General features: G+C 39.3%; 2 protein-coding genes across 5 annotated transcripts; one reads left to right on the top strand and one right to left on the bottom strand.

The window, feature by feature from the left end:
• Window positions 1–50,740: 50,740 nt before the first annotated feature.
• DYNC2H1 (dynein cytoplasmic 2 heavy chain 1) lies at window positions 50,741–234,886 on the bottom strand (the record flags this gene model as incomplete). Of its 2 annotated transcripts, XM_081326769.1 has the most annotated exons (90): window positions 50,741–51,226; window positions 51,385–51,567; window positions 55,964–56,080; window positions 59,036–59,117; window positions 62,109–62,218; window positions 72,431–72,520; window positions 72,734–72,943; window positions 76,047–76,163; window positions 88,412–88,516; window positions 89,846–90,057; window positions 90,659–90,734; window positions 92,388–92,543; window positions 93,251–93,361; window positions 95,900–96,025; window positions 97,109–97,269; window positions 104,933–105,005; window positions 108,056–108,187; window positions 109,564–109,641; window positions 112,546–112,596; window positions 114,536–114,601; window positions 118,756–118,845; window positions 122,546–122,689; window positions 127,620–127,754; window positions 130,584–130,703; window positions 132,057–132,220; window positions 140,999–141,122; window positions 143,804–143,902; window positions 145,499–145,608; window positions 147,338–147,479; window positions 148,323–148,449; window positions 148,590–148,676; window positions 151,325–151,446; window positions 151,915–152,038; window positions 152,206–152,366; window positions 153,866–153,979; window positions 154,556–154,693; window positions 156,028–156,182; window positions 156,539–156,620; window positions 158,511–158,653; window positions 160,088–160,201; window positions 161,341–161,449; window positions 163,057–163,305; window positions 171,652–171,782; window positions 171,870–172,037; window positions 173,514–173,616; window positions 175,122–175,266; window positions 176,016–176,167; window positions 177,909–178,155; window positions 178,878–179,137; window positions 179,911–180,066; window positions 180,824–180,953; window positions 182,183–182,390; window positions 183,008–183,272; window positions 184,633–184,832; window positions 185,226–185,341; window positions 186,834–187,057; window positions 187,650–187,832; window positions 188,851–189,033; window positions 191,200–191,402; window positions 192,223–192,373; window positions 193,384–193,503; window positions 193,613–193,725; window positions 196,340–196,457; window positions 196,935–197,067; window positions 197,269–197,651; window positions 200,599–200,769; window positions 201,648–201,762; window positions 202,464–202,619; window positions 204,200–204,405; window positions 205,097–205,246; window positions 205,444–205,571; window positions 206,959–207,074; window positions 210,881–211,008; window positions 213,227–213,455; window positions 213,560–213,699; window positions 216,865–216,963; window positions 217,053–217,193; window positions 217,827–217,922; window positions 218,717–218,912; window positions 220,237–220,412; window positions 222,038–222,162; window positions 223,129–223,240; window positions 224,123–224,236; window positions 224,323–224,457; window positions 227,894–228,126; window positions 229,920–230,064; window positions 230,561–230,679; window positions 231,738–231,873; window positions 232,238–232,408; window positions 234,686–234,886. In XM_081326769.1, 89 exons carry the CDS (start codon window positions 234,884–234,886, stop codon window positions 51,409–51,411), a joined length of 12,915 nt encoding a protein of 4,304 aa, XP_081182895.1. In that variant the 3' UTR covers window positions 50,741–51,226; window positions 51,385–51,408. The 2 variants fall into 2 exon arrangements, with proteins under 2 accessions (XP_081182895.1, XP_081182894.1); XM_081326768.1 differs by having other exon boundaries at window positions 50,741–51,567.
• A 3,851-nt stretch (window positions 234,887–238,737) lies between these two features.
• On the top strand, window positions 238,738–255,139 carry DCUN1D5 (defective in cullin neddylation 1 domain containing 5). 3 transcript variants are annotated; one of them, XM_081326912.1, is made up of 9 exons: window positions 238,744–239,157; window positions 240,082–240,149; window positions 245,369–245,460; window positions 246,963–247,033; window positions 249,223–249,314; window positions 249,690–249,798; window positions 249,880–249,984; window positions 250,443–250,545; window positions 254,351–255,139. In XM_081326912.1, the coding sequence occupies exons 2-9, from the start codon at window positions 240,109–240,111 to the stop codon at window positions 254,404–254,406; spliced, it is 669 nt and encodes a 222-aa protein (XP_081183038.1). In that variant the 5' UTR covers window positions 238,744–239,157; window positions 240,082–240,108; the 3' UTR covers window positions 254,407–255,139. The 3 variants fall into 3 exon arrangements, with proteins under 3 accessions (XP_081183037.1, XP_081183038.1, XP_081183039.1); XM_081326911.1 differs by lacking the exon at window positions 240,082–240,149 and having other exon boundaries at window positions 238,738–239,157; XM_081326913.1 differs by lacking the exons at window positions 238,744–239,157; window positions 240,082–240,149 and adding an exon at window positions 245,189–245,216.
• The last annotated feature ends 33,219 nt before the right edge of the window (window positions 255,140–288,358 follow it).

Raw genomic sequence — 288,358 nt, 5'->3', positions numbered from 1 at the left:
ACTCAGAACTTTCCAAATCAGAAATCAGATACTAACATCAGGCTCTTCAATTAACTTGTCTACCAGGAATTGGTTTCATACTTATTAAAAATCCTCAGAGATGCGTAACTAGATCTTATTCACTGGGGCTCCAACCCTTTACTGGGAAATTATTTATTTATTTTTCAAATTTATATGGCCAGCCATGTAAACAATAATTGATTCTGGACATCGTACAGACAAAAATATAAAACAATAAAAAGGTAAATATTAATCATATTAAGTGGTTTCAAAAAGCATAAAACAGACATGAGATTAGATCAGCAAGGTAGCCACTTCAAGGTCTCATTGAACTTCTAAGAATCCCAAGCTTGATAACATAGCCAGGTCTTGAGGGATTTCTGGAAAATAAGTAGGGATGGAGATGAGCCATGGCGGTGTAGTGGTTAGAATGCAGTATTGCCGGCTAATTCTGATGACTGCCAAAAGTTCAATCTTTACCAACTCATTGTTGACTCAGCCTTCCAACCTTCTGAAGTTGGTAAAATGAGAACCCAGATTGTTGGGAGCAATATGCTGACATTGTAAACTACTCAGTGAGTGCTGTAAAGCACTATGAAGCAGTGTATAAGTCTAAGTGCTATTGCTATCTTCCATAACACAAGTGCTGTGGAATTGAACTCACGACCCTTCTACTTTAGATGACTCTAGACAGGACATTATTTTTAGGAGATATCCAGATTTTGGTGGTTAGTAGTCCAGACAAGAAGCACAACCAGTTGTGCTAGCTCTATTTTTATTGTAAGGCTACATTAACAGAATCTTGCAGGTCTTATATAACATCTCTCCCCCACCCACACACACAGACACACCTTTATAGCTAAGACTAGAAAAGGTCCCTTCTGTGATGTTTGCACATCCTCATTCCTTCTGCAGATGTGGCTGCCTCTTTTCTGACAGTTGCCTCATCTGCAGCTCTTCCTCCTGACTCCCAAGGTCATTCCCATGTACCATTCCGCCATGGTTGATTAACAATCAATAAATTTGTACAGCCCTTTGCAATTAGATTGGAAAATAATTCCCACGGTGTGACCTGAAATAAGGATGCACAAAACTCTTTTTTTTTAATCTGTACCTCTCTTGCACATTTCACTCATAATTTTGCTCCATCCGCCACGCTTGGGAATTTCTTTTAAACATTCCTTTCATTTTAAATAGAAAGTTTATTTCTAATTTCTTATACATAGAAATATATATATATTTAAATTATAACATATGGGGGGTGGGGGTGGGGGTTGCCAGACTATATAAAACTCATTATGAGTGCATGTTTAAATCAATAAATATCAATAAATCATTGAATTATTAGACATCTATCTATTTATTTTCTGCCTTTATTATTTTTACAAAAAAGCTAAGGCAGTGAACCTATCCAACACATCTTCCTCCTCCTATGCTCCCCACAGCAACCACCCTGTGAGGTGGGTTGAGCTGAGACAGAGTGACTGGCCCAAAGTCACCCAGCTGGCTGTCATGGCTAAGGTGGAACTCGAACTCACAATCTCCTGCTTTCTAGCCTAGTGCCTTAACTATTACACCAAACTGTGTATCTTCATATTCTTATATCATATATTGTTATATTCATTATAGACAGGCAGATATAGATAGATATAGATATAGAGACATAGAGATAGAGATAATTAGTATTGAGATTTTATGGATGTAAAGATATAGATATATTCATCTATCAAACAACATCCTCATAGGAAGAACAAGTTGGATCAACAGTCTGCCTAAAATTGGGATTCTCAAGAGAACGTAGAGTTTCATTCCCTCTATAGGAAATAAAATTCAAGACAACTGAGGAAATAAATTCCAACCCAGATGAAGGGCATCAGGATGTTGAAGGTTAAATAATATTCTTTCTTTTTTCTGAATGAAAATCTGTACAGTTCCAAACTTCCAATCATGTTAAATAATATTCTTTCTTTTATCTGAATAAAAATCTGTACAGTTCCAACCATTTGCTCTGGGCTGAAAGCAAATACGTAGCAGAATGGGAGTTGAGGTAAATTGGCTGAAAAATGTAACTCGTCTTCAATAAAACTGTCTAGAATTTCCAAACCAAGAACAGACAGACACAAAAAAGCTCCCTACTCAGATATAAGCAGATGTGTTGCTGACATAAACGCAAGGAAAATGTGCTTAATTTGCAAAGGATGAAGATATTGGATGAATATCTGCCAATATCATCTTTGTTTATTTTGTGGTAGAATTGGAAAAATATTCACAACTCTATTACAAGGATATATTTCTTCTAATTCATGGAAAGCACCACCAGGAATGAAATAAATATTCCACGTGGTGCCACAGGATGAAAATAATGGCTCCTTCCTGATGCATTTTTTACTCTCCTATATTATAATACTTTCAAGTTAGCTTGTACTCATCCTGGCAGACGTAAATTTAGAAAAGCAATTAATTTCAATTGGGTAGATTTTTTTTTTAAAAAAAATGCACTGTAAATGTATATCATGTTCACACAGAAATGTACAGTGTGAGTAATGGTTGAAGGGGGAGCAAGGAGAAAAATGAGTTAAGATACTGGTAGTCCTTGACTTACAACAGTTAATTTAATGACTGTTCAAAGGTACAACAGCACTGGAAAAAATGACTTATAACCATTGCAGCAGCCCCAAAATCATGTGATGAAAGTTCAGAGCTTGACAAATGACTCATAGTTATGATGGTTACAGTGTCCTGGGGTCATGTGATCACCTTTTGCAAGCAAAGTCAATGGGGAAGTCAACCAGAGATTGATTGTCCAGTTATCTTCTTAAAAACTTCCAGTGTTGGAGCATTCACAACTTCTGGAGGCAAGTTGTTGCACTGATTAATTGTTCTAACTGTCAGGAAATTTCTCCTTAGTTCTAGGTTGCTTTAGTTTCCATTTATTGCTTCTTCTTCTGCCTTCTGGTGCCTTGGAGAAACCCCTTCTCCAAAGAAGTTCACCTTCTTTGTGGAAACCCCTCAGACATTGGAACACTGCTATCATGTCTCCCCTCATCCTTGTTTTCATTAAACTAGACATACCCAATTCCAGCAACCGTTCCTTATGTGTTTGGCTGAACAGATCTTCTAATCGGCTGAACAGATCACTTACAAATTCAGCACTTATTCCAAAAGTGGAGGGAAAAATAGAAAATCTCCATTTCACACAATTTGATGGCTTTTTTATTTTACTAACCACCCCACTGCTTACACCTACTTGTATCTTTATGTGCAGCTACATCCTTTACATCTACATTTATATGAGCTTCAGTTGAGAAAAGCATTTCTACTCTGTGGAGCCTAATTTCAAAGGGTTCTCCTGAGAGCAAAGAATCCAGTGCTGAGATATGCAAATAAAGGATGAGATGCAAATCTTATTAAAAATAATGCAGATAATTAGAGTGTTTGCTGAAGAATTGCCAAACATTTTGGATGTAGTGGTTAGTTCATTTTGTTGTGTTTATTGGATACTAATATTCCATTACTGTCTCTTTAATTCAAAAAGGTAACAAATTCACTTGTTCCTCACTCATTGCAAAACAATTATTGAAACAACTCTTGATAAAGTAATCAGCCTGGTAGTCCCATGTTACAACAATGTTCTTGTGAGCCTGGCTAATTGGTAATAGGAAAAAGCAACCATGCTTGGTGAAGTTGCTCAACCTCTGTAAAAAGTCTTGGAGCCTGGTATTTGATAGCCCATTAAATAATCTATAAAATGTTAAGGATGATTACACCTTGAAGAATTGTTCCCAGAGGCCTCATAACATCAAAAGTGCAAGGGGTATAAGACTCCATACTTTCACAGCCAGGATTTTTTCAAACAGTGTATGGAAGTTCACCTTTAGAACAAGCAATTATCCACTACTGGCCCATGAACCATTTGATGAATTTTATCTTTGTGAGATGCAACATGAATCAGTATGATCTTCATGTCCCAGATGACCTCATGGATCAAAACGTAACTATTTGCCAGCTTTTGCAACACAAAAAGGTATACACTGCATCTGTAACTTATTTGTCCTTTAGGCCTTTGGAGAAGTGTGTGTATGAAGGAGGTGAAAGGCAGAGGAACATACAGACACACACATATGAATGTGTGTGTGTTTATATAAAACTATATTTGTGTGCGCATATATATATACACACACACACACATATTTCTGGCTGTTTAGATAATGGTGTTTCATATCTTGCTCTATGAATGCAAAAGCTGAATTGGAAAGAAGCAGGATAGGAGGATTTTTGATGTTTCTGAATTTTCAGACACCATGGACAGCCAATAAAACAGACAATGGACCGTAGAACATATCAAGTCAGAATCTCAATTGAAGCAGTAATGACCAGACTCAAACTATCATATTTTGGTCACATCATGTAAATATCCCTTTTCCTTGAATAAGTTCATCAGGCTTGGAAAATCTGAAGAATGTAGAAGAGGTGACAGCAATGAATGGATACTGGAAGACCTAAAAGGCCAAGCTGAAAACAGATCACTCCAGAGATAATCTCTCCATCTATCCAAGATCAGCATCAATTTAATGACATTGCTCAATAAATTAGTGACAAACTGAACATACTGATTCACATTGTTTCTATTTAACTGCAAGTTTGGAAGTGGGAGAATGAGATTTTAGGTTAGAGAATCCTGCAATCTGGTCCTACGCTGTAAGCATTTGTAAGGAAACAAAAATATATAGACATTCTACTACAATGGAAACTTGGTCATAAAAATTGCTAAAGGGCAAACCTGGTTTATGTAGGTGAAATTTCATTAGGGCAGTATAGCAAAAAAGTAAAATGGGCTTCTAGGATTGCTAATGAAAATGGAAGTATAATCCTGGTGTACTAAGGCTTCCAGTAAACCTTTGGCAGATCACGCCACATTTGACTTTCTCTCACTGATTCTTATTTTTTGGGAGAAAAACACACCTGTGTTGAGACACTGCAGCTGAGAAAAACAGCTACAAGTACAATTAATTGAACATTTACACTTCTTCAAATATGACTCATTAAGAGATAAGTTCTTCTCTTTAGTGCTCTTGCTAAGTTCTTTTATTTTTTCACATGCACCATAGTGGATTTTGATGCAAAACGTCAAGCTCCCACACTTGATTGCACTTCACTTTCTGAAGGAGATGCTTAATCTCCTCTATCTTGAGTGAGTCTGGATGGAAATGCAACCTCCCACATTCCAGAACAGCATGAAAGATTTGGGGAAGAGTTGCGCTTCATTGATAAGAGCATATGCTTTGCACGCCAAAGGTCCAGGTTCAGTTTCCATCACTGACTTAACCAGATTCAGCTGAAAATATGTGCCTTGCCTGAAATCCCATTTTTTGTAAATCTAAAACATGTTTATTCATGAGTGTTGATGTGCCCATAGACACTTTCCTTGTGTAACCCTTCAATATTCCTTATTTTATTAGTTTTACTGTACATATTTATAGCCCATCCCAAGCTTGGTAGGAGATCCAGGTCAATCTACGGCTGCAAAAAATCAGGAATCTGCTGGCATCTTTACATGCTAAAAAATTACTAAAAGGCATAAGCTCTCATGAGCTTCAGCTCACTCTAGTCATTTCATAACATCCTTCCAATTTTTCTTCTCTCCAAATTTTAATGAGTTGTGATTATGATACAACTTGTTAAGGTTTTTTCCCCCATTAAGAACCATTATATTTATTTGCAGAAATGCCTTTGGCATTCCCCAGGTATTCCTGCTAAAATAAAGGGCAACTAATTACAGCTCCAGGGTTCATTTGAAGGGTCTCCACCTTTCCAAAAAAAGAAAGACAGAATGATAATGTTGTCTGGCAAAGAACACTAGAGAATTAAGGGAAGACTGGAGGAACAATTTCATTGGATGACTTCTGCTAAATGTCTGTTTTGCGATTGGCCAAATATACCTTGGCAACCTTGTTGTGAATAAATATTAACTTTCTGTCACCACTTTGGAGACATTCATTTAAAATTCCAGGCAGATCCATCAATATCGCAAAAGTTAACTTTGATAAAATACAGAGAGAGAGAGAGAGAAAGAAAGAGATTATATGTCTCGGTATATAATTAGTTTTATACCTAATATATTTGGTAAATTGGTAATTTGTGAGCATGGCATAACATAATGATTAAAAGAGCACCTTCACTTTAGTCCTTAATCTACTGTAGGGGGATGATAAACCTAGCTTAATTTTAAGAAGAGGAGCTTTCTCAAGTGATGTACATGAATTTCGTGGAATCTTTGAAATGTGCTTGATAAAGGCTAAGAGTACAATAAAGCCAAATGCAATTATTCATAAATCCCACTTCAGTTGAGGAGATTAGAGCACAGGCTAAACAGTTCTTTCACTCCAATGTGTCTTTGCACAGTATTTCCATCAGTTTGGGATTTAATCAAATGACTAAAACTGAACTTCTCTCCCCATTCTTTCCAGGACCATTGAGGATTGGGAATATATTCCATTTAAATTTTAAAAGCTGCTAGTTTGTACCTTGAAGCTGTGGGAACCTTGGAATGAAAACTGTTCCAGTCTCAGGCAATTCTGACTTCTGTACAGCTGGGATGTCCACATGATGTACATAAAAAAGCAGGCAGAGCTTTGATTGCACTGCCATGGCTGCTACCCTAACTATTTAAACCACCCACCATGTGGATACCCTTGGAAATATATATTCTTGGAACAGTGTGGCTCTGTTTACTATTTTCAGTTTACATTTCACTGAACTTGTATTTTCTGCCATGATCCCATGTTTACTTCTAGTTGTAGTTCATGATGTGATAATTACTAACAAAACCAATATGGGCTTGAATTTAGATATCTGAACAACCATCTCCATGGACGCTCTTTCCATAAGTTATGCCAGAACCTTGAACCTTCTGGGAAAGGTATCTATTGTATTTATGTGTGTGTGTGTGTGTGTGTGTGTGTGTGTGTGTGTGTGTGATAGTTTTCTGAGATGTTCTAAATCAGGGTCCTTCAGATTTTATTGAATTCCAATTTCTATCATCCATGACTGACCATGCTGGATGGAGCTCATGATGCAAATGCACAAAGACTATATAGCTCCCTCCACTGTCCAAAATAAATAACAATGAAAATGTTTTACTTCTGCCCCTTGCAGGAGCTATTGAGGAAGCCAACCTCCTGAGTTACAGTATTTGATAATCACTGATTTATTTAGCATGAGGTAATCCTAGGAACCTGTCACATCCCACACTTATCACAGAAAGCTGAATACCTTATGTCATGGAAACACATTTCTTTAGGTGGCTTTTAAAATCCAAGGCTTTTAAAATCACAAATCTGTTTTGTTTGCTCAGATGCTACTGTATGGGTCTTTGCAATGCTGTGAGACTTGTTGAAGCATTACAGTGTAATTTTTCAGATGATGTGCCCCTGCAGCAGGACTACTGTATTTGTTCACTTGCCAGAGTACTGGTAATTGGTTCAGATGCTTAGGCTCTTTCCACCTTAATTATATCATGGAAAGTAATTTTTGCACTCTTCTTTAAGTACTGCATCCAATTCTGGGCACATTTTTAAAAAGGATTATAATAAGTTGGAGTAAGTTCAGAGGAAAGCTATCAAAATGGCAAAAGCTCTGGATAGAAGTCCTTTGACGAACAAATGAAGAATCTAGCAATGTTTAGCTTGCAAAAAAGACTGCTAAGAACAGAAATGATAGCAGCTTTCAGATATTTGAAGAGATGGACTTCAAATAGGGAGAGGTGGACTTATTTTTATATCAGGTGGCCACCCCCACCTGATCCTAGAGCACGGAGAGTGGAGAGGAGGAGGGAACAACGCAGGTAGGCTCAACTACTTGGGAGGAGAGCGTCCCACCCCTCTCCACAAGGCACACCTGGAGACTGAGAGTTAAGGAGATGCTGTGGGGAGAGGCATTTGTCAGGAACAAACACTGATTTCTTGGAGTTTTGTGTGCTGTTGCTGATCTTGGAAACAACTGTCTGATCTCTTGTTCTGTGTTGTGATTTCTGCTTGGAAACCCTGAAACTCTGACCATTGGACTGGCTGACAAATTTGATTTGCTGTTCAAACATCTCGGATTGTATTTTGGCTTCTCTTCTGAAACTGCTCAGGCAAGCTTGTATTTCCACAGACTCATTAGATTTTGGATGTATGTTTCATTCCTTGTTCTCTACGTGGCCTTGAGTAAATTACTTTTGTAATCTAACTGTATGTGAAACTACTTGCTGCCAGAGGCTGCTGAAGGTGTGTGAGGCTTGTGAGAAAAGTGGGAGCATTTCAGGTGATTTGAACTGCCAGTTGACTGTTTTGCCACTGTGCTTTGCCCTGGGTCATACCAAGTTTCTTTGGTGATGTATCCTTGTCATTCAATGCATTTTGAGAAGTCCAGGAAAACCAAAATACACTTTTATTTGGGGCAAATGGAAGAAACACTAGGCAAAATTCCCCTGCAGGAGAAATGAAAATGAAAAAGCAGAGCCTGAAAAACAAAAAGGAAATTAGGAAATCAAATTGAATTAGTTTGCATTTCAGTCTTTTCAAATATTGTTTATTTGTTGAATATTTGTTGATATGTGAAATGCACATCTACAGGAAAGCTTATCTGACTTTCATTTAATCATAACCTGGATTCCCTCCCTTCCTGCTCAATGCAAGAATCCAAATTAAAACACTACGGACAGATGGCTATCTAGTCTGTGCATAAACATTTCCTATCACCTCTCTGGGTAATTGGTTCCAGTGCTGACATTTTTTCTAATATTCAATCAGATTTGCCTTCTGGTAACTTGAATTCATTACTCCAATTCCTGTGGACTGGAACATGAGAGAATAGGTCTTGACCTAATCTCTGTATCATCCTTTCACGTAATTGATGACTGCTACCACATACACCCTCAGCTATCTTTCCTCAAGGCTGAAGATACCCACTGCCTACAATAATTCTTCATAGGATTTAGTATTTAATCTGATTGTTCTTCTTGTCCTTCTTTCATGTTTTCTTAATGTTTTTAAACATAGGATGCTCAGGATTGAACATTATTAATTAAATAATTAAAGTGGAGCCTGACCAAAGCAGTAGAGCACAGAATGATGATGTCTTGTGACTGGAAAGATATACTTCTACTGAAGCTCCCAAAGTGCTTTGTAAAAAGGCGACTGGACTCTGCTGTCTTTTGTCCAGTTGCCTTTTTAAAAAGTACTCTGGGGACAACCATGACCTGGATGACTGAGAATCTCCATAGACACGTCTATTGAAGCCACGTAAAACTGCATTAGTCTTCCTACTGATGGATCATATTTAGTTTGCTATCACCTAGCATTCAATTATTTTCTTCACAAGTACTATTATAAAGCCAGGTATTCCTATCTGCATTTTTTATTGTTTCACATCTACGGTATAAACAAAATCTTGCCAGATTGAGAATTCTGCTATCTGCATCTACCATATACTCTGAATTATGAGGGAGGATTCACCCTCTTCTCTCATACACAACATCTGTATTGAGTTGCCTCTTACTCCTCTGGAATGCAACCCCCCTCCCTCCTGGGAATCTACCTCCTCACTAGATTCCATCATAGTTGACCACATTTTGACCAGGTTCAAGATTCAGTCTTGCTCTTTCTGTCTATTCCCCATAATGGAACACATACTTTTTTATTGAAGAAAACCAAATCAAGATAAAAATTAGATAATTCCTCATAGAACGCTCAGAACGGAGTTCCGGCACCTTTTTTGGATGGAACCTTGTAGGGTAGGCAAGGCGGGTTGTATGACATGTATGAGTTCCGGCACCTTTTTCTTTTACAAAAAAAGCACTGGATAATTCTGTTTTATTTGTTACACCTTGCACCTTCATCAAATAACTAGTAGACAGATTCTGACTCAGGAAATGTGGAATGACCATACTTGATAGAGTTTGTCCATCAGCAGATGTTGAGTGAAGTCTCTCATCACTACAATTTAATACCTCCCATTTTTAGAAAGCACTATCCATATCTCCTAGTTAGTTGGAAGGTGATAACAGAAACTAAAAATAATGCTGTTTGTATTTGTTCCTCCTTTGCTCATATTAATCCATTTATTGTAGGAAATTACCAGACTCAGGCCAAGGGTGAGGTTAAATGCACCATCAGTTTGGAGTCTCTACACCCCTGTAAGAGACCTAAGTCCAGCCCTCTCTTGAAGTCAGAATAACAGAATTAGAAGGGACCTTGGAGGTCTTCTAATCCAATCCCTTGCTCATGCAGGAAACCCTATACTATTTCAGACAAATGTTTGTCCAATCTTTTCTTAAAGACCCCCAATGTTGGAGCATACACAACTTCTGGAAGCAACTTCTGATTAATTGTTCTAATTGTCGGGAAATTTCTCCTTAGTTCTAGGTTGCTTCTCTCCTTGACTACTTTTCATCCATTGCTTCTTGTCCTGCCTTCAGTTGCTCTGGAGAAGAGGTTGACCCCTCCTCTTCTTTGTGGCAGGCCCTTAAATATTGGAAGACTGCTATCATGTCACCTCTAGTCCTTCTGTTGACTTTTATCTGGTGCCAATTAACGTTGACCATTAGTAGATGAGATTCTTTTGTATAGATTGCATAGACTAAACTTGTACTCTAAATGGTTGTTGATTTCTTGCACCCAATGTATATAACATTAGCAAGTTCATTTGTTTAGATTTCTGAGCAGGAAGAGATATAGTAACATACATTGCTACCTCTCTGTTATCATATGCAGATTCTAAAGGGAAAAATCTGTATTAGTCTATATAGCAACAGAGTAAGCATGGAATATGGTAGCATCCTCAGGACTACCTGATTTTATTTAATTATTTTATGCATTTATTAAATGTCAATGCCACCTATCTCCTTTACCAGCAGATTCTTTATTATAATGACTTTATTAAGCCATAAGGTTAGGAGAGCAACTGCTCATCTTGTTAGATTTTGCTGTTATAGGACCTCAAATACAGTGAGTTTAAGAGGGGGAAGGGGTTAAAAAAATAGGTGAGGAGCTAACAGGTTTTCACAATTGTAGAGACTGAAGAGAAGACACCAGGGAAATTTGGGATATCACTTTGTATATACAATGGAGGGGAAAATTATGATTTTCCCACAGTTAAGAGGGGCAAGGAGAAAAAGAGCATTTCAGAACACATCAGAAAATTATTTCTTTAAATATCAGTCCAATATAGGTAAGGAATCTGTAGTTGTATCAGATGGGATATTCACTACTTCTCACTACATCATTGTGGGGAAAATAAGAGGATGAAGGAATATTACCGTAGGTATGTGTTCATGCCTTGAGGTATTTATAAAAACAATGAAGGTGGGGTATAAATAAATTATAAATACATAAATAAAATAAATTCTGGATTCCAACACTTTAAGCCAAACACACATACATACACACACACACACACACACACTAATCCTCAGCATATTTTATGAACACAGCTACTTACTCAACCTTTTCTATCTTTTATTCTGTTATTTGCTGAAATGTTAATCCTTTTTTTCAGTATATTTGAATAATATAATATAAAACTATAGCCAGTAAAAACCATAGCCAGTTAATAAATATAAATCAGGTTTTCAATATTTGAGTATTCGTTCAATTTTACTTTGACATTCTGAGACTAATTCTTTTTGTCTTGTTAAACAAGCATCAGACATCAAATTAGCTTCCAATCCTTAAACATTTTACAGGCACTCCCTCCAGAAAATATAGTGTGGACATAATAAGCCTTCATTCATTCTTGTGTGTGGAAGACTTTCTTAATCATTTAAGTAATGGGAATTTTACATTTATCTACAGAGATTTATGAGAACAATTAGCTCTAGCAGGAATTTCTAGAATGAGAATTATTAGTAGTAATAATTAACCTGCATAGGAATGAAGACTGATTACTTACTCTATTGGCTTAATCACAATAAGAAAATGATTAAATTTGCCATTTTGGATATTTAAAATAAATCTGAACTCATGTTGATGATAATTACAACAGGGAGAAGAAAAACCTGCACAAACCTTCATTTCTAATGGACCACCTTTCCAGTAAATTTCAGCCTTTGATTCCAGAGATCAATTCAGCTGCATAATTTGACTCTATTCATTCTGATTTTGTTAGCTATATTTTAATAGTCCAGCCTCATTCCATACCTCCAGGTGAGTATGAAAAATGGCTTGCTAGTCACACTAGGAAAATAGAATTCAATTTCTGTTAAACTCAATGAAATTTCCTACCTATTTTCTGAAATAATCCTGATCCGTAGAAACTAATTGTTGAACTTTTAGCATATCACAGATATCTGTGAAGCAATCTGTCTCTATTTGTTTTTGCCCACCCCGTACATTCCAGTAGAGTGAGTGTCCTCCATTAGATATGACTTCTATCAAGGAAGTGTGCTTTGTATGTTGTGGCCCCTACCTTCTGGAACAGCATCCCTCCAAAGATAAGGATGGTACCCTCTTTTTTAAAGTTCAGGAAAGTTTTGAAAATCCTAGGTCTGGGGTTCAAGTTTATGATTTGTTTAAGGCCCCTATTTTGTTGATTTTGGTGCTTATTAGACTATTTTATGCTGGGATGTCTGATTTATGAGGGTTGTGTTTTTTTCTACACGGTGCCCAGAGTCTAATAGAATTGGCTAGCCAATAAATTTAAAATCATCATCATCATCTCAATCTCTTTGCATGTCCAGCCATTAATGTGGTTAATCCACAATTCAGAGTGTTAAGCATTTGGTTAAGTAAGTAAAGCAAGCTATGGTTGTCTTCTCATAGCCAAAAAGTAGTCCCTAGATTTCTTCCAAAAGTTCTGAATCTCCAGTCCTTTTTCAAAAATCTATACCCACAAAATAAGGTTTAGGACTGTTTTCCTTAGCAGCATCCATAAAGCAGGATTTTTTTTAAAAAAAAAACCAAGATGGCAGTCAGAAAGATAAAATCAAAGCTAACATATATGTTGGGAGGGTTCAGATACACCTGTACTTAATAATAAATAAAATACAAATGGGTGACAGGCAGACAGTTGGTTGTCAGTCTAGCACACTGGCTATTGATAGGTATTTTAAAATTAAAATAATAAATAGTGTAAATATTTCCCCCAGTCATTTGACATTGCTTTATATTTGTTGACTGGAGCTGTTTTTTCCATCACTCAAAGTAATTCACCTGGAGTTCAACTGTAGTATAAGAAAAACTGCTTCTTGAAAAATATTTGCACAAGCAATTGTTTCTCATTTCCCCATAACCACTGAATTCTGATTTCAAAGAGAGTGAGAGAAAAAAAATATTCAGAAACTATCTTTTCCATAAGCAATGAGACACATCTGGCAGGTTATTACAAGAAACCTCCATAAAACTAACTCACCGTCTGTCCCTTCTGCCCTCCCACCCCATTTAGTATTTTCTAAAGAACATTTCAAATCATCTGGTCATTACAGCCCCTATTTTTTAAAGTCTTTTTATAACCGGCAAGTGAATTCTATTAGAATTCTTAAGCACATCCAGTAAATTAATTTAACTTCTAGTACCATGTGAATAAAAAAAATTGCAGGTGAGCTTCAGCAAATTCTTACATTCTTTGACTTTCTCATTTAATAGGAAACCTTGCTTTCTGCTTTTTCATGTGACTGATCTACATTTTATGCTGGGTGGTGATGGTGATAGTATTCATGCAACATAGTTAATCAGCTTAGATAAAGACCTGGCAGATACAGTATAGTTGCACAATATGTTGATAATTTGAGCAGGTTTGTGTAAGACAGGGGTGTCAAACTTGCAATGTCACATGACGTGTCACGATGTATCATGACTGTTTTGCCATTGCCAGCAATGGTGTGGGCGCAGTTTTGCTATGATGCATCCGGCCCGTGGACCAGCAGTTTGACACCCCTGGTGTAAGAGATGACCTGGTTGAGCCCAAGGGTAGAGCCAAACATATAGCAATGGCAATAGCACTTAGACTTATATACTGTTTCACAGTGCTTTACAGCCCTCTCTAAGCAGTTTAAAGAGTCAGCATATTGTTCCCAACAATCTGGGTCCTCATTTTTTTTAAAAAAAAATTTAAATTTTAATTCCATTTATATCCCGCCCTTCTCCGAAGACTCAGGGCGGCTTTACAAACTTAGCAGTAGCCTTCATTCTATGTATATGCCTGCTTATTAGGGCTTTCACACACACCCCAAGCGGCATTATTACAAAGTCAGCTTAATTGCCCCCAACAATCTGGGTCCTCATTTTACCTACCTCGGAAGGATGGAAGGCTGAGTCAACCTTGAGCCTGGTGGGATGCGAACCTGCACTAATTGCAGGCAGCTGGTGTTACTTAAGGAGGTATTAGCCCACTGCTCCACCAAGGCTCTTTCACCGACTTTGGAACGATGGAAGGCTGCATCAACCTTGAACCGGTGAGAATCGAATTGCCAAACTGCTGGCAATCAGCAGTCAGCAGAATTAGCCTGTAATACTGTACTGTATTCTAACCATTGTGCCATTACACATCATACACTTGGAGTCACTACTGGTGGGATTCAGCCAGTTTGCACCAGTTCGGCAGAACCGGTAGCTTATTTTTTTATTGCAGAGACCCAGAATGGACTTCCGGAAGCAGCATCCACACAGAGAACTGGTTGTTCACATATTTGAATCCCACCATTGACTACAGGCCCATAAGAGACCTTAGTCCAATTACCCTTGAAGCACATTGTTTCTCTTCTCATCCAAGAATCTTCATTGGTTGTGATGGTGGGGGATGGAAGGATAAGTCAGGTTGGAACAGGTGTAGCCTTAAATGCTTAAAGCTTTATTCCGTGGCTCTATTTCTCTTCATAGAAAAACTTCCTATGCACGATACATTTCTCCAGCAGCAACACTCATTTAAATTTGTTCTATCTTCAATCATGGCATGTCCTCTAGAAGCATTTGTGATAGTGATGGGGGAGATAATTGTTCAGTTTGCATTTTCAAAGAAGGGGAAAAAATCTGTTCTCAGCTTAGATGGTTCACAAGATTCCATGCTATGCATTTTACTTTCAAACTATTTTTGTACATGGATTTTATGAAATGAAAGAGGGGAAAAGCAGGGTAGGTTTTGAGTTCCGTCACACATCAGATTCTAAAGTAAACCTCTACTCCTATTCTTACAGTGCCTGAAAATACCCATGCTGGGAAAATGGAACAACATGTCATTAGTTTTGAGCTGAGAAAATGACCACAGTAATATACGGCAACTGTGCTGGCAAAGCAAGGCAAGACATCCCACGTGGTGAATATAATTTAACATCCATATCCAGACATTCCCTGTCATTCTTCAATTGCCAGATCAGCAAGCAATGACATTTTCCAGCAGAGAAGCTTGTTATGCCCACACTTTACATGGGGCCTCAACTTGTTTAAGACAGAAGAGAAGCTGTTGGGTTTCAAAAGAGAACCAAAGGAAATATTATAGCTTTTTTTTTTTTTAAAAAAAGAGGCAAAATCAGCTCGGAATGTCCGTTTCCTTTCTCTCTTCTGATTCATATTCAGTCTACAAATATAACCTGCCTTGAACTTACAGCAAATTGCAAAAATGGAAGTAGTGTATTTGATCTTCCAGAGCTGCTGGATTTTGCTATGGTCCCTACAGAAGTTAATGCATTAGTCAGTTGGAAAAACCCAGATAAGATTTCTATAAACGAGTTCACATAAAGGGACATTTTAATTCATTTTATCCATTAGCCTGACTTTAACACACACACACACACACACACACACACACACACACACACATATATATATATATATATATATATATATATATATATATATATATATATATATATATATATATATATATATATATATATAGTTATATATATATATATATATAGTTATATAGTTATATATATATATATATATATATATATATATATATATATATATATATATATATATATATATATATATATATATATATATATATATATATATAGTTATATAGTTATATAGTTATATATAGTTATATTACCAGCAACTAACACCCACTTCAAAAATGCCCATTTGTCTCTTTGAGCCTCCATGCATAATAATTGCATTTGCGCTTAAGAAAGGAATACTTAGTATACATCCCTCTTTGACCTTCAGAAAACATATATTCAGATGCAGAGGAGGACCTAGATCTGAGAATTTAAAATCATCCTTGAATTGCATTCAAGTCTTATGACCATATGGAACATCAATATTGGGGTTTTGGACAACTGTCAAACTTCACAGCTAGGTATATTAGTAAATTAGCAATCTTTTGAGAGTTCAGCCTTCCCTCAGTTTCTCAGCTTGCCTTAACAGAAGATTCACATATTTGATTGGCTTTTTATTGCAGACAACATATATACATATTGGTTGTCCACTGCAATGCAAAGATGGTAGGAATGTATATATAATCTCAAAGTCAACATTTCCTTCTCCTGCCCTTTTGAATTAAGGGATGGTTATTCAGTTCTCTTTCCCAGGATGCTGAAAAAGGTGGAAAGAAATAGAAAAGATAACCATCAGCAAGGTGAGTGGACTCAATTACAGTAAAAATGGGTTGGAGGTCAGATCATCTTGGAGAAGGTCTATCTTTGTCCCAACTTGATCCATAATAAGTAAGGAGTCTTGGAGACTTTGAAACAAGGCAGCTCTGGGTAAATTTATAAAACAGCCAGTTCTAGCCTGAGAATTTCTGAGAAGTCCTGCCTTACCAACTTCAAAGTAACAATACAGAAATGGTTTCCCATTGCCTTCTTCCAATATAATTTTTAACTTTCCATTAGTTTACAACCCAAGGATTTCCTGAGAGTCTCCATCCATCCATATACCAATCAGGTCTGGTCCTACCTAACCTTTCTAAGATAAGGTTAAACCGGATGTTGCTATCACTTATATTCAAGTATATATACTGTATGTATCTCCAGATCATGGTCCAAAAGTTTGATTTCTTCTTGATGTTGCCCATATGTACTCTAGGCGAGTGTTTTTCATGAGCAGAAACCAAGGGTTTTGCAATTGGTTTGAGAATGGCTGAGAGTCATGGGATTCCGTCAAGCTCATAGTTTTTGTAGTGGATTTATAAAAGGGACTTCTATGTCCTAACTTCAGTGAAGGGAGGAAACACTCATGGAACAGGCAGTGAAGTTGGAGTGGGATGCCAACACTTTGGGGCAAGGCTTGCAGAAGTGCTGCACAAGAATACAGACATACTACACTTAGGAGCAATACATTTGTAGCAAAACTTGTGGTAACATCAGGAAGGCATGCCTGGAGAGATGGGAGCAGATAGACGGGGAAAGCAAGATAGGAAGAGTTGGGAAAGTAAGATAAAGAGCATCTGTGCGCATGACAGCTTACTAGAAGCTGAGGAGAAAGCATAATCTGAGTAGTCCAAAATCCAATACCACCTGATAGCCTGAAAAGTATTGAAGAATGAGTCAGAGACTTGGTCAGAAACACACCAATGTCAAAACAAAGCAGGAATTCAGAACAAGAATTCACAAAGCCAGATGCTAAACTTTCTTCCAGCAATGGAAGGAAGTCCCTACACAGATTACATCTTATCCCCACCAAGCATACACAGCTTTCCCTTCTCAGCAGTTGCCGACAACGAGGTACGAAGCTTGCTTACCAAGTCAGCATCTCTCTGCTTGCTCAAGAAGTACATACTTTGTTGAGGTGCTGGATTCTCAGAGTGGGCAAATTTGCCTTCCTGCTTGACACCCTGTTAGTCAAAGGATCAGTGTTGGCTGAGAAGAGACGGATTGCATTGGCTGCAGTGGCTATTGAATGAGTAGGTGCAGCACCCAGTAGGACCTGATCTGCCCACAGCTTGGAGGCTGGCTCTGAGGCCATGATAGGGACTTGATAAAATTGTCAGTGATTTTGTCAGGAGAGACAAAAGAGAGAAAAGAGAGTAGATGATAGGATATTATGTGAGGGGAGTAAAGACTGTTGTTAAAAAGAAAAAAAATCTATAAAGCTGAGTAAGATTAAAATAGATGGGTTTTTAATTTAGGATAATCAGTAATGGATTTTTGCTGATGAGCACATGATGATGTTTTAAATGTTTTCTTTATCTGTCAAAAAGGACAAATAGGGTTAAACTACTGCTGTTATTTCTGATATTGGATTTTTATTGGCTATATCTGAAGGGTTCAGTGTAGAGGCTTTCTCTAAAGATAGAAAATGAGATATAAATGTAAAAGGAAGGATTTTAAGTGGGTTTATTATAATTTAGCTAGTTTCTATTTCTGATAACCCCTAATGGACTTTTGCTGATTAGTGATGAGGCTTTAAAGATCTCTTCATAGAGAATGGGGTGGGATATAGGATGGAGAGACAGTCTGTTATATTTTAAGAGATGGTGATAAATTGTTAAGGTTATTGACTTATATCCTTCTGATGCTATCTTCCCTTAACTGTGTCTTATTGAACCTAGACTGAATTAGAATATAAGATAAACTGGATGATTTTTTTACAACCACAAGGCAAATAAACTGTCATTCATAACTTTATTTAAACACAGTTGAACAAGAACAGGCATGCTGTAAATCTTTCTTTTGAGACTGTCCCCAACACCATGTGAATCCCACAGAACTTCTTAAGAAATAAAAATGATGGCTAATTCTGTTCCTTGTGTTGAAGTGCACCCATTTACTGGAAAGAAAGATAAGGAAGCTTGCAGAGAGCAGTTGAAAGCTTGAGGATAAGAACAATTTTACCACTCTACTGTTCAGCCTATGATAACAAGAGGAGGAAGTAACTAGAGCGACAGCTATGCTGGACCTTACTCTTACCAACAGAGAAGAAGTGATAGAGGGGATTGTAGTTGCAGGAACCTGGGAGAGAGTGACCATGTCACATCCTATGGTCATCACAATATAAAAAGGATATTGAGTCTGGAGTGCAGAAGGGTGCAAAAAAGAGCAACAAAGGTGATTATGGGGCTGGACGCTAAAACATAGGAAGAACGGTTGCAGAATTGTGTATGTCTAGTCTAGTATGTATGTCTAGTCTAGTATGTATGTCTAGTCGGCAGTTTGGCGGGTCGAATCCTGAGTGTCACATAACAGAGTGAGCGCCTGTTACTCGTCCCAGCTTCTGCCAACCTAGCAGTTCGAAAGCACGTAAAAATGCAAGTAGAAAAATATGGACCACTACGGTGGGAAGGTAACAGCATTCCGTGCGCCTTTGGCATTTAGTCATGCTGGCCACATGACCATGGACATGTCCTTGGACAAGCTCTGGCTCTTCGGCTTTGAAATGGAAATGAGCACCGGCCCCTAGAGTTGGAAACGACTAGCATGCATGTGCGGGGGAACCTTTACCTTTACTTTTTAGTCTAGTAAAAAGGGGAGATGATGGCAATGTTCCAATATTTGAGGGGCTGACACAAGAATGAGGGGGTCAAACTATTTTTCAAAGCACCAGTAGGCAAAAAAAAACAATGGAGAAACTAATCAAGGAGAGAAGCAATCTGCAACTAAGAGAAATTTCCTAATGATGAGAACAATCAACCAGTGGAATGGCTTGCCTTCAGATGTTGTGGGTGCCCCATCACTGGAAGCTTTCAAGAAGAGACTGGAGAGCCATTTGTCTGAAATGGTATAGGCTCTCCTACTTGAGAGAGGGTTGGACTAGATGACCTCCAAGGTCCCTTCCAACTCTGAAACTATGAAACTCTATGAAACAAGTTTGTGACTAGGTAAGGCATTCTCTGCTAGTATTTGGGGAGAATACTAATGACAGTTTCTCAATATTTGAAAGCTAGAATTTTTATTCCCCCTCCCAACTATGTAAATACTACTAGGCATTCCATTATAAATTATTTTGGCATGTCATTGAAGGTAATTAAGAGAGGAAAATATTCCTATAAATCTTAGGAAGCCAACCTGAGCTAGAGGAATCTTGATAAATGTGCAGAAACAAATAATGTTTAGCCAAAACAAGTTACTGTATTAATGCTAATGCCAACTCCTTGGCCCATTATATGCCAAGCAAAATTCTGCAGTTTCAGAATACTTGAATGAATGAATGCATGAAATAAAAACTACATACATTCATTAAAAAAACTGGAAAAGAACCCTGCTTTTAATGGCAGCTGTCTGTTAATTTTGGAATATGCTATTGGTTGCTTTTGCTAACCAGCATTGTCAATACATTTCCACCCATACACTCCTCATATACCCAATTCTATCCTGTTAGAAGTTGTTACAATGCATGCCCATCACCTTGATGACTATTATGCACTAAATTTGCATATGTCTCAGCCGAACAGCCTAGCTAAATATTTATCATGCTTAAAACTTTCCCTGGAAAATTGTGAAACAGAAGGTGGAGGCCATCTAGTCATTTATCATGATCGGTTAAACTACCTTGCTGCCATGACATAACTGAACATCTGGTCCTGCTGTGGTTTGTTGGCATCTTCCCTTGTTTTTCTATAATAAAGGTGAAAATCATATACCGCTGTTCTGTGCAAATGCAGTAATCTTTGTACTAATGACTGCTGTGTTAAGAGAATTTTGCTATTAGATTTTTGATGGCAGCAACTTCCATCAACAGAGCTTCTTATTATCTGTCAATTCTGTAGCAATGCACTGTTTTTCTCCCTCTGAATGCCCTTCTTCTGGCTAGAGAGGCTGAACAAGCTTCATCTCACTCAGGCCTTAGTAGAAAGGAGCCGGGTAGCCTGTGATTGAATGAGACATTAAAGTCAGAGGTTTTATTAAGTACTAAATGAGCATTTGTACTGCATTTTATCCCTCTTTCCTAACAGCTCTTTAAGCAAGCGAGCATTTGACTGAGAGGTGAGCCGCCAGAAATGAGAGCTTGTTGCCTACAATATCCTTGGATGCAATCTCCATTTCTGGAAATTCAAAACGATGGCTGCTTTGTATTCAGCTGTTGTGGCAAGCCACAAAGTGATGAGGACAAAGTAGATGCATGCCCGAGCATGTCATCTAAAGATGGTGGCAGACTGAACAAGCTCCCAGCTGCTCTTCTGCTGAAGAAGGGAAGGCCACTTAAGATTGACTTTCCCAACAGTATAGTCCAGGGGTAGGCAACCTCGGCTCTTTTATGACTCGTGGACTTCAACTCCCAGAATTCCTGAGCCAGCATAGCCAGCATAGCTGACTCAGGAATTCTGGGAGTTGAAGTCCACGAGTCATAAAAGAGCCGAGGTTGCTTACCCCTGGTATAGTCACTTCAACCAAATGCCTCCAGAGGTGGTGAATGCTCCAACACTGGAGGTTTTTAAGAAGAGACTGGACAGCCATTTGCCTGAAATGGTATAGGGTTTCCTGCCTGAGCAGGGGGTTGGACTAGATGACCTCCAAGGTCCCTTCCAACTTTATATTATTATTATTATTATTATTATTATTATTATTATTATTATTATTATTATTATTGTTGTTGTTGTTGTTGTTGTTGTTGTTGTTGTTGTTGTTGTTGTTGTTGTTGTTAGCTGCGAAGTCGTGTCCGACCCATCGCGACCCTATGGACAACATTCCTCCAGGCCTTCCTGTCTTCTACCATCTTCTGGAGTCCATTTAAGCTCACGCCTACTGCTTCAGTGACTCCATCCAGCCACCTCATTCTCTGTCGTCCCCTTCTTCTATTGCCCTCGATCTTTCCCAGCATTAGGCTCTTCTCCAGTGAGTCCTTCCTTCTCATTAGGTGGCCAAAGTATTTGAGTTTTAGCTTCAGGATCTGGCCTTCTAAAGAGCACTCAGGATTGATCTCCTCTAGGACTGACCGGTTTGATCGCCTTGCGGTCCAAGGGACTCGCAGGAGTCTTCTCCAGCACCATAGTTCAAAGGCCTCAATTCTTTGGCGCTCAGCCTTTCTTATGGTCCAACTTTCACTGCCATACATTGCAACTGGGAAGACCATAGCCTTGACTATACGCACTTTTGTTGGCAGGGTGATGTCTCTGCTTTTTAGTGTGCTGTCTAGATTTGCCATGGCTTTCCTCCCCAGGAGCAAGCGTCTTTTAATTTCTTGGCTACAGTCCCCATCTGCAGTGATCTTGGAGCCCAGGAAAACAAAATCTGTCACTACCTCCATTTCTTCCCCATCTATTTGCCAGGAATTGAGAGGGCCAGATGCCATGATCTTGGTTTTCTTAATGTTAAGTTTCAACCCAAGTTTTGCACTCTCCTTCTTCACCCGCAACAAGAGGCTCTTTAGTTCTTCTTCACTTTCTGCCATTAGAGTGGTATCATCTGCGTATCTTAGGTTGTTGATATTTCTTCCGGCAATCTTAATTCCAACTTTTGATTCATCTAGCCCTGCCTTTCTCATGATGTGCTCTGCATATAAGTTAAATAGGCAGGGCGACAGTATACAGCCTTGCCGGACTCCTTTCCCAATTTTGAACCAATCAGTGGTTCCGTGTCCAGTTCTCACTGTTGCTTCTTGACCCGCATATAGGTTTCTCAAGAGACAAATAAGATGGTCTGGTACTCCCATCTCTTTAAGAACTTGCCACAGTTTGTTATGATCCACACAATCAAAGGCTTTAGCATAGTCAATGAAGCAGAAGTAGATGTTTTTCTGGAACTCCCTAGCTTTCTCCATGATCCAGCGTATGTTGGCAATTTGATCTCTAGTTCCTCTGCCTCTTCGAAATCCTGCCTGTACTTCTGGTAGTTCTCGATCCACATACTGCTGAAGTCTAGCTTGTAGGATTTTAAGCATGACTTTACTAGCATGAGAAATGAGTGCAATGGTGCGATAGTTTGAACATTCTTTGGCACTGCCTTTCTTTGGAATTGGAATGTAAACTGATCTTTTCCAATCCTGTGGCCACTGTTGAGTTTTCCAAATTTGCTGGCAAATTGAGTGTAGCACTTTTACTGCACTGTCTTTTAAGATTTTGAATAGCTCAGCTGGAATACTGTCACCTCCACTAGCTTTGTTGTTGCTCAGCTTTTCTAAGGCCCACTTCACCTCACATTCTAGGATGTCTGGCTCGAGGTCAGTGACCACCTCATTGTGATTATCTGGGACGTTAAGCTCATTCTTGTATAGTTCTTCTGTGTAATTTTGCCACCTCTTCTTAATCTCTTCTGCCTCTGTTAGGTCCCTGCCATTTTGGTCCTTTATCATGCCCATTTTTGCATGAAACGTTCCCTTCATCTCTCCAATTTTCTTGAAAAGATCTCTGGTCCTCCCTATTCTATTGTTTTCTTCTATTTCTTTGCACTGTTCATTTAAGAAGGCATTCTTATCTCTTCTAGCTATTCTCTGGAATTCTGCATTCAATTGGGCATATCTATGTTTTTCTCCCTTGCCTTTCGCTTCCCTCCTTTCCTCAGCTATTTGCAAAGCTTCCTCAGACAGCCATTTTGCTTTCTTGCATTTCTTTTTCTTTGGGATGGTTTTGGTTGCTACCTGTTGTACAATGTCGCAAACCTCTGTCCATAGTTCTTCAGGCACTCTGTCTATCAGATCTAATTCCTTAAATCTATTTGTCACCTCTACTGTATATTCAACAGGGATATGATTTAATTCATACCTGAGTGGCCTAGTGCTTTTCCCTACTTTCTTCAGTTTAAGCCTAAACTTTGCAAGGAGAAGCTCATGGTCTGAGCCACAGTCAGCTCCTGGTCTTGTTTTTACCGACTGTATAGAGCTTCTCCATCTTTGGCTGCAGAGCATATAGTCAATCTGATTTCTGTGTTGACCGTCTGGTGATGTCCATGTGTAGAGCCGTCTCTTGGGTTGTTGGAAAAGAGTGTTTGCTATGACCATCGTATTCTCTTGACAAAATTCTATCAGCCTGTGCCCTGCTTCATTTTGTACTCCAAGGCCAAACTTGCCTGTTATTCCAGTTATCTTTTGGCTTCCTACTTTAGCATTCCAATCCCCCATGATGATAAGGACATCATTTTTTGGTGTTACTTCTATAAGGTGCTGTAGGGCTTCATAGAACCGGTCAATTTCATCCTCTTTAGCACTGGTGGTTGGGGCATAGACTTGGACTACTGTGATATTGAATGGTTTGCCTTGGATTCGAACTGAGATCATTCTGTCATTTTGAGGATTGTATCCCAGTATTGATTTTCCTACTCTTTTATTGACTATGAAGGCTACTCCATTTCTTCTGAGGGATTCTTGCCCGCAGTAGTATACCTGATGGTCATCTGAATTAAATTCACCCATTCCTGTCCATTTTAGTTCGCTGATACCTAAGATGTCGATGTTCAGTCTTGTCATCTCTTGTTTGACCACGTCCAGCTTTCCTTGATTCATGGATCTTACATTCCAGGTTCCTATGGAGAAAAAATCTTTACAGCATCGGACTTTCCTTTCACCACCAGACATATCCACAGCTGAGTGTCCTTTCGGCTTTGGCCCAGTCGCTTCATTCTTTCTGGCGCTACTAGTACTAGCCCTCTGCTCTTCCCCAGTAGCATATTGGACGCCTTCCGACCTGAGGGGCTCATCTTCCAGCGTCATATCGTTTTGCCTTTTGGTACTGTCCATAGGGTTTTCATGGCAAAGATACTGGAGTGGTTTGCCATTTCCTTCTCCAGTGGATCACGTTTTGTCAGAACTCTCAGCTATGACCTGTCCGTCTTGGGTGGCCCTGCACGGCATAGCTCATAGCTTCATTGAATTACGCAAGCCCCTTCGCCACGACAAGGCAGTAATCCATGAAGGGGATTATTATTATTATTATTATTATTATTATTATTATTATTATTATTATTATTATTATTATTATTATTATTATTAAGCAAGAATGGTTCCCATATATACAATATATCATGCAGCTCGACAGATTGAAACATTTCCAGTTTGTTTTCTAAGGGAGCCTACATGCTTATAAATGTCATAAATTAACAGAAGCACATAAAGGGGGAAGTTAGAAACCAAATAGCCCGTTTTCCTCTTTTTTTAATCTAGGTTTCTTTTTCTTTTTAGTTGTTGCTGTCTTAATTTGCTTTGTCTTTTTTTTTCAGCCTGCACCAATAATGATAATTAGCAACACAGTAAAGACCTTCACAGTAAGTAATCAGCTTAAGACAGAAACCCTTATTGTAGAACAAATATTTTGATGAAATTTGCAGGTTTTTTTTTAACTGTAATGTTTTATTCAGTTCTGGATGAAAAAGCTTCTTATGCCTATTAACATTGACATTTTAAATAACAATTAATATTGATAATACCTTTTTCCCTATCCTTAATGTCTAAGTTATCTAAGCATTAGAATGTTAATAAACTTTGGTCGATGCTCTGCAAATACCACTGTGCCAAAATAATATAACGTATGTTTTAAACAATATAATAATAAAAGACTGACTTTCCTCTTCATTCTCCCAGGACAGGTTATTCTGAAAAAGTCAAACTGATCACGCTGGTGGTAAATCACATTTATTCATTATTTATTTATTTATTTTATTTCAAGGCTGCCTGACTCTAGAGAGACTCTGGGCAGTTTACAATTAAAAACTGACACAGAGAAAGGAATGCAATTCACTGGAAGACAGAATCAAAAGCCACAAATCACACTCTTGTTCCCAAATCCTGGGAGAATAGCCAGGTAATTTAAGAGTTTGCAGAGAGTCAAAAGGGTAGGAACGATACAGATCTTGGGCGTGGGGGGGTATTCATTCTGAGAAACTGTCACCAAGTAGGCATAGTCCTTACGGTGACACTATTGAATCAATGGGATCTGGAGTGTGCCTGCCTCATTGGACAGGTGGGAAAATCAAGCCCACCTCACCAAAACACACCTTGTTCCTTTTCCCTTACAAACCATGATGGAGGAGAAAAGGGAGTTTTAAAGAAGAGCTTCCTTCTGCCATCTCCCTGGTCAAAGACCCTTGAAAAATGAAGCCTAACATCCAATTGGCAAATGAAATTCTCCCTGGCTCTGCAGGGCTCAATTTAACACAGCCAGAAGATCATTCTTATTCTAACCCTGACCCAAAAGATAAATGGTTTGATATATGAGATATACAGGTAGCCCTTGACTTATAACCACAGTTGGGACCAGAATTTTTGTTGCAAAGTAACATGGTCATTAAGTGAATGCACCCGATTTTACAACCCTTTTTTCCCCACAGTTAAGTGAATCACCACAGCTGTTAAGTGACTCATGCAATTGTTTAAGTCAGGGGTAGACAACCTTGGCTCTTCTATGACTCCTAGACTTCAATTCCCAGAATTCTTGAGCCAGCTATGCTGAGGGGAAAGAGAGAGGTTTCCAAGCTGAGCCATGCTGGCTCAGGAATTCTGGGAGTTGAAGTCCATGAGTCATAAAAGAGCCAAGGTTGCCTACCCCTGGTTTAAGTGAATCCAGCTTCCCCCATTGACTTTGCTTGATGAGGGCCGTCTGGGAAGGTTGCAAATAATGACCACAGGACTTGGGATGCTGTTATAAATAGTTGCCGGTTGGCAAGCACTTGAATTTTGAGGACATGATTGTGGAAATGCTGTGTCAGTCATTAAATGCAAGGACTGAACACAGGTCACTTTTTTCGGCAGCATTGTGATTTCATATGGCCATTAAACAAATGGCTGTAAGTCAGGGACTAGCTGTATTTGCTCTTTTGTGTGTGTGAATGGAAGGGTCACTATCGTATTTCATTATTGGCATTTACAGCCTCAACTGAATCAAAGTATACAGACCACTTGTTAATTATACATATAAATCAGATAAATTAGCTGCTATTTTTCTCTTTTTTAAATTTCAATAAAAGTCAATGCATTACATGTTCATCCTTTGTACACAATTGCATTTCAAACTCAGTCTTAAAATGTTCAAACCATAAACTCTTCTGTCTACTTTAAATCTTTAGATTAGATTAGATTAGATAACCTTTATTGTCATTTTTTTCCTCTGGGCACAACGGCACATATTAAAAATAAAATTTATTTGCTTGCTCTCAACATAACACACATTTAAAACATGCTATATAAAGCATATGTATAGACCTAAATTCTTACATATAATTAATATACCGTACATATTAATCACTGTCCATCTTGAATACATAAGGAAAGGAGAAAGCCTTAGAGTTCACAAGGTTAATAGTGTTCAAAATCTTTCTAGTAAATGTAGGTAAGAAAACCATTGGCAACTATTTATCTCTGCCACCAGTTCTTCTCTTGAATTTTTGTATTCCCCTTGAAAAAATCCTAGTATCTCATAAAAGGTTAGCCATCCATGTTTGCCTATTATTTCTCGTCTATAAAATACTGCTTGTGCTGAGAGCCACAGAGGTGTTTTGGAGCAGAACCTGGATTTGTATCTTTTCCACATTCTCAATATGGGACGACTAACATAATGATTTTTAAAAATCCACATTAACTTTGTGGCTTTGTCATGCCACAAATATCCATGCTACCCAAATCTCAGGTCATATACTTCTAACTCCAGAGGCCTTCTGTTTCCCAGCAACACTCACTCTTTCATCCAAAGCAAACAGCAAGGTGCAAAATACAATTTCAAATCAGGTTGACTCAATCCTCCTCTTTCCTTTCCATCTTGTAACACCTTATAGTTAACTCATGTTCTCCCCCCCCCCACTACACAAATTTAGATTTATCTTTCTGCCACTGTTTAAATGGTGCAACAGTTGTCAAAACAGCTATTGAGTTTTAAAGACTTTCTCCGTCACTCACTCTCTGGTACAAAGAGAGGGGGTAGAGGTGGGAACAGCTTTGCGTCATTATGTTCAGTTCTTTCAGGAAATGGAGATTGGAATAATGAGAAGTTAATTGCATTTAATTCCAGGAAAAGGAAAGTTTAACAAATTTAACAAAGGTGAGAAATAAATGGCAGTGTTTTTTGTACCACCTAGTATCCAGCACACAGAACTGTTGTGTGTTTCCTGTTTTGCTACCTTATTTCACTTTCTTAGAAAATTGGCAGCGGGTTTTCATTCCTTATCCATTGTTATAGAAAAGTAAGGCAGTATTAAAATTTCAAGTATCTCTCTCTCCCTCTTCTCCCCCCCCTCTGCAAACATGAGGGTGGGGAAGGAAAGTACCACTGATTTTATATGTAGACTGTTCAGGAGATAGTGAGGTTACATTAGATATGGACTGCACAAAATTAATGTGTGAAATCTGCACATAAGAATCAGCTGAGCTATTATTCAGGGGAGCAGCTACTTAAGAATATAGAAAACCTGACACAGATAAAAATTATTTTGACTCAGCTTCAACTCCAGATAACTTCAGCAACTGACCCAGAGGGGCTTTCTTGGCAATAGTATGGAAATGGTTTGCCCTCTTCTGGATATTTTGGACTTCCCAGACAAGCGCTAATCACCTCTCCAATCATCCAAATACTAACCCCCTTAGCTCAGACAAGATCAATGAGGCACTGCTTACTTGCTGAGGCAAGCAACTTCTTTCTAGCAAAACAGAAGGTCGATTCTTTTTAGCCCAACAACATCTGTGCTGTGCTTCCTTAGAATAGCTATACTAGCCGCCCTTTAATTCTTTGTTGGTAAATTTAAATTTAACACAGAAATAGTCTGTTGCAGAAGCGACTGCCTGTGAAGGCTCCTTGACTGGGACTGAAAGACAAAAGCAGAAGCAGTATGCTCCATCCCATAGTTGGGTAGACGAGGTTGCTCTGATAGACCAGTTCACCGAAAAACACTTAATTCCTGTAGAAGTTTCTCCACTGCATCCTGACAATACCAAGGACTGGATTTTGGATTTCCCACAGACTTTCTCCCACACTGATGCTGCCAATTTCCCCCCAGGGTTAACAGAATAGAGCTGGCCCATTCATCTTGTATCTTGATTGCCACTCTATCCTGTCCTATGTTCAAACAGCTGGTGCTGCTTACCACCTTATCATTTAGAGATGGCACCATTTTGCCAGCTTTCCTGCTTCTTTACTGTATATACCTGCTGTTTGGCATGAATTCTCCCTTTGAAATAGATGTAGATTGGGTGTTGGGAAAGAATTTTGGTATCTAGTAAAGGTAAAGGTTCCCCCGCACATGCGTGCTAGTTGTTTCTAGTGCCTGCACTGTCTGCATTTTGTTCATTATCATGCCAACAATATTTTTTTTCAGTTGATCCTTATGCTAAAATCCTGCAAAGTACCCCACGCTGTATGGTAGTTATTCAGTGCAAGAAATTGCATGGATGTGTTTTAAGATTCTATTTAAAAGTGACCATAACAGCAGGACTAATGATTCTGTTCTTTCCAAATATTGCTCTGCAGAAAGAATGTAGAGGTTTAAAGGTAAAAGTAAAGGTTCCCCTGCACATGTGTGCTAGTCGTTTCCGACTCTAGGGGCCGGAGCTCATCTCCGTTTCAAAGCCGAAGAGCCAGCGCTTGTCCGAGGACGTCTCCGTGGTCATGTGGCTGGCATGACTAGATGCCAAAGGTGCACGGAACACTGTTACCTTCCCACCGTAGTGGTCCCTATTTTTCTACTTGCATTTTTTACGTGCTTTCAAACTGCTAGGTTGGCAGAAGCTGGGACAAGTAACAGGCGCTCAGTCTGTTATGCGGCACTCGGGATTCGACCCGCCAAACTGCCGACCTTCTGATCAACAAGCTCAGCGTCTTAACCCATGTCCCCTGGTATCTATTGGGAACTACTAAAACCAGAAGAAAGGGGGCATTGGTAGTTTGAAATTAAGCCTTTGCTTTTATCCAAAACTCTAATTGCTCTGCCAGATTGATGGAGCTCCCTTATATCATTGCTCTGAAGGGTTACACTCTTGGGAAATTTATACCACTGTACATATCTGAACTTGTTATTGTATTGTGATAATTTTCAGAACCAATAATGAGGCTATTTTAGTCAAATTAACTCTTGGAGTATGCTTCTATGTTCTCCCAAATAACCCATGCAAGTTCTTTTCATTATTTGTGTTCTCCCCAAAGTATCTAAAAGACATTTTGAAGATTAAAATTTACTTCATTCTTTTTTCTAGTGCCTGCACTGTCTGCATTTTGTTCATTATCATGCCAACAATATTTTTTTTCAGTTGATCCTTATGCTAAAATCCTGCAAAGTACCCCACGCTGTATGGTAGTTATTCAGTGCAAGAAATTGCATGGATGTGTTTTAAGATTCTACTTAAAAGTGACCATAACAGCAGTGCTAATGATTCTGTTATTTCCAAATATTGCTCCGCAGAAAGAATGTAGAGGTTTAAAGGTAAAGGTAAAAGTTCCCCCGCACATGCATGCTAGTCATTTCCGACTCTAGGGGCCGGTGCTCATCTCCGTTTCAAAGCCGAAGAGCCAGCGCTTGTCCGAGGACGTCTCCGTGGTCATGTGGCCGGCATGACTAGATGCCAAAGGTGCACGGAACGCTGTTACCTTCCCACCGTAGTGGTCCCTATTTTTCTACTTGCATTTTTTACGTGTTTTCAAACTGCTAGGTTGGCAGAAGTTGGGACGAGTAACAGGCGCTCACTCTGTTACGCGGCACTCGGGATTCGACCCGCCAAACTGCTGACCATCTGATCGACAAGCTCAGCATCCTAACCCACTGAGCAATAAATGGAAATAATGGGGAGATTGATCTGTCTATCTTCTTAGAAATATTCATATATTACCCTGTGATATATAATATAGCCAAGCATAACTACAGGCAATTTACAATATAAATATTATTATCTTGCTTTGTTACATAAATATGAAAGCAAGCTGTACACGAATACCAGTTAGTCTTAACTCAGAAATGCAGCATAGGGAGACTCATGTTGGGATTCAAGACGAGTTGTCTTCTTCCGAAGTGTAGACAGGATGGACAAGTAGGTCCTGACGATGCCCTTGAAATTTGATCTGATTCCCATAATTCTCAAGAACCCTAATCAATGCTAACTTAGATATTAGAAAGTGGTGGCCCCAAAATTTCAAGACGGGATCTTTAACTATTTAGATGAAAGATTACTAGGAGCGATATCCACAAAAGCAAGTCATTGCATATTTTTTTAAAAAAACCACATGATTACATGAAGTGAAGGTGGAGGTATCATTTATCTCGCTTTCTTTTTCTTTCTTCCACTAAGAATGGCCAACCTGTAGGACCGATTCATTATCTTCATTATTGTGTTTAAAGATGCTGTTATCAAGACCTGGCGGCTGCTTATTACTCAACTGTCAGTGGAAAATAAAGCTGAGGTTTTATCTGACCTTCTACTAAAGCTTAATGGATTCCTATTTAATTATGTAATGTACTGCACTCCTAAAACAAACTCTCTTTTCTCCTGTGCTTTCCCTTCAAGCAAGACCAGTTGCAGCATTTAGCAAAATCAGGAATGAGCCTGAAGGAGAGCAGTCAAGGAACGGGGTCGAACTGCAGAGCGAGCTTTATACAATCCTAGCTAGCCTGCTGCCCTCTGGTAAATCACAGGCTTTGCTTTCGCTGCTGACTGATATGGAAATAAAGAATTAGGGACTCCTCTGCTTGACTTCTGGCTGAATGACAAGAAGCACCATAGCTGGGGGCTGAAAAATATCTTGAAAAGGAATGTATTTGATTATTAAACTAAGGATGAATCTATGCAGTGATAGGCTTCTGGTTTATTTTATACTAATAAATATAAAATATTTATTTTTATATTAATAATATATAAATCTGCTCTTGCTTTTCAACACCTCTGCCACTTTACAACAGACTGCAAAAATCAACCATTCTTTAACAGCTTGGAAAGGATTCTTAAGAAGGTCAGGAAAGGAGTTGGGTGTCAACATTCTGCCTAGTTCTCCACCGCTGTGTAAAGTGGTACAGACCAGTTCAGACAGAGAGGATGAAGGGTATTTGACCTTCCCTTTGCTCTTCCTAGTGGTGAGTTGATGAGCAAGGTTGTTTAGCTGGTTCTTTCTAGAAGGCTAGAAGAGTGCTGCATAGGCATGGTACAGTAACTGCTGAGACTGCTTTTCAGCCCGGTAAAAATGCAGTGCTTATCACAGTGGCATTCCTGGAGCAGTCTTTTAACTGCTTTTTGCTTAGCTGGAAGCGGATGCCACTGGCATTGACAAAACAACCCTGACCTATAGTTTACAATACTCAAAAGCACACCTGGGACTGCATTAGCAAAAACAGATGGGCGAGACATAAAAATGACAAGAGCTAATTGGGCGCCCTTCCTTCCCCCTTCCCCAGCAAATACTTGAAATAATCGGGGTGGGGGTAGGTGGGGGTTGTGGCATATGTTAAATCTTTTCACTCAAATCATATATACTGCTTTGCTACAAACCATAAGGAAAGCTCTCAGGTGTGTGGCTTTGGCACCTGCAATTGCCTCTCCGGATGTATATGTGATGTGTATGACATAGCCTGTGCTACGAGCAAACTGTTTGTTGGTTGTTTGCATTGACTCTTCTCTGACCTTCAGAAAACCACCTTTACCATAAAATGATCTCGGCAAGAATCATTTATTTGAAAGTCATCCAAAGCCCACCTTTTTCTGCATGTTTGCAATATCAAGGGGTGAGTGAATTTTCAGCTATGACCACCATCATTTTGATGCTGCTGCCAAGGGGGTTCATGTTGTTGAAAAACAAAAGGTGGCCTTGTTTACAGAAATGCAACTTGCAGTCTCCACTCCAGATCTTCCAAAATTAAACAAGGCAATATTTCTTAATTGTCAACATGCTTTCAGATAGAAAATATTTTGCTCATAGACCCACACTTTGCCCATGCAACTTCATGGGTGCCCATTAGCCTCCCGGCCCCCATTGGATATATTATTTTGTTTGCAATAATGGCGACTATCTGTAGCTTGGGTGTAGGATGAGGGTGGAGGTTCATCCTCTGACCTTGTGGGTTGGTTTCCAAACATTTCGTTACCAGGCTAGATGACCTCTTGAGTGGAAACTAGGGAATTCCGCTGAAGATGTTACCTAGCCTGGTAATGAAACATTCTGAAACCAACCCACAAGGTCAGAGAACAAAACTCCACCCTCATTTTATGTTGTTTTTTTAAAAAAAATATTTTAATAAAAGCCAATAGGAAGCTGGTATGCTGTAAATTATAGAAGCAGGTTTGAGTGTTTTATTTACTTGTTGCAGTGGTGGAAGAGAAGGGGAGGGTGATGAGAGATGGAGAGATAGACACAGAGACAGAGTTAGAAAGCTGGAGGGGGGGAAGAGAGAGAGAGAGAGAGAGAGAGAGAGAGAGAGAGAGAGAGAGAGAGAGAGAGAGAGAGAGAGAGAGAGAGAGAGAGAGAGAGAGAGAGAGAGAGAGACTAATGTAGCTGCTGGTGCATAAAATAACACAAACCAATATTCAGCATCTGGCTATCCTTCTAGTGATTCATCAAGCTGCTATAGCAGCCATATTGTGATCATTCCACATATTCTAAATATGCCCTGGCTGAAAATGATGGGATGTCTGTATGTCTGTATGCGTGTGTGTGTATAAACACACACACACACACACACACACACACACACTATTTTAGATCACTAAACTGAAAAGAAAATATCAGTATAAAAGCTTCCAATCATCCCGAAGCTCCCCAGACTTGTGCCCATTGCCTCATCTATCTGAAGCGCAAGGCTAGGAAGGAGTCTGTGTTTGTTCCTAGTTTATTATGTCATCAGGAAGACTTGTTAAGGGGGAGGATTTCCCATGATGCTTTTAAGAGAACAAAAGGAAAAACTAGGTAACCACCTTCACACCTACTGGTGCAACAGGCAGCAAGCAGTCCTTGCTAATGATAATACATGAATACTAGTGCAAAGGAATGTAGAGCCTGAGGAAGATCTGAGAGAGAGCCACTAAGGTGGGAAGTAAGGAACAAGACATTAAGAATGGGGTGGAGGGGGGGGGGCTGTTGGAGAAGAGATTACCCAGCCTAGACACAGAAAAAAGTGTGAGAAAGACATTCAAAATAACCCTGCCTTGATTTTTGCTTAGCATAATATGGACAATGGCAAACTTGGACAGGTTTTCAAGATTCTGTGGTTACACCCTAAAACAAATGTCACATTCCTGGAATCCCTTTGGGGGTCTGTATCTTGACTTGCCCTACCTAGAAAGGCAGACAGCTGTCACTTTTTTTATTTATTCTTGGGTATTGGTCCAGGATCCCATGTTTCTTAATACACTGCAAAATAGTTTCTGGAAATAACAAAATAACAGAGTTGAAAGGAACCTTGAAGATCTTCTAGTCCAAGCTCCTGCTCAAGAAGGAAACCCTATGCCATCTAAGACAAATGTTTGTCCAATCTCTTCTTAATCTTGCACAACATTGCACAACTCTTTATCCAAAAACGGAAACACATGTCAGGTTAATATACTTGTATTGAAATATGTTTTCTGGTTATTGTGGTATTTTGCCCCCGACTGATTAAATTATTGCACCAAATAAGCCATAAATAGAAAGAAAAAAAAATCAACAAATGGAGCTAGGGAAAACTCTATTACCTATTTAACAATGGCTTGCTGAGTTATGAACGTGTGAAGCCGTTTCCTTTTACATGGAAATTAAGTTCAGTCGTATGATTATACTTTTTCACCTTTGGATTAAAATTAAATGAAGTTGGTTGGTTGAGCCTCCAATTTGGATTTTTTTTTTACATATTCATACATACCATGGACGCCTCTGTGTTTCTTTTGATGTGGGGACACATTTTTGGTGGGAGTAGATTATTTGTGATTTAAATTATATTAAATATTGAGGCTTACATTATACCTCTAAATGACTGGAAGGTATGCCTCCAATTTTCAACAATAGTAAGCCAAAGATAGGTAGATAGATAGATAGATAGATAGATAGATAGATAGATAGATAGATAGATAGATAGGTAGGTAGGTAGGTAGGTAGCCTTCATTGGCATTTTTTACTTTGGGCACATTGTTGTTGTTAGTTGCGAAGTCATGTCCAACCCATTGCGACCCCATGGACAATGTTCCTCCAGGCCTTCCTGTCCTCTACCATCTTCTGGAGTCCATTTAGGCCCACGCCTACTGCTTCAGTGACTCCATCCAGCCACCTCATTCTCTGTCGTCCTATTCTTCTCTTGCCCTCAAGCTTTCCCAGCATTAGGCTCTTCTCCAGTGAGTCCTTCTTTCTCATTAGGTGGCCAAAGTATCTGAGTTTCAACTTCAGGATCTGGCCTTCTAAAGAGCAGTCACGGTTGATCTCCTCTAGGACTGACCGGTTTGATCGCCTTGCAGTCCAAGGGACTTGCAGGAATCTTCTCCAGCACCAGAGTTCAAAGGCTTCAATTCTTTGGCGCTCAGCCTTTCTTATGGTCCAACACTTAATGTGTGCACATTGGCACACATTAAAAATGAAATTTTGTTCCTTGCTCTCAAAAGTGTACACATACATAACACACATTGAACATGCTATATACTATATATGTATAAACCTGCACCCTTACATATAAGTAACATATAAATATTAATCACTGTCCATCTTGAATACATAACGGAAGGAGGAAGCTTTAGAGTTCACAAGGTGAATACTGTATGGAGCAAAACTGTGAGTGAATCTGGATGTTCTGCTTCGGATCCCACGGAGCCCCCTCCCAGAAGGTCAAATGGAGACTGAAATGCAGACTGACTGCTTCTGGTGCAGCAGATCAGTAACTTTTAATTTAATTAGCAAACATCACTTACTAGTCAACTGGGTATTAACATTTATGTTACCTCACTGGAGTTTTGTTCCTGGCAGCCTTTCTGGAAAAAACAAAATTAATGAAGGCATTTGGATTGTGCCAATGAAATTATAAGGTAGAAGGCATATAATTTGTCTATAACAACAAAATGCATTAAAGGCTTATTTATTGTGTAACAAGTCTTTTGGGGTAATGAGAATGTTATCCTTCCTTCACTTCCAAAAAAATAAATAAATGAACAGTAACAAATATCCCAAGCCTTAAATCAGAATTAAGCATGTAATGTGAGATTTCTTGGAAACATATAGGACACATTTCCGGATTCTTATTCTGAAATGTCCAGATTTTGACACCACCAATTAGATGTGGAAAATATTGTGCTGTGTGAGATTCTTTTTCTGAGTATATTCTTTGGCCAACAGTTTTTTTCATCCCCCTCGAGAACAATTACCTGATCCTACAAACTGTGATATATTTTCATGAAATACACAAACAAGTGGGTAGAAGAGTTCTTATTTTTTTGTTTCTTGGTTTTTTTTAAGTGAACTGGGATTTCACAACAATAATGATTTAAACCCCTCTGACTCCAGCTTATCTTTAAAATTAAATGCATACAAAACTTTCCCTTGTGTAGCTTTTTGCTACAGACAGCCATACTTCAGCATAACCACAGGAGAAATAGCTTTTGTAGAAAATTGCTGTCTTTGACGCAACTCTACATTCTGAAGCTAAAATCCAAATGCAATTTCTATTATAATTGAGAAAGTTCGTAACCTTTCTCCGACATTTGCAAAGCAAGTAGCTTTTATTTCTTTTAATTTACTCCTGAGTAGGTCTTTGGCTAACCTGATGGAGTCACCTCCTGGGCAGGACAGGGGAAGAGACCAAATTATACAGAAACACACACCTCTTTTTCACCAACTTACTCCTCCCCATCTCATCTCACCCTGCCAATGTTCTGCTGCTGATATGGATGCCTTAGGCTTCTTTAGGCTACAGGTGGCCAAGACTTCATTTTTGCTCATACTCTGGCCTAGCATGTTAACTTTCTTCTCAGATGATATCACTCAACAACACTAGAACCTTATTCTCTAACATTGATTCATTTATTTAACAAATTTATATGACTGCCCAATTCACACATCGGTGACTCCAGGCAGCTTACCACATTAACAACCCACAGCATAAAACTCCGCCCTACCCCATGGCAGCAGCAACACAGTGTAATCAACCACTTGATTGGCTCATTCTCCATTTGTGGTTCCCAGGCCTGCTGACAAAACCACATCTTCAGGGCCATGTTTTGAAGAAACATGGAGGGAAGTTGGCTGAAAGTGTATAAAGGCTAATATTCCAAAAATCACAGCAGTTGCATTCTATGTCAAGAGTTTAGGGAGTTTAAAACAGGAAAGATATTGCCCCAGGGTTTCGGGCATTTTCTTTCTTTCTTTCTTTCTTTCTTTCTTTCTTTCTTTCTTTCTTTCTTTCTTTCTTTCTTTCTTTCTTTCTTTCTTTCTTTCTTTCTTTCTTTCTTTCTCTTTTCTCTTTTCTCTTTTCTCTCCCAATTATGATTGTTGAAAACTAATTTGTCATTTGAGCTGTAGTGGATGCATCCCAACAAGCATGTCACAATTATAAAACAAACTTTCAAACCTTCACACCACAAAGATACCCTATCCAAATATTATTTATGGGGCTTACCCATTTTCTCACCAGCACCCCTCGTTCCCAAAATTGGCACTTGGCAACAAAAATGTTCTTTATCCATGAGTCAAAGGTACCTACTCTGATATTTGCCTACTCTGGCAACTTTAGGTAATGAAGCTGTACATATAGAAAATGTTTTTTTTTGCAAGTATAATTTTTTTAAAAGCCATGTCAAATTGCACTCCTTCTCTGAGGTAACTGGAAAAGGTAGCAGAGGGCTATCTTTCATTGCCTGGGGTTATTTTAGCTGACAGGAATTTAAAACACAGGAGACAATACTGAAAGAAAAGCAATGGATTTGGATTATTTCTGTCAGCTGCAACAGTGACAGACTGAGAGACCAAGCTCTGAATGTAAAAACTAAAATAAAGCCAGGCTGTGGTTGTAGCTCATGAATTATTTGGATGGAAGCCACTGTGGTGGTAATTCTATTCCTAGCATAACATAAGAAATAAGAGCAATCTTTAGTGCTTTTTGGACATTCTTAAATGCAAATTTAGATGCAAACAACACAAGTAAATGAGTGTATTAGTTTGGTCTCCTTCATCCATTCTCTTTTGGAAGTTTTTCCAGCGTACTTAAGTCCAGTATTTAAATTAAAATGCCTGAGATCTTGCGGGACAAACATTTTGTAAAAGTTCAGGATATTTGCACATTTTCCAAAATTTAGAAAGAGGGCTTGGAATTGGAACGTTCCATGGGATTTCAGCCCATTTCAAAACACACATACAGTATTTTGGAGTTTGTGGTATTGTAGAAGATGGCCTGAAATTGTTCCTGATCTCCAGGGAGAGGATATTGTTACATAAAATAGTAAAAACAACAAATCTAATGATTACAGATCTCTCTTTGGTTGCATCCAGACTATTCATGATCTTGGTTTTCTTAATGTTACGTTTCAACCCAACTTTTGCACTCTCCTTCTTCACCTGCAGCAAGAGGCTCTTTAGTTCTTCTTCACTTTCTGCCATTAGAGTGGTATCATCTGCATATCTTAGGTTGTTGATATTTCTCCCGGCAATCTTAAATCCAACTTTTGATTCATCTAGCCCTGCCTTTCTCATGATGTGCTCTGCATATAAGTTAAACAGGTAGGGTGACAGTATACAGCCTTGCCGGACTCCTTTCTCAATTTTGAACCAATCAGTGGTTCCGTGTCCAGTTCTCACTGTTGCTTCTTGACCCAGATATAGGTTTCTCAAGAGACAAATAAGATGGTCTGATATTCCCATCTCTTTAAGAACTTGCCACAGTTTGTTGTGATCCACACAATCAAAGGTTTTAGCATAGTCAATGATGCAGAAGTAGATGTTTTTCTGGAACTCCCTAGCTTTCTCCATGATCCAGGGCCTTCTCTGTGGGAGCGCCAGTCCTATGGAATCAGCTCCCCCGAGCTTCGGATGGCCCAAAATCTCCAGTCCTTTCGCCGTGGCCTCAAAACACTCCTTTTCCACCTGGCTGACCTGGACTGACAGGCATTTTAATTATATTTACAATTTTTAATTTATTTTTAATTTTTAATTTTAATTTATTGCACAGATGATTTTAATTTTATTTTTATCTTAATCTCTGTACTTATTATATGTTATTGTTGTTAGCCGCCCTGAGTCCTTCGGGAGATAGGGCGGGATATAAATCCCATTAATAAATAAATAAATAAATAAATAAATGATCCAGCATATGTTGGCAATTTGATCTCTAGTTCCTCTGCCTCTTCCAAATCCTGTCTCTACTTCTGGTAGTTCTCGATCCACATACTGCTGGAGTCTAGCTTGTAGGATTTTAAACATAACTTTAAAAGAATCAAAGTTAATACTAGCCAAATGTAGTGCATTATGTGCATCTACCTGAATAGTTAAATGTAGGATGTGAACCCAGATTTCTCTTGTTTCATCCCAGTTTAAAATAGAGACAAATGAGATTCTTTCTCCGCATCGCCTTCCCCACTGTCTCTGTTAATGGAATATCTTTCTCACAAAATGTGATATGTTATGGTAGTTAAACAGAAGCAACCTACCTTTTCACAGATAAAAGGATTGCTAACATTTGCAACCCCCCAGTGACCTTTGGAGGATTTGAAAATGTGACTAACCCAAAGGCTAAAAGAAGTGGAACAGGAAAGGTGGCTTTCAAACATCTACATATTACCAAGATAAACTGGCCTCTTATGAAATCAATTGATCACTTATAGGGGTAAATGTTCTCAGCATGAACATACACAGAGGGGTGGTACATAGGAAAGAGGCTATTTAACAGAATTTTAAAAGGATACCAGTAGGCAGAAATCTGGGAGGAGAAATAAAAGGCATTTTCTAGGAAGATGCAGTTTAAGGAGAATAAAGTACAGGTAGTCCTTGACTTACAACAATTTGTTTAGTGACAGTTCAAAGTTACAGCAGCACTGAAAAAAGTGAGTTATGACCATTTTTCATACTTACGACCTCCTCAAAGTCATGGGATCAAAATTCTGACACTGGGCAACTGGTTTATATTTAGGACAGTTGCATTGTCCCAGTGTCACCAGTGTCCCCTTTTTGCAACCTTCTGACAGGCAAAGTCAATGGGGAAGCCAGATTCACTTAACAACGATATTACTAATTTAGCAAGTGCAGTGACTCACTTAACAACAGAAGAAAGCTTATAAAATGTGGCAAAATTCATTTAACAAATGTCTCACTTAGCAACAGAAATTTTGGGCTCAATTGTAGCAGCTCCTTTCTCTGGTCCCTGCAATTTTTCCACTCTTAATAGTAAGAGCTGGGAAAATATGGAAGGAGTTTCTCGCTAAACCCTCTTTCACAGTTGCTTCTCTAGGCAGCATCACTCCCTTCTGCACTGTCAAAGAGCACATGACAGCTGCTGACTTATTTCACTTTGCATTGCTCCAATGAAGCCTCTTATAGCTGCTGAAGAACTGTAGGAAGCCCTCAGAACAATGCATTGTCAATGAGACCTCAGGGCCGCAGACTTTGGAAGCACCAGGCTGAATTCCAGTTGTATTTATGGCATTGCCCAAATGACCTTATTATGCAAATAGAACAAACGATCATTCGCATCCACTTGCATGATGGTATCATTACATAAATGATGTGCAATGGCACAAGTGCCATAATTTACATCAGCAGGATAAACCAGATGCATGATGACGCTGCTGGAGATGACATATTCTCCATTTTTAAAAGGCATTTGGTAATAATGGCTACCCTCTACCCCAGCTGGTGCAGTAAATCAAGATTGCACTGTGTAGACACAGTAACATACATCTGTGTTGTAGCTCAAGGGGAGGGGCTGTGTGACTAGATCTAAAAAGGCTATTATGCACTTCTGGACAAAAGTTTCTGTTCTAGAACTTTTTCTGTTGTAATTCCAAAAGTTTCTGTTCTAGAACTTTTCTAGAACAGTTCTAGAATTAAGTTTTGGCTTAATGAAATGTTTAGCTCTCAACTTTGGTCTTATAAGACAATATGATTCGAACAAAATAACAAACTAGGCTGTAGATCGAACAAAATAACAAACTAGACTGGTAGCATTTTGCATTAAGGTAAGAGATAATTCTAATACAGGTAGTCCTCAAATTATATATATTTATATTACAGCCATTTGTTTAGTGACTGTTCAAAGTTACGGCACAGAAAAAAGTGACTTATGACCATTTTTCACACTCATGGCCATTCCAGCATTCCATTATAATGTTGCCAGCAAATATGAAAGAGTGACCTATTGTGATAGTATTTCCAATGGAATCCCCAATCTACTTCCCCAATCTCCTTCCTTCTCCTTGTGTTTTATGGCAGGATGCCAGCAAAGCGAAGTATGCTAAAGATGGCAGGCCTGACATTGTGCTCTACAGGGATCCTACAGCAAAGTCTTCTCAGTGATTGCCCTCCTTTTATGAAAAGGCTTGTTTCTCATCTTCAGACTGCCCCATCCTAGTTGGATTTCCAAAGAGCTTTGGAGAATTGGCTCTTCAGAAAAGCATCTGGGGCCAATGAGGACTAGACTTCATTGGCATTCTAAAAAAATGAAAAGTGAGTGGTAGCAACCCAGATTTTAGAATGGAATGTTACTTATCTGGCCCTCAAACAGCAACCACAATAAAGCTGCAAAAAATGTTTTATGGTGTCATAGCACCCATTTTGTGAAAGCCTTCCAAATATGATTAAAGCCTCTCCACACATGTTTTTATCTTTGCTTTTTTCCTCTTTCTCTAGTTAGGTCATGTTTTCCGTAGTTCCTGAACATCCTTTTTGCACATGAACTTTCATTATGATTTAGAATCCAGAGTAATCAGGTTATGTAGTAAATTCTTAACTCATGTAGAAGTTCATCTGTTTTTTTGTTATTATGCTGCATCTGCAGAGAAAGTTCATTTTGTTTCTGATAAGTAGACCTACCACCAAATGCCTCGAATTTACTTGTCATTCTGATATTTGATTCAGTGTTTGGGATGTTTTACCATGCTGTAAAAAAAACCTACCAGAGGCTAATCTGCTTGGAATGGCAAGGAACCTAGGGCTAATGCATTGATGTATGAATTGTCTATGCTGATAACTCTCTACTGGGTTTTGATGAATGTATAATAATATGGTGGATGCATGAAGGTTTTGATTAAGTCAGCCTGAGCATACTTAAACCTCAGTGCAGTTGTGTATTGACAGCCCGCTTGCTCTATGTGTGCAGAATTCTCAGCAAAAGCATTTCATGACAAGAACCTAAAAATATATACCTATTTGAAATTCAGGGTCTGTCTTTCCCACTGAAATTTTAAAGGAGCTTGAACCAAGCAATATTTCTCTTTCTCTCTCTCTCTCCAATTAGCTTTGTAATCCAATTAGTTTTAATGTTTATCATTTTTGAATTCATCATTCCCATTAATAAATGAAAATGTTTCTGTGCCAAAGGGCTCTCTCTGATTTTGTATAATCCAGGTATTAACTGTAACTCATGGTTCATTTTCACTCCAGCCAAAGGAGACCATTTCTCTTCTGGAAACTACTGTATTTTTTGGACAATAAGACGCACTTTTCCCCTCCCAAAAGTGGGTGGAAAAACGAGGTGCATCTTATGGTCCGAAGGTAAGTGAAAACACTTGTCTCCCGTTCAGTCAACGCAGTCCATTAGCTCCATTGGAGAGACGTGATTGAATGAAGACATGGAATTCTCCGCCCCACCCGTGATTGGTCAGCAGGGGAGGAAATACGGACATGCCTGCCATGCCTTCTGACTGCCTCCCCCTCCCTGTGCGCGCACATTTTCTTTCTTTTACCTCGCTGCTAAAGAAATAGTTTTTGCTAAACTAAACCTCATAGGCGACTTGCCCCAGCAAAGCCGTGAGGAGTTGTCCCTGCAGGTTTCTCTGCGAAGTTTATTGGAAGTGATTTCCCATTTGCAAGATAATACTGCTAATTGTTTGAAATTGCTTCGGCATCTTAGAAAACCTATTCAGGGAAAAGAAACTACCGGTACCTACCTTTCTTTCTTTCTTTCTTTCTTTCTTTCTTTCTTTCTTTCTTTCTTTCTTTCTTTCTTTCTTTCTTTTTCTTTCTTCCTTCCTCCCTCCCTCCTTTCTTTCTTCCTTCCTTCCTTTCTTCTGTTCCTTCCTTCCTTCCTTCCTTTCTCTCTCTCTTCCTTGCTCCCTCCATCCTCCCTTTCTTTCTTCCTTCCTTCTTTCTCTCTCTCTCCTTTCTTTCTTTGTTTCTTTCTCACTATCACTCTCTTTCTTCCTTCCTCCCTCCCTCCCTCCTTCCTTCTCTCTCTCTCTCCCCTCCTTCCTTCCTAGTATACCAGTACTATTTGGTTCAGAATATTTTTTTCTTGTTTTCCTGCTCTAAAAACTGGGTGCGTCTTATTGTCAGGTGCGTCTTATTGTCCAAAAAATACGGTAGTAACAGTGTCCTCTTATTTCAGATGATCACAATTACATTTGTATATGTGAAGATTCATGTCATCATTTTTTATTTTTATAAGTTTTATAAAACTTATAAAATTTATAAAACTTTTATAAGTTTCTCAAGACCCTAAGAATTATGGATTGGCAACATGATATTGTAAATATCAAGGAACAAAGAAATACTTTCAGCTGGCATCCTCAACCCCTTCACTGCAATTAAATAAGAAAGAAAAAAAATAACTAAAATGGTTAAACATCCATGAGGGTATAACATCTTTTGGGGTTGTTCTTTTACTCATTCGAAACTTCGTGCAGCTTCAGGTGAAAACAACAAGAATTATGAAATCAGAAGACGATATTACTGAAACTTGGCAATTGAATATTTCCACCTTTATAGGGACGCGGTGGCTCAGTGGGTTAGGACGCTAAGCTTGTCGATCAGAAGATCGGCAGTTTGGCGGGTCGAATTCCGAGTGCCGCGTAACAGAGTGAGTGCCTATTACTCGTCCCAGCTTCTGCCAACCTAGTAGTTCGAAAGCACATAAAAATTCAAGTAGAAAAATAGGGACCACTACGGTGGGAAGGTAACAGCATTCTGTGCGCCTTTGGCGTCTAGTCATGCCGGCCACATGACCACGGAGACATCCTTGGACAAGCGCTGGCTCTTCGGCTTTGAAACGGAGATGAGCACCTGCCCCTAGAGTTGGAAATGACTAGCACGCATGTGCGGGGGAATCTTTACCTTTTACCTTTTATCCACTTTTATTATTTTTACAAATAGCTCAAGACAGCAAACATATCTAATGTATATTTCTTCTTCTATTTTCCCCACAGCAAGTGAGTTGGGCTGAGAGAGAGACAGAGACTGGCCCAAAGTAACCCAGCTGTCTTACATGGTTAAGGTGAGACCTGAACCTATGGTCTCCCACTTTCTAGTCTGATGCCTTAACCACTAGACCAAACTGGCTGAACATTTCATTCATTTAAAGTGATATATGTGTCCATAAGGGACGTGGTGGCTCAGTGGGTTAGGATGCTGAGCTTGTCAATCAGAAGGTCGGCAGTTTGGTGGGTTGAATCCCGAGTGCCGCGTAACAGAGTGAGCGCCTGTTACTCGTCCCAGCTTCTGCCAACCTAGCAGTTCGAAAGCACGTAAAAATGCAAGTAGAAAAATAGGGACCACTACAGTGGGAAGGTAACAGCGTTCCGTGCGCCTTTGGTGTCTAGTCATGCCGGCCACATGACCACGGAGACGTCCTCGGACAAGCGCTGGCTCTTCAGCTTTGAAACGGAGATGAGCACTGGCCCCTAGAGTTGGAATCGACTAGCACACATGTGTGGGGGAACCTGTACCTTTACCTATGTGTCCATAATCCTAGGTAACGGCAGCCTGTAGTTTGTATAGTTTGTATCCCTAGTGAAGGCCACTCCTGTGGAGGATGGAGAAAGAATGATCTGAGCTTCCTTCCTCCAGCCCACTGCTGGGGTTCCCTTCTGCCCATGAAGGGGAGCTGCCTACTTTCCTTCAGCAGACAACTCATTCGTTTCATACTCTTAATGATCCACTTAACCACCGCAACTGGGAGAACTGGGATTGCAATCGTTGTGAAATGGTCATATGGTTATCTTACTAAATGGCCATTTCACTCAATGACTGAAATTCTGGTTCCAATTGTGATTGTAAATCAAGGACTACGTGTATTAAAGTGACCAATGTAAAAGTAAAAAAAACAGCAATTTCATATCGATATTTTCTAATGATTCTCCAACAGGAATATATTAGTTTGTGTCTCTTTATTCTTTAGATTATCTTCTTGAAAGTTGGATGTAGATCTTGGATTTCAGTTTAGGATAAGAAAAAAAAGAGAACATTCACCTTCTTTGCAATTATCTTTCTTTCATGCAGTTTAATTCTCCTAACTTCCAGCTACTCAATTTGTCTTGTCCTGAATAGCTTGATCACTAAGCCATTGTAGAGGTATGGCTGGAGAAACCAAATTCAGATCTTCATTAGAGTCAAAATGTTCAGCCATAACTTCTTCTCAATCCAACTTTTGTTGCTGTTGTTGTGAGGATAAAATAAAGATTAATCTGTATATACATTTAAGAGCTTTTGGGGGATTACACATGCAAGAAAGAAATTATAGTGAAGTTACAGGTTGCATTTGGAGAATGAGTATCATTTCTTAATTTTTATTTTATTTACTATATTTATTTAATTTATACATTTATTTATAAAATGTTATGCCACCCATCTCCCGTATAAAATGACTCTGGGTGGCTTTTACCCAACATTTCTTTTCTTTCCTACCAAAAAGGAGTGTAAAATCTTGCTTGGTGTTTTTTCAGCTACTTTTGGTGACACTTTCAGTCTCATCCCTAAAGGATAGTTAATTTTGAACTAGTACGCTTCCATTCATTTCCCACTGGTTTTCTCTGACACCTTTTAGATCACGGGTGTCAAACTGCTGGCCTCTGGGCCAGACACCTCATCTGGAAGCCACGCCTACCCCATTGCCGGCAATGGCAAAACCGTCCCGATAAGTTGCGCAACATCATGTGACGTTGCGAGTTTGACATCTGTTTTAGATACTAAGCATAAGTTGTTTGTTTTTCATTTTAAGTGAAGCTTCTCATTTCTGAGACACATCAGTTCCACTTTCCAGCTGGCTATGAGTCGAAACAGGAGATATTCATGATCTTGGATTTTAACTTTTTATTTGGTAATTTAAATTCACTTTTAAGACGATTCATCACATTTGCTCTGATCACTAATGCTAATATGCACTACAGCCATTTCCCCTGGAAGTTATGTCATTCTGTGAAGTTAAATATGGAAATCATCATGTGCCCTTTAAACGTTTAGATTCAAAACCCAATTTTAAACTCACCCTACAAAATTGGGTCCCGTGTTTAAATTATTCTACCTTATATGGTTTATCTTTCTCATTATTCCTCTTTTTTTTCCCTTAAGTTGAGATATTTTGGTGGTACTTGAGATACTGCTTTGAACATGAGTCATTCTGTTTGGCTCATTTTGAAGTTTCTGGTTGAAAACAAATCATTTTTTATTGTGACTTTCAGTTTCCATCTATACTTTCAGTAGTAACTGTAAGTCTAGGAGGAGATCCAGGTCCTGGACTCCCCATCCAAAGTAATAATCAGTGAAGTAGGTAGTCTCTGGACAAATATCAACTGTAGCTTACTAGGTTTTAGTTCCCATCCAGACTCTCACAGTCTACAAGCAGTGGATCAAGACTTCTACCGCATCTGTGACTCTACCAGAAGGACTGTAACAACTCATTTTGAGTACCAAATGTCTCCCCTTCCCCCCAAAAACAGAATTACGAACATCAAACACACTTATATAAACAAAGAAACAAATATGAGGCATTGTGTATTCAAAATGGAAGTTCAAATTTGAAATATTGTAATTCAAAATACACAGGTCAGGGGGAAAAATCATATATTAGTAATATATTTTCTCTTTCAAAAGACTGACGTGAGCACAAAGGGATCTTCTACTTTGGATTTGCTTCTTATTAATAGACAGGAGTTGATCATTACAGTGATGGGAACTTTGGGTTCAGGAGATTACAGTTTGTTATAGCAAAAGCACTGTTTAAAAAAACCAGTCAAGCACAAATCATGGATTTTAGAAATGCTGGTTTTAATAAAATAAAAAATATATAATAAGAAAGATACTATGGAAGAATTCTTAAATGCAAAGATGTTTACTTAGCTGGGCCATCCTGAAAAAGTAATTAGTAAACTGCTCACTCCAATCAGATGACCAAGAAAAACTTGAGAACTCAGTTCCTACCGTATTTTCTGGCGTATATAAGACGACCCGGCGTATAAGACGACCCCCCAACTTTTGAGATGATTTTCAAGATTTTTCGTCTTATACGCCGGAAAATCAGTGAGCCCGGGAAGGCACGCCCTCCCCTCTCACTGTGGAGGAAGCAGGGCAGGCTGGCGTCTGGCGGGAGCCGGCAGGGCAGTCCTGCGCACGCGCGCGCTCCCCAACTGTTAAGGAGCACTCCTTAGCAGCTGGGGAGTGTGCGCGTGTGCAGGACTGCCCTGCCGGCTCCCACCCGACGCTCTTCCCTCTTGAGGCAGCATCGCTCCCCAGCTCCTAAGGAGTCCTCGGGGATGCTGCCTCAAGAGGGAAGAGCGTCGGGCAGGAGCTGGCAGGGCAGTCCTGCACACGCGCAGCCGAGGTGGATGGGAAGCGCAATATAAAAGAGCAAGCAGCCACACTGGCAACCTCTTCTCTCTTTCGCTGTTTCTCGGGCCGAGGTGGCCGCTAATCAAGAAGGGAGCCTGATTCGGTGCTGGGCACGCCTGCCTGTTTTCCTCTACCTGAGCTTGCTTCTGCAACAAAGGCCCAGCAGCCGGCAGTAGAGAGCGCCACGCCGCGCGGCTCGCCTAAGCCGGCGTCCACTTCCAGAGACAGCCAACGCCGCTTCCTTAGTTGGGGAGGAAGGTAGCAGAAGCGGAGCCAGCAAGCTCCCTGACGTGCCTCCAGAGAGTAGGCAGGTGGCGGCGCCCGGGGACCTGTCCTTCTGCCAACCGAGACCGCCCTTCATTTCCCTCTGACGGCTATTGAAGTAGCAGAAAGCAGCAGCCCAGCCAAAGCAGCCGCTCTCCGGGGGCGACTCCCCCTTTCTCTCTCTCACACACACACATGTCTTTCCCTCCCCCGAGGTTCTTGTGTGCAATCCCGCTCAAAAGCACCACAACAGTCTCTCAACTTCGCGGTTTCCGCCGCGACGCAGGCGGGGGTGGATGCGACACCGAGGTGCCATTTAAGAAAAGAAAAAAAAAGCCTAAGAGGGCAGCAGAGGCGAGTGGCCGGGTGCGAAGGAAGATGTTCCCGAAGTCTCGGGCAGAGCTAAGGTCATGAAAGGGGATTTGAGAGGTCTTCCCTCTATCCCCACCTTTCCTTTCTCGCCCTCCATCCTCCCTCCCCACCGCCCCGCGTGCTTCAAACTGGGCTGAGCAGGGAGCGGCGGCGGCGGCGACGGCAGCGGCCGTTGCCTTGCAAACATTGAGAGACAGCGCCTGTCATGCTTCTGTGCAACAGCCAGCTCCCTTCTCCTCCTCCTCCTCCTTCTGTTGCTGTGCTGCATTGGGAATAGCCGCGTTGCCATTGAACGGAGAGACTGAGGCAAAGAGGAGCCCAGACCGAGCGCTGACAAGAGGCTTTGCTGCTGTTGTCTGAGGCAAAACAAAACAAGGAGGGGTGTTGGTTAGCGAGGCGTGAGAGAGAGAGCAAGCGAGCATGGGAGAGAGAGAGAGTGTCAGACTACAGAAGGAGCGGAGCTCACTTGCTTCTCTCTTTCCACCTGCCCGGATGGCTGGATGGATCAAGAGCTGAGCCCGGCTGGCGAACAAACTTGCAAAGGCCGTCGGATGCCTTTGGGAGACGCCGCCATTTTCGCTGGATGCCGGGACACCATTTCCGCCCGCGCCGCTTTGCACAAGGGGTGGGAGGAGGATGCCGAAGGCGATTGTTGGCGCGGCCGGGGAGTGCGCGCGTGTGCAGGACTGCCCTGCCGGCTCCCGCCCGACGCTCTTCCCTCTTGAGGCAGCATCCCCGAGGACTCCTTAGGAGCTGGGGAGCGATGCTGCCTCAAGAGGGAAGAGCGTCGGGCGGGAGCCGGCAGGGCAGTCCTGCGCACGCGCGCACTCCCCAGCTGCTAAGGAGTGCTCCTTAACAGCTGGGGAGCGCGCGCGTGCGCAGGACTGCCCTGCCGGCTCCCGCCAGACACCAGCCTGCTTTTCCGGCCTATAAGACGACTGGGCGTATAAGACGACCCCCCAGCTTTTGAGATGATTTTCATGGGTTAAAAAGTCGTCTTATACGCCGGAAAATACGGTAGTTTGCCTATGTTCTTCCATCTAAACTACAGTGACTTGAATAGCACAGTCTGGGAACAAACTCAATAGGAAGAGGACAGGTCAGTAAAGATGATAAAGAATCTTCTAGCAAATCTGAATGCCTTCAATCCCTAGTATATGCTGAAATGTACTCTAGAATTCTGAAAGACCAGCTTGAAGAGCTGTTGGGACCTCCTGGAAAACTGAGGAGATGGTGGAGAAATGTGGACCCCCTCTTCAAGAAAAAGAAATTTCCCTTCCAAAACAGCTGTAGGGACGGCATTAAATCAAGCTAGAGATGAGGCTCTTCTGAATTTGGGGACTATAGTACAGTAGGAATATGAAGCTGCTATAGGTGATAAGATGTGGTTATTTTTATGAGAAAAACCAGCAGTTTCTCTCTGGCCTTTTACATTTAAGATTCTTTTTCTTAGTACTGATCTAGGTTGATCTGAATCTAAGGTTAAGATACAATCACTGGAGGATCAAAAATAAATAAATAACTATTTCCCAAGAAGATTTGAAATTATCTGCCAATATTAGGTAGGTCAAACCACTATTGGTTGTGCAATAATTTTAATTAATAGGTAAGGTTATTTATGCAGACATTAGATTCAAGTTTACTAACTTCTGCATCCTGTTGAAATACAGTATTGAGAACACAACAGATGACATGAAAAATGTTTCTTAGAGGTTTTGTTTGAATTCTTTCTAAGATAATCATGCTGTTTTATGGTCTCAATTGAGTCTCATATAGCATGCGTGCTTGGGCTTTAGCTGAAAACAATCTAATTGTAGTAGAGATAAACTGTGCTCTTCTGGAAAGACAACCACAATATGATCTTGGTCATCTATACACCATTTCCAAGAAAGATGTTGGAGATTATTTTTAAGTTCTTCATTGATAGGCAACAAGAGGAACTACGAAATGAATTTAAAGAAGTGAAAGCTGGCTGAGTGACTTTGAGTCAGTCACTCTCTCTCAGCCCAACTCATCGAACAGAGTTGTTGTTGGGAAAACAGGAGGAGGAAGGAGTATTATGTATATCTGTTGCCTTGAGTTATTTATAAAAACAAAAAAGCAGGATAAAAAAAATCTAACAACTCTCAATGTTTATTTCCTCAATTTGGAAGACAAATTAGACACGGTAATCAGTTGCAGATCTTTCATTACTATCCTGATTCCCAATTGAGGCATACAAATATTGCTTGTAAAACAAATAGAGATGTTTATTTTAATATATAAAATTAATGTTATTAATTTTGTTACTTGCATATTTAAACTTTTCTTGGAATTCAGTATAAGTCAGCAATACCCTTTAATCACTCTCTGTTTATTAGATTTTTATCCCACCTTTATTATTTTTATAAATAACTCAAGGAAGCCAATATACTTTATACTTCCTCTTCTTCTTTTCCCAACAACCATCCAGTGAAGTGGATTGAGCTGAAAGAGAGTGACTGGCCCAAAGTCACACATCCATTTTTCATGCCTAAAGCAGGACTTTGGTTCTTTTATATGGGAAACCCGAACACTTTTAATACACAGAAAACTGATTCAGCTTATTCACAAGTAACACACAGGCAAAATGATTTTGGGGAAAAAACCTAGAAATTATTTAATGAGAACAATGAAAATGATACATATTTCATAAATATATTTCAGTATAATTTACTTTTATTTAATAGCAGGAGCTTCTCTTTTCAATTCTAAAAAAAATATGTCCTTTAAAAGTACAACCTGAAGTAGAATGAAAATCTGGAAGTTGGGAAAAAATTAACAATAAAAATAACAATAAAATGAAAAAAATACACATAGTAAAAGCTGAGAGAATATAGAGAGAAATGTACCTAGAAATACAAATTACTACAACCTTAAGATTTTATACAGATGTTTGGATGTTTACATTACATAAAGGACAGATAATAAATTTCCCAAGTTGATGGGAACAATCTTCCACAGTAGTGCTTTACAGTGTCCAATCATTTTAATAGTGAACGTACACACAAAATGTATGGAGATTGTATGGTACCAAATGGTGGGAATAATTCACTGAACTATTCAAACTCTAGTGAAAAAAACAACCCAGATGACTATGTAAGTTTTCAGCTTAGTTTTCTCAGCTTGTTCACTGAAAAATAAATGTTAATTGACTTTTTAGTTATGTTGTAAATCCACAGCGTACTATTTATAAAGTACTGTTCTGTATGAAGTCTAAGATTTCTCACATTTTAGTTTTAAATTATCACAGAAAACATAAACTATTTTTTTAGACAACAGTAATCAAACCTGATGGCTAGCAGCAGCTTCTTCTTACTGATTTTTGAGAAATAAAGCAGCTCCACACTGGATCCATTGATCTTGATTCCCTCCACATGGGACATCGATATTTGTCACCACACAATCCCTTTCAGCACTAGTGTAAACGGGCAAAGAGATGCACTCTTCAGGGGAATAGGGCCCATAAGCATTCTGTCAACAAAGAACCAACCCTTTGAATTAGAAGCTATGGCTGCAATCATTCTCATTCACACATACGCATACACACACAAACACACACACAAAACATATAAAGCTTTCAGATACTTCTCCTAACTGCATGGAATTTACTTCTGAGAAAATGTGGTAGTATTGTCCAAGGATTAGAAATTAGCTGTGGTCATTGTGATTGTTTCAATTCTGTACAAACAAGGCTTAGTAGTCAAAGACATGAAATAACGCACAACTCTGTCTATAATCTCATGCCAGGTTTCTAAAATGAACTTGGGATGGGGTTGAGGAGTGATCCTGAAACTGCACCTAGTGCAGAACCGGAGGTTCAAACTACCTAATACTCACTGCATGGAAGAAACAGCAGGGCTGCCTATTAGCTTCCGAGCAAGCATCAATATTTTGCTTTCATCTTATAAGGGCCGAAATAACTTCATTCCAGAGTGCTTGGTAAATTCCCTATCCTCATGCAGATCAGGATAAGATAATCAGAGGATACCCTGCTGCTTGTACTATGATTTACAGAATGCTATCTTGAAATTACTTGCAGGCAAGGCTTCCCCACCACTATAGGTAAAGGTAAAGGTTCCCCCGCACATGCGTGCTAGTCGTTTCCAACTCTAGGGGCCGGTGCTCATCTCTGTTTCAAAGCCGAAGAGCCAGCGCTTGTCCGAGGACGTCTCCGTGGTCATGTGGCCAGCATGACTAGATGCCAAAGGCGCACGGAACGTGGTTACCTTCCCACCGTAGTGGTCCCTATTTTTCTACTTGCATTTTTACGTGCTTTCGAACTGCTAGGTTGGCAGAAGCTGGGACGAGTAACAGGCGCTCACTCTGCTACGCGGCACTCGGGATTCGACCCGCCAAACTGCCGACCTTCTGATTGACAAGCTCAGAGTCCTAACCAACTGAGCCACCGCGTCCCTCCCCCACCACTATACTCAGTTTCAAAATATCTCTATCTTCATGCTCTCTCTCAAAATATCTGGTTGGTGTCAGCTGTGAAATGGCCTGAAGATTGATCTCTTTAAAGAACCTTTCCTGTGTCAGCATGATGTATAAATGAGCTTTTCTTTTTCTATGACTTCATATTCCAAGAGGGGACCAAAGGTTTGGCCCCATAGGCCAATCACAATATACATTATTAATTTCATTACTTTTTTTCCAGTGAAAAATGTTATTGTACTTAGGAATGAATGGTCAAAGGTCATGCCCACATGAGTAAAGGTTTAGAAGAAAATGGCAACCAATTCAAAAATTTACTTTTATATAATAAACTATGCAATCTTGATTTTTTTTTTGGTATTTCCTCTATATGTTTTCATATGGGATCTTTTTAATATATCATAATTTTTATTTTTTATGTTGTAATAAACTTTACTTCACCTGAGTTGTGTGTTTGGAACCCTTTTTAAAACCACATATTTTTGCAAATGACTGCAGCACATAAATATTAAACAAATACCTTTCCATATATTTTATAGATTCAATTCACACAGGGACGAGAAATTTAGTTATTAATGAGAACTATGTCATTAATCCCAGAAAACTAAAAATTAGAATTGTAGGAAATATGCGTACAAAGCTTAGTTTTCATAGGTAGACAAATTGCTGAAGTGTAGTCTAATAGTATTTGTCCGTTTGTCACTCTGACAATTTGGCAGCAGCAGTTATGCTTATTCTGGAGGCTAATGTGAATGTGTGAATATTTTATAGAACTGGATAAGGAAAAAGTTATTTTTTATGCTGATGTTTTATATAATAAATGATTTCTATTATATGGGCAATTTTCTTTGCTAAATTAACTGTATGGAATTCTTCATACATTTTTCAGTGTAGAAATGTTAGTATATGTTTGATGGAATGTGTATCTGGAGAAGTGGGGGAAGAGTTTTAACGAATGGCTCCATTTTGCACTTGCTATTTTTCTCTGTTATTGTTTGAGCTCTTTGTCAGGGCCGGTGAAAGCCAGATTAGAAAACAAAACCCCCCAGGAACTCAGGTTGGAGAGTTTGATGTGGTATAGATTCAAACCCAGGTTGGGGGCCAATAGAACTAGATATGGTATAGATTCAATTTACTTTTATGGCTATGAAAGAAGGTGTTGATGTGAGAGACTGTGGGAAAGGAATGAGAGTAGACGTAAACACTGTATCAAAAGACAGAGGATAAGTCAGCTGATAGCTTATCCCATAAACAACAACTTAGGTGAGGTGGCCAGAAGTCTTAAAAAAAGCATCTTAAAAAAATCAATATTCATTATTGTATTGCTCCCTTTCTTTCAGTTTCAGTTTTCCCCCCCTTTATTTATTTCTTATTAGTTCGATTTTAAGAGTAAAAATAAAGGGAAAACTCTTTCAAAGAGACTTGACCTTAACTCAGTATAAATAAGAGGGACGCGGTGGCTCAGTGGGTTAGGACGCTGAGCTTGTTGATCAGAAGGTCGGCAGTTTGGCGGGTCGAATCCCGAGTGCCACATAACAGAGTGAGCACCTGTTACTCGTCCCAGCTTCTGCCAACCTAGCAGTTTGAAAGCACGTAAAAATGCAAGCAGAAAAATAGGGACCACTACAGTGGGAAGGTAACAGCGTTCCGTGCGCCTTTGGCATCTAGTCATGCCGGCCACATGACCACAGAGACGTCCTCGGACAAGCGCTGGCTCTTCGGCTTTGAAACGGAGATGAGCACCGGCCCCTAGAGTTGGAAACGACTAGCATACATATGCGGGGAAACCTTTACCTTTACAGTATAAATAAGAGTATAAATCCTCCTACACGTTTCCAGGATTCTGTGGTTACCTAAGACATGCATTAAAGATACCTTCCTGAAATCTCTGTAGTTCTTGCTTCACAGATCTTGCCCAGGTATGTTGGGTATGACACATTTAAGAATTTGTTCTCCTTGTTTGTATGAAAGAATCAATCATCAATCTTTTCAGAAGCAATTAGTTATCCTTTCCTTTTTTTCTTTCCCTGTTTGATCTTTTCAACTACATTCTAGTTTGGTCTCTTTTTCTTCTCTCTTTATGAACTTGCATTCTTAAGGAATCAGTGACTGTCATTCTGAACAAAAGGACCAGACTTTCCATTTCAACAGAATCTGAAGGAAGGAAGATTGCCACTTGCCTCTTTCTGAGTAAACAATGGCAGAAAAGATTTTTTCTGGGGGGAAAAAGTAGCTGCTGGCATTGTTGAATCAGCTCTTCCCACAGTTTTGGGAGGGCACAGAAGGTTTATGAGGAAAAAATTCAAAGATCCTTCTGATGGAAACTAATGAGGCTCAATCCACCTTATCCCATGTGCCCTATGTTAGTAGCAGCCAGAAAAAAATAATCTGGCTTGGATTACTTCTGAAAATAACAGAGTTGGAAGAGGCCTTGGAGATCTTCTAGTCCAACTCTCTGTTCAGACAGGAAACCCCCGTAAACGCCGCTGAAGATGTTACCTAAGCCTGGTGACGAAACGTTTGGAAATCAACCCTCTGTTTATACAACCCAGGATTGTATTAGCTTTTTTGGCGGCTGCTGCACACTGCTGGCTCACTCCTATCATGTCATCCCTATTTCTTCTTTTCTTTAGACTAGCCAAAGCCAAGTCCTGCAACCATTCTTCATATGTTTTAGCCTCTAGTCCCCTAATTAACTTTGTTGCTCTTCTATTTTGTGGATTATTTCTTTGCGCATGAAGTTATTCTGAGGAAGGTTATTTACAATCTTCACAGTAGCAGGGATATCACTAACATTTTCAGGATTTTGTCAGAATGATTTCAATATGCATAAATTTATTTCAGGCTAGTTCTGTTTTTTTCTAGGTTTTTTTTTAATCAACCAAGTTTTGCTCCATTGGTTGCAAAAGAAACTGAATGACTGGCTTGCTCTCCCAGTCAGGACATGATGGGCTGACAGAGAGTAACTGGCCCAAAGTCAACCCATTGGTTTTCAAGCATAAAGGGGGTCTAGAACATACAGTCTCCTGATTTCTAGCCTGGTGCCTTAACCACTAGGCTAAACTGGTTTGCTATTTCAGGCTAGTTCCACAGGTGCAAATCCACCAGAAAAGGCCGTATGATGATTTGAATATGAGCAAAACATTTACACAAAATACCTTAAAATTGGCTATATTTTTTAAAAAAACTTTTGTTAGCTAAATCAGTTGACTATGAATTGGGATTAAAACTTTTATCCAGACTTATTTTAAGAAAACATGAACTTTCCATATGCCTCTTTTACAAGTCCACTAATTCAATTGCAGTCCTATGAAGAATAGAGTTATTAAGCCACAAAGTACCTGAACTTTTCAAAAAAGATCAGATATCTACTGAGAACCTACTGATTTTTTTTTAATTACAAGGTTATTTTGAGCCCTTAAAAATGAAGTACCTGAGGAATCCAGGCCATATAACAAGGCAGAACAGTTGAAACACTGGATGAGTCATGTTGGTTTTCAGAAAGTCGATTTCCATCAAAACTACAGCCTTCCAGTTGAAGGCCACTGATCTGTCACGGAAACACAAAATATTCAATTTGGCTGAAATGTGAGCAGTGACCAGTGATGGGATTCAAATATGTGAACAACCGGTTCTCTGTGTGGATGCCACTTCCGGAAGTCCATTCTGGGCCTGGGCAACAAAAAATTAGCTACCGGTTCCGCCAAACTGGTGTGAACTGGCTGAATCCCACCACAGGCAGTGACTATATTGTATTTTGACATCAGTTAAAATCCAGTTCTCTGGATGGCTCTAGTACAATATTTATGGAAGATTATTATGAAAAGAGCAAGGAGATTGTTGCTTGAAAACTATGCTTTTTTAATATATTTCTTATAGTTTGCAATTGTATTCTTTATTTTGGTAGAGAAAAATATTATTTACATCAGTACTTAGGTCAGCAGCAGGTATCAAAATATTAGAATTATAGAACAGAGCAGTAAGACTCACATAAACACTTTAACAATGCCCGAGATAGGGAAGAAATAAATCCCAGAACAGATATGGCATCTTTTTAAAAGTTTGACAGCTTTCAAAGAATAGTTTGTGTAGGTCAATAAAGTTTTTTCTTCCCTCTCTCTTTTTGTCAAAAGCAACAGGCTAAATAAAGTGATTTTTAACTCCACGAAAAAGCAAAGCCTTGAAAGAAATACTGCCCACTTTATTCCTTCTGTTGGGACCATAGTGCAATGAGGAACGTGTTTTGTAATTTTGATTTTAGGAACTAATTTTAATAGTAATATACTTCAAGGCAAATTGCTTAACTTTTAGTTTTAGTGAAAAAAATGGTTCTGCAGGATTTAATGATAACATTGACTATAACATCATTCTCTACTAATCCCAAACACATTCTGAATATAAGAATTTTCTTTTCTCACAATCTTAGGGGCAGATCCCTTGATATTTTCGTTTTAATTCAAGTCTTGGTATGATAGCTGTCTTCTGCCTTTTGCTGGGACAAGTGATGGACAGATTTTCCTGGGCTAATGTCTCCTTAGACATCAGCATGGGATAATAGTGAACACAGATGCAGGAGCCTAATCTAAAAACTGCTATCTACTTCATTGTAAACATGAAACTTGCATATTCTAGACTAACTATATGCAGAGGCAGGTGGACATCAAAACAAGGGAAAAAAATTTCCTATAGTACTACTATCTACCAATTTATTCCCATAATTTAGACCAGGGGTCTCCAAACTTGGCAACTTTTAAGACTTTAAGCAAAGCTGGCGGAGAAATTCCGGGAGTTGAAGTCCATAAGTCTTAAAGTTGCCAAGTTTGGAAACCCCTGATTTAGACAGTACTTGATTATCGAATATCATTTTATTTATTTATTTATTTATTTAATGGGACTTATATGCCGCCCTATCTCCTGAAGGACTCAGGGCGGCTAACAACAGTAAGATACAAGTAAAAATACAAATATTAAAAATTTAACTATATCTATAGCCCCAACTACAACCAATAAAACCTTAAAACCATATTAAAAACCCCTTATCATCAGTCCAGGTTGGCCTGTTGGAAAAGAAATGTCTTAAGGTCATGGAACTATAGAAAGAATAAACTATTATTATATTAGAAGTAGGAATGCAGCTATATAAGATTTCATATTATTTTAAACAAATGTATGATATATTATAGAAAAACGCTGGGCCCTCACGTGTTCCAACTGTAAGCTGCGCTTTCCTTTAGGATGCACAGATCCATGTTTTAAACAATACGCGTATTTAAACCCACAATTAAACACTGTTTCTGAGCTTGACAAAATTGAGTATCCAGACTTTATTTCTTCTTACTTGGCTCCTCAACCCTGAATTTATAATACTTTAAAAATATTCCTCACAGCATTTCCTCCTCAATTTCCAAACGGGTTAGGATATCACAAAAGGCATAAGTTTCTCTTGATCAATCAAAGAATGCATTTTCACATGCATTGTCTGGTAAATGTTTCTTTACAAGCAATTCTAAATGTTATTAAATGAGATTTCATTATGTACAAATTGATTCTGAATCAAAAATTCATCACTGTCATTTCAGGAAGAAATTATTCTCATAATCAGGTCTTGAGGCTATTGGTTGAATTAATCAACCATTTCAAGGATGGTAATATCTCTGGGCCAAGCTGTAAACTTGGTTCAGTGTGTGCCTACTTTAATATGCACATGCATTTCAAATCTTCTTCCAGAAATGACAGCAGACCTTTAAAGGTCAAACAGTAATGCTGAATTTGAAATCTAATGACCGAAACATTAATTTCTATATTTTTGCAAATCTTTTACAAGCTTCTTTTTGGTACTGAGGATTCAATATTCAATAAAATAAAAGAAGAATTTTAATTGAAGAACTGATTTGCAAAATGTAGGCCAAAGCTATTTTGATCTATTTGTTCATTGTGTTCAGCAGGACAAATTAGATAGCTGTATAATAAAGTACAAACTTCATCAATTTCAAATTACCAGCCAGATAATCTCTTTAAACACCTTTTAAATAACTTTATCCCTGATAGCTAAGATGGAAATGTTCTACTGGAAATTGCTCACTTTTTAGAAAACTCCCCATACACCAATTATTTTGTTGGTCAGACTTTTTTTAAAAAAGCGTAGTATGACTTGGAAAAAACAAAATGTTTGCGATATTTTACAGAGAACTCCTTCACTAAACTTTTGACCATTTGTCTTCAGAAAGTGTACAGCATAGGACAACTTTAAGACATCACTGATTCTCACGTAAGAGAAGGAGCAGGGTGAATTGAATAGCAAAGGGCAAGATAATTAATATATAATTATATTAACAGGTAACAGAGTAACATATAATTAATATTTTGAGGTTCTCTTTGAGGTTGGAATGGGGTGAGCTATGCATTTAATGAAACAAAAGAATAAACATTTGACTGTATTTAATTTATTTATAGATCCATAAGCCCACAGAAAGTTCAGCAAGTATAATTTCAATGGGTTGATTACCTGAACTTGGAGCTTTGCTTCTCTTATTTGACCTTTCCAGGATGCTGTAAATTTTAGACTATCCACAGAACAAGTCATTACTCTGGAACAGAATAATAAAATGAAAATATAAATACTTTATTTCACATGAAATCTCCACACATTAAAAGAAAAGACTTTAAGTTAACCAGATTTCCTAAAACAATCCAGCCCAATCCCACTGCTAAAAGAAAGTGCAACATTCCATAAAATAATATAACGTGGAATAATGAAAATAAGATGCTGCATTATCTTCAATAATATTATTTTATGCTAAGTATGTGAACTGTTTATGAATAAGGTCCAGCCGATCCGAATCTGACCGATTGCAGTTAAGAACCTTTATAAGGTCTTATCTTGCGGCGATAAGGACGGCGAAGTCTAACTACTTTGCCGCCCTTATCGCGTCCGCAGATAATCGCCCGGCCTCCCTGTTTAGGGTGACTCGCTCCCTCCTTAACCAGGAGGTGAGAGAAGATCCCTTGCGGGCACGAGCCGAGGAGTTTAGTCATCATCTGGCGGACAAAATCGCTCAGATCCGGACCGGTCTGGACTCTGACTGGGCAGAGTCTGATGTGGAGGAATCGGGCGGTCTTGAGCATGTTATCTGGACTGAGTTCGACCCTGTTTCCCCTGATGAGTGGACAGGATCATGGGGAGACTGAGCACCACCACCTGTTTGTTGGATCCGTGCCCCTCCTGGCTAGCTTATGCGGCTCGGGAGGGAACACGAGGCTGGTTCCATGCAGTAATAACTGCTTCTTTGAAGGAGGGTGTCTTCCCTGCCGCCTTGAAGGAGGCGGTGGTGAGACCCCTCCTCAAGAAGCCTGCTTTGGACCCGGCTGTTTTAAATAACTATTGTCCAGTCTCCAACCTTCGCTTTTTGGCGAAGGTTGTTGAGAGTGTGGTGGCGCATCAGCTTCCTCTATTCCTGGAGGAAACTGATTATCTGGACCCGTACCAATCGGGTTTCAGACCCGGACACAGCACGGAGACGGCATTGGTCGCGCTGGTGAATGATCTCTGGAGGGCAAGGGACAGGGGTTGCTCCTCTGTCCTGGTCCTATTAGATCTCTCAGCAGCTTTCGATACCATCGACCATGGTATCCTGCCGCGGCGTCTCAGGGGGTTGGGGGTGGGAGGCACTGTTTTACGGTGGTTCTCCTCCTACCTCCAGGGCCGCTCGCAGTCGGTATTGACGGGAGGGCAGAGATCCGCCCCGAGGCCTCTCATTTGTGGAGTCCCTCAGGGGTCGGTTCTCTCGCCTCTCCTGTTCAACATCTATATGAAGCCGCTGGGCGAGATCATTCGTGGTTTCGGGGTGGGGTATCATCAGTATGCTGATGATACCCAACTTTTTCTTTCCACCCCGAACCAACCCAGTGATGCCCTCGCCGTGATGTCCCGGTGCCTGGAGGCGGTTCAGGTCTGGATGGGGAGAAACAGGCTTCGTCTCAATCCCGCCAAGACTGAGTGGCTGTGCATATCGGCATCTCGGGCTAACCAGACTATTCCACCTCTAACGATGGGGGGTGAGGTGTTACCCCCCGTTGATAGGGCTCGCAACTTGGGCGTCCTCCTGGATTCACGACTCAATTTTGAAGACCACATAGGAGCCGTGACCAGGGGGGCTTTTGCACAGGTTCGCCTGGTGCGCCAGTTGCGTCCCTATCTGGACCGAGACACCCTACGCACAGTTACTCATGCGCTCGTGACCTCCCGTTTGGACTACTGTAACGCTCTCTACATGGGGCTGCCCTTGAAGACCACTCAGAGGCTTCAACTGGTGCAGAATGCGGCCGCGCGAGTTGTAATGGGGGTCTCCCGTTACTCCCATGTAACACCTCTACTCCGCGAGCTGCATTGGCTTCCGGTTGCCCTCCGGGTGAAATTCAAGGTGCTGGTTATCACCTATAAAGCCCTACATGGCCTGGGTCCGGGGCATTTGAGGGAACACCTGCTGCCGGCATCAAATGCCCTTCGCCTCGTAAGAGATTGCCGGCGGGTGACACCCAGGGATAGGGCCTTCTCAGTGGGGGCGCCTGCCCTCTGGAACCAGCTGCCAGTGGAGCTGAGGACTGCCCCCGACCTCCGGTCATTCCGCCGGGGCCTGAAGACCTGGCTCTTTGAGCTCTCGGGCCCAGGCTGAGGAGTAACTTATTTTAATCGGGGTTTTAATTGCACAGGGTTAGTTTAATCTTTTTTAAATTGGTTTTAACTTTTGTATTGCTGGTTTTTTAACTCCCTGTAAACCGCCCTGAGTCCTCAGGGAAAGGGCGGTATATAAATGTAATAAAAATAAAAATAAAAAATAAATAAGTAGAAATCATTTTCTAGTGTAAGTAGTTTTTCCCCCTAGTTTTTTCCCCTTTTTAGTTTGAACAGCTAAATTATATTTCATGTTTATCCCCCAAACCAAATGGTTGTTCTTACATTCCCCTAAGAGTGTTTCTTACATTTGGCATCACCCAAATCATTCCATTAATGGTCCTTTGGATGCCATTCTTAGTTTTTTGTTTGTTTTTTTAAAAATTGCACTAATGCTAGAAATCAGAATCTTTTAGCATTTTTAGGACAGAATTTTGCTTGTACACAATACTTTGTGACCCTATATCTACTTCTAGAAAGACTACCATGTTATTAGGAATGAATGTTGAACTGCAGATTTAAAAAACCTCGTTCCTTAAGTATTGCATTTGTTATCAGGTTAACAAATTAAGTAAATCTGATTCATTTTAGGAAAAATCCACACTTCTTTTTCACTTGAAAGGAGTCAACATTTAAAACAAAAATAATGAAATTAGATAAAACATCAGTAGAACAGATTACGGAGGACAATAAAACCAAACAGTATTAGCATCAAAACACATTTTATGGAAGTAGATGAAAAGCTTATGTGAGGAACAGCAAAAATTGGACCAATTGGACTTCCTACAGAAGACACTCCTATAATGTAGTCTTCCATAGACAATGAAGGTGAGAAAATTAGGGAATGAATGAAGCAGTACTACTGAGAGACTCATAAATGACATGCAACAACCATCAATTCACCTACCTTGCAGTCTCTTGCCTTAAGGCATTCAGAAAGGTATCTGGATGGAAGAGTTCTGACAGGTCAAGAGTATCTGAAAGTAAGGTCTGCTTTTCTGCTTTACTCACCCAATTCTAGAAAGATAACAGCATTATATGCTAAAGGAAAAAAATATTTAGCTAACATAACACATTCAAGTGCCTATCCAGCATATCTTTAGATACACATATTTTCTGAGAAATTCAATGGGAATTAATATGGAATAACACATAGGACTCTGACCTTGGAGGCAAGTGATTGGATAAATTACTTCGCAAGTCAAGAATGTGACAAAAATGATATTGAGGAACATGATGCACAGTGTTGCTAGGCTCTATGGTTCAAAAAATAATTTCTTATACACTGGCAATCATGTGAAGGGAACAGACAACCTTGTTCTGTTCCTGAATCCCAATCTGGGAAATATCAGAAAGGAAATGTATTATACATAAATGCCCTCTACCTCATGTCATGATGAGATCTACAACCAAATAAATTTATTTATTTATTTATTTATTTATTAATGGGATTTATATCCCGCCCTATCTCCCGAAGGACTCAGGGCGGCTAACAACAAAACATATAATAAGTACAGAAATTAAGATAAAAATAAAATTAAAATCATCTGTGCAATAAATTAAAATTAAAAACTAAAAATAAATTAAAAATTGTAAATATAATTAATTAAAATGCCTGTCAGTCCAGTTCAGCCTGGTGGAATAGGAGTGTTTTGAGGCCGCGGCGAAAGGATTGGAGATTTTGGGCCATCCGAAGCTCAGGGGGGAGCTGATTCCATAGGACTGGTGCTCCCACAGAGAAGGCCCTCCCCCTGGGGGTCGCCGGCCGACATTGCCTAGCTGACGGTACCCTGAATGCCAGTCAAAACCTGCCAGCATGCATGTCAACACATACAGCTTTGTAGAAAGAAAACAAATGGATTTGACATAAGGAACCCAAGACAATTAATCAGAACTGTAAGTTACAAATTTAAAACAACCACTTGGGATGTGTCTTCATTGGGCATACACATAATTTCTTAGTGCACCATAAAATATACTCAGCTGTTCTTAAATGGACACTGCAATTTTGTGTCTGTTTCTGAGTAAGTTTTACTGAACGTATTTGTATCATATATTCAACATAGATAACAGATGTTTCTGCTACATAATACACATGATACCAAAGCAAATAAGTCATTAAATTTAAATATGGGCATGATATATATCATGCCCATATTTAAATTTAATGACTTATTTGCTTTGGTATCGTGTGTATTATGTAGCAGAATGATCCGTTATATATATCATGCCCATATAAAATTATTTTTTTTAAAAAAGACTAAAATGGTTACATTAAATTCCTTTTATTAGCTCAATATATTTATGTAAACAGTAGTATTTGTTACAAAAATTGAATTTTAAAGCAACGTATTTATTGTAAAATGAAATCCATTGATAAATCCATCATGAAGTCTCAAAGAGAAAATAAAATAGCAATACACGTAGTCTTCAACTTATGACCACAACTGAGCCCAAAACCTCTGTTGCTAAGCGAGTAAGATTGATGTTAAGAGAGTTTTGCTCCATTTTACGACCTTTCTTGCCACAGTTGTTAAGTAGATTACTGCAGTTATTAAACTAGTAACACGGTTGTTGAGTGAATCTGGCTTCCCCATTGACTTTGCTTGTCAGAAGGTCATAAAAGGTGATCACGTGACCACAGGACACTGCAGCCGTCATAAATATGAGTCAGTTGCCAAGCGTCTGACTTGTGATCATGGGACTATGGGGATGTTGCAATGGTTATAAATGTGAAAAACGTTCATAAGTCACTTTTTTCAGTGCTATTGTAACTTTGAACAGTCACTATGTTAGGCATATGGTGTTAGCCTACAATGTTGGGTTGAAAATATATTAACCATGAAGTTATGTCTTTAAGATGTTAATTGGCCAATGGGTGTGTAAGTGTTCTCATGGCCATAAGAGGGAGCTAGTAACATAGCTTCTCTCTCTCTCTGAATTCACTGCTCTCTACTATTACTGTTTTTGCTCTGTTACTGTGATAAACCTGAACTGTGTATTGACCTCTGGACCGGTAAGAAGACTTTGTATTTTGGATTACTCTTTGGACTGTTGCTATTGTGTATGACCTGGACTGTTTATTTTTGACCGTGCGTTTTTGTTCTTACACCACCTCAAAGTAAAATACTTTTTGCTTTTACAACTCAGTGTACTCTTGTGGTTACTGTGTGACTCTTACTGCTCTCAGTACCCTTCCTTGTCTGTGCAACTCTTTGGTAGCACAAGGAGACCTCTGCACAACAATTCCTAACACACTAAATGAACTAGTGTAAGTTGAGAACCACCTGTATTACAGTCTCTCCAATCTTATGAAATAAAATTAATTAATAATCTAAAATCCAACCTTATTCAAAGCATGTTTCTAATACAGAAACCTGTGGGCTGGCAGTAAAATATGAGCAAACTTCATATCCACAAAATTTTAAATCACTATTTCAACCTATGGGAAATGTTTAGGTTCCATCTTGTATCTTCCTTAGGGATGTGTCACACTCATCTTTTGCCAGCATTTTGCTGAATATTTTCAATCCTACTATAGATAGAGCTTGTATGTCATAAGAACTTAATAATAAAAAAGCGTTCCTAGTAGACAATCACTTCAATATGAGCTGCAGCTGCCAAAAAAGCCAACACAGTGCTAGGCTGCATTAACAGAGGGATAGAATCAAGATCAAGTGAAGTACTAATACCACTTTACAATGCCTTGGTAAAGCCACACCTGGAATACTGCATCCAGTTTTGGTCACCACGATGTAAAAAAGATGTCGAGACTCTAGAAAGGGTACAGAGAAGAGCAACAAAGATGATTGGGGGACTAGAGGCTAAAACATATACTGTAGGGAACGGTTGCTGGAATTGGGTATGTGTAGTTTAACAAAGAGAAGGGTGAGGGGTGACATGATAGCAGTGTTCCAATATCTCAGAGGCTGTCACAAAGAAGAAGGAGTCAAGCTATTCTCCAAAGCACCTGAAAGCAGGACAAGAAGCAACGGATGGAAACTAGTCAAGGAGAGAAGCAACCTAGAACTAAGTTCCTGACAGTTAGAACAATTAACCAGTGGAACAACCTGCCTCCAGTGGTGGTGAATGCTCCAATACTGGAGGTTTTTAAGAAGAGACTGGACAGCCATTTGCCTGAAATGGTATAAGACTACTTTTTAACCCATGAAAATCTTCTCAAAAGTCAGGGGTCGTCTTATACGCCGGGTGCTGAAACTTTAGGGACAGGGCTGGCTGGAAAACCTGGAGCGGATCTTCCATTTAGTCTGCGCAGGGAAAGCGGGACCAAATGGAGTAGAAGCTGCACTGTGATTTTTTACAGGCTGGGGTCTGGGCGTCTTTCCTTCTAAAGTTGAAGAGCAGCTGTAGGCAGGTGGGGAATGCAAGAGCAACTTGAAAGGCAGGTGGGGAATGCATAGCCAGAACAGCAGCTTAGCTCTAAGGACACATTTGACTCAGGAACTGGGCGGGCTGGCTGGAAAACCTGGAGCGGATCTCCCATTTGGTCTTTTTTTTAAATCCCATTTATATCCCACCCTTCTCCGAAGACTCAGGGCGGCTTACAATTTAAAGCACAAATCAATGTGCTTAGCAATAGCCTTCATTCTATGTATATGCCTGCCTATTAGAGCTTTCACCCCCCCCCCCCCCAAGCAGCATTATTACAAAGTCAGCTTATTGCTCCCAACAATCTGAGTCCTCATTTTACCTACCTTGGAATGATGGAAGGCTGAGTCAACCTTGAGCCTGGTGGGATGAGAAGCTGCACTAATTGCAGGCAGCTGGGGTTACTTAAGGCTCTGCACAGGGAAAGCTTTAGAGTGAATTAGGAAAAGTGAAAAAGTGAATTAGGAAAATAGGAAAAGGGTTGCTGGAATTGGGTACGTGTAGTTTAACGAAGAGAAGGGTGAGGGGTGACATGATAGCAGTGATCCAATATCTCAGGGGCTGCCACAAAGAAGAGGGAGCCAAGCTATTCTCCAAAGCACCTGAAAGCAGGACAAGAAGCAACGGATGGAAACTAGTCAAGGAGAGAAGCAACCTAGAACTAAGGAGAAACTTCCTGACAGTTAGAACAATTAACCAGTGGAACAACCTGCCTCCAGAAGTGGTGAATGCTCCAACACTGGAAGTTTTTAAGAAGAGACTGGATAGCCATTTGTCTGAAATGGTATAGGGTTTCCTGCCTTAGCAGGGGGTTGGACTAGATGACCTCCAAGGTCCCTTCCAACTTCTTCTTCTTCTTCTTCTTCTTCTTCTTCTTCTTCTTCTTCTTCTTATTATTATTATTATTATTATTATTATTATTATTATTATTATTATTATTATTATTATTATTATTATTATTATTAAAGTTTAATCCACTTGCACTGTTTTATGTTTACATGTTTGATGACAAACAGCCTTATGTTTATAAGTGACAGTTTTCCTACTAAGTACCTGCATGTCATAAGCATTTGAATTAAAATTACCATATTAAAATCAAATCTGATGTTTTTTAATTTTTATTTGGTGTGCGTTGGAAAAGGGGTAGTCTTATACGGCGAGTATAGCCCAAACCCTATAATTTAACAGGAAATGTAGGGGGTCGTCTTACACGCCCAGTCGTCTTATACGCCGGAAAATACGGTGTAAGGTTTCCTGCCTGAGCAGGGGGTTGGACTATATGACCTCCAAGGTCCCTTCCAACTTATTATTATTATTATATAGCATTTTTTCCCCAACAGTATACTATCTTCCTTCAAAATAACTTTGCTGAAAACCAATTTTCCAATCAATCACATTCTATCCTTTTCTTGAGTTTATATGCCACTATTTAAATTGAAACAACCCCATTATTCCCCTATAAAAAAGTTCATTATCCAAGATGCAGTCAAACATGTCATTTCTATTTAAATACTCCTTGTCACATTTGATTTCAGATAGAACCTTTTAGCCTAATGACAGCAGAACATTTGCAAGTCTTACTTGTTCTATAAATCTCTTTCTAGTTCTACTGTTGAATGTCTGATGCAAATGACAAAACTGGAAAACGAGGCTGAGATAAATTAATAAAAATGCTACCACCATACTTAATCATGGGAAGAAAGGCCACTGAAGTGATAATATCACTAAATAAACTATATAATTTGTTGTTCTATCACAGTAACTCCCCACATTGCTGGTTTTTTTTCCTGAGACAGAGCAATTTAATCAAATACCCTTTATATATGTCACAACATAGATTACAAATGTTTCTCCCAGATAATTATGAGTGATTTGAAAGTTCTCCCCTCCCTCCCCCCAATTCTATTTATATATTTGGTCATATCTGCATGATTCCTTCAATGATTTATCAGTCCCTGCTATATTATGGCAGTAATTGCAGTTCTTCAACCAAAAACATAGCATGAAGTAAAGTATTCAGTGTCAAAGTGGTCCTCAGAGTCATTTGTAATTCCAGATTAATATATTCATTTTACTTGTGTATTCAAAGAAATGTTGAATTCAGGTATTCCAGACATCTATGGGCAAGCAATTATACTCAATTAAATTCTAAGAGGCTGTAACAACAGCAGTTTGTTTTCAAAACTGAAGTATTTATTTTGTAATTTGTTTAATAAAGAGTGAATTACATGGCAGTTAGTGTTTTAAAACCATGTCTGTCTATCTTTATCCTTCCATTATCTATCTATCTATCTATCTATCTATCTATCTATCTATCTATCTATCTATCTATCTATCTATCTATCTATCTATCTATCTATCTATCTATCTACCTATCTTGAAGGTCTTGTAGTCCAACCCCCTGCTCAGGCAGGAAACCCTATACCATTTCAGACAAATGGCTGTCCAGTCTCTTCTTAAAAACTTCCATTTATCTACGCACACCATGAGATAAGAATGTTATCTTTAACCAGCAAGGAACAGCATTTTCCAAACTACATAATAAAGAACAGAGACAGTTTTTAGAGAATGACCACTTGTTCAGTGATCATTCGAAGTTACAGCAGCACTGAATGAATGGTACTTATGATCAGTCCTTTACGTTTCAGCCATCCCAGCACCTCTTCAGTCATATGATCACAATCCAGGTGCTTGGCAAACAGCTTGCATTTACGATAGTTGCAGGGCATCCTGGCCAGCTGATCATCATTTGCAACTTTCCTTTCTGGTTTCCCACAAGTAAAGTCAATGAGGAAGCCAGCAGGGAAGATCCCAAGTCACTCCTGTTAAGTTGCTTCCACTTCCACCACATTCTCCCCCCCCCACACACACACAAAAACTCAGCTATGTAGTTTGAGAACCTGGGGAATCTTGTATTCTGTGGCATGCACCCTCCACCAGCACCTCCAGTCCTCACACACCTGCACTCCACATAGTACATGCCTGCCAACCTGCCTGGCCTCAGTAGTGCAGTGTCACAGCATCAACCTGTGCACCTTCCTGCCCCTTGTAGCAGCCACCCCCAATCTGACTATGTTTGCACTGCAGCAAGCACCTACCTGTCCACTGCTCTGCCTGCAAGCTGCATAAGACTTGCAACTTCCTGTCGGCTTCCCCATTAAGTTTGCTTGTTGGACTCTGGCAGGAACGCCAGAGGAGATCTTAACAACCCCTAATCCTCACTTAATAACAGAAATCGGGACTGCTGTTGCTAAGTGATGCAGTCATGTGACACCGCACTTTACAACTGCATTGCTTAGCAGTGGGAACTCCGGTCCCCGTTATTGTTGTTAAGTGAAGACTATCTTCCGAATGAAGGCCAATATACATGTCCCAGGATAATGTTGTAGGCTCCAACATTAATACGAACTTCTCTCCTTGAAGATGGGCTCCACCATGAGTCCAAAAGCTCAGAAGGCAAAACTATTAGTCCCGGTGATCAACCCAGATTGGATCCTGAAGATAATCTGTAGGCAACAGGGCAAGATATGCTCCCAGGTTTGCAAACTTTGATACATCAAGAATTGTGACATTATTACAGTAGATACAAAGTACTAATGTCACACAGCTTCCCTAAGGTTTAATATATTTTCATGTCCATACAGTTGTCTAATATATCTAATAATCCTTAGCAATGTGACAACCTGAAATGTTAATTTGCTAGTGCATTTCTCATTTCACTGTGCGTTCCCAAGAGTAAAGCAATTTTAGATGAAAGAATAAAATTAAAATACTCTTTTATTATAGAACTTCCTAATGCAATATCCATCCGCTACAGATAATTGTCAGTTTATTATGTGAATGAATTTGGGAACAGGCAATAATAACCTTTTAAATGCAATATTAGTCCAGAGATGTGCTGTGAATAGGCCTTTAAATCAAAGCCTTTAAATTAGAGAGTCTATCAAGGTATTTTATAATATCAAGTTCATTTGTGTTTTTAAAAACAAGTAATAGAATGTTACCATTGTTTTCACTAAGCATGACAAACGTTATCTGACTGTGTGAAACTTTGAACAGATTGTTCATATTTGTATTTTTATGCAAAGAATGCATATGTTCCAGATACAATTTATTTTTTTAAAAAATTATAAAAGTACTTGAGAAAATGTATGGGTCTGAATGATTTCCTTGAACTTAATTACCTATTAAATATTCAATAAAAATATATGGCAGACTGGGAAAAGTGTACAAGATAAAATATCATGACAGAGATACCATCAAGAAATTTCCTAATGCCTTATAGTTTTACAAGGCTGCTCAAAGGAAATATCACAAACCTGTTAATTATTCAGAAATTAAGTAAAGGTATATTTAAAATTGACGACATAGTGCAAGTAATATAATCAGTTTTAAGGACAGTAGCAGAAATAAATCAGCCGATTGTTTTTGTTTTCTTAATTTTGCTGAATGTATTATGATGCATTACTATATTGTTAAATATAGCTTGACCCAACTATCTGTAGATTAAGCACAACAGTCAAAATGCTGTGTAAAATGATATAAGGTTAATAACCTTAAAAGATTTTAATGCATTCTGTGAAACCCATTTATTTATTTATTTATTTGTTTGTTTGTTTATAACATTTATTGGTTGCCTCAGGGCAGCTTACCTATGCCCCTTTGGGTCATCCTTTCAGAGCTACTTCCTTACCGGATTCCTCAAAGCCTTCAAAAATGACACAGCTTCTAATGTATTGCCTTCTCATGAAAAATTTGGATACATTCAGAGATGCATCTGCCTTGAAAAAAAGCCCATGTTGGACTGTATAGCACAGTCAAACATCAGCTCAGGAAATGTTTTGTGACATTTTGTATTATGTCAAAATCTGCCTTGTGATAATGCTTATGGTCATAATAGGTTTTTTAAATTTGCAAATTTCAGTTGCACAAGAGACTTTGGACACATTCTGTAAATTAGCCCATTTAAGATATCTTAGTTCAAAAGGTTTTGCCCTACAGTATAGTGCACCGTTTCATCCAGTTAAAAGTTATTTATTTATTTATTTATTTATTTAATTTAATTTGTATACCGCCCTTCTCCCGAAGGACTCAGGGCGGTGAACAGGGCCATAAATACCAAAATAACCAAAATACAAAATTAAAAAATTAAACCCTAGTGCCCAAATGTAAAAATAAATTATATTAAAACAATAATTAAAACCCAAACCCATCAGACCAGGCCGGCTTGTTCAAACAAATAGGTTTTTATATCACGTTGGAAGGAGCGAAGGTCGGGAGCCATCCGGAGCTCAACCGGTAAACGGTTCCAAAGGTCAGGCGCACCCACAGAGAACGCCCTCTTTACATCACATGGTATATTTCTAGTTTACTTGAGATTTTTTTTTTGAAGAGTTGCTATCACCTAGACACACTTTTAGAAGGGATGTAGGATCAGTAAGAAACCTTATTTTGCCATCAAACATGTACCTTCTAGAAATTTAGCATTACAGAAGTGCCAATCCAGTTCCATGCTAGTGTGTATCTGCACTGCTGGTGCAATTCCCCGGTATTTATGGTTTGTTTAAAATGAGTCAGAGACATAAACCCATTCTATCCTCATTCAAAGGTAACAGATCTGACACTCTAGAAAAGTAAACTCATTGCCTCTCTGGAAAAATATGATGACCAAGGCGAGATTTAAAAAGCTGCTTATATCAACTGTGCACACAGCAATGATTCAAAATAATTTTGTACACAGTGACAGCAGGAGGCAATGTAGCATGAAAGTCGCTCTCCAGGATCACATTGGATAAACTTAGCCCATATAAGAAGGACCTAATAACAGAAAATGATGAAAAAAGAGATTCTGCAACATAAACACCTAGCTTTATATACTCTGCCTCTGAATAATTATATGAACTGCATAAAACTAATATTTGCCTTTTTAGTAATCTTCAAACTGTATGCACACACAGATCCAACATAACTCTGTACATTAAAGATAAGCAAAAGAATGGAAAATTTATTGTACAAACCAATCTGCTCTTATTGCCCTTTTGCCTTTGAAGGTTTTGTTGTTGTTGTTTTGAAAAAAAAAAAGCTTTACAAGAAAAACAATCCTTTTTTCCAATGTAGGCAGGAGCTATATTCCCAAACAGCTGGTAGATACCTAGCCCTTTACTCCAAACAACGCCATCAGAAGCTAAATGCTCATGAACTCTTTCCTCTTGAAGGATCAGTCAGTCATACAGAACATAATCTTCAATACACATATAGAATCATAGTGCAACACCAAAGAGAAAGGAGTATCAATCGATTCATTAATGCTGCCTCTTTTCAAACAGAGGGCAAATACATGAACAGTAACTCCAGACGTGTGCTCTTGTTTCCTTTTTATGGAAACTGGACATCGAGGACCAGAAATATTTTTTTAAAAAGAAGACAAAAAAAGCATAGAATTTTGTGCTGTGGCTGCTGCTATTGTTTGTTACACTATATGTGTCCTTTTATTTTCTATGACAACTTCTGCAAACTCAGACTATGCCAGGTCTGCACCATGACCAGAAGGCTTTGAAATTTTCCAACTTACTTTTTCTACCAGACAACCTGGTATCACTGAACCCTTATGAAGCCTAAATACATTTTACACTATCATCCATAATGTATCAAAGGAATTCAAATATAAAAACTTGCAACGTATACTATTCTATGTGATATTTTAAAAGAGCCAATTCCTTCTCTACCTGGGTTTATAAACGAAGTGATGCAAGATGAAAAAACAAGGATACCATATACCTATGAATTTTACTACGCATTAGAAACATACTAAACTTAAAAAAATGAATAATGGCACTCTACCTGAATGGCATGGGCTCGTGCTACAACAGCTCTCAGATATTGTAAAGGATCTTCTGGACCTTCCCATTTGCTCTGCCACGTTAAAGGACACTGGGGGGGGGAAATCATCATTAGACATCTTGCCGACTGTTTTAATTCACAGATCTCGTCTGCATTTCCACACTGGATATGAAGGTGGGTTTTTTTTTTAACCTCTTTGATTAATAAGGAAACTTTCATCCTTCCTCAGTTAGATATAGTTCAAGTTCATTTTATTTACACAAGAATGATATATCTTATACAGGGAAAATTGAGACATCTTACCTTTTGGTTTAATAAAGCGCTGGCTAATTGTTGCACTTCTGAACTTAAGAGTGAGGTTCCTCGAATTACTTTACTGAGAGCAGCAAGAGAGTGGTGAATACTTTGAACTAAGCGAATGGCATTAAATTGTTCTAAGATAATGAAGGAAAGAATTGGAGATCCTTGCCGTTCTGAAGGGGGAGACACTTTCTGATGAATCAGATTGGAATTCTAAAAGACAAAAATCCACCAATATACAGTTAATGAGATTATCCTTGAAAAATATAGATAAATAGTTTCTGATTCCCAGAAGAGGAGGGGACATATCATTTACATAATTCTTATCCTTCTCAGTATGGATCTAAGTATCCTGGAAAATTGAAAATATCTGCATTGCTGCAGTGATAATGAATGAACCAGGAAAGAGGGCACAGGATCTTGAAACAAGCAGCAAAAAAAATATAGCAAAAAGAGGCAGTTATTTTATAATACTCTCCGGAATTAAATGTTATGAAATATTAACTAAGAACTGATAATATGAATTAGAAGATAGGACAATAAATTGTAAAGGTCAAACTCAGATTAATTGAATTCTCCCTTAAATTCAAGTTTATTATATCAATTACTGTGAAGAGATAACTTATAGATTTTATATAAAGGAAGGAAAAAATTCCCCGGAAAGTTAATTTTCAAAAAGATGATTTTTTCTTATTCTGGATGATACAGCAGTCCCTCAGCCCAGCCTTAATACCATTTACTCAAGTGGTAGCTGTGACAAGGCATGTTTTTCTATAATTTTGAATGATGTTAAGATCATTAGGCTATTGGAAAATTCAATATATTAGGTTGCCTTGGAAGGAAGTTGGAAATTACAAGTGGTGCAGAATTCAATTGCCAAAAAGTTGGAGTGGAAATGGATGATTTAACTATATAATAATTGTACTTCTTAAACAACATTTTGTTTCGCTGCCAGGTTCAAAGTGCTGATTATGAATATTAAAGCCATATCCTGTAATAAGTATTTCTGAAAGCTTCCTTGCTTCCAAATACAGCGATGTGGGCAGTTAACGGTGTTATTTTTTTGACACATGTTACATTAATGCTCTGCAAGCATCTTTGGCTTCCGGTGTGCTTCTGAGTGAAATTCAAGATGCTGGCAGTTACTTTTAAAGCCCTTCATGGCTTGTGATCTTACTTATGGGTCTCTCCCCAATGATTTCTACCCATTACAACTGGTCCAGCAGAAGAGGCATGCTCTGGGTGACATTGGGTAAGAGGTTTTGGCTCACAGAGCCCAGAAGGAAGAACTTTTCTGTCATGTCTTCCACCCAGTGGAACATCATTCCACTTGAGATAAAGTGAGCTTGGGCCCTGCTGGCTTTTTGTTGCCTTATGAAGTACAGTTGGATCCTTTACTATTAATTTGCTATTAATTTACTTAATCACTTAGGTGAATAATCTAAGGGACAGGTCCACCATCTTTGGCCTGGTACCTCACTGCCGATCTGCCATCAAAGGACTAGGGGTGAGGGCTGGGGGACAAATGGGCAATAAACCTGTATGCATTTTCTGTAGGAATTTGGGAGGGGGAATGACAGATCAATGTGGGACTGGTTTGTGGCAGGCATCTTCAAAGCCATTAGCCCTGAGTGTGGAAATTTACCAGCCCAAACACCTCAGTGTTCCCAAAACATCTCAGTGGCATCACATTGGCTGTTTTGGGACAGGTCATGTGGGGAGGGACAGGAATAAAGGAAATAGCTTTGTATTTATGCACGGGAAACTCAGATTCTGCCTGACTTTATTGCAACTAGCATCGTTTAGTAAAAGGATACTTTAACCAAATGGGAGTCGAGGGTTTTTCTTCCCTAAGGGATCGGACTGGAGCAGGTCTGGCACTAGGTATTTTCTTAACATATTAATGTTAGTGCTATAGATCTCACTTTTTAGTTTATATTGATTTTTGTTTGTTCAATTTATATGGCCACCCATTTCAAACAAGACTCTGGGTGGCTAACAACAATTTAAAAAAAAACAGCAAAAACCCAACAAAAATATAAAAAAATGGCACCAGGAAAAAAAACACAACTATCAATATAACTACAGCACAAATATTTCAATACAGTAGAACAAAGTGTAGGTTCTAAAATTGGTTAACTGATTATTAAAGTTAGCAGACCAGATCTTGAAGGCATTCTGGCTGAAATTAATGGAAATTAAATTGTGTCACAACTAAATTGGCATGAATTAGACTTCAGATCTGAATCTTTGTATTGCTTCTAAAGTTTAATGCTGTGTTTTCTATTTGAGAAACAATTCTGGCTGAAAAGCTATAGTCAGCCCAAGGCATTAATTTTCAAAAGAGCTTAGGATGGGAGTGGGATTCTAGTGATATAGAAAGAGAATTTTTTTAAGGGCCAGATTTAGTGCTTACTACACAACAGATACAAATATAAAAGCCTGAAAATGTTTACATCCTAACAGCAATTCTTTGCTTATTTTTTTGCACAGACAAAATGGCAATCTATTCATAATATATTAAATTTGTTGTTTCATGTATTCACTGAAATATTTAACATTCATAAATCTGACCAAACTGCAACTTGCTTTTAATTCTTCAGTTCAGTTTTTGTGGCTCGGGGACCTTGACCTCACCAAAAAAGAGGCTCAAATCTTAATTATAGTTATTCCAAGTCTAGCCACCAGTTTCCAGTCCCACTTTTATGATTTTACTAGATTTGTTAGGAATATATAAAAGTCCCATGCTTTAGCAATAGAAAATCACAGATTGGAAATCTGTCTTCAGTCCAAGTACATATTCTAAATCCTTTGTCCTAACTAATAAACTAATAGCATAAAATCATTCCAATATAAAAAATAATTATCTATTATATAAAACAAGTTATTCTCACATTTTAATCAGAAAAAATTGGGGGTGGGAGATGACAGAAAAGGCTGCAAATGACAAGGCAACATGGACACAAAATGCTTGGTAACCAGTTGTAAGAACAGGTTGTCAAGCATCCAAAATAAGATCATGTGCCCATGGGGATGGTGCAGTGGTCATAACTTCAAGGATGGGTCATGAAATGATCTTTCCTGAGTCTCTCATAATTTTAGACAGTCATTTGCAACTGGTTATAAGTTGAGGACCACATGTGTAATTTCTTTCTCTTTTAATTCATCTCGTGTTTCAATTTCTTTGGCTTAACTTATTCCTTTCTTATATTTTGCATAATGTTGTACATCCTGAAAGAAATAGCCTATTGTTTATGTATGAAAAACATAGTTACTAACATCAAAGGTTTTTTTTCTATCCTTCAGCTGATCTTACCTGATTAATTTTTTTCCATAGATTGAGGACTGGAGAAAGCTCATTTGACCAGATTTCTCTGTCAAATTTGCAACCAGCAGGTACAGACCTACTCAAGATCCGAAGTTGTGAAATGACCTGTAAGAGGGGAAAAAAAGAGAAAATATAGAGACAATTCCCAATAAAATTATGGAAAAGGTCCATACCTGTATATTTTGATAAATATCTTAAGAAGGGTGTGAACAAGATCATAATTACAAATAAATAAACCATAAATTGTATGATGAGAAACCTTTTATCAAAATAAGCAATTATTGCTTGCAAGTATATTTAACATACAGAGTATTTTCATTAATTGATTATTTGTATTAATAACTACACTACCAGAGATAGTTAAGGCTGATTACAAAGGATTAACTTGACACTTTTGTTTGAGATATAAAAAAGAAATGTTGATCACATGAGATAAAGCTGGAATTAGAAATATATTACGATTTGTAAAAGTTTGAAATCAAATCTGTTTGAATAAATTTTTGAGAATTTACATGGTGTCCCTGAGTTATTTTTGTTCTTGAAGCTATATAAAATAGTTATAGGTTGTAAAACATGGAGTTATTATAAATAAATGTGTTAGGCATATGGTGATAGCCTACAATATTGGGTTGGAAATATATAAGCCATGATGATGTTGTGACTTTAAGATGTTAATTGGCCAATGGGTGTGTAAGTGTTCTCATGGCCATAAGAGGGAGCTAGGAACGTAGCTTCTCTCTCTCTGAATTCACTGCTCTCTACTATTACTGGTTTTGCTCTGTTTTGCTGTACTGTTGGTTTACTACTGTGATAAACCTGTACAACTGTGTATTGACCTCTGGACCGGTAAGAAGACTTTGTATTTTGGATTACTCCTTGGATTGTTGCCATTGTGTATGACCTGGACTGTTTATTTTTGACTGTGCATTTTTGATTTTACACCACCTTAAAGTAAACTACTTTTTGCTTTTACAACTCAGTGTACTCTTGTGGTTACTGTGTGACTCTTACTGCTCTCAGTACCCTTCCTTGTCCGTGCAACTCTTTGGTAGCACAAGGAGACCTCTGCACAACAATACCTAACAAAATGTATTAATTAGGAAAAGATTATGGAATCTTTTGTTGCAGATTTTGAAAAAATATTTTGTGTGATAGTTTTAAACTTGCTAATACAGATGAAGTCATATTGATAAAAATCTGAATTTATTTCTAATGAAAATATAGTTTAAAATATTCAAATATAGAATAATTATGTATATATAGATCATGACAACACATTGAACAATTTAAATGTGGCCACTTGGCCACACTCTGTAGCACTCACTTGCCCACTACCCTCCTTGTCAACCTTCCAACAAGGGAAGTCAATGGGAAAATTAGGAGAAAATTGCAAGTTGTGATCAGTTGAGGTCCTCACTTAATGACATGTAATCCTTGCTTTAACAACAGCAACAGAAACTGCTAGGATTGCTATCACTGAGCAATACAGTCACATGACTGCCTTTATATAAGCACATCATTTAATGGTGCAAATTCAGCTCCAAATTACTGTCATTAAGCAAGAAGTACCTGCAAAAATAAGCTCTATATATCCATATCCTTTTTATATATTTATTTGAGGATCTGATGAAAAATATGTGCTTAAGTCGGCTTTTAAGACTTCTCTAAAGGAATATACAAGGAATACCTTCCTTGTATAGGTTACAAGGAATACCTTCCTTGTATAGGTTACAATACAGTAGAAAATGCAGTGCAGTATTTTATTCCAAATACCTAAGTTTCTATATGTAACTATATCTGAGATTTACATTACAATTTACCATTGTTGAAATGCTTAAGCATCTATTTTGTCTTTTTTTTTAAAAAAAATGGTAGTATCCCTTAAGTAACTAAGGTCAAGATTCACTTGAGTCAGGTTGCACTTTTTGTGACATTATGATTATTCAGTATTTTTCTTGGAAATAATATAAACATGATTTGCTTAGCTGTTTGAATTCAGCTAGGTGCTATCAACCTGCAAGGAAGTATATTTCAAAATCATTATTTATGTTTTTAACAATGGATTGGTTATGCTTAAATTAAGTTCCACTGAGTTCAGTTAAATCTATTCTGAGGACAATTAAATGTGGATTCAATTTAATACCATAAAGGTAGCTTGCACAAGAAAATCTGTTTTCTTGGCCTCACTGACATTTATCTGTGTCATCTATATTAATATCAATATCCATCTACTCTCTACATCTATTGTACGTCTATATCTATATTATATCTTTTTCCATGAGGTTGCGCTATTCAGTTGTTCAATACTCTGAATTATGCACTTAAAATTCACTTGGTTCTGCATTTTTGATAGATTTTCTAACTTAAAAATTGTGCAGTGATGCAATGTTTCATTTTGTTTGATAATTTAGATAGTTTTTAGTTTACCAAAAACAATTTAAAACAATTTATTACACTTGGTAGAACATGAAGCTTCACTAGTTTGTAATCTAAGGAAGTATTATTTGAAGTTGTATAATTGTTGCTATTAATGTATTTGTTAAACATTCTGGAAAATTAGCGCTTAAAAAAAGAACAGTTTCAATTTAAGAAGAAAGTGGAGAAAACTTTTAATACTTCTTTTTACAAAGTAGACACAAAATGTTTAAATGTTAATGAAAACAAATCACCTTGTACACTGAAAATGTTTTTCTCCTTAACAGAAATTGAAAAGGGAACTGATATATTTGCTGAGCAATAAACTAATTATAGTTATAGCCGTATCGGATCTCCAAATTAGATGCTTTCTTTTCCAGTATAACCAGGGCTAAAAAAAACTCTTTATCAAATCAATTTAATTTATTATACTTAAATTAGCCAAGCTATCTAATTTGAATTGCCTTACATTCTTCTTATAAACACTATTCTCCATGCTAAAACCTCACATAGAAGACAATGAAAATAAATTATGCAAGATATGGAATCAGGATTTAGGCTCAGGATATGCTTTATCAGGCAATAAAATGTTTGCAAGGAAACAGATCTTCCTGGGCAATTTGGACAGTGGTAAAACACATCAAGGATACAAAGATCCAGGACTTAAGCCCCATTCAAAGGAAAAAAGAATGGTATGGTACGTAAGTAGTCCTCAACTCACTGCTCTCTTAGCGACCATTTGAAGTTATGATAGACCACCCAAAAGATATTCACAGACCAAATGTTAAGTTCCCATGGTCACCCTTCTCCCCTCCCCCAAATGTCACACAATCACATTCTGTGTGATCGGCAACTGGTGTGTGTGTGTGTGTGTATGTGTGTGTGATCATGATTCATGTTTCAGTTTCTGGCAAAAAAAACCCCAACCATTGCGAACAATGGATCTACTTAATGATGGTGGTGCTCATTTAATGACCACAGATTCACTTAACAACCATGGTGATTTGCTTAATGATTGCCACAAAATACATAAAATTGGCTTGAGCATATGATGACCTACTTAACAACCAGCACAGCTTTACAACTGTAATTCCCGGCTCAATTACAGTCGTAAATCAAGGATGACCTGTAGTGGTTAAAGAATTACAATAGGATTGGTGAGATCACCTTCACCGTTTTTGTGAAATAGGCAGCCTTATTAATACAATAAATAAATAGATAGCTGATAGCTAGATGGCTAGGTAGATAGACAGACAGACAGACAGACGAGAGGAAAATGGAGAGCTCTTTAGGTCAGATTAAACTCTGAAAGAAGAAAGATAGGACAGAATCCTAACAAATAAAATATATGCTAGATAAGAATCATAACAAAACTGTAGGCAGCTCATTGGGTATATATACACACACAAAAGGACTGAATCTATTCCATTTGTAATTGGATTCATTGTCATCTCTCTTTTTAAGAACAGTGAATACTAACAGACTGTTGGTTGTTTTAGTGACCTTCTAGAATATGCATTCTAATTTTCCATGCCTCTAAACTACAAATTATTATAGTTATTTGGAAGATGAGATTTTTACTAAATATCAGAAGTTAAATGTGTAGGCTTTTTATTGTGCCAAAGGACTGTATCAGCACATTTTTTTCAAGAGAATTAGCTTGAATATAAATCACAGGAGACATGTTAGCTCATACAATTTTTAACTTGAGCAAACTAAGAGTGAATCTTTCTGTCACAGTAAAGGAAAAACTACATTCATGCTCTCAGCTGTAAACTTGATCAAATCTCCAAACAAAATGGCTCGTTTCTTTGAAGAGCCATGCACGGTATGTAATGAAAATATGGTCATTTTACATAAAGCTGTGTTGTGATGAAGAAGACTCTGTCTTGCACTTCCAAGAAACTAGCAAGCAACAGAAGATAAATTGGGCATAAACAGCCCAGCTGAACACGTACATTTCTACTGCTCCAGTTGCTCGTGTGAGAAAGTATCCTTCTTTACAATGAAATAATATTTCTCAGTAATTGTTTTCAAAGAATACATTTTCACAATATCATTTCCATCTCATCCCTAATCCATAAAGTTGCCTTCAGTTGTTCCACAGTTAATGATGTCTTCTCCCATCCCCAAACCTTGTGCTGCTGACAATCTATAATAAAGCTGAAAATGTGGACGATGGTACAATCAAAGTGTAGAATCTGCCCAGTTCTTGCTGCTTAGTTAGGCAAGCTGTTTCCTGTCTGGCTGCTGGCCTTCTATGGATAGTTTGGCTAGGTCTGCAAGAGAGACTAAACACCTGGCTTAAACAGAAGCATCTGTTTGTGTACTATTTGGCCACCACTTCTGAAATCATGGTGACACATTCTAAATGATGTGCCTACCAATCATCTGGAAGACAGCAAGGCCTTCTTTTAAACATGTAAAGAGTTTTGAAAAAGATAGATCACTTTGTATGTATGTATTTTTATATATGTGTGTATATGTGCGTATCTCTGTCTCTATATCTATCTATCTATCTATCTATCTATCTATCTATCTATCTATCTATCTATCTATCTATCTATCTATCTATCATCTATCTATCTATCTATCTACTATCTATCTATCTATCTATCTGGCCTAGTGGATGATCACTTCACTATGAGCCAGCACTGTGCAGCAGCAACCAAAAAATTAATACAATCCTGGGTTGTATAAACAGAGGCATAGAATCAAGATCACATGAAGTACTGTACCGCTTTACAAAGCTCTAGTAAGACCACACCTGGAATACTGCAGTCAATTTTGGTCACTGTATTACAAGAAAGATTTGGAGAGTTTGGAAAAAATTCAGAGAAGAACAATTAAGATGATCAAAGGCCTGGAGACTAAAACATACGAAGAACGACTGCAGGACTTGGATTTGGCTAGTCTAAAGAAAAGAAGAAACAGGGGCGATATGATAGCACTATTCCAGTATTTGAGGGGCTGCCACAAGGCAGAGGGGTCAGGTTGTTCACCAAAGCACCAGAGGGCAGGACGAGAAATAATGGTTGGAAACTGATCAAGGAGAGAAGCAACCTGGAATTAAGGTGAAACTTCCTGACAGTGAGGACAATCAACCATGGAATAGCTTACCCCCAGAAATCGTGGGTGCTCCATCACTGGAGATTTTTAAGAAGAGAGTAGACAATCACCTGTCTGACATGGTGTAGGTTCTCCTGCTTGAGCAGGGGGCTGGACTAGAAGACCTCCAGGGTCCCTTCCAGCTCTATTCTATGTAACATCCATCCATCTATCTATCTATCTATCTATCTATCTATCTATCTATCTATCTATCTATCTATCTATCTATCTATCATCTATCTATCCATCCATCCATCCATCCATCCATCCATCCATCCATCCAACCATCCTCCCTCTCACCTATTCACTGCCAATCAACTTATAGTGAGAAAGAGATGTCACTCAGTCTCACGTTCTTCAAAAGGCTTCAGGCAATTTTACAAGATCTCAACGAACACAATCAAATTACAATTGTTAATTTTGATAAGGTACTTTTAAATGGTCGCACATATAATCTAGAATAGAATAGAATAACAGAGTTGGAAGGGACCTTGACGGCCTTCTAGTCCAACCCCCTGCTCAGGCAGGAAACCCTATACCATTTCAGACAAATGGCTGTCCAGTCTCTTCTTAAAAACTTCCAGTGTTGGAGCATTCACAGCTTCTGGAGACAAGTTGTTCCACTGGTTAATTGTTCTAACTGTCAGGAAGTTTCTCCTTAGTTCTAGGTTGTTTCTCTTCTTGATTAGTTTTCATCCATTGTTTAAACATCTGTTCCATCTGTTTAAACAATTCTGACTTCCGTTTGCTTTATCTCACCTAATCCAATTTGGTTCTTACAACAGAGTATATGCATCTGATGAAGTGAACTGGTTAGTCTGAAAATGTGCCACCAAATTTCTGATTTTTTTTGGCCGTCCTATGTGTATGTGTAATATTGAGGAGAAAGCAGTAGTACATAAGCAAAAAAACACTTGTCAACATGCCTAAGAAATTGCTTTATTTAAAAAAAATCTTTGCAATGGAAAGCCAGAGTTAATGTTTGTAGATAGCATATTGCATGTGATTGATTTGTAATGTAAATGTGTTTGTTTCATGTGTGAATACTGTATTATTAATGGTACTGAAATTATGTAAATATAAATATGACCAGTACACCTATAGTGTTAGTTTTGCCAGATTTGGGGAGGGTGGAGGATGGGCATGATCCTATGCCACCTAATATTAACATTACAAATGTAATTAAAAAGACAACTTTTTTGCTCATATCCCCTTCTATGTTTAAGCAAAAACATCAGCAAAGAAAATAATTTGCTTCAAGAAAAGCTATTTTGATAAACTCACAGAAGATAAGCAAGATTCCACAGCAGGAGAAACTAATAGGAAAAAGAACACAATATGTATTGGAGTTCTTAAAAGAAGAAGCTATTGTACTAAAAGCACAATTGCCTGCAATTTTAATCAGGAATAAAATGGATAATTGGCTCTTAAGCTATAGATAATGCTCCACCAATGACTTCATATTCTTAAAAATGTTACAATGGTACCAATGGATTTGAGTTTCAGTTGATTTGTCAAAAATGTATATTTAGAATACATTGGTCAAGGAATGCACTTGAAAGGATGTACATCAGATTTTCCTTCTTTGTTGGAGATGGTAAAAAAAATATGTGAGGATTTAATGAATCTCATGATGTAGCCCTGGAATCATTTGTCATTATTTTGGAATGATATTTTAATGTACATAAGTAGATTTGTGTAAAAAAAAACTTTAAATGTTAAAGGTGTTAATATAAATGTTGAATTATATGTCAAATCTTTGAATTTGTCTATTAGGAATTATGGTTGCATCATACATGAAAGGTATCTGAAAGAATAATATTGAGAAACTGGAAAAACTGATATTATTCCAGATATTAAGGAAAAGCTTTTAGAAATATGTAATTCTTTTATCCTGGAAAAATCTGTATTTTTTTCTTTTTAATTTACTAGTTATGCTTTAAAAGAAAAACAAAGAATGAACAAAAAGGAAAAAAGAAAAGAAAAAACTGGTATAGAAGTATAATATTTATAAGTGAGCAAAGGACAACCAAATTTATACAGTTAGTGTTCAGTAAATCTTTGATTACAAATTAACCATGGAAAACATTAAATTACATTTAAGTACATTAAATTGTTTTTTTTAAAATTTATATGCCGCCCTTCCCCCTGAGGACTCAGGGCGGCTCACAACAATATAAATTAAAAAACATAGAGTAAAAAATTTAAAAGAGAATTAAACAATAAATGCAAAATTATAAGACAATTTAACCCAGTAAAAAGCCTAATTAAAAACCGTAGTCAGTCCAGGCTCGCTTGTTGGAACAACCACGTCTTCAGGTCACAGTGGAAGGACCGAAGGTCGGGGGCCATCCGCAGCTCTGGAGGCAACTCATTCCAGAGGGTTGGCGTGCCCACAGAGAAGGCTCTCCCCCTGGGGGTTGCCAGCCGGCATTGCCTGGCCGACGACACCCTGAGGAGGCTGACTCTGTGGGAGCGAACCGGGCGATGGGAGGTTGACAATGGCAGCAGGTGGTATCACATGTACCCCGGGCCTAAGCCATGTAGGGCTTTAAAGGTTATTACCAGCACCTTGATTCGCACTCGGTGGGTAACCGGAAGCCAATGCAGCTCGCGCAGGAGTGGTGTAACATGGGAGTACCGAGATACTCCCATAAGCACCCGCACAGCCGCATTTTGCACCAGTTGAAGCCTCTGGGTGCTCTTCAAGGGCAGCCCCATGTAAAGAGCATTGCAGTACATCAAAACTGTGTACATCAGAATTTAAATCACTATGACAGCTGCAACTTCAAGGAATGTCACTTTTCCAATTTCTCAATATTTTACTAAATTCTTTCAATGCAGCAGAAGATATCCCTGCTATTAAAGGATCCTTGAATCCAAATGTTCTATGATTTCTATCCATTTACTTTTCTTTAAAAACACATCAGCAAATATATTATTAAATGGGTCATTCTTAACATGAAATTTATTGTAGTTATGAAATGATGATTACTAGAAGTGCAAATAATAGCCGGCTCCACCTTTTTTAGCAGTTAAGAATTACTCTGCCATTAAGTATTGAATACTGTCAAGAAAATGAAATAGTACGGTAGTTGAACTATCACTCATTTCAAGACTTCAGTTCCTTCCAAACATTGATAACACAAAAAACATAAACTGTTTTTCTATCCTTTACTCAAGAAATAGACTTTAAGATAATTCAATAATTCTCTTTAACTTTCCTTCTCTTTTTTCATGATTTTGTTCTCAAATTGGCTATCAAAACAGGCCAATATAACACTCCAGAGAGTCCACTAACCTATACCATCAGATTTCTTGTGGGAGAGTTAATTCGGGTTTCTCCCGTTTCCTTTACAGTAGCTGATTTCAAAATGGTTATTTTTCAAGTATTTATGCCACCTAAATTAACCTTTGTTTCTAGAATACTGAAGTCTTTGTCTCGATGTAGTACTAGATAGGCATTTTAACAATATACAGAAGAATGGAGCATCTCCAAAGAAATCCCCACATTGCTAAATATTTACAGCTATATAGAAGCTATGAAGGGACGCGGTGGCTCAGTGGGTTAGGACGCTGAACTTGTCGATCGGAGGGTCGGCAGTTTGGCGGGTCGAATCCCAAGTGCCGCGTAGCAGAGTGAGCGCCTGTTAGTCGTCCCAGCTTCTGCCAACCTAGCAGTTCAAAAGCATGTAAAAATGCAAGTAGAAAAATAGGGACCACTACGGTGGGAAGGTAACAGCGTTCCGTGTGCCTTTGGCATCTAGTCATGCCGGCCACATGACCACGGAGACGTCCTCGGACAAGCACTGGCTCTTCGGCTTTGAAACGGAGATGAGCACCGCCCCCTAGAGTCGGAACGACTAGCACGCATGTGCGTGCGGGGGAACCTTTACCTTACCTTTAGAAGCTATAATGAACTATCAAAAGAATTTTAAATGCCAGCTATCACATCTTTTAGTAATCTGAAGATTCTGTTTTTCAGACATATTCCCTCCAGCATCTTAATATCTAAAACAATTGTCATAATGAGCCATATTAAGCAACCACGCCTTATAGTTTTTGGTTGCATTATTTGCCTTACGTTTACGCAGGGCTTTTTTTCTCATAGAACGCTCAGAACGGAGTTCCGGCACCTTTTTTTGGATGGAACCTTGTAGGATAGGCAAGGTGGGTTGTATGACATGTGTAAGTTCCGGCACCTTTTTCTTTTACAAAAAAAGCACTGCGCTTACATCTTGTCGTTCCCTCAAATATAGGAATTTTATTTTAAATATTCCCAATGGTGATGAAGTCTCATCTGCAGTCTGCTGTTTTATTCATTATTAGGAACATTTCTTGACTGGAAAATCCTCAGAACTCAAGGAATGAGTTTTCTATTCTATTAATTGCACACCCATCCTTTACACTTATATACAAAGCCCTCTACATTGACCAGAACTATTCTATCACCTTTTACCCTCTTTGATCTTCCCACTTTTAGAGAAGTCACCATATTCATTTTCTTTGGTCATAGTATATTGTGATGGTGTGCTTCAAGGGAGATCTTATGACTGCACTAGGCTGCATTGTGCTGCAGCAAATCTTTGCATTCTGCATCAAAAAGTAATTGAGCTATTCTAGGGGATTTAAACATTTGTTACTTTAAAAAATGCTAACTATCCCGTTCCCAAACTAAAAGCCTGATTAAGTAAAGACAATATTTAAATTGGCTGTTTAAATGTTTCTTGCATTTAGCACGCTACTGTGGAAGGATGGGATATCTAAACAGAAATGATAGGAACATCAAAATAAAAGTTTTAAAAGTTGCATGAGATAGTGACCCCAGGGAGATTGCCCATGTGATTTCACATTTTAGTACAGAAATACAAGGAGGAAACAGAATAGTCGCAGCATACCATCCAGGCAATATACGCAGTGCACTTACTTAACATTGGGTTCAAATAAGCTGTATCTGAAATACATATTTCACTATATATTTCAATATGAAAATTCAGCAGCTTGAAGGAAAATAATATCAGTACAGAACCTAAGGAACTATAGCGCACAACCATGGGGCTGATTGGCTCCCCAAAAGTCCTCCCTTCACCTTTCAATTAATTAATTTTAACTGTGCTTTAATCCCCCTTGCCTCCTTTTAATTTTCAATTTTTACTTATTGTTTCTATGTTTTAATTTATTAGCGTTTTACTATTGTTGGAGAGAGGGAGATGGGGGATTAAACATGTGACTGATAAACAAAGAAACAAACAAATAAGGAACATTATGACTTTTCTAAAAAAAATCATTTAAAATTTTCAGTCTATTTTCTATGGTGAAGAAGTTTATTTTGGTCTATTTTCTCTTGGTAAAGGCCATAATTTTCTTTACTTTTTACAAACTGTGATATGTATTTAATCCATTCCGGGACATTTTTGTATGGTAATGGCATATAAGGTCTAGTGGATAAATGTTCACCTGTACTCCCTGGAGTTTACAATATTCCATTTAAAACTTTACTATGACATTTTCCTTCTCACAGTGAGTGATGACAGTTCTAATCTTCTCCCTTATGCCTACTGAGATTGCCGAAAGAACTACCATATCATCTGCATATGTGAATATCAGCTTAAGTTCCCCCCCCCCCTTCTATTCAACTGTCTCCAATACTTGGAGAATGCCTGGACAAGTCCCTTCTTGGCAAGGTTTTTCAGAAGTGCCTGACATATCCTCCTTTCTAGGCTGAGAGAAAGGTCAAAATCATCCAGCTGGCTTTGTGTACAAGGCAGGACTAGAACTCCCAGTTTCCAGCCTGATGCCTTAACCATATTACACCAAACTGGCTCTCAATCAGCTTAGTTAAGGAAATGGAATTCACTACTCATCAGAAGAGCCATGCCATTTACATAGACTTTAAACAGAAGGAAAACCAAAATAAAGCTGTGCTTAGATTGTTCTGATGAAGAGCTCCAACTTCGTATTCTACCTAAATACTTGCTAGTCTGTACTTAAATGCCATTCAATATAAATTCTTCTAAAGGGATGGAATCAAAAGCTAATTTCAAATTCTACAAAAAGCTATATAGAGGACTTTCTGTGCTGTAGGATGAGACTGATCTAAGAGTGATTCCCCCCCCCCTTCTTTGGATTTGGTTTCAGCTCTAATTGGCATTACATTTCCATTTTGACATTAATTATGCAGACAAAATTCAGAGGACAACTGGCTTGCTAATTTTATTCAGTTTTGCTATGCTTTTTTAAAAATATATAATGAAGCAAAGAAATGCTATTAGAAATCCCTAAGGAATCTACTAAAATGTAGCACTAAACAGAGGGACACCACAAATTTGTGAACAAAGATATTTTTCAGAAATTTCTAGAAAAGGGTGTTTTATTTTATGAAAACTTCACAAGTTTTGTCTCTTACTATCCAGCAGAAGAATGGGAAGATGGTACTAGTAATCATAATCATCATTGTCTCAGTAAATACTTGTATATACTAAGAAACATTATTTCCATTTCCATGAATATACAGTACTATAAAAGCAATCAGTTCTCATATTTAAGGAATCAATGCGGTTTACACACCAGAAGCTGATAACCATTCAATATGTGTATAGAGAGTTACCACATCCTCTGTTGGAATTTTGCTAGTGAAGTATTTTTTACTATTGTTTTAAAGGGAATTAAGATTTGGTGAAAGAGAATGTATGCCATAATTCTTGGAAAACTGATTTAACTTACAATAAAAAACACTGTCTCTTTACAAATGATATGTGCATTACTGATAATATTGACAATTAACTCCTTTCCTACAAAACTCTACAAATAAGGAAAACCTCAAATCTTACCAAAGAACTGATCATTCGTTGAGAGGAACGTGCAATATTGGCAGGCAAGCCAAAAAAATCAGGCTTGTCATCTTCTGGGAGGCTTTCAATAACATGGCGGTAATCCTATGTAGAAAGTATTAACAGTAAACAGGTGTAAATATGTGGCTTATATATTTTGGAAATAAATTTTAGATTAATAAATTAATGATCCCTTAAGGGATTGCCTAAATCAAACAAGGTGCGGGAGAATGACGGATGCATCTTTAACTAAGAAAAAACTGAAACTATTATTAAGCTTTTTATTCCACTATGATTAAAAGTAAAAGTATAGCTGAAAGAATTGTGAAACTTGTGGACCCTTTTGAACTGTGGTGCCGGAGGCAACTATTACGCATCCCACGGATGGCAAAAATAACAAAGAAGTCTTAGACCAGTGGTGGCAAACCTATGGCATGTGTGCCATAGGTGGCACCCAGAACCCTCTCTGTGGGCACGCACGCCGTTGCCCCAGCAGAGTTCACCAGAGTAGTGAGCATGTGGGCGTTTGGAAGCGACAGGGCAGGAAGTGAGCGAGCAAGTGGCGTTGGCCCCCTGGGGATGCCCCGGAAATGGTGAGGGACTGGTCCCTGCCACCCTGGCCCCACCCACGCTCAGCCAGTCTGCCGTGACCACTGAAGCCATGCCCACCCAGTGGGCCAAGCCTCCCCCACCCCCCTGAGAGCACCACAATGCTGATGCAAGCCCTGGCACTTTGCGATAAATAAGTGGGTTTTGGGTTGTAGTTTGGGCACTCGGTCTCTAAAAGGTTCGCCATCACTGTCCTAGACCAAACCTTACCAAATATATCACTCGAAGGCAAGACAGAGGCTGTCATACTTCAGTCATGACATGAGAGCTGATTTACTTAAAAAGTCAATCCTGCTGGGAGTGATCAGCGGAAAAAGGAGAAGGGGCTACCCTAGTACCTGCTAACTGGACACTGCAAAGGATGACACCAGGATGACCGTGATGGATCTGAAGGAGACAGAGGGGCATGGAGAGTATTGATCCATAGAGTGGCCGAGGGTCGGACACAACTGAATGGCTGACGATGATGACTTTAAAATACACGCTTTTAGTTTTGTTTCTTGTTTAACAACAACATTAAAGGGGTGCTTAAAACTGTGGCTCCCTTCATGTTCAAACTCTGTGCATATGTGTGAATGTGAGAGGCTGTGCTTGGAAGTTCTGACAATGCAACTGACGTGGTAGATACTAAAAAGTTCCTGTTTCAGTCAGACATGACTGGCTTATGGGGCAGTAATTTTTAACAAGTCAATAGATATAATAAACACACCATCAATAGCATCAAAGCTACTTTGGGAATCAAAAACAACAATAAGCTACCAATTTAATAAAGCCAAAGAAAATTAATTTTAGTTTGATCATCTGATAAGTGGGGAGCATACTTACCAATATATTGCAAGAGCTAGGTAGAGAAATGGAATAAGGAAATCTGCTCATCTTCTTGCCCCGGAAATTTGAGTCAGCAATGACTCTGGCATTAAAAAATTGTTCTAGGTAAGATCGCAGGACCCTCATATCAAAGTAATTATCTATGCGACCTCCATAAATAGCATTTTCCAATAAGCCATGCACAAATTCCCACTGAAAATCTTTGGCACCTGAAATGAGTAGCATACTAAAATGTAGTGTATTGACTTGATTGTAGATTATTTTTTTTGTTAAACTTGAACTTAATGTAGGAAAGCAATAAATTCTGCTCCCATATCATTCATGTCTATGCAGATGACCTAATGCTTTCATTTAATTGTGACATTCTCCACACTACACATCCTTAAGGAGCCCTAACAATTTTGCCTAACGAATTCTAGTCAGTTGCCTCTGTCCTGATAGTCCCTCAAAACTACTAAATATATGCATAAATAAATATATAAATACAACTGCTGAACATATAAATCTACAATTGGGCAACTGTCATAGTTATGAGAACAATTATATTAATACCTTTATTCAGAGTCATCATTTACACATAACTGTTCATAATAACTTAGTTGTGTGCTTCAGATTGTTGGACAAAGATTTTCTTAGAATAAATTCATGAATCATTAATGTTTGTACACTCATGCATTTTTTAATAATTAATTTGAAACCAACTTCCAAGGGCAATAAATATCATAATGAATAAAGTGCCTACACATTTACTGTTTCAAGAAGCAAGGCCAGATAATGGAACAAGAGTTCTTTAAGGATATGACGACTTACCATCAAAGAGCCTGTCAATAATATCATATCCTGCACGAAGATCAGATAAAGAAAATTCATAAAATTTGGTCCAGCCCTTGAAAAAAGCATTAGCAAATGGTAAATATTAAATGTTCATGTCACATATCACTAAAAATATTCAAGAGCATCTATGCCAAATTTCATATGAAAAACATAATGGAAAGCACAATAAAATAATTAAGTGCCAAGCAACTTAAAAGAGAGAGTGTTTGAGAGAGAAAGAGAGGCATGCTCTGGATCCCATTGGCCAAGGAATTGTATCATGGCTTCCAGCCTTTGGAATATCATGCTCTCCAAAGTGAGATTTGTCCCTACCCTCTTCACTTTCCAAAACAGCCAAAAAACATAGTTTTGCCTACTGGCTTGGCACCCCAATGATGGCATCCCATTTTGGAGGTGGCTAGTAGATTAGTACAGCATATCACCTCCACCCTGTCTACGCATTGTTGTTTTTTATCTGTTTTAATATTAATTTTAATGCTTTAGCTTTTAATATCTAATGGTTAAATCTTATAATTGCTTTATTCTATTTATGGTATCTTAAGCCATCTAGAGCTATTTGGTAGACAAATGGGCAACATACAAATTTAATAAATAAATAACATAGTATCAAGCAGCATAGATTTCCATGTATAGAGTATATATTTGGGAGAGGGAAAAACTGATGCATAATGTAGGTTACTGGAAGACAGGTTTCCAGTCCTTCTTTAAAATCATCATGCTTTCGAATCACTGAAGTAAACAAAAATCTGAATCAGGCTGCTGGTGAGGTAGTATGTGTTTATAGAACCTGAATCTCAACTTTTTCCTTCCTAGTGAATCAGGTCAACATTCTTAATTTTCCATGAGCATTAGCAGTGAAAAGCCTATTATCTATTACTCCCAGGCCAGTTGATCATACTCAACAATACATATTAGGGGGGGGGGAAGTTTGCTGGGAAGATATTTTTTAACCTGTGGCTGATAAGCTACAGATTCTCTAACTTCAGAGCTACTTTTGTAAAATTTCTATAAATGCTGTAGAGCTGCTAAATTAATTTTATAAGGCTATTTAAGCAGGATTTCTGTTTTGGTGGGAGGAAAAAAAATAACTTCTTTTAAAGTTCTTTAAAATTCAAAGGGGAACATAGATACCAAACATATAGAAAGTAATTAATTTTTAAAAAGGACAATATGAGATAAACTCAGCTATATGAAATATTTTTTTTAAAAAAATGTATTTAAACCATTTCAAAGCATCAATTTTGAAAAAATGAACCCCTTCTTCCCCCGCCATTTTTAAGGTGCTTCTCCAAAGAAAACGAACAGTAAGCATAGAGATTTAAAGCAACTTCAATCCCCTAAAAAGGAAGTTTGGTAAAACAAGCATCCATTTTTTAATTCTTTAATAGTTCATTTTAGTACAAGTAAATGGGTGAAGTTAATGAGATTAAATCGTAAGATTTGAAGGTACAATATTTCTTTACAGTACTTGGCAGAAATACTTCGTTTAAACAGAAGAAAAAAGTGAATTAAATTAGACTTACCCCCTTTAGGTGTTTATAGTATTATAGCCTTTATTTTCAGAATTGGTTTTTATGATCTTGGCAATCAAGAAAGCAATTACTATCCACAATAATTGTTAATATAGGGAAGAAAGATGAATAGAACAACAGTACATTAAATGAGAAGGGGGAAAAAGAGTAGCAATTAAAAATATATATTTTACCTGAGGGATGTAGTTCCTCCGTTCTTGACAAGCAGCATGAAACCAAGCCAGGCTAAAAAGAGCATGAGCTCGAGCTAAATTACCCTTTTTACTAATTTGTTCTGGCGTCCAAGATTCATATGTTCGCATTAGGTTCTTTTTGAGGCCTGGAGGTGCCTGGAAGAGAAAATAATATCTTACTGCAGCATTAAAGTAAGGTGACTGGTATCATGAAGAATGCAAGTACATGTCTGCTTGTACAATATAGCTTTTTCCTCTTTCTTTTTAGTTTAGTTTATTAAAGGTAAAGGTAAAGGTTCCCCCGCACATGCGTGCTAGTCGTTTCCGACTCTAGGGGCCGGTGCTCATCTCCGTTTCAAAGCCGAAGAGCCAGCGCTTGTCCGAGGACGTCTCCGTGGTCATGTGGCCGGCATGACTAGACGCCAAAGGCGCACGGAACGCTGTTACCTTCCCACCGGAGTGGTCCCTATTTTTCTACTTGCATTTTTTACGTGCTTTCGAACTGCTAGGTTGGCAGAAGCTGGGATGAGTAACAGGCGCTCACTCTGTTACGCGGCACTCGGGATTCGACCCGCCAAACTGCCGACCTTCCGATCGACAAGCTCAGCGTCCTAACCCACTGAGCCACCGCGTCCCTTTATTTTATTACATACCTTAAAAAGAGAGGCTGCAGGAAGCTGCAATGGGGCCGAGTAATCAAATGGCCCCACAAGCAGAACATGCTTTTCAATAGAGAAAAGGACAGATTGCATTCCTCTGTAATTTGGGATGCAATCCCATGTATTATCTTAAGTGACACTTTGTTTGGAATTGTAATTATTTTGCCAATAAGGCTGGAGTTCGTTAAGAGTTTCAAATCTTACTTCATATGTTATCTTCAGACTTGATTGGAGTAAAATGGGAGAGAAACTGGGATGGACTTCAGCTGTTAACCAAAGACGAAACCCAGGCTGGGGCTGTAGGTTATTCAGTTCCTATTGTAAAAGAATTGATGTTCACAATTTAAGTAAATGCTTTATATTCTAATGTCAAATTGCTCTCTGAAAAATATGGACAACAATTACATTTAATGTACTGAAATAGGATAATAGAAACACAAATACAAGGAAAACAATCCTGTTTATAGCCGTGACTTGAGATGATTATATTGTTTTTAAGTGATAGTTTGAGAAAAGCCAGGATTTGCAACCATGTTTTGTCTTTGGCTTGACTATTCTTTTCTGAGACTGGATGTCAAAGGGAAGAAAGGAGTAGAAGACATACTGTATAAGCAAATAAAATTTCATATATAGTCAAAATGAGAAACAATGTCTTCCAATAGCAATTTTTGCTTTTATTATCTGAATACCAGGAATGGAAGGATTTATGCCAACTGTGACTATATTTTTCTCTCAGTTAATTTTTGAAATATAAATATATTTGTTGATTATGGCTTTTAAAAATATTTCAAAAGTATTTTAACATCTTTCGCCCAACTTTGTCTTTATTATAAATATCACTGTAATGAGGAAGTTTATATTTGTAATAAACACATTAATAGGGGAATAATTTAAGGGAGTATGACAGTTTGACATAATAATAAATAATTTGTTTAAAATAGTACATTCCATTTTCTACATCGTCACACAGATTTACATTGCTGTAACATTTACAATAATAGTTGCATCAGATACACTTGGGAGTAATTAGCAAAAGTGATACAACTCCTATTAAACCATATTTGGATTTGAGGTCTTAGAAGTACTATACCTGAATATGTTATAAATCCTTTAATCTGTTTAACATTTAAAATAAATCATAAATGCTAGTTTGACATGCCCTGTACACTGCAAATTATACTGTAGCTACCCATTATTCACTATTGACTACTTTTCAAACGCAGAAAAGTCAGAGGGTCTCCAAAACTTAGTAACACTTCTTTAACTATTGTGAGACTGGAGAACGAGGCTACAAATAGAAGTGGGTGCACTATACTGACAGAGCTTCCTTCCTTTCTCCCTTCCTTTCTCCCTTCCTTTCTCCCTTCCTTCCTTCCTTCCTTCCTTCCTTCCTTCCTTCCTTCCTTCCTTCCTTCCTTCCTTCCTTCCTTCCTCCTTCCCTTTCTTGAAAAGTGGAGCAACCAGAGCTGGGAAATAATTTCAGAGGAAATCAGATACAACCAATTGGAGCAGCATGAAGATTCAGTGCTTAAGACTCAGCGCTCCACAATGTTATGTTGGCCACATGATCACAGCGTTGCCTCCACTACCCCCTATAGTTGGCACGACTAGTGGAGTAAAATTCACAGGGACGCCTTTCCTTTCCTTTTTTTCCTCCAGATATAACAGTAGAGAGAATGTGGATACGTGACTATATAATAGACAGAAGGGTAGTTTCCCAATTACTGTAAGGCTGGATCATCTGTGCATTCTTTCTTATCGGGCAAATGGGTGGCAACATTTCTTCTGTCAAGAAGCAGTAAAAATGGGACTCAGAGGATGGATCAGATCCTTCTTTAATATATTATAATAATAATAATAATAATAATAATAATAATAATAATAATAATAATAATAATAATAATAATAATAATGTTGGAAGGGACCTTGGAGGTCATCTAGTCCAACCCCCTGCTCAGGCAGGAAACCCTATACCATTTCAGACAAATGATAATAGGATGTTAAATTATACATATGAAGGTCGGCAGTTTGGCGGGTCGAATCCCGAGTGCTGCGTAGCAGAGTGAGCGCCTGTTACTCGTCCCAGCTTCTGCCTACCTAGCAATTCGAAAGCACGTAAAAATGCAGGTAGAAAAATAGGGACCACTACGGTGGGAAGGTAACAGCATTCCGTGCGCCTTTGGCGTCCAGTCATGCCGGCCACATGACCACGGAGACATCCTCGGACAAGCGCTGGCTCTTCAGCTTTGAAACGGAGATGAGCACCGGCCCCTAGAGTCGGAAACGACTAGCATGCATGTGCGGGGGAACCTTTACCTTTACCTATGTATAATTTCTAAGATTATGTAACCCATCTACCATGTTGAAATAAATATGAGTAGGAATCTTAAGAGAATCTAATTTTCTCAGTGGCAAGCAGTTGTTGTAAGAATCATATTCTTAATTTCCATTTATTTAATAGTTAGGAGTCAACAGAACTAAAAATCAGCAAGATAAGTATGATTTAATTAATGTGTAATGGTTTGAAATAAATTGTGGCTGTCGCCTATCCAACAGACCCCTAATAATCCTTGCATTCTAAGGTAAATTAACCCCTGGAATCATTTGGCACACAAGAATTTTACTACAAAATCCTTAAAAGAGTTATCTAAACTTCCCACTCAGTGAAATGTAACTTTCTTCCAGGAAAGTGTGAGAGGATTGCAAACTATTCTTTTTACTATTCTTTTATTAATTTTATTAAAAAGTTTGACAGATGAATTGTCCTGGGAAATACGGTAATATTGATCAATTTTTCCCCCATTTCCCATGGAAAACAGACTACAAGTCACTGAATTCTATGAAATATCTTACCTTTTCCAATACAGGAAGCCATGATACAACAAGGTGCAAATTCTTCAAGCACAACCATTCTCCATTCCGGGCACAATCTTTTACCATCTGAATAGCTAGATCAGCTTGACCCTGACCCATGGCCACCTACAAAAGATAGTGGAATATTGTTCTTTAACCATAGGGGAAAATGTATATATTTGTAGGAGTCTTGCAGATTAAGCATTGAAGGACTGAATTCCAAAACTGTGATTAACATTATGGCATTGAAATTGTAATAATGGCATAAAATGTCAAGTGTGAAATTATTGCAGTTTATTTGTAGATAATTTTGATCATATTTGTAATTAATGGAAATCATTATCTGGTAGTCTCATAAAAGATGAACTCTCTCATACATAAATTGTAATGGAGGCAACATATGAATTAAAATATAATTTCCATTTGTTATGTATCTTTATTATCTCCAGAACTGTTTCAGTATAGCTTATAAAGAGGAGAAAGGTCTTTTATTTTTTAGAAGAAAACATATTGTTTTCTCTGCTTAACCCCAGCCCCAACCCTAATCCTAACCAGCCTGCATGTAGTTGTGTGGCTCAGCAGCAACATATTGACTGGCCAGCATCTGCCTGTCTGTCTGGATCCAGATGTTCCACAGGATCTTAGCCCTGTTATTCTCCACAACCTTCTGTAGAATCTCCCATCTGGACTTAGGAGGATCTAGTTCATACATTGTGCAGGTATTCCTGTAAACAATGCAAGGTAGTTGGCTGTGTTGTTCAGTGTATGCCTACCTCTTGCACCCTGCCTCCGTGTGTTGGACTGTCTCTAGTACTCTAAACAGTCTGCACTCAGATCCTGTCCAGTGCAGTTGAACCCTGCTAAAATGGTTCTGGTGCTTAGGGCCAGTTTTTGTCCTGCTATGATCACTGCCTCAATGCTGTCTTTTAGTACAAACCTTTCTGTCCACTAATAGGACTTCTCAATGTCTGCCACCTCAGCTGACCGTCAATGGTACATTAAAGATGTATGCATGCATTATGTAGGTATGTATGTAACACACACACACACACACACACATATACACACACACACAAAGACACCAAGGAGGAAGTGTAGCCAATAACGTAAAGTAAAAGACGACAAATTGTGTGTTCTACCCATGAACTAGAGACATGGGGGAAAAAATTGTGAGCATTTCCCTTGGACTGATACACGACAGTGATTCACCTGGTGGTAGCATTCTCCATTTCTTTCAGTGCTTCCAAGCTCCTGCAATTCTTGAGAGGGATCAGCACCAGGAGAAATAATAATCAAGATTGGTTCAATTTCTAATGTTTCTTTGTACAGACGTTTCAGATTGAGTGGAGGTGGAGACAGCTCTTTAATCCCTAAGAAATGGAAAGTATTTACAATAAAAAAGTAACAAAATTCCAGTACACCCACAAATACGTTTTGAGTTGCTATTCCCATCTGAACTGTTCACAGAACAGGACTGCACCCAATTCTCTCAACTTCCTTACCCCTATAAATCTTTTGATACCGGCATGGATGTTTTATAAAATCATAGCAATCATAGTATAAAATCAGATAGTAAGTCTATGATGGTTTGGATACAAAGACATCTACAGACTCTTGTTTTTGCTGACATTGCAGATGATAACTAAAAAAAGGTGAAAACATTAGATAAAAATACTGCAATTCAAGTATGTGTTCATACAAGTTCCAGAAATGCAAGACAGATCCATTTTGGAAACTTCCATATTAACAAACCATTTGTCTTGGTAAAATATACATTCTTTTTTATTTTTATTTTTTTTTTTATTGAAAAGTTTTAACATACAATTTTTCTTTAAAACCCCCCCTCCCCCTCCCTTCACCCTCCCCCCCTACCTCTCCCCCCTCCCCCCCTCCCCCCCGACTTCCCAGAGCTAAATACAAGGTATATATAAAAAAAACCAATCATAAACAATCATATACTAACAACCATAAACTCTAAAATCTATCACTCTCTAGCTTATATAGGATAAAACAAACCTTAGTAATATTAAATATATATATATAAAAAAACTAATATAGAAAAAAAAGAAGAAAAAAGAAAGAAGACTTATTCAAATGCTACATAAAACTTCTTAACCCTATACTTATTCTGGATAAACTCAATCCATTTTCTCCATTCCATAATATAGCGTTCTTGCGAGTGATCTTTCAAATAGGCCGAAATCTTCGCCATCTCTGCCAGGTCGGATACCTTTAAAGTCCACTCTTCTATAGACGGCAATTCCTCTTTCTTCCAATACTGACCTATCAAGAGTCTTGCTGCCGTAATTAAATTCAACATCAACTTAGTGTCCACAACTGTAGCATCTGTAATTATTCCCAACAAAAAAAGTTGCGGACAAAACTTTATCCTCTGTTTAAAAATCTTCTGCATGTTCCACCAAACTTTTATCCAAAAGGCCTTAACCTTTTTACATGTCCACCATATATGAAAATATGTTGCATCTTCATCACCGCACCTCCAACATTTAGGCTGATAATTCGGATACATACTTGCGAGCTTTTTAGGATCTAAATGCCATCTATAAAACATTTTGTAGACGTTTTCTCTTAGATTTTGAGCTTGTGTAAATTTTACGTTCCTCACCCAAATCTTTTCCCACGTGTCCATTGTAATAACTTCCTGGATGTTTTGGGCCCATTTTATCATACAATCCTTAACAAGTTCTGTTTCTGAATCAATCTCTATCAATGCAAGGTATATCCGTTTAATATGTGCCGGTCCCTGGTTTCTAATTTGCTTTATCAAATTTTCATCAGTCATTGTAAAACCATTTTTCTGATCTTCTTTCCACCTGGCCCGTAACTGAGTATATTGGAACCAGTTTTGAACAACCTTCTCTTCTCGCAAGAGACTATATGATTTCAAACACCAGACATTTCTTTCCAAACTTAGGATCTCCTTGTACGTAGTCACATCATGTTTGAAACCAGCATGTATATTTTCTATTGCGTGTTTTGGAATTGCCCACAGTGGTATCTTGCAATCTAACTTATGTCTGTACTTCTTCCAAACTCTCAGCAATGCCTGTCTTAAAATATGCACTCTAAACACATTGTCTACCTTCTTGTCATACAACAAATATGCATGCCAGCCAAACAACAAATCATGGCCCTCAAGATTTAATAATCTCTCCTGTGTCAAATTAATCCAATCACTTATTCCTACTAATGCAGCAGCTTCATAATATAGTTTAAGATTGGGCATTTTAAGCCCACCTCTCTCACGAGTATCCTGCATAATCTTAAGTTTAACTCGTGGCTTTTTCCCTGCCCACACAAATTTATTGATACCTCGCTGCCATTCCTCCAAATTAGAATCTTTCTTAAGAATCGGTATCATTTGAAATAGAAATAAAAATTTAGGCAGGACATTCATTTTCACTGCTGCAATCCGTCCCAACAAAGACAATTGCAATTTTTCCCAATTCTCCAGTTCTTTTTGAATTTTCCCCCATAGTTTTTCATAATTATTTTTATATAACTTTGTATTAGAGGGCGACAAAAACCCCCCCAAATATTTAACCCTTTTAACAATCTCAAATCCAGTTAATCCTTCTAAAAGAGCCTTTTGCGAAGCTGTCATATTTCTGACCAAAATTTTGGTTTTCTGTGTATTAACTTTAAATCCAGAAACCTTCCCATATTGTGTTATTATCTCCATCAGGTCCACAACAGAGTTCTCTGGCTGGGTCACTGTAACAACCAGATCATCTGCAAATGCTCTCAATCTATAATCCTGATCTCTAATTTGTATCCCCTTAATTTTTTCCGAATTCCGTATTTTAACCAATAATATCTCTAATGTTAACACAAATAACAAGGGCGATAACGGACAGCCTTGCCTTGTGCCCTTCTCAATATTACATACTTCTGTCAAGCTATTATTAACTATACTGTAATTCGGGCAGTTTGTTTTTGATATAATGCCCTAATTGGTTGCAAAAAAATTTCCCCAAAATCCATTTTGTCTAAAACTTTCAACAAAAATTGCCAATTCAATTGATCAAAAGCTTTTTCAGCATCTAAGAAAATTAGCGCCGCAGAGATCTGGTTGTTCCTTTCCAAAAACTCTAACACATCAACTATATGCCTCACATTATTTTTCATTTGCCTACCACTAATAAACCCCGTTTGGTCCCCATGAATCACCTGTTGCAGAACCCTCATCAATCTATTAGCCAAAACCTTAGCAAATATCTTGTAATCTGTATTTAAAAGCGATATCGGTCTATAATTTTTAACTTGAGTAACATCTTGGTCTTCCTTCGGAATCAAGGAAATAAAAGCTGTTCTCCAAGACGGTGGCACCTTTCCCCCCCTCTGGATTGTCTGGAACAGTTCCTTTAACGGTTTTATCATCTCCATTTGTAGATTTTTGTAATAGGCCGCAGTCAAACCATCCGTACCTGGTGCTTTATCCACCTTCAATTCCTTAATTGCTGTAACAATTTCGTCTTCTGTAATCAATTGATTAATCCCTTCTTTTTGTACTTGCGTAAGAACCGGGATGCTAGCATTTTCCAAATATATATCAATGTCCTTTTCATTAATTTTCTCCTTAGCATATAATTTAGAATAAAAATCCACAAAAGCATCCTTGATAAGGTCCTGTTGAAACACAACCCTTCCTTTATGCTCAATCTTGTCTATATTAAAAGCCCTTTGTTTTTTCCTCAATCTGTAAGCTAACCATCTACCTGGTTTATTAGCGTTACAAAAAGTATTATGCCTGGCAAACCGCAGATTGGTTGCCACTTGGTCAGCCATTAATTTATCAAATTGTCCTCTTAACAATTTAATAGCCTCCTTAGTCTTCACATCCTCTGAGTTCAAAATCAAAGCCTTTTCTTTTTCCTTTATTTCATTCTCCAGTTCTTTCCTCCTAGCTTCCACAGCACGTCTATGTTTATTATTCATATATATCAACACCCCTCTCATGTAGGCCTTACTAGCATCCCACACCATATCCATAGAGGTACCTTTGTTCATATTAGTTTCAAAAAAATCCTTCATCCGCTGTTTACATTCTTCCACATTTCTCTGGTTTCTAAACAAATTCTCATTTACGCGCCACGAGCGCCTGTCCCTTTTCTCCTTATCAATCTCTAACCAAACTGGACTATGATCAGAGATAGTTCTTGCACAAATCTTCAACTTTTTAGTCCTCAAAAAAAAATCATTAGTCACCAAAATAAAATCAATCCTCGAAAAAGATTGATATCTATCAGAATAAAAAGTATAATCCTTTTCCTGCAAGTGTCTCTCACGCCAAATATCTCGCAGTTCCAAGTCATCCTTCATTTCAAAAAAAGATTTAGGCAGTCTAGCATGACTTGGAATGCGCTTAATAGCTCCAGCCTTATCCATCTGTACATCCAAAACACCATTCCAGTCCCCCATAAAAATAAAAGATTTATAATCCAACTGGGTAAGCTTTGTATGAAGTAAACTAAAAAAGTCAGCCTGTTGTTGTTGTTGATTAGGGGCATACAGTCCAACTAAAAGCGTCTTTTTGCCTTCTAGCAACAAGTCTATCAGTACATATCTTCCATACTTGTCTGCTTCAATTAAGTCCGCTGTTATGGCACTTTTAATATAAACAACCACTCCATTTTTCTTATTCATTGCAGAGGCAACAAAGTGCGTACCCAGTCTTGAGTTCAATAAAAGCTTTTGGTCCGTAGCCCTAATATGCGTTTCTTGCAAACATATAACATCTATCTTGAATTGTTTTAAATATTGAAAAACTTTCTTTCTCTTCTGTGGTGAATTTAGTCCATTAACGTTCCAAGTCAAAAATTTAGTTGCCATGCATATCCTCCCAAAGCTCTTGGAGCACTGCTTTGACAGGACTATCTTCTTTAGGTCGTGCTCCTCCCACTGCTTGGCTATGAGTACGTTGTGAAGATTCCGAAGACTTTTGCTGGTCTTGTTCTTTTATTTTCTTTGCCCGTTTTAAAGCAGCACGCGTTACCCTTTGCTCTCTGGGATCATCCAAAGAAACTATAGCTTGATCTCCTCCAGCACCGTTTTCCTCTACTTCAACCTCTTGATGTTCTCCCTCTCCAGATCCCTTTGCAGCTTCCAGAAGTGTTAATGGGGTTGCTTTTAAAACGTTATTATAGAAATCACGCGCTTGCTTCACAGTAATCAGCCGGTACCTTTTGCCTTCATACATCACCATCAACCCATCTGGAACCTCCCATCTGAACCTTATATCTCGTTGCTTAAGCTCTTGCACAAGAAATGTGAAGTCTTTCCTTTTCCTTAAAATCTTTGGAGGAATTTCTTTTAAAACCAAGACTTCTTGATCAGCAATCACAACTTTAGCATCATAGGCAGCTTGTATAACTTCATCTCTAATTTCTCTTTTTGCAAAGTAGACCACCACATCTCTAGGCAGCTTTCTCTGTCTAGCAATCCATGAATTCACACGGAACACTTTATCCATAGCTTGTCTTATTTCAGATGCTGGCTGATTCAATACCACTTCGAGAGCCTCAGAAACCAGCTGCTTTAAATCTTCCTTAACATTCTCTTTTAAGCCTCTGATTCTAACAGCAAACTGCATCTGGTAATATTGAGCAAGACTTAATTCCCTTTCCATTTTATCTCTTAAATCTTCATTCTCCCGTACTTTTGCTTCTAATATGGCATTCTTTTGAGTCAAATCATCCACTTTTTCATCCAAATCATCCACACATTCCGCCACTTTATGCACTGAAGACAAAATGTCTACCTTCATCACGCTGTACTGTACTTCTGTTCCATCCTCTCTTCTATTCTCTCCTCCAGTTTCTCCAATTTCTCCTCCATCTGTGCAAATTTATCACCCATTGATTGATTAATTGATTCCAAAAGTTTATCCAGAGCATCTCGTAAGTCCTTCGGTGTCAATACATCAGGAGGGTGCAACGCCTGTAATGATGATTGTTGCACCAGAGAAGATCCACCACTCCGAAGAGTTTTAGGGGGAGGTTTAGCCGCCATCTTTTACTTTCACTTATGACGCACTTTCACTTAAAGTTTAAAAAATCCATCACGCTCGAGAGTAAAATAAAATAATCCTCTTCACCTTTTCCTCTTGTACCGCTCTGCCTGCTCCTTTTAATCCATAGTCCTTTCTTCAGGCAGGGGTGGTCGCAGACGCCTGGCTCTGCTCCAAGAAGTCCGGAGCAGAGACGCCGGCCAGCTGGGAGCAACCCAGGCTTCGGGGGAGTTCAATCCTTCAGCCGCCCATGCTCCAAGCTCAGGCGGCCCCGGAGAACTCTACCCCTACCTGGGGCCTCACCCCCTCCTCTTCTCCCGAGGAGGGGGCTTCAAATTCGCCCGAACAGCTGATCGGCGCTGTTTCGGGCGAAAAAACACACAGCTGAGCCGCGGGCAGCCCAGGAAGATGTCACCTAATAATAACTTCCTGCTAAAACCATTGTAGTATAAATTATAGAATACCTCTTTAATATTTTTCAAACCCCAATAGAAAATAATATCTGTGGCTGAGGGTTGAACTGTGGAGCCCTTGATGCTTTCTGAGTTGGTTGTTGGTGTTCTGTGGGTTGCTTGCTGGCAGACACTTTATTACCCAACTAGCAACATAATCAGTGCACTTATGTTATCTAGTCAGGTAATATCTGCCAGAAAACAAGCAAGCTCAGAGAACAACAAGGATTCCACATTTTTCAAACTACTTTGCAAAAGCACAGACCATCGCACTAAGTTTTAATTTAAGATAAGCATCCATAGATAACATCCAAACACAGCAGGACAAATAATTAGTATAAAAAACAGATCTACAAACTAGGGTCATGAAATGTTTTAAAAATTATTTGGAAACTATGCTTTAGAATTCACACATGCGCAACTATACATCTGTCTGCTACTCAGTAAAGCTTCCGTATAAGCTTCAAAACTGTATCTGTTTAATTCGAATGGCTGAAACTTGCTGTCCTTGCAAATCCCTTTTTCCAAGGTATACTCAGCTCTTAAGCAAATGCATACACTGCATAACTTTTTATCAATGCCAGGAAAGAGAGTTAAACAATTTGAGGAGACCAACAAGAAAAAATGAACATTCTATCTTTTCCTTTCTTTATCTTGATTGTTTATAAACTGCTTTGGCTACCAGTGTCTTTGCTGATTCAATTAGTGGCATAGGGCCAAGTTATTTGTGGCATTTCTCTTATGCCTATTTTGCCCATCAGATCTGCAGGAGAGGCATGATATAGCTCCATTAAAGAATGTCATCTGATTGAACCAAGGAAAAGAGTTTTTGATGTTGTGGCAACACCATTCCCCTGGCAGAATTAGATTAGCTCCAACCCTACTGGCCTTGGACTCAGCTATGTTTCTGGGCATGGGGATTGGAATGTATGGCAGAGTCTATGAGATGTTTATGTTGATTTTATTTTATTTATTAAATTTCAATGCCACCCATCTCCCCTACAACTCTCAGTTATGTTGATGGGTTTTATCATGTATTTATAGTTATGCTGCTCTTTTGCTGTATTTTAACTGTCATTAGCTACACATAGTCGACAATGAAATGGGTGGCCACCTATAACATAACAGTATTATAGGTGGCCACAAAGAAGAGGGAGTCAAGCTATTCTCCAAAGCACCTGAAGGCAGGACAAGAAGCAACAGATGGAAACTAGTCAAGGAGAGAAGCAACCTAGACCTAAGGAGAAACTTCCTGACAGTTAGAACAATTAACCAGTGGAACAACCTGCCTCCAGAAGTGGTGAATGCTCCAACACTGGAAGTTTTTAATAAGAGACTGGACAGCCATTTGCCTGAAATGGTATAGGGTTTCCTTCCTGAGCAGGGGGTTGGACTAGATGACCTCCAGGATCCCTTCCAACTTATTATTATTATTAATATATAGGTATATACACATGCATAGGAAAGCCTGCCTTATTTAATACATTACTCCTTAAATGAATTGAAATGGAAATATATACTTTATGTATTCTGAAAAATATAGCAACTTACCCAAAGCTTTACAAGCAAAAAGGGCCATTGCACTCTGCAGTCTATCTGGCCTGACAGCCTGGACCACAAGGACCTGCAGGTAAAAATGTTCACATCAGGATTCTCAACTCATTAAGAAACATCATCTAACACTTCCACATGCTTGGCACAAAGAGTTGGATGAGTGAAATGTATTATAAAGATGATGACTTTCAAAATTATAGGCTTTATAAAAAATAATAGAAGTTGCTTCCAATATTATTTATGCAAAAAGCTAATCCACTGTTTAATTAGTAGGGGAGATAAGCCATGGAAAATAATAACCTTTGTACAATTATGCCTGGTATGCAGAAAATGCATAGAGTAAAAAGTTCCTGGAACTTAGAAATATGCAATGAAATTTAGGGTAATTGTTTTGTACAATTATTCCCAGATTTCTCTTTACCTGGGCTGGTTGCCATTTATGAGACAACAGACTCACTCACTGCTATCTCTTCCATTCTTTTCTCAGCCGCCCTACAATCTTTCATAATAAGGCTGATTTCAGTTGTGATATAGCAGACCATCAACTCTATATCTGACAAATATGGCAATATTTCTAACACTTGTCTTTCATTTAAGAAAGTTTTCTGGCTTATATACTCTTGACATTGAGCAGTTAAAAGAAACATTTCTCTTATATTTCATACTTCATATTTTAAGATATAGAAGATATCTAATGAGGATAGAGCATTCCTTACTTAAAATTAACAGATAGTGTATTCTTCAAAAAAAACATAAGCTCAGGGCATGAATGAGAAATACAGTCATCAGCATTGATCAGCCTCTTTTAACAGAGACAACTCCAATTAAAATCTGATTAAAATTGGCATTTCTCAATCTATGATTAGTAAATGAAAATATTAATTGCACTGTTCAATCAGTTACTATTTCATTCTCAACTTTATTAAATGGCAGCTTCAGTGAGCTGGTAATAGCTAGCTAGGCAGCTAAATTTAGGGAAAATAAGCCAATCTGTAGGAACTAACTTTCAAAACAATAGCAACGTTTTTAATCATTATACAATAAACATTCTGTTGATATGTGTGAGTTGTATAAAAAGTAGGTATGAGTAGCTGTTTAGGTTAAGATCTCTTTCGAATGCACAGTTCAAGCACAGATCTATATTCTGAGCTACACAGAACAAGAAAGAATATAAACTTAAATGCATGATTAATTGGATGGCTTATGATTAAACATTTTTTTAAAAGTGAAAAGTACAAAGATGAGGGATTCTGAATGTCCATGTTTTGTTACTGTCATGAGTGGATCTTGGGAAGAAATAAACAAGGGAAGAAAGGAAAAAAGTTTAACAAAAATGAAATGACAGGAGGAAAAGAATACTACGGTACATACCAGGCATGTCAAACTGCCAGCCCATGGGCCGGATGTGTCATGCCCAGGAGTAGGCAACCTCGGCTCTTTTATGACTCATGGACTTCAACTTCCAGAATTCTGGGAGTTGAAGTCCATGAGTCATAAAAGAGCCGTGGTTGCCTACCCCTGGTCATGCCGAAACTGCGCCCACCCCATTGCCGGCAATGGGGAAAAAGTCATGATACGTCACATGACATCACGTGAAGTTGCGAGTTTGACATGCTTGGTATATACGATAATACTGTATAGATTATTCTCCCAGATAGAAAACTAACATAAAAAAGCATATGTGATGGCTGCTTGGAGCAGATTGAAAAGAATTTCATTATAAAAGTGACAAAAGTCTGCGAAGTTGAGCTAATGGGAATTATGGAAAAAAAAGTTGCTTGGTAGATTGGTAAAAGAGGCTATAGATGAGAAAAGATAAAGATTGCTGCAAAAAATGAAACAAATTTAACAAAATATTCTGTGTCATATTTACTAGAAAAGATAAAGATTGCTGCAAAAAAATGAAACAAATTTAACAAAATATTCTGTGTCATATTTACTAGACGCCAAAAAGATTCCTTAAAAATATTGGCTAATAAAGTAACTGTATTGGAAGTGTAAACAGAAAGGGGAAACATTTACTCATACTTTGCCTTACTTTACTTTGATATCTATACATTTGTTAATCTGGTATTACAAAGATCGATATAATTTAAACATGTAAGCGTACCAGAACTTTAAGTATGGGAAGCAATAGAAAGACTGTCCTTCAGCACAACCTCAGATTTATAACTTACAATCAATCTACGTCTATTTTATGTTTATGAGCTGGATATATCAAGGAAAAGTTGTTCAATATTATCAATACCATGAAAGGTTGGACAGTATGAATTTAATGTGGTCAAGATCTGGAAGCTACTGTAAGTTGAATAAGTTCTTATAAGCATGTTTTTGTTTCTTCATTCAATATTTTTTTTTATAGTGAAGCAATACTTAAAAAAAGAAAATAGAAAACCAGTAATAGGTCAAAATGGTGAAGCTTCTGGTTATAGGAAGGCTATTCACCTCAGGTCTAAACAAATGAACCACTTCATGTTCTTTTGGTCATGTTTGTTTCTATTAACCTGTTCTTGCAGGTATATTAAGGAAGCTGGTTAAGAAACTGCCAGAAGGCAACCTTATCTGTAATTCAATTTTTAGAACCCAGTTCAGAGTCAGCAATTAACAGAGTCAACTTTACAACTCTCCTGACAGGATTTGCACTGCAGAGATCAGAACTTGCTGCAAAAATCAGCTGATCTTTTTTCAGTCTTCCCATTAAGATGAATACTTAAAATATTCACAGTTTCAGCTCTGGCTAAATCAATGTTTTAACTAAGAATACCAGAGACTAAGTATGTTAATATGGAAGGCTTGTAAATTCAATTGGTGACTTATGGATCCTTCATAAAGGGGAAAAAATAAGAATCTAAAACTGCTTGCCTTGGCTCAACAAAATGAAAGATTTGAATCTACAACTCCAGTAGGCTCACATTTAACAAACTGAGTCACATTTTCTTTGGTATTTTATAAGATTTATTTCCCCATAAAAACTGCAAAAGCATGCTTTGAATAAACATGAAATCCAGCAGTGTAAGAGAAAAAAGGATGGGGAAATATGCTTTCTTCTCTCCTCCCTCTTCCCCCCCAAAAAATTTGCATATGATTTATACTTGTCTAAAATTGTAGGTCCAGAAATACCTGCTGAAACAGAGAGATTCTATTTGCTATAATAGATGGAAATTCTTGTTCACACACTGAGCTCCGTGAGAAAGGCTGCCACAGTGCTGCATCTTGAAAGCAAACTGTCTGATACAAAGTTGGGAGAGAGATCTATAAAACAAACCAACAGGTTTACATGTGAGAGGGGAAAAAAATCTATTTTTTATGTTGAATAAAAAATAATAATTCTCATGTAATTTTAATTCTCAAACAATGTATTCCTTGCGATTGTGTAAAACCATGCTGGAGTAGTTGTTTTCATTAATTTTCAAGGAATGGTTCTCGTGTGACTTAATAAAACGTACCTGGTGTGTTGAGACAATACAATAATTGTAAAACCATACATATAGAAGTGGGGTTTCTTGTATTGGAATAGGATTCCAATCAAAACCTCAGTGGGAGCCTGGATAAAGCTAAACTAGCTCATTTTCATAAAGCAAAATGTTATACACTGTGTGCACAATTATTAGGCAAGTGAGTATTTTGACCATATCATTATTTTCACGCATATTTTTCACCTCCAAGCTGTATAAACCTGAATGCTTAGTGGTTATAAGCATATCAGGTGATGTGTATTTGTGTAATGAGGGAGGATGTGGCCTAAGGATATCAACACCCTATATCAAGGGTGTCAAACTGCCGGCCTGCGGGCCGGATGCATCACGAGGATACCGCGCCCATCCCATTGCCGGCAATGGGGGAAAAGCTCTGATATGTCGCGCAACATCACATGACATTGCGAGTTTGACATGTCTGCCCTATATAAAGGTGTGTATAATTATTAGCCAGCTTCTTTTCCTCAGGCAAAATTGGCCAAAAAAGAGATTTTTCTATTTTTCACTTTTCACAGTCAGTGAAAATTCTTTCAGGGGGATGCAGCACTTTTGAAATTGCTAAGATATTAATTATATTATTTGGTCTATATATGACTGTTTAAAGATCATTCTGAAACATCAACAATAAAAAACAGATTTTTTTTTCTAAAGGAGGCCTTTCAGAGACATACAATACATCAGCTACCTTACTTCTTTCTGGACTCAGTGTTGATTTTGGTTTCTGAATCTAGCTAAGCAGGGTAAAATGAAGATTAAAGAGGAATCTAATATGATTACAAAAGAATAGACAAGGTTTTCAAAATTCAAGTAGGACAATTTAGAAATGACTATAGTGAAGTATGACATGAAAACTATAAACATGGCCTAAAGTTATTATTTAAATAATATTTTTAATTCACATAATTTGGTAATTGGAGAAACAAGGAAAAATGCTATAAATGGAGGCATTCTTAAAATTGGCTAATTACATATAACACCTCAAAATGTGTTACTGATACTCCCAAATGATCAATTTCTGCATCATTAACTCGAAAACAAAGATGACAGTAGGGGAGTCAAAAATATTACATGGCTGTTTGGAAGCAAAAATGGGTTGTGTTAGAGCTAAATAATTTTTCTATTTTAACTATTTTAAAATAGTTAAAAATGTACCTTTAGAGTTGCCACTGCCCAGCTTCTTTCCTGTTCTATCCAGAGGGGAATCTGGTCTCTGATGCTTTTAGTAGAATCCTGAATAGTACAAAAATAAATTTTATTGCAAATGTTACAGGACATGTGTATAAGGAACCAAAAACGTATTATTTGGTTGTGACAACTATCTACCCCAGGGCAATCACAAATGACCTGGTCAGTCATGCAGCAGACATTTTTCAGTTCTCCCAGTTGTCACAAAAGAGGCTGTCACATTCTGTTCAGCTCTTTGCCAAATATATCTGTGAGGCTTAAGATTTGTCAATAAACGTTAAGGCCAAAACTCTGATTGCTAAGAAAGTGACAATGCTAACGAATACGTGATTCATCATTCTGTGGTGTTTTTGTTTTTAAATTGGTTCTCTTAAACCCATCTCTCTTAGACCCATCTCATCCCACTCCCTGCCCCATGAGTTAAATTTTAAACGTCAAGACTCTCATTAGCATTCACCATGAAAATATTCAGGGTTTGCAGTTATTTCTTTTGCAGGACCAAATTTGGTTTGAGGGTGGTGGTAAGGGATGGTGAGAAGCCAGCAAAAGAAATATCAAGCTGGAAATCAACCAGATCTGGCTGCAGACTACGGAGAAAAACAATCCAGATTTTTCCCCCCCAATGTGTTGTTGTTTTTCCCCAAAACACCCCCTCCCCCGAAGTAAACACTTATCTCTAATAAAAAAATATGAAAGATCTGATATAACTTCTCCTGATACCACAAACAGATTATTATGACTGAAAGAACTGTTACCAATAATGATTAATATTCAAACATTAATTATTTTATTAAATAGAAAAGTTTCTGTTGAAGAGTTTTTATTATGGCAGTGTATAATTTTCTTATTATGGCAGAGTATGAGGGTGGCGAGGTCTAACTACTTCGCTGCCCTCATCGCGTCCGCAGATAATCGCCCGGCCGCCCTGTTTAGGGTGACCCGCTCCCTCCTTAATCAGGAGGTGAGTGAGGAACCCTTGCAGGGGCGTGCCGAGGAATTTAGTCAACATCTGTCAGACAAAATCGCTCGGATTCGGACCGGTCTGGACTCCGACTGGGCAGTATCGGACGAGCAGGACACGAGCGGTCTTGTCAATGTTACCTGGGAGGAGTTCGATCCTGTAACTCCGGAGGAAGTGGACAGGATCATGGGGAGGCTGAGCTCCACCACATGTTTATTGGACCCGTGCCCTTCCTGGCTGGTTTATGCAGCCCGGGAGGGGACACGAGGCTGGTTCCAGGCGGTTATATCTGCCTCTTTGAGTGAGGGTAGTTTTCCCGCCGCCTTGAAAGAGGCGGTGGTAAGACCTCTCCTCAAGAAGCCTGCCTTGGACCCGGCTGTGTTGAATAACTTTCGTCCGGTCTCCAACCTTCGCTTTCTTGCGAAGGTTGTTGAGAGTGTGGTGGCGCATCAGCTCCCTCTGGTCCTGGATGAAGCGGATTATCTAGACCCGTACCAATCGGGCTTCAGGCCCGGGTACAGCACGGAGATGGCATTGGTCGCGCTGGTGAATGATCTCTGGAGGGCTCGGGACAGGGGATATTCCTCTGTCCTAGTCCTATTAGACCTCTCAGCGGCTTTCGATACCATCGACCATGGTATCCTGCTGCGGTGTCTCAGGGGATTGGGAGTGGGAGGCACGGTTCTTCAGTGGTTCTCCTCCTATCTCCTGGGACGCTCGCAGTCGGTGTTGGCAGGGGGGCAGAGGTCGACCGCGAGGCCTCTCGTTTGTGGAGTCCCTCAGGGGTCGGTCCTCTCGCCTCTCCTGTTCAACATCTACATGAAACCGCTGGGTGAGATCATTCGTGGGTTTGGAGTTGGGTATCATCAGTATGCTGATGATACCCAACTTTTCATTTCGACCCCAAACCACCCCAGTGATGCCCTCGACGTGATGTCCCGGTGCCTGGAGGCGGTCCGGAGGAGGAACAGGCTTCGACTCAACCCTGACAAGACTGAGTGGCTGTGCGTACCGGCATCTCGGGATATTCAGGATATCCCACCCCTCACTATGGGGGGTGAGTTATTACCTCCTGTAGATAGGGCTCGCAACTTGGGAGTCCTCCTAGATTCACAGCTCTCCCTAGAAGACCATATAGTAGCTGTGACTAGGGGGGCCTTCGCCCAGGTTTGCCTGGTGCGCCAGTTGCGGCCCTATCTAGACCAGGATGCCTTACGTACGGTCACTCATGCGCTCGTGACCTCTCGTCTTGATTACTGCAACGCTCTCTACATGGGGCTACCCTTGAAGACCACTCGGAGGCTCCAACTGGTACAGAATGCAGCCGCGAGAGTTGTATTGGGAGTTTCCCGATACTCCCATGTTACACCTTTGCTCCGCGAGCTGCATTGGCTACCAGTTGTCTTCCGAGTGAGGTTCAAGGTGTTAGTAATGACCTACAAAGCCCTTCATGGCATGGGTCCGGAATACCTTGGGGAGCACCTGCAGCCGGCGTCAACTTCCCTCCGCCCAGTACGCTCCCACAGAGAGGGCCTCCTCAGGGTGCCACCGGTCAAAGAATGCCGACTGGTGGCCCCCAGGGGGAGGGCGTTCTCTGTGGGTGCACCGGATTTATGGAACCATCTTCCGGTCGAGCTCCGGATGGTGCCCGATCTCCGCTCCTTCCGGCGCGATCTTAAAACCCATCTATTTAAACAAGCTGGCCTGGCCTGATGGGACGGGGTGGGATTTTTATAAATGGACTTCAATTTTTAATCTGTATTAATTTATTATGGTCATTGTTTAATCACGTTTTAATAATTTTTAATTTTTGTATCTAGTTTTTATGTATTGCCCTGTTCACCGCCCTGAGTCCTCCGGGAGAAGGGCGGTATATAAATTAAATTAATAAATAATAAATAAATAAATAAATACTTTTTGTCATTGTCAGAAAGACAATGCCATATAATATTTGTACTGGGAAGAAAAAGGTGTTAAGTGACACTTACTGATTTTCTTAACATATCTCCAATGATCACACCTGTAAATGTTTCCCACTCCTGTAAGAATAATAAAAAATTAAAAAACAGTAAAGCATAATGTGTACAAATGGAAATACTCAAACTACAGCTAAAGGCTGATGTTTTCAAAGAGAAAATGAAGAAATGACTAAATGTGCATACTTGGGATTTGGAAGTGCCAATTTTGATTTCCTTTCCTACCACTCTTCCATTCCAAATTTCCCCTTCCCAACAGATCATTTATTTCATTTATTAAAGTCTTTTTAGAGATTAAGATGGCCCCAATCCATTTGGTGTTCTCCAACGCTTGAAAAAACTGACTCAGGCACTCAGATGGGATGCAAGATAAGCTTGACTTGATTGTGTGGTTGTTGGATTAAAATATTTTGAGGACCTTGCCTGCATTGTATAAATGTGTACTGTTGTGTTGAAGATTTATTGCTATAGTTTTAAGGTACTATTAGCTGCTCAGAGTCATAGAAATAAGATAGGCAGCCAAACAAATTGTTTAAATAAATTAAACAAATATTAGACCTCCGTCTGAAAGTAAAATACACACATCAAATAGACCTTAATGGGACAACAGTGGCAAGTGTTCATATACATATTTTTCTATTCTCACCCTCTTGTTCAATTAGTACTGATTACTACCTGCTTTTCTCTCCCCATCCCCACTCTTTTGGCATCCCCGCACAATGCTTTGCTGACATTCACTGACACCTCCTTGTTCTTGCTGCTGACAAGTTGTGCCTGGTCTGGCTGCCGGGTCATATGGGATTGGCTTTGTGTGGCAATGTTGTTGTTTTTTAACAGAAAGCACAAAGTAGCTTAAAGGGGCCACAGCATGCCAAAGCATCTCTTTCTGCTGTACTCATGGGCCACATGGGGCTGGCTTTGCATGGTGAAAAAGTAGAAAAAAGTGCAAAGCTGCCCCACCTTCAGCTGGAGAGAGCTAAAATGCCCCTTTTTGTTGAGTTCTTGGACCACATGAGACTGGCTTTATGCTGCAAAAAAAGAGGAATAAAAGGCTGCTTGCAGCTCCCCCCCTTTTTCCCCCCAGCTCAAAGCCTGCTTCATGGGATCGACTGCAGGAGTGCAATAAAAAGAGGCATTTTGATCTGTGCTATCTGAAGGAGGGGCTGCTTTATGCTCCCCCCCTTTTTTTTGCAGGACAAAGCCAGCCCTATTCAGCTCAGCAGCCATTTTGTTCATGCCTTGACAGCAGTGGGAGCAAGAAAGTGGTGGCGAAGGTCAGCTGGGGCAGCAGAGCATAGGGTGGCAGGGGGGCCAGAGGGCATTGATGGGGGAAAGATAGTCAGGTGAGAGCAGTTGCAATGCCCCTGTGGTCTTAAGTGTGGGCAAACTGCTCGAATTTTGATGTGTCTGTGTGGGTGGTGCAATGGCTATAACTTCAGTCATGGATCCTAAGTCCTTCAGCGCCATGGTAACTTTAAATTGAGAATAGAATAGAATAGAATAGAATAGAATAGAATAGAATAGAATAGAATAGAATAGAATAGAATAGAATAGAATAGAATAGAATAGAATAGAATAGAATAGAATAGAATAGAAAAGAATAGAATAGAATAGAATAGAATAGACAATAGCTTTATTGTCAATTTAAATGTACACTAATCGAAATTTTGTTGCATACTCCTCTCAAAGAGTCACCACTTCCAATATACACAACATAAATATGACAAAAAAGAAAAAGAAAAAAGTACATATACCCACATACCCACATATATTCTGTGACACAGACCAACAACACAGTTTAGTTCGGATGTATACATATACTTGGTGAGAAAAATGAATCTTGTGAGTTTACCAGATGGATGGCATACGGAACAAATGAATGGTTGTAAGTCAAGGACTAAAAGTGTAAAAACCATCAGAAATTCAAGAAGGGTAAAACTGTAGATTTTCCTGTATTAATGGACAACTAACATTAAAGGGTAAACATTATTATATGACTTACATTGTTTTGAAAAAGTTCAGGATGCATTCCTTTCACAAAATGTAATGCAAACATCAGCTGATCGGCCTATAATCAGACGACAAAGCATTAATAACATATCGTGCAACATTCTCCTTGGAAAAGAATACCCTAGAAAGTAATTTTTAATGGAAACAGATAAATAGAAACCAATATTTCCAAGGAGCTGGTTATATATTCTCAGATTTTGCCAAGGTAAATTCTAAACCAGAGGATCCTGGTTTGAGGGAATATGATATTTTATTTCAATATTTTTCACTCCTGTAATTTCTGTGACTGCATTTTTATCTATGATCTTTTAAAATAGAACCCTGTATTCTTATTCTTATTACACTATTCTCCAAAACAGTAATCTTGGGGCATCCTCATTTTTAATGTAACAAACAATTTTTTTAAGCAATAGAAATGATGCAAAACTGAATTGATTGTTCAACTGTCAAAGGTAATATAACATTGGTTTGAAAATCTTTTTAATACTGAATGGTTATATTGTCAATACAGGAAGCAATGCTATATCTCAGCTATATTTCAGCTGAAGTGAAAGGGTAATTGAACTAGCTCATTTCTGAACCAAGCAACTACATAACTATAAATTAATAACCCTAACTATTAATTTATAGTTTTTCCAATGAATTTACTTTCTGAACCAGCAGCATTTTAAAATCATGTGTGGTATCTCGCTCAAATAGTCACATATTGAGTGTTCATGATCTAAAGTTCCTCTGTAACAAAAGCAAATGGTAATGATTCATTCTGATATTTCAAAATTACATCTATAAGCTCCAATTCAATTTCTATTATTCTGAGACTTAAAAAGATTTCTCTCCTTCCAGATATGTAAACATGTATATGTAACATGTATATGTCAGTTTAACATGCTCACACTGAAGATGTGTAATATAGAGTACATACATTTAATTGTTTAGGATAGTGGAGCTTTCAAGCATTGGAAACAATTTACTTTCAAAAGTTTAAAAATAGTGAATATTTATTTATTTATTTATTTATTATTTATTTATTATTGGGACTTATATGCCGCCCTATCTCCCGAAGGACTCAGGGCGGCTAACAACAATAACATAGAATAAATACAGAAGTTAAGATAAAATTAAAATTAAAGGCCCCTGTACAATAAATTAAAATTAAAATAAATTAAAAATTAGAGTTAAAAAATTAAAAACATAAATTAAGATCCCTGTTAGTCCAGGTCAGCCAGGTGAAAAAGGAGTGTTTTGTGGCCGCGGTGAAAGGACTGGAGATCTGGGGCCATCCGAAGCTCAGGGGGGAGCTGGTTCCGTAGGGCTGGCGCTCCCAAAGAAGGCTCTCCCCCTGGGGGTCGCCAGCCGACATTGTCTAGCCGACGGTACCCTGAGGAGGCCTTCTCTGTGTGAGCGTATTGGGCGATGGGAATTCGTTCCCAGCAGCAGATGGTCCTGCAAGTATCCCAGGCCTAAGCCATGTAGGGCTTTAAAGGTAAGTACCAGCACCTTAAATCTCACCCGGAGGGCAACCAGTAACCAATGCAGCTCACGCAGGAGGGGTGTAATATGGGAGTATCGGGGTGCTCCCATCACTACCCGTGCAGCCGCACTTTGCACCAGCTGAAGCCTCCGGGTGGTCTTCAAGGGCAGCCCCATGTAGAGAGCATTGCAGTAATCTATACAGGAGGTAACGAGTGCGTGGGTGACTGTACATAGGGCATCTCGGTCCAGAAAGGGGCGCAACTGGCGTACCAGGTGAATCTGGGCAAATGCCCCCCTAGCCACAACTCCAATATGATCTTCAAAACTGAGTCGAGAATCCAGGAGGACGCCTAGATTGCGTGCTCTATCAACGGGAGGTAAGATCTCTCCTCCTATAACCAAAGATGGAACCTCTTGGACTAAACGAGATGCCGGTACGTAAAGCCACTCAGTCTTGGCCGGGTTGAGCCGGAGCCTGTTCTTTCCTATCCAAATCTGTACCGCTTCCAGGCAACGGGACATCACATCGAGGGCATCACTGGGTTGGTTCGGGGTGGAGATGAAAAGCTGGGTATCATCAGCATATTGATGATACCTCACCCCGAAGCCACGGATGATCTCTCCCAGCGGCTTCATATAGATGTTGAACAGGAGAGGCGAGAGTACCGACCCGAGGCACCCCACACCTAAGGGGCCTAGGGGTTGACCTCTGCCCCCCTGCCAACACCGTCTGCGAACGGCCCGAGAGGTAGGAGGAGAACCACCGCAGAACGGTGCCTCCCACTCCCAACCCCTCAAGACAACGCAGCAAGATACCGTGGTCGATGGTATCAAAAGCTGCTGAGAGATCTAATAGGACCAGGACAGAGGAATAACCCCTATCTCGGGCCCGCCAGAGATCATTCACCAGTGCGACCAATGCCATCTCCGTGCTATACCCGGGCCTGAAACCCGATTGGTACGGATCCAGATACTCAGTTTCCTCCAGAACCAAAGGGAGCTGCCGTGCCACCACGCTCTCAACGACCTTCGCAAGAAAGCGAAGGTTGGAGACAGGACGAAAGTTATTTAAAATAGCTGGATCCAATGCAGGTTTCTTAAGGAGGGGCCTTACCACCGCCTCTTTCAAGGCGGCAGGGAAGTACCCTTCACTCAGTGAGGCATTGATAACTGCTAGGAGCCAGCCTCGTGTAACCTCCCGAGACGCATGACCAGCCAGGAGGGACACGGGTCCAACAAACATGTGGCGGCACTTAATTTCCCCATGATCCTGTCCACTTCTTCCGGAGTCACAGGATCAAACTCTTCCCAAATGTTCTCGGCCAAACTCATCGTTTTCCTCTATTGAATGAAAGCAAATATTGAATGAAAGCAAATCATATCAAATATCCAGAAACATTTCATTTATATTACTTGATTCAATTTAAGTCAAAAGTAAGTGACGTTGAACTCAACTCTGGTGACTTCATGTTATCAATTTTCTTGACAACAATATAATGTGCTGCCATTGCATTCTTCTACAGCAACTAGGCTCAACCTTAATTGGGGGTGGGGTTTGGCACCTGCTTGTAAATTTATGAATAATCTCATGCCAAAATTTCAGATCTGTAATTGAAGAGTGATCTTCATAAGATAATTTAGGGTTATGGACCAGGGTTGTCCAGATTTTAATGCTAGTTCCCAATATATTCATATAAATAACAAATGAATAGTTGTTTGGCATATTTTGCTATCTACGGCTTTTAAAAAATATATATAGTAAAAATGTCATTGTAGCCAATATTACCTCACACTTCTACCTGTATTTGCATATTGTATTTAGATTGGCTTCACAATAAATAAATATAGGCAGAAGAGTGAGATCATACTACATTGGCTTAACCAATATTATAGAAACTAATTTTCCAGCATAACACAACATTAAACTTCCAAGAGAGTGAATTTCATAGTCTGGGAAACAGAAGACTTTCTTCTGAGTAACCACCCTGAGAGTGGAGGCACCTTCAACATATATAGGAATAGATAGCAATGAGGAACATACATATATCACATAAGTAGGTATATATAGTGAGACTGAATAGCCCAACTGAGATATCTATCTTCCTTCCACCTGAGGATATAATTGTGCCTATTCTTTTCTTCTGAATGCTACTCATGTCAACTAGAGCTATTCACTTGTAGAGAATAGGAATGAAGAATTATAATATCTCTGGGAAAAGTCAGAAATGGCTACTGTGGGTACAAGAATACAATGTTCCACAGCATGTAAAACAACTATAGTTCAGAAACTGATAGCCTTATGAATAAAACATTCCATATCTCTGATAGCCTTATGAATAAAACATTCCATATCTCATTCCATATCTTATTAGGAAACCAGTTAAGAGATCCCAGAAAGAATGTGGGTTTTTTTTGTTTCAGATAAGCTTCATTTCCTTCTTAGTTTGAACTTAGTGCTCCGGAAGTTGTTATTGTCTCAGTACTGTAATAAGGCAACATGGTGAGCAAAAAGACTGTTCATAAACTAAGAAACTCATTTGTTCTGCCAAACAAGACAAGAAGATCCTATATACAATTCACATGAGTTTAAAAAAGTAGCATTTACTAACAAAAAACAAAATTTGGCACCACTGCACATCCACTGAACCATATTTTCAAGTGAGCCAATTTGTGGCTACTCTGGAAATGTAATTCCACATTCAACACAGTGAATCAGTGCAAAAGAAAATGACAACTTACCTTAAATAAACAACGACATACATATTCATATACCAAGTGTTTCAATGAGCTGATAAGAGACTTTATTCTTTCCTCTGTATTTCCCAAGTCCTAAAAAAGAATGTTCAGATAGTTAACAATATTAAGTAATACTTGATGGATCAAAAATACCTAAAAACATCTCTTAAGATTGAAGAGTTTTATCTGAAACCACATTCATTTCAGAGCACAGGTTATGCAAGTGGAGTTGGGCGTGCGTGCACGCTCATCTGCCATTTGTGCAGCCTTGTTCCAAATAGGCCACGGCCTGTAGTGGGCCATGGCCCAAGGGCGGGGGATCCCTGTTTAAGAGAATGAGTTTTATCTACCGTGAACAATTTAATTCAAAGTAATAATCTAACTGCATCATGGACCCTAAAAGAAATCTAAGCCTGAGAGACTGTCTATATGTACATCTCCTGCAAATGAATATTAGTCTTTCAAAATTTGTAATAAGAAGCATTACAATGTACTATCAGAAAGCTTTATTTTACCTCATTTAAATGCAGTCTGAGGTAACTTAATCAGCTTAAAACCTTTTTTTGTTTACAGTTCTTTATTATTTAAATTATGCTAATTAACCTGACAAATGAAGAGAAAAACTTTAAAGGAAAAGCAAGATCATCCATACCATAAATAAGAAACTCAAATTGGGCATCCCTTAATCTTGAGATTAATCTAGTACACTTTAAAAAAAAACAAAAAAAAACACTTAAAACAAAATAAATACTTCTTTCAGGTTCTCTACTCTATCTTCTCAGACTGATAATTGCCCTACCTTGAACAAGGCAAATATATACCATAAAGTATATACTGTAAGTACTAAACTGACTAATTTAACATTAAAACAAAGCAGTAAGATTGTCATGAAATTGGTTCATGTCCACCAAGAGTCACCAGGAGTCAAAAAGAAGAGACATTTCTCTTTTTAAAACAGGAATTTCTCCCTATTGTTCCAAAACTAGCAGAAGCCAGGATCTTCATGTCCTAAAGGGAGATTTAATTATTAATTAATTACCATTTCAGAAGAAACAAATTTACTATACAAAAGTTTGGTTGTTCCAAGGATAAACATAGGACTGGCCTGCCCCAAAGAAATGGGACTTGTGATGCAGAACTGTGATGCTTTCTTCCTTCTAATTTAGCAGTGAGATCCAGCAGATGTTGCTATGTTAGTGTATCTAGAATGGAAAACCTGATTTTTAAAATTGGTGCTGCATTATTGGAAAAAATGATGTGTTCTCCCTTTGTCATTGATTATTTTTTCTTAAGGTTTGAGATGCTGTTATATACTTACTTCTTCATCACCTGGAAATTGTAAACTTTGATAACGTACTTTCAGGTGATTGAAATAGAGAAGAAATAACTACAAATGCAAACCTGTTTGTTCTGCTATTCAGTTTACACAGCACCATAACGTTCATCACATTTCCAACTGTTTTGCTGGATCAAGCAAACTGGAGAAACATAATAAATTTTCCTCTTGCTTGTGCAAAAGGGAATTATTTTTTAGGCCCAAAGGAACATTAATCCCATCTTATTTTCATGGAATAGACAGAACTGAGGGTTTGAAAACTGAGCTTCAAATCCAAAAATAATTCTACTGGTCATTAAGAGAAAAAGCTCTATTGACAATGGGATACTAAGTCCATAAATAAAAATGATCCTCCTGCTGGTCAGTCAATCTGGTTCATACATTGAAACAGTAAGAGTTATTCATATTATCTCAGATAGTGAGGAACTATGAGTAACTTTGACTTTTTCTAGTCTAGTGGTTAATTGAGAAAGGAAGGAAATGCATATAGTAGCTCAGTCTAGTTCAATCAATTTTCTCTTAGGTTTGGAAATCCCTGCAAAATGTTATGTTTAATCACTCTGCAGTTCCAGTGAACGTAGCATTTCCTTTGAGAGTTTGTTCAGAAAAGTTAATTGCTTATACTCTGATTCAGGAAGAAATCTATTTGGATTTGCTTTTCCAAACCAACAGAAGGAATGTTCCAATCATTCATCCAGCCATAGTTCATTAGCAATTGAAAGAGAAGTAAGATTTGTCTATTTGATACTAATAGCATGCTTCCTCACTACCTGATCAGTTCCTGACTATCAGTTGAAATGTGGCTGTGCTAGTAATGTTATGAAAGAAAACAACTATTTGATTCATAATTTTCTTTCTGGGCTGTTGAAAATTGTTTATTTTGCTGCCATTTTGGCACTTCTGAAAATGAAATTTGCCAATTTGGATTATGATTCTGAGTCTGGCACTCAGAATGTTGCAGCCAAGTGTATCGGCTTCTTAATATTTATGCCTTGGTTCAAAACCAAAGCAATGAACAGAAAAACATTCAGAGAAGGACTCTGCTTTCAAATTTGTTGAGTAAATATTTTTAAGGCATTCTTAGACATTTTAGGTGTGAAATTAGGTGGAAGGATTGGAGAAAAGATTATATCTGTGGTAAAATCTCTATAGAATACAGTTTGGACTTCAAATTCTTATGTACATTTCCCTTCATCTACTTATCACTTGTGTCCTTTTGCACCATTTGTAATTATCATGATAGTGACAGTTGTTACTAAATTATCACACAGATACTTTGAGCATTTATAGAAAAGTATAGAATTCTTGGCTAATTTGTGTACTTCCTTTTTTAAAAAAAGACCCATACTGTTACATGGTGTTCTGGGATTAAAAGCTTTCAGTATATGAGGGTCACTGTTAATTTTTTAGATGAGCCTAAGAGCAATAGTGAGAGATGATAATTCAGATGAACTACCGTATGTTGGGGATTTTTTCTTGATTTTTAAAAAGAAATTTTCAGTTCTTTGTTTTCTAACCAGTATTAAGTTCATTTTAGGACTTGTGCTGATGTTTTCATGTTGCTTCCTATAAAAACTGCAGAAAACATCACCACCAGCTTCAATAATTACAGCTGGAGGAAGCTGTGGTACCTTTAAAATATGGGTTTAGGAGTGCATGTGCTTTCAGGCTGTAGATTACCTACCTGTGATTTAAAAACAGACAAACCCTATAAAAAAAAATCTGCACTGTCCTCCTTCTATCAGCAAAAATGCTTAATTTAAAAATTAATTGTGGTACTGGCCTGGGGCCATAATAAAGACTGTTGCTTGAAAATTAAGAAATAAATGAAGAACTTGTATTTACATAAATAGAATCTCATTTGCCTTCTCTTGACTATGGAACTATGCTTTCTTCAGCCAAGGAAAAAATTATACATTTTATTTAGGACTTTTGTCAGGTAATTATATCCAAATATAAGACTAAATTTCCTTCAAAGACACTGATTATAGTATCAACGGTGTGCAATCACTAATGGAAGGAGTTCCTTTATTTCTTTTCTTTAAATAGTACTTCAGCCAGCCTTATTTCTAGTATTTGATAAATAGAATAGAATAACAGAGTTGGAAAGGGCCTTGAAGTCTTCTAGTCCAACCCCCTGCTCAGGCAGGAAACCCTATACCAGGGTGTCAAATTGCCAGCCTGTGGGCCGGATCTGTCATGGCAAAACCGCGCCCACCCCATTGCCGGCAATGGAAAAAAAGTCACGGTATGTTGTGTCATATCACATGTTGCGAATTTGATACCCCTGCCCTATACCATTTCAGACAAATGGTTGTCCAATCTCTTCTTAAAAACTTCCAGTGTTGGGGAAAAAAGGTAAATGCAATAAGTGTGTGTATGTGTGTGTGAGGAGGGGGGGAGAGGGAGAGGGAGAGGAGATACACACATACACTAGTTTGAACTATTGGTATATACCAGTTCACTCTGTAGAGTCCTTTGGAAAAGTCTTAGGAAAGAAGCCAGACTAAAACGATACATGTTATTAATTTTGGACAGGTCAGAAATAATAAAATACATCTTGCTGCCACTTTCAGCCAGAGTGAGATATGCATCCCTTTCCTGAAAATAAAGAAGATTAAATGTTAGAGCTCTATTGCCACCTATTGGAAATATATACACAAAATGAAATTACAAATACAATATACAACAATTCAGTAGAATAGAAGGTACTTTATCAATGTCGACATGCATTCATGTGTGCACATGACAATGCAAAATATTTATGTTTTGTTAGATAGCCAATATTAGCCAAATGGGCAATCACCCTTGCCCCAATAGCAATAACACTTAGACTTACTGTATATACTGCTTCACAGCCTTCTCTAAGCGGTTTACAGAGTCAGCACATTGCCCCCAACAATCTGGGTCCTCATTTTACCAACCTCAGAAGGATGGAAGGCTGTGTCAACCTTGAGTGGGGGAGAATGAAACTGCCAAACTGCAGGCAGCCAGCAGTCAGCAGAAGTAGCTTGCAGTACTGCGCTCTAACCATAGTGCCACCTCATGTTGACTATAGCATCTTGGAAGGGGTGAGAGGATGCACAAGAGTTTTATTATGTTTCTACATCATTTTCAATGGCCAATATTGGCTACAATCCACTATGGCTAAAAAGACAGTAATAAAAATTCAGACACCTATATGAATTCTAGTAATTAACATGTGTAACAGATCATCTCTTGTTTGGACCACTATAGTGTGCTCTAAGTGCAGCCATACTTGAAAGGGAAATTAGGACAAAATTGCAGGAGCTATTGTTGGTAAGACACCTCTGCCCATGTAGAATAAGTTCCTGCACTGATTACAAGTAAATTTCTGGGCCGAAATCGAAGTACTGCTCATTATCCTCAATGCCTTACTTAGTGCACCACTGGGATATATAAGGCAACACACGGGCTAAAGTGAATCTGCCCATCTGGTCCAGACATTTATAGAGGGGCTGCTGACAGTCCTTACCTGCTGAGTGGTACATGGGGTATGAAAAAAATGGATGCAGAAAAAAACTTTTTCTGTTATAGTTCCTACGCACTTCAACTTTTCCCATTGGTAGTATATGCAGCCCAAAACCTCCTGGAATTTTGTAAGCATGTTGAAATCCATTATCCCTTGAACTCGATTGTCAGTGTCATTATACAGGTGAAACTCAAAAAATTAGAATATCGTGCAAAAGTTCATTTATTTCAGTAATGCAACTTAAAAGGGGAAACTAATATATGAGATACTCATTACATGCAAAGCAAGATAGTTCAAGCCGTGATTTGTCATAATTGTGATGATTATGGCATACAGCTCACGAAAACCCCAAATCCACAATCTCAGAAAATTAGAATATTGTGAAAAGGTGCAATATTCTAGGCTCAAAGTGTCCCACTCTAATCAGCTAATTAAGCCATAACACCTGCAAAGGGTTCCTGAGCCTTTAAATGGTCTCTCAGTCTGGTTCAGTAGGAATCACAATCATGGGGAAGACTGCTGACCTGACAGTTGTGCAGAAAACCATCATTGACACCCTCCATAAGGAAGGAAAGCCTCAAAAGGTAATTGCAAAAGAAGTTGGATGTTCCCAAAGTGCTGTATCAAAGCACATTAATAGAAAGTTATGTGGAAGTGAAAAGTGTGGAAGAAAAAGGTGCACAAGCAGCAGGGATGACCGCAGCCTGGAGAGGATTGTCAGGAAAAGGCCATTCAAAAGTGTTGGGGACTTTCACAAGGAGCGGACTGAGGCTGGAGTCAGTGCATCAAGAGCCACCACACAGAGACGGATCCCGGACATGGGCTTCAAATGTCATATTCCTCTTGTTAAGCTGCTCCTGAACAACAATGTCAGAAGCGTCTTACCTGGGCTAAAGAAAAACAGACCTGGTCTGTTGCTCAGTGGTCCAAAGTCCTCTTTTCTGATGAGAGCAACTTTTGCATCTCATTTGGAAACCAAGGACCCAGAGTCTGGAGGAAGAATGGAGAGGCACACACTGCAAGATGCTTAAAGTCCAGTGTGAAGTTTCCACAGTCTGTGTTGATTTGGGGAGCCATGTCATCTGCTGGTGTTGGTCCACTGTGCTTCATTAAGTCCAGGGTCAATGCAGCTGTCTACCAGGAAATTTTGGAGCACTTCATGCTTCCTTCCACAGACGAGCTTTATGTGGATGCTGACTTCATTTTCCAGCAGGACCTGGCACCTGCCCCCACTGCCAAAAGCACCAAAACCTGGTTCAATGACCGTGGGATTACTGTGCTTGATTGGCCAGCAAACTCGCCTGACCTGAACCCCATAGAGAATCTATGGGGCATTGCCAAGAGAAAGGTGAGAGACATGAGACCGAACAATGCAGAAGAGCTGAAGGCCACTATTGAAGCATCCTGGTCTTCCATAACACCTCAGCAGTGCCACAGGCTGGTAGCTTCCATGCCATGCCGCATTGAGGCAGTAATTGCTGCAAAAGGGGCCCAAACCAAGTACTGAGTACATATGCATGCTTATACTTTTCAGAGGTCCGATATTGTTCTATGTACACTCCTTGTTTTATTGATTGCATGTAATATTCTAATTTTCTGAGATTGTGGATTTGGGGTTTTTGTGAACTGTACACCATAATCATCACAATTATGAAAAATCACGGCTTGAACTATCTTGCTTTGCATGTAATGAGTATCTCATATATTAGTTTCCCCTTTTAAGTTGCATTACTGAAATAAATGAACTTTTGCACGATATTCTAATTTTTCGAGTTTCACCTGTATGTTATCATATGAAATTGTACTGGTGTTATTTGGATATATTTTATATAATGTTTCTTTCCTTCTGCTGTTCACCAACAGACTCATTTGGGATTGAGATGGACTATAAATTTTATTAAATAAACAATAGTCATGATGCAAACGCTGGCATTATGTACTATTGCCTCAACAACGGCACAAGTATTTAAATCATGGTATTTGAATGATAATATTATCACACAGAATACATTACTTGTCCTTTCCCATAGATTCTTGATCTGATAAATAATGTTTCATAAAGTTATAAGAATTGAAATATATCTGCTGAACAACCCATTCAAGAAACCAGGAAAGAAAGCAGATGGGAATGTATAACATAGGAATGAACTGGTAATTTAGTGTTGGGCTATTTATGGAAAACCAGTTTAAAATTCCAAAGAGCTTAAAATGCCATCTGCGATTTGGCATATGGATTTTTGATCGTAACCAAATCTAAAATATAACTGAATGCACCCCAAACCCTCAGATAAATATTGCACTACTCTTACTACATGTGCACTCAGGAACTATTTGTGAATTAATCCACTGTACTTTCAGTGAACTCTGAAATTTCACAACTAAATCATTCTATCACAAGAATGATAGGAAAAGTAATTTTAAGATTTATTCTCACATGCCCATTAACCTGTAGGTGTCTATTAATTTAGGAATTTATCTAAATAGTATATAAATTGTATTATATTGCAGCAAGTCGAGACTTAATGGATCACTTCCTGTTAGGAAATGCAATGAGGCAGACATTACGAGAAAAACAACTCTTGATAGTTGGACAAAATAAAAAGAGACAAAGAAAAAGGTGACAGATATATAAGAGAAGAAGACAGATACTAATATCTTTGTGATAAATTAACCAGTTTACACATAACCATGAATGAGAATTTTCTTGACATACTTTTTTAAAAAGGAAAAAAAAATACATTCTGTATTAGGTCTTTCTAGTAGGTTAGTAAACTTTTAATTGTTTAAAAGAGAGTTCCCCAACCTTTCCAGCTTTGCGAACCAGCAGGGAGAGGAAATGGTTCTGCATGAGAGTCCACCAAGCGCAGGTGCGCAGCTCTATTTGCACAAGCAGCGATTGCGTGCCTGCCACTCACAAAAATGGAGTGCATGTACATGCGCTCACCCGCTGCTCACGCAAGTCAGGATGTGTGTGCACACGCTTGCCTGTGATTTCTGCAGCCTGGCTGCAAAACAGCTCATGACCCACTAGTGGGCCACAGCCCAGCAGTTGGGGATCCCTGGTTTAAAATAATTGTTTATACTATTGCAAGTGTTGCAAGTAATAGCAATAAAGGAGATAGTACTATTAATGGCTCCCTTGTCTCCTTGCAGATGTCAAAACCAGGGTGACAGTCAGCAAAGAGAAATTGCAGATCTTGGCTATGTAATAAAGTGAGTAATAGATTACTTTGTTAGAAAAAGATGAGAAAAGTAGAATAGAAAGACAATTGATAAGACAGATGGAAACCATCTAAAGGAATATTAGAATTAAAACAATTTATTATTAGAGAGAAGTAGACATAGTGAACATTTGACCATAAAGTCAGCAAGAATCAAGCCTGACTTGATCGCACTTAACTAAAAGTTCAACCAAGATTAGATACACTGTCACGATGGATTATCTAACTTGGAAGCCCTAATATTCTTTGCCATCCACATTTCATTTTTCCTTATATTCTTCCAGTTGTTTCTACCCATCCAATTCAGTCTGGGAATGTTATGGGTACCATTATTCAAAGATTGTCAGCTCTTTTGGTGAGGACCAAAAGATGTGACTTCTCTTGTCACAGCCCCTGCTGGATGACTCCAATCCTGTTGGCCTTTCATAAGGCCATGAAGACCTGGTTGTGTGCATGAGCCTGGAGCCTGCAGTTATATTATCTGAAAGCTATTTTTTTTTAAAAAAAGGAATATAGAAACTGTTCAGCTCTATATGGGATCTAATGTCATCTTCCAAAATTTTCTCCACTGAAGTGCCTTTCTCTGGATGTGTCATACAAATGGCTTATTCTAAAATAGACTATGTTTGATGTTTTTCATTGTGAAATGACAAAATAGTATCTTTACTGATATTATTCGTTTTCAGAATAAGATATAAAACTGTTTAGCATGAAAATAACCTCAGGAGATTACAAAAGATTTACTACCAGAATAAACATGTTACTTAACTAATATATCCTCTAATCAACCAAATTTAAAAAAAACCCAAATACCAACCTGATCAAGGGAAATCTGAAGTCTATGAAACTCAACAAGTGATTCTTGGATGAGGGCACTACTTGCTTTAGTTTGATTTAGAGAATCAATCAGATCCTTATTTTCAAGTATATTTCCCTTACACGTTGCAAGAGTCTGCAGGGAAAAAAACTTATTTTAATTGTTTGGAATGCTTTAAATCATGGCTGGATGACAAAGATATTCAAATCCACGTTGTCTGGATGGATCACAATTGGTTAGTACATCACATCTATCAAATGCACCAACTTCCTTAATCATGGTTTTGTGGAGAGATAGGAAACAATATTCTAAATGCAAGAATTCTTCCTGCTCTCTTCCAAAATTCAGCATTGCATGTATCTAAAATAACGCTGGTCATATTTTGAATTTATCTTTATCTTAAGCACAATCAAAATTAATTCGACTAATTTCTCATAATTCCTGGCTTGAAATTTCAAACATGAAAAAAAACACCTAACTCACAACACTCATAGAATTTTGAAAATGTCACGCTTCTTCTGTGGCCGCTTACTGCCGCTCATGCACATTGCCCCTGGCCTCGGTTTCACCGGCAGAGGCCTTTAGGAAAGGCTCCATTATTGGCTGCAGAGGCCTTTCCTGAAGACCTCTGCTGGCGAAACAGAGGCCGGGGGCGGTGGGAGGGACGATGCGCACATCAACCTAAGACTCCATTCTCAGCTGCAGAGGCCTTTTCCTGAAGGTCTCTGCCAGCGAAACAGAGGCCAGGGGCGACAAGCGCGAGCAGCAGGTAGCTGCAGAAGTGGGCTGGTGGCAGCTACGCAGGCTCCTGCTGTACACGGCTGTTGGTGCCACCACCGCGAGGCATCAGGGTGTGGGAGGCCTGGCTGCAGTGGTCCTGAAGTAAGCGGGTGAAGGTCCATCCCCCTACCCCCGCCCTAGCTTGGTTTTTACATGTGCACCTCGCCCCACCTCGTGCAACTAGGTTTTATTTTGGGGGTAGGGCTTATATTAGGCACTCACATAAAAATGAAGCTAGGCTTATTTTTAGGATAGGTCTTATATTTGGGGAAACATGGTACTCGTGTAGTAAGATGGCAACTGAATGCTTTTTGAATTCTTCCAGGCTCTTTATAGGCAGTGACTATGTGCATATGTGCAATGTGGATGCACAGGACAGGCTACCTCTGCTCTGGTTGGGAAGAAGGAAAAGAGTTTAGAATGATGCAGTTCCCCAACATTCTAGACCATCACCCAACTATCTCTTCCATAGTTTGCAGTGTAGGAATTTGGGGGATTTTTTAATCTTCAGATCCCTATCCAGATCCAGAATAATTTTGAAATTGATCTTTTTTTGTCCAATTTCTTCTCACACCAAATTTGGTCCTTTTCTATTTAGTTTCCAGAGAATTAATTATCTTACTGACTGACAAAGTTTGACAGCTCTTTACATCATTTCTTTCCAATATTTTGCTGGCTTGGAAAGAATAATAAATCTGCACTTTTCATCTTGAGTAGTTTAAAATGCATTTGCAACTGTAACAGTTACAAAAGAATTCACAGCAAAATGAAAAATGTTATGGCCTTTAAAAATATTTCCCATGCCAATTACTTTTTCAAAGACTAAATTTTGAGTGCAACAGCATTTCATCCTACTAGCTAACAATTGCTAGGTTTTGCCTATAAAACTACTAATAGTATAATTTCATGCATTTAAATATTTCCACATAATAAAAAAAGAAACATTTACAGTACTTTTTCATGTAAAATGTCAGGGCTATTCAGAGATTTCAAAATATGCAGGACTGTGTGTAAAGTACTTTTAAAAAATGTTACAGCAGTTGTATGTTTTTTGGGTTCATCCAATTTCTTTGGAAATTGTCCTCACCTACCATGTTTCCCTGAAAATAAGACTGGGTCTTATATTAATTTTTGCTCCGAAAGACACATTAGGTCTTATTTTCCAATTAGGGCTTATATTTAGAGAAATATATGTGTCTGTCTGGCTGACAATCTTAACTGGGGCTTATTTTGGGGGTGGGGCTTATATTACCAGCATCCTGAAAAAATCATGTTGGGGCTTATTTTCTGGTTGGGTCTTATTTTGGGGGAAACATGGTATGTGCCTGCAACCAGTTCACTGTTTTTGGAAAAAAAGGAAGTGGGGTGGCTCTGCACATTTGCAAAGACAATTGGGAATAGTTTCCAAAGTAGCTACACAGGTCTGGAAAGTCATAGATGCTTTTACAAATGTTGTGCAACCTCACTGGCACAAGATTTCAAGCTTGGGTTAACATGTCTCTGGGAAGTAAACAGGAAGAGGACAGCATTCCCTGAATCTTCAGAAAAATGGAGGACACCATCTAATGTACCTTGGTGTGAACTCTCAAGCTTCCTTTGTGAACTCTCAAGCTTCCTCCTTCAGTTATATATTCAAGATGGACAGTATTTAATATTTATTTATACATATACATACTGTATGTGTATATAGTATGGTTAGGTGTGTGTCACGTATGTGTTCCACTTTGAGAGCGGGCAACTAAATTGATTTGTGCTTCTTAGACTGTAAGCCGCCTTGAGTCTTCGGAGAAGGGCGGGATATAAATGGGATTAAAAAAATCATTTTTGATGTGTGCCGTTGTGCCCACAGGAAAAAAATGACAATAAAGGTTATCTTATCTTGGTGAGATTTTCAGAACAGACGAAAACAGAAGAAAATTCCTTGAATCTTGCATAGATGAAGTGCTAATCTGAAGTATTCAGGGGGAAAAAATCAGGAATTTCAGAGACAACTGCAGTTTTAATCTGCTCAATAACAACCAGTCTATTAATGGACGAAAGAAAGAAAGAAAGAAAGAAAGAAAGAAAGAAAGAAAGAAAGAAAGAAAGAAAGAAAGAAAGAAAGAAAGAAGACTGCACCTGGATGGCTCCTTGCACTAAACAAAGTTACATAAAAATTTTTAATATGAGATCAATATCTGTTACCTCCAAAAGAGATTCTTCAAGTTTTGCCAGTTGTATTTTCTTTTCTTTTTCCTGTTGTAATAATTTTGTTTTTTGTTCTTCCAAATCTGGCTTTTCATGCTGGATAGTCAAAGCTAAAAGCTGCAAGGCCAAGGTATTTTTGAGAAGAGAAAAGTAGGTAAGCACTATTTGTTTGATATTTAGGTAGCCTTTCATTTTATGTATCCTAACTCTGGGCAGCTTACAAAGAATAATAAAACAATAAAAAGTACAAAACCAACATTAAAATTCCTAGTGCCCCCAAAGACAAAATAAACTTCATGTCCAATAGAAAACTTTCCTGGACACCAGCCAATGCCCTACCCCCAAAGCTACAGGAAAATCTCAGTCTTATAGAAGACCAGAAGATTAGGGGCTGTTTTTCAAGGGGAAGAGCATTCCAAAGTGGGGACAGGCTACTAAGAACATTGTAGTTTAAGTCCCACTAGAAGGCAAGATTTAAGAAAAGGAGCATGACTTGCCCGCCCTACTAGACTCAGTGGAGGAGGAAAATATCCCACAACTATCGGTAAGCTGGAAACTGTCCTTATTGCTGTTGTTTTAAGCAACTTAATACTTCCCTTTTCACATGTTTTGTATCCAAATATGTCTTTTGTTAAGTAAAAAGACAGTTTTCCTCACACGGGTTGTTCCCATTGAATCCCATCATTTCTCCTTTCTTGCATTTCGTTATTCTTCATTCATGCTATTCTAGAGAAATGCCTGAGTTATGGAGAGTTTTTTGGGGGGAAAACAGCAGTGCAAGGAAGGCAAGAAAGCTCCTTTGCTCAAGAACATTTCATGCATTAACATTTTTAAAAGATCCACTACTATTTTTTTAAAAAAATATATGTAAGAAAACTGCTTTATCAGTAGGTGTATAATTTGTTTATATATTTACTTGTACATGTTAATTTTTGTATAACGATACAAATTTAAATTTAAGATGTTTGATAATTAGCATCTTCCCATTCTCCAAAAACTAAAAAAATACTATGAACCTTGCAAATTGCCATTCTAAAAATACAATAAATATTTTTACACTCAGACCGCTGCATATAAATACTCTAATATTTGCTCTAATGATATTTTTCAGCACAACAAAAGGAAGACTAAAAGAACGAAATGAAGAGAATACATGCCCATATGCAACTAGCTGGACATTCTTAGCTGAAAGTCTTAATCTGTGAAGTTTGCAAACTTTTAATAGTACAAAAGAACTTTCACCCATGTTTGCAAGTAATTCCCAATGCAGTGAAAAAATTTGAACAAGCTAATTAAAAGCTGGTGGTATCTGAGCTTAACAGCACCAGCAGGCACAAGGTAAAAAGAAGAGAGAAGAAACTGGAATTATATTTAAAAAACACACACACAAGATTTATAAAATAAATTATATAAATTCTTTTATCAGTTGATTAAAATGAAGAGTATCATATTGGAGATGTGCATGTTTACCTGTCCTCTTAAGCCACTACGGGTGATTGTAAAATTAACCTCGGTAACAATAGATGCTGCATCAGGTGGAATATATGGATTTGGGTTTCTAGTTGACAGAAAAAGGTGGAATTCCTCATTATAGTCTATTATTTTGTCACCTATCTGTATAACATACCGGGGTCCTATAGGAAAAGGGAAAAACACAAGTAATGAAAATAGTGTATTTAGAACACCAACCCTCTAAATCCTAGGGTTAAGATTTGCCCAAATAAGAGATACATTTAAAAAACAAACAAACAAAGGCTAATTGTCCATAAAATAAAAAACCAGTAATAATAACAGTATCATTACTTCCTATGTGAAGCAAAGGTCATGCTGATTGGAAATTATAGGAGTTAGTCCAGCATAGTTAGGTCAGCATCAATGTGAAAAAGCTATGAATGTGAATAAACCATGAAAAAATAAGCAGAGAAACCATTCACTATTCATTCTTGATTACTTCAATTCTTTTTTTTTTTTTTTTATTGAAAAGTTTTAAAATACAATTTTCCTTTAAAAAACCCCCCTTCCCCCTCCCTCCTCCCCCCCTACCTCCCCTCCTCCCCCCTCCCTCCCCCCCCCTACCTCCCCCCTCCCCCCCCCTACTTCCCAGAGCTGAATACAAGGTATATATATATATAAAAAAAAAAAGCAAACCTAAGCAACCATATACTAACAACTATAAATTCTAAAATCCATCACTCTCTAGCTTATATAGGATAAAACAGACCTTAACAATATTAAATATATATATATAAAAAAAAACTAGAATAAGAAAAGGACACTCTCTAGCTTATATAGAATGAAACAAACCTTAATAGTATTAAACATATATAGTATTAATAGTATTAAACATAAGGAAAAAAAAGAAAAGAAAAAAAAAACCCTTCTCAACCCTATACTTATCCTAAGTAAACTCCATTGCAAACAAAACTTGAACTTTAATCCAAAAAAGCTCACCCTTTCCACAAAACCACCAAATATAAAAATATATTGCGTCTACACCCAAATCTTTTCCCCCCTCCCCTACTTGACTACTTGACTATATCGTAAAAGTTCCAAAGACTTCTGCAATTCCTGCTACTTTCTCTTCTTAGATCGTTTTGCAGCAGCACGCGTCACCCTCTGTTTTATAGATTCATCCGACGAGGTTGTATCTTGATCTCCTCCAACACCGTTGTCTTCTATCTGACCATCTTCGGCCTCTTGATGCACTCCTTCTCCAGATCCCTTTCCAGCTTCCAAAAGTGTTAATGGCGTTGCATTTAAAACATTATTGTAGAAATCACGCGCTTGCATCACAGTAACCAAACGGTACTTTTTACCTTCATGCGTCACCATCAACCCCACTGGAATCTCCCATCTGAACCTTATATCTCGCTGCTTGAGCTCTTGCACAAGAAATGTAAAATCCTTCCTTCTCCTTAGAATCTTTGGAGGAATTTCTTTTAAGACCAAAACTTCTTGATTAGCAATCATAACTTTAGTATCATAAGCAGCTTGTATAACTTCATCTCTAGTTTCCCTTTTTGCAAAGTATACCACCACATCTCTAGGCAGCTTCCTCTGTCTGGCAATCCATGAATTCACACGAAACACTTTGTCCATGCCTCCTTTTATTTCAGATGCTGGCTGTTTCAACACTATTTCAAAAGCCTCAGAAACCAGCTGCTTTAGATCTTCCTTAGTATTCTCCTTTAAGCCTCTAATTCTAATGGCAAACTGCATCTGAAAATATTGAGCAAGACACAGTTCCTTTTCCATTTTATTTTCATTCTCCAATACTTTTGTTTCTAATATAGCATTCTTTTGAGTCAAGTCTTCTAGCTTTTCCTCCAATTCTTCCACACACTGAGCCACTTTACACACTGAAGTCAAGATGTCTACCCTCATTGCTTTGAGCTTCTGTTCCATCCTCTCCTCCATTCTCTCCTCCAATTTCTCCAATTTCTCCTCCATCTGTGCAAATCTAATATTAATTGATTCCAAAATTACCTGGGTATGTTTTTCAAGAGCATCTTGTAAGTCCTTTGATGTCAATACATCAGGAGGATGCAGCGCCTGCAATAATGATTGTTGCACGGGAGAAGTTCCAGCACTCCGAAGAGTTTTAGGGGGTGGTTTAGCCGCCATCTTTTACCAAATATGACGCACTTTCACTTCAAATTTGTAATCCAAAAAAGTCCATCAAGCTGGAGAGTAAAACATAATAATCCTCTTTACCATTTCCTCTTGTATCGCTCTGCCTGCTCCTTTAAATCATAGTCATTCCTTCAGGCAGGGGTGGTCGCAGACGGCTGGCTCTGCTCCAAGAACAGGAGCAGAGGCGACGGCCAGCTGGGAGCAGCCCAGGCTACGGGGGAGTTCAATCCTTCAGCCGCCCAAGCCATAAGCTCAGGCGGCCCTGGAGAACTCTACCCCTACCTGGGAGCTCGCCCCCTCCTCTTCTCCCGAGGAGGGGGCTTCAGATTCGCCCGAACAGCTGATCGGCGCTGTTTCGGGCGAAAAAACAACAGCTGAGCCGCGGGCAGCCCGGGAAGGCTCCCTTCGTCGTCCGCGGAGCCACCGGAAGTCAAGATTACTTCAATTCTGTCTTGTTTCCTCAAATTTCATGTTTAGAGAAAAAGGCATTCTTGACATTATGAAAAATAAGAAATTATATCCAGAAGATACATTCCAGTCAGAACTAGCTCTGAGTGGTATACAATTACAATCTGTTAGTCAGATTAAAATTGAGAACTAAATACAAAATCCAAATAATCCCACACAATCTCATCTACAGAAACAGAAATACACAGCAATCAACGCCACCACAATTAAAACACCTTCCATTGTTAGATGAATGGTTAGTATCAAGGCCTTAGTGGACTTTTTGAATGCTAAAAGTGATGGAGCATTTGGATGTCTAGGGGGACTTCTATTGCAAAGGGGGATGTTACTGAAAATGTGTCCTTCTCTGGTCCCTAAATGGGGGAATCTGAGTAGGGGAGCACAAAGCTCACCATACTTGATGCAATCATCTGAGAAGATATTAGTAGTAGGGAGAAATCATTCCAATAAATACAAATTCCTGAATTATGAAGGATTTTAAAGGAGAAATCTAGTATCTTAAATTGCATCTAAAACTAACAGGTAACCAGTGCAGCATTCTAAGCTATGGTGATATATGGGGACATTGGGAAGCACGTACAAAAACATCAGAGCACTGAAATATACAACCAAGTAAAAAACTGTGAAAATAAAGAACTTTTTTGTTTGAAATATAGGAAGTGAAACAGGGAAGTTTATCATTTGCAGACTGTTTGGGATAAAGCTTGTGCTTTGGCTTAGTACCTTGTGACATAAATTTCACCTGTAACATGTAGAAGCTAGAATAGAATAGAATAGAATAGAATAGAATAGAATAGAATAGAATAGAATAGAATAGAATAGAATAGAATAGAATAGAATAGCATAGCATAGCATAGCATAGCATAGCATAGAATAGAATAGAATAGAATAGAATAGAATAGAATAGAATAGAATAGAATAGAATAGAATAGAATAGAAATACGAAAGGGACCTTGGAGGTCTTCTAGTCCAGCCCCTTGCTCAAGCAGGAGAACCTATACCATCTCAGACAAGTGACTGTCTACAGTAGTCTCTTCTTTAAAATCTCGAGTGATGGAGCGCCCATGACACCTGGAGGCAAGCTGTTCCACTGGTTGATTGTCCTCACTGTCAGGAAGTTTTTCCTTAATTCCAGGTTGCTTCTCTCTTCGATTAATTTCCATTCCTTGTTTGTTGTCCTGCTTTCAAACTGCAAGGTGGACAGAAGCTGAGGATAGTAAAGGGAGCTCACCCCACCACACCGTGCTAGGGCTTGAACCCCTGAAGCAGACACCATCTCCAGTGTCATTAAGCAACTGAGCCATTATCATAGCCTTTATCAAAACAGTAGGATTCTAGTATTTCTTGTGGAGCCCGTTTCCTGACCTCTTCCATCTTGAAAGGTTGACATTAGACTTGAAAGCTTAACAGCGTTTTTATTACTTTCCTCTTATATTAGAGACAGTTAAGATAAAGCCAGTTTAAGTTTCTTTCTAACATACTCTTCTTTTCCCTAACGTAAGCCATGTTTTCCAGTTTCTACTTGTCAAATTCATTTTGTAAGGTCATCTGGGTGATTCTCGATACCTCAAAATTGGAAGCCATTGGTTGTAGTCTATTCAAAATGTCTTTTATGTTGACTCCATTTATTTCTGTGAATTTTTCAAACCTGAATGAATAGAATAAGAGCTGGAAGGGACCTTGGAGGTCTTCCAGTCCAGCCTATACCATGTCAGACAAAGGACTGTCTAGCCTCTTCTTAAAAATCTCCAGTGATGCACCCATGATTTCTGGTGACAAGCTGTTCCACTGGTTGTCCTCACTGTCAGGAAGCTTCTCCTTAATTCCAGGTTGCTTCTCTCTTTCGTCAGTTTCCAGCCATTGTTTCTCATCCTTCCCTCTGATGCTCTGGTGAACAAAGTGACCCCCCTCTTCCTTGTATCCTACTGATTGCTGCTATCATCTCTCCCCTATTTCTTCTTTGCTTTAGACTAGCCAAATCCAACTCCCGCAGCCGTTCTTCATATGCTTTAGTCTCCAGGCCTTTGATCATCTTAGTTGCATTTCTCTGATTTTTTTTTCCAAACGCTCATCTTTTTTGTGATGTGGTGACCAAAATTGGCTGCAGTATTCCAGGTGTGGTCTTACTAGGGTTTTATAAAGCAGTGCTAATACTTCACATGATCTTGATTCTATGACTCTTGTTTATACAACCCAGGATTGTATTAGGTGTTTTGGTTGCTGCGGCACACTGCTGGCTCATAGTCAAGTGATCGTCCACTAGGACTCCAAGATCCCTTTCACAGTTGCTGTTTATAAGCCAGGTCTCGCCCAATCTGTACTTGTACATTTGATTTTTCCTGCCTAAATGCAAAACTTTGCTTTTCTCCACATTGAAACTCATTTTGTTAGATAGGGCTCATTGTTCAAGTTTGTCTAGATCTTTTTGGATCATGAGTTTGTTTTCTGGGGTGTTGGCTACGCCTGTCAGTTTGGCGTCATCTGCAAATTTGATGAGTTCTCCTTCAATTCCCTCATCTACGTCATTCATGAAAATATTGAAGAGTACTTGGCTCACCAAAAATACACATTTTTTATATATATAGCACTGCAAAGCAATCAAACGTAGCTGTCAGAAGCAAGATAACGAAAAATGTATGTTCAATATCCGTGATTACATATCACAGGAAAGGGCAACTGCAAATTAAGGTCAGAGAAAATTCTGCACAGCAAAATTGTTCCTATTTCCTCAAATAAATCACTTCAGAATCAGAAGTCCCAAAGATCAGTACTGAACGGAAAAAAAAGCTAGCAAGAATATTAAGAGTGCAGTAGTCTTCCACTTACGACTGGTAGCTTAACAATCATTTAAAGTTACAATGGACTTGAAAAAAGTTACTTACAACTGCTGCACCACCCCTGTAATCATGTGATTGCATTTCTGGCACTTGGCAACAAGCTTGCCTTTATGACCAGTTGGAGCATCCCAGGATCACATGACTGCATTTTGCATTTTTTTTGCCTTTTCCCAGCAAAAACACCCATCGAATAAAATAGGTTCATCTTTATGACTTACGACATGTGATTCATTTAATGACTCTGATGACTTGCTTAACAATTGTCAAAAGAACAGTTGCAAAATCGTATCTAGTCAATGTGGTGTCTTGACTCATGACCCGAAAGACTTGACATTCCAGTTTCAATTTTGGTAACTCAAGGACTACATGTACATCTACTATTCATAAACCAAAGAAGGGGGGAAAGATATAGTGTTGAAATCAATTTAATTTGCTGCTCTTACATCTGTAGGACAAAACACTCATATAAATTTCAATTATTGATTTAGATTATTTTCATTTGCACTCGATCCCTTTGTGTGCAATTTGCCTTTTCTACCCTCGCAGGATAAGAGTGGTAATTAGAGATTATTTATTTCTTTAAATTTAGGTTTTTTTAAATCCTGCCTTTATTTCTTTTTATAAATAATTCAAGGTGCTAAACATACTTAATGCTCTTCCTCATCCCAAAACAACAAGCTTGTGAGGAGAACTGGGCTAAGAGAGAATAACTGGCCCAAAATCATTCAGCCAGCTTTCATACCCAAGGCGGAACTAGTATTTATTTATTTATTTATTGATGGGATTTATATCCCGCCCTATCTCCCGAAGGACTCAGGGCGGCTAACAACAAAACATATAATAAGTACAGAAATCAAGATAAAAATAAAATTGAAATCATCTGTGCAATAAATTAAAATTAAAGAAATTAAAAATAAATTAAAAATTCTAAATATAAATTAATTAAAATGCTTGTCAGTCCAGGTCAGCCTGGTGGAACAGGAGTGTTTTGAGGCCGCGGCGAAAGGATTGGAGGTTTTGGGCCATCCGAAGCTCAGGGGGGAGCTGATTCCATAGGGCTGGCGCTCCCACAGAGAAGGCCCTCCCCCTGGGGGTCGCCAGCCGACATTGCCTAGCTGACGGTACCCTGAGGAGGCCTTCTCTGTGTGAGCGTACTGGACGATGGGAATTTGTTCCCGGCAGCAGATGGTCCTGCAGGTATCCCGGACCTAAGCCATGTAGGGCTTTAAAGGTAAGTACCAGCACCTTAAATCTCACCCGGAGGGCAACTGGTAACCAATGCAGCTCACGCAGGAGGGGTGTAATATGGGAGTATCGGGGTGCTCCCATCACAACCCGTGCAGCTGCATTCTGCACCAGCTGAAGCCTCCGGGTGGTCTTCAAGGGCAGCCCCATGTAGAGAGCATTACAGTAATCAATACGGGAGGTGACGAGTGCGTGGGTGACTGTACGTAGGGCATCTCGGTCCAAAAAGGGGCGCAATTGGTATATAAGACGAATCTGTGCAAATGCCCCCCTAGCCACGACTCCAATATGATCTTCAAAACTGAGTCGTGAGTCTAGGAGGACGCCCAGATTGCGTGCTCTATCAATGGGAGGTAACATCTCTCCTCCTATAGTCAGAGATGGAACCTCTTGGACTAAACGAGATGACGGTATGTACAGCCACTCAGTCTTGGCCGGGTTGAGTCGAAGCCTGTTTTCTCCCATCCAAATCTGTACCGCTTCCAGGCAACGGGACATCACATAGAGGGCATCACTGGGTTGGTTCGGGGTGGAGATGAATAGCTGGGTATCATCAGCATATTGATGATATTTCACCCCGAAGCTACGGATGATCTCTCCCAGCGGCTTCATATAGATGTTGAACAGGAGGGGCGAGAGCACCGAACCCTGAGGCACTCCACAATTAAGAGGCCTAGGGCTTGACCTCTGCCCTCCTGCCAACACCGTCTGCGAACGGTCTGAGAGGTAGGAGGAGAACCACCGCAGAACGGTGCCTCCCACTCCCAGCCCCTCAAGACGACGCAGTAAGATACCATGATCGATGGTATCAAAAGCCGCTGATAGATCTAATAGGACCAGGACAGAGGAATAACCTCTATCTCGGGCCCGCCAGAGATCATTCACCAGTGCGACCAATGCCGTCTCCGTGCTGTGCCCGGGTCTGAAACCCGATTGGTACGGATCTAGATATTCAGCTTCCTCCAGGTTCAAAGGGAGCTGTCGTGTCACCACGCTCTCAACGACCTTCGCAAGGAAGCGAAGGTTGGAGACAGGACGGAAGTTGTTTAAAATAGCTGGGTCCAGTGCCGGTTTCTTGAGGAGGGGCCTTACCACCGCCTCTTTCAAGGCGGCAGGGAAGTACCCCTCACTCAGTGAGGCATTGATAACTGCTAGGAGCCAGCCTCGTGTAACCTCCCGGGATGCACAGACAAGCCAGGAGGGACACGGGTCCAACAAACATGTGGCGGCACTTAGTTTCCCCATGATCTTGTCCACTTCATCCGGAGTCACAGGATCGAACTCTTCCCAAATGTACTCGGCCAACTTCATCGTTTTCCTCTCGTTAGATACTGCCCAGTCAGAGTCCAGACCAGCCCGAATCTGAGCAATTTTGTCCACCAGATATTTACTAAATTCCTCAGCCCGTCCATGTAGGGGGTCCTCTCCCGTCTTTTGACTTAAAAGGGAGCGGACCACTCTAAATAGGGCGGCCGGGCGGTTATCTGCGGACGCAATGAGGGTGGTGAAGTAGGCGCGCTTTGCCACCCTCATTGCCACAAGATAAGATCTAGAAAAGGATCTTAACTGTGTTCGGTCAGACTCAGACCGACTGGTTTTCCAAATGCTCTCTAGGCCCCTTCTTTGGCGTTTCATCTCCCGCAGGTCCTTGGAGAACCAAGGGGCGAGTCGGGACTTGCGCCGGGTCAGAGGCCGCAAAGGGACAACGTGGTAGTAACTCATCGAGACTTTCATTTATTAGCCTGATGCCTTAACATTAGACTAAACTGGCTCGGATAGGCATCTAACAATGAAGTATAGTCTAATTCAGATCCTTGTCCTGACCAGGAGGTTGAACTCAATTGCCTATGATTCTATGAACAGATTTCTGTTCCCACCCAATACCTGGGGTAAAGAAGAGGAATGTTTTGTTGACAGATGCCACTAGGTCAGGGATAGGCAACCTCGGCACTTTTATGACTCATGGACTTCAACTCCCAGAATTCCTGAGCCAGCATAGCTGGCTTAGGAATTCTGGGAGTTGAAGTCCATGAGTCATAAAAGAGCCGAGGTTGCCTACCCCTGCACTAGGTCAACAAATTGACACAGTATCTAAAATATATGCTAGATAAATATAATTGTAAACATGGCTAATGGATTACAAATAGGTCTCTTTTTAATTCAAAATTTTATCTGAAAATCAAAACGATAGTTATATATATATATATATATCACCAGTTGGAAATTTACCTTGGGCAACTAGGTCCTTTCTAAGCAGTGGATAAAGCACAGGCTCAACCCCATCCATTTCCTGTATAATAAGTGTTTTTCCAAATCGCACAGCCAATTCAAGGGCATTAATAAAGTTGGCATCCTGCAAAAATGAAATTTGCTATCGATTATACATAAAGTACAAAAGGAAAGTACAGGGAAACCATTCTTGTCAGAACTATGCTTGTATACATGTTCCTCACTCCTTTTTTGCTATATAACTATAACCTTAAAATTTTCACTCCAAAATCTCTACTTTGTTGGGGGGGGGGGAAATAATAAGCTAGACCAAACTAGAATTTAAGCTATCATGATAAATATCGTATTTTTCGGACCATAAGACGCACCTGACCATAAGACGCACCCAGTTTTTAGAGCAGGCAAACAAGAAAAAAAAAATTCTGAACCAAATAGTACCGGTATACTAAAACAGGGCTTTTCAACCTTTTCATCCATTGTACCACTTTTAGGACAAGGCAATGTCCGAGTACCACCAGTCGCCCAGCAAGGTGTCAAAAACGTGACCCCCCCCAAAAAAAAAGGAAAAAAAATGATAAAGTACAGGTAGTCCTTAACTTATAATGATTCACTTAGTGACTGTTCAAAGTTACGACGGCACTGAAAAAAGTGACTTATGACCATTTTTCACACTTATGACCGTTGCAGCATCCACAGGGTCATGTGATTTACATTTGGATGCTTGGCAATCGATTCATATTTATGATGGTCACATTGTTCCAGGGTCATGTGATCGCCTTTTGCAACCTTTTGAGAAGCAAAGTTAGTGGGGAAACCAGATTCACTTAACAATCATGTAACTAATTTAATTTCTCTCTCTCCTTCTCTTTCTCTCCCTCTCTCCCCCTCCCTCTTTCTTTCTTTCTCCTCTCTCTTTCTCCCTTTCTCTCCATCTCCCTCTTTCTCTCCCTATTTTTCTCTTTCCCTCTATCTCTCCCTTTCTCTCTCTCCCTCTATTTCCCTCCCTTTCTTTCTCCTTCTCTCTCTCTCCCTCTTTCTCTCCCTCTCTATTTTTCTCTTTCCCTCTTTCTCCCTTCTCTCTCTCCCTCTATTTCCCTCCCTCTTTCTTTCTCCTTCTCTCTCTCCCTCTTTCTCTCTCTCCCTTTCTTTCTCTCCCTCTCTCTTTTCCTCTCCCTCTTTCTCTCCCTCCCTATTTCTTTCTCCTTCTCTCTCTCTCCCTCTTTCTCTCTCTCCCTCCCTCTCCCATTGTCCCTTCCTTCCTTCCTTCCTTCCTTCCTTCCTTCCTTGCTTCCTTCCTTCCTTCCTTCCTTCCCTCCCTCTTTGTCCTTCCCTCTCTGCATTAGAGCAGTACCCGCGGAGGCGGTCCTGCGGCCCGGCTTTCTCTTGCAGAAAGCAAGCTGAAACGGAGCTAGGGAGATTGCCAGAAATACAAATCGGCCGATCTCGCGCTCCTGCAAACTCCCTTGCTCGGTTTCAGCTTCCCTTGCTACAAGAGAAAGCAGGCTGAAACGAGGGAGATTGCAGCAGAGCGAGATCAGCCGATTCGCATTCCTGGCAATCTCCCTCACTCCCTTTCAGCCTGCTTTCTCTTGTAGCAAGGGAAGCTGAAACCGAGCGAGGCAGATTGCAGGAGCGTGAGATCGGCGTTTCTCAGCACGTGCCGATTCATGCTCCTGGCGATCTCCCTTGCTTTCCACTTGCAGAGGTTGGGGCTGGCCATACGGATCACCTTCGGACCATAAGATGCACCCTCGTTTCCCCCCCCACTTTTGGGGGAAAAAAGTGCGTCTTATGGTCTGAAAAATACAGTAAGTAGAAAATACAGTACAGAGTAGAGGCCCTCCCCAAATAGATCACAGAGTAAAAGGAATAATCCCATGACTGTACATCAGGGATGTAAAACTGCCGGCCCGTGGGCCAGATGCGTCATCCGGAAGCCACGCACGCCCCCTTGCCGGCAATGGCAAAATAGTCCCGATACGTCTCGCGACGTCACGTGACATTGCGAGTTTGACATGTCTGCCATAGATCTAGAGTTTCTAGATATACTAATCAAACAGTAATGACTTAGTTCAGGGGTCCCCAACCCCCGGTCTGTGGATCGGTACTGGGCCATGACATGCCAGTAACCGGTCCGCACAAACAAGCAAAGCCCCAACCGTGGGATGCAGGCAGCACACAAAACCATGCACTCTCCAGTTCATGGAAAAACCTTTCTCCATGGAACAGGTCCCTGGTGCCCAATAGGTTGGGGACCTCTGACTTAGTTGAATCAATTTTGGTTATCTATATATTCCAGATGTCTCAACACTTTTGCACAAAGTGTAAGTCAACATATCTAATCCTGCACTATTCAAATTGCATGCACCCTGAGATTTTTACAGAACTATGATCCAATGATCATTTTCTTGGTTAAATTCTCACTTCTCCCCCTCAATGTTTACGTAAAGTTAAAAAACTATCATTCAATGTGATAAAGATAGTCTTTTGGAGTTTTTGACAATCACATTTGCTTTTTACCACCTGTAGAACTAGCTAGCTCAGTCTTTTCCTATGTCAAGACTACTTATGAATGAATTGAAACCCTGATCTCTATAAAAATCCTTAAAATATGCATGCCACTTCTTATTGACTTCCATTGAGAAAATGAAAAACTATTAGTTCCAAAGCTGATAATATAATCAATGTAGTTAACGATGTAAGAATTTTCTTTTTTTTTTGGTCAGTCAGTCAGTTTAAATGAAAGAATGAGTGAAATATTCTTCCTATTACAATCCAGAACAATTTAAAAGGTTCAAATATTACCTGCTGGCTGATAATTTCCAATCGTGATTCTTTCAAATGTGTTTTTAGCCATTCTGTAGCTCTGGAAGAAGGGTCTATCAAAAATGGGCAAACTTTACTCTGTTGAAAGAAAGAGAGAGTTGTGTTTTATTTTATAAGGAAAACATTCAGGAATAAAACCTCATTTAAATATCCATCTTTTTCCATAATACTAAATACTAAAAAAAATTGAAATGTGGGTACTGGCAATTATTTAGATAATGTATACAGGAAGAAAGACAACATTAGTAATGTAATTTAATGTATGACTCATCCTACTTTTTATAAATGAAAATCTTTTGCACTTCTTCGATATTTAGCATTTCAGATTTTTAATTACTTAATGGTACACTTAGATTTGTAAGGGGAAAAAAACCCTCCCAAACCATCCTCAGATAATGCAATCTAGCATTAATAGATTTTTTTTGACTTCTAACTCTCCATAAGTATGAGAAAAGGATATCTGAAAATATTTCATCAAAAAAATAAGGGAACAAGAAGCTATTTCTTTGTCATCAATCCAAAGTCCAGAATTAAGTAGCCTAAAAGCAACAGCAATAGCATTTAGACTTATATACCACTCTATGAAGGGACACGGTGGCTCAGTGGGTTAGGATGGTGGGCTTGTCGATTAGAAGATAGGCAGTTTGGCGGGTCGAATCCCGAGTGCCGCGTAACAGAGTGAGCGCCTGTTACTCGTCCCAGCTTCTGCCAACCTAGCAATTCGAAAGCACGTAAAAATGCAAGTAGAAAAATAGGGACCACTACGGTGGGAACGTAACAGCGTTCCGTGTGCCTTTATGTCATGTCTAGTCATGCTGGCCACATGACCACGGAGATGTCCTCGGACAAGCGCTGGCTCTTCAGCTTTGAAACGGAGATGAGCACCGGCCCCTAGAGTTGGAAACGACAAGCACACATGTGCGGGGAACCTTTACCTTTACTTTTTACCACTCTATAGTGTTTTACAGTAAGGGTCCCCAATCCTCGGTCCGTGGACCACTACCAGGCTGCACCATGCAAGCAGCTGGTCTGCACAAACAATAAAGCCCCATCCACGAGATGCAGGCAGCACATGAAACCAGGCCCCCTCCATTCCTCGGAAAAACCTCTCTCCACGGAACCGATTCCTGGTACCCAAAAGGTTGGGGACTGCTGCTTCACAGCCCCTCTCTAAGCAGTTTACAATGTCAGCATATTGCCCCCAACAATTTGGGTCCTCATTTTACTGACCTCGGAAGGATGGAAGCCTGAGTCAACCTTGAGCAAGTCAGGAACAAACTGCTGGCAGTTAGCCTGCAGTACTGCATTCTAACCACTGCTTTTCTGATTCTATTTTATTCTATTTATGATCAAATAAATGTGAGTCAACCATAGCTTCAGTCTTCTATCATCTAACCCAGAATTTTTAGAGACTGAAAGGCACAGGTATCAATCAGGCAGCCTTTGGGAACAGAACCAGCTCTAAAGTCTTGATCTAAACTTTGGTAAATGTGAATGTAATAATGCCGCTTGGGCTGTGTGTGAAAGCCCTAATAAGCAGGCATATACATAGAATGAAGGCTACTGCTAAGCTTGTAAGCCGCCCCGAGTCTTCGGAGAAGGGCGGGATATAAATGGAATTTTTAAAAAAATAAAAAAAATAAATTTCCAAAATATAATAAAAATACAATTTACCTGAAGTATTACAAGAGCATTTTCTATTGACAAATCATCAGAGGGTAAACCTTCACTTTTCCAAATCAACTGCTCACTCTCTGTGCATAGGAACCGCCTAAGATCAAATTCTTTAAAAAAAAGGTTTTGTTTAATGTTCCCGAGTTGCTTAGCATTATACATTTCTCATAAGTACCCAAGACATTACTGCACATAAATCATATTGTATCATATGCCATGTTTGCTTCATACTGTGCATCTACCACTTCCTTAGGAATTATTGATGACTGTGTTAAATATGACAAATATTTCATATATGTTTAGAGAGAATAGAGAGATTATAAAATATAATATTTATAAAATACAATTAGCAGGAACAGAAAATCTGTCTGGATTTAAACATTAGCTTCAGTTCTTGAAAATAAGGTCTAAGATCAAAGAATCCTTAAACTGGTACAGATACAAATATATGAGCTTCTTCAAAAGAAAAAAGAGGGAAAAAACGACAAAGGGAAAGAGAAAAGAGAAAAAAAAACATTTTGATTACTGTATCCATCCATAACAAATTTATAATTATATAGTCAAAAAGAAATACATTTTATTACACTTAATTTATGTTCTATGAGCAACGATTAATTTATCTTGGTATAATACAGAAATACTGAAACTGCTTGTACTAAGCAGGAATCATCCAGATCAAGAATACACTTCAATATTTCCCTGACTGAAATTTTTGCTCCTATTGCAAAGGAACCTTAAAACTGAACTTGACTAAACTACTAAATATGATTCTTCTAAAGAAGGAAGACCTAAACCTAACTTGGGTTACAACAATGAGATCTCACTCCTCTGCCTGCCACTCTCAAAGCCTTTAAAACTGAACAAAATGAGGCAAAATATTTTCTTTGCCACTCAGAGAACAGGTATTTATGCTAAGAAATGTTTTTTTTCTAAGCTTTGAATAGCATATTTCTTGTCTTGGGACAGAACAAAGCAAAAGCTTATAAAGAACACAGTTTGGCGGGTCGAATCCCGAGTGCCGCGTAGCAGAGTGAGCGCCTGTTACTTATCCCAGCTTCTGCCCACCTAGCAGTTCGAAAGCACGTAAAAATGCAAGTAGAAAAATAGGGACCACTACGGTGGGAAGGTAACAGCGTTCCGTGCGCCTTTGGCGTCTAGTCATGCCGGCCACATGACCACGGAGACGTCCTCGGACAAGCGCTGGCTCTTAGGCTATGAAACGGAGATGAGCACCGGCCCCTAGAGTCGGAAACGACTAGCACGCATGTGCGGGGGAACCTTTACCTTTACCTTATTCTTATACCATTTCCTTTCACTATCTTAAGATGAAAGGCTGTGTATGTTTTCGTCCCTTCTGCACTCAGTTTGATATAAAGAGTCATACATTTCTGAAGAGCAGGAATTGCATACACATTTTTTTTATTGTATTTCTCCTGTGACTATGTTCTTGGAGTTGATAAGAAATTGTGTTTAAGGTGCGCTAGAACATAGCTTCAAGGCAATGATCTTTGATTTCTTGGGAAACTTGTGCTTTGAACCGATAAAGGAACAGGACTTCTTTTTTTTTTTTACGACCACTTAATCCCTTTCTTCGGAGTAGATTTGGGGCAACTGAATGGAGCTGAGTGTTTACTGGCCAGATGCCCTTCCTGACGCCTATGTGGAGTTCACAGGAGATATTTTTTTCTTTGCACCCTGATAGAGAAACATCTGTCGCTGCCTATGATTGTATTTTTCCCCATCCATTAACCACTTAATACCAGTACAGATTTATGTTAATGTTAAGATTTTGTGTCACACTGAAAATAATAAAAAATAGACCAAGAGAACAACTCTCACTTTCAAGACCAGCAGATTTTGTCCATGAATCCAAGCTTGCTTTTCTTTGGTCTTCAGGTGCAGCTGAGAGGTAAGTAATAAATGCTGCAGACAGTTGAGCTCTTCTCGGCAGTGTACTTAATTCATCTGCTATTTCTGAAACCTGAAACAATTTCCAATATGATTGTTTATTGATGTATCTAGTCAATGTATTGATATGCTAAATAACCAGACCTTTGCAGAGTGAAAGTTAATCACAGTTTGTGCAATTTGCTTCTTACTCTCCAAAACTACAATAATAATAATAATAATAATAATAATAATAATAATAATAATAATAATAATAATAATAATAATAATAATAATAATAAGTTGGAAGGGACCTTGGAGGTCATCTAGTCCAACCCCCTGCTAAGGCAGGAAATCCTATACCATTTCAAGGAAATCCTATACCATTTCAGGAAATCCTATACCATTTCAGGAAATCCTATACCATTACAACGGATCTTAAAGACCAGCATATTGTGAAAATACTCTCCATCCTTCTTATGTACCAAAGTTTTAATGACTAACATGAAGACCTCACATTTTAATTTACCTTTTTTACGTTTAAGCAAAAAGGCATTATTTAATTTGGGTATGGCAGCATTTTAATAGCTGAAGGCTGCAGTTGACCTTTTGGAAAATCGAAGAATGGTTTAAATGATGCAATAAATGTGACAGGGCTGGGATTTCTGTGGGTTTTATTTCCTGGGTTTGGGAAAGATTCCTGCACCTTTTGAGTTTTTCTAAAAATGTTCATCCTATTTTAAGGTTTAGTCTATAAAATTAGAGGATGAAAGAAAATTATTTCCTAATTAATCAGCAAGGAGTTTCATATTCATCACAAAGAAATAAGAATCACAAGAACTGAAGGAGGCTAAAAATGCTTTCTGGAGTAAAAACACTGACTTCCTTTGAAGAAAAATGGCAAAAATACAGATCCACTGAAGGTTTAATAACCAACCTGTGCATTCCATCTTTTATGCTCCCTATCGAGCTGTTTAATCAGTATCTCTGCAGCTTTCACCGTCTCTTGAGCTTTCACAAGTTCTGTTTCCAGTTTAGCAGCTTCACTGGTTCTGGCCTGGAACCTGCACACCAATTGCATTTTTTAAGATATTCGACTAATTAAAGGCAAGTTGAAGTAAAGTATAATTCCATTTCAACAAGAAAGTATTAATTTAATACAAAAACAGTATTAGAATAGTATTAACATGTCTTGAATACATACTTATCTTTTAATTCTGCCACTTTCTGACCAACAGAATTAAGCAAATCTTCTAACTTCTGTTTTCTATCTTCTGTTTTTCTGAGATTACTAAAATATATTAAAAGTATTAATTGAAGTATTTACAAAAAACAAACAGTAACATAAAAAAAACAATCAATTGCCAGAAATTAGCATTTTTATCAGTCTCTTTCAGAGACCAAACAATGCTAAATTAGTGATCTATCGCATAATTTAATTTAATTTAATTTATTAATATTTCTATACCGCCCTTCTCCCGAAGGACTCAGGGCGGTGTACAGGGCAAGAGTAAAATACAAAATTACAAAAGTTAAAAGTAATTAAATATATGCCCGTTAAAAGAACAATTAATACATAATAAATAACCCCAATAAAATAATAATAACCCCCCCAATCCCCCCTCAGGCCAGGCCGGCTTGTTCGAACAAGTATATTTTTAGGTCGCGGCGGAAGGAGCGGAGATCGGGCGCCGTCCGGAGCTCAACTGGTAGCTGGTTCCATAATTCTGGGGCGCCCACAGAGAAAGATCTCCCCCTGGGGGCCACCAATCTACATTCTCTGACCGGTGGCACCCTGAGGAGGCCCTCTCTGTGGGAACGCACAGGGCGGAGGGAAGTTGATGCCGGCAGCAGGTGTTCCCTAAGGTACTCCGGACCCCTGCCATGTAGGGCTTTAAACACCATTACTAGTACCTTGAATCTCACCCGGAAGACAACTGGCAACCAATGCAGCTCACGGAGCAGAGGTGTAACGTGGGAGCATCGGGAGACTCCCAACACAACTCTCGCGGCTGCATTCTGTACCAGTTGGAGCCTCCGGGTGGTCCTCAAGGGAAGCCCCATGTAGAGAGCGTTGCAGTAGTCCAGACGAGAGGTCACGAGCGCATGAGTGACCGTGCATAAATCATCCCGGCTTAGATAGGGCCGCAACTGGCGCACCAGGCGAACCTGGGCGAAAGCCCCCCTAGTCACAGCCACCATGTGATCTTCCAAGGTGAGCCGTGAATCTAGGAGGACTCCCAAGTTGCGAGCCCTATCTACGGGGGGTAATAATTCACCCCCCATAGAAAGAGATGGAATATCCGAATAAACCCGGGATGAAGGTATGCAAAGCCACTCGGTCTTGTCGGGGTTGAGTTGAAGTCTGTTCCTCCCCATCCAGACCCGAACCGCCTCCAGGCAACGGGACATCACGTTGAGGGCATCACTGGGGTGGTTTGGGGTCGAAAGAAAAAGCTGGGTATCATCAGCATACTGATGATACCCAACTCCAAAGCCACGAATGATCTCACCCAGCGGTTTCATGTAGATGTTGAACAGGAGAGGCGAGAGGACCGACCCCTGAGGAACTCCACAAACGAGAGACCTCGCGGTCGACCTCTGCCCTCCTGTCAACACCGACTGCGAGCGTCCCTGGAGATAGGAGGAGAACCACTGTAAGACCGTGCCTCCCACTCCCAATCCCCTGAGACGCCGCAGCAGGATACCATGGTCGATGGTATCGAAAGCCGCTGAGAGGTCTAATAGGACTAGAACAGAGGAATGACCCCTGTCCCGAGCCCTCCAGAGATCATTCACCAGCGCGACCAATGCCGTCTCCGTGCTGTGCCCGGGCCTGAAACCCGATTGGTACGGGTCTAGATAATCCGCTTCATCCAGGACCAAAGGGAGCTGATGCGCCACCACACTCTCAACAACCTTCGCAAGAAAGCGAAGGTTGGAGACCGGACGAAAGTTGTTCAATACAGCTGGGTCCAAGGCAGGCTTCTTGAGGAGAGGCCTCACCACCGCCTCTTTCAAGACGGCAGGGAAGCTACCCTCACTCAAAGAAGCTGGAGGGACATTAAAGGCAACGAAACCTCGTCATTTTCTATCACTAGAGCTTTGTGTCTCGATTGCAGTTTCTGAGATTTTATTTTAACTAATAAAACCTTAGTGACCTAAAAAAAAGTCTGAAAGCCCCTTCCTAAGAACAATTTTCTGAGTCTATTTGCTGCTTTAAGCAACACGCCTAAACAAAATAAGTAAGCAGACAAAGCACAAAATAGGATTTAGAAATCGCAATGCTTTCTTTGAGGAAAGATGCTTAACAGGCAGTATTTTGAAAGCAGACTTGAACACAGTGTAGCTTTCTTTCCAGAAGAGGCTACATTTGTTTTTGTTTTTTAAATTTGAGCCAAACTTTCTTCTTTCAAATCAGGCAAAGAAAGGAAAGTTTTCCTCTTTTAAATGTAATGGTTCTCTTGCATTTCAGAATTATAATTTATTTATTTATTTTATTATATTTATATACCGCCCTTCTCCCGAAGGACTCAGGGCGGTGAACAGGGCACATATAAATAGAAAATACAAAAATTAAAAAGGATTAAATAATAGCCCAGATAAAAACAATAACAATGTAAAAAAAACCCATTAAAAAACCTAACATCCCCCATCAGGCCAGGCCAGCTTGTTCAAATAAATGGGTCTTCAGACCGCGTCGGAAGGAGTGAAGGTCCGGTGCCATCCGGAGCTTGACCGGCAGCTGGTTCCATAAAGCCGGAGCGCCCACAGAGAAGGCCCTCCCCCTGGGGGCCACCAGCCGACATTCTCTGACTGGAGGCACCCTGAGGAGGCCCTCTCTGTGGGAACGCACAGGGCGGAGGGAAGTTGACGCCGGCAACTAATGAAAATGATATAAATACACACATGGCTCTTTATGCTTCATACACTACTTACGCTTGTAGACCGGATTGTTCAGTTTCCAGAGGCTGAATTCGTTCTAGCACATGTGAGTACTGAACGTTGGCCTTAACCCAGGCTGCTAAGGGTGCAGCTGCAGTACTGGCCCTTTTTGCGTTCTGAAATATTCAAACATACAGGTGATCTGAAGGTAATATGCACCAGAGGTAACGTCTAAAATACACTCAGAAATAATATACTACCATTGATATTCATTGAATAACCAGCATATCTATTTTGGAAACTTAAAATTAATAATAAAATGTTGTTCTGTTGTGCAAAAAATAAATGTGAAAACATTTTCTTTTTCCACCAGCTATTGTGCAAATTATTATGTACGAGTAAAGTACCTATAGTTTCAACAATAAACGACTTATTTAATTAATACTTGTTGAACCTGTCCAATCCTGCCTGAGCAGGGGGTTGGACTAGATGAACTCCAAGGTCCATTCCAACTTTATTATTATTACTGTTACTATTACTACTACTACTACTACTACCACCACCACCACCACCACTACTACTACTACTATTATTATTATTATTATTATTATTATTATTATTAGTATTAGTATTAGTATTATTACCTTTGAGTCAAATGATGCCTTATTTTTAGCTAGAAGATCTTCTACACTCTCACGAATTTGCTTTGGAATATTTCTAGCATCAAAAGTTGCGATGTCTTCTCTCACACCTCTTTTTGCAAGGAAACTGCAGAATATATATTAAATAATCATTCCAATGTGGGAAAGCAGTTTAGTGAAAATAGTTAATGAATCTATGAATAATCTATTGTTATTATTACAGCCTTTTTCTGGCATTCAGATGAAAATAAATTAGGATTTCAAAAGAAATAGAACATTGTCATCTTCTATTACCTCTTCATGCTCACCCACGATGTATCAAAGATACCCATCAATCGTAAGACACCTTCCAGTATGTCCCTAATGATATCAGGTGGCATACGTAAAGAACGGATTTCAGACAGAGATTCTGGTTTGATATTTCCAACTGCTAATTTAGCTTCATTAACTAGTGGCTAAAAAAGAAAACAAAAGGAAAGGATTAAAGCTGCTTAATTTTTAACACAACAGTTTTTCTTCTTAACCAAAGAATTCAGCAATATCTTCATAATCAAAATTTGATTCAAGATAGATGACATAAGAGTCAAAATTTCACTATAATGCTGGGACTATAATCATTGGTACTAACACTTTCCTCTTGATTTTCCTACTTTGTTCTTAACCATAGCATCTTTCTTACTCTCTAAAGTCATTTCTACTCCTCACATCATCTCTTTCACAATAGTGTTTCTATTTCCAGTGGAACAGAAAGCTATGGGTTCTCTTGCCTATTTGGGACCAAAGCACAGAAGCCACAGTTTCACTATTTAATTAAAAGACTAACAACAACTACAACAATCAAGGCCTTAAAACAGAAAATTAGGAACACATAAATAGTTAGATATTAAAAATAATAAAGAAAATGCATCAATTAAAAAGAGGTAATCAGAAAATCTCCTGCGAGTCCCTTGGACTACAAGGCGATCAAACCGGTCAGTCCTAGAGGAGATCAACCCTGACTGCTCCTTAGAAGGCTAGATCCTGAAGTTGAAACTCAAATACTTTGGCCACCTAATGAGAAGGAAGGACTCACTGGAGAAGAGCTTAATGCTGGGTAAGATTGAGGGCAAGAGAAGAAGGGGACGACAGAGAATGAGGTGGCTGGATGGAGTCACAGAAGCAGTAGGCGTGAGCTTAAATGGACTCCAGAAGATGGTAGAGGACAGGAAGGCCTGGAGGAACGTTGTCCATAGGGTCGCGATGGGTCAGACACGACTTCGCAGCTAACAACAACAATCAGAAAATCAATGAAATCTTTCTTCTTTCCGCTATGTGTTCAAAATGAACAGTGATTTAATGTGTCTCTGTGTGTGTGTGTGTGTCTCAGTACTATAATAAAAACAAAAGCTGTTTCAGAAGCTTATGTGAAATGATACAAATATTCTCAGATTTTAATATAATGTTTTCTATAACTCAAGGGATGCGGTGGCTCAGTGGGTTAGGATGCTGAGCTTGTCGATCAGAAGGTCGGCAGTTTGGCGGGTCAAATCCCGAGTGCCACGTAACAGAGTGAGCGCCTGTTACTCGTCCCAGCTTCTGCCAACCTAGCAGTTCAAAAGCACGTAAAAATGCAAGTAGAAAAATAGGGACCACTACGGTGGGAAGGTAACAGCGTTCCGTGCGCCTTTGGCATCTAGTCATGCCGGCCACATGACCACGGAGACGTCCTCAGACAAGCGCTGGCTCTTCAGCTTTGAAACGGAGATGAGCACTGGCCCCTAGAGTTGGAAACAACTAGTACGCATGAGCGGGGGAACCTTTACCTTACTTTATAACTCAAGGCTAATTACTGCTCAAATGCTCTTAAAATGTTAACTGCTCTTTATTATATCAAAAGAAAAATAACATAGAAACAAACAAAAGCCTACTCTTTCAATAGGATAGCAATATCATTTTTTAAAAAAAAAATGATTACCTGAACCTCTTTCAATTCATCCTCAATTATTTTTTTTCTTTCTTCAATTTTTACTACTTCTTGTGCTATTTTCTGTTTTATTTTTTCCATTTCTGATTTTTGTTCACTTGCATCCTACAAGACAGGCATTAATCAAGACATCAGTTCAGACACCTATAGTTTCTTCAGAGTGAATGCAGCCATTTTTCTTTGCAACATGAGATTTTTATCTTTCATTGAAAACTTGCAACTATTCTTATTTTCTTCGAAACTGAACAACTGCACTACGTGCCCACCTACGTACAGAATATATGACCCTGACATTTGGACAACATTTTTGACAATAAAGATGAAAATAATTTCTTCTTCTGTAAGAAACATTTACAGCAGTAATTTAACAACGGTTCCAAATTAATAAAAGCTGTCTCATATTGATTTGGGTATAAATACATTTTGCCTAAAATCTAACGATAATTTTGCAAAGCTACCAATCTAAAACATTTTTCCTTTACTTTTCTTTTCTTTCCAAAGTTAATTCTTGTAGAAATTCCTGGTCAGTTTAGAGCTAGTGCAGTTTTCTATTATTGACCATATAATAGTAATCTTTCTTGCTAACCACACTTAAAAGGCTTCGCAGAGAATTTTTAGAAAGTCTTTATTCTGTCAAAGCACATGATGTCCTTGTCCTTTTGCAACTTCCTGAACTTTTACCTGCATAGAAACAGTGATTTCTTGGAGAGCAGCATCAGCTTCATCTTGCTTTGTTTTGAGTAATATGCCTTGTTCTTCAGCTTTTCTGTTTAATTCATCAACAAGTGCTTTAGCTTCATTTAATTTAGCTACTCCAGCCTACAATTTATAAAGAGGTGTTGGATGAAACCTATTTGCAGAGAAATCAGTCCCATAAACAGACCATTCTTTCACACTAAATATAGGTAGTCCTCTAGATATGACTGTACTGAAGCCTGCCATTGGAGGCTCCCATGTCATGACAGCTGTTAAGTGAAGCATCTCACTTAATGACCCTCCATCTGTGCTCTCCCCAATGCAGTAATTAAACATGCATGTTGTTAAGTGCAGCGTGGGATGCCTCAGGAATGGGGGAAGGCCCGTGCAGGCCTAGCACAGGCCCACGACCCCTGCCATACTTCTCCCAAGGCCTCCTCCACCCTGAGACATCCCATGTTCCACTTCCCATCATTTGGATCTCCCCAGGCCTTTTCCCATTTCACCGGGTCCCCGCAGGTCTTAGGCTTGAATCCCATCCCACCAGGCTAAACACCATCCTCCTCATTTTCTTTCCGAAGAGCTCCAAGGCCTTCCAGAGGGCCAGAATGGATTGCTTTATCATGCAGCAAAACTCCAGAAGCAGCAGTGATATTTACAGCTACCATAATGGAATCTGCTTGCTGGAAATATGGGTGGTCATCTCCTGAATCGCTCCATGTGTCTAAGGGACAAAACAACCTGTTCTGCTTCACTAACGTAGTCTACACAGCCCTTTGGAAATCTCTAGGGCTCTGCAGACCAAGTTATGTTTTACATTGTCCTCAGCTCCTCTAAGCCTCCTTCCTGAGCAATCCTGTCAATATTGACTTGCCTAACTTTCTGAGCTCAAATCTTCCTTTTCTGGAAAGATCCAGCAACAGAGACTGGTGGAAAAATCCAATCAACCAGACTGATAGGAAGAGAAGAGAAGCTAAATATTTTTAACACTGAGACTACTTTCTGAAAATTAAAAACCATAGTTAACCTTTTGGGAAGGCTGAGGCTACGAAGTAAAAGAAGCCATCCAACATATGCGGGCAGAACTGGGGAGCAGTAAGTTATTTGTGTTTTAACTATGTTAGGTCTATTTTATGATTTACACTACTCTCAGGCATATGAGGAAGGCAAAAGGATGATTCAGGAGATATGGATTGCTTAATCCTAGACTACAGGAGGACAAAAGTAAATCACCAGTAGGATACTGCAATGTTCAGATAAGTAGGAATTTTTCTCAAATACATGTACACCAATAAGAGTAACACAGCAAAGAAAGAAACTGAACAAAATAATTAAGGGATTCCTATGGTGTTGAATAATAACCACATTTTTTTCAACTTACACAAAAAGAAGTTCATGGCGGATAAATATATGCATCATTTTGAAAATATAATGCAAATCCAAAAATTCAAGCATACCTGCAAATGACTTTGCCTTTTTATCAACTCTGTCCTTTTGCTGTTATGAATGGCGAGATATGTATGTAGAAAAGTCATGTATCTTCTGGGTGTAGCTGCATATACTTTACATGAGTTGTGAATTGTCAAAAAGGACTTAATAAATTCCAAGTCACCTAAATTACAAATGCACCAAGAATACACAACATAAGTACTGCTAAAGACAACACTGATATTGAATAAACAGAATGAAATGATGATTCAAGTATAATCCCTTATTTTTAACATTAATTTTATCCTTTTGCAGGTTTCATTTTCCATGTGGCTATGTTCAACATGTATGATAAAAGCCAATTTGACTTCTCAAACATTTCCCGTAGAGTGATTGTAGTACTATAAATAATATTTTGCTCATTTCTCAGACGTTTGGAATATGTTTATAAAAAATGGGGAATGTTACATTTACTCCATTGGATTTATGCTCTTGTTAAAGAAAATGCACTAAAAATGGAATTATAGAATAGCAACTTGCCAGAGTTCTTTTTTTGGTGCTCTTTTGATGTCTTAGCCACTTTTTCCTTTTCATCTGCTTCAGCAAACAACATCTCAGGTATCTAGAATATAAAGTGTAAGCTAAGAACAAGCAAGTCCTATTAGAATAATTTCTTCCTCTAAAAATTGGTCAATGGCTTCATGGGTTTCTTCAGCTTAAGAAACACTGCTGACTCGTTGCAAGGCTGGCTTAGTTAAATTATACACACTGAAAAGAGGGAACTCAACCAAGAATGTAGAAATAGTTTTTTGCCAAGATTCAGCTGAAAGGAGATTTTATGCTTTCCATATTTTAAGACACAGTTCACAGATATGGAAAGGAGGTATGCACACTGTGAGGGAAAAAAGCTGGCAACATCGGAAGTAAAAAGCCTGACACCAGAAAGAACAATTATCAAGATGGTACTCAAGTGCCTTCAACATTCATGGCCAAGAAACAGGAGGCAGCATACTACCACATAGCAGCAAAAAAAGACTAATGCAAAATTTAAAGCCTGGATCTGATATACTGTAGAACCATAGATACAGTAGATTCCACAGTAGCTGCTTTTCATTATAAGAGCTCCAAGCTCATGTTTATGTTTATGTTTATGTTTATTGGACTTATATACCGCCCTTCTCCCGTAGGTGGTTCACAAGGAATTTAAAATAACAATACAAATTACAAAAGTTAAGAACAATTAAAATAATTAAATTTAGTCCTTGAATAAAATAAAACCCCTATTAAACTCCAATTAAAACCCAATTAAAATAAAATTACAATTAAAATTCTCAGTCCTGGCCGGAAAGCTCAAAGAGCCAGGTCTTCACGTCCCGGCGGAATGAACGAAGGTCAGGGGCAGTCCTGAGCTCTACGGGCAGCTGGTTCCAAAGGGCAGGCGCATCCACAGAGAAGGCCCTCCCCCTGGGTGTTACCCGTCGGCAATCTTTTGCTGGCGGTACCCTGAGAAGGCCCTCCCTGTGGGAGCGCACAGGACGAAGGGAGCTTGATGCCGGCAGCAGGTGTTCCCTCAAATATCCCGGACCCAAGCCATTTAGGGCTTTATATCATCTTAACCCTTGTCCTTGAAACTTCCACGGCTAAATTCATGACTGTGCATTTGTGCTCCTGGAAAGAGATTTATCCTTGTCTCTAGGATAGAGCTCTGAAACTTACCAATCTAGAGTTCTCTAAAACAAAACAAACAAACAGATATTAGATTCATAAATTATTCAAGGATACTCCAAGGATACATTGCCAACCATTTCAAATGTATGTCATCTCCATTTTAGAATCTAAACTAAATTTTAAAAGTAAAGGTTCCCCCGCACTAGGCGTGCTAGTCGTTTCCGACTCTAGGGGCTCATCTCTGTTTCAAAGCCGAAGAGCCAGCGCTTGTCCGAGGACGTCTCCGTGGTCATGTGGCCGGCATGACTAGACGCCAAAGGCGCACGGAACGCTGTTACCTTCCCACCGTAGTGGTCCCTATTTTTCTACTTGCATTTTTACGTGCTTTCGAACTGCTAGGTTGGCAGAAGCTGGGACGAGTAACAGCTTGTCGATCAGAAGGTCGGCAGTTTGGCGGGTCGAATCCCGAGTGCCGCGTAGCAGAGTGAGCGCCTGTTACTTGTCCAGCTTCTGCCAACCTAGCAGTTTGAAAGCACGTAAAAATGCAAGTAGAAAAATAGGGACCACTATGGTGGGAAGGTAATAGCGTTCCGTGCGCCTTTGGCGTCTAGTCATGCCGGCCACATGACCACAGAGACGTCCTCGGACAAGAGCTAGCTCTTCGGCTTTGAAACGGAGATGAGCACTGGCCCCTAGAGTTGGAAACGACTAGCACGCATGTGCGGGGGAACCTTTACCTTTAAACTGAATTTTAGGACCACATTAAATACTAAATATGCAAGGACAGAACTCAAAAGGAAAGTATTGTGGTGAGGGCGTCCTTGTTTCTAGTTCTTGCGCTTACCTTTTTCATACTGCTTTCAGACCAGCCTTCCATCCAGAGCACCTGACACTTCTTATGAAGTGCAGGGTTGCTTTCACAATTTATTGTGAAATTTAAATTAGTGGAATCCATAATCATGACCACGTGAAGATTCTGCTGAATTCCTAAGAGATTACAAAAATAGATTTGTGCTTTAGATTGTAAGCCGCCCTGAGTCTTCGGAGAAGGGCGGGATATAAATGGGATTTAAAAAAAATAAAGATTATATAAAATTATTCCTAGATAAAATTATTGGCCACTACGTCTAACAGAGAGAGCTACTCTGGTGTAGTGGTTAAGGCACCCAGCTAGAAACTGGGAGACCATGAGATCTAGTCCCATTTTACTCATAAAAATCATCTGGTGACTTTGGATTATTCACTTTCTCTCAGCCCTAGGAAGGGGACAATGGCAAACCTCTCCTGAAGAACATAACCAAAACAAATAAAAAAAACAAAACAAAAAACCGCAGGGACTTGTCCAGGCAATCTCTGAGAATTGAACGCTATTGAACATAAGAAAAAATAAATAAAACTACTTTTAATATTTGGATTATAAAGTTAAAAAATAATATATTTCCCAATAATAAATAAACATATTTATATCTTGCACCTTACAAACAGAGCTACAAGTAACCTATGTGTTGCACTGTGACTTAAATCAAAATCTTGGATCTTAGTGTCAGGAACTTGGATTATTTGTATTTAGCCATAAATTCAATAAAAAAACAACAAGTAATGAGCAAGCAATGGTAAGAATTTAAGTTTAGTTTGCATTCTTCCCAGAAACTCTTTGGGATGTTTGAAATGATTTACTCACAATTAGTTGTTTGAGAATGGGATTGTTGTTCATTCACAAAAAGGATACCATGGCAGACATAATTAATGATAAAGTACTGATATACCGGAATGCTCAATGCCATCCCCTTCACTACCTCCATCACCCTAGCAGAATACTCCCATCTTGTTTAGCTTAAATATTGCCCCTTTTCCGGGAAAATGGACACAATTCCAAACAAAGTACTTAAATGCAACAACCTCCCATTCCTATTTTGTAAGAAACTAAATAGAGGCCAGTGACATTAATACAGGGGTCTTCGAACTTGGCCCTTTTATGACTTGTGGACTTCAACTCCCAGAATTCTTCAGCCAGGCACGGTGGCTGAGGAATACTGGGAGTTGAAGCCCACAAGTCATAAAGGGCCAAGTTCGAAGACCCCTGCATTAATACATGTATAATACTGAAGGCTAGCTCTTCTCTTCGCAGCATGCCGGTTGCTTACTTTTTTAAAAAATGTTAAAAAGTCTGATGGGAAACTGTTAAATGCCAAGCAATGTATAAAATGTTCTAAGATATGTTAAAGATTTTCTTGAATCAAATATTCTAGTCACAATGCAATTAATTTTAAAATTCAATTGTAAGCTAAATATATTCAGTAAGAAAAATCCCATCAGAACAGTTACCATTATTTATGATCACTTTTCACATTCAATTTGAATGTATCTTTTTTCATTATTTCAGTTAATAGCTCACATTACTATATGGACACATTCACTTACTGTAAGTAAAATAGTTGAAAACTGGTCCTGTAAATCCGTCCTGTGATGCTTGATCTTTCAAAGGGGATAGTAGTGGTTCTAATTCTTCTATTGTGTACAATCCAGAAACTTCACCTATTTCAGATAGTTTTCACAATGTTTTTTACATGTGCCAAATTAAAATCAAATTACTACTGTATCTTTGAACATTATATGTTATAAGAAGTTTAGGGAAATGTTATTAATCTCAAAAACAATTAGATCCTAAGGAAAAGGAAATTATAACTCAATATAAATTATTGTTACAATAATTTTCAGTATACATCATATTTTCCATTTTCACTTTAGGTTAAGCACATTATAGGATATTATTTAATCTTTGATTTGTAGAGTGTGGAAGCTGAAGATTTGCAGAAGTTTGCTCTCATAATACTAAATTATGTTTTAACTTACATTAGGAAAATGCCCATTCTCTTAATCTGATTTTGTAGAGCACGTTTCCAAATCTTAAAAATATTTGCATGTAACAGAATATATAGTGCCCAATACAGCATTAACAACACTGAGAAGTTGTGAACATCTTATACTCAATTTATTTTAAGTTTTCAATAGACAATCCATGATCTACTGGGTCATCCTTTCAGATATTACCTTACCAGACTCCTCAATGCTTTCAATAATGACAGAGCTTCTAATGTATTGCTTTCACTGGAAAAGCTGGGAGACCTTCAGACATATATCTGCCTTGAAATCGCCCATGTTTCACTGTACAGCAGCCAAACATCAGCACAGGAAATATTTTATGACATTTTATATTATGTCATAAACTGCTTTATGATGTTTATGTCACATTATGGTTTTTTTTAAAAAAAATGTCGTATTTCAATCCCTCAGGAATGATAGATCTCAGATTTTGGACACATTCTATAAGTTAGCCCATTTGAGGTACCATAGTTCAAAAATTGCTGCTCTGTGATGCATCATTTTGCTCAGCTAAGGATTATAGTACTGAGAGTTTTTGTAGGACATAGATAGACTCTTTATAATAGAATCTTTTCAGAGATCATTTGAGAGCACTGTGTTATCTCTAAACTGTTATCAAATTTTGCAAAATATTATTATTGATAATCTAACAATAGAATCAGACTCTGTAATTCATCACATCTAATGCATTTTATTTTACACCCAACGTCTAGTGAAATTTGAGCAGTTATGATTTTAAACAATTCGTAATGACTTTATTACAAGCTGTCAACCAATTATAGCTTTCTGACCTGATGATAATAAACTGTTGACCATCTCAAGAAAAGTGGGCTGGACAAATTGATAGTCTTCTAATAATAGTACAACATGCTGAGCTTCAATTCCTGCAAGTTGCATGACCTGGAGAAAAATAATTCTTTCTTTATAATCTGAGACTAAACTAAAAAAAGAATTCAGGTTTAATACAAAGCCTAAATTTTTAGACATGTATAACACAAAATATCTCTGGTACAGTCTATCCACTAAAATGAGAAAGACTTTAGGCAGTTTGCAAAACTTACAGATAAAAAGAAATGGAAGAAAGTATAAAAGTAATTAAAACAGTAATCTAATACATTTTTATTCAAATTAATGGTAAAATTTAAAAACTTTATTGAGTATGGCACCACGGCTTTATTATAATATCTTGAATATCCTCTGGAAGATATTTCACCTGCTTCTAGAAGCCATAGGTTTGAGGTGGGGTGTTCATCAGGGTGCTATTCCAAAGGGGGACATACAGAGAATACCTGCTGCAAGGCCACCTCTGGTTAGCTAAATGAGTTTAGATAATTATATAGGGTGCTATTCCAAAAGGGGACATACAGAGAATACCTGCTGCAAGGCCACCTCTGGTTAGCTAAATGAGTTTAGATAGATTATTATATTGATTTGTTCTTTTCTGACTATAAACTGTCTCAAGTCCTTTGAAAAAATGGATGGTTGTATAAATAATTCGCAGATAGGTAGGTTCTCTAAGAACAACTTTGTATTTTCTCAGGTAATATGGCTACTTTGCCAGCTGCAGCTGTCAGCCCTCCCTGGTAAATCAGACAGGAAACACAAATATATGAGCTAATTCTTGTTGTAAGGCTATATTAGCACAATATTGCAAGTATCAAGGCACAAACGTACCGCCATCATTTTTAACTGCCGGATCAATTAGGGTGGGTCCTTATTAGGTTTGTTCCTCTGATTATTAATCTATTAGGGGCGTCTCCCTCTCTTGTCTGATTGTTTCCTAGGCAGTATCTCTTCCCCTTGTCCCCCAAGGTTATTTATGCATTCTGTTACAGCAGCACAATCTCAGGGAAAAAAACATGTTTGGTTTGAGATGTTGCCTATAGGTTTGACATGCTGGCTCCTGCATGCTCAGGACAATCTTTATCCTATGATTTTCCAAGCATTACACAGCCCTAATAATAATACCTTGGAGGTATTATTAGTCTGTTTGATCTTAAAGCATTTCATTGGGCTTTTGGCATTATTTTACATGTCTACTTTAAGCTTTTAAGTGCTGGATGTTTATCTGACACATTATAAATGAATTAAAATATAGTTAGGACAAATAATTTTGCTATGCAAAAATAGTGAAATAACTTCATCACAAATCCTTCAGCTGTAACTCCTGCTGCTTAATACGGTATTGCAGAGAAACAAAACCAGCCGTAGGGATTAACAGATAATTTGAAAAATGTGGAATATTACCCTAGAATCTATTCCATTCTATTCCAAAATAAACGTTTTGGAATTTTAAATAACTTAAAAGATCACTTAATAATTTTATCCTTAAAAATGTGACTCAGTTACATTCAGTTTGGATAGACATACCCACAGAAAGCACACACATCCAATAACTGATACTCTTCCAACCGCCCTATGATGCTGGTATCTTTTAACTGTGCACTCTTTTATTTACTTCCTCAAGAGACAATCTTTAAACGACACAAGTATTTTATAAAACTTACATGTTTCAAATCATTTTTGAACTGTTTCGTTTCATAGCCTCTGGAAATCTTGGGTGTAATCAGAACAGCTCCATGCATGTGACTGACTAATGATGTAATGGTTCGACGACCCACTCCACTCTGCCCTGCTAACAGAAGTGATCCTCCAGGAAAACTCAACACTCTATCAATTCTAGACACATAATCAAAGACTTCTGTGAAAAGTAAAATCTCTATTTCATGGTTATCTCGTCCATAGTGAATAATGCCCTAAGGAGAAAAAAAAAGTTAGTCGATATATGGAAGTTGAATAATGAAATGAAGTAGTACAGAATACTTTAGAAAATATTGTTCTTGGAACTGCATTTCTGTGGGGTATATATAAAACATTGAGAAAATCCAGTGGGCATGGGGCATTAGGAAAATCTTTCATGTCCTTTTCGTTCATTTGTTTTTTGAGTTAGTGTGGTCTCTTGGCAACTGCCTGGACTACTCCCTGCAGTTTTCATAGCCTACAGCTCATTAACTCATTTTTCAAGAAAGTAAAATCAAGCAACGTAGAAATGATTTGTGTTTTAAAATGTGTACATTCCTGCTTGGCTTGCTAAATCTTGAGACAAACTTGTCCAAATGGGGAAATTACCTAAATCTGTTCACATTCTACTGCTCATTAATTCATTCTTTGGAGAATTCCCATCATCTTTATTCAGGAAGCAATGTTTAAAAGGCTAGAATATGGCAGGGTAATTAGATTTGGTGGCTCAATAGAAATGCTTTTGAAAAAAAGGACATTGATTGCATTGCTATTTTAGCACTAGTGTTATTTCTGGTGCTCCCTTGGGACTCTTCCACCGGCTCTGCTTACTATGCCATGAAGACACTCCACTCACTGCTTTCTCCTGAAGGACACCTTTTCCTAAAAGAGCCAACTGCTGAAGTAGGCTAAAGCTGTTGAGGCAGATGCTGGTATAAAAACAGCACTTCTTTCTGGGAAAATAGGAAAAAGATCCCCATCTGAACAATTCACAGTATGTGGAGAAGGTGTTTGTGTTGATATAATCTCAATGGAACCACATCTACATGGAGGGAAGTATGTAGAGGGGTGCCCTGCAGCTCTGTTCTAGGCCCAGTGCTCTTCAACATCTTCATCAACGATTTGGACGAGGGGATAGATGGCGAACTCATCCAATTTGCAGAATACACTAAGCTGGCAGGAATAGCCAACACTCCAGAAGATAGACTTAAGATACAGAAGGATCTTGACAGATCGTGTGTCAAGTTTCCGACCTATGGGGTGTTCTGGACCAGCCCTCTTCTCCCAACCCCTAATTAAGAGACGAGTCTGGAAAGCGTCCAAGGCTAAAAGGCTTCTGCCAAGGTTTAATGACGCAGATAACAAAACACAAGAGCTTGTCTTCTCAAACGAAAAAGTTGCTTTCAGCAACTAGCCCCTCCCCAAACACTTCTTTTATAGAGAGCTCAGGGCGTGGTCTCCCTGTGCCTCCTCCCGAGGAGTCCCATAGTCTTTCTTTGTTTGTCCCTGCTCGTCTGCCTCCTACGTCGGGCGTCCTTGAACAGGGCCAGCTGTGGGTCATCATCCTCCGCACTCTCGGGCTCACACAGCTGAGAAGAGGTCCCCGGCTGAGGACTCTGCAAAGCCTCCAAATCATCATCAGCCGGTTCGTTTCCCTCCTCCCCCACATCTGAGTCCTCCGATACATCGGACCCGGCTGTCGGACCCACCGGCTGGCCCTGAGTCACAACACTATCCCGCACCGCAGGGCCCTTCCCTCGGGTCTGCCGATCCGGATGCGGTCGGGATGGGAACTGTTCGTGAAAAGCAGTCACCAACGCAGGGGCATGAACGGCGGTCGCGTCTTCCCATGTGAAGTCCTCCGGCCCGTACCCTTTCCACTCGATCAGGTACTGGAAGCGACCTTTCAGCCAGCGGGAATCCCTGATGCTGGCGACCTCGTACTCGGGGGTGCTGCCTCCATCACGAGTTCCTGATGGGGGAGGTTCCGCTTGGCGAAGTGGACAGGCCGGTTGTTCGGGGACCAACAAGGACCGATGGAAGACGGGGTGCACGCGCAGGGAACGTGGCAGAGTTAAACGATAGGCGACCGGGTTGATGACGGCCTCGACTGGGAACGGTCCAAGGTAACGGTGGTCCAGCTTCCTCGCCGGCCGAGTGGATGGTAGGTTCCTGGTGGACAGCCAGACCCGATCCCCCACCGATAGTGGAGGCGTATCCCTTCTCGACCGATCGGCGAACCTCTTGTAGTCGGCCTTGGCCTTCTCCAGCTGCCGTCGCACCAACCGATGGATCGCCTGTAACTCCGCCATGAATTCGTTCGCTGCCGGCTCCGGTGAGTCCACGGGAGAAAGAGGGAAGAACCTGGGGTGATAACCCACGTTGGCCAAGAACGGTGTCATCTGCGTGGAGGTGTGTTGCGAGTTGTTAAAGGCAAACTCGGCTATGGCCAAATAGTCCACCCAGTTGTCCTGCTGCAGGTTAACATAGCAGCGCAGATACTGCTCTAAGATGCCGATGACCTTCTCGGTACCCCCGTCGGTCTGAGGATGATGCGCGGACGAGAGGCAAACCTTAATGTCCAACGCCCGCATCAACTCCTGCCAGAAGCGGGCTGTAAACTGGGCCCCCCTATCGGAGACGACCCTGTCGGGAAGGCCGTGCAGCCGGAACACCTGTTGGATGAACATGCGACTAGTGGCGCGAGCTGACGGTAAGCCGCGACAGGGGATGAAGTGCGCCATCTTGGTCAACATGTCCACCACCACAAACACTGTCGTGAAGCCGGAGGATGGGGGTAGATCCGTCAGAAAGTCCATGGACACAGCCCCCCAGGGTCTCTTGGGCGTTGGCAAAGGCTGCAGTAAACCAGGCGGGGCCCCTGTCGCTGACTTGGCCTGCCTGCATGGGACGCAGGAGGTGACATAAGACTGGACATCGTGTCGGACTCGGGGCCACCAGAAAGTACGGGAGACCAGGTTCAGAGTCTTGAACAGGCCAAAATGCCCCGCAGCCGGGTTATCATGACATTGGCTGAGGACGAGTCCCCTGAGTGGCCCTCCTGGAACATAGAGCCGGTCACGATAATACAGGAGTCCATCCGTGACCGACCAAGGCGAATCTGGCCCCACCTCTTCCTTCCGCTGAGCCACCCACGCCTCCTGCTGCTGCGCCTCCCGGATCCGAGCCCGTATATCCACCGGCTCCCGTACCGCAGCGAAAGACTCGACGGGGATCACTGTCCTGGGCGGAAGCTTGTCTTCCACTCGGGTGTACTCGGGCTTCCTGGACAGAGCATCCGCTCTCTGGTTGTGCCCGCTTGGTATATACCGCACCCGAAAGTCAAACCTCGCAAAGAAGAGGGACCACCGGATCTGGCGTTGGTTCAAATTCCGAACGGTCTGCAGACTTTCCAGATTCTTGTGGTCCGTCCGGACCTCGATTTGATGCCGCGCCCCCTCCAGATGATGCCTCCAAGCCTCGAACGCCGCCTTGATGGCCAGCAGCTCCTTCTCCCAGATGGTATAGTTGCGCTCCGAGGGATTCAATTTCCGAGAGTGATACGCGCAAGGGAAAAGGGTACCGTTGGGCGTCGCTGCCTGGAGTAACACGGCCCCAATGGCAATGTCGGAGGCGTCCGCCTCCACGACAAACGGCCGTTGCGGGTCAGGATGCTTCAAGATGGGCTCCTTCATGAAGGCGTCCTTCAAAGCTTGGAACGCCTGTTGTTCGGGGGCGTTCCACTGGAACCGAGTCTTCTTCTGCAGGAGCCGGGTGAGGGGGGCTGTCAAGGCAGCAAAGCCAGGGATGAATGTCCGATAGTAGTTGGCAAATCCAAGAAGTCGCTGAACATCCTTCACGCGACGCGGGGGTTGCCAACTCTGCAACGACTCAACTTTACTTGGATCCATGGCGATGCCCTCGGGAGAAATGCGGTGGCCCAAGAAATCAATGGTCACCTGGTAGAACTGGCACTTCTCCAACTTGGCAAACAGCCGATGTTTCCGGAGGCGCTGCAGGACCTGACGGAGATGCTGATGATGCGCTTCACGCGACGGGGAGTAAATCAGGATGTCGTCCAGGTAAATCACAACAAACTGGTCCAACAGATCCCGAAAGATGTCGTTCATAAAATGCTGAAACACAGCGGGGGCGTTGGTCAGGCCAAACGGCATCACCGTGTACTCGAAATGTCCATAGCGAGTACCAAACGCTGTCTTCCACTCATCACCCGGCCGAACCCTGACGAGGTTGTAAGCTCCACGCAGGTCCAGTTTCGTGAAGATCTTAGCCTCCCGGAGTCGGTCCAAGAGCTCGGGGATGAGGGGCAGCGGGTAGCGGTTACGCACCGTGATAGCGTTGAGTTTCCGGTAGTCACAGCAAAGCCGTAACTCGCCCGACTTCTTTTTGACGAAGAGCACGGGCGCAGACACTGGCGAGGACGAGGGCCGGATGAATCCACGAGCCAAGTTCTTTGTCAGGAAGTCCCGCAATGCGGCCAACTCGGGCTCCGACATGGAGTACAAACGCCCCACTGGGAGAGGCGCATCAGGGACTAGGTCAATGGAGCAGTCGTAGGGCCTGTGCGGGGGTAATTGGTCCGCCTCTGACTCGCTGAACACGTCAGCAAAGTCGGACAGTACGGGAGGCAAGGAAACCCCTGAGGAACCCTCCACCTGGCCGGCACAGATATGGCGGGTGTGGTCCACGCACTGCAAACTTGGGAAGGTGACCAAGTTCTGAGACCAATAGATCTGTGGATCATGCGCCCGGAGCCACGCCAGTCCCAAGACCACGGGGAAGTGCAGATCCGAAGTGACGTAAAACTGAATGGCCTCCACATGGGTACTGATGGCCATACACACGGGTTGCGTGGCGGCCGTGATAGGCCCGGACAGGAGCACTCGACCATCGATGGTCTCCACAAGCATGGGCGGATCCACCGGACACTGGGGAACAGCCCATTTGGCCACAAAGGCCGAATCCATAAAGTTAGTGGTAGCCCCAGAGTCAATTAAGGCATGGACCGGAATCCCCTCTGGCTTGCCAGGAAGGATCAGTCGTGCCTCCAAAATCAAATGCCGTGGAGGTTCACAGGCACCGTCGGAACGGCGTCGCTCGGCGTGATCGTTGTGGGTCGCCCGATCTTTCACACCGTCTAGATCGGGCTCGGACCGTTTCCCGATAGCAAAGCAGGGGACTTTCTCGGAGCTGGCTTGGTCACTGACGCCCGCTGACGCTTCTTTGGGCAAGAAGCAGCCAAATGTCCAGGGTCCCCACAGTAAAAACACAACCCCTCCGATCGTCGTCTGTCCATTTCCGTCACCGATAGACGGGACCTGGCGGCACCCAGCTCCATTGGCTCCTCCCTCTGGACTGGGGGCTCACGCACAACAGGGGCGGCAGGGGTCTGTGGGGTGGCACGGCGACTCTTACGCTGCTGCAGCCGGGCATCGATCCGCAGACAAAGATGGATCAGCCCATTCAGATCTGAGGGAATGTCCACGCGGGCCAGCTCATCCAACATCTCCTCTGACAAGCCATCCTGAAAGGCATCCACGAGCGCAGCCTCATTCCAGGCGGAATCCTGGCTAAGCAGCCGGAAATCGCTGATATAGGCCTGTAGGGGGCGCTGACCCTGCCTCAAAGCTTTCAGACGTCGGGTGGCGGTCTGCGCCTTAATCGGGTCCTCGTACATGAGGCGCATATGGTCACAAAACCCCCCAAAGTTATCCAACAAAGGGCTAGGCTGTGCCAACAGAGGCGTGCCCCAACGAGCTGCATCTCCCGACAGAAGGCTCAACACGAATCCCACCTTATCACGGTCAGTGGGGAAATCAGCTGCTCTCACGCTGATATAAAGCTGGCATTGTCCCAGGAAGGCAGGAAACAGTTCTGGTTTACCAGCAAACTTATCCGGCATAGCTAACTGACATTTCCTCCTGGGTGGGGGGGCAGCATGTACCTGAGCCTGCAGTTGTGCCACCTGAGTGGCCAGCAAGGTGAGTTGCTGGTTGAGCTGGGCATTCTCGGCAAGAAGCTGCTCCATCGTAGTATTAAGGGGTGAATGGCTGAAAGCAAACTGTTCTGGACCAGCCCTCTTCTCCCAACCCCTAATTAAGAGACGAGTCTGGAAAGCGTCCAAGGCTAAAAGGCTTCTGCCAAGGTTTAATGACGCAGATAACAAAACACAAGAGCTTGTCTTCTCAAACGAAAAAGTTGCTTTCAGCAACTAGCCCCTCCCCAAACACTTCTTTTATAGAGAGCTCAGGGCGTGGTCTCCCTGTGCCTCCTCCCGAGGAGTCCCATAGTCTTTCTTTGTTTGTCCCTGCTCGTCTGCCTCCTACGTCGGGCGTCCTTGAACAGGGCCAGCTGTGGGTCATCATCCTCCGCACTCTCGGGCTCACACAGCTGAGAAGAGGTCCCCGGCTGAGGACTCTGCAAAGCCTCCAAATCATCATCAGCCGGTTCGTTTCCCTCCTCCCCCACATCTGAGTCCTCCGATACATCGGACCCGGCTGTCGGACCCACCGGCTGGCCCTGAGTCACAACATGGGGTTTTAAAGCGACTCTGAGGCATTGTTTACCTTAAAAGTCCTTTATTAGCCTAATACACCGGCAAATGCTTGCTCGAAGGAAGCTGGAATCTGAAATCTCCTCCCCTTGCACAATATATTAAACACAATTCTCCACCTTTCTAATTCTGTCATTAATCATATTCTCCAATTAATTTAAAGAATGGGTTTCCCTTCCGTTAGAAGAACCCCCAAATCTTATCGTCTTTAGAGAGTCAAGTGGCCTTGAAACTGCATTCCTACTCTTCCCTCCCCCCACCTTTTTAAGCTAAAACAATACACAGGTCTTAAAGCAATACACAAGTTTAACATATGAAATAGCTACTCCTTCATCTCATGTCAAGCAATAACATTCGATGTTAGCAGCGTTGACATCTTGAACATTGGGCGCTATCTAACAAAATGAAATTCAATGGTGAAAAAAGGTTCTACATTTAGGCAAGAAAAACCAAATGCACAGGTATAGTATAGGTGGTACCTTGCTCAATAGTAGCACCTGTGAGAGAGATCTTGGAGTCCTAGTGGACAATCACTTAAATATGAGCCAGCAGTGTGCTGCAGCTGCCAAAAAAGCCAACACAGTGCTAGGCTGCATTAATAGAGGGACAGAATCAAGATCTCAGAAAGTGTTAATACCACCTTACAATGCCTTGGTAAGGCCACACTTGGAATACTGCATCCAGTTTTGGTCACCACGATGTAAAAAAGATGTTGAGACTCTAGAAAGAGTACAGAGAAGGACTGGAGGCTAAAACATATAAGGAACAGTTGCTGGAATTGTATATGTCTAGTTTAATAAAGAGAAGGACTAGGGGTGACATGATAGCAGTGTTCCAATAACTCAGGGGCTGCCACAAAGAAGAGGGGGTCAAGCTATTCTCCAAAGCACCTGAAAGCAGGATAAGAAGCAATGGATGGAAACTAACCATAGAGAGAAGCAACCTAGAACTAAGGAGAAATTTCCTGACAGTTAGAACAATTAATCAGTGGAACAACCTGCCTCTAGAAGCTGTGAATGCTCCAACACTGGAAGTTTTTAAGAAGAGACTGGACAGCCATTTGTCTGAAATGGTATAGGGTTTTCTGCCTGATCAGGGCATTGGACTAGATGACCTCCAAGGTCCCTTCCAACTTCTTTATTATTATTATTATTATTATTATTATTATTATTATTATTATTATTATTATTATTATTATTATTATTATTATTATTATTATAAAGCTCACAATCTCCTTCACTACAATTGGCCTGACAGATCTGCTATGAATTTGTTCCTTTTGGTCCAGTCCCTAAGTTCACTGCCTGTTCTGTGCTGCTGTTTTAGCTGTTTTTAATTGGGTTAGTGGACAGTTGTCCTAAAGAAGACAAATCTCTGAAAATGATTACCTTGTTCTTTGCTTAACACATGCATCTGAAACTATAATGGAACAGTAACAGTGTAACAGTAATGGAAACGACCAACAGAATTAGAAGTCCTGTATGTATCACATCATATCGCACTGGTGTCAGAGGCACCAAGGCATTTCTAGATTGAAAGGATTAGCCAGTGACATCACTGTTGCCTTGGGGGGACACTCAATTAGGGAGTCCTTTCATGTCCCTTGCAGGAGCTGGAGTGAAGGATGGGAGTTCACCCCATCCCACAGCAACATTTGGGTCTCAAAACACAAGCTTGTTGCTTGTCAAGCCAAGGTCCTAACTGTGTGAGTCACCATGGTCTCACGTATGTATATATTCTATATATTCCATGAACATTCAGTCTCCTCAGAGCAATATAATCTTAACATGCAGAACATGACTTGTCATTCTGGAAAGTTACCCTTTGAAAGATTACTGCTATTAGTGTGGGTTAGGAAGACACTTCTGAAATATACAGAGAAATGTGAAAACCACTGAATTCCCAGTGATAAAAACTCTATTGAGTCGTGTGCCCTAAATCTGAAATAAAAACCTTTGAAAATGTATGTGTGTGCTTATATGTGCTTGTTGTGTGCGTTTGAACATACCTTCCTGATAATATCTTTTAAGTCTGTTGAGTTAAGTTTGCCAAGTGGCCTCCCATGTGGTGGCAGGGTCTGTCCTGGAGCCATGATGGTTCCTAATTCATGGTGCGCTCCCCATGTCACATAAAAGGTATCTGTGTAAATACAATGGAATTATTCTTCACATTCTGAAATAATCCTGATTGGAAAAGAGGAAAACAATCTACAATATTTTATTTTACCTGCCATGTTGTCCAAAATGTCAGATCCCCAATCTCCTTGAAAGACTTTCATTAAAATATTATCAAATGCATGAATTTCTTTAGCACCGACAATTTTGTCACGGAAAAGCCGTTTGGCTTCATATGCAACAATTTCCAAGACAGTATCTACCGAGTGTGTGAATCCGCCTGTGAAGTACACATTCACATGCCATTATAAATTATAGTATCCAAATTCTGAAATTCTGCACTTCAATTTAAAGATATAAACAAAAAAGGATGTCACATACCAGAACATAACCATCAAAAGGCAGCAGAGAAAAAAAAATCCAAGAATGAAATATGAGAGTCATTTTATTTTTAAGAATATACAATTCCTGTTTACTTTTTTTTAATGAATAATTCATACAAAATCCAAAACAAATGTATTTTTATTTAGGTCAATGTTGGTTAATTATTTAAGAAAACTTGCCACTTAGTCTTTCAGTAAGCAGGAATGCAAAACAATTTAACACGAAGAACTACTGTATTCAAAATGGACTCAAGGTGCATTCATTGTTCATAAGATTGTAGCAGTTAAATCTATTCATGTCTGCTCATCCCCAATCAATCCTGACAAACCGTTTAGAGCCCCGAATACCACTATGTTTAGGGAATGAGGAGGAATTTTTTTAAAAAAATACTGCAAGTTATCGTTAATCAAAAGTGCTAATCTTTAATGCAGTACAGAAAGCTCATTATTTATCACCCCAAACATAGTTATTATGGAATAGATTAAAATGTTATTTGTGATTAATATTTCTACCTGTTTCCTGAAATCAGACATGACTATTCCTGCTTCCTATATTAGCAAAGATAGTACCAGTCATGAAATAGTGCAATAGGGAGGCATTTATTAGGTTTACACCCTGTTTTATCTTCAGGAACTCAAAACAGCTTACTTAGTGCTCTTATTTTTCACACAAAAGCAACCTTGTGAGGTAAGTTGGGCTATGCAAAGAGAGAGTGGTCCAAAGTCACCAAGGAAGCATCCACACTTCCTGAGGAGATATTAGAATTTGGTCTCCCTGATCCTAGTACAATACCTTTACCATGATCCACAATGGAACTGGGGTACAACCTTAGTTTGGATAAGTACAAACTTTTTGCAGGTGAACCCACACTAATAGGAACCAGCAGTTCTGTAGTAAACTGCAGTGACACCAACATGAAGATACATATGCTTTAATGTCAAGAAAATGCTGCAATTATATCTTTGAGTCCTGGGGTTTAAGAAATACATTAAGTCACAAAACTGGTATGATGGCATCAATACACATGTGAGCACTTCCCCCCCTCCTGCCCCATTAAAAATATAAAATATATAAAAACTGCTATGTGATCTAATGGCCGTGGAATGCTAATTATTACAGGAAACAATGGACAGGAAGAAAGATTAAAAACTAGGTAGAAACAATAAAAATAATTTTATAATGAAGGATCTCATCAACTGGATTAATGAAAAACATACTGAAACACTGTGCCACTTCTTAATCTTATCTCCAGCTTCCTTTATAAGTATCACTATAATATCCACAGATAACCTGAGAAGGCTAGTCAGAAATAAAAATTGGCAAAAATCATAATTAGGTGTTCGGACATACAAATTAATCTTGGATTACTCACCTCCTGTTAAATTATATCTGAATAAACCTAAAACCCATTGAGTAAGAATACAGGGTGTAAAAAGGTAGTGGCTGTAGTCATCAACTGTGAATTTGGCTCGAACCTGAAAATACAGATGGTGTCAATTTTACTATTTTCACCCTGTCCTTATTTTTTGCAACACATTGTAATACTAGTCTACATTTGTTCAAAACATTTTATGGACAAATTTCCATGTAAAACAATCACAGTCTAAAGTCTTTAGAATTTTACATTCATTATTAGAGACTTAGATTGGAAGCTCTCTGGAAAAGCAATAGAACAATGTTACACGTTATAGCATAGGAGATTTGAATATATTATTTTATCTATGTAAAGCTATCCCAGGAAATGATACAGTGGCAAAGATATTTGGCCCCCAAATACTGTACAATCTAGAAAAGGTACCATCATTTTATATTCTCATAAAATCTCTCATACCTGAGAAATAAGTTATTAAGTAAATGTTATATCAGAAAGCATATAAAAGGAAAGCATATGGTGCAGTCATGTCAATTAAATGGACTGATGAGTTCATTCTTTCTTACACACCATTCAGATACACTAGTTACACAATTTATTTTATAAGTCTTGCTATAAATCAATCTAATGTACAGTATTTTCAACGTAAAACAAACCCACAGTGTTTTAGAAATCCTACAGAAGCATTCCTACAGAAGCATTCTGGGTGGCTACAGTTTGGCAGAACCAAATGATTCCATGTGATTGGTCCAAGTTTCAGACAGAAGAAAATTTAGAGAAGCTTCATGGACCAGGCACAACAAGGCACAACCTCACCCTTCATTTCCTTCCTCCACCACTGTGTTTGCATAAGAAATATTATTATGTAATTCAGGATTGGTAAAACAAAACTTTGATACAATCTGCAAACTATCATTTATTCTACAAAACACATCAGATAATGTTGAGGCAAATTGTTAAGTAATGTATGTTTTACTGCTGAAGGAATGACATCCTGAAGAAAGGAAGGAGTAATTTATCAAACATCAACTAAATCAGGCATAAGGGCAAAAAAAATTGTCTTCTGAAGATAAGGATTAACAATCTTATTGTTATGATCATCGGCAGTCTTGATTTCTGTTAAAACCCCAACAGATCTCTGGCAAAACACATTTCTTCAATCAAATATGTGTTTAGTTAAGAAATATTTTCTTTTATGTCTTAAATCTATCATTAATATATTACACTGAATCACTTCTACAAAGGTACCACAAGTTACCTTTGGGTTTTAGATTTACTCTTGGGGCTTGAATTTAATTTAATTGTTTTATTTGTTTTTAATTTTTTGTATTCATGGTTTTAACTGCCCTGTAAACCGCCCTGAGTCCTACGGGAATAGGGTGGTATACAAATCCAATAAAATAAATAAATAAAAAAAATACCTCATAATGTATTGTGTATACTTTGTTTTTAAAAAATCAGATATTTTAATTTCAAACTGAGATACAAAATCTGACTTCCCTGTCTACTCATTACTTGTAATAAGAGGAACAGAAATCATCAGGAAACACAACAAAACAACACAACAAATAACATCTATGTTACAGAATAGCTCATTTTAGGTTATACCTGCTCATATACTTGAACCATGGATCCAGCTAACTGGTATATTTTTGCTAAAGATCCCCAAGCAGGATGATTTTTTAGATTCTTGTGTAGAACTGGTTCCAAGTATGCACTGTAAATTGTCTGTAGCTGATCTCTTTCTGGATAACTAAAAAATGAAAGTTTAAAATTCAGTTACAATGTCACATTTATAAAATCTAAGTTAAGAGCAGAATGGTTGTTATCTGGCTGAGAAACAATGAAATATAGAAAGTATTCTGTAACAAAAACTGGTGCCTGAATACCTGGCCAGATTTGGCCTGTCCCATATGAATTTTGAGGGAAAGAATAACATAGGACATCACCCAACAAGAGACGATGGGCACTCGTGATACAATAATTGTCTTTAGTTAATTAGATTAGCTTATATGAGCTACTGGTTCTACTGGTTCTATTCTCTGATTTCAAGCTTCTTTGCGTCTTCTGTGAAAATACACAATCTTTAAATAACTGTATATATAAATTAATATATAAGGCTGGTTTCTCTAAGCATTTTCCTCCTTAAAACCTAATAGTTGACAGATAACATTTTTCCAAACTCGTTGAACTTTTTCAATTATATTTCATGTGCTAAGATATACCCAGAAATAGATGCTGTACCTCCAGAGAGAAATGAAATGCATTTAGATTAAGTACTGAAGTTAATCTGGATACTGAAGAGAGGAAGGAAGGAAGGAAGGAAGGAAGGAAGGAAGGAAGGAAGGAAGGAAGGAAGGAAGGAAGGAAGGAAGGAAGGAGGGAGGGAGGGAGGGAGGGAGGGAGGGAGGGAGGGAGGGAGGGAGGGAGGAAGGAAGGAAGGAAGGGAGGGAGGGAGGGAGGGAGGGAGGGAGGGAGGGATAGGTGTACATAGATGCTTACTCAATTGCACAAAGACGGACTATAGAGGTAAACCTAGAAGTAAGTTTATGTCTTCCCACTGTTCCTCCAGCAGACATGGATGCCACAATTTGGATGTTTTCCAACCCAACCCACTCAAGATTGTCATCATAAAATCCTTGATATGTAAGTACCTTGGGAATAAAAACAACAAATATGAATATTGTTTAATATCTCTAAGATATTAGGATTATGGAAAGAGCAATAGAATAATACATTCTTATTAGCTATGACCATTATGGATCAGATTCCAAAAAAAGAACATTAAGGAAAATGCCAGGACACATATAATTAATAATGATTTATTAAATAGTCCCAATCTAAGCATCAAAGGGTCCTCCCTACATTGGATTGCAGCAAGGTAGTTAGTGAATGGATGTGATGTAGAAACAGAGACACCATTTGGGGCAGCTGTTATAATCTCTAATTAACTCCCCATGCCTGGGCATGTACACTCCAACTCAGGAGATTAATAAAAAAAAAGTTTACTATTCACCTTGATCAAATTCCAGTAAAGGACAAAGAGGAAAGGAATACAAAAGTAGACAATGGGGTAATCCCGCTGAAAGGAATAAAATAGTTCAGGCTGTTTGTCTTGCCAAATAGCAGTGGCAAGTTGGGAGCCATGCCAGAGATTAAAGCAATAAGCAATTAACATATTAGGGTCAAAGCAGAGAGCCTGTTAATAACCACCAGCAGCGCAGCAAGTCGCAAGCTACTCCAGAGGTTAATAATAAATTAACTTATTACTATCAGAATGTTTTTGTTTAAAAAAAAATCTGGAAATATTATACGGACTTTTTGCTGAAAGAAGAAAAAAATGAATTGATGATTTCTGGATTTGAAGATGTAGATTAAATAAGGTTAAGGGGTCTGCCAAATATTTAAGGAGGAGGAAGTGCAATACGATTGTCATTTGTTGAAAAGAAGATCAGAGGTCATTTATCTATTTCTTAACTTTTTAAATTTCTTACAGTTCTGGGGGGGTTTGCTTTTTTCTCTCTTATTCAGTTTGATTATTAAGTCTTAATAAATATAAACTTTAAAAATTTATTAAGGTTAAGCAGGAAGATTGTTAAATTGGGCTTGCATTTGTTAAGCAAGCAGTGAGCTAGGGAGAAATGCTACTCAGGAAGAGATGATTTATAAAAGTAACCTCTCTGCGTTAAAAAAGAAAAAAAAACCTCAGATCAATCGTTTAAAATAAAATAAACTTTACAGGTAATCCATCTTTTACAACCATTCATTTAATGACCATTCAAAGTTATGATGGCACTGAAACAATGTGACTTACAACACTTACAACTGTCACGGTGTCCCTGGGGTCATGTGATCGAAGTTCAGACACTTGGCAACCAGCATGTACTGCCGGCCCATGGGCCGGATGCGTCACGCCAAAATCGCGCCCACCCCATTGCCGGCAATGGGGAAAAGGTTCCGTGACATCGTGAGTTTGACATGCCTGATGTATTGACAGTGGTTGCAGGGGGCTTCCAGCAAGCAAAGTCAATGGGAGAAGCCCGATTTGCTTAACAAACACATGGTTCACTTAAGGACTGTGATGAATCACTTAATGGCCAGAGCAAAAAAGTCATAAAACCAGGCACTAGTCACATAATGACTGCATCCCTTAGTAACGGAAGTTACTGCTCCCAATTGTGGTTGTAAATCAAAGACTACCTGTATAACTCTTGTCATGTTATAAACCTAACATTTAATATCAGAAATACGGAAAATATCCAAGGGGACAATTAAATAAACAGAGATGAAACATTGTCATTTTGTGGGGAAAGCATTTATAGAAATGTTAACAGATACAAAATTCTATTCTATTCTACACAACTATTAAAAAATGAACAACCTTTTTCAACTCACCTGCTGCAGGAAAGCCACCAATGTGCTTGTTCCCCATTTATCAGGCTTAGGCAAATTTATATCTTTTAGATATAAAACCAGTCTTTCACAATCTTTTGGCCTGTACACTCGTCCAGTATTAGTGCTAATTACTAAACACGTCTGACTTAATTTCTGCAAAAGATGCCGAGATGTAGTCTGTGCACTGCAATGAACTGTAGCAATCTGAGTAGACCGAAGCTGGGAAAAGGCATAACGGAGTAGCATTCTATAAAAATGAAAAAAATCAAATCAAATCAAAATTTAAAATATTTACAAAATTATATAAAGTTTGCCTCAGACTTGTGATCTCTATACAACTAATATAAAATCTTGTATTCATATATACTTCTCCCCCCAGAAATGGAACATGTACTTCCCCCCCAAAAATAAAATTGTTACAAAAATGTGCACTATTCCTTTTTAATTATCTGAGAGATGTTTCACTCTATATAGTTCCCAAAATGAAGAGCTAATTGTTGTTCTAAAATGTAGTTTCTGCTTAGTATTACGTTTTGCTTTATTGCCTTGAATTAGTTGCACTTTCACTTAACTCCTTTTGGGAATTTTTCTATTGTCCAATTAGTTCACTGCTAGACTAAATACCACCATTTTTTCTTTGCAGTCCTATATATTATTGGTTTCAAACTCAAGTCAGTTACAGAGTTTATTGTGTGACTTTTTGAGCCAGGCATAATCTCACTTTCCAATGTACTCTACAACATTAATTAGGCAAAGTTTATTACTTTGATACGCAAAGTTGTTTTTACAAAGTAAAACAGAACGTAGACTCATGCGTCCAGAGGAAAGATAGGATATCATGATTAGAGTCTTGTAATTTTAAGCTACAGAATAGACTTGTGGAGAAACTTTAATGTCAAAGAACACTTCCACCAATATAATTTTTAACAGCACCACAACAGTAATTAATGTGAAAACACAAATTCTTACCCTTTACCACATCCTTCAGGTCCAACAAGAAGAAATGGTTGCTTGCTATCAAAACCTAACCAAGGCTTAAAGTAATCTAAACCTCTTTGCATATCAGGCGTTTGAATTACTGGAAGTGTCTGAGTATTGCTGAAATCATCCGCTGTAAGGTTTTCAGGCTTTTTCAGTTGGTAGGATACTAGCTGTTGTATATCAGGATCAAAATAGGTATCCATTGGTTTGTTGGGGTTTGGAGGGGATTCTCGGGCCCAAGAAAAAACCTAAACACATATTGTTAAAAGACTAAAGTTAAAATGCTTATCAAATAAGTGTCCCTATTGTGTGAATTATTTTTCAAATAAGCAAAGATAAAACATAAAATCCAGAGTATATACTATAAGTTAAATGCTAGGAAGAAAAAAGAAATTTGACTATTGGTCTATTCATTTTGATTCAACAGAAGTATAATTCATTTATTACATTCAACCACCTGATTCTCCATTCTTTACCACACTTTAATATTCCTATCTGGCAAACTGGCTTCTCCACTGCTAGAGGCCTCATCTGACCAAAGTTTCTATAATGTCCTATATTTCTACCTTTAATTAAAATAAATAAAATGCACTGCTTAAAGAAAGAAAAACTTATTTTTTTACCTAAGCATGATAAGTGCACAAAAAGACTGTTTTCAGCTTATGAAAACCTTTTTTTCAAAATGTCTTGCTGATACTGGATTTAAAAAGGTAAAGTGTGCGTTACATCTACATAATGCATGTGAAAATCTTCAATGACATTTTCATTAGCATCTCACTGATTGGGAATTATAATAAAGAAAAGCGAACTTACTTGAAGTTATCAGGCAGTGAAAGCAGGTTTGTTATCTAAAAGTTACTATATGCTAACACATTCCTCCATTACTATTTTGAAAGAATCCATATTTAATTTGATATTTAGATTGGATAATTGAATGTTAATGCAATTTCTTACAAACAGATCCTTTCTGTAGATAATGAATGAAAATGCTAATGTCCTGCTCTTTTGTATCAATAATTACCTCCTTAGTAAATTCCTGTCGTGATTTCATATTGAGATTTCCCCCAAGTCCTCTTATCAGGCTAATTATAAATTGTCCACGTTCAGTACATCCATGAAGATGGGACAACCCATTCATCACAGTTCCAACCAAACTTGTTTCTATCACATAGTCATTCTGTAAAATAGATAATCCAATAAGTATTCCAACAGGAGGATTTTAACAAAGACATTTTAGCAGAAATAAAATACAAACTCTTATTTTTACTATTTATTATCATTCTCAATGATTATCATTATCATTATCACAATTATTATCATTATCGTATCAACAATTATTATAACAGTGACCTTAAGAAGTAACATATATACTATTTCTGCTATTTTAAAATGTTTCTTTTGATATATGCATAACAGCTATACAATTGTACCTTGGTACCCATTGGTAATTCGTTCTGGTATACATGACAATTATTAAAACCAACAAGTACTGAGGAAACCATGTGACTTACCACATGACTTGCTATTATGACCAAAAGAAATAGCGAGTCACGAGGTAGCCAATGTTAGCAAGTTCTTCCCTGTGCATCAACTACTGGCAGAAAGACAAGAGCCAGGAGAAGATTTCTGCTTCGAAACACATCAGATACTGAATTCAACAAGTTTTGAAGCATTCGAGCGCTGAGGTATGACTATAATTTATTCCCTCAGCAAGACCCAATCCTGCTTAGTTTCTGAACACAGACATCGTGGCCACCTGCTGCCACCTACTGATAATAAAGCGTCATTAATAAGCTGGCATTTTGCAAGTACAGATAAAACTGTTGCAAAGATACAAAGAAAACAAAAAATGAATGAGGAAGAAATCTAGTCCAGTTAGAAAAAACAGTCAACTAGAACATGTTAAGGTAAATAGTAGAAAAAGTACAACTCGCCTGCTTCAGTACCCAATTTAAAGCTTTCTCAAAATAATCTCCAATCCAGTTTTCAAGATTATGTCTGCATTCTTCAGGTTGATTTCTCAACCAAGATCTGATCAGTGAATTCAGATCAGTATCTTCATCACTAGAATGAAACATAGTTCAATTGAAGCAACACATTCTGAACAATTGGGATATAAATATTTTGCAGCAAACAAAATTAAATGCACACCTACTAAGAAGTATATTCTATAAGACCTATTCCCAGATAACCCAGTCAGCAAGCAAGCAAGCAAACCAAGAAATAGATGGGAAATATAAGTAAAAGGTAAAAATACCTAAATGAGTAAAGCAACATGAAAAAGGACTAGAATATCCACAGCACTTCTACCTGGACTTCTCTGCCTATTCTGTCTCTTTTTTCCCAGTTTTTTAGACAGACTTCCTGGAAGTCTACTCCTGTAGGCTATGTCAAGCAATGCTTCCTTTTCAATTTACAATACCTATAGACCATGGGTCTTCATGGACTTCAACTCCCAGAATTTCTCAGCCAGGCATGCTGGCTGAGGAATTCTGGGAGTTGAAGTCCATGAGTCATAAAAGGGCCGAGTTTGAAGACCCCTGCTATAGACTAATATAATAAATTGGCCTTTACAATTTGTACAGATTCCATGGTTTGTTGAGTTAAATGTGTTTAACTCTATAGCTACTATTTCAGTGGACATAAACTTGTGGTTAAAAGTGTTATTGCTGATCCACTTCAAATATCTAGGAAGGACCTGCTGAGATTCCCCCCCACCCCTTTGTCGAGAGGTTCAGTCGATGTGGACCTGATAGGCCTTCTAGTGGTGTCTACTGTCTTATTTTGGCAAACCCCAATACACCTTGCTTTTGGCAAGTAAGCTGAATTGGAAATGTTCTTTTGGCTGATAGCTCTGTTTGGAAAGTTTTATATACTGAGCCCTAGTGGTGCATAGTTACAATGCAGTATTGCAGTAAACTCTGCCCATAGCCTGGAGTTCAATGCTGAGAGGAGCTCAAGGTTGATGCAGCCGTCCATCTTTCCGAGGTCTGTAAAATGAGGATCCAGATGTTGGGGGCAATATGCTGACATTGTAAACTGTTCCGAAAGTGTTATAAAGAACTATGGAGCAGTATATAAGTTTAAGTGCTATTGCTATACTTAGTTAATGGTTGCTATTTTTAATCATTTTGTGGATTGTATTATATTTTGAACTGCTATATGTGTTCAGAATCTGTACAGATTGAGGCATCTTATAAACATTTTAAAGAAAAAAACAGAAATAAATAAGAATCTAATTCCAACAGTATGGTAATTGTAACAAGGTTTTGTGTTAAACTGTTTTGAGTTACCTAAGGAAAATCATTCCCATGCGAGATATTGTGGCAGGAGAAGCACAGCTCAAGTCATGAGTTTCAAAAAGAAAGTTAACATTTGGACCAAACTGAATTCTTTCTCCACTAGGCATAGTAAGTAGTCGATTATCATCAAGGACAGAATTCAGAGATTCGATCCATTCAGGGTCTATGTCACCATCACAGATTATCCATGAAGTAACATCTGTTTACAATGCATAATAAAACATTCCAAGTTTATTGAAATTGCTAACGGTTTTTCAGAATCAATTCAAATTCCCTTTACTCTCATGGAGTGTGTGTGTGTGTGTGTGTGTGTGTGTGTGTGTGTGTGTATGAGTAAGAAGGGAATAATCTGTTTCTTACATTTTAAGTTATATGAATGGAACATTTAATAAATAAATAATACATAAAATCAGATTGCTATATTCTACACAAGTACCTAAAATTCAAATAAATTGTTATTGATCATTAGGTTTTACCTTGTAAACCAATGAGATGATTTATTGCTCTTCTATAATGTAATACCAGTAATTTAATAAACAATGTTATTATCAGCAATTTTAATCTGATAATTTTGTACAAATAAATATGTTATTGTAATAAAAACAAAGTGTACACATGCTGCAACAATTAGCTTGGTATTTTTTTGTGTGTGTATGTGTATATATAACATATATAACAAACTAGACCTGAAAGCTATGCATGTTTAACTTTGAAAAAAAATCTGATTAAAGCTATTTCTGCATACATTCACATATAAACAGAAAGCATGAGTCTTTCTTAAATAAAATTTAATACCTGTGAATTTAAGAAAAATACCTGGAGGTTCTCGTACAACTTGCCGAGCACTATTTGTAAGCACACCATCTGACCACTCTCTTGTGTCCATATCAATATGACCGAGTAACTGACGGCGAGGCATAGCCTTGGGGTTCATGGTATATTGCTTCACTACTTTGCCAACCTTTCCAAGTGCTGCTCTCAATGTCCGCCAAAGGGTTGATTTGCCTGCACCACTTGGGCCTACAATAACCACACCCATCCTTTGACGGAGTTGCTCATACAGTTCCAAAGCCTTCTTTATCTTCACCGAAAATAAAAAGATAATATATGTTTATATTTTTCCATCATTAACCAAAGTCTAAAGATATTTTCTGAATTTCATTTATTATGAAAGAAGATTAGCTAATAAATAAATAAATAGATTTCTCTGTTTGTCCAACTCAACAGAGTGACTCTGGGTGGCAAATAAAAAGCAAATATACCTATGCTAATCTGAAAAAGGGAGGGAAGGAGGGAAGGAAGAAAGGAAGGAAGACCAATTATCACCATAAAATATTTTATTGGGAATCTATTCTAGACCCAAAGGCATGGGGAAAGGTAGGCAGGGTTGGGACCAAAATATATGGTGGGGGGCAGTAGATTATTACAAAGCATAATAGCTGACACTGAGAAAATATATGAAATTACTGCTTAGGGTATCCTAACTATCACTTTAAATCAAATGTGTTTTATTCTATATATAACCATTCAAAATTATGACTTTGCCTTCAAATTTGCAGGAATGAGTGTCATAATAATTAAGAACATGTAGTAAAGTACATTAAGCAACGGTGTTTTTCCCTCTTTTATTTATGAATAAATTCATTAATAACTATGTCCATGTTTTCAGTCAAAATATAATTATTATTTTTTCCCTTTTCTATTTATTTATTTATTTTTGTAAACCACAGCATCAGCCAATATTTTGAGTCTTGCCCTGCCAGCCTTTTATAAACTGTTGAAGAACTGATCTTTCGTTCAACAACTGTCAGGATCCTAGGTAAGACAATCTTCAAGGAAGTGAATATACAAATTCTAAGTCACCCCGAGTATGATAAATTGTTTTAATTGTTTGTTGTTTTATTATTTCACAGTTGTTTTCAAATCGGTTGTTAATCGCCTAGAATTGCGTGGTAGGTAGGTGGCCAAATAAACTGACAGGATGGGAGGATGGATACTCCTCAGGGTGCCGTCGGCCAGACAATGTCGGCTGGCGACCCCCAGGGGGAGGGCCTTCTCTGTGGGAGCACCAGCCCTTTGGAACCAGCTTCCCCTTGAGCTTCGGATGGCCCCGGACCTCCGGTCCTTTCGCCGCAACCTCAAAACTTTTCTCTTCCATCAGGCTGACCTGGATTGATGATGGGTTTTTAAATATGTTTTAATTTTTAACTGTAGTTAATTTATTTTGGGGCTGTTATTTAATTCGTTTTTTAATTTTTGTATTGTTGTTTTTTATTGTTGTAAGCTGCCCTGAGTCCTTTGGGAGATAGGGTGGCATATAAGTCCCAAAAATAAAATAAATAAATAAATAAATAAATAAAAGACAGGTTGAAGTCATAGATTATGTATAAAGATGAAGGTTAAAGTAATTACTGTTGTCTAGAGTAGTACTCAATATTTACCTGGGCAGATATGATTTCCAGATTGGCCTCCTCAAAGGCTTTTTCCAAAGCACTGTTTAACTCAGCATAATCTACATCATTAAAGTCAACACCAGGAAAGACGTCTTTAACCAACGCATCAAATCGTGCACAATCTGCAAAGGTAAGCTTTGACATGGTATTAAGACGCAAAGCTTGAACTACATTGTGGCTTTCATTAACTGTGTGGAAAGAGAAGAAACATAATGCGATTTATTTTTACTTGAAGCTGAAGTATAAGCAAACTAGTTTATCTTCTAGCACCTCCACAGAAATGCATAACTTTCAAGTAACAGACTTTGAAGGCTGTATGTTTTAGGAATAGCATTTAGATTTATATATAAAGCTTCACAGTGCTTTACAGCCCTCTCTAAGCACTTTACAGAGTCAGCACATTGCCCCCAACAATCTGGGTCCTCATTTTACTGACGTCAGAAGGATGGAGTCAACCTTGAGCAGGTCAGGATCAAATTGCTGTCAATTCAGTGAAGTTTTAAAAAGAATATTATACAAATAAAAATAACACGGTCAGAATGCAAATCTTGGGGAAAACATCACAGAATAATATTCTTTACCCTTCGTTTTCATTCCATTCTTTTTCAGCTGTCGAAGAAGATTTCCACATCCCCTCAGAACACTCTTTAATGCTCGCAAGCCCCAATCATAGTGCTGCTGAGGAGTCAAGAGCTCTCTGGTGAAAAAAAATGGATTTTAATGTTTTTCTTATTACAATTAATGTTTATCCTTGTTGAAAAGAATACTCGGACATGGAAGGACTTTGATGCATGAAAGAGAGGAAAAACTAGTTAAGAAGGCTAACAAGTTTTCATAGGCAGGGTGAATGAGGAAATAGAATCACCACCACTTTTCTATCAGAGTCTTGAAGAAAAAGGCCTTCAAGGTCTTTAAGGAAAGCGTTCCCATTCTGTAACCTATTTCTATAACTACAATGGTAAGAAAATGGGTGGTATAATGGAACTTCCTATTCTTTGTGTATTGCTTACAGCAGCTGGGCATTTATCCACAGGAAAACATCTAATTATGAGGAACTATGTGAAATTGACTTTTTTGTTGAAATGTTGAGGAACGGCACTTAGTTTAACAAGATATTATAAAAAAAATAAGTCATATTAGTATTATGACCCCAGCATGACGAAAGTGATGAAAAAGCAACATCGTGATCTTTGGATATGGAGACATATTTGAAATTTTGACTTTGTCACTAAAAAGTTCAGAGGAACAGATTATTTCCTGAATGTTTCATGCTATCAAAGTTAGTGGAAGAAGAATTCAAGCAAGGACCTTTCGGGATTGCCTAATATAACAGTTGTTAAATTCAGATTGGGAGGTCTATCTTGACTATATTCCCTCTTAAGATTATTTTTCATTGGAAAAAGAATTGTTATCTTTTCTTCATTTGCGGGGATGATATTAACCTCATTTTTTCCACCAGTTTTATCAACAACCTGGTTTAACAACAGCACGTGGCATCAACTTTAAAACCATCTGCATTTTTTTACTTGCTCAACTAAATTTCAGAGTACAAGAAAATAAGGATCTGAATCTATATATTTTCAATCATATTTTGAATCAGAAGTTCCAAATATCTTTCACCCAGAGAAAAATAGCACTATATTTCTCCTTTTCCAGATATCAAAAGTATATTATACAAATTTTATTGTTTTCTATATATCACATTTTCATCTATTACATATTATAAAACAGCATTAGGTAATATTATTTTCAATAAATTACACATTTCATGTATCTGCATATTATGTTATCACGATAACAGCCTATGTTTTCAAAAATAAAATCTCCTGATTCTTTATACTGATAATTTTCAGAGACTCAGATATAATGGCTTAAAACTGAATAGCAAAGCTTGCTTAAGATCAACAAAGTACTTTCTTGACTGACATCTGAACTGAGCCCTAGTTCAAATGTCATGTTGTCTGCTATATTATATCAAAATACCATATCAAGAATGTTAATGTATTACAAATCTCTAAGTTTATGAAAAAGCCCTTTTACTGTAATACTGAAGAGTACTTAAACAGAAGAACAAAGAATCAAAATAATATTTCCTCAAAGTCAAAGATGGAGGAGAAAAAGAAGGATGAAAAGGAGATAATAAACTGACTGGGGATAGGGGAGTGAAAACAAAATCTCCAAACACCTACCGTGCTAAATTGAAAATATCCACCAGTTTTCTTCCCAGAGGTTTAGCATTTTTAAACCCTTCTGAATATAATATCACTTCTGCAATTAGCTCATTATCAGGACGAGTCATAGCAACTGGTCGGAAAAGTTGTTTAAGATTGTCAGGCAATTTCTGTCTGCCTCCATAGCCTTTCCCAGCAGGATTCATGGTGATAAAAATTCCAGAATTATGATCCATTTCTACCTGATATTAAATATACAAACATCTTCAGTAAAAACTCAATAACCTATATAAACCATTAAATAAGAACTCAACAATCTATGTAAACAACAGACTTAAAACCCTTCAATTGCTCTATGTAATTCTTGCAAATGTGCATTTCCACAAAATTTATTTTTAAAAATCCAAGTAAATACAGTAAAATGTTTGCATGTATAACTAACCTGAAGATAGAACAGAAGTTCAGTACTTTTTATTTTAATGCACAGGATTCACGTGTTTAAATGAAGCCAATTCCTTCATGTATGAAAACGATGTTTATCAGTTATTAAGGATGTCCCTACTTTAGAAGGCATTCAACCTGTTTTTGAAAGTCATACCCTACATGCCAAACACATGGCCAGTCCCCTCTATCTGGTTGTAGCTCGATTGCTTTCTGTTGGGCCCTGTTTAAGACTTTACCATCTCAGGTTTTGGCTAAATTAAATTATTTGGGGTGAGTCTCTGATTCGTTCACCCTGAATCACAGGCTTTCTTAATTGTTGAGGTTACGCTGCATAAAAAGTAACTAAGTGAGTGAGTAAGGAAATATTGTACAAGAGTTTAAGATTTGTACCTCTTTTCCAAGTAATTCACAAACAGGCTGATGTTTCTTCAAAGCATGTTGAATTGTCTGAATCTGCATAGATACAGCAGAGAGTACAGCTTCTTCCAGACGATTAAACTCATCAAAACAGCCCCAGGCTCCACATTTCACCAAACCAACAAATATTCGCCCCATTGATTTCACATCAATGCCCTTAAAATAAGCAAGGAATGCTACTTCAGCTACATGATATATAATATTCCTTTTCCCAAGTTAAAAAAAGTATAATGAAGTTTTAAAGTTTGTGACAAAAGTAACAATGCTTTGGGGAGGTAAATGGGGCTTATTTGTACACTGCAGGGAGCAAACCTTTGGGCTTGCAGTTTCTGTGGTTTTTTGTTAATATAAACAGATTCTTTTTAAAAAAAAGTTTTACAAAGGAAACAAGAAAAGGCGTTTAAAAAAAGAAATGCTTCACTCATCTCATCTGTTACAGATGTTACAGTGAAAGGAGCACTGAAATCTGCATAAATATGAATTTGATAAATATTTTCTATTTATTTATTGAAGATATGTTTTTTGCTTCTGATTTGTAACTTTAAAGGATTCAACAAAATGGATTATACCCAATTTCAGCTTTAGTCACCCTAATTTATAACTTAACACAGGACTCAATCATTCGTTAATTTTGCAAATTTATATGGCCATCCATATTATCCAAAAAATTCTGTGCAGCTAATAAGGCATAAATAGACTTTGAAGAAGCAGGACAGGAAGAGTATTGATGTTTTTGCCCTTTGGTTTTGGAGAAGACTTCTCAGAATGATGTGGATAGCCATGGGGACAAACAAATTGAAAAAAATCAACCTACAGTTCTCACTTGAGGCAAAATGAGGTTCAAATTATCCTATTTCAGACGTCTGTGTGTATTTGTGTGTGTGTGTGTGTGTGTGTGTAGGTCTTGGCATATCCAGGTCTTTTCCCATGTAAGATTGAGAGTGTCTTGGCGATGTTTCGACGAGGTCCCACACGTCATCTTCAGGCTGGTGTCTTTGGCTTCATGCTTGTGCGAGCAATCTTACACGGGAAAGTACCTTTGGGACAGCACCTGGATGATTGTGAATCTCCATAGACAACTTGATGGCACGCTATCAATCAATCAATCAATGAACAAGACATATGAGCCATTTTCATACAAGAGTTAGAACTGTATTAATATACTTTACTTCACCTCATCACAATTAAACACCAAAACTTGTCTTCCAAGTAATCCTCCTAGAGCCTTTACAGATTCTGTCTTGCCAGTTCCAGCTGGGCCATAGGGGTTCCCACCAAGGCCCATCTTCATAGCTTGAGTAAGCGTAAGGTAACACTTGTCAGTTAATGGTGTATAAACAAGCTTTGGTGAATTTCCCTAGAATTTTAAAAACAATAAAATTCAATTAAAATGATGAACTCAACTGAATTGTACAGATTAACACTACCACTAAAAGTGAATTCCAAATTAGTAATTATTTATTTCAATAATGCTAAAGACATGAAAATATTCAAAAATTCAAACTTTTTCAACTTTCTTGAATTACTTACAAAAGCATTACTTGGAATGTACAGGAAATATCTTGTTAAAAGAGACTCTGGGATCAAACTAAATTCAGCATGTGTATCTTTGTCTGTTCCAAAACATTTGCCTCAAAGGTTGCAAAATGGAGTGTGTTTGTTTAAAAAGTAAGCAGAGATAGTTTGTGCCAGATCAAGAGAGTAATGCATTCATTACAACTTCTTTTTTCCCCCTTAAGTTTACTATTTACAATGGAAGGAAACCTATTAATGGATACTTTGTGAGATGAGGAGGTTCCAATTAGAATTGTGAATGGTGTTAAAAATCAGATGGTTGCAATTTTATTCCAGTAAACCAAAATTCATTTCTAATCCAGGCCTCAGGCTCTAGGGATATTTTTTCTCTATTAAAATGAGCTATGAAAAGATAACACATGTTATTGTGTTAGAACAGTGATGGCAAGCCTTTTAGAGACCGAGTACCCAAACCGCAACCCAAAACCCACTTATTTAGGGCTGCATCAGCATTGTGGTGCCCTCAAGGGAGGGGGCAGGGAGGCACCTCTGAATGCCGCCTCAGGCACACAAAACCCAGGGGCACAAAAATGGGCCACCGTGCTGCAAGGCGCAAAAACGGCCACCGCAGCACTGCGGGGTGCAGATGCAAGAACAGGGCAGGGCTAGTATCATGCAGGCACTAACCCTACCCCATTTGCAGCGTGTGCATGCTTGCAGCCCCGTGCATGCATGCATGCCTGTAAAATGCTTCCCCTCCCTTTTCTTCCAGTCCATCAATCGACAGTGGTTGGTGACCTCTGCTCTACCAACCATGCTTGAGCCACTTTGCCTCCTTTGTGCTGAGCCGGGCTCCTGCTCCAGGCAGTGTGGTGGCTTGATGGATCTGCTGCTGGCAGCAGTGGCGCACGTGCCAACAGAGAGGGCTCTGAGTGCCGCCTCTGGCACACGTGCCATAGGTTCGCCACCACTGTTCTAGAATCTTCAGAACAATCTTATTCCATTACAGGCTCAAGCAAGTGAAAACATTAGAATTCTAACAAAAGACAGAATCTGATACAAAGAATCATATGGAATGAAAATTTATTCACTTTAATTAATGCTTATCCTCAAATAACTGCGCTACAAATTTCAGACATTAAGAATGTTTTAAATTGTTTCTGTAAAACAAGAACCATCACACCACATGAAAACAGATTTCTGAAACGGAGGGGAATATCAAGATCTGGAATCTGTTATTGAAGAAAATGTTAAAAAAAATCATTGTAACAATAAAAAAATATTCTTAGAACCTTGCTCAACTGTATTTATTTATTTGTAATTAAAGTTGATGAGAGCTGTATTTTAACAAAAGTCATACTTTAGGAAAAAATCTATGTTTATCACAGCCAAGAAAAGTTTCAATAATTGAAACCCAAGAAGAATTTTCCCTTTTCTATCACATTGCCTGTTTTATGTACAGTACACAGGTAGTCCTCGACTTACAGCTACAATCAAGCCCAATATTTCTTTTGCTAAGTGAGACAGTTGTTAAGTGAATTTTGCCCCATTTTACCTTTCTTGCCACAGTTGTTAAGGAATCACTGCCATTGTTAAATAGATAACACTTTCTTAACTGAATCTGGCATCCCCATTGACTACGCTTATCAGAAGGTCACAAAAAGTGATCATGTGACCCTGGGATATTGCAAACATCATAAATATGAGTCAGTTGCCAAGCAGCTGAATTTTGATCATGTGACCACGGGAATGCTGCAATTAACTTAGAAAACAGGTCATAAGTCACTTTTTCAGTGCCGTTGTAAGTTTAAACCGTCACTAAATGAATTGTTGTAAGTCAAAAACTACCTATAATGCTACATGTCTACTCAGAAATAAACTACATAAGGCTGAATCCATCTACTTCAGGCAGTTGATTTGTAGGACTACAATCTTAAACTAATGCTCATTAAAACAACGAGGACAAGAACGAAAGAATAAAACATAATTTATGCTAAACTTAAAATACCTGATATTCATAAGTGTACTGCAGTTCAGCATCCACCATTTGAATATAACATTTTTTATCCTTAAGATAAAATCTGAGTTGCTTCTTCCAGGCCCAATCATCAGTACTATTGACCTGAGCTGCAATTAGCTGTTGTACCATATCAATGTTATGAATAACATCCAAAATCAGGGCTTTAAGCTTTAACTCAAGGATTCCAGATTCTGAAAAAAAGTATTACAGTTTAAAATAAGGTTAATTTATATTGTTTCACCCATTATAATTTGATCACATGGTTAGAAAGAAAAGGTAATAAAGGGAAAAGTGTTAATATTAACATATGTTGATAATTATTTAATAGTAATTCTAATGGTATAAAAGACAACTAGTGCCTGTAGTTTTCTGAGAATTTAAAATTAAAAGTTATTATGCAGTGCAGCTTGTACTACATAATTTGCCACAGAAGGGCGGGATAAAAAACTGAATGAATGAATGAATGAATGAATGAATGAATGAATGAATGAATGAATAAATAAATAAATAAATAAATAAATAAATAAATAAATAAATAAATAAATACTGAATAAATAGAAACAAAGATACAAGAAATACTCAATTCAACTGAATTGGAAACTGAAACTAAACCCAGAGAAATACTATTTTATCATTTTTCTAATCATGTAAGAGGGAAGGTTCTGCCCTTTGGTTTTTAATTATGTTTTACAATTTTATGTCATGTTTGAAACTGGCTACTATAGCTCAGTAAATAAACCATGGTGAAGAAAACTGTGGATTAACATAATATGTGAATTCCTCTATAGTCAAAAGCAGAAAAATATAACAAATTGCAATATCAACTCAGCTAATAAAATGTTTGTTGGCATACAAAAGAAAGTACAGAAAGAAATAAATCAAGACCAACAAATACAAAAAACAGTAGAAATGGCAGGAAGCCATACTGATTATGTTGTGAGAATGATTCAGATTCTGCATCACAAATGTGAAATCACTTTAAAATATTATACCTGTTACTTTCTTCCATACCTGCATTGCCCAAATCTTCTATATTAGTATCTATACTGGTATAATGCTCCAATTTAGCCATTAGTTCTAATTCTATCTGTTGCAAATTACATTCCTTGATTGCACACTCAACATCTTCTGTGAATTGAATTTGTTCAGCCAAACAAAGAATCTATTCAGAAAATGGTAGGCATAAAGAAAAATATGTTATAACATTTAATAGCATCCATGATGACTATTTAAAGAAATCACAACACCTCATTTATCTACAAATCCACAATACTCTTCTGCTGAAACTCTAAAAGGTAACAGATTATCAAACAGTTTATTAAATTGTCAATGCTGTATGCAATTTTTTTTTAAAAAAAAACTACAATTATTTGAATATTTAAAAGAAATGATAATCCGAGAGTTCAGAGCATAGATGAAACTGCCAGTGATTTGTGCCTCTGACAGAACAGGTTAAGTACAATCAACAAATGGCTACACTATGCTGTACCTTCCAAACAATATACAAATGCAAGATAAATCTATATCATGAAGGTGCTACTTGAGTGAAAGAAACTGGCTAGAGCAAATGCAATAGCTTTATCCTGAAACAGAATAACCCTGACTTGTAGTACTTGGATAAAAGTTATTGTAGCTGTTGAGCACTGAATATTATTTCATGGACAACTCAGTTTAACTCTTGGGATAGTTCCAGACCAAAGTAAAACCACTAAACCATTATGAGACTTCAGTTAATCAAGATTAGCACAAATCTTACTGATTCCAATGGATATACTGTGATTTATTTTGGATCTAGATTTAATTCAAAAAGTTGCACGCAATGTTGTCTGTCAGCCGCTAAAACAAAGTTCCCTCAGAAAAAAAGGATTCTACTCTTTTCCACAATCTTCAGTAAGGATTCAGTGCAAATTGGAGGGAAACAAATGGCTTGAGGGATGGGGACAAATGCAAAGGAAAGCACCTTTGTCTGATGTTGCATGTAATCCAGATTGCAAACAAAATTTGGTTCTTTTCAGATAAATTATTGGATAAATATATTCAAACCATTCTTTATTTTAGATTCAAATTTAATTCTACTGAATGGTTGAGCTAAACATTAATAAGCATATGATCAAAAATCCCCCTTCTTTGCAAAATTGAAATCTTGTTTTTGCATAAGAAAACACAACTTACCTGCGAAGGAAAAAGCGATGGATCAATTGAGCCCTGTAGTCTTTTCCCAGAGTCTACGCAGTCAATCAACAGTTTCTTCAATGTCTCCTTCATCTCTAAAGACAATTTGTTCAGCCATACCTAGCAAATAATATATCAAGAAAACCCAACAAACCATATTAGCATACTTAATATTGATAAATGGGAAATTGGGGGGGAGGGGGGGAAGAGGAGGAGCTTATTTTCTTACCTCAACGTCATTGGAGAGCAGAATTTTATTTTTGAAAGGTACGGTTTCACCTTCTACAGATTTCATTGAAATAATATTTTTAAAATCTTCATCAAAGCTTACACTGTGAATTCCTGTTAATCAATGGAATCATGTAACATTGATTAGTTTGACACAGGGATGTGTAAAACTTTCCATGTTCAGAAAAACTGGTTTTGAGGGGTCTATGGCTGAACCTGTTCATACATAGAACAAAACTGATCTGGATAAGGGCTGAAATTAAGCAGTTCTAGGCAGAAAAGGTTTGAAGGGAGAATGAGACCGGAAACAAGCCAAAGACATTGTTACAGCAGCTGAAAAGAGAACAGAGAAAATGCTGAGAAGAGCAGGGGTGGGAAGTCTGGTAGGATGTTACAATGGGAGTCTGATCCATACTGCTGATTCCACAATAAGGAACAGGCATGTAGGCCCATTCTTCTATTAGCATCCATTCTTTGGAATTACAATTTCCCTTGGAATAATGCCCAGAGTGCGATCTCCTGAAGTTTAAAAATGGAATTAAAATTCTTCTTTTCGCAAGACTTTATGAGGTTTGAAGAATGATGGTTGTAGCATTTGATTGTTACATGATTTACTTGATTGTATTGCATTGCGATTAGTATTATTGCTCTATTTGTGCTTTTCTATTAGCTTTTACTAAATAAAAGCATAATTACTGAGTGAGTGATGTAATTGCCCTAACTATCCCGTAAATCAGAATTTTGGTTTCACTGAGCAAGGAACAATTAAATATTCAAATTTTGTATCTATTATACAGAGGCTAATTAGCAGAAATTGTGCAATTTGATAGTTTGTTGTAAGTTCAAGACAATGCCTATTTTCTGTACTGTGCACATCCCTAATATAGCTATATCGCTTTTTACACAAATATGAACTTGGATTATAATATGGTGGTTAAAAATGGAAATTTATTTGAAGTCAAATTAAAGGATTGTTTTTTGTAATACATTCATAGATTTGTATATAACATAACAGAAGCCAATTGTGCTCACATTACTGTTCGGTCATATATATTTTAGCTCTCTTATGAACAGTCCTGCCATTAGCCCAGAATTGTCATGGAATGCCAATTAAATTAAAGTACTGGCCAGAACTCATCATCATTTTTGGAAACGTTATAATACTACATGTATAAATAAATGAAAACAGCATTTTTAAAGCTAGACTCTTAAAAATATTTTAGGCAATCTCTATAAACAGATTTCAATTTACATTTTTCCCATTTCCATACATTCTACAAGAAAAGAACATAAGAACATTTTTGTTACTCTTTCCCGGGAAAGCTATTATAACCAAAATCTTCCACTGTCAGAAACCTACAGTATAACGAGTCATAAAGGTTTGGAAACATTTATTCAGGGTTTTTTTAAAGTCTCTTTAAAAAGATTTAATTGTACCTAATGTTACTAAAAAAGGGACGTGGTGGCTCAGTGGGTTAGGACGCTGAGCTTGTCGATCAGATGGTCGGCAGTTTGGCGGGTCGAATCCCAAGTGCCGTGTAACAGAGTGAGCACTTGTTACTCATCCCAGCTTCTGCCAACCTAGCAGTTTGAAAGCACGTAAAAATGCAAGTAGAAAAATAGGGACCACTACGGTGGGAAGGTAACCGAGTTCCGTGCGCCTTTGGCATCTAGTCATGCCGGCCACATGACCATGGAGACGTCCTCGGACAAGCGCTGGCTCTTCGGCTTTGAAACAGAGATGAGCACCGGCCCCTAGAGTTGGAAACGACTAGCACGCATGTGTGGGGGAACCTTTACCTTTTTATCTTTAATATTACTACAATTGATTTATATGAATAGATAGAGACTACTGCAGTACAAATTTCTGTGGAAGAGTACAGATTTATCTTGCTAGCAAGCAAATCAGGAAAGGATAGATCATCAATAACAATAAACTGTTACTCTTTGAGTTTTACGATGTCTTCTATAACAGTGTGGGAGGGAATATTAGGTAAACAGTTATCCTTTGAGAAAACCAGATGATTTTTAAAAAATATATCAAATCTTCCCACTGGAGTTTGGTGGGCAATAAATTTAAATAAATAAAATGTTTCTGTACAAATCTGTATACTTCCATGCTTTAAGTGATTCTTTGAAAAGGTGTCACAGAAATTCATTTTACTTCAGGTACCACAAAAGTATGCATATTGAAACATTATTTAAACATGTTTCTAAACATTATAAATATTTAGAAATTTAAATTATAAATATTATTTATTTAAATGTTCTTTTACAGTGCAAAGTAGAATGGAAATGTTAGGGGGAAAACATTTGGTAAGCCTTTGGCATGGGAGAGGTTTTACACTGCTGTAACAAACAGTGAGGGACAGAGAAGCCTCCAAAGTTCTGTAGCTCAGCAACATGTAAGACTTTACCACAGTGGAACAATCTACCTACAGAGATTATAAGTCTCTGGAGGGGTTTGAGGTTGGATAGCCACGTCTAATGAATGGTTTAAATGATTTTCTTGTGCTTTAGTTGCACTAGATCAGGGATCTTCAAACTTGGCCCTTTTATGACTTGTTGACGTCAACTCCCAGAATTCCTCAGCCAGCATGCATGGCTGAGGAATTCTGGGAGTTGAAGTCCACAAGTCATAAAAGGGCCAAGTTTGAAGACCTCTAAACTAGATGGTGCTTTTGGTCCATTCCAACTATACAATTCTTTGATTCTTTATCATTCTTACCGGCAAACAGCTTCTTCAGATGAGATTGGATAACTAATGGATTAGTAGACTGTCCCAAGATTTCCAGAAGATCATCATCTCCAATGAAATAAAATCTGGGGAATGCAGAACGCTTTTCCTGTTTAAAAATAAATAAATTCAGACAGCCTCTCCAAGATAGCATCGTAATTATTTCTGAACCAGTTAAACTAACATCTTTTTAAAAAACGAAATAAGGAATAACTGTGAACTGAAAATCTCTACTTTTACACCAAAAAAGAGGCTCCCTCTATCACTTGCTTATTCTTCAAAAAATATTTAATTTTTTATTGGTCAAAGTACTTTTGAAATAAAAAACACACAAAAATTAAGGAAACAACATTCAAGTAAAAACAGCCTAACTTGAACGATGTTAGGATTATGCAGCACTTCAGCTTCAAAATGAGTATAATCACACAGCTGCTTTAAGATGCCACAGAAATATACTACATTTGCACTGCCACATGAATGTATCCATATGTATAAATACAAGTGTTTATTATCTCAAGGAGAGATACAGAATTTTAGTGTTCATCATCTTAGTTCACTATTAAATGTAGTGATCAGAAATTTTTACCTCTAGGAATTCATTTAAAGATTTTTGACATCTCTGAAGCTGGTCAAGGATAGTAATTAAAGCAGTTCTTATTCCCGCTCGAGTATTCAAAGAAATTACACGGTTATCTTGTTTGATATCTGCCAGTATTGATCTTTAAAAGGAAACAACATGGTGTAAAGTACACTGTTATTTCTTCTTTGGTTATAATAACACATAAGCAAAATGATAAGCAAGGGAAACTATTTATGACTCAAATATGAAAACACAAGAAATTAACTTAAATTTTACATGCAATGCCTATGTTTTTATCTGAGGAAGTTGGATTAAAAGACAGAATATAACGTTAACTGACCTAAAGTCTTCATCTACTCTGTTGAAACGTGCCTGCTCTTTAGGCAAAGCTCCACGACCAAAAATGGGCTCCAGATATACCCACTTCCTCTGAATTTGATTTAGATTCTGTAGATATTCATCCAGTTCAGCAAGTTTCTTTTCCCAAACAGAAACTTTATCTTGGAAACCTTTGTAATATGGAGAGTCTTTTAATGACTGAAGTAAGCAGCGATTGTCTCCAACTTGATTGACTATATCTTTCCAATCCTTAATCAATTTGATCATCCGGTTCTGGCTATCTTCATACTCTGTTAATGTAAAGACAGCTCCAACTCCCCAAAGCTCAAGCTCACGCAAGGCTTCTCTGATTGTCACCTCACCATGAGCCCTGCTGTTCAAATCCTGTTAGCAAATATAAATTAACATAATTCAAGCTAATGATTTAAGTACTAGTAGAGATAAATCCAAAAAACAAAGTAAGTTCAGACACTGATTTATAAAGCAATACATTTACTTTTTAATTAAACATTATGGTATTACTTACATATTGATACAGTGTGTGTATGTGTGTATATATATATATATGTATATATGTGTGTGTATATATATGTGTATATATGTGACCACTGCCTGTGGATGGCCTTGGGTTAGGCAGAAACAGGATATAAGATTTGTCCCATGTTTGAGGCCTAGCAAGGTAATCTAAATACTTAACAAACATTTAACACATATCTCCCTTGCTTCTCAGCTAACAAAGAGAGAGAGAGAGCCTGTGGCCTAAGGGTTAAAACAATTGCCTAATGTGCAATCAGCCCAGGTTCGAATCTCAGAAGGGTATGGCTGACTGATGAGAACAAATAAGTTTGAAATGCATATCAGTCTCCCTTTAATTCTTTGTTAGCAATCCAAAAAAATTACACACACACACACACACACACACACACACACACACATATATATAAGCTGGTTTCAACTCCACATATGATGGTTTCTGTGGGAATTTTCTTTGGTGCAACAGCGAAGTTGAAACCTTTTGCTAGGACGTTTGTTTCTGCTGTTGTTAGTCTTCTGTGGGAGATGTTATGCACTACTTGTTGTAGATGTTGTTGTGATGTGGTTGTTTGGTTGTTGTAGTTCTCTAATTGTTTGAGTTTCTTTGAATGTCTGTTGTTTTTATAGATGGTCTCTGTTTCTGCTCTCCAAACATACAAACAAATAGAAGGCGCACCAATGGGATCCCCTCTATCACCAGTTATCGCCAACCTTTTCATGGAAGAATTTGAAACTAACGCTCTGGAAAAGACTACAAACAAACCAAAACTGTGGCTCAGATATGTGGATGACACCTTCGTGATCTGGCCCCACGGAAGAAAGGAGCTAGAAAACTTCCTAACACACCTGAACAGCCTACATCCCAAAATAAAATTCACCATGGAGATTGAAACAAACAACCAGTTACCTTTCCTGGATGTACTTATATACAAAAAACAAAACGGCACCCTAGGACACACAGTCTACCGAAAGAAAACACACACCAACCGTTACCTCAATGCGCAATCACATCATCACCCAGCACAAATAAATTCAGTAGCCAAAACACTAATAACAAGAACCAGACGCCTTGCAGATGAAACACATATACAAACAGAACTACACACCCTGACAGACATATTGACAGCAAACAAGTTCCAAAAAAACAAAATCACCAATATGATTCAGCAGGGGACTCCGAAACAGAAAAACATCCAAGAAGAAGAACAGAACAACGGACGAGCCATCTTGCCCTACATAAAAGGAACAACCGACAAAATCAGTAAAGTACTACGCAAACATAACATCAAAACCGCATTTAACACTGACAGAAAGATATCAACCATCCTGAGAAATCCCAAAGACAAAATAGAACTGGAAAACCAGGGCATATACCAAATCCCATGCGCCTCCTGTCCAGCAACATACATCGGACAGACTAACAGAAGAATAGAGGTACGTGTAGAAGAACATAAGAACTCAGTACAGAAGAAAGATCACACATCTTCACTAGTACAACACATAAACACTACGGGACACAACATCAATTTTGAAGGTACAAAAACAATCGCCAAAATAGAACATCTCAATAGCAGAATAATCAGAGAAGCCATTGAAATAGAAAAACACCCAGACAGTATGAACAAGCGAGACGACACCTCCCGCTTACATGCCATTTGGAAACCAGCATTGATAGAGAAACGAATTTCAGCAAACAAGGATTTAAAAAACCAACAAACAACCCCAAATGCCACCAGCCCCAGCAAGACTCATCCACACCCAGAACAAAAACTCTCCCACACAGAAGACAGAACAAGTCAAGCAAAAGTGCCATCACCCAAGCAGAAGAACGCTCACACGAACCTGACTGACCCATACCAGAGATACATAGCAGGTCCTCGAACTCGGAGCCAAACCAAAGCTCTGGAGGCCACTACACAGCCCACTCCTCAGGACACCAAATCACAACACTCAGGATATTACAACACAACAAAAAACCCCACCCATTCAGAACACACCCCTCCCAATCAGAAGACAGCCACGCCTCCAACCAATCAGAAGACAACCACGCATCCACCCAATCAGAAGACAGCCACGCCTCCACTCAATCAGAAGACAACCACGCCTCCACCCAGTCGGAGGACACCCCCACCCAATCAGAAAGCAGCCACGCCTCCACCCAATCAGAACACAGCCCCACGGGCAGTTGGAAGGAAAGGAACAGCCAGACCACGCATTGCTCCTGGAAGCAGCAGGAGGAACACTCCGGCCTGATGATGACGGATGGGATTTCGTCGAAACGTCGCCACAACTTTCTGAAGATGAAAGGAACGCGGGAAGAAACCCGAGACTCTAGATCTATATATATATATATATATATATATATATATATATATATACTTTTAACAATCCTATAATCCCTTCCATCGGGGGTGGAGTTGGGGCCACTGAATGGAGCTGAGCATTTACTGGCCAGATGCCCTTCCTGTTGCCTATGCGGAGCTCACAGCAGATATTATTTCCCAAATGCAAATTAGCATTTTCTATAGCACAATTTACTATTAAGGGTTATTGTCTTCAAGGGCAGGTATAAGAACATTACAAGAATGTAATGAAATTTCAGTATCAAGAACAATGTATCAGGACTATGTACTGAAAATTATTATTTCTTTCTTTATACAGAAAGAATTGATTTAGTAATTTGTTTTATTAAGCTTAGTCAATAATTTTGGGGCATTCCTTGCTTTAAGTGGAAGCTAGAAATATTGTCCAAACATTTCTTCAAATAATTTTCTTTATACTAAAAAATAATTCACACCTTGAGTTCTGCTGCTTTTTCCACAATGACATCTGCCACTTTTAGGAGGTCTCCAAACATCAGATTCCCTAGACTGGTACCTCTAGGAAGACCAAGAATACGAAAGAGGTCCAACCAATGATCTGGTGACAAGTGTTCTCCTTTAACGTATTTCAATATAGGAAGGATTAGCTGTAAGAAAAAAAGAGCATACGGTATGTTAGCAATTATTTTTTTTCCTTTGTAACAATGAATGTATTTTATGTTTAAACAATAAAGGATTATGAAAGTATCACAAGTAACAAACACTACATTCTTATACTTGCATTCAGCAGTACTGCATTTAAATTTAATACTTTTAGATTTATTTCATAAACAGAAAGATGCCAAGTTGAAATCCCATACTTAAGTATCACTGGATCTTAACAATACAAGTAGTCTTCACTTAATGTCTATTTGTTCAGCAGCCATTCAAAGTTACAATAGTGCTGAAAAAAGGGACTTGCAACCCATCCTTGAAGTTCTGGCCACTGTAATCATAAAATACTGTAATACTAGACCATCTCACAGAGCAATTCCAACAATTAACAGAAATAACAATGAGAAATGCTTTGAACATTTCGAAAGGTTATGTGCTAAAATTGCTGTAATCAAATGCAAAACCTAGAAGGGTTTTCAAGAAATTTATTTATTTATTTATTTATTTATTTATTTGTTTGTTTGTTTGTTTGTTTGTTTGTTTGTTTTTTTGTTTGATTTTATATACCGCCCTATTCCCGAAGGACTCAGGGCGGTTTACAGGGCGAATTAAAACAATACAAATAAATACAATTAAAATAGAATTAAATTAAGACTAGCCCACAATTAAGACAAATTAAAATTTAAAATTAAATTAAAAACTCCCTCAGTCCAGGCCAGAAAGATCAAATAACCAAGTTTTCAGGTCCCATAACAATGAATCAAATACTGTATATTCTATAAAGAAGATGCCTAGGTCTCAAAAGCCTCAAAATATTCTAAACATTCCAGTATTTCCTACTTGTCTTAATTCTCTCACGCTATCATTTTACCTTGTATTTATCCACGTCTTTTTGTAACTTCACAGTCATTATTGTGTGTTCTTCAATCTTTCTCAGTTTTTCATGCCAGTTCAACAAGAATTCTTCAAATAGGTAGGTTTTACTCCTGTATACAATATATATTAAAAGAAGTTCATTGTGGGCCAACTACTACTATAATTAAGAACTGTGTATAGGTAGTCCTCAGATACGACGGCAATTGGGGCTGGGATTCTTATAGCTAAGATAATGTAGTTGTAAAGTGTAATGCCATGTATCTGCAATGCTTAGTGACAACAATCCCAGCAGTCCCAGTTTCCATCATAACCCCAAGAAGCAAGGATTGTTAAGTGGGAAGCGATGGGAGTCCACATTAAGGTGGCACGGGGTGATGGGGGGGAGGGTTTGCAGGGAGGTGGGGGAGGCTCAGAGCAGGATGCATTCAAGTTGGGAAATGCTAGGTGAAGGGGGTGATGTAGCCCTAGTGCAGGTAGGCCAGGGTAAAGGGTGGTGCTACACCACAAGAACAAGGGGAGACTTACCAGAATGACAAGTGACTTTCCATGCCAGCTTCTCCTTTGATTTTGCTTGTGGGAAGCCAGCAAGGAAGGTCACAAGTGGCAATCACGTGACTGCAGGCGGCTGCAATGTTGTAAATGTGAACTTATTGCCAAGCATCAAAATCACAATTACATGACTGGTGGTGGTGCAATGGCCAAAACTTTGAAGTCTGGCTGTAACTATCACTTGTTCAGCAGGGCTGCAACTTCAAACTCTCACTGAACAAGTGGCTGGGAAGCAAAGACTACCTGTAAATCTTAAATGTACCTAAATGTAATCCAATCTTCGTTGGCTTTTTCTTGAAAACCTTCATAGAATTGCTCATACAGTGACCAAACCTCAGCACAGCATTCAATGTCTCTGCGTACTTCATTTGCTAAAGAGAAATCAGGCTCTTCTAATTCAAAGTGACAACAGTCATTACTGAAGAAAAAGAGCACAGAAATGAGTTATTTGTAAAAAACAGAAAAAGCAGGATACAAAAAAATAAATGTTACACTGTATGGGAAATATATATAAATATACAGCTATATAAATTAAATTCAATAAAATAAAAGATACAGTGATACAGATCAATCAGCAGCATACTGGAATGACGGGAACAGTGAGAACATATATCTTCTGTATAAGAAAATGTTTCTTTCTTCTATTTTCTTTCAATAATCAATAGATACTTTAATACAGTTATTAGAGAACAATCATGTAATATGCAAGGAATAATAGAAAAAGCTGGAAACTTAAAGAACATTTATAAAATAATGTAATATGGTATGCATTACCCAATTTTAAAATAATATTCCTAATGCTGATTCTTCTAACTCTAGATCAGGCGTGTCAAACTCACAACATCACGTGACATGTTGTGACATACTGTGATTTTTTTTTCCATTGCTGGCAATGGGGTGGGCCGCAGGCCGGCAGTTTGACACCCCTGCTCTAGGATGAACCAAATGAAAATATGTATTTCATATATATATATATATATATATATATATATATATATATATATATATATATATATATATATATATATATATATATATATATATATATATATGTATATGTATATGTATATGTATATGTATATGTATATGTATATGTATATGTATATATATATATATATATATATATATATATATATATATATATATATATATATATACATACATACATACATACCATATTGTTACATATATATATATATATTTACTGGGGTTAAGTGAATTACCATAATTGTTAGGCGAATAACATAGCTGTTAAGTAAATTATGGTGTTGTTATGCAAATTCAGTTTCCCCAACTGACTTTGCTTATTGGAAGCTGGCTAGGAAGGTCACAAATCATGATCACAGTGAACACAAACTGCTTTCAACCATCGTAAATGTGATCCAGTTGCCAAGTGTCCAAATTGTGATCACATGACCATAATGGTGAGGACAGTGGTAACTTCAGGTCATAAATGACTTTTTCCAAGGCTGTCATAAATTCAATGACTAAGTATATTTGATTTTAACTGATTTTAAAAATCTAAGTTGGATGAGACCTTCTTAGTACTTAATGGGAGCCAATCAGGAAGTATCAAACCTCCTGGAAAAAGGCCATGGCAAGCCGTTACTAAATTATTACTAAAATGACTACATGTGTTGATGAAAACCCAAAAGTCAGACTTAACCTGAACATTTTACCCTTAATAATCCATTTATAATTTGATAATGTCAAGGTCTAGTAATGAGGGAAATATAATTGTTTATTAATTATATGTTGATTTTTTACACCTATTCTTTTTGCAGTAGAAAATTATCTTCACTTGAAAATTAAACTAATTTTTTATCATGCCATGTGTTTTAGAAAATCAGATGGGAAATTGAAAGCTGATAAAACTTTGATTTTGTTATTTCATTTTTATTTTATTTTATCCTAAAAGCTGTTGCTTTGCTTTCAAAAATTGTATTTACAAAACTATTCCTAATATGCTGATATTTATTCATACAAAAATAGACATACACAAGTTTTTGCTTTATATCCTCGAGTTCATCAAGCTCAATTTTTTTTTCCTTTATGATCTCAGCACTTCTCTGTAGCACGTCAGGATGTCCTGTTTCAATGACATCATCACTAGGTTTCAACTGGTCCCATCGAGCTTTAAATTTTTCCAGTTCCTGAAGGTAGGTATTAACACGGGTTTTCACATTGCCTTTCATCACTTCAATCTGAAGTCCAAAGAGGAAGTAAAACAGGAGCAAAAGGATTATTATTAGTTTATTCTCTAAATAGCTATATATTAACAGGATTACTATAAAAATAACTATTAACATTGTTCTAAGGGTAGTTTATCACTTTATCATACTATTAATTTGTACTCTTAAATATAATTTCAAATTAGCAGTGTTGTGATTGATAATTTTTCTTAAAAAGAATAAAAGGCATCTTGAAACTGAAGATACAGTCCAGATCTTGCCTTACCACCTTATAGGGGAAGACTTACAGATTCAAGCATATCAGAGATTCTGAAAAACAGTATCAATAACAACCATGTATTGTCTTTGGAAGTAATCAATATATATATATATATATATATATGGAACTAAATGCTGGAATCTCATAATTTTTCCATGAAATGTTTTACTTATCACATTGTATCCTAGGTTTAAACAGGGAATTTTAAACATTTACAAAATTTCAAACATTCAGAGCAACCCCCTAGAAAATTGGGCATTTTATGTTAACTTTTGAAGACTTAAAATAGCTGTTGTTGGCTCAAACCTCTCTCCCTCTCTCTCTCTCTCTCTCTCTCTCTCTCTCTCTCTCTCTCTCTCTCTCTGTGTGTGTGTGTGTGTGTGTGTGTGTGTGTGTGTGTGTGTGTGTGTGTGAGTGATTTAAAAATATATGACTCTTAGTTACCTGTTCTTTAATCATTAGCTGATGACTCTCCATCATTAACTCAAATTTATCCCATGTAGCTCTCAAGCTGCCAATTGCTTCAATGCCCCCACCAGCCACAGTTCGGAGAAGCTTGTTTTTACTTTCTGCTTCTTGGAAAAGGAGAAAGACCTAAGCAGAGAGATTTGATATTCGCATAAAATTCAAATGCATAAATACATTAATAAATACTTTAACATCATCTTTTATGATAATGCAATGTTTGGAGTCTATTAAGTCTATTAAGAAATAATTAACAATTTTAGATAATATTCATATTCTAGAAATATTCAGATATCAAAGTTCTTGATAGTAGAGAAAAATATTACCTCTTCTTTTTTGTCTTTTAAGTTGTTGTATTTTAAACTATCTTCTGTTATTTCTTCCACTGACTGGGGCCTTATTACTAAGGCATTCATAGCATCATTGAGAAATGAAGAAATATCATGCTGATGACCTACATAAACATCAAGAGAAAACACAACTGAGTCAATCATCACCATCATCATCAATAGGTGGACAAAAATGGCAAATCCAGTCTAAAAAAACTGGTTGATGTGCTACCAACCATACTATCCCTATGGACTAATTTATAACAATCCCTCCATCAAATATTTAGGATTAAGGCTCCCATTATCTCCCACATTCTCTCACGTGATGAAATTATAGGTGAGTTATTCTGGTTAGCGTGTTTGTTCTTTGTCTTCTCACTGACTGTATAATTGAATGATACTAGACCTCTAGCACATATTATATTGTTTCCAGTTGTCATTTTTATTAATTATATTGCATTGCTCTTCTTTATTTTATTTAAAATTATTATTTTAATTTTGATTCCCCATCAAGAGGCATCATTCTAAGATAGGTAGCCATATAAATTGCTAAATAAGTAGACAAACAAAGCTTCTTTGGGGAGAAAATCTTAAATTTAGGCATTTTAGACTAAACTGAAATGTGCATATCCTAACATTGTATTATCAACCAATTGGGACAAAAAACAAGTGAAAGAGCAGAAAAGAATGCTGCTTGTCTTTAACTCAATCCTTACTACAAAAGAAAGGGATTTGGCTTATAAAAGGATACACCAGACATTATAAGATTTGGGTAATTACTCTTAGATTGGGAGAGGAGGGATCCAAGCATTTTCCATCACCAAAAAGCTTATTTATATTTATTTAGTTTCAATTATATCTTGCATATTTCGGATTCAGACGAACCTAACCTAAAGACAGCAGTAGAATTAGAAATTATGCTAATCTTTGAAGCTCGGTTTTCCTCCCATTCATTGTAAATGAAAATGACAAGGAAGAAAATCACTGAAAATAGCTGAATAAAATCAACCTAAATTATCTCCCTCTATTTGTCAGAATAAGGTGAAAATTATTGGAAAAGATGGCATTTTTCTTGCTTCCCCAGGACTACTTGCTACAGGCTTAACAAGTGTTCATTTAAGCTAACAACTACACAAAAAGACCAGCTTTCACTAAAATTAACAACAGTAAAAAAGCCAAGAGAATTTATTTGGTGAATTAAAATTTTGGAATATTTAGTCACATTGACATTAATAGTAATTTTGGAGCTGCAAGTTTAAGAATGGCTTTTTGGATAAAAAGCAAGATTACGATTAGAAGCTATTCCTGCTATGGTAACAAGTTTTGATATTTTTCTATTCCTCTCTATTTTATGTGATTTTTAAATCTATTGAATATATTTATATGTTATAAATTCACAGCATTTCAAGTAATTAAAATAATGCTGTAGGCAAAATAATAAATGTTCTTTAAAGAAAAAACCGGAATAAATTAACAGCTATCTTCTAAATAGTTTTTGTTCTGAGGATTTACCTTGTATAGATTTTCTCAAAGACATCACTAGAGCATCATACAAGTTCTGGATAAGATCATCGATGACAGACTTCACAGGATTACAGTTCACTATGATGCAATCTACTTTCACAATGCTTCAAGGATTAGAACAAATTAATTAAAATTCATGTTATTATATGACATTTAAAATAAACCTCAAATTCTAATAAGTGTTATTCATCATCATCTCACTTATTATTGTGCATAATGTTGTCTCTTGGTGACATGGGCAGCATATACATTTAATAAAGAATACATTTGTGTGTGTATGTGTGTTTCACTTTTGTATTCAAAATATTTAGAAGTCTGATTCAAATTCTCTATTTGTATTAATCTTCTAAGTAGAATTTTTTTTAATTTGAGCCCTTTAATAAAATGCCTTATATAAGTACCGATCATAACCATAATAAGTACACTGCCATTCATTGGCATGGTTCAGAAATAACACCAAATCTTAACTATTATAATTAGCAAACGTAATTTTCCCTAAAACAAGCCTCAAGCTAATAAAAAATTACCTTCCTTCAGCACAACACATGAAAGCAACAACTGTTTTGCCATAGCTTGTGTAAAAAGTCCTTCATATTCAAATGCTGGTTTGATAATTTGATTTTATAAGTAACCAATAACATATTCCCATTTTCAGATTTGAGATGTAATAAGAGTCAGGAACGCCACTAATTCTCCATAAACTAAAGGTAAAGGTTCCCCCGCACATGCGTGCTAGTTATTTCCAACTCTAGGGGCTGGTGCTCATCTCCGTTTCAAAGCCGTTTGTCCGAGGACATCTCCGTGGTCATGTGGCCAGCATGACTAGATGCCAAAGGCGCACAGAACGCTGTTACCTTCCCACCATAGTGGTCCCTATTTTTCTACTTGCATTTTTACGTGCTTTCAAACTGCTAGGTTGGCAGAAGCTGGGACGAGTAACAGGCGCTCACTCTGCTAGACGGCACTCGGGATTCGACCCGCCAAACTGCCGACCTTTTGATCGACAAGCTCAGCGTCCTAACCCACTGAGCCACCGCATCCCTTTCTCCATACCTACTTTATCTTTTTTCTCCTGAGTAGCTGGCCATGATTACAAATGTAGCACTGGGAACTGCACTTTATTATTTTTTTTAAAGCACCTATAAAGTCTCTGTGCAATCCAAAGGCTTTCTGCAAAATAAGGGTAACTCAGAAGACTTTTAATTTGCTTATAGATTTGTCCACATTTTAGTAACTCGTATTTTCATGAGTCATTTTAGACTTCCACAGTTAATGAACATATGTATGTAATCTGCTACCTATTAACACAGCATAAAAATGCTCCCCCTGGCTGTTAGTTTTCAAATAAATATTTTTAATGAATAAAGCCTGAGGATATATACAAGATTCTTGCTAATACCACACCTGCCAGATGTTCCCTAAGTTCTATATCTTCAAAAATACAGTTATTGGAAAAGATGGTCTTTCATAATCTTTTCCTTCACTCTCATGTGTAGAACTATTTTAAGATTTATATATTTATCATAAATTCTTTCCAGTGTGTGTGCAGTGATTGGCATGAAATTAACAACAGCCCAAGGTCATTTCAGCTTAACCAAAGCCACAAGCTTTTTCCAGATAAAAATAAGGAAGGAGTTTGTACACAATACTGAACATTTTGAGAGAAAACAAAAAAGGAAATTCATTTGGAAACAAAACCTTCAAAATTCCATTAAAAGTTATTATTATTACAGATAATCCCCAAGTTACAATCGTTCCATTAGCGAACATTCGAAGTTATGCGATAAGCACTCCCTAGTGTTTACGAAAAAGTCCCAAAATTACGAATGTTGACACACCACAGCAGTCATTCACCCTTATGAATGACCACAGTGGCACTGCAAAATTCACCCTGGCTATTCCCTCCCTCCCCGCCCTCTGGGTCTCCCTAGGCACTAGGCCTGTGGATACTCACCTTGTGAAGATCAAGAGATCCTTTGCTTTCTTGGCTGTTTCACTGCTTTGGTGCGTTTGCAGAAAATGGAGGCCTAAAGTAACGCAAGATCATGCAAGATCAGTGGCGTGAGATCTCACGCTACTGATCTCACGTGATCTCACAGTAGTTTAGACCTTTGTTCTCTGCAACAGAGAACGGAATGGAAGCCAGGGGAAGAGGTCTCTGAGGCCCAGAACGGGTCTCCGGAGGCCCACCAAAGTATCCCCCTGCGCCCTTTCCGGGCAGCAGTGGTCCAGAAAAGGTCTCTGACACCTGGATCACGCCTCAGAGCCCCGCTGAAGTGTCCCCCAGAGTCATTTCATGGTGGCAGCAGCCCAGAAAAAGCTTCCAATGCCTGGAAATGATGCCGGGGGACACTTCAGCAGGGCTCCAGAGGCCCAATCCGGGCATCGGAGGCCTTCTCTGGGCTGCTGCCACCCAGAAAGGACGCTGGGGGACGCTTCAACCAGCCTCCGGAGACCCATTCTGAGCCTCAGAGGCCTCCTCCAGGCCTCCAAGGTCCAAAACGGAGGCCAGGGAGGTGGCCACCTACTTCCAGATGTCCGTTCTCGCCCTGGAGGCCTCTCTCTGCTCTTGCTGGGAACAGAGAAAGAAACAGAGAGGCTGGAGAGGGGATAGATCTTCACAAGGTAAGTGACCTGGTGCAGCAGGATGTGGGGGTAGTAATTGTGAGCTCCCAGGGGAGGAGCATGAGGTATTTCAGTGGGTCAGGGTAGGCCTTGGGTGGTTTGGAGATGGCCTGTTCCATAACCAGCCCCCCCCCCGTAGCCTTTGCCACCCTGAGATACCTTATGTTCACTTAACGAGCCGCGCATTCGCCTATGCATTACATTAGCGAATGCATGAGCGAAAGCTGGGAGTGAATCATGTTCAAGGTACGAGATCCTTTATATGAATCCTTGAGTTACGAATGGAATGGGCAGGCTCCATTACATTCGTAAATCGAGGACTATCTGTATTAGATTTCTATCCCACCTTTATATACATAACTACTCCTAGTTAGAAGAAAATAGGGAGAAATTGGATCAAAAGATAAGATTTGGGGCTTCTAAATAAATAGAATGGACTCTGCGGGAAAATTGAATTTGGGACCTTTACAAAGGGAAGCGAAATCACGTTTGGATTACAAATTGAGAAAAAATATATACAATGTGTCATGGTAGCGAGAACGTGTACCTAGGGCCAAGGAAAGCATGCAGACTGCAGAGCAAGGAGTAGACTTGTCAGTTTAGTGCAGACATGTTTAATCTCAAGAGACCAATCCTGGAAGAAATGGCTAGGAAAAATAAAGGAAAGCAACCTAAGAAATAACATATAGAGGTTGGGATCAGCAAGAGGGAAAGTAGAACCAAGAGGGGACAGGAAACTGCTACACTTTTGCAAAGTAACTAAAGTTCTTGAATTGTCTGACTATGTTGGGCTTTAAAATGTACTCAGTTTTAGAAGAGTCAGTCTATCTACAACATATTCTCCAAGCAAGCCTCTTAAGAGAGGTAGAGGGTTCGATTCCCACTGAATTTATTACCCAGTTATTTCTGTCTTTGTGTAAATCTAGTTATAGAGCTCCACGATTAGTGTTATAAAGCACATACCTAATAAAACAAGCTGTTCTTAATTGTAGTTGATCCTGAATTCAAGCAATCACATTAAGCTACCTTGTCTGTTCTTGATAGAATTATCTTGAGATTTATTGGGTTAGGGAGAAAGGAAATAATCCTTAGAATCTGTGATAATGGGATAGTAGCAGTCTTGGTCAAAGCAATTTTGAAGGAAATTAGAAAGGAAAGTGATGGAACCCAGTGGCCGAGATTTTCTCTTTACAACAGTTTTTCAAACTCAGGACTAAGTACTGTATTAAAAACCAAACAGCTATCCCAAAAAACTTATGTTTGTAAGTCTTCTATTATATGGTACCTTGGAAGACGTTCCACTTCTTTTCCTTTCACTTTTAGGGTTTTGAAATTTTTCTCCCAATCCTGTTCTTTGGACAGATGATTCTCCACCAAAGCTTCCATATCAACTTGTCCAATTATCACCCATTCCTTCAACATGGAGGAAGGAATTCATATTTTTATTTAAAAAGTATGCTACTTATCTCAGTATGTGCCTATATAAATCCTGAGCATTTAGATATCCAAACAGAAAAAGAAAACTACCTCAAATGCATTTCAGTAAGTTGATTCTTTCCCACTTTAAATGCAATACTTTTGGTTTGAACATTTAGGCATGCAGCTGTTCGCCACTGCTTATACCATTCCTTACTTCAGGTACCCTTCAATTTCCATTGGTAATTATGAATGGCAACTTCCATTGCTACACGACAGGGTCATAAGGTGTGACATCACATGACCACACAAACCTACAACAGCAAGACTGGCAGTCCCAGCTGCCACTGTTAGGTGAATCCTGCATGATCACAGCCTCACTTAGCCACACAATCACCTCCTCCTGCCAGCTTCCCCCATTGCTTGTCAGAAGGAGAAGTAAAAACTGGGGATATTTTGGCGTTACGATTATGAATCAGCCATCAAGTACCCAACTCGCATTGACATGACTTTGAGGATGTTGTGGCGGCTGCAACTATGAGGACCCATCCTAAATAACCCTCACTGAGCACGGCTGTAACTTCAAATGGCTATTGAACAAGTGTATGGTTTAAGCAAGAACTATCTGTAATTAGGAGGTAATGTTGGAATAGGAGAGTCTATGAAACACAGGAGTCTAATTCATGAAGCCATTTACCATAATATGAAAGGGATCTACAGGTTTCAGAAAGTCTCTGTGTATTTTTTTTTAAAAAAATTCAAATATTACTTCATCTGGGGTTTTTCCCCACATCGTGTAGGATGTATCATAGCTTTGAGAAAAGCTACGAAATACCAAGGGCAAGAGAGCTCCCTTACCATTTATTCTTCCGTGAATTAGTTAAGCAGTGCCCTGGTGGATCAGACCCATGTCCACATAATCCAGCAATCTGTTTTTCACACTGGCCAACCAACTGTACAAAGATTAGCAGATGGCCTTCGGGGGCATTTAAGACTAATAGCCACTGATTCCTATAACTTCCGGGAATTAGTCCAACCCTTTACTGAAGCCCGCTGAGCTGATAGTCAGCATCACCTCTGATGATAAATACAGCGTACATCCAACAGGATTCTCTAGCAAGAATACTTTGTCTACAGTATTTGGTTCAACTCAGCGCACGTGAAATCCTTTTGAAAACATGGAGAGTTCACTATGGATGTTATTCCTTCAAATATACAGATAGGCACTGATGTAGCACAAAGAGAAATTAGACACTTGTTCCTAGAGCCCATTTATATATATTTCATGGATGCTGTAACCTACAGTATACGCAGTACTGTAGCCTACTCTGGATACATACAAACCACTTTTGAAATTAGTAACATTAAACAGGATGTCTGTAGTATGCATGCATATCTCTCTCTCGGATTTTCCCAGCTGTTTCTTTTGTAGCTGATCTTTCCTTGAATTCTATGCTACCCAGTTTGTTATTCTCCCTCAGCGGCAGTTCAGGCAAACCAGCCCAGAATATACACTTGATAAAATTCCAGTGCACATGCATCTATGTACAAAGTCACTCTAAATATTTAGTAGAATTCTAACCAATAGCTGAACACCTCCACCCTTGCACTATTTGACCAAAATATTGTTGGTACTATATTGTTTTATAGGTATACCTAAGTATACTCACAAAACAATATTATCAAATATTTCTTTAATATTTGAGTGCAGTCTATATCTCAAAAATGCCACAATTAGAACAAGAGTTATTAGGGATATATGTTGGTTCCAAAAAAAATACATCTCAGCCTGTGAAAGCATGAATGCAGCACTTGTTGATGAACTGTAGCAATCACACAATCACAAAAATAGACACAATTCCTTTAATGAGTTAACAACCCAGGTGCATTGCAAAACAACTCTTCTAAATTCACTCTGAAGCATTGCACCAAGTGTTCTGCAGCTACAGGATGCATACATCTGATTACATGGTAAATATTACATTAGTGATATAGACAATGTGAACTGTGCTATAAATATTCCAAACTCATGTCTGCCTTTGACATCTTACGTTGTGTATTTCACCAGGTTATGACATAGGAAATGACTGGCCTGTGCAGTATGGAGAGACTGCCAGTGCTTGATATAAACAAAGTGATTATAACAGTGAATACCGAAGAACTTCAAAATCATCCGTCCTAAAAAGTGTTTGAGCAAAAGCAAATATTTACAAACCTTAAATTGATCTAGAACTTCTGCCAGTCTGCGGAACAAATCTTCTGCTTTACTAAATGTGGTCAGAAATCCACTTGCATTTCTTTCAGTCATGACAGAAAAGATGCACTCTTCGTCTGTCTCACTTACTCCCTTAAATTGATTAGGGATAGAAATGAACCTCTTCATCTCTCTGTAATACCTTGCTCGTACTTCTTCAAAGGGGGGTTTGAATTGTAATCTTCCTTGTCTGAAAAATATTTTTTGAATGTTATTTTTATAACATTAATAACATTTAAAGTAAGAAAAATACATCCATTTCTCATTGTCTTGCCAACATCAAGAACATCTTACTTGTAAGTTAAATCAATGTTTATTTCTGGCAGATTTTCATTGAGTGCTTCCAAGCCCATCTGATACTGATGCTCCAAAGCTTTGTACAGTTGGTGGTTCCAATGAAGTCGCCATGCTTTCATGTCATTTGAAAGGAAACCCTATAATTTGGTGGTATTCAGGTTAAAATTCTGCAATTAATCATGGAAAAATGTGTAGGGAGAATATATAGCAGGGGTTCCCAACCCCCAGTCCGTGAAACCGGGCTCCACAAAGTGAAGCCTCTTCCATGGGATGCGTGTAGCATGTGAAACCACGCCCCCCCCCAGTCCACGGAAAAACCTCTCTCTACGGAACCGGTCCCTGGTGCCCAAAAGGTTGGGGACTGCTGCTATATACAAACTTCTTTCAAGAAAACTGTATTTAGGCAACTCAGAAAATTGTATCTATGGAATATCTCAAAACATGGCAAACAACTAATTAAACAAACAATCAGATCAATAATTTTCAACTAAACCAACTCAATGCAAATTCTTCGAGTAACAAAATAGATTTTCATGCCTTAAGTCAGGTATGTCAAACTGCCGGCCCACGGGCCGGATGCATCACACCAAAACCACGCCCACCCCATTGCCGGCAATGGGGAAAAAGTCATGAGACCTCACGAGACGTCACGTGACGTCACGAGTTTGACATGCCTGCCTTAAGTGATAGTCAACAAAGCATTCCATGTCACCCTCAAATGCAAAGTTATATAAAAATAATTATGAAAAGCTATGGGGAAAAATTCAAAAAGAATTGGAGAGTTGGGAAAAATTGCAATTGTCTCTACTAGGAAGAATTGCAGCAGTGAAAATGAATGTCTTGCCTAAATTTCTATTTTTATTTCAAATGATACCGATTCTTAAAAAAGATTCAAATTTGGAGGAATGGCAACGGGGTATCAATAAATTTGTATGGGCAGGGAAAAGGCCACGAGTTAAACTTAAGATTATGCAGGATACGCGTGAAAGAGGTGGTCTTAAAATGCCCAACTTTAAATTATATTATGAAGCTGCTGCGTTGTCAGGGATAAGTGATTGGATTAATTTGACACAAGGGAGATTATTAAATCTTGAGGGCCACGACTTGTTATTTGGCTGGCATGCATATTTATTGTATGATAAGAAGGTAGATAATGTGTTTAAAGTGCATATTTTAAGACAGGCATTGCTGAGAGTTTGGAAAAAGTATAGACATAAGTTAGACTACAAGATACCGTTGTGGGCAATTCCGAAACATGCAATAGAAAACATAAATGTTGGCTTCAAACATGATGTGACTACGTACAAGGAGATCTTAAGTTTGGAGAGGAACGTATGGTGTTTGAAGCCGTATAATCTTTTACGAGATGAGAAGATTGTTCAAACTTGGTTTCAATATGGTCAATTACAGGCCAGGTGGAAAGAAGACCAGAAAATTGGTTTCTCAATGACTGATGAAAATTTGGTAAAGCAAATTAGAAATCAGGGTCCGGCACATATCAAACGGATATATCTTGAATTGATAGAAATTGACTCAGAAACAGAACTTGTTAAAGATTGTATGATAAAGTGGGCTCAGAATATTCAAGAAGTTATCACAATGGACACTTGGGAAAAGATCTGGGTGAGGAACGTAAAATTTACACAAGCTCAAAACTTAAGAGAAAACTTTTACAAAATGTTTTATAGGTGGCATTTAGATCCTAAAAAGCTTGCAAGTATGTATCCGAACTATCAACCTAAATGTTGGAGATGTGGTGGCGAAGATGCAACGTATTTTCATATATGGTGGACCTGTAAAAAGGTTAAGGCTTTTTGGATTAAAATCTGGTGGAATATGCAGAAGATATTTAAGCAAAGGATAAAGTTTTGTCCGCAATTGTTCTTATTGGGCATAATTACAGATACTACTGTTGTGGACACTAAGTTGATGTTGAACTTAATTACAGCAGCAAGACTTTTAGTAGGTCAATATTGGAAGAAGGAGGAACTCCCGACTATAGAAGAATGGACTCTAAAAGTTTCTGACCTGGCGGAAATGGCAAAGATTTCGGCTTATTTGAAAGATCATTTGCAACAACGTTATATTATGGAGTGGAAAAAGTGGATTGATTATATCCAGAACAAATATGGGACTAAAAAGTTTCACTTAGCATTTGAATAAGTTTTTTTTTCTTTTTTTTATGTGATATTAGTATTGCTTGTAGTCATTTCATATGAGCTAGAGTGTGATAGACTTAATAGTTTATTGTTGTTAGCATATGGTTGTTTATGATTGCTTCTTGCTTTTATACCTTGTATTTAGCTCTGGGAAGTCGGGGAGGGGGGAGGGGGGAAGGGGGGGAGGGTTAGGGAGGGCTAGGAAGGGGTGGGCGGAGGGAGGGGGAGGGATTGTTAAAGATAAAATGTATTGTAAAACTTTTCAATAAAAAAACAACAACAAAGCATTCCAGTGTGAATGTAGACTTTTCCCAATGTTGAAGTTCTTAGAGGTTATTGTAACGGTATATAGGAGTGACTGTGGAAGACAGGGGGAAGAGTTACACTCAGGACAATGGTCTGGCAGCAGGAAGATCTGAGAAGGAACCCTCCCTAGTTTGGGGGACTATAAAAGAAATGGGAGGCAGAAATATACTTTCAAGAATTGCAAGATTCCCTTACTATAACCTACAATAAAGTAGAATCAGTTCATTACAGTGTGTTTCTTGTCTGGACTAACTGGCAAGACTGATATGCTTCGTGAATACCATTCCTTCAAAACTTTTTTCTGGATTATTTGATTTAAATGTACATGTTATGATATAGTATGCAGCTACATTTATTCTACTACAAAACACTGCTAGATAGAAAAATACAGAAATGTATATGTGATTAAAAGTTGTTTCCAAGAAAGCCTGAAAAATTATAACATATGCTTCTATTTTATCCTTTACTTTGCCAACTATTCTGCCATGAAAAATTAGAAGAAATATCAGTCACATCAGTGAATTACACAGTTACTTGACAAACTGATAATTCCGTAATAAGTATTTTGCCACAAGTGTTTTGTAAGATTAGCTATATGTATGTATGTGTATGTATATCTAGAGATGGATAGATAGATAGATAGATAGATAGATAGATAGATAGATAGATAGACAGACAGACAGACAGACAGACAGACAGACAGACAGACAGACAGAGGTAGGTAGGGAGATGGAGATGGAGATAAGAGAAATAGAGATAGATACACACATAGATACACACACATATACACATCCCCATCCTATTTCACTTCATATTTAAATAGCAATAAATTTATGCCTGTGATTCAAGACTGGAGAATCCTCCCCGAAGTTCTTGTAAACCATCTTTCCAACGCTGCTGTAGACGAAGCAGATCAATGTTCATCAGGCCAACAACCTATCAAGAAGAATTACAAGCATACAGCACTTTGTTACTGAAATAAAAAGTAAAAAAGTAAGGAAATAGGTTGAGGTGATCAAACATACCTTTTCTACAAAACTCATATGCCATTTTCTTAACTTTCTATTTTCTGTGGCAAGCTGTTCTGCTGCACTTTGGAGTTTCTTGATATACATGTCTAATTCTTTAGGATTGTCCCATGTTATTTGTCCTTCTGCTTTTGAGTGCTGCCAAAGAAATAATTTAGGTAAATAAACAATTGGATTCTAGATAAAGTATATATTCAATGGCAAATGAATGTAATTTTCTTTTTTCTTTTTTTGACAGTTTACAATGTATTTATTCTACTACAGAAGTTTACAACATATACTAATTCTATACAGGTCAATCTGATTCAATACTGTTATATCCCTCAGGGAAATAAGTGTTATAGCAATAAATATTCAAAAAAAACCCTTTCCCCATTCTATCACTGTTACTGTATAGCTGCACCAGAATCAACTTAAGTGGTGCTTGATTCCAAAACAACAAACAAATGAGATTAAATGACAGGAGTTCAGCATTTTTATCTGATTTTAGTCCTGACTCTGGAGCAAAATAGAAATCATCCATAGGAAAGCATTTTGAAGAAAAAACAGGTATGTATACTTCTACCATATCTCTTAAGCATGATTATTGCAAACACTGCTTCCCAACAATTTGTAATCTCTGGCCTTCCCCCAAAATTCATTCAAAACATCAGCTCTCAAGAATCCAGAATCAAATCCCATGCTCAATCAGGAAATACATACAAGTAGAAAAACTTCAAGCTTTTAAAAGATAGAACAGCAATAAAGTGAAAGTAATAAACATGCAATTACTTTAATTATCTGTTCAAATGCTAAAGCCGACTGCAACATCATTGGCTTCTGACTGGGAATCATTTGCTGATCAATACTGTTATAAAAGTGTGCCACCTATTAAAAATATATATATCCACAACATTTAAATGCATATTTAAATTCATATTTAAAATAATTCATTTTTTAAATTATTTTTATTCAGTTTTTAGCTTTCCATTTAATGTACAGTTTTAAGTTTCAACTGTAGAAGATGTTACTTAATCCTACTGGTTTTCAATTCCAATCACTTTTTTGGACTAAACAGTTCGAAAGTATTTTTGTCTTCTATATAGCCATATTAACAATCCCGTCTGTTGGTTTCTTTACACTAAATGGGGAAAAAAATCATACTGTGAAAGTAATGATATACAGACATAGTGGAGGTTTTTTTTGCCATATATGAAAACATTCTAAACTGTGAATTAAAACTTTGACTAATGAAATTAATGAAAAGCAATTTAAACAAATGCTTAACAATTGCCTGGTGTTTTACATTTCTTCTAATGCCTTGCTGCATGAATTAAACTGGCAAACATACAATAAAGCTCAGTGTTTAGTGCAAATTTTACTACAAATTCAACTGTACCCTTTCAATTTAACAGCAAAATCAGTTAGAATTCTACATGAATTTTACATTTTTGGAGATCAGGTAGAATTCACTCTTTAGCAGTGCTCACATATGTAATGAACTACAGCAGTAGTAGTTCAAGTAAATAAGCTACCATTTATTTATCTATCTACCTATTTCTCTATTATATATACTGTATATTATGTCTGTTACACAGCCTCACAACTCATGCAGTGACGACCTTGAAATTATATCTAAGAATCAATCCATGAATTTCATAACATTTAATAAGTTATCATACCTGTTTGAGAATCACTGCTTGTTTGCAAAAATTTTCAGCAGTGCTTGAAGCCTGTTGTATTTTGGCAGGAATGAGAAACCCAAGTGCAGAGAGCTGACGTACTTCTCTAAGGAGAGTTACCAAGCGATCTGAATAATGTATTTTTAAGGCTCCATCAGAATGATTAAGTTCCATGACAGGACTATTGGCCTGTATACTAAAATAACATTGTAGTATTAGTCATATTAGAAAATATTATCTTTTTATTCCATACAGTACCTACAGTCTTCTATGTTCTGAGACTATCTATTAATTTGCAAAAGTAGATTTTAAACAGGGTTATGCCAAAGATCAGATGTTGTAAACTGCCTTGAGTCTATGGAATAGAAAGTATAAAATCAGATAATATGATATGATATATGATGATATATGATATATATATATATGATATAAACATGACATGACATGACATAACAGCATAATGTAATGTACTGTAATGTAATGTAATGTAAGGTATGGTATGGTATGGTACGGTACCATACCATACCATACCATACCATACCATACCATACCATACCATACCATACCATACCATTCCATACCATACATCTTTTGGACTGCAGCAGTCTGATTGCTTTATGTGTGATCCAGCAGTTTTGTAGAAATTAATCCTCAGAATCAGAAGCAGTTTGTGGTGTTCTTACATGATTTGGCCCATTTCACACTTCATCTTCAGGTTTAGAACTCCAAATTTTTCCAGTCCAAGAACTGGCTTGTGGAAACCTGCTGGACCATGCCCTGAATATGCAAGTCCAGTTCACTCCTGGACTTGTAGATTTTACGTGCAGCTAATTTTAAGATTGTTCTTACAAAGTCTTACAAAGCATGGCCTTCTCCAATTCGAAGAGACACTTGTACGACAGGCTGAGGCAAAGAGGCAGTTCCGGAACCAGCGAAATCTGGGGGGCTGGACAGGGGACAGACTGTATCTGCCCTCAGTGTGGAAGGGACTGCCACTCTCAAATTGGCCTTTTCAGCCACACCAGATGCTGCTTTAGAACCTCTTTCCAGAGCACGATACCATAGTCCAGTGATGGCGAACCTTTTAGAGACCGAGTGCCCAAACTGCAACCCAAAACCCACTTATGTATTGTCAGGTGTCGGGTGGGCGTGGCCCATTGACTGGGCGTGGCTCATTGGGTGGGCGTGGCTGCGGTAGTAACGGAAAACTGGGTGTGACTAAAAAGTTCAATCAATCAATTCCAACTTTGCAAGATCTTTTTTTTTTCCTGCGAGAAGTTGAAATTGATTGATTGAACCTTTTCTCCTTTTTTTGAAAACAGCGGCGGAGGCCTAGAGCAAAAAGGTTTTATAAAACGTAGCTGAAGACCTAGGAGTGGGGCGACGGCGTGCGTGCCCACAGAGAAGGCTCTGCATGCCACCTGTGGCAAGCGTGCCACAGGTTCACCATCACGGCCATAGTCTCTCGAGAATGAAGGATGCCAATCAATGATGAACAAAGTCAAATATTTTATACTTACCAAAGACCAGACTTTGGATTTGAGAGACCCGTTTGAATGTCCCTGGACCAATCATCAAATTGTTCTTGTTCGTACATTTTTAACTGTTCTAGAAGGTCATCTGCAGTTTGCCGGAAATTTTGAAATCCAGATAGGTCTGAAAGAAGGGCTTCTGCAATCTTAATGGCATCATCCACCTTAGATATTGAAATAATTCAAAAGTTTTAATTGTGCTTGGTATGCTTTATGCTACTAAAATATTCAAAGCTAGCATCTAAAATATACAAGATGTTTAAAATCTCAGCATTTTACACTATGAAGATTGTACAACTACAGGACGGGTTGCTTAACAAACTTCAAACCATTCAGTTGCAGTAGCAACTAAATATTATTGAATAATTGTAATCAATAGGAACCCAGGAGTTGTCCATGCATAGCACACAGACCAGGCTTTAGATAACAAATACAAAATTTTGTCTAATGTTAACCCATTCAGTTCTCCTGCACTCTATTTATTATTTATTATTTATTATTATTTTATTAATTTGGTTTATATACCGCCCTACTCCCAAAGGACTCAGGGCGGTTTACAAGGCAAAATTTAAAAACAATGCAATATAAAATTAAAATTAAATTAAATTAAGTCTAGCCGCAAAAAATTAAAATCACAATTTAAAAACATTAAACCCCTGTCCAGACCAGATAGCTCAAAGAGCCAGGTTTTTAGGTCCCGGTGAAATGAACGAAGGTCGGGGGCAGTCCGGAGTTCCGTTGGCAGTTGATTCCATAGGGCAGGCGCGCCCAGAGAACGCCCTCCCCCTGGGGATCGCCCGTCGGCAATCCTTGACCGGCAGTACCCTGAGGAGGCCCTCCCTGTGGGAGCGCACAGGACGATGGGAAATTGACGCTGGCAGCAGGTGCTCCCTTAGATAATCCGGGCCCATGCCATTTAGAGCTTTATAGGTCATCACCAGCACCTTGAATCTCACCCGGAGGGCGACTGGAAGCCAATGCAGCTCGCGGAGAAGAGGTGTTACATGGGAGTATCGGGAGACTCCCATCACAACTTGCGCGGCTGCATTCTGCACCAGCTGAAGCCTCCGAGTGGTCCTCAGGGGCAGCCCCATGTAGAGAGCATTGCAGTAGTCTAGCCGGGAGGTCACGAGCGCATGGGTGACTGTGCGTAGGGCATCTCGGTCCAGATAGGGCCGTAACTGGCGCACCAGGCGAACCTGGGCAAAAGCCCCCCATTGGATACAGAGTGATCCACAGAAATCTATGATAATGTCTACTCTACTATACCTATACACTACTTTCAAAGGGCAAAATGTAACGTGGAAGGTATTTATTACAGTAATGATTGTAAACACTTTAAACCAAGCATGTCTTTTCTCAAAGTTGCACAGTAGCTGTGAAGGCAATATGCAAGCTTATTCCTCTAAACTAGTTCCAGCAGAAACAGAAACAAGACAGAATACAGGGCTTCAAGAAGGTCCCATAAAACAATATTACCAATAAGGCATAGACACCTGAAGATACTATTGAACAGCCTCACTTGGTCACAGATACATCAGAAGAACACACATAGAAGTAGCTGGTGATGATGAAAAGGTTTCCACTGAATCAGAACCGATCTTCACATTTCACCCCATAACTTTTATAGGTTTTACTTAAAGATCATATTGGGGATCAAGAGATATAATCAGCTTTAAGACAATCCTTGAAAGTAATTTGAAAAGTTATCCCTATTTAAATCTAAAATACATCATATTATTTCTTCTATGTTATCATATAAAACCAAATTATAGGTTTAAATAGATACCTTCAATTCTAGCTGGCGCACCCAGACAATATTATTCACAACCTCAGAGAGGTTTTTGCCCGCAAGTGGCCCTGATGCATCGCCTGGAGTGCCGTGGCAACGTGTCTCAAAATCTGTCTGATAATCTGTATAACAGCATTAAGAAAAATATTACTGAGTTATGCAAATAGCACTAAATACTGAAATTTTGTTTCCTAATATGTAGCCTAGCTCCTACAGTAGAAGTACTAGTATTACAATTCTTTATTGGGCAGGACACTTTGTTTTAGGAAATTGAACTTTTAGCAAGAATTTAGACCACTCTGTAATCAGACTCATCCCTACAAACTGAGTGTAATGAATAGCCAAACTAAACATATCACAAGTCATAATACTTTTTATAGTAAATTACATACAAGATATATAGATAATCCTCAATTTACAATAGTTCATTTAGAGACCGTTCAAAGTTACTATAGCACTGAAAAAAGGGACTTTTGATCTTTTTCAGTTACCTTTGCAGCATCCCCATGATCATGCGGTCAAAATTCAGATGTGTGGCAACTAGTTCATATTTATGACCGTTGCTGTGCCCCAGGGTCATGTGATCAGCTTTTGAGACTTTCTGGCAAGCAAAGTCAACGGGGAAATCAGATTCAACCAAATTCACTTAACAACCAGGTTACTAACTTATCAACTACAGCAGGGGTGTCAAACGTGCCGCGTCATGACGTATCACGACTTTTTTTGCACTGCTGGAGCCGGGGTGGGTGTGGTCTCCGTATGATGCAACCGGCCCACAGCCGGCAATTTGACACCCCTGAACTACAGTGATTCACTTAACAACTGTGACAAGGAAAGTCATAAAATGGAGCAAACGTCACCTAACAAATGTCTCAACAATATAAATTTTGGGCTCAATTGTGGTCATAAATTGAGGACTACCTGTATACCATAATTATCAAATAATTACATATTTTCAAAAAAAAAACCAAGAGATTATGAAAGCACTCATATTTTTCATATATACATGTGTGGAAGGATGGATGGATATATGGATGGATGGATGGTTGGAGGGACGGACGGACGGATAGACAGACAGGTTTGCATACCTTTAACTGCACCTTGAAGTTTTGCCAGCAAAGTTTCTCTTTCTAAAAGCAATTCTTTGCTAATGCTTGGACGTCGTACTAATTCCTTGTATTTCTGAAAAGCCTGAAGAAGCTAAAAATATAAAACATATACAAATACGTTAAACGTAACAGATTACTGTGGACTATGTTTGTAATATTAATCTACAGGTAGTCCTTAATGACCTTAATTGGGACCACAATTTCCATCACTAAGTGATCATTGTTCAAAAGACCACACAACTGTGTTGCTTAATGACAGCAGTTCCCAACAACAAAACTGATACAAAGTAAGTAATAATTACAATCAGGGATTGAAATAATGAAAATTAAAACATAGTAATAAAGTTTACACATGTGCTTATGTCTTATATTTTTGTTAATATTGCCCCCACATTTTACAAGAATTTATTTTGTTCCAAAAACACAGCAAAACATGAAGCTGTGTGGACAGGCTTGAAAATAATACCAGAATGACTGCACATGATTCAAAGTTTTCTACATTTTCTATATTTCTATCATTTGTTACATTAAAAAAGAATTGCTCTGACCAGATGCATTAAAAATTGTGATCATGATTCTGAATTTCTTTCATGCCTAACAACAATAGTCTGGGCCACATCAAGAGTGCTAGATTATTTTTTTTTCTTTCCTTCTTTCCTTCCTTCCTTCCTTCCTTCCTTCCTTCCTTCCCTCCCTTCCTTCCTCCTTCCCTGACCCCTTCCCTCTGATGTCATTCATTACCCACATGTCAAAAAAAGAGAAAAGTATTGAACAAAGATTCCTAGTTTTGAATGAGGCACAATGAAGAACCATAAGGTATGTGAGTTAATCATTTTAAAACATAGTTCAACCTCTCTCTTGCAGCAAAATGAAACTCAAAACTATATAATATACAAGTTAGATGTACATCATGTTTTTAATAAGCAAGTTTTCGACATCAGATTTTGTGGTCAAGTAATTTTTTTAAAAATACCTGTTGTGGACTATCCTGGATTTCTGAAATAAAGCTTTTCAACTTGCTTGCTATTTTTTGTTCTGCTGGAGCAATAATTTTTTCATATTGACGTACCGCTGCTTTCCATAAAGGCTAGAAGAGGAGAACAGACCATTTTTTATTGTGGTGGATTGAGATGTCATCTAACTTAAGTTTAATTTACATATAAAATATTTTACCTCAGTGTAGGGATTGTAATGCACAGGATTCAATCCAGCAAAAGGTTCAAACACTTGGGCAAGATGCAATGCTTGCTGCTCACCAGTTGGCAAGAAATATGTAAGTTTCTCATGAAGTGATCGAATACTTAGTACCTAAAATGAAAGGAATATAATAACTTGACCCATAGATTTTCAGTTAACCATAACAAAAGCTAGAAATCCTCTAAATACCAAACAGTGTTAAAATTATATCTAAGTGCTTTTGACAAATGAAGCATAGAATATAGTATAAATTATGAGTGCAAAGTTAAATTTCTATGTTTTATACTATCACACAATATTATGGTACTCCATTGAAAATAACCACATATATTAATATAATATTGAGGATGGCAGAAACACTGGAATTTAATGTATTTGAACTTCCTGTTATGATATTGTAAAAACAGGTTTTCCAAATTAATATTACATTAATAATTACATTTCTACTAACTTCAGTAAGATTTCTGTTAAACAGGTTCCTGGACATAACGTAGATGCTTTCATTCTCATTGTCAGAAGACTTTGCCTTAGATTACCCTGGATAATTTTTTCAGAGATACTATATAGTGATTGCAGATTTCTGATTTACCAAAGAGGCGATATTTTACTATAGACATTTCCAAAAAGTTTGACACTATCCAAAATTATTCGTCTGCAAATACATGAAGCTGCCTTATACCGTGTTAAACTATTTATGCATTACATCTAATATTGTTCTTGTATCCATAGCTTCAGAATTCATTCTATCAGAAATGGGCAACCTTTTTTTCTAAGTAACATGATGGTAGGACTGAAATAAACACTGTGTTTCTTTTTCTCTGATATTTATTTTTCTTTCCTCTTCATTCTGACAAGCATACATATCCTTTTTTATAATCTCAAGCTGCACAATGGGAAATAAAATCACCATACCCAAAATTTGGGGACAAACAGCAATTTTGGGAATTTATAAGCTGGGAAAGAAAGTTTAGAAGAGTATCAACATCATTTTCCCTAATTTGTTTTGAAAACATACAAGAAAATCAATCAAAGAGCCATATCATTGTATCTACCGTATTTTCCGGCGTATAAGACGACCCGGCGTATAAGACGACCCCCTACTTTTAAGAAGATTTTGAAGGTTTTGTCTTATACGCCGGAAAATACTTACCCGCCGGCCCTCCCGCTGCTCCCGCGCTTCTGCCGGCCCCCGAGGCGCAGCGTTTCCCGGGCGGCAGGCAGCGCCGGAGGGCAGCCGCCACCCCGCCACGGCCGGCGCCCCTCCTGCTTCCCCCCCCAGGCCTTGAACTTCTCCCATTCGGCGCAGGGCGGGGCAGCTCCGCCCGCAGCCTCTTTTTTAGAACTCACGTGCCGCTTCCCTCTCACTGTCGGCCGAGGCGCGCTCGGCCCGGGCTCCCGGTCCCTCTTCCCGGCCGGCTTCCCGCCCTGCCCCTCATGGAGCTGGCCTAGGCGTGCAGCCTCTCGGTGTGGCTGCTTTTCCTGGGCAGCCTGGCGGTGCGGCTCCTGCGCTCCGACCTGTTGCTGAGCCGGCGGCTGCTGCTGCGCGTGCGCGTGGGGCTGCTGGCCGTCCTGCAGGGGCTGGGCCAGGCCGTCCTGCCGCTGCCCCTCAGCACCGCGCTCACGGTGGCTGCCTGCTGGCTCGTCTCGGTTGCGCTGATGCGCCGGAGCGGCTGCTTCTCCCGTCCTCGGCGGCTCGCACTCCTAGTTGCAGGCTGCTCTTCGGTCACCTGCCGGGAAACTTGCCAAACCGGGAGAGCGACTGCCGCGCCCACGCCCCACCTGGGACGCCGCGCCTGCCTGCCTCTTCTGGGGACTCCTCCTCCTCCTTCCCCCCTCCCGCCGCCCTCTCGCCTCACGAAACGGCCTCTTAGTCCGGCGCGCAGCTCCGATCCCGGGCACCAGGCTGGCTCGTCTCCGACAGCACCGTCCGGCGGAAACGCATCCCCGCGGGGGGAGAGAGCGGTGCTGGTGACGAGTCCGGCGGGCGCGAGGCCCTCCCTATTGATTGATTGGTGATTGGCCCAGCTTTGCTCCTTTCCTGCCAAAGGGGCGCCTCGCCTTATTGTCTCTGAGCTCTCTCGCCTGCTGCGCTGCTGCTCTCAGTTCCGCACTCCGAGCAAGCAATTCTTGTGGTCAGCGCGAGTCAGGCGGTGCCTCGGCGGGAGCAAAGGCTCTCCCTTCCTACGGTCGAGCGGGGTGCCTCTGGGGACCGCCTGCCCGTCCTCTCGTCGGGGACCTGACAGCCAAGCATTGGAGGCGCTAGCACGCCCAGTCCTTGAGCGAGCAACGGCAGCAGCTGCAGTAGCTGCCCCAGAAGCTGACGAGTTTGCTTTACATCACCCGTTCGCCGTCGGCCGCTTAACCACGGGTCGCCATCGCCTGCCTCCATTCAGCCCAGGGCTCCAGCCGAGCGGGAGTCGTGTTTCTGCGAAGAGGCGGCGGCCGTGGCGGTGGCAAGGGACTCGAGAAAACTTCCTGTTCGTCGTCCTTCCCCAGCGACAGGATGTTTTCTCGAGTCCCTTGCCGCCGCCACGGCCGCCGCCTCTTCGCAGAAACACGACTCCCGCTCGGCTGGAGCCCTGGGCTGAATGGAGGCAGGCGATGGCGACCCGTGGTTAAGCGGCCGACGGCGAACGGGTGATGGAAGGCAAACTCGTCAGCTTCTGGGGCGGCTACTGCAGCTGCTGCCGTTGCTCGCTCAAGGACTGGGCGTGCTAGCGCCTCCAATGCTTGGCTGTCAGGTCCCCAACGAGAGGACGGGCAGGCGGTCCCCAGAGGCGCCCCGCTCGACCGTAGGGAGAGCCTTTGCTCCCGCCGAGGCACCGCCTGACTCGCGCTGACCACAAGAATTGCTTGCTCGGAGTGCGGAACTGAGAGCAGCAGCGCAGCAGGCGAGAGAGCTCAGAGACAATAAGGCGAGGCGCCCCTTTGGCGGGAAAGGAGCAAAGCTGGGCCAATCACAGAGCAGGCGGAGCAGGGAAACAGGGAGGGAAACAGGGCAGCGGCTGCTCGAGACGACGGGCGCGGGCTAGTCCTGCTCCTCTCATCAGGGACCTGTCAGCCAGCATTGGAGGCGCTAGCACGGCCAGTCCTTGAGCGAGCAACGGCAGCAGCTGCAGTAGCCGCCCCAGAAGCTGACGAGAGTTTGCCCTCTATCACCCGTTCGCCGTTCGCCGTCGGCCGCTTAACCACGGGTCGCCATCGCCTGCCTCCATTCATCCAGCGATCCCGCCGCCCAGCAGAAAAAAGATCCGAAGGTGGTTTTTTTCCGGCATATAAGACGACCCGGCGTATAAGACGACCCCCCAACTTTTGAGGTGATTTTCAGGGGTTCAAACGTCTTATACACCGGAAAATACGGTACTTTTCTTTTAGCTATTATCAACAAAATCTTTAGCTAAAGGTGCAAGAACCTGAATTTTATAGCTTGGTATCTAAAAAGCAAGTACTACAGGCCCTTCCATTACAAAATATCATATTCAAAAGCCTTCAGATAATACTCTTCCCCACACCTCACATTTCTAAAAGAGCAAAACATAACAGATACCTCTTCAAGGCGTTTGCCAAGTTTTCCTAGTGTTTCAGGAATATATTTCTCTCCTCGCCATATATGTGGGGTATAACGCTGCCACAACTGCCCTGTAAGGTGATCACAAGCCGCAACCCACTGTTCACAGATAATAATGCCAGCCTTCAGATTTTCTTTTACAGTGTGAAACGAATCCTCCCATAGGTTTAAAGTACCTAACTTCTTCTGAACAAATCTTCCAAGAGAGCCAGCTAAAAATCATACAAACAAATAAAAGAAAATTGTATTTTCAATTATTTAATTTTTTTGGCATTTTTTTTTCATTTGCATCAAAATATACCTCCTAATATATCCATTGTACTGATGTAATCACTACACCCAGATCGCAAGGCATTTGTGTGAATAATGCAATTATTGGCACCTATGTCTATGGAGATTCTGTCATCTAGGTCATAATTATCCCAAAGGTGGGAGGCAACTGGACTTGCTTGTTTTTCTTTGAAGATATTTGGCTTCTCATCCAAGAAGCTTCTTCAGCTCTGACTGAATGGCGGAGAATGGATTTATACTCCTTGTAGACAGCTGGTCATTTGCATTCTTTTAGAGTCGTTGAGGCCACCTGGATGTTTATCTGTATCATCAGGATCACTTGAGTAGTGCAAATGGGTGTGAAGCCTTCTTGGAACTACTGAAAAGACTGAATCGTAGACTTGAGAAAGATGATGTTGTATCCCTCCCCCTCTGTTGAGAGATGGCTGATCATTTTTGACATAGATGGCCTCTTTGACCCTTCTCTCTGTCCATATTTCTGCTACTAAAAGTTCATATTTTGGACAGAGAGGACCACTGGTTTGAAAGAGGGCTTCTATGTCTAAATAAAAATACTACACAAAAAGTTAAATCACCTTTAGAAGGGCTCATAAAAAAGGAAAGTTTTAGTTTCTTTTAATATTTTGATAAATTGGGCTCCAGGCATAATCCTCATAGTTTGCTTCCAGAGGACTGGATCTACATAAGGAAACGTCTCAATGGTGATGTGGTTTATTAGAATTGGAAGTACCATGGCTAAAGGACAAAGTCAGGCCCAAGCTACAAACATTTTTTTTTCAAATAAATGGATATGTCTATATGTAAGATCCAATGAGTCAGCATAGTAACTTCTATTGGTAATTTTTATGAACACTCAGCCAAAATAGGATTCATAATAGAAAGAAATAGGGGTTGTTTGGGAGAAGTGTACGACAGTACAAACAGGACTGTTTGGTACTCAGATCACAGAGTGTAGATAGATATTAAGTAACAAGGCCATCAGGTGATTGTTAAATCCAAACACGGGACAAATCAAAGAATGAAACAGCCATTTGGCCATTTGGTGATTAAAAAAAACTGACAGTCTATAAACATTTTTAAAGAAAATCCATCATTGATTTGAATTTCCATCAAGGAAGCCCATAGCTGCCAGCTTTAAAAACAAGTGGGTGAAGATGCATCTCAGGCTTGTTCAGTTTGAGAGGGGACTCAGAAATGGATGACCACATTATGCCATTCAGAAGAAAGACAGAGGAATCTACCTGGAGTTTTCAGCGTGTGTATGATAAATAACCCAGGGAAGGAAAAAAGGGAAGGACCCAAAGGAAGTGCTTGTATTCAAAAGCCTTGCCATTTCAACTCAGGAATGACACTGATGAAGAAAAACGTTAGGAGATAAAACCATTCTTCTCAACAGAAAAGGTTTGTGATACAAAACCTAGGAATGTAGTATCGTTTGCACCAAGAGAAATTAGGTAGCATAATATTTTATGGCTCAAAAATATCAACTGCCAAACACCGATCTAAGGACCTCAACGCTCAAAAGAGATGCTTCATCTTGGCTGGCCGAAGATTGTATGGAAGTTAAACAATAAAAATTGAAATAACTTATTCTACGTAACTTTCCCTTGTCAGGCAGTCATCGCACTCAAGCACTATGAAAATAAAGAGGAAGTACATCCAAACAAGACAAGTTAGCCAACTGCTCAGGAGGGCTTTTTGTCCAGAATTTTACCTATGACATCCAAAAGGTTCTTCATGCGCGACTGTGGAAAAGGCTCATGATCAGATTGCCTCCAGACATCATCAACAATATCCCGTGTAGTCTCCACTAAATCCACAACCTCAAATAAAGATAAGCTGTCCAAATTGTAATAATCCTAGAAGTATGATACATAATTTAAATATATAATTTCCAACAGATATATTAGGGCTGCAATTATTCAGAAATATTTCTATGAAAATGTTGTATAGTACATACTGCCTGCCATCCATATCTCCAAATATGTACCTCCAACTGCTCAGCATGTTTTCTCCCACTCCCTATAGTCCTTCCCAACTGCCTCAGTGTCTCAAACTATCTTGTGTAAGACCTGGCTCTGCCAGTTGGTCTGGGGACCCAATGGGGAACTACCAGACTAGAGATGCCTACTAGACTGATACCAAACCCCACCTCCCCCCTCACTCCCTGCTTCCCTACCCGCCCACATCACTGTATTCTCAATGTTTTTTCATTGCTTATTGTTCCATTACTTTGCTACTGTTATGTTTATGCTTCTTTTCATTGCTCCACTGTTACTGTTTTAAGCCACCTAGAGTAGCCCCACAGCAAGATAGGTGGCAAATAAATTTAACAAATAAATAAATGTTACACACATATGCAATGGCTTCAAACAGCTCTTTAAAATGAGAAGCTCTGTCCTTGCTACATGATTTACTTCCATGTTGAGCACGCTCTGTCCAGAATTGAAATTCATCATTTGGGCAAAGTATAGCTGTAAAATATATATATATATATATTCAATTGATTGTATAGCAGTCAAGTAGAAGATCTTTAACAGCTACAGCATATATTTAGTAATTTACCCCACATAAATATATTATGCCATATTACAAAAAACAGGGCTTTTTTTTCTTATACAATGCCCAGAACGGAGTTCCGGCACCTTTTTTGGATGGAACCTTATAGGGTAGGCAAGGTGGGTTGTATGACATGTGTGAGTTCCGGCAGCTTTTTCTTTTACAAAAAAAAGCACTGACAAAAACACTAGCCTATCTGTGATTCTCCATATCTGCAACGCTCTTTACATGGGGCTGCCCTTGAGAACTACTCGGAAGCTTCAGCTGGTACAGAGTGCAGCTGCACGAGTTCTTTTGGGGGTCTCCCGATACTCCCATATTACACCCCTGCTCCGTGAGCTGCACTGGCTTCCAGTTGCCTTCCGAGTGAAATTCAAGGTGCTGGTGATGACATACAAAGCCCTACATGGCGTGGGTCCAGATTACCTACGGGAGCACCTACTGCCGGGGTCAACGTCCCTCCGTCCTGTACGTTCCCACAGAGAGGGCCTCCTCAGGGTACCACCGGTCAGAGAATGTCGGCTGGTGACCCCCAGGGGGAGAGCATTCTCGGTGGGTGCACCAATCCTTTGGAACCGCTTACCAGCTGAACTCCGGATGGCCCCCGACCTTCGCTCCTTCCGGCGTGATCTAAAAACTTATCTATTCGAACAAGCCGGCCTGGCCTGATGGATTTGGGTTTTAAAATTATTTATCTAATGTATTCTTATTTTATTGCCCTGTACACCGCCCTGAGTCCTCCAGGAGAAGGGCGGTATATAAATCAAATAAATAAATAAATAAATAAATAAATAAATAAATAAATAAATAAATAAATATCGTCATTCTAATGTTCTTATCTGAAATACTACTGAAATAAATAGAACATTTATTATACACTTTCTATGCCTAATCACTGGACTATAAATGACATACTGTTTCTCACTATATTGAATTTAAATTTCACAGTTTATAAATATAAAGCACTATATACCTTGAACATCATCTTCTCGATATTTTGCTCCTGTATAAGCTGTATCTGTTTTCCTTAGAACAGAACCTAAGCCAGCTTCTAACTCCCTCAAAAGAGTTTGCAGTTTGGGATCAAAGTCTTTACTCCATTTTTCATCCTAAAATAAAGATTTTGGATTATATAGCTTTTCTATCAAAACTACATAACTTCCTTATCCTAAAAATTTTCTCTATTTAATTGTGCATACATTATTATCTCATTCTTTGGTTGTTTTCTTAGTGCTGAAACATAGCTGACATGATTCTTAACAGTGAATTAAGTTACATTAATTATAAGGAATATAACTGTAGCTATACCAGACTTGTACGTAATTAACTGTTAACAAATAATTTTGAATTATGCATTATGTCAAAGCAATGAAGTAAAGTCTATGATAAAAGAACTATAAGCAAACAGTATGTTTTCAATGTATGAGAAAAATCCTGTGATTTATTGAAACAACCTGGATTCTGCATACTCACTTTCAGTAGTACCGGTGCAAATACCTGTCGCACTGCTTGATAAAGCATATTAATTGGAGAATCTAACATAGATGATACAAGAATATTGGTGTGAAGATTATTTTCTGTAATAACATCTGGTCGCAGCTTGAAGAATACCAGCGTTTTGTCTTCAGAATTGCTAGCTTCAACCTGCATAAAAGTGAACCACAGAAATTAATGGGAACTATTAAGCAGAAAACTAATTCAGCATAGTGACAATATCTGTAAATTATTAAAAGTATAGGGCACACTCTACAAATATTAAACTTTCCTATCCCAGAGAGGAAAAACAGAAAAATTGAGCTACATTTTAATATTGGCAATATCACATACAAAGAAAAGCAAATAAGGAAAACAGGATTTACTTAAAAAATGCTAGAGTAGAATGTGACTTTTTAATCTAAACCAAGAAGCACAGATACAGAAATGTGTGTTTTGGTAAGATAAATTGTGCAACACGTAGAGAAAGCAATATATGTTTCCTCCCTCTCTTTAATTAAATGATTGTTTACAATATTACCCTTAAAATCATACTAAGAAATAAATGACCTACATGTAAAAGGCTTGTAGAGAAGCATTAAATGTTCTGTGGCTTGATACCTTAAGAATACAGTTATAAAGCTGCCTTACAAACATCAGGCTTACAACTGTTCTGAATGAAGACATGGCTGGTTCTAGCTTACCAATCTGCATGAATCCAACCTCTTGTGGTTTATTCAACAATACAACATATAAACCAGCTTAGTGAATCAGAGCATCAGTCCATCTAGACCATGGGTATCAAACTTGCAATGTCACATGACGTGTCGTGACATATCATGACTTTCTTCCCATTGCCGGCAATGGGGTGGGCACGGTTTTGCCATGACGCATCCGGCCCATGGGCCGGCAGTTTCACACCCCGATCTAGACCATTATAAACACTACCTGGAAGCAACTATTTTTGATTAGGGACTAGAATTTTTCCTACCTTACAATACAGTATTTCGATCGTATCTTAGATTACCTGCATCAAAAGTATAACTTACATTACAGACTAATAGATAACATTATGATGCATTCACTATATCCAAAGGAAATTTTGATATAGGTATACATATATATGCTATAAAACCTAAGGGCACAACATTAATCTACACAAAAAGTAATACAAGTATTCCTCAACTTACAATAATTCAATTAGTCACCATTCAAAGTTACAACGGCACTGAAAAAAGTAACTTATGACTGTTTTTCACACTTACAACCATTGTCACATTCCGTGGTCACATGATCAAAATTCAGACACTTGCAACAGGCATGTGTTATAGTGGAGTGTGCAGTTGCAGTATCCCGGGGTTATGTGATTGCTTATCAGAAGGACGCAAAAAATAATCAAAGTCAATGGGGAGGCCAGATTCACTTAACAAGCATGTTACTAACTTAATAACTGCAGTGATTCACTTAACAATTGTAGCAAGAAAGGTAGCAAAATGGGGCAAAACCCACCTAACAAATGTATCACTTGGCAATAGAAACTTTGAGCTCAATTGTGGTCATAAGTCGAAGACTATCTGCATTTCCTCCATACACTGTGTGTGTGTGTGTGTGTGTGTGTGTGTGTGTACACCCACACACATACAGTACATATATTTATTTATACATGCATATACCTCCATGCTCCATATTTGTTTGTTTTTAATCATTTAGTCTGGTCTGACTCTTGATGACTTTATAGGCAAGCACTTTCCATGCTACTCTGTCAAGCACAGCTTCTTTCAATTGTTGGGTGTTCAACTTTGTATCAGATTTGATGTTATCAAGCCAGTGTGTTCTTTGCTTGCCCCTTTGTCTTCTTCCACTAACTATTTCTAGCATTTATGATTTCTCCAATGAATTTGCAGCATGACATAGCCAAGGAAATCAGACATAGTCTTACGATTTTAGCTTCTAGCGATGTGTCTGGATTTATACAACTCTCTGTAGGTTACTCTGGCTGTCCATAATATAAAAGGTAAAGGTTCCCCCGCACACGCGTGCTAGTCGTTTCCAATAGTATACGTAGTAATTTACACCATCACCACAGTTCAAAAGCATCAGTTCTTCAATCAGCCATTCTTAGGGTCCAACTCTCACACCCATACTGCTTTATAGGGAAGAGTCAAAGACTATTGCTTTAACTAGCCTAGGGGTAGGCAACCTTGGCTCTTTTATGACTCGTGGACTTCAACTCCCAGAATTCCTCAGCCAGCTTGCTGGCTGAGGAATTCTGGGAGTTGAAGTCCACGAGTCATAAAAGAGCCAAGGTTGCCTACCCGATTTACTAGCCTTTTTGTATTTATATCAATCTCTCTGCATTTATACACACACAGAGACATATTAATAAATAAAAGGTGGAATAAATATCTAACACTGATAACAATATAATTAAAAAGCACGTCACAGTACCTTATTTGAGACAACAATCTGGTCCTCTGAGTGCTGCACACAGAGAAGAAATTCGTTGCCATCATCCAAAAAGTTGGCCAGTTCTGGACTGGCAGAGAGGGGTGCCAGGCTCCCATACGACGGCAGCCCAAAGTAGTTGCCAGCAGTGGCCGAAATGAAAATCTTCCTCTTGTCGCCATCGCCGTCCCCATCGAGAGGCATGACAGTCGCGACTCCGGAGCTCCGCCTAGGAGAACGGGGACCAGTCCTGGAAACGCTGCGGAAAAGCCGAGAGCCGCTTTTTAACCAAGGCGTCCGCTCTTCTGCCCCATCCCAGAAAAAACAGAAGAGTTTAAGAACATTCTTTTAGAGAACAACCTGAAGAGAAAATGGAATGACCAAGATCAAGAGGAGGACCCGAGATGAAAGGGGTAACGCGAAGGAAACGGAAGGAGGCTCGCTTCCCATAGGAAAAAAAAGAACAAAGACTATTATATAAGGGTTTCCTTTGCTTGAAGGGCTGCTATTCTATACCGGCGGGGACGGACACCGGGCTGCCGCGAAAGGTAAGGAAGGAAACGCCTGTTTGATTTCTCAGAGGCACCCGGCGGGCAGCGTTGCTAGGCCCGGTTACTAGGGCAACCAAAATGGCGGACGCCGCCTAATGCTAAGACGCGTGCCTTAAGGGTGTATCAAGCGATCCGCATCCACTTCTCCAGAACCCTGGAATACAGAAAATCCAATCGGTGGGATAGGTAATCGCTAAGGCGTGTAACTCACGCTGCTTTGGGTGGATGCTCCGCGAGCGGCATTAAATGTGCACGGTTAACGTAGAACGGCCCTACAGATGTGTTGCATTACGAGTACCATCATTCACGCTAAAAAAAAAAGCGCACTGTTGGGTGGAGGTGGTGAGATATGTTGTGTGGAGGTCAACAGTCTGGAAGGGGTTGCTATACTCCGTGGAGAATCTGTTGAGTCTACAGATAGTTGAACTACACAGCCCAGCAGCCGCCAACTACTGGTCAAGGACTCTGGGTGCTGCATTTCGGGAAATATATGGAATATAAGCTGGGTAGAAATAGTGTACTCTGTTGGTATTCTGTATCACAAATGAACTTCCAGTTTGCTTCCATTTCCTCTATCACTAAGGCTGACAATATGTTAAGACTTTCAAAGAAACGGGTAATATTATGCTTTGCTCACTAATTCATAAAAGCTACACTTCTCTGAAATTAGTTGTAAGCCTCACTAAACTGAGACTTGACTAAAAATATAGTTCTATTTTGTTACATCCTTTTATTAGAGGATAAAACCACAACTACAAACCATTTATCCTGATCTGAAGATACAAAAATCCACAACACTTTAACTCATTTCTGAGAGCACGTGTGGATTTACTTCAACTACCAATCTTTCTGATGGTAGCTCAAGGCAGTACACATGGAGTTCTCAAATTTAATCTTCACAATTATGTGAAATAAATTGGGCTGGAAGTTTATGCTTATCCCTAAATCATTACATGACCCATTTTCTAATGATAAAGAAAACGTGGGCCTTACTGGCTGCAGCCCTGCAATTTAACCATCACACTTGTTAATTACGTTTTGACTATGCACTATATTTTTGAATGCCAGAAATCATGCCTCTATTTAATGCTTATAGTTTTGCCATCAAGGAAAACTTTCCCTTTAAACTGTATCCCAACATTTACACGGATTCTTTTCTAGCTGCTGAAATTGTACACGTGCCTGTCCCAACATGATGCTGTTAGGAATCATCTATCTTCAAATGTCATACCCCAGGTGTCTCCATAGTGCGGTATCATGGGAACACCCTTTAATACATCGGGAGGATAACTAATTGGGGAGAGGCATTATATATACCTTTCTAAATGATACAGTATAATATAATACAAATCTTTTTTTGTTTCTTCATTCATATAACTCTAATTACTTTACCATAAAGGAATTTTGACATTCTCCTTTACTGGAGAAAGTGATGCAAGTATCCCTTCATTTTGTTCAGCATTGTTCAGGCTTTCAAGACTGATGTCAGCCCTTCAAGACAGGCCAAGTCAGGAAAGACTGCAGGGACGCCAAGAATGCTACGTACTTTATTGCTGTAGGATAAAGTAACAAACTGAAAACCCCGCAAGTTTTTATCTGTCCCTCTCATACAGCGCTAAACAAGTTTTTTTTTCTCAAGATTGCTTCAATCTCTGGATTGTGTATAATTTTTTCTGCAAGTCTCTTTTTAGCAGTTCTTTCATGCCTTCCCCAATGGCTTCTTTAAATTCCTTTACACTTACAGTATAACATTGATTTATTTTGCCTTCAGGCAGTTTTGACTCCTGGCAACTACATAAAGTCCCTGCAGTTTTCTAGGCTGTATTTTCATAAGTGATTTTACCCCAATGCCTTTCTAGGGCTCAGTGAAAATGACTCACCCAACAATATATTTAATATTCAAAAAAGTAAGCATTATCTAAAATGCTGGGCATATAACTCTGGCTGGCATACAAATCAAGACATATGTTTTTATGGCTGTATACAATATTAAAAGCAACAATACTATTAATAGAGATTCAGCTTCATCATCATTTGGTTTGCAAAGTTTGACCCCAACTATTTAAACCATAACTTAAGAATTTGTGCAAGCTCAGCAAACTGATTTAACTAGAAATAAACCAAGCAAGTTAACCATGGCTGGGCATGAGATGAAAACCCAACCAGTAACTGGGAATAGTTCCCTTTGACTTCTGAAAAGATAACAGGTAGTCCTCAATTTACGACCATGAGATAAAAATGTATGTTGCTAAGCAGAACATTTGTTAAGTGAGTTTTGGCCCGTTTCTTGCCATTATTAAGTGAATCGTTGCAGTAGTTTATTTATTTTTTTATTTTTTTATTTATTTATTTATTGAGTTTATATACTGCCCTATTCCCGTAGGCGGTTTACAAGGCAATTATTTATTTATTTATTTATTTATTTATTTTTGGGACTTATATGCCGCCCTATCTCCCGAGGGACTCAGGGCGGCTTACAACAATAAAAACAACAATACAAAAATAAAAAAACGAATTAAATAGCCCCAAAATAAATTAACTACAATTAAAAATTAAAACATATTTAAAAACCCATCATCAATCCAGGTCAGCCTGATGGAAGAGAAAAGTTTTGAGGTCGCGGCGAAAGGACCGGAGGTCCGGGGCCATCTGAAGCTCAAGGGGAAGCTGGTTCCAAAGGGCTGGTGCTCCCACAGAGAAGGCCCTCCCCCTGGGGGTCGCCAGCTGACATTGTCTGGCCGACGGCACCCTGAGGAGGCCCTCTTTGTGTGAGCGCACTGGGCGATGGGAAGTCGTCCCCGGTAGCAGACGGTCCTGCAATTAAAACATAAAATACAAAAGTTAAAATCAATTCAAACAGTAATTAAATTTAAGCCCTTAAATTAAGTCTAAAATCCAATTAAAAATTAAGTTAGTAACCTGGTTAAGAGAAGCTGGCCTTCCCCATTGAATTTGTCAGGTGGTGGCAAAAGCTGATCACATGACCTGAGGGCACTCCAACCATATGAACCAGTTTCCAAGCGGCCAACTTTTGCTCACGTGACCACGAGGATACTGCAATGGTGGGAAGTGTGTGTGTGGGGGGGGGGAAAGCTCCTAAGTCACTTTTTTACAGTGCAACAGTTGTACAGTGACGCTTTTTCCAGCACGGTCGCTAAGTGAACTGTTCTATCCGTGAGCCTCTGCTGAATTAGGCGGGATGATGCCTGACCTTGCCCGTCTCGGGAAAGCAAGCCCTTCTTATTAGGGGCTGACGAGCCGCCCTCAGGGAGAAATTCACGCCCGGCCCGGCCCCTCTCAACCCACGTCACAACCTCTCCCCAGTGACGCCCGCCAACGCTGCCGAAAGCTGGGGCTAATAACGCGTCGGCGCCGTCCCCCGTCTCTTAGCTCCGCCCGAGAGGAGGCGGGGCGAGCGGCTGCCAGTCGAGGCGGGCTGGCGGAGGCGCGTCGCTGTCACTTCCTGCTCCCGCCTCTTCGCGTCGGGCCGGCGCAAAAGCGCTCGCGACTCCTCTGTGCCTTGCCGGCTTCCCCGCCGCCGCGGCTGCTTCTACCTCAGCGTGGAACGGTCCGCCCCCCCCCACTCTCTCTACCCCCCCCCCGCGCGCGCGTTTGCCCTGGCAGGCCCGGCGGCAGCAGGAAACTGAGGGAAAGGAAGGGGCCGGAGAACGAAGCAGGCGCGGCGGCACCCGGAGCCGCTGCTCCTTCGTAACAGCCGAAGGACGGAAGAGGAGGAGGCGGCGGCGGCGGCAGCGGGCGCTCTTCATCACCCGGGAGGAGGGGGGCACGCTGGAGGGCCTGGTTCTCCTCGTCTTCTGCTCGGTCCGCTCTACGGGGAAGAGAGGAGATGCCCGTGAAAAAAAAGCGCAAATCTTCGGGGCAGGCGAGCGACGAATCGGGCCTCAAGAAATGTAAAATCAGCAGGTACTGGATCTGCGGTGGGACAGGCCTAGCTTTGGGACCGCCCAAGCGGAGGGGGAGGCGGAGGGGGGGGTCTCCTTTAAGGGTGACGCGGCTTGAGCCCCCGAGGAAGGCGATGACGAGCGCCTGCTTTTTGATCTCCGAAGGGCCCCCCCTCTGATTTGAGGAGGGGGGGTCTCCTTCCTTTCCCCCCAACCCCCCCCCCCGCAATTGCTGGTCACCTTTTCTGACAGGTAAGGAAGGATGGAGATGTCAGGTACTGCCATCTACCCCACCCCCACCACCAATTTGAATCTGCCTTTAACATAATCGCTGCCTCTCATTCCGTGGTCTTTTGTGTGTGTGTGTTTCTCTCTTAGCCTCTTAAGAAGTGTGCTTTTCATACTTCCTTGGCCAAAAATTGGAACATTTTTTTAAGGATTATTTTTTCCCCCCTTTGTACTGCTCCCTGCCTGAAGGGCTAGTTAGAAGGTTCACTGATGATTCTGTAGCAACTTTCTCCTAAGTGCTGCTTTCCAAGTGTTTTGGATTAAATTCACACATTAGCAAGACAATTCAATACCTTTGCTGGCTGGGTTTGTTTGGGAGCTGAAATCATGAACATCCTGTGAGCACCTGATAGGGGAATGTTGCTCTGCATAGTGACTGTAATGTTTCAAGGAGCCTTCATCAGCTCTAGTGTGCTTGGTCTGCACTAGGGATTGCAAAATCCAGGAATGATTTGTAATAGAGAATAGTCAAGTCATCTCCCCCAACCAGACCCTATGGTGGTATCTACACCAAACCACATGGTGTTAAAATAACAGCATGTGTTACGTTATATGAAGGATGAAATGGCATCCAGTCAAGTATATAAATTCTGTCATTTGCTTGCTGACATCATGATGTATGTGTTATTTGCCCCTCCCCTGCTTATCCTTCCTCCAGGTGCCTATGGACAGGATGAAATAGAACATGTTGCCTTATGATGATGGGAGTTGCAGCCCAACATGTCTGTAAGGAAGCTGGTTAGGAAAGAATAGTGTAATTTCACCTTCAGCTGATTTTATTTATACATAAACATATCTCTGTGTGTGTATGTACACACATACAACTTATTAAATTTATATGCCACCCACTCTGAAAAGTGAATGTATGTGTGCGTATTCTGTTTTGATTTTTGCTAGCTGCTTGGAGAAGCAAGTTGGCATATAAACTGAAGGCTAGACAGAATTCACTATCTCTTAACTGGAAATTTTCTGTCTTGATAAACACAGACCTTCCAGGATTTAATACAGGGCACTGTGTGTGTCTCCTAGTACTTTGGAATTCTTTGCCCAGACCTCAGGTTCACGAAATACCCTCTTCTACATAAGATTGTCAAAGCAATTATATTCCACTAGAGTTTTTTATTCTTAGTTGATTAGGGACATCCATCTTAGGGTGATTAATCTTATGTGCTTTTTTATGTTTTTACTCTATTGTTGTAGAGAGGCAGTTTGGTGTAGTAGTTAAGGCATCAGGATAGAAACTGGGAGAAATAGAGTTCTAGTTCTGGGCACAAATCCAGCTGGCTGATCTTGGGCCAGTCACTTTCTCTCAGCTCTAGGAAGGAGGCAATGGCAAACAACTTTTGGAAAACCATGCCAATAAAACAGGGAATTGCCAGTCTCTGAGAATCGGACATAATTGAACAGAAAAAAAGTTAACATGTCCATTTACCCCTATAATTCTGTACCCATTACTTTTCCAATACAAGTCAAGATGTAATGAAAGTGCTCAAAGAATTACTCTTGATCAGATGTGTAAAAATTCTTAGACTTTTCATCTTTTCACACTGTTAGAGACAAATTATAAAAAAAGGTAGCTAAAGTGTAGATTTTGACATAACATCTTAAAATTTACACTGGAAAGGATTACATTGATACACCTTTGGTCGCCTGCTTATAGTATGGTAATGAATCAGTATTTTATTTAAAAATATCACATATATTTGCAGAAATGTTGGCCAGTTGATTGATAATGCAATGTAAAATGATAATGTAAAAATTGAATTCTGTTCACATTGGCCCACCCCAAAGTCTAACCACAACTTTTTCAATCTACTGTAAAAAAAAAAGGTAACTACACTGTTCTCTCCCTCTGCCCTCCTAAAGCTGCTACTTACTTAGGATTGCAAATGCTGTTAAATTCAGCGTGACAGGCTTTTAAATATACATGCATAGAATTGTGCTGTTAGAATCTCAAACATGTTCTATCTGTTCCCTGTATACCAACTAAACTGTTATGTGGACCATAGCTCTAGAATTGCAGAGTTAAAACTTGCTGCAATCAATAGTGAAAGTGTGTATATATATATCGGACTAAAGATAATATTAGCTGTTGAAAGAGCACAATGAAACCTGTTAGGCATCATATATAATAGTGTGACAGATGTTTCAGATCTAATGGAAAAGGATGCCTTGAAATAGTAACACCTGATTGCAGTTGCAGCCATGATGTTCTCCACATTCAATTACACTTCATTTTAGCTTACTGTTACTTGAAAAAGGGATGAAATGAAACCAGTTAGTGTAGTGTTTTAAAGTAGAAGAGAATAGCTCTCTGCAACATGCTGCCTACAATTCATTATAAAAAGCATTGCAGAAATTTAAATAGCACTGGTTATTTTAGGTAGCTAGATGTTCTTTAACAAATGAAAGATGCTCGTGCTTTTTTTTGGAAATGTCCACCAAAAGATTACATAGTAAATAATATCCTGTAGAAATGGAAGAGAGAGCAAGAAGCAACATTTCCAGTTTTCTTTCTAATAAATGATGTATTTTATTATTTGTCATAGCAGCCATTTTGTAACTAACTTACTTAACATACTGTGAAGACTACAATTTAAATGCATACATGAGCTACAATTGCCAGGCTTTTCAATGTAGTAACAATTGCCCTCAGTTTTGTATTACAAGCATAGTAAATATTGAGTCACTCAAGGGCAGGTAAAATGAATTAAATTAATACATTCAATTATCTTTCTAATTGCCTTTATAGCTGCTAAGTGCTATGTGTAAGATGGCATTCAGTCCTACTTTGTATGGGAATACAAATTAAAAAGTCCTGACAGATTTCTCCAGCCCATCCTCTGGTTGAACACATCTAATGAAACTTCACTAGTCAATTCTTTCCACTTCTACTGCAGGATGGTTTCCTTAATTGGAATCTGCTTCCTATTACTTAAGATCCTTATTGTGGTATTGCATTCTGTACCAGTAAAGAACAAATTGCATCACCCCGTTATTTTTCTGAGAGGTGGAAGTGCCCATTTTTTTCTCAGTTTTTCATAGCATTTAGTACATAGTTACTTAGCAATTGTCTTTTAACCTTTTTTTGAATCAATTCCAATTTGTCCAAGTGCTTCTGAGGCTCAAAACATAATAGATCAAATGTTTAGATGTTTCTCAACTGACAGTTCAGTACAGTACAATTTTGGCTTATATTTTTAGTTCTGGGTATGACTGTTGAATGTCATCTAGAATATATAGGCTTTCAGTTATACTAAAACCTTACTTTCTGCAGACGGGCGCATATTACATGGCCTTTAAAATATGACTTCTCTATCTCAATAGGGAATATGTTGCCAAATTAAAATGCTAAGACCTCTTGAATTTGATAGGATTTGCTTTTATACTAATATATCTAGGAATGGAATAATTATCAAAACATTTTGCCATGGGCATGATCTCATGAGATGTCAAGCCTAACATCTTGCAAGATCATCTGGGATTCCTTCAAGCCTCTAACTTCTGGGGAAGCATACTGGTTCCTCTGTGGGATGAGCTCAGTTGCCTGCAAATTAGATCAGTGCTCTTCCTACCTGATATATGTGGCCAGAAAAGGAATTAAAACATTATGCAGGAGGTGAGTGTCTTCTTGAGGAAGGAGATGATACCAGCCTTCAGGAAGGTGGTGGTATAACTTCTCCTCAAGCCATCATTCACTTGGGTGCCCTAAATAATTACTGGCAGATACCCTTTTTAATAAGATGGTTGGACTTACATATACAGGTTTCTGGATGAAATGGATTGTCTGGATTCCTTCCATTTCGGTTTTAATTTAATTTAATTTAATTTAATTTATTAGATTTATATACCGCCCTTTCCCGAAGGACTCAGGGCGGTTTAGAGGGTATTTTAAAATCACACCAATACAAATACAAAAGTTAAAAAACAATTAAAAAGATTATCCCTGAAAATAAAAGCCCCAGTTAAAAATTCTCAGCCTGGGCTGGAGAGCTCAAACAGCCAGGTCTTCAGGTCCCGGCAGAATGAACGCAGGTCAGGGGCAGTCCTGAGCTCCACGGGCAGCTGGTTCCACAGGGCAGGCGCACCCACAGAGAAGGCCCTCCCCCTGGGTGTTATCCGCTGGCAATCTTTCACCGGCGGCACCCTGAGAAGACCCTCCCTGTGTGAGCGCACTGGACGAAGGGAACTTGATGCTGGCAGCAGGTGTTCCCTCAAATATCCCGGACCCAAGCCATTCAGGGCTTTATAGGTCATCACCAGCACCTTGAATCTCACCCGGAGGGCAACCGGAAGCCAATGCAGCTCGCGGAGTAGAGGTGTTACATGGGAGTATCGGGAAACTCCCATCACAACTCGCGCGGCCGCATTCTGCACCAGTTGAAGCCTCCGAGTGGTCCTCAAGGGCAGCCCCATGTAGAGAGCGTTGCAGTAGTCTAAACGGGAGGTCACGAGCGCATGAGTGACTGTGCGTAGGGCATCTCGGTCCAGGTAGGGTCGCAACTGGCGCACCAGGCGAACCTGGGCAAAAGCCCCCCTGGTCACGGCTCCTATATGATCTTCAAAATTGAGCCGTGAATCCAGGAGGACGCCCAAGTTGCGAGCCCTATCAACGGGGGGGTAACACCTCACCCCCCATCGTTAAAGGTGGAATAATTTGGTTAGCCCAAGATGCCAATATGCACATACCTGAGGATGGGAGGGAAACTGCATCAGCTACTCTTACATGACTTGTTAGATTTTTCAGCATTCAGTACCCATCACCTTGGTATAATTTTGGACCACCAGTATGGTTTGGGGATTAAACCTTAGTCCTATACCGGTTTTGCTCATTTCTGAATGTGTTCCCAATTGGTTTTGATTGAGTGTAAAAGCCCTTCAGCTTTCAGTGGAAGCCGCTCAAAGATTCAGCCCCATTGGCCATTTTATTTAATATCTACCCGCTGGAGAGATTATCATTTTGCAGTTACATTTCATAATGTGCTGATGATATCTAGCTTTAGATCTTTATCCTGGAGGGTATAAGGGACTGGATGAGGTGGCAGATTTGTAGTGAATTGCAGCAAGACAGAGCTTTTGTTGGTATAGGAACTCTGAATCCATGAACTCTTCCATGTATTCTAATCTGACTGACTTTTCCTGAAGTAGCAGGTATGTAATCTGAGGTTTTCTTGGAGCCATGGTTCCTTGTGGAGCAGGAGATAGCAGTTGTGACCTAAAATCCTTTCAGAATCTTTACTTGGTGTTCCAGTTGCATCCTTGCGTGGTTCAGAGGTGCTAAGGCTGATTTATAACTTTGTCATCTCTCGTTTAAACTACTGCAATATACTCGGCACAGGAATAATTCAAGAAGTTGCAGTTGTGTCATAGAATGCAGCTGTTTACCTACAGATTTACCTAGTTTAGCAGAATAATGATTGTCTTGCAGAAGTTGCATTGCTGGGAGGTTTCTTGGCCGCATTGCCAGTAGATATCTAAAAAAGCCTGTATGACTTGGTTTGGGCCAGCGTTACCTTTAGGATCATCTACTCCAAATGGAATCCACTTGTTCCATGCAAAATTTATTGAAACTTTTGTTAAAGAGTTTTGTGAGGAGCCCTTATTTCTGAATTATATTTATATTATATTATGCCAAGATGTTTTGTAAATTAGTGATTAAAAAAACATTGACAGAATAAAATGACTAAACCTTGGTTTGTTACAAACTTGTTAATTCTTTAAACCTTAGAATGGGTTGTGAGAATATCCAGAAAAGGAAAAAAAAGACATCACTTTTGTTCTTCAAAAGAAAAGGTAGTTTGCTCACTAGAAAATATGTAAAAAGTAGTAAATTAAAGCTGCAAATTTAAGTATTTTCTAGATAATGTTATCTATTAATGCGCCATAATTGGGGATTTTTAAAGTAATAGTATGTTTACCAACATCTTTTAAAATATGTATTTAAGTTATTGCAGGTCACCAGCTTCCAATAAAGTAATAAGTGGTGAGGAGCATTTTTCAAGCAAGAAGTGCCTGGCTTGGTTTTATGAATATGCAGGTATGAAACTAATGCATGGTTAATGCAATTACTTAGTAATACTAGCTCTTTAATGTGAAACTAACCATCTGTTTAAAAATATTTAAATACAACATGGGGAATGCTGTCAGCACATTACTTTAAAAGAAAGAGTGTTCTTGGGTTAGAACAGGAGTGCCAAACTGCTGGCCCATCGGCCGGTTGCATCATGCGGAGGCCATGCTCACCCCAGCTCCGGCAATGCGAAAAAAATCACGATACGTCATGACACGTCACGTGACATGGCAAGTTTGTCACCCATGGGTTAGATGGAAGAAAACACACGGGAGTTTCTCAGGTGTGAAATTCTGTTGTTCACATATTGAGCTATGTTGTAACTTTTTAACCTGGTTTGTTGAATATCATCTGTTTAAATATATATCGTGATTTATTTGGCTTTAGGTAGGTGAATGGTATAACTTTATCCAAGGAAGTTTGTAAACTGAGGTTTATGGCTTAACAAAATATATTATCCACAATAATGGTTGCTTATTCAACAACCCCATTTAAGCAAACTGTAGTTGAGTACATAGACCATCCTGATCAGTCCAAGCATGCCAGCTAAAACAGAGGAATACTTTAATACATTTTTATGAAGTCAAAATACATTTCTTCTTTTTTTGTATTTATTCCTATAAACATGGATACAAAATATTTCATCCTCTCAGAAAAGCAGGTTTTGTTGAGAAATAGTGACTAGTCAAAATTAAACCCATTAAGATCCAATGCAGACATGTCAAACTCATGACATCATGTGATGTCATGCGACGTATTGGGGCAGTTTTGCCATTACCAGCAATGGGCTGGGTGCGGCTTCCATGTGATGCATCCTGCCTGCGGTTTGACAGTTTGACACCCCTGGTCCAATGGTATGAGATTATTTATTTATTTATCCAGGACAGAAGAAATATATATTCAAACCAGGAAAACATTGTTTATGTTAGAAAATGTAATGCTGCAGAAATCTGAATTGTTAGAGAAGAGCAAGATATATTCAGTTACACTATGAAGTGATGTTTTACAAAATATTTTGTGTGCAAATGAATGAATTTTTGTTACATAAATATATTGCAAAATCCATTTAGATTTTTTCCCCATCTTTCTATATTCATAGAAAAAGTGCTAATCCGATGCTAAAATACTTAAATGATTGTCAGTCTTTCATCTCCTATTATATAAAGATAGGCAAATTTAGATTCTGCTTCAAATTCACATACATATGTATAAACGTATGTGTTCTTTTATAATGCAAATTAATCATTCAAAACTGGAACTGTACATTGGATAGCAGAAACTGATTTCAGTGAAACATTTGGAATATGGTGTAATTAGGAAACTGTAACACTGAAGTGACTCATGAGTACACAGTCTACTGCTTCTCTCTGCTGGTTTCCCATCGTACTCCAGCTTTGACTATGATTGGGCATTGAATGAGGCAGGGACAGATTAATAAAGCACGATGTGCCTCTTTTTTTCCTTTCAAGGTGACGATGAAGTTGTAGGACCTGAAGGAATGGAAAAATTCTGTGAAGATATTGGTGTTGAACCTGAAAACGTAAGCCACAAAATGGCTAATATCCTTTAAATATTGTCCATTCTTTGATTACAGTGTGTTTTTCTATTTTTTCTGGAAGAGTGAGGAAAACTCTCAGGGACGACTCACACCATGGTCAGTACCTCTTTACTCTCCTCCATCGGGTAGGAGATGTAGAAGTATAGCCAGGTGCACCAACAAGCTGGAGAACAGCTTCAATCCATGGGCTATCAGGGTCCTGAACGGGAAATAACTCTATGCATGATTGACTTGCGAGGCCAGTGTGTTGTGCAATTAGCTCACATAGTGTAACAAGATGGTGGGTTTGTTGTCGCTGTGAGTTGTGCCGGGGGCGGGGCACAAAGAGGCTCAGCCAATCTCACTATATACATGTTGTACTTCGATAATAAAGGTTTATTCATTCACTATTACTGTCACAAATTAGCAAATTTTAGCAACTTTAAAAAATTGATTTTTAAAAAATAGTTTAGTTTTACAACCGGAATCCTATAATTTCTTAATACATTTGGCCATGGGCAGATCTTAAAGTGCTGGAACTTCCTTGCACTATTTTCTGTATAATACCCCTATGTTTTTTATATTTTCTTCCAAAGTCAAAAATATGCAAAGAGAGAACAACAGTGAAGATATTGGAATGCATAGGAAGGTTTAAGTATCTATTTCTCCTCACAGATGCTCCAATATATATTATACTTACAGCGGTTGGCAGTAATCAGTGCAAAGAACTAATCAGCACATAAATCAGCAATGCACTCTAATTATTACATTTATAATAGAACCAAACATTTTTAGCAGTATCATTGACAGCCAGACTTAAAGTTGAGGATACAAATTTCTTGGTCCCGCCAAGAGACCACTCCATTTCCCATTGGAAAGGCCATTGTAGAGAATCTCGACTGCCATTGTGTGGGTATTATGTTAATCAGTTTTCCTGGTTGAAATATAATTGGGGAGCATTTTGGTTTGAGAGTTTAGATGGGAAGTGCTCACTGATTAACACCTACAATGAAATGATCAAACAATCACAGACTTTCCCTCAGTTTTAAGGAGCTAGTGGCAAGTATTACTGCATAATTTCCAAAACAATTTGACTACAGCCCTGCAGCTTTGACTTTAAGACTACCCAAGTAATGTGTAATTCAAATATGGTACATGAACTCACAGTATTACCAGGTAGGACCGTGCAGCAGTTTATATCAAAATTTGAAAATCTCCAATTTTCAAATTTTGCCTGTAACTTCTTAAATCGGATATACCTTTTCTTGAAATTCTGCTATAGTGAGCACTGCATGAGCCTAATGTTGCAGCTACATAAGTGCCACTGCATATTCCAGAGCACATTTGTGATCATTTTAATGTTTCGTGGTTAAGTGGAGGCTTTCCTAAGATTGTAGGAGAAGATCTTTAATAGCTCTCCAAGTACTACATAAAAATAATCAAATGTAGTATACCATCAGGAACAAAAAAACCTACTATTGATTAGTATCTATCAGTAATATTGTTTTGATGGCTCCAAAAGTATTTGTAACTTTTCATGTGTTTTGATGGATTGTTTTAATGGCTCCAAAAGGGTGGTACCTGATGAATCTCCGGTGCATTTCTCGGGGTATGGCATTCTAAAACAATGGGGATACTTCAAAAAGTTTTTTAAAAGGTAGGATCAGGCACTTCCTGCAGCGGTAGCTTTCCAGCAATAAGCAATTAGAATATTTTAATGTTATGGAGGGCAGAACAGGAAAGTTTTTTGGTATAATTTTATACAGAGGCTTCAGACAAGGCTATCGTCTTCTTGCATTTCGGAGGCCTTGAAGACCTGTCTCTCGTTCAGCCTTTTGGTTAGTCCCCTTCAAGAAGTGGGTGTGTATTTGCTGCTGCCTTGTTTTGCCAACTTCTACTTTTGTTGTATTTTTATTGTTTTATACTTTTACATATTCTTTGTGAACCACCCACAATCGTTGGGAGCCAGGCGATGTACAAACTGAATTCAATAAATAAATACTTAAATAGAAATGGAAATTTAGTGTTAGCAAGATTGCAAATCCTCAAATGTGTAGTCCCAACACATTTGAAAAGAGTAGCGATTTGGACTGATAAATAACTTTTGCAACCAACCATTGTTTAAAATGTGTTTTGTAAATTTGATTCCCCCCCCACTCTGAGCCCACTTTTATTTCTTTATTCCTTTACAGATTATTATGCTAGTTTTAGCCTGGAAATTAGAGGCTGAAAGCATGGGATTTTTTACAAAAGAAGAGTGGCTAAAAGGGATGACCTCATTACAGTAAGAACTTCTATTTTAAGCTCTCTTCGATATGTCTATACATTTGGATACATATGCACATTTTCATTTAACAAAATGCTGCAAATACGATTAACTTTGCTTGTATGTTACATCCTTCAAATTAATCTGAAGATACCAGTTTGTGACAGCTCATGTTCTTGAACTGTGCAGTGCTTCAGATTTGAGCACAGAAAGATCCTTCAGAGCATGTACAAGCAAAGATAAGATTAAGGACATTGTAGGCTGTAAAAAATGACATGCAGAGTCACAACCTTGAGACCCCTGGAGTCTAATAGCCTGTGTATTCAATCATACCTACACCCATTTCCTTTTCCCAAATATTTGACATGTAACTATTTTATGTTTTTATTTAAGATGTGACTGTACAGAAAAGCTGCAAAGTAAATTTGATTTTTTGCGATCCCAATTGAATGACATTTCAACATTTAAGAATATCTACAGATATGCATTTGACTTTGCAAGGGTAAGTGAATTGCCTAAGATGATAATGATTTAATTGCGCTTTGATACATTTTCTAAATTGCACTTTTTTGAACCTGTATAGGATAAAGATCAGCGAAGTCTTGATATTGACACAGCGAAATCTATGTTAGCACTTCTTCTTGGAAGGACATGGCCACTGTTTTCAGTGTTTTACCAATACTTGGAGGTAGGGATACATTAGAAAAAAAACAAACCAGTTGATGTTTTAATCCTCCTTCACACATTTTTTTGCTAACTATACTCTGGAATTTTTTATGCTTTTTAATTTTTATGTTTTCAGACTTACAATAGTCGCTTTGTATTTCAGAATAAATTATGCATTTTAGTACATTATTCTCTGCCAAATGTCTCTCTCAAAATAAAGGCAATGATAGTTGGAAATTTAAAGTAGAAATCAACGACATTTTTATATCATTAATTTGTTGACTGATGTATATGCACTGATGTTTCTTGTTAGTGTACTAAAACCAAGTTATTACAGTCAAGTCAGATTGTTTAAATTCACATGGAAACTTTTTCTTCAAGCATTTTTGGATGTGCTATAAACTCTATTTTGAAAGTAAACAATTCTTATCACATATGGCACATATGTATCAAATGATGACATTTCTTATTTTTCTGCAGCAGTCAAAATACAAAGTAATTAACAAAGATCAGTGGTACAATGTGTTAGAATTCAGTAGAACTGTCCATGCAGATCTTAGCAACTATGATGAAGATGGGGCATGTGAGTATTCTACATTCATTATTTTGGAAAGGTTTCAGTTTTCATTACAGTTCTATAGAGATTGAATCAGTAATATTCATATGAAAACAAAAAAGCATAAATAGGCAGTTTAGGTGTAATTATATAAGTTTAGATGTCATAGAACATCTTTTATTTCAAGCTTGGAACAAAACAGCCCTGCTTGTAATATTCAACCAAAAAACTTTGCTGTAACATATTTGTGGAAACAAAAGTTGCTGCACCTTAACTATTCAATGTACCTTTGGAAAAGCAACCCTAAAATTTTAGTCTTTTTCAGAACACAAAGTGATGCGTCTCCAGAGATCCAAGTTTTATTTCATTCTTGGAATATTCATAGTGGTTGTTTGAGCTTGGAATGTTTTTTTCAGATTAATACAATATTATACTTGGGTATTATTTAGATCATCTAAAGCAGGAGTGTCAAACTGGTGGTCCCGTCCTTTTGGAGCTCTATGCATTACCTATTGAACATACTCATTTTTGTGGTGCTTCAGGATATACAAAATTTTCAAAGTCTAGTTTAATTGATTTTTTTGTATCTGTATGAATCAGTCAAAAAACAATAGCATTCCCAACACAATATTGAGAAACTATACTAGGATGGTGTATGAATTGATTGTTCTTGAATCATGGGACTCTGAATGCCTGTGTTTCATGACTAGGTAATATTGTGGTTTGATATGTTGTTTTGCTAAAAAAAAGAATAAGTCTCTTTGTACACCACATCTAACTGCCATTTCAAATATGTTTGCATTATCTTTATAATTCCTTGTTTCTTTCCATTCAGATGATAAAATCATTAAATGTAGACATCATATGCATTACTTTGCACGTGTCTTGGTCTTTAATAGCTGTATACTGTATGTGTATGACAACATTGCTTCTTTTATTGTTTTCTTCATCTGTTATGGAGGGGCAAAGACCTAAAACACACCAAGGAAGCCCTCAGAACTTGTGGCTATCCCAAGGGGCCTTCATCAAATCTCACAAAAAGACCCAGCAGGAGCTCCTCCATAGCAGACCAAGAAAACAATAAATAAAGCAGCGTAGTCATTCCCTACGTTGCAGGAATATTGGAAAAGCTCAGGAGGATCTTCAGCCAACACAACATATGTGCACACTTCAGTCCAAGAATACACTTAAGGCAGAAGCTTGTCCACCCCAAGGATAAAACACCCAGACACAAACTGAGCAACATGGTATATGCAGTACAATGCAGTGAGCCATGTGCAGATCTGTACATCGGGGAACCAAAACAACATCATAAACGTTAGGCACAGCATAGGAGAGCAAACCCATCAGGACAAGATTCAGCAGTCCATCTGCATTTAAAAGACAAAGGCCACTCTTTCGAAGACAGCAAAGACCATATTTTGGACAGAGAGGACTGCTGGTTTGAAAGAGGGGTCAAAGAGGCCATCTATGTCAAAATTGAATAGCTCTCTGTCAACAGAGGGGGAGGGATACGACATCATCTATCTCTAGTCTACAACACAGTCCTTTCAACAGTTCCAAGAAGACTTCACACACATTTGCACTATTTAAGTGACCCTGAAGACACAGATAAGCACTCGCTAAATGAATGCAAACGACCATCTATTTGCAAGGAGTATAAATCTTTCCATTCCCCACTATCCAGCCAGAGCTAAAGAAGCTTCTTGGATGAGAAGCGAAATGCCTTCAAAGAAACACAAGAAAGTCCAGTTGCCTCTTGAAAAAGCATCTTTGGGACTCAGAACTGAGCCCCTCCTCACAGTTGGCAATCTAATTAAGAAGTAGAACCAGTGTAAATCTGTGCCATTGACCCTCCAACCATTGGAGGAAGCTAAAGAGGTACCACTGATAGGTCAAGTACAGCCTTTCATCCTCCTATCCAAGTCCTGACAAAAAATCCACAGAGAAATCAGTGTAGCTTCTATTCTGTCCTCAAGCCTGAACATTGAGTGAAAGGAATAGTCTTCACTTATGTTGCTTAGTAACTTTGAAGTTACCATGATCCCAGAACTACTTACAACCTGTTTTTGAAGTTAAAATGGCCGTACACACACCTGGCCACGGTCACATGATTGCATTTTGCCACTCAGCAACCAACTATGCCTGTTTGCAGCATCCTGGGACCATGAATTTCGCTCTTTTTTTGTCAGTTTCCAGCATTTACTTCCAGAAAAAAGAGCTATTGGTAAAAATGGGATTCACTCAATATCCTTAATGACTGCCATGTTTGCTTAATGACCACATTGTTCACTTAACAGCTGCCAGAAAAGTAATAATGTTTGGGTGTGGTCTCGTGGCCTGCTTAACAACCCCCACAACTTAGTCATAATGCTGGGCCCAGTTACAGTTGTAAATCAAGAACTACCTGTATTCCATTTCATTTAGGGAATTTAATTAAAATCGCACCATCTTTTTAACAATCTGTATTTTGTCGTTCCTGGGGTGGGTGGGTGGGTAGGTAGGTAGGTTGGTAGGTAGGTAGATAGATGGATGGATGGATGGAAGGAAGGATGGACGGACGGATGTAATTTTTCCCTAAGGAAAAACATAGAGTGAGAGAATGAATTTCTTCTCAAATTTCAGATGAAATAAATCTTTAACTGAAGAATATAATATAAAAATGCTTGCTACTTTTTATCTTATCTTAGGTTTTTTTGAGGTATAAGTGGCTCAAGAGTCTTCCAGCAAAGAGGGCATTCTTTTTATTGCAGAGTGTTGCTGTCTATATTTATCTGTAGCTCTCATTCTGCAAGCTGACTTATTGCAGTTTTAGCATATACCTTGTCTTCAGTCTTTTGTTTTCCTGATAAATCTTGTTGCAAGGTAGTTCTACAAAGAATTATTTTTTTCAAAATGTTATTACTACTTGTCACTACTTGTAGAGGGAGGGAAAAAGCCAGAAAGGTTAATAATCTCTGTTCACAGGAGGCCATATATATGTCAGCTTATAATCAAAATATATAGTTGCCACCAATTCTGAATATATATACTAATGGAAGTTCCAATACAAATGCATGGGCAAGGCCTAATTCTGAAGTGGATAAATAGGGCTGTAGTTCATTTTTAGCAGTAAGAATTGGAGAAAAAGAAGAAGGCCCATTGTGTTCCTATTTTTTCCATAAATAGAAGTATTACCTATTGCTGTGCTTAAAATAAAAATCCAAACATTTTTCCAATTTTTAAAAAAAATCTTTTCTAGCAGTAGACTGGCCGTGTAGTTGCAGAGTACCATATACTGGCAAATAACATGAGGTAGAGTCGATAAAATTTGGTTAGTATTGTCTTTAATGTCCACTTTCCATGCTTTCTCAGGAGTAGTACAGTGTAGATAATTGTTTCAAGAATTCTTTCCCCGTGTTGCTTTCTGCTTCTGCTATTTTTTAAAAAATAAAACTTAACATACATGTCAGCATATTTTAAGCTAACATTGTATGGCTCTGCAAAAATACAAAGAATATGTCATAGCCACCAGGGAAGAAAGTCTAAACTGCATGTTAGGACATGTTTCCTCATTAGGCCCACTCATAAATTACAAAAATTCTTATTTTTCAGCATTGGATTAAAAAAAATGTTTTCCCTATGGTTGTAACGATGATACATTACTTTCTTGTTTGTTTACAGAGCTCCTAGGTCTTAGAGTCAAAATGAATGAAATGGCATAAAAGCACAGCAAATTAATTAAAAGAATGGTTGATCATCCACTTTGGAATATGTTGTCTTTGCCACTACCAAAAAAATCTGAATTTCCTGTGAAGTACTGCAGTTTGTAATTGCCATTTCTCCCTCCCAGGGCCTGTTCTTCTTGATGAATTTGTGGAATGGCAAAAGGATCGCCAAGCATCATAGCAAGAGCAGCTGTGAAGAGAATGCTGGATCTTGTGATGCCCAGTCTATAAACACTGATTCAAAACCAAGGATTGCATTCACATCCTTATGAACTTTAGTCATTTTTTTTTTCCTTTTATTTTTAAAGGAAGCCTTGTTACATATGAAAAGGGCATTGAACCACACACTTCTGAGACTGAAAATTGGAGGTTTTTGTCTTAAGTTTCTATCATTTCAGAACAATAAAGATTCAGATTTGTAACAGTCTTAACACGTGAAGGATATGACTATGGGTCCTATACTCAAAACCAAAAAAATGTTGAATGCATCAAAAATGTCCAACATGAGTGACTGAATTTCAGATGTATGTTACAATTGTAGTAGAATTAAGAATTTGGTAGATTGGTTCTTGTGGAATGAATGCCTTTAGGAAGGGTGATTAACCTTAAGCCTTGGCTGGTGCTTTGCAAACACCTCTTATCACTTGTGCCATAAATTGAACAGCTTTGTGGAGATAAAAACCTTTATTAATTTATCAGCAAATCCTACTACTTGTTTGTTTTGTTTTCTAGTTCAACATTCATAGTGGCCTGTTTTTGTTTTCTTAGAGGCACTGCCTTTGACAAAAGAATTGTAAAACTTGAAACATCATTTGTGTTTATTATATATATATTGGTCTACATCTTAAAGAATAGGAAAATTAAGCTAAATCTTCTGATGTGCATTATGCTTAGAATAAACTATTATGATTCTCCTTCCTCTCCCATCTCCAAATATGGAGAATATATGTTTTTATTACCCTATTTTCAGGTATATGCACACTAAAATTAGGAAGAGTTGCACTACTTTACATGATACGTAGCCAGCTACCAACAACTAATTTACACCCAAGGACTACTCAGATAAATATGTTTAGCTAAATATAAATGTTTACAAGACTTTGTTTTGTGAAACAAATTATATGTAGAAGAACTGCTAATAGGTAATTGGATGAATAGTCAGGAAAAATCTAGACCTCCTACATCAGAATTGTGAGGTCACCTGCGTGATATGATACAGTCCTTAGAGTTTACCATACTAGGTAAAAACATGGTAGTATTTATCTCAGGATAATGAAAATGTGTTGTGCACTGTAAAATCAGATTCAGGTAGAACAAGATAATCTCTTGTCTATATGGTGCATTCTGAGTATTTTTATTTTTTATTATTATTATTGGTCACTAACAGCCCTTAAAAATCTTTCTGGTGCTGGGAGATGTTAAGACAGCAGGTGGAATTGTGTGTTAGCTGCAGAATTTTTATGAGCTGTCCAAGGATGATATAACATCAATGAGTTTGCTGTTCTTTGGCTCTGCAAAAGAAAAAGGCAGTTTGAAGTTGCAGGAGGAAGTACATCAAATACCTCAGACTTGCTGATCTGACTCAATTGCTGCTCCTAATAAGTATCCCATGATACTTCAGAAATTTAGGAAATGTTTTCCATAGCCCTATATGAACTTATCTGCTCTATCGGGCTTTTTTGTGGATGTGCTGAAATCTACTTCTGATTGATGCCAAACTTTTTTTTTTAGGAAGTCGTATTGTAGACTTAGACTTAATTGTTGTGGGAGTCAATTAAATTGAAGTAGATGGTGCTTCCAATATCTTTATTTTCAAGAGTTCAGCATTTCTACCTGAAGAACATAACGCAAAGTGTTTCATGATTTCCAAAGTAATGGATTTCTAAGGGTTAGATGCTAATTACGTTAGTACAGCAAAAAAAACAAAACCTCAAATGATCCGATGAGTACTGCAGAGACGAAGATGGTTTTCAAATGCCTTAAGGCAGGTGAAGAGATTAATTGCCTGATGTATTTAATATTCACAACCTGAATACTTGATATAAGCCTTACTGTGGAACAGCTATGGTTAGGATGAGTTATGTTCAACCAATCTTTTCAAAATGGACAAATATTTGGGAGGGGGTTGCAGCCAGATTTGGCGCTGATAATTGTTGTTTCCCCAAGTGAAATAGTGCTTGTTTTCATTCTCTGATGTAGATGGGGAATAAAAAATATGAAATTCAATCTAGAGATGTACATTTGTGAATGAATCATGTATTTATTACTCCTTTCCCCTCCCTTTCTTCCATAATGAGGTGGTATCAGTAGATCCCTACCCTAATTTGGGCATAGTCAGGTGGGTATACATTGAACTAATGTTTGAGAAAAATAAGCATAGGAATGGGGATTTGCTCCTGGCATCCAGTTTCCCAAGCTGTGTTTTATAAAATCTCAGGTTTTCAAGTTGAAAGATGCAAATCGGTAAGATACAAATAATGTAAAGAGAACATCTTTTGAAAATCCAAGTTATACGTTCTGTAGGAACAAGGTCATAAATAAAGTGTAATCAATCCATTTCTATCATTGTTTCTTACAAAAGTATCAGATTGCTGTGAATAGTTTTTCTACGGTTTTATCATTTCTTACAATAAAACCGTATTTCAGGGATTTAGGACAACAGTTTGGTGATTGGTTTTTAAAGTTGTATGCCAATTAAAAATACAATGAATACTTGTTACTTTATAATTCATTTTTACAAGAAAATGGTAAATGGAAGCCAGTTAAGAAAATATATTCCCTTCGGCTCTTTCAAAACCAACAGAGCTCAGGAAATTTCTAACATCTGCTTCTTTGAGAAATACCTGTCTCCTATTGTACTGTAGTCTCATCTCTGTGAAATATTTTAAGATACTCTGGTCAAATTTTATATTGTTTAAAAAACATGGGGTTCAAAGTATCAAAAATAAGCTGCTAGAATGTAGCACAGTAATATGCAGGGCAAATTAGAAATAAAAATTATGAAAGTAAAGATTAAAATTGAACGGAAATAAAGGTATAAATAAGGTGAAAATCAGGCAATATGTATAATTTTAAAGCTTTCAGGGTTCATTTCAGTTAAACATAAGTAATATAGGAACAAATGTACTAAAATGAAATATAAAAAGCAGCTAAGAGGTGAACAATGTTAGAAGTCAGATGTTTGCAGTATCAGGTATAAATACACACCAACTAAAAATATTACTAAATAATAGGTAAAGAACAGTTTAATGGGCATAAGAGGAAAGACATAGCAACTCTGTCATACGGAAAAAAATATATAATCAATTGGCAGAAGTTGGAGACTTACGTCCAGAAAACATTTTTTTTTAAAAAAATAAATGCCAAACAAAGAATAGATTCCCTGTATATGCAGGTACTCCATGACTTTCAACCACAGTTGGGACCACAATTTCTGTTGTTAAGCAAAGCAGTTATTGAGTTGGGCCTGATTTTACAACCACCTTTGCCATAGTTATTAAGCAAATTGTTGCAATTCAATAAATCCCATGGCTGTTAAGCAAATCCAACATCTCCCCATTGACTGCTTGTCAGAAGCTGGCTGGCTGATTGCAAATGATAATCACATGACCCCGGGATACTGTAGTCATTGTAAATGCCTGCCAATTGCCAATTTTGATCACATGGCCGTGGGGGTGCTGTGATGATTGTATGAGTACCGGTTGTAAGTCACTTTTTTTCAGTGCTGTTATAATTTTGAACGGTCATTAAATGAATGGTTATAAATCAAAGACCCTCTCATGTACTGGTATGGAGCAACTGAATAAAACAGAAAATCCTGATAAGTTTTTAATTCAGATTATGCAAACTGATAAAACCGGGGGGGGGGGCAGGAATGCTGAGATATTCATTAACCGAAACTGCCCAAAGTTGTTACAAATACTTCTAAATCTTTATGAAACAGGATAGCTTTACATGCCAGCAGATACTTCTTGGGGCTGAAATTTCAAATGTACGTCTGCATTCATCATGGATTAATTTAACAAATAATTTCAAAAGAATGTTGCTAATTTATTTATTTATGTATTTATTTAGTTACATTTATATACCGCCCTTTCCCTGAGGACTCAGGGCGGTTTACAGGGAATTAAAAAATCCACCATACAAAAGTTAAAAAACCAAATTAAAAAATATTAAATTAACCCTGTACACTTAAAACCCCAATTAAAAATTTCTCCTCAGCCTGGGCCCGAGAGCTCAAAGAGCCAGGTCTTCAGGCCCCGGCGGAATGATCGGAGGTCGGGGGCAGTTCTCAGCTCCACCGGCAGCTGGTTCCAGAGGGCAGGCGCTCCCACTGAGAAGGCCCTATCCCTGGGTGTCACCCGCCGGCAATCTCTCACCGGCGGCACCCTGAGCAGACCCTCCCTGTGGGAGCGCACTGGGCGAAGGGCGTTTGATGCTGATGCCAAGCGGAATGTCATCCCACGAAACACTTAATAATTCTTGACATACTCTAAATGTACTAATCAATATGCCCGTGCCTAGAACTTGCACCAGTTTTTCAATTGTGTATTAGATGAATTGAATTCAACTGTTTCCATTGTTCCTCCTTTTAGTAGTTCTTAAGACAGTTTTAAAATACATTATTTCCATTCAGCATTTTTCAGTGGTGAGGCTTTATTCTTTTTGCTTTCTGGAACCAGACTTACATGATTTTATATCATAAAAAAAAAGTTAGCATCTCAAACAACTTGCCTAAACCATTGTATGGACAAAACTATACAGGTAGTCTTTGACTTACAGCACTTCGCTTGGTGACCGTTTGAAGTTACAATTGCACTGAAAAAAGTGACTTATGACCGTTTTTCACCCTTATGACCATTGCAACATCCCGGTAGTCATGTGATGAAAATTCAGACGCTTGGCAATTGGTTCATATTTATCACTGTTGCTGTGCCCCAAGGTCATGTGATCACCTTTTGCAACCTTCTGACAAGCAAAGACATGGAGAAGTCAGATTCACTTAACTGCAGTGATTCACTTAAGAAATATGGCAAAGTCACAAAATGGGGTAAAAGTCACTTAACAAATTTCTCACTTAGCAATATAATTTGAGGACTACCTGTATTTGTATGTTATAAATCTAATTCAGGGGTTTGTTCAGTTGAAACTCCAGCTCTGATTTTTATTTTTATTTTTTTAAAAAAAATAGATGCCAACTGTTTTGACTATGTTTCTTGGAAATGAGCTTGTTAGAAACCTTCGTTCTGAAATTGTAGGTCAACATGTAAGCCACATCTTTCATAAGCATTGTCACTGATGTGTCAGATGTGTCATACAGCCTTTGTTTTCTTGTGCTTGTGACAGGATAATTTAATTAGGTGGTTTTGATGCAACATGCAGTCGTCAGCTCCCCCAAAAATGTGTGGTTTGAGACATTTCTTTTTAACATCATTTTTGTGCAGATTGTAAAGCTAGGCTGCAGTCTGCTATAACAATGGTCTCTTTGATTTTTAAAACTTTTTAGAAAACAAGTTTTGTAATTTAAATCTAATCACCTGGCTACATAAGGCTGCAAATACATTCAGTTGGAATGACATAATTGAATTCTTTACTGCCTCTTTAAGCCTCTGATATGAATTAGTGATATAACAATAGCAAGTTTCCTTTTTAAAAAGATGTGCGAATTTTTCGGCCACTTCTAATTGGCACAGTGCAACATTCATTCCGTGTGTGCAGGAACACAGATCTAGCACCTGTCTGCAACACCTTAAAACATTTGTGCCTTTTTCTATGACTTTATCATAGCCACATATTAACACTTTGGTCTAAGTGAGGAAGATATTCTGTCTATAATATGAACAAATTACAAAATGATTTTTTTTAACTTAGCAATGTTACGGTATACCTCAGTTGTCATTGAGTTTACTATTAATTTTTCTTTTCCTATTTTCCATTTTTCCTGTTTTCTGTGAAGGTTATCAATTCTCAGATTTGTCTTATTGACCCTTTTGACTCAGGATCAGTATCTGCTTCTTAATTAATGAGCTGATCCATCATTTCCCATTTCCTTATGTGCCAAATGTCCAGCGATTTCTATCTTCAGCAGGTCAAATCTAACATTTCTTGCAAGTGATTTACTAAAAATTCACCCAAAACATAGACTTTCAATTTTATCTTTTACTAAATACTCTTTTAGTAAATTTATCTTTTACTAATAGTCCTCTAGGAAGGAGTCCGGTTTTCTGAATACTTCAAAGAATCGTGGGCAAAGACCCAAGTATTTAGTCACTTTCTCATAGAATACTTGTGAGCTATGCAAATCCTTCTTAATGCAAAGGGGAGTGTGCCAATCCCACAACTCTTTACAAATGGTTAAGACACATTTCTTTTCCTAGGTTCACAAGACTGCATTCACTGCCTGGAAACACTGGCTTACCATTTGAAAAAGAAATGCTTTGTATGTGCTCCTATGCAACTTTTTCAAAGGATTTGCCCAGCTGAATGCTTAAATGCTTATTGGGGAAACGTGATTATAAGATATGCACGTTGTTACCACCAGAGGTCATCCAGTACCTTGTCGGTTAAAGTAAAACAGTATCTGAAAACTAAAAATGTATATACTAAAATAGATTGTACATTTTCAGAAAAAAATGTTCTTTTCCCTATACCATATATCAGACATGTCAAACTCGCAACATCACGTGACATTGTGCAACGTATCAGAACTTCTTCCCCATTGCCGGCAATGGGGTGGGCGCGGTTTCCTCGTCACGCATCCAGCTTATGGGCCGGCAGGTTGACACGCCTGCCATATATGAATCTAATAAGAATCTGTCACACACAAATCTTAGATACATCTAGCCACTAATAATATAGAATATTAAAATAATCTAGCTTTCCCAAAATTAAAACAGCTATGTTCCCAATTAGAATATTTGCTGTGGATTTAAGTCAGTCCTCTTTCCCCACTCCTTAAATCAGACATGTCAAACTCGCGACGTCACATGACGTGCGATGTATCGGGACTTTTCCCCCATTGCCGGCAATGGGGTGGGCACGGTTTTGGCATGACGCATCCAGCCCAGGGCCGGCAGTTTGGCATGCCTTCCTTAAATAAACCAATATAGCTGTGATAAAAAAACACAATTAAAAAAATAACTTGGTGGAGAAGTTTCTAGTATTTTCCAGTAATTAAGCCAGAAAACTCCCCCCCTCTTCCTCCATATTATTATTGGCAATTACAGTAAGTAGCTGTTTTGATGGACTCAGTTCAAGGTATAGTTTGGGGCCCAGGCCAAAAAAGAAACCCTAAAGCTGTGCCATATTCTCAGACAGGTTAGATCAGATAGCTTTACAAGTCCCCCTGAATTTATTTATTTTTATTTTTTTATTTTTAATTCCATTTATATCCCGCCCTTCTCCGAAGACTCAGGGCGGCTTACAAGCTTAGCAGTAGCCTTCATTCTATGTATATGCCTGCTTGTTAGGGTTTTCACACACACCCCAAGCGGCATTATTACAAAGTCAGCTTAATTGCCCCCAACAATCTGGGTCCTCATTTTACCTACCTCGGAAGGATGGAAGGCTGAGTCAACCTTGAGCCTGGTGGGATGCGAACCTGCACTAATTGCAGGCAGCTGGTGTTACTTAAGGAGGCATTAGCCCATTGCTCCACCAAGGCTCTTTACATACACTTTTTACATACACTTTTCCCCATGTATGTATAAAAAAGAGACATTTGCAATTGTTACCCGATTCAGCTCCAAACAGCAGGGGAAAGCGGAAATGCCAAAATGTATATTACCGTATATACTTGAGTATAAGCCGACTCGAGTATAAGCCGAGACCCCCAATTTCACCCCCAAAAACTGGAAAAAGTTATTGACTCGAGTATAAGCCGATCCGCCGTTCTGCAAGCCTCTGCCGCCAGCAGAGGCTCGATCCGCCATTTTGCAAGCCTGAATACACAGGAATACCCTGTGTGGCCGCGGCTCGTAGGCAGGTCTCCGTTCCTCCTGCCGACCTTTGGGGAGGTTTGGGCGCCTCCCCAAACCTCCCCAAACCTCGGCAGGTCTCCGTTCCTCCTGCCGACCTTTGGGGAGGTTTGGGCGCCTCCCCAAACCTCCCCAAACCTCGGCAGGTCTCCGTTCCTCCTGCCGACCTTTGGGGAGGTTTGGGCGCCTCCCCAAACCTCGGCAGGTCTCCGTTCCTCCTGCCGACCTTTGGGGAGGTTTGGGCGCCTCCCCAAACCTCCCCAAACCTCGGCAGGTCTCCGTTCCTCCTGCCGACCTTTGGGGAGGTTTGGGCGCCTCCCCAAACCTCGGCAGGTCTCCGTTCCTCCGCGCAGACCTGCCGACCTTTGGGGAGGTTTGGGCGCCTCCCCAAACCTCCCCAAACCTCGGCAGGTCTCCGTTCTTCCTGCCGACCTTTGGGGAGGTTTGGGCGCCTCCCCAAACCTCGGCAGGTCTCCGTTCCTCCTGCCGACCTTTGGGGAGGTTTGGGCGCCTCCCCAAACCTCCCCAAACCTCGGCAGGTCTCCGTTCCTCCTGCCGACCTTTGGGGAGGTTTGGGCGCCTCCCCAAACCTCGGCAGGTCTCCGTTCCTCCGCGCAGACCTGCCGACCTTTGGGGAGGTTTGGGCGCCTCCCCAAACCTCCCCAAACCTCGGCAGGTCTCCGTTCTTCCTGCCGACCTTTGGGGAGGTTTGGGCGCCTCCCCAAACCTCGGCAGGTCTCCGTTCCTCCTGCCGACCTTTGGGGAGGTTTGGGCGCCTCCCCAAACCTCCCCAAACCTCGGCAGGTCTCCGTTCTTCCTGCCGACCTTTGGGGAGGTTTGGGCGCCTCCCCAAACCTCGGCAGGTCTCCGTTCCTCCGCGCAGACCTGCCGACCTTTGGGGAGGTTTGGGCGCCTCCCCAAACCTCCCCAAACCTCGGCAGGTCTCCGTTCCTGTTTGGGGAGGTTTGGGCGCCTCCCCAAACCTCCCCAAACCTCGGCAGGTCTCCGTTCCTCCGCGCAGACCTGCCGACGTTTGGGGAGGTTTGGGGAGGCGCCCAAACCTCCCCAAAGGTCGGCAGGTCTGCGCGGAGGAACGGAGACCTGCCGAGGTTTGGGGAGGTTTGGGGAGGCGCCCAAACCTCCCCAAACAGGAACGGAGACCTGCCGAGGTTTGGGGAGGTTTGGGGAGGCGCCCAAACCTCCCCAAACGTCGGCAGGTCTGCGCGGAGGAACGGAGACCTGCCGAGGTTTGGGGACGTTTGGGGAGGCGCCCAAACCTCCCCAAAGGTCGGCAGGTCTGCGCGGAGGAACGGAGACCTGCCGAGGTTTGGGGAGGCGCCCAAACCTCCCCAAACAGGAACGGAGACCTGCCGAGGTTTGGGGACGTTTGGGGAGGCGCCCAAACCTCCCCAAAGGTCGGCAGGTCTGCGCGGAGGAACGGAGACCTGCCGAGGTTTGGGGAGGTTTGGGGAGGCGCCCAAACCTCCCCAAACAGGAACGGAGACCTGCCGAGGTTTGGGGAGGTTTGGGGAGGCGCCCAAACCTCCCCAAACGTCGGCAGGTCTGCGCGGAGGAACGGAGACCTGCCGAGGTTTGGGGAGGCGCCCAAACCTCCCCAAACAGGAACGGAGACCTGCCGAGGTTTGGGGAGGTTTGGGGAGGCGCCCAAACCTCCCCAAAGGTCGGCAGGTCTGCGCGGAGGAACGGAGACCTGCCGAGGTTTGGGGAGGTTTGGGGAGGCGCCCAAACCTCCCCAAACAGGAACGGAGACCTGCCGAGGTTTGGGGACGTTTGGGGAGGCGCCCAAACCTCCCCAAAGGTCGGCAGGTCTGCGCGGAGGAACGGAGACCTGCCGAGGTTTGGGGAGGTTTGGGGAGGCGCCCAAACCTCCCCAAACAGGAACGGAGACCTGCCGAGGTTTGGGGACGTTTGGGGAGGCGCCCAAACCTCCCCAAAGGTCGGCAGGTCTGCGCGGAGGAACGGAGACCTGCCGAGGTTTGGGGAGGTTTGGGGAGGCGCCCAAACCTCCCCAAACAGGAACGGAGACCTGCCGAGGTTTGGGGACGTTTGGGGAGGCGCCCAAACCTCCCCAAAGGTCGGCAGGTCTGCGCGGAGGAACGGAGACCTGCCGAGGTTTGGGGAGGTTTGGGGAGGCGCCCAAACCTCCCCAAACAGGAACGGAGACCTGCCGAGGTTTGGGGACGTTTGGGGAGGCGCCCAAACCTCCCCAAAGGTCGGCAGGTCTGCGCGGAGGAACGGAGACCTGCCGAGGTTTGGGGAGGTTTGGGGAGGCGCCCAAACCTCCCCAAACAGGAACGGAGACCTGCCGAGGTTTGGGGAGGTTTGGGGAGGCGCCCAAACCTCCCCAAACGTCGGCAGGTCTGCGCGGAGGAACGGAGACCTGCCGAGGTTTGGGGAGGTTTGGGGAGGCGCCCAAACCTCCCCAAACAGGAACGGAGACCTGCCGAGGTTTGGGGACGTTTGGGGAGGCGCCCAAACCTCCCCAAAGGTCGGCAGGTCTGCGCGGAGGAACGGAGACCTGCCGAGGTTTGGGGAGGCGCCCAAACCTCCCCAAAGGTCGGCAGGAGGAACGGAGACCTGCCGAGGTTTGGGGAGGTTTGGGGAGGCGCCCAAACCTCCCCAAAGGTCGGCAGGAGGAACGGAGACCTGCCGAGGTTTGGGGAGGTTTGGGGAGGCGCCCAAACCTCCCCAATGGTCGGCAGGAGGAACGGAGACCTGCCGAGGTTTGGGGAGGCGCCCAAACCTCCCCAAAGGTTGGCAGGAGGAACGGAGACCTGCCGAGGTTTGGGGAGGTTTGGGGAGGCGCCCAAACCTCCCCAAAGGTCGGCAGGAGGAACGGAGACCTGCCGAGGTTTGGGGAGGCGCCCAAACCTCCCCAAAGGTCGGCAGGAGGAACGGAGACCTGCCGAGGTTTGGGGAGGCGCCCAAACCTCCCCAAAGGTCGGCAGGAGGAACGGAGACCTGCCGAGGTTTGGGGAGGTTTGGGGAGGCGCCCAAACCTCCCCAAACGTCGGCAGGTCTGCGCGGAGGAACGGAGACCTGCCGAGGTTTGGGGAGGCGCCCAAACCTCCCCAAACGTCGGCAAGTCTCCGTTCCTCCGCGCCCTGCCTGCCTGCTTCTTTCCGCTGCGGAAAGAAGCAGGCAGGCAAGGCGCGGAGTTTGGGGAGGTGCGCGCGCACCTCCCCAAACCTCCCCAAACTTCGGCAGGTCTCGGACGGCGGTGGCTTGGGAGAGGTGCGGGCGATCCCGGAAGCACCAAAGCCTCGGCCGCGCACAAGTCCTCGGTAAGTTTTTTTTGTTGACTGGAGTATAAGCCGAAGTGGAATTTTTCAGCCCAAAAAGTGGGCTGAAAAATTCGGCTTATACTCAAGTATATACGGTAATTTAGTTAATGCTTCAATACACTCCCGTTTTGAAGGCATTTAGCTAACAGGTGCATTGCAAGCCTTTTTATTTAGTTTGCTAAAAGAGATGCCCACCCAAAACAAAACAACAAAAACCCCACCCAAGAAATGGAAAAGCAAGCACTGTTTTTTTTTAAAAAAAAAAAACAACTTACCGTAAAACTAAAGCTCAGTTCATAGATGAATCACCATGTTTCCAGCTTTCTTTTTTCTTTATTCACAAAATTAAATCATAATGGGATTTTAATCACCCCAGTAGAGATATTTGCTAACCAGCTTAAACATGCCTACTTATAATCACTTGGAAATGTTAGGTCATGTTGGGACAGATACTCGCTATAGTGCTTTAAAATCAAGTGGAGAAGGGAAGGATCCAGAACCTTTTTTTACTTTGGGGAAGGAAACTGCATTTCTTCTAACCAATAGATTGGTGGGACGGTAATTGAGTGGGAGATCTTACTGAGACAACAGTCAAGATCCAAAATAATATTAAACTAGACATCTTGAGCCCTCAGGTATAGGTAGTCCTCAACTTACAACAGTAATTGAGCTTGGAATTGTGGTTGTAAGCAGCGGTGGGATTCAAATATGTGGATAATCGGTTCTCTGTGTGGATGCCACTTTTGGAAGTCTGTTCTGGGCCTGGGCAACAAAAGATTAGCTACTGGTTCTACCGAAGTGGTGCAAATCGGCTGAATCCCACCACTGGTTGTATGTCATGCTGTCGTTAAGTGGGCTGTCACATGACCAGCTGGATTTTACAACCTTTTTCTTTGCGACATGGATTAAGCTAAGCCACAGTCATTAAGACAGATGTACCCTTGGAATAGAGATGAGGAACTTTTGGTTCTGCAACTCTTATTAGCCTGAACTATCATCAAGGATGATAGGATTTGCAATGTAACAGCATCTGGAAGGTTGTGCGTTCCTGCTCCTTGCATTGCATTTAGTTCTTGTGTTGCTCTCAAGGTTTCTAACGTTGTTGCTATGTCTCGTTAGTAATTTTAATTTATGTTTTTTCACCTGCCTCATACACTTGGTCATTTGTTGTAATGTGGGTTCTTACACTGAGGCTAGTAGCTCTTTTATAAACAATATCCAGGTACAGGCTGGGCTCAAAGAGATAAACTGCCTTCTATCTTAAACAAAAGGACAGGAAAAAACCAGCAAGAAGCTAACAATATTGAACTGCCTGTGTCGAAAGTTCCCCTAGGAAAGCAAAAACACTCATTAAAACTCTTATGCGGTATTTCTTTCCTCAATAAACCTTATTCATCAAAATTCAAAAGGATTGTGTTTCTTGATATTTTTTTACAGAAAAATATTATTACAGTTTTACACTTGTGAATAATGATAAATGCATTTGTTCTTTACAGTGAAAATGGTCTTAATTGTATGACTGAATACAGGTACTCCTCAACTACAGCCATAACTGAACCCTGCAATCATGATAGTTGTAAAGCAGATCGTATGATTGGACCTGATTTTAATATCTTATTTTGCAGCTGTGATTAATTGCAGCTGTGATTAAGCAATCACAGCTGTCATAAGGTGAATGCTGCACTTGTTAAATACAATATTGTTAGCTAAGGCACCTTCTTTTCCAGAAACCAGAAATAAAAGCCAGTTTCCAGAAAAAATGTTGTAAGTTGGGGTCATGACCATGGGGTGCCTCAAAAGGTAGTAAATGTGTACTGGTTGCCCAGCACCCAAATTGTCATGACCTTGGGGATGGGGAGACAGATATTGAAACTTTGGAACCTGGTTGTAAGTAGCTTTGGGGGATTCATTGTAACTTTGAACAGTCATAAGTTGAGGACTACCTGTATACATACACAAGTGTCAGGCGCAACCAGACCACACTTGAAGAGTTCAGTTAATTATTTTATTGCTCATGCCTATACACAAGAATCTTCCTGGACTGGTGTTTTGCACCTGGGTGAGACTAGATGAGATTCAATGGCAATCAAGAGGGGGGTGGGGTGTCAAACTTCACCCTCTTGTGCCCACATGAGGATTCTAGATAATGTCCCCATTTGACTCCTCCCCCTGGCTTGGCCAATCTGTCTAAGAGATCTGACTATGATTATATTGAAGACATTTGTGGTTTTCAGGGGTGCTTATGTGCAAATAACCAGATGTGAGACATTGTGAAATTGGGCTCTAGGATCAGCTAGGATTGTCAGCTTTATTTCTGTATAGCAGCTTTCATATGTGAGCTTCTGTTGGATACTATAGCTTTGGTTGGCAATGGAGTTCCTTAGGCTTATAATCTTCAAGGACTTCAACCTGCCATCTCTAATGGACCTGATGCAGCTTACTCAGGGCCTTTAGAGATATGCAGAAGCCATTGCCCAGGCAAAAAGACTATTTTTAAAGTTCAGAATGTCCAGATCAATACTCAGATGTGGCTCAGACAGATGCACCTCTCTAATTTACTGAATTATAATGAGAAGAAAAGAATTCTTAACAAGATTCTGTTATTATACCAGTCTTAATAAAAGTAGTTTTAGTTTTCCTGTGGTGATTATATAGCCTAGTCTACCTACAGTACCTACAGTACCTAATGGAGCTAATACATCGACCTGATACAGAAAACAGCCATACCTGATTTTATCTTGGAGCTGTGAGATTGTGATCTGGAGTTGGAGAATGCCACTTTTAATCCCTTATCATGGACAGATCACTAGCCCTGGAGAGTTCAGTGGATGCTCCCGTTGCATGGAAGAGGATCAATAAAGAAACTACTCGTAAACAGTGTTTATTTTTACTCTTTGGCCTGGCTTTTTATGATATTTGCAAATCACTCATAGTCACTTGGGTGAGGTGGGTGGTCTAGAAATCAAATAAATAATTAAATCTGTCAACTATCAGTATCCTGATAAACATCTCTGCTCTCCAAATGCTGTCTCATTTTTCCCCAATGCCTGGGGAAATTTAATTTAATTCTAGCAAGAACAAATGACTCAATCTTTGTCCCCTAAGCCTAAGGATCTGCTTCTAGGGATTTTCCACCTTTGGTTGTGGGTGGGGTTGCTCCGCCCCTGCTCAATGCTCTGTCTGGAGCTCTGTCTGGATCCAGCTCCTGCTTAAAAAGCAGATGACCGTTATGATGGAAAGACTTCATACAACTCCACCTTGTATGGTAATTGTGTTCATTCCTGGATCAGGATGTTTTGTTAATGGTCATTGATACTTTAGTCATTGCCTGGTTAAATTTCTGCAACACATCTAAATGGGACTGACTTTGAAGATGATCCAGAAGCTGCATCTGGTCCAGAAGGCAGCAGTTTAGTAGCAATGGACACACCTCAATTGTACCTATGTTACTGATTTTATTACCTAATTTGGATAATGAAACATCTGCAAGAAAACAGCCATGCTCAGAGAACAACAAGCACCCCTCAGCTATGTTACTCCACAAGTTGCATGACTCCTGAAAGACTTTCAAATAAGATCCAAAGTCCTGTTTATAAAGACTTACACGACACAAAGCAAGGGGCCACCTATTTACTATTACTTATGCCTATCTCACAAAGTTGAACAAGGTGGGCATTCTCCAGATCTCTTCTTTGAAGTAGTATCACTTAATGGTATCCTGAAGATGTGCCTTCTCCATTGTTGTGCCTGCCCTTTTGAACAAACTCCCCTCACCCTGACTCTATTATCTTTCTGTATACAGGTAGTCCTTGAGATATATGACTGTAATGGACCCTGGTCATTCTGGTAGCAAATCATAATGGTCATAAAATGGGTCAGTCATGTGACCATGCTGATTTTACAACCTTTTTTGTGATGGTTGTCAAGTGAACGCTGCAGTTATAAAGTAACAGCCATGGTCATTGAGCAAACCAGTGATTCAATATGGGCTGGTTTTGCTGAAAATCACAAACAAATGCTGGTTTTCAGCAAAACCATCATAAAACACAGTCACATAACCATGGGGATGACGCCCATTAGAACTTTGAATCCTCCTGGTTGTTAGTATCTCTCCAGGTAGGTCTATCCTAACTTTGCATGGGATACCTGTAGCTGTGAGGTCTGACTTTTCTCCCAGATATTGGGTCAAAATAGTAACTGAGCCAATTCTGTTGTGAAAATGAGTTTTAGCCACATCAGGCTTTGATTATGTGTTCAGTATGTTTTGATATATTGGTTTTATGTTGTATTTTTCTTTTTTTTACTTCATTGTAGGGGTTTTGTTTTTTGTTTTTTTTAAATAAACTCTGCCAGAGTCATAAATTATGAATGGGGTGTTTTGATAAATTCCATTTAATAATGATTAATGATTTTAGGAGAATTGATTGTACAATCTTTTAGAGGTAAATATATCTTTATTTACGGGGGATTGAAAGCGTGCATAAAACAGTCTAAGGAGGAATTAAACCATTTTAAATACAACTAAAATACAATAAATTCCACCTCTCACTTACAGCAGACTCTCTTGAATGTTTGTATTACCTTATGTCTAAAAAAAGAGATCCAGTTTAATGTAATGGTAAGGCATCAAGCTAGAAATTGGGAGACTCTGAATTCTAGTCCCACCTTAGGCAGAAAGCCAGCTGGGTAATTGCGGGCAATCATTCTCTCTCTTATCTGCATTTCAAGGCATGGCTATATGTATTGAGAATTTGGATGAAAGAGTGGAAGATCTCAGTCAAAATAATACTAGATTAGAAGTAAAAATGACAGAAACCGAAAATGTGGTGGAGAAAATTGATTGTGATTTGACCTTGATACAGTATCATCAGATGGAGTTTGCTGTGAAAATCAGAGGCTTAAAAGAAGATCCTAAAGAAAATTTGAAGAAAATAGTTTCTGAGGCTCTGGAAGGGGTGCTGGGGCGACCAGCAGATGAAATAATGGAAGATATAGATAAAATTTTCCGTGTTAATTCGTGGATTGCAAGACAAAGGAAATTACCCAGAGATGTGGTGGTTTATTTTACAAAGAGAGTGATTAGAAATGAGGTTATTCAAGCCTCCTACAATACTGAATTTGCAATTGCTGAGCAAGAAGTCTTGATTTTAAAAGAGATCCCTCCAAGAATTTTTTTTTATTTAAAAAGTTTTACAATACATTTTGACTTTAATCCCCCCCTCCCCCACCCCCACCCAACCCTCCCTATCCCTTCCCCCCATTCCCTCCTCCCCCCCCCCGACTTCCCAGAGCTAAATACAGGGTATAAAATCAAAAAACAAACATAAGCACCCCTATGTTATCAGCAATAAACTATTAGTTCTATCTCCCTCTAGCTCATATAAAATGAATACAAACAATATTAATATTACAAATAAAGTAAAAAAGAAAAAGAGAAAAACAGAAAAGAGCTTTACTCGAAATAGATTTTCTTAATCCCAGTCCTTATTCATATTAATTTCAAAGAAAAAAAAATAAACAAATTCTCAGTTACGCGCCAAAAGCGCCTATCTATTAACCTTAATAATCTCCAACCAAACTAAACCATAATCAAAAATAATTCTTGCATGTATCACACCAAATGTCTCGCAGTTCCAAGTCATCCTTGAGTTCAAATAAAAAGAGTAAAAAAAAAAGGGTTAAGCAGTCTGTAAGACAACTTGTTGTTAATTAGGAGCTTGCATACCCATTCTTAGTTCAACACACACTTTTAGTCCATAACCCTAATATACTTTTCTAACAAGCAAATAACATCCATCTTAAATTGTGTTAAATATTAAAAAAAAACTTTCTTTCTCCTCTATGATAAATTTAATCCATTAAGATACTAATTTAAAAATTTAATCAGCAATCTTAATGCCCCAAAACTTTTGGAGCACGTCTGTCATGACCCCCAAAACTTCTTTGGACCGCGCCCCTCCCACATCTTCACTGTAAATACACTTTGGAGATTCCATAACTATCTGCTGGTCTTGCTCTTGCTCTCGTCTCGCTCTTCTTAGGGCGGCACGCGTCTTCCTCTGGCCTCCTGCAACATCCAATGAAACTGTATCTTGATCCCCTCCAACACCATTGTCCTCTATCTGTCTGTCTGCAACATCTTGAAGCTTTCCCTCGCCGTATCCCTTAACAGCTTCCAAAAATGATAGGGGGGTTGCTTTTAACACATTGGTATAAAAATCACGTGCCTGGGCCACAGTAACCAGACGATGTCTTTTACCTTCATGCGTCACCATCAGTCCAACTGGAATCTCCCATCTAAACTTAATATCACATTTCTTAAGTTCCTGTACTAAAAATGCAAAATCTTTCCTTCTCCTTAAAATCTTCGGAGGAATCTCTTTTAAAACCAAGACTTCTTGCTCAGCCACTACCAGTTTAGTATCATAGGCAGCTTGAATAACTTCATCTCTAATTACTCTCTTTGTAAAATAGACCACCACATCTCTGGGTAACTTCCTTTGTCTTGCAATCCATGAATTTACACGAAAAATTTTGTCCATATTTCCCTCAATTTCAGATGCTGGCTGGCCCAATACCCCTTCCAGAGCCTCAGAAATAAGCTGCTTTAAATCTTCTTTACAGTTCTCCTTTAAACCCCTGATTCTAATAGCATACTGCATCTGATGATACTGAGCAAGGCTCAATTCTCCGTCCATTTTATCCCTTATATTTTCATTTTCTGATACCTTTGCTTCTAATATAGAGTTCTTTTGACTGAGATCCTTCACTTTTTCATCCAGCTGTTGCACACATTCAGCTACAGATTCAATCATAGACAACATGTCCACCCTCATTGCTCTAAACTTCTCTTCCATCTTCTTCTCCAGTTTCTCCTCCAACTTTTTCAGCTTTTCATCCATCATGTCAGACATCAATTGTGAATGCTTTCCAAGAGCATCTTGTAAATCCTTAAACGTCAATGCCGGAGGAGGTGCAGGAGGAAGCAAAGCTTGCAATGAGGTCTGTTGCACCAGGGAAGACCCCGCACTCCGAAGAGCTTTAGAAGTTTTAGCCGCCATCTTCCCCCACTTTCACTTATTGCGCACTTTCACTTTAAAGCTATAAAATCCATTGAGCTAGAGAGTAAAGATAAGAGTCCACATCACCTTGACCTCCTGTACCGCTCTGCCTGCATCTTGATAATCAAAAGTATTTCCTTTTGGCAGGGGTGGTTGCTAACGCCTGGCTCTGCTCCATAAATCCCGGAGCAGGGGCGCTGCGCAGCTCGGAGCAACCCAGGCTTCGGGGGGGGCTCAATCCTTCAGCCGCCCAAACTCTCAGCTCAGGCGGCCCTGGAGAGCTCAACCCCTACCTGGGGCCTCACCCCCTCCTCTTCTCCCGAGGAGGGGGCTTCAAATCCATCTAAACAGCTGATCGGCGCTGTTTACGATGGAAAAACACAGCTGCGGAGCGGGCAGCCCGAAAACGGCTGTCTTCGGCGTCGCGTCGCCACCGGAAGCCCCCCTCCAAGAATTTTAAGTAGAAGGAAGGAATTTGCTTTTTTCACACAAGAATTAAGATGACGTGATATCAAGTTCAGATGGGAGATACCAGTGGGTATGGTGGTGACCTATGAAGGTATGAGGCATTGTCTTACTACGGTGATTCAGGCACGTGATTTTTACAGTAATGTTTTAAAAGCAGCCCCCATACCACTTTTGGAATCTACAAAGAAGAAAGGTGAGAGAGAGTCTCAACGACACAGAGAGAATCTACAAGGTGCTGAAGGAACAATGCAGACAGATGAGAAAGTTACAGGAGTGGATCAAATTTCAGTGTCACTGGAGGAGGCCAGAAATTGGAGGAGGCGTGCTGCTTCTAGACGAATGAGACGAGCCTGAAGATTTAGTTGTAGAACTGAAGGAGATAATAATGCAATAAGGATCATAAAAGGTGGTTTTAGAAGAGTAAACGGGAATTGAAATTGTTAAAAGGGTTAAATATTTGGGGATATATTTTTCACCCTCAAATGTAGTGTTATATAAAATAATTATGTTTTGTAATATTTTATGTTGTTTTAATTTTAAGATAATTATGAAAACTTAATTGGGAAGAATTGTAGTGCCTACTGAAATTTTGAAGGTCATGATTTGCTATTTGGTTGGTATGTATATCTATTGTGTGATAAGAAGGTGGATAATGTGTTTAAGGTATATATTTTATGACATGCTCTGTTGCGAGTTTGGGAAAAAGTATAGATGAAAGTTAACTTGTAAGCTACTTTTATGGCCAATAATGAAACACGTAATAGAAAATATAAAAATGATGTGATTACATATAAAAAATTTTAAGTTTGGAAAGTAATGTATGGTACTTGAAGCTGTATAATATATTAAGAGAAGGAAAGATTGTATAAACTTGGTTTTAGTATGGAAAATTAAAGACCAGGTGGAAAGAATAGAAAATTGGTTTTTTAATGATTGATGTAAATTTGTTTTGTCTGTAATTGTTTTTATTGGGTATTTTTATTGACACTATTGTTGTGGATATCAAGCGGATGTTGAATTTAACTATGGCAGCAAGACTTTTAGTAGGGCAATATTGGAAGAAGGAAGAACTGCCGATTATAGAAGAATGGACTGTAAAAGTTCCCAACTTGGAGGATATGGCAAAGACTTTAGTGTACTTGAAAGACTATTTGCAACAGAGAGATACTGTGGAGTAAATATGGGACTAAAAAGTATTATCCAGAATTTGAATAATTATTGATGTGATATTTATACTGTTTGGAGTTAATTTATATGAGTTAAAGTGCGATAGTTTTAATAGTTTATGATTGTTTGCATAAGGTAGATTATGATTGTATTCTTATACCCTGTACTTAGCTCTGAGAAGTCGGGGAGGGGGGAGGGGGAAGGGAGGGAGGGGCTGGGGAGGGTTGGGGAGTGGGAAGGGGGTGGGGTGGGGTTGTGTTTTGTTTGTTAAAAATAAAATGTATTGTAAAACTTTTAAATAAAAAAAATCATTCTCTCTCAGCCCTAGGAATCAGGTAATGCCAAATCACTCAAAATCTTGCCAAGAAATCTGTGGAAACTCAAAGGTGCACACAAACAAAAAAAAATCTAAAAAGGCACCTTACAATGTTTCCAACTGGTGCAGATTTACAGTTAAAATGCCTAAGAGAAGATTAACCCAAATAGCCTTTAGATGCCTCTGAACCAAAACTTCTAAAATTCAGGTCTGGTCAATAATTCAGTGGCGTTCTCCATTTTTTGGCTCATACAATGAGGAAAAAGTCTGAGATAGACTTTTTGACAACCTGTCATTTAACATGATGGCCTTGTTGCTCCTGTAAGGCTAAAATTTCCCTGCCTGTTTATGCGAGCAAAGTAATTGATTTCAGTAGGTTTGTATGAGAATATTGCAACAGAGAATGTCTCTTGCTTGGCAAACCAATTACCGGTATTTCCTGTGGTCATGTCTTCTTTCCCACCTGCAGCATGACACAAATGCCCAGTCACATTTGGGGTGACCCAGTGTCCTTTCCTCTTGTTCCAAGAAGGAACAAATCTGTGGTTTCTCTCCTCTGCTTACAGAGTCCTGAGAGCAACTATTTTTGTGGTTGCCTTTCCTGGCAGTGAAGAGTTTCTAGGAGTCTCTCACTCCGCATTTTGAGGGCGACGAGTGAGCTGGCAGCAATAAAATTGCAAAGCTAAACCAAACATTAACTCAGATAGGGGAGGAATCTGAAAATTTGCCAACATGAACATTCTTGTTCAGCAAACCCTTACAACTTTATCTAGTCCTCTTTCTGCCACTTTGAATGAGAGAAAAGGGAGCAAATTTTGCTTTCTGGGATGTCTCCTTAGGAGTAGAGATTAGAGTCCATTATATACTTATTATAATTATTTCACAAGAATGTGCTTACCATTAGTTTCATTATACAATAACAGCAAGAGTTTTTATGTGCAATGATTTTGGAATTTGAAGTCAACAATGGACAATAAAAAAATTGAAACAGTGAAATAGAAATGCGAGACACAAACATTCACAAATAATTAATGTGAGCAAATAACATGATTATGATTTATAACAGCTGAACATTCTGTTGGTTCTAGAAAAAAGAGCTAATAGTATATTATAATAATATATTTTAAATTTAATTTATAGAGGTCTGGGGGTTTGAAGGTTCTGCGCAATGTGCTAGCTGTTCCCACCAATGTATCAGATGTTCTGATGTAGTTCCAGGGATCTGTTGGAGCCATTCTCCCAGCTTAGGAGTAACAGCCCTGAGTGCTCCTATGGCATCACTGTGACCACTCTAGCCTTTACTTTGCACAATCACTCTAGTTCAGGGGTGTCAAACTGTTGGCCCGCAGGCCAGATGCGTCATGCCAAAACCGTGCCCACCCCACTGCTGGCAATGGGGGAAAAATGTGATGTGACACGTCACATGACGTCACGAGTTTGACACCTGTGCTCTAGTTCGTCTGTCAGGCCCTAGTACTTCTCCAGCTTCTCCTATTCCTTCTTCTTTATGTTACTATCACTTGGCACCACTATATCTATCACCACCACTGTTTTCTGGTTCTTGTCTACAATGTATGATTGATTGGTCTGGATCTGTCCATCTGGATCTAAAGGTCCTACAGAATCCTGGCTCTGTTATTGTCCATGACTTCTATGGAATCTCCTATCTGAACTTCAGAGGGTATAGCCCATACATGTCAAACACGCGACATCACGCAACGTATTGGGACTGTTTTGCCATTGCCGGCAATAAGGTGGGCGCAGCTTCTGCGTGACACATCCAGCCCGTGGGCCAGTAGTTTGACACCTCTGGTCTAGCCCATATAATGTGCAGTTGTTCCTGTGCACAATGCCAGCTACTTGGTTGTGCCATTCAGTGTGTGCTGTTCCTGCTTGCATCTTACACCCTGCCTCTATGTGTTGGACTGTCTCTGAGGTCTCCTTGCATAGATTTCACCTCAGGTCCTACACAAACTTGAAATTGCATACAAATCATTCAGTGTACTGTTCAATAATTCCATTTACTGGTTTGATTTTTTATCCACTTCTTGTTTTCATTAGAGGGAATAATGTTTTCCAAACACAAATATGATGAATTTATGAGATGGCAAGGGTGAAAGATGAACCAACTATTCAGAACGATGTAGTCAGGGAGGATATTTATATGAATTTTATTTGATTATTTCATAAGTCTGGCAGAATTAATAATAACAAATGCAAAATTGCAGAATCAGAGAATATTTCCTACTGGGAATTTCCAACTGGCAGGAAAAATTACACACTTTCAACATTAAAGACAGATGTTTGCTGAGCGGAGCAGAGCTGACAATTTTTTACACAGACTTGCAGAAATTTTCTCCCCTATAGGAGTGTCATTTCTATAGAGAATAAGTACACATTTGTGGCTGGTGTAAAAAGTGAGGTTTTATTTGGTCTCACCTATGCTTATTTTGAAATCCCCTTCATCGTGGTTTATAAAAACATGGTTTATGGTTTAATGAAATCAATCAATTGTGGCTTATTAATTTACTATAGTTTAAGCAAGCCCCCCTTCATGGATTACTGCCTCCCCTTCATGGATTACTGCCTTGTCGTGGCGAAGGGGCTTGCGTAATTCAATGAAGCTATGAGCTATGCCGTGCAGGGCCACCCAAGACGGAAAGGTCATAGCAGAGAGTTCTGACAAAACGTGATCCACTGGAGAAGGAAATGGCAACCCACTCCAGTATCTTTGCCATGAAAACCCTATGGACAGTACCAAAAGGCAAAACGATATGACGCTGGAAGATGAGCCCCTCAGGTCGGAAGGCGTCCAATATGCTACTGGGGAAGAGCAGAGGGCTAGTACTAGTAGCGCCAAAAAGAATGAAGCGACTGGGCCAAAGCCGAAAGGACTCTCAGCTGTGGATGTGTCTGGTGGTGAAAGGAAAGTCCGATGCTGTAAAGATTTTTTCTCCATAGGAACCTGGAATGTAAGATCCATGAATCAAGGAAAGCTGGACGTGGTCAAACAAGAGATGACAAGACTGAACATCGACATCTTAGGCATCAGTGAACTAAAATGGACAGGAATGGGTGAATTTAATTCAGATGACCATCAGGTATACTACTGTGGGCAAGAATCCCTCAGAAGAAATGGAGTAGCCTTCATAGTCAATAAAAGAGTAGGAAAAGCATTACTGGGATACAATCCTCAAAATGACAGAATGATCTCAGTTCGAATCCAAGGCAAACCATTCAATATCACAGTAGTCCAAGTCTATGCCCCAACCACCAGTGCCGAAGAGGATGAAATTGACCGGTTCTATGAAGCCCTACAGCACCTTATAGAACTAACACCAAAAAACGATGTCCTTATCATCATGGGGGTTTGGAATGCTAAAGTAGGAAGCCAAAAGATAACTGGAATAACAGGCAAGTTTGGCTTTGGAGTACAAAATGAAGCAGGGCACAGGCTGATAGAATTTTGTCAAGAGAATACGATGGTCATAGCAAACACTCTTTTCCAACAACCCAAGAGACGGCTCTACACATGGACATCACCAGACGGTCAACACAGAAATCAGATTGACTATATGCTCTGCAGCCAAAGATGGAGAAGCTCTATACAGTCAGTAAAAACAAGACCAGGAGCTGACTGTGGCTCAGACCATGAGCTTCTCCTTGCAAAGTTTAGGCTTAAACTGAAGAAAGTAGGGAAAAGCACTAGGCCACTCAGGTATGAATTAAATCATATCCCTGTCGAATATACAGTAGAGGTGACAAATAGATTTAAGGAATTAGATCTGATAGACAGAGTGCCTGAAGAACTATGGACAGAGGTTCGCGACATTGTACAACAGGTAGCAACCAAAACCATCCCAAAGAAAAAGAAATGCAAGAAAGCAAAATGGCTGTCTGAGGAAGCTTTGCAAATAGCTGAGAAAAGGAGGGAAGCGAAAGGCAAGGGAGAAAAAGAAAGATACGCCCAATTGAATGCAGAATTCCAGAGAATAGCTAGAAGAGATAAGAATGCCTTCTTAAATGAACAGTGCAAAGAAATAGAAGAAAACAATAGAATAGGGAGGACCAGAGATCTTTTCAAGAAAATTGGAGAGATGAAGGGAACGTTTAATGCAAAAATGGGCATGATAAAGGACCAAAATGGCAGGGACCTAACAGAGGCAGAAGAGATTAAGAAGAGGTGGCAAAATTACACAGAAGAACTATACAAGAATGAGCTTAACGTCCCTGATAATCACAATGAGGTGGTCACTGACCTCGAGCCAGACATCCTAGAATGTGAAGTGAAGTGGGCCTTAGAAAAGCTGAGCAACAACAAAGCTAGTGGAGGTGACAGTATTCCAGCTGAGCTATTCAAAATCTTAAAAGACAATGCAGTAAAAGTGCTACACTCAATTTGCCAGCAAATTTGGAAAACTCAACAGTGGCCACAGGATTGGAAAAGATCAGTTTACATTCCAATTCCAAAAAAAGGCAATGCCAAAGAATGTTCAAACTATCGCACCATTCCACTCATTTCTCATGCTAGCAAAGTCATGCTTAAAATCCTACAAGCTAGACTTCAGCAGTATGTGGATCGAGAACTACCAGAAGTACAGGCAGGATTTCGAAGAGGCAGAGGAACTAGAGATCAAATTGCCAACATACGCTGGATCATGGAGAAAGCTAGAGAGTTCCAGAAAAACATCTACTTCTGCTTCATTGACTATGCTAAAGCCTTTGATTGTGTGGATCATAACAAACTGTGGCAAGTTCTTAAAGAGATGGGAGTACCAGACCATCTTATTTGTCCCTTGAGAAACCTATATGCGGGTCAAGAAGCAACAGTGAGAACTGGACACGGAACCACTGATTGGTTCAAAATTGGGAAAGGAGTCCGGCAAGGCTGTATACTGTCGCCCTGCCTATTTAACTTATATGCAGAGCACATCATGAGAAAGGCAGGGCTAGATGAATCAAAAGTTGGAATTAAGATTGCCGGAAGAAATATCAACAACCTAAGATACGCAGATGATACCACTCTAATGGCAGAAAGTGAAGAAGAACTAAAGAGCCTCTTGTTGCAGGTGAAGAAGGAGAGTGCAAAACTTGGGTTGAAACTTAACATTAAGAAAACCAAGATCATGGCATCTGGCCCTCTCAATTCCTGGCAAATAGATGGGGAAGAAATGGAGGTAGTGACAGATTTTATTTTCCTGGGCTCCAAGATCACTGCAGATGAGGACTGTAGCCAAGAAATTAAAAGACGCTTGCTCCTTGGGAGGAAAGCCATGGCAAATCTAGACAGCACACTAAAAAGCAGAGACATCACCCTGTCAACAAAAGTGCGTATAGTCAAGGCTATGGTCTTCCCAGTTGCAATGTATGGCTGTGAAAGTTGGACCATAAGAAAGGCTGAGCGCCAAAGAATTGAGGCCTTTGAACTATGGTGCTGGAGAAGACTCCTGCGAGTCCCTTGGACTGCAAGGCGATCAAACCGGTCAGTCCTAGAGGAGATCAATCCTGACTGCTCTTTAGAAGGCCAGATCCTGAAGCTAAAACTCAAATACTTTGGCCACCTAATGAGAAGGAAGGACTCACTGGAGAAGAGCCTAATGCTGGGAAAGATCGAGGGCAATAGAAGAAGGGGACGACAGAGAATGAGGTGGCTGGATGGAGTCACTGAAGCAGTAGGCGTGAGCTTAAATGGACTCCAGAAGATGGTAGAGGACAGGAAGGCCTGGAGGAATGTTGTCCATAGGGTCGCGATGGGTCGGACACGACTTCGCAGCTAACAACAACAACAAGCAAGCCATGCCGTAGCAGGAATTTAAACCCAGTTGTTAAGTTGGACCTCCTGCAATGTAATGTTGTAACTTCTTTCTATTGCTTAATGGCTTGAAGAAGAGACTTGTAGGGCTTCTTGGGACTGTGGGAGGTAGTGGCTGGTGGCTGGAGGAAAGGAAGAAGAATGGTTCAGCCATTAAAAGGTGAATTGATTGACTGGAAGAGGTGGTGACTTAATTATTCCTATTTCAAGATAGCAAGAGGCGTACAGCCACCAATTTTCAGTGTTTGTGGGAAAGGGGAGCTTGGAGGACCACAAAAAAAGATGTGGAGTGAAGGCTCCATTCATGATGACTTTTGTTGGAAATATACATTTCCTCAAAATGTACTAGATCTATTTTGTTTGTGGTTCTTCCTGTGCAAGGCCCTTGGACATCTGCTTCAAAGATGGGGCACCATCAGGACACCTCATTCTTCTTCAATACTATTGAAGTGGTAAATGGAGGGAAAATAGCATTGTCCTTTCCTGAGTCCAAAAGTAGTAAGAGAGACCCATAAATATTATTAGAGAGACAGGTAGGAATTCTATTTAAGGACTGTGGTGCAACAGAAGACAAATCTGGGCAAAATGGAAATAGTTGAGGCTTGGCACTTGACTTCTACAGAGAGTATGACCTTGTGCCTTGACCATCCTGGTCTGCATGGCTGGCTGCTGTCTTTCTGGGGTTTGCTGACAAAAGCTGCCTCTGCTCCTTGGCTTGGCAAAGACTGTGTTATCAAACCTGCAGGAGCCATCTCTGCTGGGAAGCAAGTGGTTCTTACAGTTCTTACCACAGACCAGAGATGGCTAACCAGTGGTAAAGTTAGATCATTTGAGACTCTAGCCTGGAAGGTCTTATAAGGCCTGCCCCCTCCCTCCTTTTGATAATACAATGCATGTCTTCATTCACTTCAAAATGAAAATCTGATTTGTTGCAATTCCTTCTTATTTGACTTAAGGGGTTCTAGGTTTTTGTAATGTATTGGGTTTTTGTATATGTTGTAAGTGTTTGCTTGTGTTGCACTGCTTGCTAATTGCTTGAGTTCAATTGCTAATGCTAGTTCACGTGTGTCACTGCACGTTTTTCTTTTGTTCGTCAGAAAAGTTCATTTCTAACTGTACATTTCCCTTGCTCTCTGCACCTGTTGTGATAACGTATCTGGTAACCATAGTGAATCCCATATGACTAGCTATGTTATGGTTTCAGTCTGTTTAGTGCGCATGTCTAGAGAAAGTTCTGGGTTGTTATCTGTATTGTTTTTTTCTCTTTGCTGTTACTGTCTGTTACGTTAGGATGTAGCCCAGCTAGCTCTGTATAATATATATTTAGTTTTTATATTTTTGTAAGTAAAAGGTATTTAGTAAGATTATGCGTCGTGTTTTTCTTGCCTTCCTGCAAGTGTATCATGCATTCTCTGAAGCACGGTCCGTCGCCCTCTACAAAGGTGGTTTTTACCTTGACATTTTGGTAGCAGAGGATGGTTTGATTTATGTTTTTGGAGATGCATGTTTCTGCGGCTGTTATCAGTTAGTTAGTGCTAGTGAGGCAGCGGTGATTAACTGCTGAAACATGTCAGGAAGGAAGCCACGGCTGAAACGGGAGGCCAGGAGTCTTTCTGTTGGGCATCTCCCTTCGACCTTAAGAACTCCGATAGCTTCGGCCACACGCCTTGGAGAAGACGCACCTGCTCCTGTCAACGATGCAAGGTCAGTCACTCCTTTTTCTACCTTTCCAAGCTCCCTGGCAGCTGCTTTTGGAAATGTTCACACTCCAGGGGCTCAAGATGAATTTCAAAGGCTTGGAGCGAAACCTAAAGTTCAGCCAAAGAAAATTCCTTCTGCTCCTTCAAGCCCCAAGCAAACTATGCGAGATAGGGCTATGCAAGGCTACTGTGAACAAATTGGGGTTTTTGAAAGGCGTTTGCAGCAGGCAAAGGAATATGTGTCAATGGTTCAGCAATATGAGAGGAATTATGAGCATGAACCGGCCATATTGCCACACCCACAAGGAGAAGCCATATTGCCTCCTTCTTTCCCAAAGCCAAAGTCACGCCCATCATTGAGTGTCATGCAAGACGAATGGGAACCGGAGGCTCCTATGTCACATGATTATGGGCTGTCCCAAAGGACATACAGAGCCACAGTGATGCCTGAAGCAAATGTTATAGCACCATCTACTGGTGAAGCTGCATTAAGACATGAATTGGAGCTCTCACTCTCGCAATTGTCTATGGAGGAGTCTTTGCTCAGAGATACAAGATTTCTGCCGTTATCTGAGGCTCCAGCCCCTGATGGTGCTAGGATTCCTGTTACTATTGCTTCTCCTGTTAATATTGCTTCTATGCAAGTCCCTCTACCTGGCAGAGCACAGCCATATTTAACCCACATGCAATTGCCACCGGGTTCTTATATGCGAAGGCCAGTGTCATCTGCAGATTATGCTAATGCACCAGCCCCAGCGCCAGCGCCTCCTGCTGGCCAGGGTAGAATAGCAGCTCAAAGACAGTCACAGCCAGCACCAAGACTACCGGCAGCTTCAATGCAACTGCCGCATGTCCAGGCACAGACGCCACTGGTGCCCCCTGCAGGTTATGGTCGGATTGCACAACCTGCACAGCCAGTACCTCAATTGTATATTCCTCATCAAACACCTTACATTGTACCACTGGCTGGTGATTCAAAATTAAAGAAGTCAGGACAGAATTACAGGGCATGGGTCAGTGAGGTTGGACTTTTGTTACGCAGAGAAGGTACTCACATGATGGTGTTTAATCCTCCTGCCCAGCCATGGACTCCTGACATATGGGACTTGGATAATAGAGCATGCACAACATTATTGATGTCAATGGACACTGAATTGCAGCTCACGTTTTCACAAGATGCAACTGCCCAACAAATTTGGACTCAGTTAGAAACATGTTATCGGCCTACATCAATTGAGTCTACATGTTTGCTTTTGTCTGAGTTCCATGGTTCCAGATTAAAACCTGGTGAACATATTGGAGCACATTTGACTAAAATGAAAGGTATTAGAAAAGAACTGGGTGAAAAAGGCTATCCTATTGATGATTTTCAAATGATCAGCATTATCATCAATTCTTTGAATCATGAGTGGAAAGATGCTATTTCCAAGATCAATCAAGTGCCTATTGCTCAACGCACAGTGGATCATGTATGCAGGATCTTAGCCGAAGAAGAGGCAGTTATGCAAGCTGCACCACATTTAAGGGAACCACCTGCATTAAGAGCTTCAGCGAGGCGTGCCTTCCGTGGAAGGACCTACGTTCCAAGGATGCCAAGATGCTACATCTGCAATCGTGTGGGACATGCCACCCGGGATTGTCCCCAACGAGTTCCAGCGCCCGTCACATACCAGCCCAGAGGACCAGATTCCAGAGGAGGCAGAGGTAGAGGCGGACGACAAAGTCGTGGTCGTGGTTCCAGGCGTGATCCACAAGCTCCACTTGTCACATTAGTTGTGACCAACGATCCACAGCCTCAACCAGAGTACGACAGACGACTTCTTTGGACTTTGGACAGCGGAGCAGCATTACATGTTACCTACAGAAAAGAGCTTTACACAGAGATGCACGAGCCTGAACCTGAACTTCGTGAACTTTATTCTTTTTCCAATCATCCTGTTCAGGTTATGGGAAAAGGAACTGTTTATATTGAAGAGCTCGGTGCTCTCATTCCAGATGTTTACTACGTTCCGTCTGCCAGTAGTAATTTGCTTAGTCAGAGTCATTTGTCTAGGTTTTCTCATTTTCAGGTCCACCATCTTGAAAAAGCAAGTTATATAGTCAAAGACGGAGATATTGTTGCTGAAACCGTGTTGATTGGTGGTGTTTATTACTTAAAACCAAAGCCTAAGCAGCAAGAGCAGGCAAGTATACACGTTCCAAAAAGCACAGGCCCAGAGAGAGACGTCCCAGAGAGAGATCCTGTTGCTACTCCAAAGGTTCCTAATAATGATAAAAAGACAAAAAAGACACAGGTTGCTCACAGCAAGCCTGGGGTTCCTAACAAAAATGCTAATGTTGAGAATGCACTAACAGGTAAACCTTTGCATTCCAGGTGTATCCATAAGTGGCACAGAAGATTGGGTCATGCCAGTTTCCGTGTTCTGAAGAAGATGCCAGAGTTCGCAAGAGGTTTGGATCTAAAGGGGTGTAAGGTGTTTTTGGACTGTGCTGTCTGCAAGAAAGCCAAATCCAAAGCAGCAGCAATCCCAAAACGCGCTACACGCCTGTCAACACGCATTTTTGATTTGGTACACACTGACATAGTGGGTCCTTTTGCACCAACACTTGGTGGTAAAAGATATTTCTTGACAATCGTTGACAATTATTCTAGATATGGATATGTCTATCCTATGAAAGAAAAATCTGAGACCTTTCAGATCTTTAAAGACTTTGCTAGTCTTGTCTATACCCAATTCGAGGTCAACATTGAAGATGCTAACCTCAGTCTTCCATACTGGGGTGATGCTATCAAATATGCTAACCATATCATCAACCGTACTTGGAGTAGTGTGATAAATCAGACCCCTTATTTCATGTTGTATGGACACAAGCCTGATCTCTCCCATCTCCATATTTTTGGTTCCTATGCTATGGTGAATATTCCTTTGGCCCAAAGAAAGAAAGGGGGTCCTGCAGCAAAAAGGATGAGATTTATGGGCATTGATGATAATTCAAAATGGAGCAAATACATTGACTCTCATCATGTTATTGTGATTTCACAATCTGCTACTTTTGAGGAAGATGCTGACTGGTCCAGGATTCATTCTAACGATCCTGGAGTTTATTTTCCTAGAGATGATATTGCTGATGCCACGCAACCTGATGATCAAGATTCACAGGCGAATGTTCCTTCCACGAGTTCTTCTCAACCTACTGTTCCGTCTTCGCAAGCCGCTGATGTTGCTGCTGGCGACGATGATGAAGACGAGGACGACACGGAAGAAGAATGGACGGTTGGCCCGAGACGTTCCAAGAGGTCCACAAAGGGAATCCCTCCAAAACGTTATTCGTGGCAAGTAACAAAAACACCTGTACCTTTGATTTGTAATGTTACACTTCCACCTGAGAAGTTCACACAGATCAAACATCTTCCTGAATCAGAACAAGATAAATGGTTTGAGGCAATGCAGGCTGAAATGGACAGTCTAAAGAAGCTTCAAGTGTTTACGCCTGCAAGCCCTCCAGCAAACAAGACAGTTATTGGTACTCGATGGGTCTACAGAATTAAAAAGAAGCCGAATGGTGAGTCGTTGTACAAGGCCAGACTCGTAGCCCAGGGTTTCGCTCAACGTTATCCTGAGGACTATACAAATACATACTCACCCACAGTGCGGACTGAAAGTGTGAAAATTGCATTAGCCACTGCAACTATCCTTGGCCTAGAGGTTTTCCAGTTCGACGTTGAAACGGCTTATCTACACGCTGATCTTGATGAAGAAATTTATGTCAAAGGTCCTCCAGGTTTCCGACAGCAAGAAGGGGATACCTGGTTTCTACACAAAAGTCTTTATGGTCTGAAACAGTCTGGTTTAATGTGGTACTTATGTCTTTCTGGCAAACTAAATTCAATGGGCTTTATTAAGTCCGAAACAGATGAATGCGTGTTTACTAAAAGATCCGGTAATAGGTATGAGATAATTCTTGTTTATGTCGATGATATTGTTTATATTGGTCCAAATAAGCAGATGAGTGAGGTTTTTGCTAAAGTTTTACAAACGTTTTTCACGTTGAAGTGTTTAGGATGTATTAGCACTTATTTAGGTGTTCAAATTGCCAAAACTCAGAAGGGGTTTAGTCTCACACAAGAAGAGAAGATTGAACAACTGTTACATCACTGTAACATGGAGGACGCTAAGCCTGTGAGTATACCCATGCAAACTGACTTTCATATTTTGGCACATGAACCAAGTCCTGAGTTCGAAGATCAAACACTATATCGCTCAGTCATTGGGTCGCTGCTGTATATTAGTAGTTGGACTAGACCCGACATTGCACTTAGTGTTAATCTTTTATCACGACACGTAGGCAAGGCAAAACAGTTTCATTGGACATGTGTTAAAAAGTTATTGAGGTATCTAAAACACACCAAAGACATGAAGTTGTTGTTGGAACCCACACATACTGACTATGCAGAGTTATGTTGTTTTGCAGATTCAGATTGGGCGAGTGATAAGAAGTCACGGAAAAGTACATCAGGTTACATGATGTTTTTAAATGGATGTCCTGTTTACTGGCATGTGCGTAAACAGAATCTTGTTTCTTGTTCCTCTACAGAAGCTGAGTATGCTTGTGTGTCTGATGCATGCAATTCTTTAACCTGGTTTGATGTTTTAATCACAGATATCTGGACACATCCGATTCGACCAATCACAGTAATGGAAGATAATGAATCTGTGGTTTATATTTCTGAAACACGTTTTACAGGTTCAAGGTCCAGACACATTGACATCCGATATCAAAACATAAGGCAACTGGTTAAACAAGGTTTTGTGACGTTACAGTATGTGCCTACATGTGATCAAATTGCTGACATGCTGAACAAACCACTTCCTACAGCCCAGCATGAGTATCTGCGTGAGAAGATGTGCCTTACTTGAGTCTTCACTTTGCTGACGAAAGAAGGGGAATGTCACTGCACGTTTTTTTTTTGTTCGTCAGAAAAGTTCATTTCTAACTGTACATTTCCCTTGCTCTCTGCACCTGTTGTGATAACGTATCTGGTAACCATAGTGAATCCCATATGACTAGCTATGTTATGGTTTCAGTCTGTTTAGTGCGCATGTCTAGAGAAAGTTCTGGGTTGTTATCTGTATTGTTTTTTTCTCTTTGCTGTTACTGTCTGTTACGTTAGGATGTAGCCCAGCTAGCTCTGTATAATATATATTTAGTTTTTATATTTTTGTAAGTAAAAGGTATTTAGTAAGATTATGCGTCGTGTTTTTCTTGCCTTCCTGCAAGTGTATCATGCATTCTCTGAAGCACGGTCCGTCGCCCTCTACAAAGGTGGTTTTTACCTTGACAACGTGTATACTTGTAATGGTTACTAGCTGGCCCAGACTGGTTGTCTCCAGCCGGCTAAGCCAGGAAACCATTGCTTCAAACCTTTTGGTTGCTGCGTATCGGCCAGTCGTATAAATAGCTGCACAGCAGCTCCCTTGTTGCTTCTGTTAGTTCTGACCTTCAATAAAGCATGTTGCTGTTTTGAACCTTCTGTCTCACTCAATGCCTACAAAGAACTGCCTACACAACAGTTTTTGCCCTTAAATCCTATCCAATGAGGCTAGTCAATTAGACTTTGAGACAATGCTCTTCTGGGAGATAGGGAATTTAATGGGGCAAATACAGTATAAAAAGGTCATTGGGGCTGTGAGAATGAAGCTGTGCATAGCTCTTGCAAACTGAATACAATCAATCAATCAGTCCTATGGCCATGGACCAGCAGCAGAAACAAAAGCATTCAAAACAACGATAATAGTAAAAAACAGAACTAAAACGCAGACAGAATAACATATTGAGGCTGGTGATGATTATCAGTGAGGAGTTAAAGTTTGCCTAATTTTACACACAGCATAGCAAAATTCGGCCTCATTCAAAGAAACTACTTTGTACTGATCTGAGATTACAATCAAAACTGCAGTGTTTGTTTGGAAACACCATACAGCTGGGCTGGTATGGCCCATCTTATTCATTTACACAGACTACATGACTCTTTCAATAATTTCATTTATATTGTGACACTCACAGACAGATAAGCCCTCCCACCCAAGCAATTCATAACTTTGGATCAAATGATAGTTTTTAACATTCTAGACTCGTGTGCCTTCCTGCAGGCTCCTACTAGCCTTTTCTCACTTAAGGATGAAAGAAAAATATCCCAGTCTCCTCTTCTTTCCTCATGTTACTACCTTTATCTGATCCTAAGTCCGTAACCAAGGTGACCTAAAGTGGTCCTTAGCTGAGTAATCTTATAGTGACTGCCTCCTTATACCAACTCAGTTCGGGTGGG

This window comes from Vipera berus (genome assembly GCF_964194415.1).
Source record: "Vipera berus genome assembly, chromosome: 4".
Lineage (NCBI taxonomy): Eukaryota > Metazoa > Chordata > Lepidosauria > Squamata > Viperidae > Vipera > Vipera berus.
This window is presented reverse-complemented; position numbering and strand designations above follow the sequence as displayed.

Bases quoted from the DNA above. Each gene is read 5' to 3' on its own strand.
- DCUN1D5 (XM_081326911.1), top strand. From the start codon at position 239,081: ATGCCCGTGAAAAAAAAGCGCAAATCTTCGGGGCAGGCGAGCGACGAA. The intron at 239,158-245,368 runs GTACTGGATCTG...TATGTATTTAAG, and splicing joins AAGAAATGTAAAATCAGCAG to TTATTGCAGGTCACCAGCTT. The intron at 249,315-249,689 runs GTAAGAACTTCT...TTTTTATTTAAG, and splicing joins AAAGGGATGACCTCATTACA to ATGTGACTGTACAGAAAAGC.